Genomic DNA, 212,074 nt, shown 5'->3' on the forward strand with positions numbered 1-212,074 from the left:
TCTTACAAACAATAAAAAAAGCAACGGGGTCTTACATACATACATATATTACAGAAATATATTTGATGAAAGCACCGGAGGTCAAATTGATTGCTCTTTCCTTATGTCTTTCCTTTTTTTTCAAGGTTTTTTTTATTCTTAATTAATTTGTTTAGAATGTCTGTTTAGAATGTTTTGTCTCTCGTTTCATTGATTTATTTTGTTTTTATCCCCTATTTCATGTGTTATGTGTTGTGTACTTGTCAGTGGTGGAAAGTAACTAAGTACATTTACTCAAGTACTGTACTTCAGTACAATTTTGAGGTATTTGTACTTTACTTGACTATTTCCATTTTATGCTTCTTTATACTTCCACTCCACTACATTTCAGAAGGAAATATTATACTTTCTACTCCACTACATTTATCTGACAGCTTTAGTTACTTTATAGATGAAAATTTGACACAATGGATAATATGACAAGCCTTTAAAATATAACACATTGTCAAAGATTAAACCAGAGGTTTCCAACCTTTGGCAAAAACGTTGTACAATTAAGTTTTTTTTTGTTTGTTTGTTTGTTTGTTTTTAAGGAGGGCCCATATTGTAGTTTAATTATGTTAAATGTGTAAGAAATAAATGTAAGCATTTTATTACATATGGAGTCATATGAAATAATCCTATAAATGTTTAATCTTATTTAATAATAATATTATAATACAGGAATAAAAATATGGTTTCAGAATGTTTCTAATTGGTCATGTCAATTCAATAACAATGACTCAGATTAAAAGGATTGTCAAAAATATTTATTATGCTCAAACTTCACACACGTTTAATGACAACATGACCTACCTTTTGTAACAGATAAATGACTTCAGGGCTGATGAGCTTGATGTAACAGACGGCAAGCCAGATTCATATTGCAAAATATAAATAATAGCTTATATACAAAATAAGGTATAATATTGCACTAACAGGTAATTGCATGCATAGCTGTTGCATACCCTATTTCTAAGCACCACCCAAGTACTCTCATAATATCACTGCATGTTGTGAGCAGTAACTAATCACAAAGTACTCAAGTCATTTCACAGTGATTCACCATCATGAAAACAGGTAGGTAGGCATCACCACTGTGGACACGTTTGAGTTGGTTACATCACCTGGCTGTGCTGATGCAGTTATCATATACTGCAATGATTTAACACTGTTATGTGGTATTAAATAAACCAGTTAATGCACTTGTGGTCACATTCATATATAATTGGCTTGTACTGGTAAACCCTTAATTGATTTAAAAAAAAAAAACAAAAAAAAAAAACATGCAATCAGCAAGACTGTCAGTATCCTTGGAGGTAGCAGGCTACTGTATTGATAACACTTTTGTGGTAAACAAATATGGCACAAATTCACTGCAGCACTTTAGGAAAAGGTGCATAGTACTTCAAGTTAGCCACTAGTTTTAGATAAATAAGATAAATATAAATATGTTTTATCTGTACCAACAACGCTTTTGTCTTCAATCAAGGAAGAGCGACTCCAAGCACAAAATGTTAACCAAACTGACCTTCGCTGTAAGTCTACACCAGCAGCTAAAAATAAACCCGGGTCAGAAACTGGTTCACAGCGATGACATGTTCTATATAGAAGACGGAAATTCCTACAGGCTTTAAGTGAAGGTGGAACCCACAGCATGAAGATTATTCTCTACACTCAATCTGAACAGTACAGACTGATGATTCATAACTTATCTTTGACTCGCTGCGGTATGACTGATATGACAGATTTCTTCGAACGCATGAACAAAACAGGGTATATCAACACAAAAACACCTCCTGAAACATGTTTCCAACTGGAAATCTGCAATCTATAGTATATTTAATAAAACATCTCTCTACAGCAGGTAGTTTTGTGTGGAACATGTCTTTGTGTGCACAGGCAGCATTGTTAATCAGGTAAAGTATGAAATTGTAGTGAATCAGTCAATATACTGGGAAAGCCAGCGGAAACCGTCTCCATATCCTTGTCTCTTCAGCACGCTGCACATGAAAACCTCCATTGGCCTCAAATTCAGCTCCTTCAGTGACACTTTGCCCTGAAAAGGAACAAAAACACACATCAAAAGGCACAGATTTTAACATCTGAGTGACCCACACATTTCAGCATGCATTACGATAAACATTGTGTGTGCAACATTATTCCTAAAGCTGTATCTTTCTGCACGTTCTACAAAGAGAACATAGCGTAGTGTGAGAGCTGTAATCTGACTCAATGATGTGAATCAGTGAGACAGGCCGTCTCCAATGCTTCTCTATAGCATTCTGCCACCCTCTGCTCTCTTTTCTTGTCTCTTTTGCCTAGAAACAGCAGGTGTTTAACATGATTTACATTAACGATTGCATAATACGAGTATTGTGAAAAATGCTTCTCGCAGCCCCTCACTGTTGCTGTATTTAACAAGATCATTGGTGATCTAAGCCTGCTGCTTGTTGTTGGCAATTCAGATTTGTTGTAAGAAATTAAAGCAAAGCTGTTTTAACAGACGGTTTAATGACACCTTTCTTCTGTGCTGAAAGGTAGGTAGGTTTGGTGAAAAATCTGCAGACTTCAGCTTTTTAACACATTATTTAGTACCAAAATCTGTGTTAGAGTGGCGCCAGATGTTAATCTCACATGTGTTCATTACCTTTCCAGTTGTGTGTCCATGCAGACCAAACATCCCTCTGAGTGCATCCTCGCTGATGGCCTCTGGACGATCAATCTTATTCCCCAGGATGAGAACCGGGACGTTTGAGATGGTTTCATCTGTTAAAAGGGCCTACACACAGGAAGAGTCATATTAATGCACACCAAATCAGTGAAATTTCTTTGATACCAGTTGTGTGTCACAAAAAAGAGGTGAAATCAATACAGTCAACTTACATCCAGTTCAACTTTAGCCTCCGCTAGTCGCTCATGATCAGCACAATCCACCATGTAGACTATACCGTTTATGGCTGGGAGGTAGTTCTTCCAGATCCTCCGTGCTGTTGGAGCAACACAGCATCAGTATTTATGTGACATATACTCTAAATGGAGGCTGCCAGTGCATCAAACAGCATTTTCTTTATTCCTACCTTGTGTATGACCTCCAAGGTCAAACGTCGTAAAGGTCATTCCAGCAATGGTCAACTCCTCAGATGCTGAAGACAGAAAGGAAACACTGACTTTAGATATGAGATGAAGAAAAGAAGACCTACAGCCCTGCTAACAGGGCTGAGTGCTGAACTGGCAACACGTCACATCACAAGACGTACTTGGATGTAGCGTGGGCACGTGCTGTCCTAGCCTGTCATCTCTGAGCATGTGCAGGAGCGTTGTTTTGCCAGCATTGTCTAGCCCGAGGAACACCAACTTGCCGGTCTTCCTGTACAACCCTGGTGATAGAAAGAAAACAAACGGATGTGAATTTAATATAAAAGTCACTCCAAACTTGTATTATGTTGGTATCTCAGTCTTGAAGAGGATGCTGATGAGCAGGAGGAGGAGGAGGAGGAGGAGGAATGGGAGCCTCCAGTCATCAGAAACACCATGTTTGTTATTTCAGGAATGTCAGTGAGGTTTTAGTGAATCTGTGTTTCTACACATTTATGCATATTGATTGGTATTAGAAACAAAGATAATACCAGGAAAATCCTGAAAAGTTCAAATCTGCACATTTGTAAGTATTTGGGCTGGAATTGCTGCCATTATTTTTTAACAATGTTGTCCATTTATTGTCTCCGAATGCCCTTTTTAGAGATCTGCCTTGACCTACTTAGAAAAAAAATGTCAAAATTGTCATATTTTGTGTTGTATTCTTTGAATTTTAGGAAGATATTGATTGGTATTTTGTTTGTAGCCTTGACTTATACAGACAAAGGCACACATAGTTGTTCAAACTGAAAAAAAATGGTTTAGGCAGACAAAAAATCAATTTTTAGGCCTGCTGCTCTGCTTCTGTAGCACATATAGCGCTTCTGACATTTCCACAAGAAACTTCAGGAAGCTCTGGCAAGATCTTATTAGGCAGACCTTATGGCATTTTAGGCATTTTGCTCCAAAATAGGGGTGGAATGATGGAGGATAAAATCAAATAGCACAGCGTTGTTATGACTGTTTGACAATTGATGCTCTGTAAGTCAAGTAAATTCATCTTCTGTGACAAAAAACCTCTGGTTTTGTTGATAGGTGTGTACAATACTCTACCTAGTAGCTGCAAGACGCTGCTGAAGCTCCTGTAGATCCAGTCAAATATAAAAGACATTGCTCTTGACTGCCTGTAATACAGACAATGTGACTGGAGTTAATTATTTATTATGGCACATTAAAGAACATAGCAATGTACATAAGATACCACTCAGTGAGGTTCCAGCTCCTCTCAGACATTTACCACGACTTGTCTCCCAAATACACCTACATTTATTAATGAACACACATCCAAAGTTACAACACACCACAAATAAGCAAATGATAAATTATCCAATACTTTAGGTATAGAATTTAGTATACTATTGCAAAACATCGCTGTTGCATTACAGAATCTAGCTCTGAAGCTTATTGTTAATCATTATTCCTGACCCTGGATTACTCTGCTGGTATGTGTAAGCTCTGTGTAATCACACAAGCTTTAAAGCATGAAATGAAATGAGGACAAACTAAGCAACAAACTGGTTTTAGGTGATTTTTAGATGCCGGTTTGTTCTGAGAGCTCCTCTCACTGAGTCACACTGATCTTCCTCTGACTATTTTTATGGCAGGTTGTGGCATGGACACTTGATATCAGCAGTCACCCCCTGCTTCACACACACACACACACATACACACACACACCTGTCACTCTCTGTTGAACTTGATGTGCTTATTGCAATGAATAGTGGGGTCTTGGAAATATAAATTACACAATTGTTTACAATTATTTGTTTATGACACAGTGTTTCAACTGCATCACTTGTACACACCAAACTCCATATATATACAGTGCATATAGTGAGGTATTTAACAGCTAATTGTATGTACTGAATACTGTTAAATAACAGGCACTGTGGACTCAGTTAACACGCAAAAATATCGTTAGTCTTGTAATAAATGGCGGCAGGTTTTCACACACATCTAAAAGCAATATTCCCAAATAAATATTGACTAATGATACTGTGAAACTCGACAGGCAACTAAAACTCATGACTGAGCTCCTCAGAAACGATTTTTCCAGTGATTTCACGATCGCTGCCTCAGTTGGGTTGATCACACGTAGCTAGTAAAAACGACATCAGCTGTCACACAGTAAACAATAATTCAGTAAACAACCTGAGCGCGCACAATGATAACTTTATAATATCGGATAATACGCAGAAAACAAGACAACGGCGGGAATGTGATAGCTGGGAATTAAATTTAGTACATCATTTGGGGGGTTTTTACCTCGGTGTGCCGACTTTATCAACTCCCCGTCCGTTGGGTTTTGGTCCAAGCCCGTCCCGTCCGTCCCGTCAACTGACATGTAGCCTACAAGTTTGACAGTTAACCGGAAATACGTCACTATGGACCGCGGGAGGGGCGCACATGCCAGAAATGTTCTAAGTCCTCCCCAAGCTTTAATGTTTTTCTGGTTGAATTCAATTTGTACATTAACCCTTATGAAGAAAAAAGAATTATTTTCTGTAGCCGCTGATTAAGTTATACTGACTTTTACTGATGTTACTGTTTATTTAATATGTTTAGATTATTTTTTATTATTATTTAATTTGTTTACCGTTTCATATTTCATTCGATTGATATCTACTTTTTTCAAACTATGAAATCTTGAATTGTATAAAATGTCCACCAGCTGAATGTCTGTATGTTCATAATGTTCAATAAAGGAGAAAAAAAATATGCCCGGAATGTTTTTTTATTGAAAATGAACCATAATCCTTGTCTCTGTGTCAAGAATATAAGCATATAACGTTGTAGTCATAAGTGAAAGTGTATTGGTCAAATGGTCTAGTACATTTTGACCTTTTTTCCTTCTCAGCAGTATCTAGTATTGGCACAGTTTAACGCTAAAGATTACATATGTATTTTGAATGTAAGCACCCAGGTACTGTTTAACACTCTATTGTGGATTGTTAATGAACAGTAGACATTAAACAGCACATAGGCTATAAAGGGAAAATGGGAAAAGGAACTCAATATTGTAATATCAAATGGGGATTGGCAAAGTATGTGGAAGAAACACCAAACCACTAGTTAGTGGACATGGAGGGAGTTTTCATGGAAAAATTTAATCAGATTCTTTATCACGCCTCAGCTAAACACCTGAACAAAAAATATGGTGTGTTGGAGTGTGGAGTGTGGATCTGTCAATGATGGTCATGGTCATGTATCCTGGAAATGCCTCCAAAATAACCAAATTCTGGGAACCAGTATGTCCAGCAGTGGTAGAATATTAAGATATAATGTCCCTATGGATATTTCTCTGCTTTACTTAAATAATTTTACAAATGGTCCTTTACAGTGAAAGGATGAATATCTGGTTAAAATATTAATATCGGTCTGTGAAAAGGCTATAACATGGAAATGGGGTAAAGCTGACCCACTGGATCAGTAGACACACACTGTGAGATTATTAGAAACCCAAATAGAGAAAGTGGGAGAAATGGACATAATCCCAAAGAAAGGAAGAAACACTGTGGACTAAATTGAAAGTGACAATGATCTGTCAGGCATATATATTTCTGATTTGATTTATGGATGTTTTCCCTGAGCTCACGTTGTTTGTTATTGTTTTGCATATCAAAACAATAAAATAAAACAATGTTTGAAAAAAAAGAATACCCATGTTTACCATTTTCCCTCAAGTCTGCATTTTTTTATACCCTTATACCAGCAACATAAAACAATACAACTCCACAAATAAATGTTATGATTAAAACATTTAAATTTAATTCTTTTTACTGTACTTGTCTTTTTTTTTAGTAACTTTGAATGTACTTTTGATTTTAATGTATTTTTACTATTTATCAATAATATTAAGAGAAATGGAAAATGGAATTACGGTCAAATAGTACACATTGGGCCTAATAGTGCACCCTTATGGAACAAACATTTAAGCCAAGGGAATCAGATGATATGACCTAACACACTTAACAAACAGCCATATGAAAACAGTAAGTATCCATGTAAACACATTACATTTAGAAGGGAGAGGTAATGTAGGGCAGTGAACACAAGGTGGCACCATTGTAACAATGAGAAAAGTTCAGTTTAAACTAAAGACTGTATAGAAAAGACTATTGAACAGGAAGGTTTTTAAGAATAAATTCTGCAATAGAAAAGTGTTACGCAATTATTTTATTTTAATAAAAAAAAAAAATAAAACACACTTTGATGATAATTTAACTGGAGAAGCTTTATTAAAGCAGTTCAGAATAGCATACAGGGCACAATTATCTACTAGGCATTGTATCTGTACTTGGTTTTTGACAGCACATCTCCAAAGAGATCTTTGTTAAATAAATGGAAATTCATTGGTCAAGACATGAGCACTTTTTGACGTTTCTTTTTCTCTACAGCATCTATCCACTATGTGTCCATCTACAGGAAAACAGACAACACAGACCAAACCTGCCACATCCCATCCCACCATCCCATTGGTTCCTAATGTGAAACATCTTCAAGAATTCCTATTTTCCTCCAATCCAAGCAGCTGGTGGTTTACTTCTTCTCATAGTAGAACCATTTATCTACTGTAAATGAAAAAAACAACATAACAGTGAGTCACAGACAGATTAATCAACCTCAGCAGAAATTAGATGTGCTTTTATTAATCAAGGCAATATTGACAAGAATATATATTGTTACCTGATGAGGGGAAAGGTTCCTCTTTTCCACAAGGACATGTCTAAAAATACAATGAAACATCCATTATGAAATTGTATTGAAAAAGGAATGATGCCTGATGTTGAAATTTCAGACCATGTGTTGCCAAAAGAGATGAACAAACTGTTACTTACCCCACCAACGGTAGCTTTAGCCTCATCCGCTGAGCAGCAGTAAGGGCTGTCGCCGGCCGAGACACAAGTGTTTTTGCTGCATTGTGTGAAAACATACAGTCATGTGATCAAGAGCCATCAATGTATGTTAGTGTTCAATTGTTCTAAAAGGAACTGTATTTTTATCTGTAGGGCGTTTACCAGTTCAGTTCCCCAGCACTGGTCTTTTGGGAAATGAGGTCTTTCCAGAATGTGTGAGTGCTCTTGATTACTTGAATGGCAAAGTCCTGAAACACAAAAAGTTTTCACAGGTAACAACAAGGTTCATGCAAGAAAATTTCTATTTTAATTCTAGTTCAAGTGAAGTTTTTAAAAGGCTTGCAAGGACCTCTATGCCTTTAAAATGATGGTATCACATCTCACTGATCAGTTTACTAGAGAAGGTTTGCACAAGTTTGATCATTAACTGCAATTCTTTGACAGTGTACTTTTCTTACAGCAGGACATGTCAATTGAAAAAAAGAATCAAGGCAAGTTTTACAAAGCAGAACACTGCTTAAGATCAATCATAATCCATTTGTTACATTAGAAATAATGACTAAATAAAGTGTGTTAGTTGGATACCTTGTCTTTGAACTCATCATTGAAAGCAAACCGGTTCTCTGGTTTCCCATCTGGCACTTTGTACCTCCTGAACCAGTCGACCGTGGCCTCCAGATAGCCAGGTTTCAGGCGCTTGACATCGCTGATGTCTGAACACAGACGGGGACAAAAAGACAAGTTCAGAATATGATTGATGCAGGAGTGTTCAGACAGTCAGACAGAAGGAAAAATGGGGGCATTTGAGGTCCTTACTGTTAAAGTCGTTGGCTTCAGGGTCCTCCACATTGATTGCAATCACTTTCCAATCAGTCTCACCCTCATCGATCATGGCCAGGATCCCGAGTACCTTCACTTTGATTACTTCTCCACGGGAACACACCTGAGGGCATTTCAGTTTGCTGTTCATTTTCGGTTTGCAGAGCATGCATCAGCTCAATTATGCTTGATATTAATGTACAAAATGAAATGATTAGTCACTGTGAATTAACTGATCTGTAAGACATTGAACATTTTCATAAGGCTGTGAAATCATCAGCTGGTGTCGTACCTTACTTCCAATTTCACAGACATCAATGGGGTCGTTGTCACCACAGCAGCCAGTGTCTCCATCTTTGTGTGCTGGATCTTCCCATGTCTAAAAACATCACAAAACAAGGCAGTTTTCAATATTTTGGAGGACTAGTCTTATAAATGAATGCCATCAAAGTTTCAGAAGGACACATTAGCATCAGAAACAAAATACTAACCTGAGGTATGGCTCCGTAGTTCCATATGTAGCCTTTATGTGGGAACACATTGGCAACATAACGCAACTTGCCCTTCTTCACATCTTGCTTTATTGGGTTCAAGGGGTCTTTTGTAGCAATCTGGGAATAAATTGCAAAATCGTTACTCTTTAAGATTTGCTCAGTGTCGAATTACAACAAAGGAGCTTTGAATTTGAAGCTTTGGGAAAAAAATAATTCATCCATGAATAGCAATAAGCAACATTAAAACAGATCCAAACGTTGATATGGGATGATCATTTTAGTTTCCTACCTCCATCTTTGCATTTGTCCATCTTGGTACTTCAACAACCATGTTAAAGATGTTCTGTAAGACAGAAGAATCTGTTATAATCTCACAATTTGAAATGGTACATTATATATATTATGTAACATTGCATAACTACCTCTTTAATACAACTAACCCCAAGTTGACCTGAAGATGACACAATTTAAAAGGTGCAGGTAGGATTTAGTGGCATCTAGCAGTGAGGCTGCAGACTGCAACAAACTGAATATCCCTCACCATCCCCTTCCAAGCGTGTAGGAGAACCCACAGTGGCCACAAACCTACAGTGGGCTACTGTATAAACATGATGGTGCAACATGGCAGGTTCTGTGGAAGAGGACCTGCTCCCTATGTAGATATAAAGGGCTCATTCTAAGGTAATGAAAATACACATTGATTCTTATATTCAGGTGATTACACACTAATTAAAACGTACTTATGAATACTATATTCCATTTCTGCCATGTCCATTAAGCTAGATGCCACTAAATTCTACACACTGCACCTTTAAACACATCACCTTTACATAATATGCTATATGCTAGCTTTTATTACATTGGTCCAAACTCCATAAATATGATTAATTGTTTCAGAAAGATAAGATAATAGATCTTGTACTGCAATCACAAGAGATATTGGCACAGCACAGAAAAATAAAGAGTAAAGGCCATCGCCTTCGCAAATAGACTATGACCTTGCTATTCTGGAGAGCATTACCTCAGGACACTTTCTGTATCTGTAACTGATATACTGTAGTTTACCGAAATCGGTGGTTTAACCCACAGAACTACATATTCACAGCAGCACTGCAGGTGGCTTTTTTTCACTGGTTAGCTTTAAAGGGTACACATTTAATATAAATTTAATGGGGTGAAAGTGACAGACGTTACCTGACTCTCATCAGCATACATTGGTATATCATGGAATGGTGAAATGTACTTTCCTTCAGCATTTTCTGTAAGACAGTGAGATCAGACACTGTATGAATATGATGGGCAGACACAAACAATATCAATAAACAGCTTGGTGATTTTCTGAGTTTTGTATGTTTGTGTGTAACGAAATTAACTCCCGTTGGTTGGCTGCCGGAGTCCATCCAAGTGGAACTGCCGCTTGACGGAAGGGGCGATGGAGGTATTTTTCCCTAGGAAAGACAACCACTAGGTTTTTTGCCTCCATCAGAAGAAATGGACAAAGGCTAGAATGTGTTATGCTTATGTGCTACTATATACACCATATATATACGTTTTTATGTACTCTCATATCCACTTGGTTCACAGATGAACAGGAGGTTAGGTTAGTGAGAAAACACTGGTTGTGCTCACAAAATTGAGTATCCAATTGTACCTTAACACATATAAAATTCACGTATCACACGCTATCTCGGAAACTGGTATGATGAAGGATTCATCCTAAGGGGGGATTATGTAGAAGCGAGAAAACGTGATAGCATGTGGAATTGTACCAAACAATACACAGAGCACTTCATGTTTAATAAACAACTGGGTAACCAGAAGAGATAGATAAGGAGTTGTTTATGAAAGGTCTGGTTACAATCTCTGGAGAGCCAAATACTCTTGTTGCCAGGCCACTTTGACGCCGATCACTGACACACCCAAAGGATGTGAGGCCACCAGACAAACAGGAGACATCTGGGAATAGTCCAACTCCCATTGGTCAAGATCCAAGTTATGATTGACTCAAGGAAGTGCCAAAAATCACGTCCGCTTTAGTATAAATAGGGGTTGGGTGTGAGTTGAAGGGGCCGCTGCATTGGTGATTTTCTGAGTTTTGTATGTTCGTGTGTAATGAAATAAACTCCCGTTGGCTGTCTGCTCATTTCTCTGGTCTCAGTGTTTGGTGTGAACATCTTTAATATAGCCTTAATTGAAACCCTGATATTAATCTTACAAAAAATTGCAAACACACAGCTACTGTCCAACCAAAGTCTTATGTTGCCTCTGTATCATTATTGTAATGCACATGATCTGCATTCAGAGACCTTAAAGTCTTGCATTTTGATGATTGAGAGTTATGACTTTAGGCTTATTCTGACAGATTTGTGACTTGACCTGGACATTTCTTGAGAAACTATGAACTATGACAAGAAACTATGCAGGCCTACAACAAATTATGATAATGAATAACCAGTCCACAGAGAACACTTTATCCAACAGGATACCAACTCCCAATCTTGAGCTGCTGACTTGTCGATATCAATGCATTTATCAACATTTTATAATCAGAGAGGGTGTTGTCCCACCAAACACTGAGCTTTTATGATTTACAGGACGTGTTTAAGCACCGTGCGAGGTTTCCCGTAACAACCAACTTCCTTCTATAATAACAATAACCACGTTCAGGCAAGAATAAGTGATTATCTTGGTGTAAGGTCGATGACGAGGCATTTTGTATGAAATCAGTTCATTTTAATTACATGAGATCAGTGTAAGCCACCAAAACCGGCACAACTGGTTAGCACATTCTTTCAATGACTCAACAGAGACATTGATGCTGTCCACACAAAGTGAAGGATCTGCGTGTGATTTCCAATAAAAGCATATATATCAGTACTTTCACTTATATGATGAAACAAAACCAGCAACATTAAATGAATAAGTGACACGTGGGAGTTTGCGGCTAGCCTGTGTAAGTTAAACGTTAGAGTCCTAAAAGTAACACACAAAGACAAAAGTTTAACATCTCTGTTCATTTTCTACTTACTGAAGAACAAGCGGTAAGTCAGAGAGTTTGGGTTCCCCCTCTCTTCCACTGTGAAGCTCATGTTTTACTGCAGGTTTGAGTTGCTGTCTGGCTCTGGGAAGGCGGATGGCGTCGGAAGGAAGCCTGTAAGCTCGGCTCGGTAGTGGTCTTGTATAGATGGTAACCCTAGCGTTGCGAAGACTCTCGCGAGATTTGTAAGGAAGTAATAAATTCAGCCCCCACCACATTTCCAGTGATCATTTTAACCCAAACTATGATCTTTCCCTAATCCTACCCAAGAGGATTTGTGCCTAAACCTAACCAGACCTTAACCACAATGTTGTTACATCATAAAACAGCGAGACAAAATATTTTGAAGCGGCTCGCGAGAGTTTCGCAAAACTAGGGTTACCATCGAGACATGACCCTTGGTAGTTTGTAGACAGAAAGGGCAACGCGCCTGCGCAGTCTGGAAAATGATCCATTCAGGGACTATCGGACATATTACACTTCCTAAATACCATCACAAATATGATTCATTCAGCATGAAAACGAGTGGAAGTTTGCACTGCGTATTAAAACAGACCTTGAGACATAGCCCATAGAGGTACAGCTATGTTAATACTGCATTTTGATATGACACTGGTCCTATTTAAAATGCCATCAATTTTTCAACAGGAGTGAGTCAAAATATTGTGTTATTCGATTTCTTTAATATCACTCAGCTACGAAATATATCTAAACACTAAAACCTGCAATAATATCAATATAAATTGAATTTTAAACACAAACCATACCAAATAAAAAATCTAAAAAAAACACACACACACCATGGAAGCACCTTACAAAAGCAAAATAATAATAAAAAAAAAACTTATTTATTTCAATATTACCAATCTGAAAATGTTGTCAACTTTATCAAGCAGCAACATAGTTTCACTTTGGATTCAAAAGAAGTTATATGGTGGACGCAGACTGTGTCACCATCTAAGGTATGAAATCTGCTGATCATAATTAATTGTTGTAAAAGTTTACCTTCCATCGTCTCAAAAGAGTATATGTGAACCCCATTGTGATATCTTAGGGTACACGTCATCAGATACGACACTTGTCTTTAGTTGAGCTGGCTTTAATGTAGTAACGGCCAACATGGGGACACAACTTCTCTTAAATACTGCCATAACATTCTGTGTAAGACTGTACATAATCCCTCTTACTGGCAAGTGGTACCAGAGCCCTCTACTGGCTCGGGGCTGCAACGACATGCAACAATCACTTCATGGCACCCATGTAAGGGGCAGTTCTCCTCATCTATTGCTCTCGGTCAAAGGTAGTTTGGGGACTCAGTTTTGCCGTTTGCACTCGTGGAAAATTAACGAGAAGAACTTGATTGCAGCATCGAGCTTCTTATTTAACTTTTAGGAATCTCGGACAATACACATTAAAACGTGGATATTTCATTAACTTATGTTCCTTTGATTTCCCCTCGATTATTTATAATTATGCTGACTGTGTTTTGTTTGCTTGTTTTAAAGCCTTCTGTTCGCTACACACATGCACACAATAAACGTTTTTGATAGCCAGTTGGTTAGTTGTGCTAGTTAAGACTGAGAGGAATATTCAGGCATTCAAACATAACTGTTGGTTTGATTTCAGGCTAATTATTCATATTGAGAATGACTTTAGGCGATATGACCAGATTAGGACACATCAGGTTAAATTTAGTCTATTAACTACCAGCTGACAGAATTTCTAAACAAAAACACGAAAACATAAACTATAAAAAAATAAGCTGGCACCAGGGTCAGACTTTACCATTAGTTAAGTTAGGCAACAGCCTGGGGCCCTCAACTAAAAGACCCCCAAACAGCTATAGATTTACTATGTTTAGATATGACAAATATTGAAGTATGTTACCATTGTAACTCATTGCGCCCCAAAATAAATTGCAAAAGGTCACAAAGGACATAAAAAACGCTGCAGATTCAGATTTTACCCTCAAAATACAACGAATAAAATATGATGCATTATCATTCATTAAACTATCCAGCATTATGTACGGATTAAAAGCTCCACCCCGAACACAAGTCTACAAATCTAAGTACATTGTGCTAACAATACCCCTCTTTCACTCTTTACTTTTAAGTCAAAATTTGAATCCAGCTTTCACATTATTTTTATTGTGCTGTATTAATAGTTTGACTCAGGAAAAAAGATTTGAGTACTTCTTTTAACACTGTCAGTACCAACATTCCCAGTTCAAGAAATGGTGAAAGTAAGTTTTGCCCGCTGGGGCCCCCAAAATCACTAAACCCGCCCCTGGTTGACAGCCTCTCAGGCTCCGCACAGCTGACTTCATATCCGCCCGCAGCGTGTCGTGCTTCCTGCCTTGCTGAGGGAGGGGACGGTGCTGACGGCTGGGAGGACGAAAGGAGAGACAAGAAAGCTTTTGGAAAGAAATAAGAGAGTGGGGAACGGCCCGGGTTTCCACCGTCCGTCGGGAAAAGAAACACCCCCCAAATTTCTGTAGCTGCTGCAACTGTCACCCAATCGGCGCTGAAAATGTCGACCAGTCGTCAGCTGAGCGAAAGCAGGGCCATCCCGACCAGGACGGTGTTGATCAACGACACAACGCAGCTACCTCATGACTATTGTACCACCCCTGGAGGCACTTTATTCTCTACCACTCCCGGAGGTAAGAACATGCCGCGTTTAATTTGTCACATTTTTTGCACAAAAGCCGGAGAATATTGGCTTTTTTTTGTGGTGTTTGTGTTCTCATCATTCCCACCAGTGTTCCTGTCACTGTGGCCTATAGGCTGCCTTGTCATCCTGATCAAAACAAAAACAAAGCTTAGTCCCGCCCCCTTTGTCTCCTGCCTGCTTTGTGATTGGCTGGTTTGCAGCGCAGAGATTCTGATGAATGTTTTGTGCATATATATATATATATTACAGTCATGAAAGGAAAAAATGCAGGTGAACATGTTTTGTTCAGCACCAATAGCAAATGAGTATGTGATAACCAGTTTCAGCTGTGTGTGTCATAATGTTTGGAGTACAGCCAGACTGCAAAGTATGATTCATTACAGTGTGAGGATGTACCTAACGCTGCAGAGATCTCAACAGTGTGTGTATTTCACAGGCTTTAAATATTTACAGGAGCTGCTTAGGAATAATATAGTTTTTCTGTCAAGGGATATTGTTTATCTAGATTAGATTAGATTAAAGATTATTTTCATAATTAATCGTTTTGCCAGTGAAATGTTAGAATACAGTTAAAAATGTCCATCATACTTTTCTCTGAATCCAAGCTGATGTCTTCAAATGTGTTTTTTTGTTTGACCAACATTCCTAAACCCAAAAATAGTCAGTTTACAATGATATAAAACAGAAAAAAGAAGCAAATCTTACTAAGCTGACACAAAAAATGACACAAACTATTAACCAATTATTAAAATAGTTGTAGATTAATTTTCTGTCAGTCAACTAATTGATTTATCAATCCAGCTCCAGCTTGTTATTGATTTATTTCTCTTTATATCTTTTATTAGGAATACTATTATTTAAAGCAGTTGGCATGGAGACATGGCGGGTGGGTGCACATAGTTGAAGGAGAGTAATTATATGCACATCACGTACAGGTGCAAGGCTATTAGAAAGCAATTTCAATGAAAAAAGGTAACGCCAGCACATAGCTAGAAAAAAAGCACGAAGTGAAACTAAAGATGAAAAGCCTGATTAGACAGCAGACATTTTGACTTGTCTAACAAAGACGTAAGCGACAAAATGCTGCATTGCATTGTGGTGATTGCTGGAGCAGAGCACCTGTGCTTTTCCCAGTGCAACAGGTCAAAATGTCTAATGTGAAAAACATTTATGAATCTGATTAGTTTGGTAATAAGCAGGAGTGCTCTGATGCTAGTAAGAATACCAGGATTGAGGTTAGGAAACTTAATTTGCAATGTAAAATTACATGTATAGGACAAGATGGACAGATTTTTGACAGGACAGAAAACATACACAGGTGACACTCATCAAGCATTCAGTGAAATCCAAAATATGAGGAAGCCTATGTTGCTCTTGTTCACTGTCAGTATGGTGGGAAAGCCTTGTGTCTTATTGTGTGTTTAACTAAACATATTAATTTGCACACCAGCCAAATCCTTTAAGGGGAACCATGTTAAAAAAGAGACATGCAATTTGAAAATTTAATGAGTTTACACTTTTTTTGGCTTCCAAAGGCGGACATGACAAAAAAAATAGTTAGAGAACCACTAACTCAAAGCAAGTCCAGTCACAATGGTTTGTCCCTGTTCCTTACATTTCACATTTAGTTGTTTCTTTTCTGGGTTGAAAATTTGATTGCCAGCTCCAGTGAGATTTGCTTGTTTATAGTCAAAGCCCTGCATCTACTACAGAACAGACTGGGGTTGGTAGAGATAAATCCTTTTCCCTGAAGAACACTTGTTGTGACTTGGACACAACACATTTGACAGCACCAACATATGACATTTCTTCTGAGGAAGCATGAGTATTTAAAACTTGAAATATGTCCTGTTGCAGGAACCCGGATCATCTATGACCGCAAGTTCTTACTGGACAGGCGTAATTCTCCCATCGCCCAGACCCCACCAGCTCACCTGCCTGTCATCCCTGGAGTGACCAGCCAACATGTCCTGAATGAGAACCAGAAGAATGAAGCCAACAACCACATTAACAACCATGATGGCAAACCCACTACCGGTAAGAACAATGATACAGTAATCGTCTTGCATCATAGGAAATGCTCAGTATAGTCACCAATCCCTCCCTGCTGAAACTTGTGACACCCTCCGAACATGTCTCAACATCTTATTGTCTCTTTTTGTTTTTCAAGGTGATGACGCTCAGTTTGAAATGGACATCTAACTGACTGGAACCACACCAGCAAAAGCAAATGACCTGGCATTACACGTGCCAGTGGCTTGGCTTGTAGAAACCAATGTTGTGAGCCCTCATGGCAGCCATCTTCTTTAGCTCTCTGTCTCGCTGCTGGATGTAATGTGTGTAAACCATGGGAATAACAGTATATCATACATACAGGTACAGTGCGGCCAACTGTGGAAACTAGCTTGAAGGTTTATTTGAATAGATTTCCATGGTTACCAGTCGCTGTAGAAATCATCAAACCACACAACAAGGGAGCGGGCGTGAATATTATGCACCCAGACAGTCTGTCCAGTTCGTAGATTGCAGTGCTCATCTTACAGCTTTCTGCGAGTCAGGATCCTCAACAGGGCACTGCACAAAACTGACAATTTTCCAACTTAACTGGGGGAGGGAGTGGTAATTTTTAGTACTGGCCTTAGAATCAGTCAAAAGCTTTGATATTCATCACAGTCTTTGGTTTTGAAGACCTTTGTAAGCATGTTATTTAAGTGATTTTTCTTTTATTTTCTTTTTTTTTTTTGGTTTTTGGAACTACTTGAAAAGCTCCACAATCTATTATTGGTTGTTTGGTCTGTTTAGTATCCAGTGACAGTATGTAAAGGGATGCTGTGTTTTTTTTATTTTCCGATTAGTTGACAATTTCATGCCATTCCAATAATTTATTTTCAATCACTAACACAAGCCTGTGTGTCGGTTTCCAATTTTCAGGGGAAAGTATTTTTTAAATGACGTTTAGGCCACGATTGAACTGTTCATCAAATAATTTTGATTCCCGCTACTCTGTAAGACTAATTATAAATCCGGCAACTGAGAATGAACTTTTCATTTAGAATAACATTTCAGTATAGTATAACATTATCAAGCCGGCTGATTTATCACTATTTTGACCTTGCTGTGAATATTATTTACACATTTCTCTCCTGCCAAGAAAAGTTACTCTTTTTCTCTAGATTTGATGGTTACTTAATAGATTTGCTGTGTTGGCAAGAGCTTTGTGTTCATAAATTAAGCAAAGAGGTAATACTTGACAACATCTGTCAGGTGTTTTTGAATATCCAGACCATATAAACATTTAGAACAATGTGGAAATGGTTATATCCCAATGTTAGTTTTTGGGGTGAAATACGAGAAGATTTTTTTTTTTGGAAAGACTTGAAATAATCCAGATGTTTTATATGCATTTTTATTTTTTAATACAGTTTCATAGTATTGAGGGTATCTGTTTGGGAATAAGCACTGTCAAGCCTTAGGATTTGTTAGAAGTGTCTAAGAGTCAGAAAATAATGTTTGCATCAGGCTTGACAGGTGCTGTCCCTTTTATCTACAAATCTGTCCCCAGTGTCCTTAATCCATCTTACATTACCTTATTCTTCTCATGTCTCATGTGTGTCTGCCCATGCCTTACTTTACATGAAATGCAGTAACTAAAACTAGGTTCCTTGTCATCAATTTGTACTTTCCAACAGATGTTTATTTTTTCACTATAACATTGAACAGGTAACATTGTATTTAGCAACTGAGCAAAACAGATACTTGTAATTTTTTTTTTTCCTACATTATTTCCTTCCTCAAGCAGGTGTGAAGTTTGGATGTGTGATGACGCACATTTGGTGCACTTTTGGGATGCTGAAGTTCAGATGGCGATGTGGTTAAAAGAGTGCCACATGTTCATTTATTCCTAATAGTTTTATTTTTACACCACAATCATAGTTCTGTCTGCTAATTGTCCAAGTAGCAGCTCTGAACTTGGCAAAGAAATCACCATGAAGTACCAGTTTTTATCAAAATTCATTCATGAAGTTTGTTTCTCGGTATGACTGGAACAACTGAATGGCTGAAATGATGTCTATCAAAGATTTTATTCTTTTTTCTTTTTGGCTTTGTAATCCATTCTGGCCATGTGTGGTGATGAATACATCGAGGGGTTGCTTGAACCCGTTTTGCTTTGCACATTTTGGTCAACAAAACTCTTTATATTATGGCATCATGATTCAGATTGCAGATTTATTTCGAATCAGTTTGGTTTGACAATGAGGGCTTAACATTGTGTGTTGAACGAGATTTTAAACAAACTTACTGTAACTTTCTGTTCTGATTTTAAATAACTTTATTTTAAATGAAACTCCAATGCCAGTGGACACTGTTGCTGCAAGATCAATAAAGTTCCGTAACAAAGAAAATAAGACGATGTGTTTTTCGTGTTGTGGATGAAATCATGTAACACGACTTAATAAGGGTCATTATTCTCACAGTGTTTAAATGAGGAGCAGAAATCTCTCCTGTATGTTCTTCATGTCATTAACACAATGTTCCACCATCTCGGTGGCACTGATCTAAATGCTGTGTAGGAGACAAGACTCCTCTCTCTGCATCTGAAACATCACATCATATATACACATTAACAAACTAAAAACAAAATCTCTTTGTGAGCATTTTATGACATTGTTTCCACTCATTTTGTCATTCACGGAACGCTATCTCCTTCTGTAGTGTCCTAAATCAATGTAACACACTTTGTATTGTGGAAACTGGTTATGAAGGTATTTTATCATGGAAACAACTGTCTATTCTGGAGCCACATTGACCAAATCTACAGAGATTTTTCATAAAATCTACACTAACATAATAATGATAATAATATAATAATATCCTTATTTATATAGCACTTTTTAAAACCAGTACCAGTCATGATAGACAATGTTGAGTAAGCACATTATGGGTTATTTTGAGTTGTCATACTGGGGATGGAAAATCTGAGGGAGTGAGGCGGTGTAGAAAGGAATCAGCTCTGGATGAATTGCAGGAAAGGAGAACAGGTGTTATGGAATGGGATCAGATTCTAAGTAATTTTGTGCCAATAAAGTACAATATTAACCAATGCAGGTTATTACTTTGTGGTCATGTATTATAGAGGTGCCAGCTATGTCAAAATCTTGTTTTAAACCTCCATTGTTGTAGTTTATATAATGCTCGCATGGTGCACATTCCTAAATAGAGTTGATTTGTGATATCTTCTGTGTGATTTGTGATGTGTGTCAGATTTAATTAAATCTGACACACATCACAAATCACACAGAAGACCTGAGGCCAGATAGTGATTATGCATGAGTACTGTTTGGTTTCTATTCTGAATGAGGAGCTTTGGATGGATTCAGATTCAGACGTTGTGTTACTGGCGTTTAGTGGGAAGAAGAGGAACTGCAGCTGGTGTTCGTTTTGGTGACAAATTATCACACTCTCATTTTCAAACACCCCGTCGCGCGATTTTACCCAAACTTTATTGACTTTTGTTCATTAATATCTGCAAGCTGAATAAAATAATGTTTTGGGGGTAAAATCTGTACCACTCAGCTTTCCCCAAAGAGATATTGGACGTATAAAATACGTTATAGGTGCGATTTCTTTATCCTGCATTTATAATATAACTGATAAGCAAAAGAAAAAAAAAGAAAGTGTATTCTCGATTTTTTTTTTCTAAAACGTTTTACAATCAGGCAACACAAGGACGTACCCACTCAGTTTTCTGCAGGCATTAATCCGGTCGCCTGCTGGTCCTTCCTCCTTTTCAACGTCCCTGAGCGAGGCCGGCGTCAAGATGGTGAGTCTTGTGGCAAAAATTGAATCAAAATCCACCGATCATCTAGTTAATCCTTCCATCAATACATATTTCATGCAGACTAAGTGACCGTTAAAGTCTGCTAAACAATAAAATGTCGATATTGATGTGATACGACATTATCTGACAGGAAATTAAACTGTGAAATCCAAAATGCTATCATGACTGTTAGTCGCTACAGATGGCACACAGGCTGTATTTACCTGCTTTTGAACGGGTTGTATAGTCTCTAGTTTTTATGTTAAGTAACTTATATTCACTATAGATCTACTATAACATTTATAGTTGTCTAAAGACACAAAACAGTATGTATATGTCAAGTAGTGGTTACCGTAGGAGCGCTACGCCGTAGCTAGAAGAGGCTAGCTACCGATAGCTTTAGCGAGGCCCGCATTTTAGGTGAGCAAAAGTGTTTAACTAATACAGTATTTAGCTTCGTCAGTTGGCACATTGTTGGTTATTAAACGATGTATCAAGGCTGTGGGAGCATGTAAGTTCCCGGGTTAGCCTGCAAGATGCCTGAGAAGCTGTTGTGACAGAACATAGTGACACTTGCGTTAAAAAGTTGGAGCCATCAGTGTTATGTGTTGAGACTTGTATTGGACATATTGTATGATTTAGCCTTACTTTTTATGTTGCTTCCTCAGAATGACACAGTAACCATCAGGTCCCGCAAGTTCATGACGAACCGGCTGCTTCAGAGGAAGCAAATGGTAAGACGCAAACCCTTTCTACATGTATATTGTGTTGATCAGACCCTTAGCTTCATCATGTTATACACATGCGTGTGTGTGTGTGTTCATTGGTCTGTTCTTTCTGTAGGTTGTCGATGTCCTGCATCCAGGCAAGGCCACAGTCCCCAAGACTGAAATCAGGGAGAAACTTGCCAAGATGTACAAGACCACCCCTGATGTCGTGTTCGTCTTTGGGTTCAGGACCCAGTTTGGTGGCGGCAAGACAACAGGCTTTGCCATGGTGTACGACTCCCTAGACTACGCAAAGAAGAATGAGCCCAAGCACAGACTGGCCAGGGTGAGTTTTTTAATTTCATTTTTTATTATTTGTTTGGGAATTTTGCCATCATTTGATTGGTGGCTCTTCAGGAGAGATACAGGAAACTGAAGGTCTTAAGTTGGAATGGAAACAGGGAAGTTGCAGTTATGGGATGCACATTAACTATTAGGCTGCCGGGACACCCTAGGGTCAATTTTTAGCCATTAGTTGAGTGTCTCTGTGATTGTCTTGATAGTTTATCTCGACAAATCAAGACAAAGAGTGGACATTTATTTTAACATGTGATTTTTTTTTAAACTGCAGAAAGCATCCAAGTCCCACAACTCCTGCTAAAAGTAGAAATGCCAGAAGCAGCCGGCTTTTCTATGTTATGTTGTTCTATGTCTTAATACCCCTCTAGAGCTGCTGCAATAAGTTGATTAGTCAATCAACAGAACATGAATCAGCAAATATTTTTGATAATTGGAAAATTGTTTTGTTTTTTTTTTTTTAAGGAAAAATGATGGAAAATTAGCTGGTTGCTGCTTCTTAAATGTGAAGATTTGAAGCTTTCCTGTGTCATATGTGATAGTAGTGAATATCTTTTAGTTTTGGACTGTTGATCAGACAAAACAAGACATTTGAAGACATCACCATGAGCACAGCAAAATTAAACTGGCATTTTTTTATGGACAAAATGACTAATTGATTGAGAAAACGATCAGTAGATTAATCAGTAAAGTCATTAGTTGCAACCCTACACCCCTTGCAGTTGTAAGATACTGAAAGATGTCACATGTTTATTTTGTAGAAGGCAGCATTTGACAGTATAGAGGTGGATGATGGGTACTATTGGAAAGGTATGAAGTTAACACCGTAAAGTAATTATCCATAATTCATGTGGATAATGTTGAACAGTTGTGCATTGTGTATGTATGAAATTTAGTTAATCCCATTATTAATATAAGTTCTGTTGTATTTTTTTCCCTGGGTTCTTGTGAATTTCCATAATCTCTTCTAATTAATTCCTGAGGGAATCCATCTAAAACTGATCAGTCTTTTTTTATTAATGTAGACATAATGTGCACTTTGAGTTGCACATTTGTTAACTTAAATAATATCTAAAACAAATTCATTAATGCTTAAGGTAGACCCCCCCCTAATGTAGTTCTCAAGCATTTCAAGTCTGTCAAATTTATTTGTAGTGAGATGGTACAGATCAGTTGTTGCCAGGCCACCAATGCTGGTCTGAGGGCTGGTCAAGAATAATTAAACTTTCATGTCATTGTATGTTTTGCTATGTATTGCATGTAAGATCATATAATTAAACTTGCGTTCATCTTTGTCCCTCAGCACGGTCTCTATGAGAAGAAGAAGACCTCAAGGAAACAGCGCAAGGAACGCAAGAACAGAATGAAGAAAGTACGAGGCATCAAGAAGGCCAGTGTGGGCGCTGCTGGCAAAAAGGTATTGTGACCGTAGTTTTATGCACTTGGTGCAAAGCGAATATTTTGTCTTTTTTTTTTTTTTATTCTCGTATCTGTGCTCAAAATTAAAATGAGTATTCCTTAAAGCAAAGGAAGGTGTTTGTTAAATTCAGTACACTTGATTCTTTCTTGATTTTCATTGTACACCTGTTCTTTTCCTACCCTGCTAATCTTTGTTTTTCACAACTTTTACTGTTTTAATTTCCTTTGTCATCTTTCCAATCATATCAAATGTTCTTCGGGAACTGTAGAAGGTAAATGTTGTTCATAAGTAGACTAACTGCAGTGTGCAGATAATCCAGGAGTGATAGATACTGGCTAACTCCTCCCTTTTTACACCCTCACCTTCCCACCTAAGAGTCATAGCCTTTATGCTTTTCCCTCTGGATGCACAGTAGCATCCAATCAGAAGGGATTTGACCCATTATTTAATACTTAACCTGGTCATTCCTACTCCACTGCTCTACACTAATGATGACTAGCTTGAACTGGAAACTAATAGTGTTTTTCAGACTGTATTTTTCAAACCTAATGACGGTGTGAGAAGACATAACCGCAAACGCAGAAGTAACCACTACCTGGTTTTTGTTTGAAGGAAACCAAGCATACTTCTAGACCCTCTGGGGAACAAGTCACTAGTATAAAGTCACTTACAATAGACCCCTGAATTTCAAAACCCTGCTGGACTGTCTTAAATACCACATAGTTGCACCTGTAATAACTAAAGCTCAACTGGCTCTTTAAAATGATGCAGTCCCACCATGTCTGCCAGGGTTTTGATTGGCTTGTCTAAATGTGGTGAATGACCTGTGGAGTGCAACCACTACAAACCCATTCAGAGATCGTTTCTTATGTTTCAATTTTCAACGTGTTAACTTTTTTTTTTGTTCCATCTTTTGTTCTTGATTTTGCTTCCCATGGATTTCTTTGGCAGAAATGAAGTGTCAGTGTGCAGGTATAGCAGCACAACAAGCATGGTGTGCCATTGTGTTGCACATCAAAAGCTGATAGACCTGAGTTGTGTCGTGCATGTCACGCCCTACTTTCCCCTGCAGTCTCCCCCTCAGTGTTTACCCCCCTTTCAATGTTTCACACTCCCTGCTAATAGATTTTCCCTCTACCTCAGTCCTTTGTACCACTGTCGCTGCTATAATGGGAATATCAGTAGGCCTTGCCCACTCTGCTTACATTTTAACAGACAAGTGCTTTTACAATGCTTAAAATCCCTAGTTAATAGAAGCAGAACTTGAGTGTAGCATGTGTATCTTTATTTTTTTGTTTTTGTGTGTTGGATTTGGGGCAATTGAACTAAAAGCCTGCGGATGTGTGAATTTGTCACTGAAATTTATGTTCTCAAAAAAAGAAAACAACTTGTCTTACATGAGTCATAACAATGTTTTTTGTTATAAAGCATCAAACTATGTTGGGTTAAAATTGTTTGTCTAACCTAAAAATATTATTTGTCTGAATTTGCACTCTTTAACTTCATATCACATTGTCAAGAAGTTTTTTGTTGTAGAAATCAAATTCACTCTGGTACTAATTTTGCTTCTATCTCCCTACAGTGAGCCCGGACAGCCAGGGATGGTCTCCGTGCTCAAGATGTTCTTGTATATTGTCATCAAATAAACTTTGGAAAAAATTGGAAAAAAATATCTTTTGTCTTTGGGTATATTTATTTGAAGAACTATTTTCTGATCCTTCATATTTTTAGACAGCTTAACAGTATAACAAGTTGGGTGTACATAAATCTCTTCATAATTACATTTAATTTAGTGTGGTTTTCATTACAAAGTACACAATATTCAGTGGTTTGGTTGTGATTCAGATTTGACTTTCAAATTGCACGAATTTAAACTTAAGTGTTAGTGATATCCAGTATTACAGTAATAGTTTTAAAGTTTGTTCAAAGATTTAGCTGTAGTAACCCAAATGGCCACTTGAGGACTCCCTTTGTAATGACATTACTACTTTTTTTTAATATATATTTTTAATTACAACTCTGAGGACTTACTCAAAATATGTACTGTGACCACTTTGTGGCACATTTTGTTCTGAACTTTATACTTTTTAATTTTCTTTTTTTTACTTTTTAGAACTGTAAAATAAGTAATGTAAAAAAGTATCATTACAGTGATAGTTTTAAGTTTGTTTAAAGACTTAGCTGTAGTAACCCAAATGGCCACATGAGGACTCCCTTCGTTAAAGGAAATGTCAGACTACTTAGGTACACTGAAGCCATTACTGTAAGTATATACCTGTGAAAAGTATTTTCATCATGAGGATTCACCACCGATTCATCCTGGAGGCAAAACCCCTGATGAATAAATTGTGCTAATACACTGTTAGGCCAATCTGTGTGTGGACTTGGCCTTTTCCTGTTTATAAACACCATTTGGAACAGAATAGATATCCCTCTTTGCGGTGTGACCTTTTCAGAAAATTTGCATAGAAATACCCTGAGAGAGTGTGTAAATGAAGTGATTAAAATGCCAGGGAATGGTCTGTCCTCAGGGTAACCCCCCCCCTCCCACCACCACCACCACCCTGTCTCAATATCCTCCATTCTTTTATGGATATCAGCATTTCCTCATATCAGGGATGCAGGAGCTGCAACTACAGTCTGTTCTTATGGAATTTTTGGCGGGAAAAATGTATTTTTCCTATAAGAAGCCAAAGAGGAAGATGTAGCTCTTAATGCATTAATAATAAAAACTGCATATAACAAGAAAAATACAATCTGTCATTCACTCGTGCACTAAAATACCACAAATGATAACTTGCAATGACCTTCACCTTCTTGCAAGTAACATCTCGCACAAGAACATTACCCAGAGTGCAACAGCAGCGCGTTGGGGACTGCACTCAAGCACTATATGTTACACATATTATACATAATTGTCTTCAGCCCTGCAGTTTGACATATTTTCATGCCTCCACAAAGTCTTGAATATAGGCCAGACATTTCTCTACCAGAGTGCTCAGTGCTAACAAAACCAGGCAGAAAGGGAAAAACAGTAGCTCGGAGGCACTTCCATTGACACATTTTGAGTCGTGGGCTCTTCTTTCCCAGTAGAAAGGCCTATATATACACACCCAGCATCCCCTGTGGGCTTCTCTTCAATCGATGCCAGCCGGCTGAGATTAAACACTGACAGTTTATCAAGATAATTTGGAGTCCAACACAGCAGAAATGGGAGTTACTGTATCAAGACCCCATTGATAAAGTGGTCAGTGAACAGGTGTAAAAGTGAATATATTAAAAGAAAATCCTTACATGCTGATGCCCAAATAAGTATACTGACTCATAAATCCACTATGACCCAGAAAATAGCAGGCAAATTCATTTATCTCGGCTAAAGTGTGAGTTGTAGTGCCACCGTAAAGGATGAGAGTGCATGCATAGGTGTGCAGGGGATAGACGAGGAAAGACAGTGGGTAGGGTTTCTCACGGCTCTGTGGTGCTCTACTGGTGTGTGGTTGTGGGAGGTTTGACATAAGTGGAGCTTTCAACCCAGGGACTGGTAACAGATGGTGTTGGGAAATTAAGCTCCTCTCTCCACAGCCCTGTAGGCCCGTCCCAGGAGTCTCTGCCTCTCTGTCTTTGTCTCTCTTTCTTCTCGCAGCCCCTGTTTTCAGTGTCTCCCACTCATTCTTCTTGCTCCTGTTTCTTATCTTCCAGGCCCCACTTCTTTGTTTTAGTTGTTGGACAAGTGAAATCGGTTTCCCTTTCCTTCTTCTCCTGTTATTTTGGAAAAAGAGGATGACATTAGCAGGCTAATACAATAAACAGGATATGATAGAGAATGTAACGGGAAGAAATGAACTACGAGGACAAAGAAAAGATGGCTGGTATGTTTATAAGCACACTGTACAGTAGGTAGCTGCAGTCTCCAGGGACACCCACGTATACCAAATACACCTTGATAAAGCACTATATTCATCTTTGCTTTCCTTCAGGGCAAGAAGTTTCGTAATGAGAATATGCCTCTTCCTGCTTGTACAACAAAGGTGCTTTGCAGTCAGGTTTATGATAGATGGTATGAGGAACACATGTTTATATCCTCACAACAGGTGCAGTTTTAATGGCCCGTCTTTCTCCATGTAGAGAGTTGAGTTGTGGTCTTATATGGAGAAAATGGACAGAATTCCTGTTGGCTCACTGTGTGTTTTCGCTAGCATGTCACCGCAGATCAATAGCTGCATGTTAGCCGTCTTAAAAAAGCAGCATTTCAAACAATAGATGACAATGGTCCTGCTGTTTGCAGTCCATTAATAAGTAACAGTGTGTTTCTAAACTGCATATTATATAGTGATCTAGTTTATTTTTTGTCATATTTTATGATCTACTAGTACATTTATTATCACCAAGCTTGCCTGTGTCTATTTTACAGCCATCAGCTACTAAATGTATGTTTTCAGTGGCATTATGAACATGTTTGCAAGGGGCAACTTGGTGCTGTAAAGTGTGGCCGGGCATTCAAGGATGCTATGCATCTTAATGAGGTATGTCTCTCTTGTTGGCCTCAGCAGGGGAATCATCACAGCTCATTTTGCAGTCCTGCAGTGTCCTATCAGCTTTGGCAGCCTGCACTAAGTTCACTCCATCTGCCAGTTGCTAGGTGCTGATATATAAAATGATCTGTGCCTTGGTAGCCCCAGAGCACCAGGGAAGTGATTTGCTTTTGAGGACAAACTGTGTTTTGTGAATCCTAATTATCCTCCTTGCATCACCGCCCTGACATGGTTTTGTCATTTATCCCTTTCTGGAAGCAGCAGAGGAGAAAAAAAAACCTGCAGAGACCTCAGCAAACTACCTTTGCCCAAACAGACAGAGCTACCTTGGATTTACTGTCTAGTGATGCAACAATGGTATATTCCATCAATCCATTTTCACATGTTCAGCGAGATGTAAAAAAAAAAATTATACCTGCTGTCTAATTCTGGCACACTAACCAGTGTGCACATGTGAAAAATCACTGGTTTCAATCATGTGAGGTGTGCTGAAACCACTCTGGCCTTTTTTTCAGACTGCGAACATGCTGTCTGAGGCTCAGAGGACATCAGGCCGGTGTAAAAGCGTGTCAGCCCACCTGCCTCATCGCCACAGAGCTACATGCACGGGAATTCTGTTCATTTTTGTTAGCGTGGAAGGATAAATCTGTAGAGCAGGAAGGAAGGGGAGTGGGGGAATAATGTGGAGGAATGGAGAGGAGGAGAGAGAAGGCTGAAGGGGAGGTAAAGGAGAGGGAGAATCGGGAGGGTGTGGTAATGAGAAAGGGCAGCAGATGTGAGTGACAGTATGATGGAATGCTCTGTGTGATAGCCATGCAGTACTCTCCTGTGTGTGTGTGTGTGTGTGTGTGTGTGTGTGTGTGTGTGTGTGTGTGTGTGTGTGTGCGTGTGCGTGCATGCGCGCAGTCATTGAGGAATCATGTGCATATGTGCATGTGTGTGTCCTTGGGTTTTAAAGAAAGGATACTCGGCTTATCAGGTTTGTGCAAAAATATGGTTGTATGCCCTACAGATAATTTTCTAGGCAATTCATCATGGTCTAACAATTTACTAATTAAATTGAATTATACCATAGTACCATGAAGCAGCATTACTGCCCTCCCTTTGTAATATCATGCCATGTCAAGATTTATTCATGATGCTAACATTAATATTAACTATGATCATTCGCCTCTTATTTGCCTTCTTGCTGAGATTTATGAAACAGTTGATATCATGTCTGTACAGTGAACGTGAAGCTGTAGCCAGCACACGGTTATCCTAGCTTAGCTTAGCACAAAGACTGGAAACAGCTAGCCACCTATTAGCACTTCTAAAACTCACTAATTAGCACATTATTACTGTTGAACAGAGGCTAACTAGCTGTTTCCCCCTGTTTTCAGTCTCTGTGCTAAGCTAAGATAAGCTAATGTAATGCTGGAGTTAGCTTTGTAGGCTATATCGCACAAACCCATCGAAATCTCAACAAGGAAGTGTTTTTCCCTCAAAATGTCAAACTATTCCTGTAAATATCTTGGTCTTACTCTTCAAAGTGTAATTTCTGTGAATCCAGTAGGGATGCAAAAAGGAACAGAATATGAAAAGCAAAGAGAAATGACATCCCACAAACCCAAATGGTTTCTAACTTGTCCTTATTCCAGGGACATTAACTGCATATGGACAAATTTATAGATTCAATTTATGAACAAAATGCTCCCTCGAGCCAAAAGACCAGTCCACTTTTCTTCAATCAATGAAGCAAATTTGTGTTTTGGACTTAACGTTGAGTCATGCAGCTTCCAAAATACCAATATGACTCTGGTAGCTTACATGGTTTTCCAATAGCAGTCTAAAACCAAATTGTCTCAGTCCCTTGTGGGCACACAGCAGTTTGATATAGTCACTCTATATCATTGGAGAACACAGTCAAATTGTAATGGACTTTATTCATAGTAGAGATGGGACAAGGTTGTGTTTGGACTGCACACAGCACTTGGCTGTTTGTATGGCTGAGTTATTCAGACATTTTTCAGCCCTGTGCACATTCCTCCACTCATTGGTATTCCTGTTCATATTACCCTCTTCAATCAGCAGCAGAGAAGCTCTGATTAATGGCAACAGTGAGAGCAATCTCCCAGTGATTCATTAAACAAGACTGGCATGAATAAAAAGGGAGATTTGCTCATATTGCCTCTCAGATTCCATAATATGTTCTGTCGCTGGAGAAATGTATAATTCATGGTGTTGTTAGTGGCTCTCAGCATGTCCATACAGTACATAGAGCTGTATGAATTGGGTGAAAAAGTCAAATTAGTTGGAATAATTGATGCTCCCTGTTTAAGGTTGGGACTCTTGATTTACTCTCCAGTCTTTTAACACTTGCCCAAGTAATTATAATGTAATAGATCTTATTATTGCTGTGTGAGTGATCATCTCATCACTGGTACATTTAGTGGTAATCCATGGCATTGATATGTCTAGATAGGTCTAGGTTCTTATAGGAACAATAAGAAGCTTAGCACATATTTGAAATTACATACCTTATTTCTGTGATAACATTTAAAAAATAAAGCCATATTTTAACAGTTTTGGGTAACATTTTTGTCATAATATACCTACCTTGCTACATGGATTTGCTGGTTGTCTGTGATACTCATTAGTATCACAGACAACCAGTCTTCTTAAATTGATTGTTTGATTAGCCACTGCCCTTTTTTACACTTGCACACATGGTGCAAAATGTTATTCATAGTTTTACTGTAGTGTATGGCTTTGTGAGTTCCTTTAATACAAGAATTTAATACAATACAAGACTTATCAGTATCATTTCAGCTTCTAGAGCACTGCATTATTTTGTTGTTTTGTTCACAATGACAGAAGTGTAGACTATTAATGCTAAAAGAATGGAGCAAACTATCTCCACAGCCTACGCAGAAATGATGTGATCTATTTTGTTGTCTTAATCACATCCAGCTAACATTTTTATATCCATAAGACTTCCAGTGACTAACAGAACAAGCAGCGCTAAACACCACAAGGCAAAAGATCCCTAAATTTTCTAATGAAAGGGTCATGAGTTAAAATGGCTTGAAAATACAGGCTTACAAACTGATTTGGAAGCCAAAAGAGACATACTCAAAGCCTGAGCCATTGCCACTAGACAAAACCCATCTCCAGAAAATCACCTCAGCGCTCCCATCCACCATATTATCTCGGATTGATTTCTATCAAACATTACCCCTGCAAATGTGCGTGAGCATGGGCCATCAGGCGAGTGTCATTACTGCTGCTCATTTGCGAGGTAAGAGACGATCGGATGTGACAGGGGCGGAATTAGCTTTGTGTTGGCTCTCCGTCACTCTCATCCTAAACTGCTGTTGGGAGGGGGAGCATGATTAAAAGGATATATAATTCCACCCTGCACATTAAAGATCCCAAGCCCCACTTTCCCTCCCACCTATGCTATAGAGCACACAAAGGCCACATCCATGGCTGCTCTACTGTAGTGCATGGTGCCGCGATGGAAGCCTATCCTATTGCTGCTGCCTTTCTTCTTGGAGGTGATTGCTGATCTGAGAGATAAAATGGATGAAAGCATCCAGGTGGAAAGCCAATCATATAGAGATCCTCTGTGTTACTTTTTTCATTATAGGACACCTACAAGAAATGAATGTAGCAGCCAGTGTAACTGAGCTTAGGCCATGTTTCTTTACACTGGCTCTACAGTGGTGTCTTTTGCACTGAGCAGCCTGCTGTCTCATTGAGCAGTGTTAAAAATCAATAGGCTCTGACCTTACCTCTGTCAGAGGCTGTGTTGAAGACCCCATCAGGACACAGTTTGTCCTCCACTGTCTCAGTACAACCACTAGTCAACATTTTAAAGGTGACAGCTGAGTGCTTGTGGATAAAATATTTTGGCCAGTATCACCGAATTTCCAGCAGTTAACTTGTAAAACATTTGTGTTGCATATACACATACTACTTTTTACCACAGTTACTAGTTAATATTTATAGTGTTTTAAGTGCAAAGCTGCTAAATGCTGCACAGAACAGCTATCTATTCATGTTTTCTTTGCCACACTAGCAGCTTGGCTGTAGGGATGGCAATGTAAGGTCTGGAAATATCTCAATGATTGGATGCATTAACAAGAAATTTTGTACAGACATTCATTGTTACCAGATGATGTATCCTACTGATGTTGGTGATCCCCTGACTTTTCTTCAAGTACCACCATGAGGTTGACATTTGTGGTTTCAAGTGAAATATCCTGCCAACTATTATATTGTACTTTGGTGCAAACATTAATGTTCCCTCAGGATGAATTGGAATAACTTTGGCAATCCCTTAACACTCATGTACCACCATCATCAGGCCAAAATGTTTATTTTACCTCTTCTTTTTTTTGGTTTATGACCAGATACATGCAAAACTAATGAAATTCTCAGTAGCCTCAGCTGTGCTTTGTGTTTAGCGCTAATTAGCAAATGTTAGCGTGCTAACACACAAAAATAAGATGGTGAACATGGTAAGCTTTATGCCTGTGTAAAATCAGCACGTTAATATTGTCATTGTTAGCATGTTAGCATGATGACTACTATTTAACTCAAGGCACCGCAGTGCCAAAGTACAGCCTCACAGAGCTAGAGCTTTGCTGCAGACTCTTAGTCTTGAGTTTAATAATCACATCAACAAGAACTAGTTGACAACTATTTTGCAAAACATTCTGACAAGTAAATATTAGTAGTCATGAAACCTCTCGAGCATTCATGAACCACAGCATCTAGTAAGTACATTTGATCAAGACCCACAAAGCTATCCAGGCCCGTATCTGTCACAGCTTTAACAAAGATGTCAACACTGAAAGTGTTTTACATCCTTAGAGTGATAAGAATAACTGTGTAAGGCTTAAATTGTGGACAGAATCAGCAAAGAGAGTTTCCCCTTGGTTGCAAGTAGTGAATTTACACTTAATCCACATAATTACCTACTAGATAAGTGAAGTGGATGAACCTGAAGACAATGTAACCCTACAACTAAATGATTTTTAGGATTTGAAGAGGTTGGCAGCCTAACACCGTATTTCCAGAGGGGACTGTATCTACTGTAAAACCAGGTGAAATTGGGTCAGCTTCTAATCACATAAGGAGAAATCACACCTCAGAAAGAGTGATTTCTCCCCGTGTCAGTATTTCAAGTTGTGTAGATGGATTAGGCTATGTGTCGAGAAGCCCATTAATAATTAAGAGGAACCCAGAATATAAGCTGCTCCCTGTTGTGCAGTCAACTGCACTGGCACGAAAAAGAGCTGGGATAGAGGAGAAAGGGAGGAATGGTGAGACATGCTTATGAAATATGGATATCAGGAAGAGAGCAGTCCAGGAAAGTTAACAGGAAAACACTCATTAATTAGTTTAATGATGCAAGATAGAACTAAAAAAAAATTGACAACAACAATCACTTGGCATTTCCTCAGAAGCAGCATGGATTTCTAAATTAGATATGTGAATTCTATGAGTAAAAATTATCTCAGTCTATTAGTCAGTAGTCTGTAGGCAAAACAGTATGCGATATATGACTAGCACACGTTTCTCACTCTGTGGCATCATGCAAATGTATATATAAGACAGCATTAAGTGTCTTCATACACCATCATCTGTCTTATATATCAATACAAGGCTCATTATAATTCATTAAAGGAGGACCAATTACTTTAAGAACATCCCTCTGTGTGTTTGTTTGAGAAGTGACATAAAATAGAACACCTAGGTAATCCCTAATGGCTGCTGTAACGTATGCATGATTTCATGCCTGCTAGCGAAGCTATTCCAAGAGCAGCAGCTATGATTAGCGTCCCAGCGGTGATGTGTTTTTTTCCCAGCGAGAGTCAACCCGGAATCTCAGACATCTGATGCAAAGACTTTACATAAAACCTGATCAAATAAAATGAAGGGAAATTGTGTTGTTAGTGGAGTACTGCCACTGTGGAGTTTATGTTTACTGCCAGGGCAGCATTTACTGAATGGCATTGTTGCTTTGGGCTTTTAGGGATGTATCTGCTTTCTTAAGTATTTTAGTGCCCTGAGGGAGAGCTGGGAAAAAGTGCAAGCATGATCTAAAATGTGAACCTGTGCCATCATGAATATTTAACACTTCAGAGGACTAAAGCACCAGGATACCCTTTGACTTCTGTTATATTAACTTGAAATGAGTACATATTATGACATACTTGATTTGCTTTATGCAAACATGCTCTGTTGAGCAAATGACTGCAAGATTTTCAACGGCCTCTGTTGAAGCCCAGACCACGATATTAAGATTTAACATCACTCTTGACATAGGTTGGAGGAAAAAGCTGTTTTGTATTCCCTCTAGCCCCGGCTGAAGACCAGCATCATCCAAACTAGTGGGGAGAGTAGCACGCTATCAATGGGCTGACTGGCCGACTGGCTCTGGCGTTCAGCTTCAAAGAACCGCCTGCAGGCATCGTTTCTAATATTGTCTCAGAGTCTGTGTTTTTCACAAAACTACTGATGCATGAGTGGCCTGGAAAAACAGAGGGGAAACATCAAAAGTGCTTTTGAAGTGTGGGGGTTTTGTCAGACCACAACTAAATGTTTCCACCTGAATCCTGATTGGTGTACAACTAGCATCTGAAGGAGATGAACAATCTTTTTTGCAATCACGCCTCTGTCCAGATAACATTTATACAGATTCAGTGCACAGATATCATGTATATATATATATATATATATATATATATATATATATATATATATATATATATATGTATATGTATATGCAGAGAATGTGCTGCTCATTCTCAGCAACAGGGTGATTTTACACTTTCTTCACACATGCTGACAGAGCTGTACAATGTGTAAGAGGGGGCAGAGCACCTCTTTTATCGCTGGGATGAACAGCTGTGTTTGCCTATGCACAGTACGTGTCTGGCATCTTAATCCGCAAACCAAACAACAGTATCAAAGTAAAGGATATGTGTAATTGTATCATCATTCAGCCTGAACACACAGCTTGAGAAGTGTGTAGATTTCTTCTAACACATCCTCATAATTAAACGACCACATAGGTTGATTGTACCATGCACTCCAGAACAACTTAAAGGAGCGTTTTCTAATTTGCCGCCTCTGTTGGCAGCTTTCCAAAACCGTTACAAATCACTATTAAAAAATAATTATGTTTTATGGTGTGACAACACTGTGGTTAAGGTCTGGTTTGGTTTAGGCACAAAAACCACTTGATTAGGGTTAGGGAAAGATCACGTTTTGGGTTAAAATGATCACTTGAAAGGTGGTGTGGGTTAAAGTTAATACTTCCTTTAAGTTAGGCAACCTTCATCTTCATGGCAACAACACCACAACAATCGCAGTTACAGTTTTTAAAAAACTGTCCTGACTCATGGTTCTAAACATGACACCCACCCCGCCACCTCCAAATATGGAAATTTATCCCCTTATATAGATGTCAACTGAACTGCGTCACTTCTCCGGGTCATACTTACTACAGCCGCTAGATAGCATCTTTCACTCAAATGTAACTAAAAGTAATTTTTGGCTCCTGAATTTATGACCTATACTGTTGTTTTTCTTGGGAGAACGGGCTGATTTCTCCCCCCTTGCTTTGTTACTCACATTCTACCCACATGCACGTAGAATTATGTAACCCAGGGGCTGGGTGTTACAAAGAGAGTGGTCCTCCATAGGGGATGTGTAAACAGCTGCAATGTCAGTGCTGGGCACGCTTTATCATCACAGCATAACACAAGAACCCCTGAGGCATCTTTTGTAGCAGAGACAGTATGAGTGTAAGCAGGACTTGCATGGAAAATCACAGTGACCCGTAGTTACTAAGACCTTTTTTCAGTATCTGGTGGAATTCCTGTCACTGCATGTTTTTTCCTCACATGATCACAGAGTTGAGTTGTATCCATAGATGTATAAGCCATGGCTTTGTGATTAAACTAACTGCAGCAAACCATTATTGTGTAGTGTAACACTCACTGAGAGAGATAGACATGAGCGTCAGCGCTGTACTCTGGGAAATGACTGGTCTGTCACGCTCTGGTTGACTTCCATCTTTCATCCCCCTCAATCCCCGCCATGTTGTTTTCTGACTGTCACTTTAGATTGGCCTCACACTACACTAAGCCTCTGCTCATATCTAATTGGAGAGACGAGAGAGACCCATCTCCAACCCCATGGTGTCTTCCAATGCAGCTACTTAAGCACTTAGAAACTCATTAAACTTGCCAGCACAGCCCTCTATCTCCACCTGACATTTTCATATCAAGTACCACAGTTAAGCATCATCATCATCATAGCTGAAACGACCCGATGAGTGTCATTCACTGTGTGTCTATTGTTTGAATTATAATTGTTCATTAAAATTAAATCATAGGTGCCACAACCAAAATATGAGCTATAAACTCTAACGTATCATAATCTACTGTAGTTGTCTCTGTTAACAATCAATCAAAATAATTGATCCAATAGGGTGTAATATTGAACATTTGCACCACTGTCCAATTACTTTAGTTCTGATTAAGAGACATCTTAATGCTAAAACATGCAGTGATATTTTAGACAATAGTGTTTCCAACTTGATGGCAACAGTTTGGGGAAAGCCCCTTCCTATTTCCTGCCCCTGTGCACAAAACCAAGTCAATAAAGGTTTGGTGTGGAAGAACTTGGCCAGCCTGCATAGAGCTTTGACCTCAACCCCATCCAACACCTTTGGGATGAATTGGAAACCCGAAAGGAGTAAATCTCTGCGGTGGGGTTACAAAATCTTGCGGTAAATCATCCCAGAAGAGTGGAAGCAGCAGATAATTTCATATGGTTTTAGAGTGAAATGTTCAACCATGACATATGGGTTGTAATGTTTAAGTGTCCACATACTATTGGCCATGTAGTGTATAAGAAGTCTTTATGGATGGAGAGGTAGCTGGGTTTCCGTGGGTCAGTGCCATGTCTGAGAGGGTTCAGTGGGACGCACTCACCTTATTCACCTGCCTGTCATGGTTAACAGCACCTCACCTTCCATACACTGGCTCTGTTTAATCTCCAGTAGCAAAGGTGACTGTGATGCTGCAATGAAGCTCAGAAAACTGAATAAGACAGCAGGTGTTTTTCACTGTATTAAGTCCTCCTAGATATATTGTTTGTCAAGTTGCTTTATTTCAGGCCCTGGAGCACCTTTTATCCTTTATTTGTCATGTCACACAGGGGTGTACCCACACATGTGCCAACAGATGCAGACATGGACACACACACACACACCATTCTTACAAGAGGAGGCAGTTAGTGTAGGATCCGCACACATTTGTCACTCTGGCAGACAGGCCTCCCATTCTCTGGGTTGGTGGCCTGGTTTCTGCACGGGGGCTGGGCATCTCCTCGCCTGCGCTGCCTAGTAACTGTCAGATGTAGACTGTGATTTATGCAAATTGGCAAGCAAGGGCTTGTGGGTCAGCCGCGATATGTGGTAAGACCATCATTGGGACAGTGTACAAAGGCAAGTCAACAGAAGCAGTCATGCTGCATATCTAACCAAGAGTGTATACCAGTAGCAAGTGTAGAAACTGATTCATAAATTATGAAATTGTATATGAAACTACATTTTTGTGATATTAGATCATAAATTATGCTGGAATTATTCATAGGGAAAGGTCAAAAATATAAACATCTTTTGCAATATAATATAGTTATGATGTAATAACGGATCAAGTAATTATATTAGATGGAGCCATATGAATTATCACAAACTCACTGGTAATATAATTAAAACCTTAAAATTTGGTACAGTAGATTTAAAAATTGTGTACATTAAATATCTACTACCTGACAGTATCTAAATGGTTACTCAATATGGTTTTAAAGAAATGTGTGTTTATAAATTACAAATTTTTACAATCAAAAAATCCTAATATCAATTCTGGCACCAAACAAATACACTTTAGGCACAACCCTGAACTTTTGCTTGACGAATAAATAAATAGATGAATAAATATTCCAGAGAAGGGTTTTAACATAGCTCACTCATATCATGAAGAACTGCTCCAGAAATATGACATATAGGCACTGAATCCTTCCCTCTAGTCAAATCTGTTGTAACACCAAAAGTCAGTTTAAAAAAAACAATCTCCCAGCATCCATAATTGCAAGATAAAGTCTGAATATTACAAGAGAAAACCACTCAACAACCCAGACCCTTCGATTTCTCTCCGGAACACAAAATGGGAGAAATATCTATCAGTCACACCTCAAAATCTATCACAGACAAATCTGTCCCAAATGGGTCTCTCACAATCAAACACCTGCTCACTTTGTTCCCCTAACACTTTAGATGATTACTCGTGTGCAATCTGGCGCTGTCCACCCGTACAACACTTCTGGAAGGAGATCACTAATAAGCAATCAAACATATTGGACTACTGCATTCAGTTCTCCTCATCCCTCTGTTCACAGGCGACCTAACAGCATCTATCACTTCACCACAGTCACACTGATTGTCATCACACATATTCTTTTTTATCAAACATCACAGGTCTTCCTCTTCAGCTCCTTCTTCTTTATAACTCAGGTGTCATTTCATTCATTAGTATAAGAATGGTGCATGATGGTGCCGGTGGTCTCTTCAAAGAAGATCTACCTGCAGATTTCTGGACTGTGCCTTTTAATATAACGCAAAAGAGGGGCCAAATAACGAGTCATGATAAAGCATCTGTTGCAGGAGTAAAACACATTAAATTAATGAACACAGGACCAACCACTGGCATCAGCCATTAACTCCCTCAGCCCTCTCCATCACCGTTACTCACTCTGCAATTACACATGATGTGCTTCCAAGGATTGTGTTCTCACTGCCACTGCTCATGTTTGCAACTGATCTGCGTCCTCCTTTCCAGTCAGCCCCTGCTCAACCTCAAGCCATCAACCAGTCGTCATTATCCGGTTATATTTGGCCTATACCCTTTTAATCACTGATTAATTGATGTATTGTTCTTTGCCAAATGTCAAATGTGTTTTAATCATATTCTTGTTCTTTGAAATTCTCGGATCAAAATTAATATCTTAATCTTTAAGTGTTTAAGTTAGTTTCAATGTCAAATTCATAATGGCTTGTTAATGTTTTTGCATATTCAGAATTCATATCTGTAGTGGATGTGTTGATTTCAAAGGATTTAGGATGCTGACCATGTAATCACAACATCAGAGCCTGACCTTGTCCTTTGTTGAATCTGATCCCTCATCTCTCTCCCCTCATTTCCTGTCAGCTCCCTACTGTCTACACAATCTAATTAAGGAAAAAAATCCAGGAAAAGGTTGGGTTTTTTTGCCACTCTTTGGTTTCCCTCAGATCCAGGTGATCCAGGTGGCACTGGAGGTAGGAATGGACATTACTATCCTCTGATACAAACAGTTGGTCTTTCTATTTTAACGGCCGGGCACTTGTGGTGCCTGGCACCGTTTAATTAGTGTGAATACATTAGGTCTGTGTGAGATCTTGCTACCTGGCAGGGGTTAGAGCTGGGCAGGGACTGCAGAGGAGCAGGCTGCACCAACGGCACTCCCAGGCCCTGCTGTAATGATCCTGCCAAGCTGACACAACGCTCCCACCTGGGGGACCACTGCGGCTTTCCAATGACAGATGGAGGGCTGCTGAGACAGGGGAGCTGGGCTGGATGACTGCAGGCTAACAGAGCAACCATTAGATCAGCCAGTCTGCCAGCAAGCCAACATGTCTTTGTGTTGGCACTACCTTGGCCTGGTAAGTAATGTAATGGTGTGACCAGACACGCTGCCAAAACACTAAGTACATGTTTACTTCGCCATCATTTTGCATCATTGGTTATGTTTGGAATTAGTTACATGCTGGGTGACTTGTGCTTATTGTTTATGTGTATTCCTCCTAAAGTTTAATCACCAGACTGACTCCAAACCCACCCCTAAATACTCTGTTCCCAATTCCATCACGGGAATTTAACTGATGGCTCCAACAATGTTTTTTGGAGCTTTAGCAAAAGTTCAGTCAGGAAGACTATCTTTTGCATGCAGAGGCCTGTAGTTATATTTCTTATTTGCTCACTTATAATTTCCCTTGCTGTCATTATCTGGGGCTGTTAATTGAGCTATCAGCTGTTCACATCAGCTGTTCACATCTATCCAATAGCACAGTGAAACACCTCCATTGTTAGCCTATCATCTTGCTGCTGTCTTTTTAAATATTTCTCTCTCTGCCTCTAGTGCGTTCATGCTGTCCCTCCACCTCTCCATCACCACCCTGTCTTCGCAGATTCATCAGTTTCATCACTTCATCAGGCTCATCATCCTTATCAGTCTCAGCAGAAGTCATCAGCCACCACCACCACCAGTGCCTGGACTCCATGGGGGGATTTATTATGCTGCTGCTGCTGAGGGCTGATGCCCCTCGATTAAAAATCTCCCTGTCGAGTCCAAGCACCAAAGACTTTCCTGACCAAGACTTAATTACCACTACGTCATCTGTTATAATAAACAATCATCTTTACGTCATTCACTGTGTTTCTCCTGATTGAAATTTCTTTTAAAGGTCACATGGATCTCGCTTGGTTCGCAGAATTTCTGCATGAAACAGAGCAATCAGATGGGACTTCAAGAGGTGCTTGATTGTAAGGATTAAAACTAAGTGAGACAAACACTGCAAAATTACACTGGTGGCAGCCATGGGGGTCACTCACCTCCTTAATCACCTGCAATCTCCATAATCCTTTATTGTTTTTGTGAAAGAGAGAGAGAACATTCATAACAAATGAAAAAGAAACAAGAAAAAAATAATTACAGGTTTGAAGTTGTCTCAGTTGTCATTTGTTAAGTGACAAAAACAACACAAATGATACAACACCTTTTTTTTAAAGTAAGAAACAACTTATATCACTTCCAAAATTGAGAGACAATACCCACCACCTGACCTTTTGTGGGAGGTAGAGGACGAGGAAGAGATTTACATAAACATTGGTACTGGTACTGGTTATGATACAATTTTTGTCATTTTTTTTGACAGTGATAAAGCACATAGTAATAGATAGCAGAACAATACTGTTACCTCAGGGTCACAAGGCATTATTTCATGTCTCATGCATTGACACAAGAAAGAGTTTTTGACACAATTTGATCACAGCGTGCCAGTTAACCTGCAGCTTTTAACTATAGATACAAGCATGTAGGTTGAATACATTAGCTCTCTCTTCTAGTCTGACGTGTTGATCAGAGAATTTGTCTGAAGCCTTCAGATCTCTTCCACGTGGGGACTTCCACTGTTGCCTCTGATGACCGGCGCTGCTCCTGTGTTCCAGTCAGCAGAAGAAAAAGGAGCTCTTTGGTCTGGTTTGTGTTAGTGATATAATCGTTAATAAATGAAAGCTCTTCTATCACACACCCTAAGGCAAAGACTGGCGGCTGGCTAGGACTTCACTTGCAGCAGGAGAGCAAGGGGAATGAATGTGACAGTTCTCATAAAAAAAGAGAGAGAGAGAGATAGAGAGAGAGGGATGGAGAGATGAAAGGTGAAGAGGAGGAGAGGGAGGGAATAGAGCCCGCCCTTAATGTGCACTGTCCATGTGCTGTCCAGAAACACTTGAATCTAATGGGGGGACAAGCATCCACAACCTCCTGAAGGTTGTACAAGCAATTATGCCACTTAGGAGTCTGTGACAGGCAAGGTCGTATTGGCAAACAGACACGAGGAGCATTATAATATAATACTCTGTATTCTGTGTGACACAGACCCTTTTAGCTAAGACAATATCAATCTTCTGGCTGTCACTCATCATCCCGTGTCCACATTGACCTAAAATCCTCTATAATCCTACCTGCGCTGGAGTAGGTGTGGTACTACAAACCTCTACTCTTGACAGTGAAGTATACATTATATAGCAGAGGCACCATACCAGCCGGGGTCCTGTATGTTTTATTTTTCCCTGAGGATGATAAGAAAGCAAAAAAGAACAGTGCAGCGAGAGACGGATTTCTCTCAAACCCTAACCCAGCAGAAGGGAGCTCCTATGAACCGATAACAAAAGCAGATGTGATGGGGAGGACTTTGCCAGAAAGGGTTGATGTAACAGTTTGCTGGGTGTTTCTGGTGTTCATTTCATTCACTCCATGCAAGCTGTGCACTGTTGTCAGGGGAGCCCTTATCTTGACTGTGTGTGTGTGTGTGTGTGTGTGTGTGTGTGCATGTGTGTGTGTGTGTGTGTGTGTGTACACTTGTGTGTGCGATGTCTGCACAGAATGTGTGGAGGAACAGAACAGCGAGCACCTGAGCTCCTCGGTACCAGAGGAAATATGGTTGCCATGGACACAGGAGATTATTATAGGATGCAAACAGTTTCATCTGCAAGCATTTTGGAAATGATTACATTAACATTGCTTGAAAAGAAAACTATATTTAAATTTAACCCGTTAAACTAACCTTCGAGACATGAACTGCTTCAGTCAGACAACATGTACTTGTGCTTTGCAAACGTCAAAACATTTTCCTCAGCTGCATTTTCTCAAATATATTGTTATCTTCATACATAAGCTCAGTTATGTGAGTTATATAGTTCATTATAACAGTAGAAGCAAACAATATAATCCTGTATGTCAGCATCCTGTTCAGTCACAGTTTGCTATGTAATGTGTCGTAAATCCACAAACAGTTTTTGCACTGCTGTAGCAATAACATGTACTGTAGTTATAAATAAGAATGGGAACAGACTTACATATGACAGAAGGGAGATTAAATGTCTCACATCACAGTCAAATCACATGTTTACGCTAATAAAGCCTCTTTCTGGCATATGGTAAGCTTTTCTCAGAGGATACAGTTTTCTTGTGCTGCTGGCTTTTGTAGATCGATACCATTTTGTTACACCTGGAAAAACCCCACTCCTTCTCCACAGTGAGCTTTAAATGTTCAGAGAGGTGACACACTATCCTGCTTGGCGCCAGAGTACAGGGTGTGTTCAGACACTTTTTTCCGCCGAGGGACAGATACGTATATTAAAGTTAATGGTGTCAAAACTGGAACCTCTCCACTTTCCATATGGCCCATTGACCGCATGTAAACACTAAACACTTACTGTAGAATAAGAGGCTCTTCCAGCCAACAGAGGGCGCCGTGTGATGTGTTTGGAGTGTACAGTAGCTAAGCTTGAGGTCTGGAGGTTGCAGATACAGAGAGGGATAATTATATCTAATTAAGCTTGATGTCATCTTCAACCAATGCCTCCCACACACTCCAACAACCACACAAGGCATCTGTTTGGGGGGAATAATAAAAAATGCAGAACTGAAGCAAAAGACACCACAGGTTTACATTGCTTTAAGGTCGTCTGATCGCCTGAAATGCATGTACACTATTGTTTTAGGTGCTTTTCTCTGATTTGAATTGGGGAGGAATTTGTCTCTAACAACCCTCCTGATTGTCTCTGTCCCTCCATCCATCTCCTGCCTCCTTCCTTTCAGCCCCCTGCCTCGTCCCTCTACACCTCCCATCATCCTCCCGCTACCATCTTCCCTTTTTCTATCTTTGGACCTTCTCTCTGCTGGTAGACAGTGTCAGCGTGGGATAAGATTAGCCCAGTGTGACAGGCTCTTGGGAAAAACTCTGAATATGCAGTATGTGAAGACCCCTCCTGCTCCTCTACTCTGCCTGGTCTGGTTGTGATTTCTCCTCCCCTTTCTGGAAGTAGTGAGCAGAGTGGAGGTCATCAGTGAGAGGAGGTTCATCTGGGTTGCTGGTTTGGAGAGTTTTCATAGCTGGCCAGCTCAGTCATGCTGCCACATCGTCTCCTGGTTTTATTGGTTTAATTTGTCATTTCTTTCAGCATCCCACCTCCATGCATTATTCTCCACTCACCCACACACCCACATACATCACTGATTTTGCTGATGTTATTACACCTAATTGACTTGTTTATTGTAAATAGTTTGTTTTAATAGATAGTTTCATTTTTTGACCTCCAACCTTCTGTGTGCTCTCCCTCCTTCTTTGTCTGAACCGTGAGTCATTTCCTGAGAACATGGGTGCTCGTCCAATCAGTTAATTACTTTACTTCCTTCTGTCTTCCTTTTGTCTTTATTTCTTTATTTACTTTGTTCTTTCTTTCTTTACTTCCTTGTTTACTACCTTCTTTCTTCAAGGTTCAGGGGATCTGCAGTGGAGGGTGCTTCATGGGGCCCTTGTGACAAATTTTTTTCTGTTCAAAATAAATAAGAATGTGGATAATGGCTGTACTTTCCATAATTTACCTGAGACTGTTGTACATGTGTTCATTGAATGTAACCATGTGTCACCTGTTCTTGCTCTGTTGAATGTGTTATGTGGAAAAAATTGGTCTCTGCACACCTTAGAGGTGAATACGCTTATTACAGTCTGGTAAATAATATTGTTGGGTTTCAGAAGGTCTGGTGAATAGATGTTTTCTCAATGGGTATGAGTGTATGTGGTGTTATTTTTAAGTGCCTTTGTTTTTATTAAAGGACATCAAAAGTCATTTTTTTCTTTCTTTGCTTCCCTTTTTCTTTCTTTACTTCCCTCTTTCTTTCTTTCTTTCTTTCTTTCTTTCTTTCTTTCTTTCTTTCTTTCTTTCTTTCTTTCTTTCTTTCTTTTTATGAGTCTGCTGATCTCATATTATGTGGACCCTGCCTGCATGCATGCCTGTCCTATTGTCGCTCTGCCCTCGAGACGTCCTTGGCTGAAAGTGTCTGGTCTGTGTGGATGTATTCCTGGTGATACATGGTAAACTCCTGACCCCTCTGTGCTGTGGCCTCTCTGTTAGATGCTATTATTCTGTTAGATGCCTCTAATTGCTGCTGACATTCATTTACCCACTAAGGCTATCACCTTCCCCATTACAGCACTGGCTTCTGTCTCTGGGTTTTAGCCTGTGCCACAGAGGAGTGTGTTTGTACAGTATGTGTGTGTACCAGAATCCATTCAATACAGTCTAGAATAAGGTAAACGGTGGTAACTATCCTGCTGCTCTAACCAGTACTAATATTCCGACACAACTACTGTTCATGTACAATAATCACCTGACTGCACACACAAAACACTCCAGCTCTGTCCCTTGTGTGTTGTAAAGCAGGCACCCTCTTATCAGCAGTCACTCAGAATGACAGTATTCACCATATGTGTAACTGTGCCACAGCTTGATTACACAGGGACTTATCATTGCACAACATACCACAGACCCACCTGCATTCTGCTGCATAGCACATTGATTTAAGCTTGAATGTGATATTGTTGCGAGGCCACAGAGCAACTAGACACACAGCTTTCACAGTGATGGGCTGTTGATTCTTCATTATTTCCGATGCATTCCAAACACATTTTTGCCACTGTGACGACTCCAGGTTTTTTGGAAGACAATCAAATCATAATGGAATGCAGAAACATTACGGTTCCAGCTTCTCCCACCTCGGCCATGTGCGCTTGCAATTCTGGGGATGAAATTCCTCTTAATGTCTATATGGGATATTAGAAAATGAAAATCAGAGCTGCTATCTGTGCAGGGTCTGCCTGTGCCTGTTTGTGATTAAGGAGGAGGATGATCTGCACAGCTTATCTGATGCTCTGATAAGGTAGCATGCAGGACACAGGCACAAAAGAAAGCAACAAAGAAAGAGAGTATGCCAGTGAACAGTGATGATGTCATAGATACAACTCATTACAAATCTTTTTTTCTTTGAAAAATGGTTAATCTCCGATAGGTATCACTTTCTAATAAGTCACTCTTTGTATATGATTTATAAGTTATAATTAATGGCTTTACTAATGGTTAATAAACTATGTACTGATTCTTTATAGATCAGTTATAAACCATTGTCTTTTTATTTCGTCAAGTAGACCCCTCCAGTGGACCATTTGACCTCTGACCCTTGACAAAAGAGCTGCAATCTTAATCAGTATTTTTATATCGACAATAAACAAAATGATTGCGTGCATGTGAAAGATGTTGCGCATAGTGACAAACCCACAGATAATTAACAGCACCTGACTCTGCAGTTTCCCTTGGCTCTACAGAGCGTTTTAGCTTCATTCAGGTAATAGTTTTAGTTTTTACAGCCCATAACTTTACTGTTTGGTTCTGTGTTACTGCTCTAATGAATGTCTTTTCCAGGCTCAGTAGCCAGTTTTCAGTGAAAAAGCTCTAAAATCCCGCTGTACGCCTCCTGTCCAAAACCAAACAGCAGACAGACAATGTTAGAAACTAGCCGGTGAACCCTTTTTTAGCAACTTATTAACATTTCTAATTGCAGATGACTAACTTTTGCTGTCAGCTTATTAGAAAGTGGGACTGTTTATTAATGACTTGGCTGTTATGACTAACCAGCAGTTTTTCCACAACCTGACAGGCCAAAAAGTGTTCTTATCAATGGCTTATAACCAATCTATAAAGCAAGATTTATTCACCAATAATAAGCCACCACATATACCTTTTGTTATGAGAAAGTGGTATCCCTCTGATATATAAGCTGCAGTCTAAAGAAAGCCCCCATCACAGCACTACTTGTGTGTCAGTATTTGATGCAATACTCCACACATGAGAGCCTATGTATGCGCACTTCTTTGAGAGGGCCATTTGGAGAGCAGCAGGTCAATACACATTCATAGAGAGTGCATTTCCCTGAATGCTTCAACAGTCCGTAAAGCCTCAGTGCCACTTTCCATCATATTCTGCTTACTGCATTAATCCATCCTACAAAAGCGTCATTCTGTGCTTGGAGAGAGGACACTCACACACACACAGCAGAGGCCCACATAGACACACATTTTCACAGCTTCAATGGCAGAAAATCCATAGCCCTTTCTGGGAGGAGGAATTCCATTAGATAATAGATATGGAATCCATCTCGATTCCCCACCTTATCTTCTCCCAGGGTGAGGGATCAATACTGGGGCTTCAGCTCAACTGCCAACAATAACAGGAAATTGATGGGACAGAGTAAGCAGTGTGGAGGTCCAGTAATGGCACTTCCTTTGCCACCTCTGTAATGCAAATCAGAGGGTGAGCTAATTGGTGAAAGGCTACTAGTAGTAATGAGGAGGAATGGGAGCCGATGCTGAGAGTTCATGAACCAACACATAGAGATTAGGTTGATCGTTTGGAAAAATCACAGCAGTTGTTGAAAACAAACACAATCGGTACTGTTTTACAGTGTGTACAAAATTGTGAAGATTGACAGAATAACAGATGCAGAGAAAGAACTCATGCACAGTTATCCAAAAAAAATGGGTATGCGCAGAGCAATGGCATCTCATTTTCCACAGAGCTGTGGAGGTTTCCTGTCGAAGTTGCCAGGTGCTGTGTTTACGGAGACCGTTGCCCGGCAACACATTCCAAACAGTATTAGGATATGAGGAAGAGGGAGCAGTGGTGAGTTGAGTGTGGGGTCAGGTACTCTATAGGCTGAGATACTGGCACATTGACACTGCTCACACCTGGGCGGTTCCCTTCTTACACAAGGATGAGTCATTTTGTGTTTGTGTACAGTAAGTCCCATATGTGGCAACATGTGGGTGGGTAGTGGTTGGGAAGTTTACAGCTCACTGGTCATCGAGGTCCAGAGTCCAGAGATGTTTGCACAGCTAAAACACCACTTCTTGCGTCATATCACAAAGGGGTGTCTGCGATAAAATAAGAGCATGGAGAGCATGAATGACTGCTGTGAAACGGCAAATATTTTCAACCTGTGTTTGTCCTGGAAACTCTTTTTCATCCTGCTTCCAGTCTTCTGCTTTTAGCCACCGAGCAGCTCCACTGGACCATTTGGGGTTTTAGTGCCATTGCTCACACTTGATGAAGTGAAGAGCGTTCCTTTCTTTTTTGCTGGGATTTGACCTGGCAATACATCACAAGCCACAACATCCATAGACTATAGACTCTAGAAATTCACTCAGTGCTGAGCTAACCATAACTGATCTCTGCACACAGTGAGGATAACCCTTAACCCTCTTACCCCACACCACTGACCACTCACAACCAGCAGGTGGTGCTGCCATCTGTGGTATCACTTTTGGTTTTCTTTGGTTTAAATATTAAGGCCCCTTTTTTTAGTCACTAGATATTAATCCAAAGTGTGTTGTTCACACCGCTGCTCTCAGTAAACCTCCATGATTCTGTGCTGCTCTACAATCAGTGAAGATGAAGTAGATGAGGCCATTTTAGATAATTGAGATACACATGATTACAAGTTGTGAGCAACACACTTCCCTCTCTGATCTCTGTGGTTGTCTACCAGAGCATTATCTGCATTAATAGAGTCAGATCTTCACGGACAAATCCCTTTAATGTCATCCACAGCGCCCAGGGGAGACCACCCTCATTGGGAGCAGGGTGGTGGGAGCTAATTTCAACCCACACAATAGACTCATCTCTAAGACTGCCGTGTTAGATCACACTATTTCTTTGTCTAAAAGACTGTGTGTGTGTGTGTGTGTGTGTGTGTGTGTGTGTGTGTGGGCACATATTAAATCGAGAACTGTACTGTCTGAGCATTGGCACTCTGGGGAATTAAGGTCATGTTTTCATGCCTCTCGAATACTAATAACTGAAGATTGAAGCTTTCTTCTTCATGGACATATAACAGTCTAATCAGGGTCCTGATCTGTCAGAGATGCAGCTAAACCTTTTGAGAGGAGACATAATGTTCTCACAGATAACATCATGCGGCAAAACTTGTTAGGAGGGAAAAAAGATCAGGACATGATCTTAGGTTTTGATTGAGTGTTGAGCCTTTGTGGCGGAGCCACTCCTGGCTCACTTTGTGCCTTGCTCTCCCGCACCATGATGTCATCTGTGGGAAGGTATTTCTCTCAGACACAACCTGTCTGCTCCTGTCAGGGGCCACAGTAACTCTAGCTGCCTTGAAAGTCTGGGAGTGAGCACCGGTCACTTGCAGACAAGGGCGTTATTTATTTTTTCTGGAGGAGATTCAATACCTCCTCCTGCTGCTCCACGGCTCCGAGCTCTGTCCTGAACTCTGAGGCACAAAGCACTTGCCCTCCAGAGACACACAAGAGGTTGTGAGCTCAGTCACAGAGTGCTTTGGAGCACTGAAGAGTGGTAGGTTGTATAACATGATTAGTCATTGTTAATGTATATAATCACAGAGATTTGGGGTGGCTTAGGCTCTTAAGCAGGCTACAGGCTGTGTTTTTGTTGTTAAGATGCTAAGTACACATTGTTAATGTTCCTTTTCAGTGCTAGTGTTATGAATGCCCTCTTCCCCTTTAGACCCCTGCAATATCCATAATATCCATATGAAAGAAATCACACATGCACTACAATTCATATACATGAGATGTTTTGTCCAACATTATTATGATGATTTCATACAGGTCCATGTACACTGTATGTTTTGTATGTAAGTTTAGTACACCAGTTTATTTCATTGGTTAATTTGTCATATAATTGATTCTAAACTACCATTAAAAAACAATAAAAACACATGCTTGACTGAATTATATATGAAAGGAGACATGTTCACACAAACCAAAATACTCAACCAGTGAATGTATTTGTTTGTTTACAGCATGTATGATTCTAATAGGTGTTTTTCATATTAGTATATTTATATGCACTAGAAGATCTTTAATGTTAAAACCAGAGAGATGGCTTTCAGCCAACATTTGCTTCCAAAATCACACAAGCCACACTGCAGAAGACGTTTGTTTGATAGACTGAAAGACTTGCAAAACAGGAGGCCATTTTAAAACCCACAGCTATTCTTCCAAGAGCTGTAGTTTAACAAAAGGAATGAGGTATTTTAGCACAAGAGCAACAACTAAGTGGTGGCTATTATATCTCATGTTCAGAACAGACACTGTTTCCATGCACACTGTAAATGTTTGTAGCAGAGGGAAACATAAAAGACTGAACTGCTGTAACCAGTAAAAAATCAAGTTGCCTTGACACCTGCAGCCACGCTTAAGTGGAAATTGCAGCGAGCTTGCCACACAATTATAAACAACATCATTCTCTTTAGCCATTCAGCCTTTTCATGAACTCCCTCCAGTATCAGCAAATACTAAATGGATCTCAAGAATCTGTATTTAAGGATGAGTCACACTGACCAGTATGTAGGGAAGCAACAGGACCATTGAAAACCAGGAGTGCATGAGTCAGCATGGCAAGGATGAGCGCACATTACAACAGATGCCATAACAAGGTATTTATATCATTTTAAAAACATTTTTAAACTCTGAGGGGGTTTTGATACCAAGAGAGCCATAACAGAAAACTACTTAAGATAAAATGATCAATCATAGAGGAGATTAATAACATATTTAATGCATCTTCATATGAAAGAGAAAGTAAAAAAAAACTGAATTAAGATGAATTACTCACATGTCAGCAGAAAAGACACCACAAGAAACAATATTTAACATGCAACACTGCAAGCAGTCCTTGCTTGAAAACATGCCCATGTCAAAGCATTTTGAGTTAGAGTGCAGCAATCGATTGGCTTAAAAGGTTATGCGAATCAATACAAAGTTGTTTTGGGCACCAGCGCTATTATATTAATGTCATCCTGAGAAATAGGCACTAGCTTAGGTGGCTTGTCTGCCAGCCTGTTTTCCTTTTTAACTCCAGTCACAAGATCCTTGTTACAAAGCAAAGATTGCTACTGAAAGCTGTTTTAAATGGCAGGTTATATGGCTGGAGTTTTTGAATGGGGATTGCACCTTTTTTTAAAAAAAAAGAGTATTGCTTTGAACATGGCATGGTTAAATGATGAATGGTGATGATATTTAAAATAATACCAGAAAATCTCCTTTTTTCTCCATTCTAGTCTTGCACCAAACCACGTTATCACTACACCTCAATGAGCAGGTAACCTATAGAACTGAAAAAGCTGAATTAATAATGTTCTGAGTCCTCATGAGAGCCGCTGTGACTAGTGAGGTAGCTAGTTGTGCAGTCAAGGATGACACAGAGGTTGAAATGGTCACACATTTACTCAGCTCTCTCCATATCCCTCTGGCACATGTTCTTCCCAAGGTCAGATACTGCATTGCATAATAATGTTAAAAAAAAAAAAGAAGCTCAACACATACGCATGCACGCAAACCGTGCAACAATGAGGGGAAGAAGAAGCCAACTAAAAATAGCACTATCACTGCAGCCATCACCCCGAGCATCGGACCACCACTCTTCACTTCACATCTCATAAATGAAGAGTCCTACTTCAGATGCAGCCAAGACTTTGCTTCCTGAACTGTATGTTGACCTCAAGTTGCGCATTAGTGAGCATAAACAGCCATGAAGGAATATGTGCTTTACTGCTTCATGCATGTTGGGTTTTTTTTTATTTTTATTTCTACCAATGGAGTGGAAACAACCTATGACACCCATGTGTTAAAGCGCAAAATCTTTTCACCCTCCACCTTCCTCTGCCTTTCCTCTTCTTTCTCTACCCTCCCTTGTATCATCCCCCTCTTCTCCACCTCCTTCACCATTGCCTCAGGGAGCTGTTAGCTATCTGGATGCTGGCGCTCTATTGTGAACACTCATTGCCTCTGTGCTCCCCACAGCCGGTAGGGCCAGTCAGCGCGGGGCCCCGGCTGTGTGCCTTATCTGCCGCCGCTCAGTCCACATACACTGTGAAGAAACAGAAGAGGAATGGAGCGAAAGATTGAGAGAGAGAGAGAACTTATAAAAGGCTGTCCAAGCTTCCATAAGCAGGCAGTCGTATCATCTGTTTTCTGTCCGTCTCCCACTCTCTCTCAGCTCCTTGTTCTTCTCACAGCCAGAGACAATCAATGGTGTACTCAACCAGATTTCTCTGGTCTTGTTTTTAAAATAGTGCTCTTCTGCCTTTTCTCTGCAGGAGATGATCCATTTACTGCCCTGCATCTCTACTTGTCCTGAATATTAACCCTTGTTTCCCCTTCCTCCCCCTCCTCCTCCTCCTACTCCTTTGCTCACTCAGTAACTCGGTCAATCAGTTATATCACTTTCACATGCAAAAATCCTCTGTGTATGAGGCAGGATATTGAACGCGGGTTGAACCCACATTTAACCATTCGTTACAGACTATTGATCATGTGGTCATACCGGATTGTAGCTATTAACTCGAGGTTAGTGCTGAAATGATTAGTTAAGTATGCGATTAGTCAATCCAAAAAAAAATTAATTGACAATAAATTTGATAATCAGTTAATTGTCTGAAAACCCAAAATGTTGCTGGTTCCAGCTTCTCAAATGCTTTTTGCCTTTTAATCAGACAAAACAGGCCATTTGAAGATCATACTTTGGGTTCTGGGAAAGTGTGATGTATGTTTGTCACACTTTATAGATTGGATTAATGGATTAAATCAACAGATTAATCAATAAAATAATCTCTAATTGCAGGATAACTTAAGGCCGTAGGTTTCCAACGTTTCTTACACATCAAGTCTAAGACTTTGTAAAAAGGAATATGGATTGCAAAGCATTGTTTTTGCAGATTCAACATGGTGGAACCTGTGGGCCATCTTGTGTTACTTCATAGGATTTCTTTTCTTTATTTGGTCACTTTATAAAAGGTTAATGCATTGACTTAAACCATATAATCACGTTAAAGCAGGTCTTTGCAGAATTTAAATTGCTGCAAATCAACTGATTAAGGTTATTATTATTTGTATTATTATCATTTTACCATAGTTACCACATAGAAATCATGTGGTTACCCTTGTTCACTCTCTTCTTTAACAAAGCAACAGAGCAGTGTTTTTGGAAGGGTCAGAAAACCTACTCCTATACACTAACTTTGATCCTAACTTCACTGTGAAAGAGGAATCCGTCATTCAGTCAGCTTCTTGTCTTGACAATGGGACTAGTTTATCACTATTTCAGTGCAGCAGGAGCCTGATGGTGGCCACAGCAGGGTGGCACTGTAAACAACCATCACACCTCTGTGTGAAGGGCAGAGCTGATGTCAGCACAACTGAAAGTCTCCCTCCATCATGTAGCTACACGACGCCCCAGTAGCATCCATCTCTCCCCCTGCTGCCTCTGCAGAGAGACGCCTTGTCACCACCAGAAAGCCTACAGCGAGGTGGCCAAGAGTAATGCACATCATTTCGTGTTTGAACGCAAGTCGGAAGCCAAGTACTTTTGCCTTGATCGTCACTAATGTTCTAAGGTTTAAACAGTTTTCATATGTTAATTTGATGCACTCCAACACAATGCAATATGTATTAACCTTGTCTGAGCAAGCTTCACTGAGAGTTCCCTTTGTTCTCCTTTGATGCATTCACTCGGCTCTTTGAAATGCTGCGTGTATGAAATTATACACAGAGCCAAGCTGAAGTCACCCCACCTATAATCCATCCATCTTGTTGGCAGCCATCTGGCCATATTATTTTGGAGAGACTGGGGAGTACGCCTTGCAATGAAAGTGAGGACATCTGACAACAAACCACTCTTTGATCTGCAGAATGTCATTGGAGAGTGACCTGACCGGCTGCGGGGCCCCCCCTGACACCCGTAACAGGCCTTGTCGCCTTGAGATGGTATTAAACAAAAACTTGATGGATGATCTAGAACAGATAATATTATGATCAGAATGAAGCCTAAACGACAAAAGCCAACAATAGATCTGTTCGCTTTTGCTCCCAAGCTCTCGGAGTATGGTTGTACAGAAACACCAATAGTTGTCCTGATCTCTCGCCATCTAATAACTTGCAACAGGCTCAAATTGTCTGACAAGGATTTCAGGGGAAGAAGCCTGCATATAGGATGTGTCTTGTGTGCATCACGGTGTCAACATCGATAGCGCTGTTAAGACATGACAGGTGAAAAACATCAATAACAGAAGCAGTGTCAGAACAAAGACACGGGTCATCTCGACAAGCCATTTCCAGAGACAAAAAAAAAAAAAAAAATCAGATCATGAGTTCACAGCCAGAACATTGTGACATTGACTGCTCACCCTATCTCCATCTAAGAAACAAGCCCCCCTGCCCCCCCCCGAAATAAAAATGAATGACTGCCAGAGCTGGTGTCACCAGCCACATTTGTCGCCATCAGTGCGGATAGCTACTTTGACCAAGGGGCTGGGGTGTCCTTGAGACACTACTGTGACTGTGATAGAGACGCCCCCTCCCCACTCCCCCCACCCCTCCCTCCCCTCAGTGGCGATACCCTGCTCAGGCCTCTGCTGCATCAGTGTCAGGAGTCCTGCAGGCAGGGAACTAAAAGGATGGCAGCCACTTCCTTCTCCTTCAAAGAGGAGAGTAACCTGCCGATAGGAATTTGACCTCCGCTCTGATGACATTATGTGAAGGGAAATAGTGAATTACAAGATCTTGTCACCTTTATTGATGATCTACTTAAATTTATCAGGCACAGGAAATAAAGTGTTTGTAAAATGCACATATAGGCCTACTTTTTAGAGGTTTTCTTCAGTGACCAATCTGCCACCCCATTATATTTATTTATTTGAAAAAAAAAAAAAAACAACAACACTGAAGAAATCCTGTGTGCATGCACAGCTTGAGGAGTGAGTGATTCTATCTGATGCACTGTGAGCTGAGCGGCCCTCCCTCTGGGCAGTTCAGCCTTGCCTGACTAGGGGAAGAGCTTGTGTGCTTGCTTTGCTTGCGTGCGTGCGTGCGTGTGTGTGCGTGTCGGGAGGAGAGACATTGTTCCTTGACGTCACCGCTCAGCCCAGCCTGCCGCTGCTCTCAAACACGTCTTTGTTATTCCGAGGCTTCCACCGGAGACCGGCCATCCGCAAAACACGGAGCCCGGCCTGCAGACCTGCTGGAGCGGGGCGGAGGTTGAAAAGGGTTCACACACATAATACACACAGACATACGCAAGCGCACACACACATACACGCACACACGAACACACACACAAGCAGTCAAGATAAGGGCTCCCCACACACTGGAAGTTGTAAGTGAAATATAAACAAGCCAAAGGGCAAAAAATGAGACGGTTATTGTTTATATTATATAATATTACTACTACCTGCCATTACTAACCTGTTTATACTAAATGTAAAAAACGTACATTTTTAATACCGCATAATAATAAGAATAATGACCCCTGAATTTATCATAAGTGTGTTTATTTAGATATAAGTTAATTATATAGGAAATAATAATCAAATAATATAATAAAGAAATAAAACTAAGTTTAGCACATTAATTTAAGTAAAATAAAATCAACCTGTGCCTGATAATCGATTAATCATTTAAATATTTTTAAGCAGAAATGCAAACAAACATGATCTTTGAGGATTTGCCTTTGCTTTTCTTTTTCATGTTCGTGTTATAAAATATGAACAACACTCATAACATATATGAGTTGTTTTGGATTTTGGAAGTATTTTAATATTTCAACAAAATTCACTATTTTCTGAGATTATTAACCTTATGATTTTCATAATTAACATGATGACATAATGAAAGTAGTCATGAGATATAGCCCTATTATTAATATTATTATTATAGCCTATCGTTTTCGATGACGTATTTAATAGTCTTACGAAAAAGAAGTGTTTATTTTACTTTACGATCAACTAATAGCATAATAAGCCAACCGGTTTGATTACACAAGCAGTAAGTGAAGCAACCAGAAACAGACAACAGCTGGAGCATGAGCCGCAGTCCGCTCCAGCGTCGAAATGTGCCGTAAGCAGCCTATTAGCGCGTAGTTACACCTTTTACACTCGGTGTCCTTCCGCGGGAATCTAGGTCACATTTTCACACCGACCGCCGAGCACGGCTCTCTCTGGTAACTGAATAGCCAGTGTAATCTGACACTTCAACTTGCCGTGCTCTACGGTAGTTGATTCAGTCACTCACTCGCACCGTCTCCGGGGCTCTCACGTCGGCTTTGTGGAGTGAAGCGAGCGAGAGAGAGAGAGAGAGGAGCGCCGTAAACACGAGGTTTGGAGAAACAATACGCGGATTTGCCTCTTGAGGTCCGAGCTGAAAGTAAGTTTCGCGCCTGGGTTATTTTTTCTTTTTGTTGTTGTTCTTGCAGAGCGGGATTTGTGTGTGCGGCTTGTTCAAGATGGGGTTTTGCCTCCCGCTGGACAGAGACTACCTGCTAACAATAGGGTGACCTCCCAGAAACCTTTAACAGCCGCTGATGAACTCGTGTCAGAGGGGAAGAGGTGGAGGGGGGGAGGGAGGAGGGAGGGAGGGGGGCAGATTTGTGGGTTGCGTGAGCGGCAACGGAGCGGCGTTTACGCGGCGTTAACAACACCCAGCCAGGCTCGGTGTGTGCTGTATGTCATGTTTCTGCCTTGTGTGTTAGACGAGTTGCGCTGGAGCGAAATAGCCAGAGTCATAATGTGTGTCTGCGGGGTTATTTCTGGATAGGTGCATGCATTTCTGTGAAGACACTGGATAAGAATATGCTAGTAAGTCGCTGATTGCTGCTCTCTCTGTGTGCGTGTTTGGGTGAATGTGTGTGTGTGTGTCTCAGGCGATCAGCTGATGGCTCGGTTGATGCTAAACTGAGAATACTGTGTCAACAGTCTGGACTCCCTTCAAGACTATTATCGGCTACCTGTTGTAATGCAATTAACAGGCATGTGCATATGTTACTCTGTTATGTTCTGTTAAACAACTCCGTGTAATGCAGCTTCGGTGTTATTTGCCACCTTGAAGTGCACTGACAACACCGATTGTCTTGATTGGATCCTCTCAGGGATCACTCAAAGATCAGTGGCTCCCAATGTGAGCTCAGGGGCCCTTAATGGGACTCTAGTTGGCTCTGTAGTGAAGTGAGAATTAGTTTACTGTCACAATAGCACTGTGAATGATCTCAATTAGACAATGCTCAGGTGTGACTTTAACCTCAGTGTCAACTCTTTCCATTAATATACCTGCACTGAAATATTACCTCCTCACATTTCAGTACAAATTCCTTGACACGACACAATCTGAATCCCTGATAGACACCAGCAGCACCACATTTCCTAAGCGGTAGCAGGCAGAGTGGATGAGCTGCTTGACTCAGCGCAGCCCTCTGCCATAAGTCTGGCGGACCCTCCCCGTTAAATTCCTCCGTCTGGATGTGAGGCCAGCCGGGGCAGAGCGCAGTAGAGAGGGGGCTCCCGATGGGAGGAAGGAGAGGGAGGAAGGAGGAGGAGGAGGAGGAGGAGGAGACTGCCGCTCTTTCATTACTGTGCACCCTGCTACAGGACAGCTAAACTTTGGGAGGAGGGGGGGGTGAGAGAGAACCCTCATTAGCAAGGTGCCGAAGTTGAAAGGAGTATGATTGGGAGCAGATCAGCAATCCTTTGCTATTGTTAAAGATTGGTGTGCAGTTGATGCCAAAAATGTTCCAACAATATCTAATCTATAACCACCCGTATCTCACTATCCTGTCATCATTGTCATGCAGGTAAGATAACAAGCGGATATACTGTCATCACCTGCTGCAAATCAGTTCTCCTTAAAAAAATTCTCAAAAGCCCAGTTTCCTGAGAAATCTGACACAAACCAAAATTAAACATTACAAGCTTAACAAAGGCAGCATTTGTTGCAGAAGTATTGCATTGGATTGCAGGTGTTCACATTATTGTGTCCACTCCCTGTACGCCAGTCTAAGAGTGTGTAAACAGATTTTGGATGGGTGCACCCTCCAGTGTCTCCTCGGTAATTTTAATTGGTGATGTAATGAAATTGTTTCAGCAGCAACACTTGTCAGCTGCACCACATTAATTAGTGCTGTTTTTTTTTTTTTTTTTTTTTCTTTTTCTTTTTTCCTTTAGTCGAACTGAACCAGCGTTAAGTCATTTCAGCAAAGCATGAAAAGGAGGCACGCTCGTTCAGAGTGGGTTACCTGATAAATTGTGAAAGAAAGAGGGCAAAGAATTAAAGCCATCTGCAACTGTTTGAAACTTGGAAGTGTGTGTGTGTGTGTGTGTGTGTGTGTGTGTACAGTATGTGTGAGTTTTCTTTCCTTCTGTTGTCCCTCCTGGGGCCTCTCTGCAACCAGCCAGCCAGCCAGCCAGCCAGCCAGCCAGCCAGGCTGTGAGACAAGACAGAAAGTGTCTGATTCACTAAACAGGCTAAAGGCTACACGAGACTCACTTTGAAATCAAATTTGAGTGTTTTCAAAAGCTATTTAATACAGTGATGGGTGCAAATGCTGAGCCTGGAGGTCTTCTCTTCTATGCTGTAAGGTGGAGGAGACAATGACGGGAATATGCTGGGAAATAAGTGAAATCTTAAAGATCCCCTCCAATGAAAATCAAGTTTTTAACCTTGTTAACATGTCTGTGTAGTGTTTTTCATATGCTTATGTTATACAACAACACATATCAGGAGTGAAATAAGCACCATGGCTGAGCATTTCCTCCTTGAAACAGCAGTGTACCAAGGACAGTCTTAAAAACACAGATTTAGTCCGGCAGGATTTCATACGTCACAAATCTAAGGAACAGATCATTTATAATTAAAGATAATTATATGCAGAGTCTACCTCCTTGGATGAACACTCAGTCAGATCCAGTTTGTTATCCAGTGAGTGAATGTTGACCAGGTAGAGCGATGGAATAGCTGGCCTGGTCATGTTAGCTTTTAGCTGTTGGCTAACAGACCGGCCTGCAGTTGTAGCGGTCGTGTTATCTGCACACTTACTCACGTTAAGTCCTTTACACTCTTTACACCGTAACCAGGAGCCAGAGAAGCAGCTACACTGTTGCACGGCGCCACAAATATATTTGCATATTCATAGACTCTGGAATTTTTAATGAGAACGAGTAGATGTCATTTTAAGGGTTTTAAAGGGGTATTATACTGTTTTTTTTTGTCTGTGTGTGTGGAAAAACTACATCGGACACAAATTATTATTCAAACCAGAGTATTTTTATATGTTTTAAAACACGGAGGGGATCTTTAAACAAGGAACACGTGCACTGGCAGCGCTACAAGCTGCAGCTAAACATGAGGACGAAGATGTATATATATGCAACAGTATGTTTATTCCCTAAACCAAACAAGGAGACAGAATAAAGAGGTTACTTTCCAATCTGATTGTTTGAAAGTATTGGATGTTTAAAAACTCTTGATTGCTGTTCAGTTATGTTTAATATCTCAGGCAGCAACAAGTTATATCCCAAATTGGAGTATCAGTTTCAAACACCTGCAGCTATTCACCGATGTCCCAGGGTGATTATTTACAGAATACCATGAGGCAGTGAATGCATCTTACTGCCTATCTTTAACATCTGTGAAGCAACCGGCTAATACTGATTTTAAGATGTACAGGAAGAAAAAAAATCCAGAAACTAATTACTTGCATAGTGAGTAATTAGCTTTTTGTTACTCAGCAATTTACCAAGTTGCTGGGTCTTTGCTGCTGTTTACGGTGTGTCGGCACAGCTGCAGCCTGCTAAATGCTTAAAACCTGGCAAACGCTAATCAATGTTTTGACAGCCTGACATTGCATCTAAACTGCTCGCGTCCATTTGTGGAGTGCTGTGAAATACTTGCAGCGCGTTCACTTGACATGGATTTTTTGCTGTCTGGTGTCTCGCCATCAGCCCAAACCCACCCACTCGTGTCCCGAGCAGAAGTCTGCTTTTGTTCCTGTCTCTTTTTCTCCATCTCTCTCTCTCTCTTTCTCTCTTTCTCTCTCTGTCTCACTTGTGGTTCGACTTGGCAGTACTCCTCAATCTCGACCGATCCTTTGTTTTTCAATGCGCCTATTTTCATCTTTTAATAAGGAAAAAAAAACTTGTGTTGCCTCAGAGCGTTTTTAAAGACTAATTTTGAGAGCAAAAGGCTTTAACTTGAAATGTTCAGTTTTGAGCTGAGGTTGTGCCTTCATGTCAGACGCTTAACTACTTCCTAAACGTTGTCGTAATTCTACCCATAAGTCTGCAGTTAAGCTCTCTCTTCAAGTCCAAGCCTAGTGACGGCGGCGTAACTAATAACGCTGAGAACGAAGCACCCAGATGTAACTCATCCCGCTGACGGCGATGATGACATCAGCTCGGTTTAGGCGGCCAAATGCGGACCGCCGTGAAGAGCAAAGGACGAGAAACCCTCGATGCCACACGCCTGTCACCACCCTGCGCTGCGGTTCGCCTTGTGGCTGAAACATCTCTGGTTTAAAGCTGGCTGAGAAAAGTCAAGAGAGTCAGTGTGAATAACGCTCGAGTCCTTGAGCAAGGCAGTTAACCTCAAGTAGCATCGAACGGTGTTGTTTGTCGAAGACTGTGGCTGTGCCGGGCTGCTCCCAGGTGTGGCAAACAGGGTGGTGCTGGGAAGGAACGTTTGCACTCAGCAAAACCCTTCCTTGAATAAATAAAGATTTTAGAAATAGTATATCCCCCTTCTCTCTAGCTTCCAGCCTCACGTATAAAGCCCAGCTTAATGTGATTTTGCCTTGAAACTGTAACGTGCAGTGTCTTTGTCTCTGCCAGTTGTCGCGCTAATGACAGATATCTGTTTAAGTTGTATATATACAGGCAAAACATCGACATAACTCCTGTTTCTGAAGAGCCGTCACTTCAACCTTGAGTCCGCCCCCCCCCCCCCCCCCCTCGCCGCCTCCCCGACGTCAGGGGAGAAGCAGTCTTCTAAGTGCTTTTCTGAGACAAGAGAGTGAAACAGAGTGCAGAGAGAGAAAGGAGAGTGAGGAGAGAAGTTGCTGGCCCACCCTGTCACCGTCTCATGCATGTTTGATTTGATGTTCTTTGAGGAACGAGTGCAGGGGACATCACAATGGCCATGTCCTGTTCCCATCCGTCGAGAGGCTGGGGGCCCTTGAATCATAAATGACACCCGGCCTCACCGGGAACAATATGAGAGTCGGAGCCCGCACAGGAGGAACAAAATGTTCCCTCTATCCATCCATCCATTCGCCCACCGCTGCCGCCTGCACTCAAGACTTCTCACCATCGCAAGCAATTACCCTCACTTTTTTCTTTTTTTTTTTTTTTTTTCTTTTACCGCTGACGAAATCCTCACAGAGCCTGTCTCGGCTGCGTTTGTCTGTGTCTGCGAGAAACGGGAGAGAGAAAAAAGGGGGGGGTAGCGCTCGAGAGGAAAAGAGATAGTACGTGTCTCATTGAGTGGCGTTGGCGTGTGTCTGTTTGGCTTGTAAATCCTGTTTAAGCTAAACAAACTCATTGTCCTCATCCTCCAACTGGGTGCTCGCTCTCTGTGTGTGTGTGTGTGTGTTGTGTGTGTGTGTGTGTGTGTGTGTGTGTGCCCCCCCCAACCTCCCCCCCCATTCCCTCTTTTCTCCCCGTCTCTCTCCCTCTCCTTTTGAGTTGTAAGTACAGTCACTAATTAGTCCCCTCTCCCTCTTCATGCTGGGTCAGTGGGTTTACGGTTTCAGCGGCTGATCTGCTGTGTTTGCCTTGTCTCTCCTGATACCGGAGCATGCCTGCGAGCCAGCGACGATTTCAGCCTCCTCCAAGAGGTCTTCACACCTTACACAGTGTCCCACATGGGTTCATTTGCCAGACAGCCACTCACAAACTGAGCTCACTCACATACAGCTCGCCCCGGCGCTTGAGTTCATGCCAGATATTAGGCTTTACCTGCTGAGTTGAGTCAATAAGTTAAAACCTGTTACGCTTTTGCACAACAGCAATGCATTTTGAAACAGATCCAAACGTTTTCTAGGATTCATTTTACATACACTTTAGTTACCCTTTACACAGCATGTTGCAAATCTTTCTAGCTTTTTTAGCCTATAATGAATCTTTTTCATGAAGATAATACGCCACATGCTGCGTTTATAATATCATTTGTGCTATAAACAGACTCTTGTCTAGTCGGCACTGTTGTCTCTCCGAGTGCACAGTGATGCTGATTTTGTGGTGGAGGTTGCGTGGGAGACTGAGAGTGATGGCAGAGATTCTCTGAAGGCGGTTGAATTGTCTCCAACATGGCCTCCGGGGATACATACTTCCTTGTTTTCTGACAAAGTAAATTAACTCGGTTTTACTAATGCAAAAGGGACAGCGTTTATTCTTTGCCTGCGATGTCGGTTACGAGGAGGGAGAGGGAGTCATGCAATATCTGCTCTCACATAATACTCAAGCTTCCACGTGCGTGTAGGGCAAAGGCTGAAATGCGGTCGATATCGAACGGCAGCTTTTCATTTTTCTTTATGACAAATAAATCATAGAAAGGCGTTTTTTTTTTTTTTTTTTGTGGATGAAGATTGTGCTTTACACCGGATGATTTTCCGGTTTCGCTCTTTGGTCTTTTAATGAAGCTAGCTGTTGTTGTTATTGAGAGCTCCCACCCCCCCAAATCATATTGGCATATAAATCTTGAGCTCCACTGCCCCACTAAGACTGTTTTCTTACCGCTTTTCAACATCGCACAGCGACAGAAAAGTCTATTACTGTGTGCAGCGTGTTTGCCGGCTTGGTGCCCTCCCCTCGATTTTGACACCGGCGGTTGAGCCAGGCGCATTCCCAGGGTTCTAAGGACTGACATCCCTTTCATTTTCCCGCCTGGGCGGCTCAGATAAAGGGGCATATTTTAAACCTCTGTGTAGATACACCAACTGTAAAGAGAGACGGGCTGGTGGGCCGGGGCAGAGCTGCAGCATTAACTTCACAGAGAGAGAAAAAAAAGAGAAAGAGAGAGAGAGGGATGGAGAAGGTAGGAGGGTAATGATTAGAGAAACAAATAAATAAGCAAAGAAATGTAACTTTAAAGTCCACTTTATTAAACAGTGATCTCAGCAGTTTACGGTATATGCTTGGAAGTGCTATAACTGGCTGCAGACCTGACTTTGTAAATATCACACAAGCATTATCTGCAATCTCAACGCAGATAACCCATCTCTGTTGTTCATCCCCGGTCTATTAGAGGGGCAATGTGTTTCACCACTTTTTTTTTTTTTTTTTTTTTTCTAATCTCTCCCCCCCCTGCTACAAGTGCGTCCTCCCAGCAAACCGAAGCCACGGTGGAAGTCGTCGTTTATCATATCAGTAATGAGAGCGGGCTAATCGTGTGTATTCCGGAGACAGCAATGATACACTGCTTGGTGCTTGCCAGGAATCAGCCTCTAAACAATGTTTATCATTGTCTCCCAGGGCTCTTTAATTATCTGGCAAACATTATTGACAAAAACAGCAAGGGTCCCTCCTTGTGTTTTATGATTTTTTTAAAGGATACTGGGTTACTATGCACCAAGATGTGTGCTAGAGAAAGTAAAAACAATGGATTTTTTAAAAATTTCAACTACATTAGATTGTATTTGACAAGTAACAACTGCTTGTTACTTACAATTTTTAGTGTTTATAATAATTAAATGTGTTTTATTCTTACCTAGCATTAATTACAGATCATAAAGTTTGTAAAAATGGCTAATTTAGGAGAGATAAATGAAGAATTCATGGTATACTTATAACTAACTCCTAAATTGTGTGGTGTCTGTTATATACATATACATATATATATATATATATATATATATATATATATATATATATATATATATATATACATATATATTTATAATGAGTTAGATCTGTGTTTTCATCCTTTTAATGGTATCTGGGAAAGATCATGTGTAACAGATCATCTGAAAAAAAAAACGTGTTTTTGCAAGTATCTTGGTAACCTTTTCATTGAACATATTGTAAATAAGTTTCTTTATAGCAGAAGTAACAGAAACTTGTAGCTCGGCACCTCTGCGGTGTATTAAATTATCAATATCATCCAGCTTTTAAATGACCACTAGAATAAAAGTCTGTTAAGAGCTCCTCTGTGTCTGCTCCTATCCCGACAACTACCCGTTACTCCAGATTACATACATTAGCAGCATCTAATACAGTTATTACACATCTCAGCTGTATTGCTTTCACAGCCATCCCATAATCTTTACTTAGCTTCCCGGTGGGAGCTGAGTGGAAGCTGAATGGCATGTGTTGACATTGTTAAAGATACACGTGAGGACATCACACGTTTCATGTCTGACTCATATATTTAGAGGAGAGGGGAGGGCAAGAAGGAGGAGGAGGAGGAGGAGAAGAAAGGGGAGGGGGGTGGGGGGGGGGGGGTTTGCCATACCACAGCCCGACCCGCAACATCTTGAGGCTGTTGCTCAACGTCCCGCTAATAAGTGTGGCTACAGTCTGAATGGAGCAAGCCGATGTGTAAGTCTGCGCTGGTTAGCGATGGTCAACAACAACAACAGCAGCAGCAGTAACAACAGCAGACAGACATGGCTCTGAAATATGCATTAGGGCCAGACAGTATGTTACCTACCCCCACACATTTACACCCCCCCCCCTCCATCCTCTCCTCCTTGTCATGTCTCTGTAACCATGTCTCCCCGGATATCAAATCAACATGACTGTATAACAAGGAAGGAGGTGTGTCTCATTGACGGTTGCATGAAATCACCTTTGCTGTGGCGTGTGTGACTGTGTGTGTGTGTGTGAAAGAGAGAGAGGGAGGTGGGGGTAGCAGCAGCAGCAGCAGCAGCAGCAGCAGCAGCAGCGGTGGCTTGGGGTGAGGTCCTGCCCTGATTTTCTCAGGAATTCCTTTGTTTTTGGAAGCCAGAAAGGGGGGAAACTGAATCTGCGTAGCCTGAGGGTCTCGATGTGCTCCTTGAGAATTCTCTGCTCACATCTCTCTGCCGCCAGCTCTGATGGTTTTAGGGGTGGCTCTGTTTTCAAAGCTCAGAACAGCAAAGGTGTTTTTCACCTTCCAGAAAGAAAGCAAAAGGAAAAAAAAAAGAAAAAGAAGATGACTGCACCAGGCAAAGCGTCTCAGGCCTGGAGGAGACTGATGCTGCTCAAACATAAATTTGCTCCAATATTTCAGGGGCTACGGAAATGAAAGTCAAATGTAGATCCTGTCACTCAGGACACAAAAGATACCTTCCGATGAATATGGATGCGGAAAGTGAGCTCATTGAAACATACACACGCTCGCTTTCTTTATTCGGACACAAATGAAAAGGGTGGTGCAAGGATTGCCTAATATTTTCCATTTTTTAACGATTCCTCTTTTGCAGATTAATAAGTGTTTTTAATAGTGTTTTACAGCCACTGGAAGGGCCAAGGCTGCTCTAGCAAATGTTGTCAGCTGCTACTGAGGCTGAATATTTCACCTCACATTCATGGCTCATTAAATCTTGATAAACCTTGGGTAATGGTGTTAAAATTGTACAAAGGTATCTCCATTTACTCTGCGCCACAAGTTTTCCGTGACCAGATCCTTATCTGGGGGGCTGTCGCTTTAACTAACTTCCACAAAGCACAGCTTTTCCCTCTCGTTTGAAGGGGGCTCGTGTTGAGCGAGGGTGGGTAGGGGGTGGGGGGCTGAATAGGCTTGTTGCCTGCCTCTATTTAGCCAGCTTCATTCTTCGCTGTCCCCTGGAACAGGCGGAAGGGGGGCTCCAGAGAGGGGAGATGGCAGAGGGGAATAGGAGAAGGGCTAGGAGGTCTGGTCACGTGAGCAGTAATGGCGTTCGTGCTGGTCCCTTTCAGGCTGTCACAGTAAATCTGTTTGACTTGTCACTTTGTAAATCATTACGAAGGCTAAAAGCCTCTCTATTGGATTGCGGTGGAAAGGGGGAGGCAGCAGGTTTCCTTTTGTGCCTTCTTGACGATGATGATAATCAAGTTTGTTTCTGGCCATCCTGCTGTGAGGCTATAATTAGCTCCCTTCTTCTTTCTCCTCTTCTTTTTGGCGTGTTGCTCCTCAAAGCGGAAGTGGAGTGGGAGGTCATATGTTGAGTTTTGTGCAGAGGCATCAATGGCTTCTGAACACTCTTCAGTTTTATCAGCCTTTATACTGTAGCTTCAGAGGACGCTTCAGAAAGAACGCTTGTGTGTTTTTTTCTGCTTTGTGCAAACGTTTATTATCCAGTGTGTAACAGCTCCGCTCGTGCTGAACTGGAAAAAAAAAAAGAGCACTAATGGTGATTTAGTGCATGTAAGGTCTCCTGTTCCTCCCCCAGGTCAGTCAGGGTGAGAGTCACAGCTTGAGGTATGTCTAAACTTGTAGTGTCACTTTCTGACCAAACCGGTTGCTGTCTGAGAGAAACATGACAGAGTAGATCTCGTCCCACCGATGAAGTCCGTGCGGCGAGACGTGCGATTTCCTCGGGCAAACTCTCCTCATCCTCTTCCACTTTTGCCTCTGTTTTCCTCTTCCCTCATCTCCTTTTTCATGCCATCCATCTTCTCCTCTGTGCTCACTATGTTCTCTCCCTTTTTCTTTTTTCTTTTTTCTTCTCTCCCTGTTCTTTGGTGTGTGTGCCAGCAGCACTCATGCCTGGAACAGAGCGCCAGGGCAGACATCTGTCGCGCAGTGTCCCTGATCTGATCTGTGGCTCGAAGCATCGGGGTCATGAAGAGTAGCAGCCGCCAGTCCAGACACCACGGGAGACAATCCGAGCGTTCTATCTCTGTGTTTTAGTCTTCCTATGTGTCTGTCTTTCTCATTAAAATTCTCATTGCGCACAGCCACACACACACACACCAGGGTATTAAGCTGTTTGTTGTCTCTATGTGGAGCGTCTGTCGCTTGGACTGTGTAGCTCTAAGTCAAACCAGGCTGGCAGCGTCCCATCTCTTCCTGATAAAGCTCATTCTTAGACTCACAGGTGCAGAGAGCAGAGTGAAACGTCGGTTACATCAGGCTGTTCGTCAGCTGCAATGATGTGCAGTTGATCTGAAAGGAGGATTTTGACAGTTAAACTGGATCTTTGTGCCTGGGGCAGTGCCATTAATGACAAAACCAATGACAGAATGAATAAAAGGGTGTTAATTGCGGCTGTTGGGTTGTATTAGTAAGAGTGTAACTGTGGATTGACATACACACTGTCTGCCAAGTTTGATACACCACATACCTTCTTGAGATATTAATGGCTGCGTATTGATTTCACTCAGTGTTTTGAGATTTATTGGTGTTGCAGCAGCAGCTTTTTCCTGAAAACAAGTGAGTTTATGCCAAGTGGCAAGACTGGTAAATGCTCAGCCTAGATCTTCATCGGAAAATATAATAATGTTAAAGAGATTAAGTATACGGTCTACTGAACTACGATCAGCCAGCCCCTGTATTCAGTCTGTGTGAGAGATGGTGGTCCAGCTGAATAATACTGAACTTTAAATGTGTCCTAACTCACTCTTACCCTTGATTTTTCCCAACTTCTAAGAACTCCGAATGTTTTCCGCAATGCGAACGTACAGTGTCATGGTAGATCAATCATTGTCATCTGAGCTGAGTCAGCTCCTGATGCGACTTGGCTTGCGGTCGATGTACTAGATGACAGAGTAAGAAGTGTGTAGCAGCTCTGCCTGGGTTCCCCGGGGCCCTTGAAATCCTTGAAAAAAAACCAAGGCCTTGAAAGTTTTTGAAAGAAGACATAAAAAGACACGGATCATTGAAAGGGCTTGTGGTGTGTTAAATAAAGCAAGAGATCACATAGTCTGTGAGCTTCTGTACAGCCTGCTAGTTCTAATTATAAAAATTCTGTGTTGTAACAGTAATTAACCTCGATCTGTGATCAAACTATGCTGTGTTGTGTCCTTGAGTTTGAGGGAATTAGGCCTGGAAAGTCCTTGAAAAGTCCTTGAATTTTAAGTTTAAGAAGGTGTGGGAACCCTGCTCTGCTTTTTTTTTATCTGAACATTGGTGTTATGAAAGTGCTTCCACATAACTGAAGTTTTGAAGTTGAAGTTGAAACAGACTCCCCCACAATGGAGCCAACAGCAATATTGCTTTCAACCATGTGTGTGGCTGCTGTATGAGTCATAATGTAATTGTCAGCATGTCACAATACAGTACATGATATGACATTACAATTTAATACTGGTATCATGAACGATATTATATTGCACACCCCTTTAATCCATCACATCGCATGTTAAGCGAATATTAGCTAAGTTATGTTATCTGTAGGACTGAAACAAACATTTATTTTTATTACAGGTTAATCTATCAATTATTTTCTCAATTAAAATTTTAATGGCATGGTATAATCAATGTTAGAAAATTATGGAAAATGCATGTCACAAGTTCCCAGAGTCCAAGGTGATGTCTTCAAATGTTTTGTTTTGTTTCTGCTTGAAAAATTGCTTAAACAATCAAAGTAATATCAAAATTGTTGTAGATTTAATTTCTTCTTGACTAATCAATCAACTAATTGTTGCAGCACTAGTAATCTGAACTCAGTGACATGGTTGACAGCAGATGTTGGATTCAAAGATACTAAAACAATTAAGAATCAGCTGCTGAACAACAACCTTCACAAATCAAGAAACAACCACATGACCCTTTTCACATCCATGTTTACTCACTTGCCAACCTGATTTGATTTTCTGACAACACAGCTTGTCATTGCAGTGCTCCTCAGCATCCTATTATCAGCTCTCTGGTCTTGCAGAGTTTTGAAAATAATCCCTGATTGAAACTTCAATACCTCACAATTGTAAAACTTTTACAAAAAAAGCAATAAAGGTGACAACCACTCTGTGATGGATTGTCAGTCTAAAAGAAGTTTTTACCCTCTACAAGTTGATTTTCAAGCTGAATTGACGCCGTATGAAAGACGGGGAGAGGAAACATCTGTAAACTTTGTACTGTACTTTTTAAATGGTTGGTAATGATTAAAGTATGTCTTGTATTTAATGGGCTCAACATGCAAAACCACAAAGCCTAACAATTAGACTGGATTGCCATTTTGTTTTCACTTCATTATTCTGTCTGACGTCATTTTTATGTAACCGTCGACTCCCTCAATATAACTTTCAGTCAACACCAAAGTGGTTAGTGGTTGCTTGGAGCAGTTAACCTGACATCCACCGATCAGCCACAACATTAAAACCACTGACAGGTAAAGTGAATAACATTGATCATCTTGTTACAAGGGCACCTGTCAAGGGGTAGGATATATTAGGCAGCAAGTCAGTTCTTGAAGTTGATGTGTTGGAAGCAGCAAAACTGGGCAAGCATAAGGATCTGAGCAACTTTGACAAGGGCCAAATTGTGATGGCTGGATGACAGAGCATCTCCAAAAAGGAAAGTCTTGTGGGGTGTTCCCAGTATGCAGTGGTCAGTACCTACCAAAAGTGGTCCAAGGAGGGACAACCAGTGAACCAGCGACAGGGTCATTGGTGCCCAAGGCTCATTGGTGTGCGTGAGGAGTGAAGGCTAGCCTGTCTAGTTCGATCCCACAGAAACGCTACTGTAGCACAGATTGCTGAAGGAGTTAACGTTGGCTATGATAGACAGGTGTCAGAACACACAGTGCATTGCAGCTTGCTGCGTATGAGGCTGCGTAGCTAGACCAATCAGAGTGTCCAAGATGACCCTTGTCCACTGCTGAAAGTGCCAAAACTGGCAGAATGTGTCAGAACTGGTCCATGACGCAATGGAAGAAGGTGGCCTGGTCTGATGAATCACATTTTCTGTTACATCATGTTGTCAGCCGGGTGCGTATGGGAAACCTTGGGTCCTGGCATTCAAGTGGATGTTACTTTTACACGTACCACCTACGTAAACATTGTTGTAGACGATGTACACCTCTTCATGGCAACGATATTCCCTGATGGCAGTGGCGTCTTTCACCAGGATAATGTACCCCGTTTGACAAACATGACAAAGAGTTCAAGGTGTTGCCTTGGCCTGCAATGATGTTTCCCCAGAACTCAATCCGATCGAGCTGGAAAAACAAGTCCGATCTATGGAGGCCCCACCTTGCAACTTACAGGACTTAAAGGATCTGCTGCTAACGTCTTGGTGCCAGATACCAGAGGACACCTTCAGAGGTCTTGTGGAATCCATACCTCGATGCCTCAGAGCTGTTTTGGCAGCACGAGGGGTACCTACACAATATTAGGCAGGTGGTTTAATGTCATGTATGTCATCTTTATCGAAGAAATTTAGCAGATTTAAGAGTTGTAATTTCTTTTACTAGACTTGTATCAAGCTTTATAGCTGCATTGATCTCACACATGCTTGTTGCCATTCTTGCAGCCATTTTTCTGTCACTGTTTGTCTGACTAACACAGGGAGTTCACTCATTCTTAATCCTGCCTACAAAGCTCTGGTTGGATGACTTCTTCTCAAAAAGAACTGTCAATGAACACCAGATCTTTTTGAATCGCACATGATCACAACACCTCTGAATCGCTGAAAAATCCAAGATGTGTACAGTGATTCAGAGGTCTGGAAATAGGCTACAAAACCACTGGTATAGTCCTTTAAGATAAAGCAGTAGACCCATCTGATGAACTCAAAGCCTTGGAAACACTCAACTGTACATAACACTCCTGAGTCACTGAATCTGGGGTTTTCTTTGATTCATCTCATGTGAGTCAGCACACTCCTTAGTAAAAGGCTAGCATGTGTGACAAGCAGATTAGTACCATTTATGACGCTTGTCCCCTTTTAATATATCTTAACATCTTGTTTACTTAGTTTAAATCCCTGAAATAGAAGTCAGGCCAAGATTAGATAAATGGCAGACACGGCTGTTATCTTTTGAAAGATAATTGACCTGTGACACTTAGTTGGCAGGAGCCCAGGCCCATGATGGCTACATGATCTGAATGTAAATGTTTTTTCAAGTAACAGTGAGATGAAAAATAAATGTTTACATATGGTCATTATGAAGAGTTTGGGATGTACATGTAAATATATATGTCAGTGTATACTGGCCCACTGTATGTGCCCGTATCACTATTCAGTAATACTGCTGGTGCCCTTTGTTTTGCACTGGTTTAAGATTAGAACAGTATGTATGACCAGACAAATTTGTGACCCATGTACTCTTTAAAGACATTAGAAAACATAAGCACTTGCAAATTTCAGATAACATCCACTGAGCAAATATTAGCTGACATTAATTTGTGTTCACTTGCAGTACTGTAGCCAATGCTCACAGTGTGCTGTCACTGTATAAATCACTCTTTCATAGGTTCCTATTGGCTCTTAATAACACCCATTCACCTTGATATATCTCATTTTGTGTTATCATTACGTATCTCATTACATCACTGAGTGAGTATACACCTTCCATTACATTATACTGTAGCTTTTATAGGTTCTTATTCTTTTATACAGGCCCAAGTAGGACTGCAACTAACAATTATATTCTTCAGCAATTAGTCTATTGATTTTTGATGAACTGATTAACCAGTTCATCTATAAAATGTAGGAAAATATCACAATTTTCCAAAGCCCAAGGTGACATCTTAAAATTGTGTTTGTTCGACCAACTGTCCCAAACCCAACAATATTCAATTTACAGTGATATAAAACAGAAAAGCAGCAAATTCTCATATTTGACAAGCCAGAAAACGTTATTTTTGCTTGATAAATGACTTAAACTATTAAATGATTATCAGGATTGTTGTCGAGTAATTTCCCGCTGAGCGACTTATCGTTTCTCTATGTAAGCACATCTTTGTCCAAGTTTTGCTGTTTTTAGTGAAAGTTGAGCCTTGTGTCCTAAATCTAGATGTATGCTGCTCAGTTTTGCTGTGTCCCCTCTGTGCGCCTGTTATGCAGCAGCCTGGAAAAAAGGTGTTTTATGCTGATGACAGGCAAGGACGGGCCACTGAAACAGGACAGTGCGAGGGGGAAGTAAAAGAAAGCGGGACGGAGGGGGGTTGGTAGAAGGAGAAAGTGAAAGAGAGTGCCACTACAGCTCTCCCGGTGTACTACCCGCTACTCAGCTGCAGCTACAAATCAAACAGAACCGAGTCGCTGCTGGCACTGCGCCACGACACTGATCACTGGCACACAGAACACTGTCAAAACCATCTTGATGGGTAATTAGGAATACTCTATCATTTCTGCTATCACTTACCCGCCGCACTAATGTAGTCTGAGTGTGTGTATATTGTGTAATGTAGCATGGGAGGCTGTTAGAGAAGATGCTGCAGCGATATCCACACATTTTTACACAGTGTAACCCCAGCTGGGTGTCGGACTTTGAGATGGAAGGATCTCGGCTGATCCTTTTAAAGTCAGTCCAAAGCAGTAAACTCTAGCTGACCTGTGTGTTTGTGCATCTTTACGTGCACACACAGCGCTGTGTGTAACCCTGCGGTTGTTTTTTAAAGGGTAGTGGCTCTTTGTGAGTGTCGCTGATGAACATCGTGTCCTATATGACTTTGACCAGGCAGGCCTCGCAGCTTTACAGAGCAGAGCGAGTGGGACAGATAGATCAAGCTTTAAACAGCTCTGCTTATATACGTTAGAGAAAGACAGCAAAAACGCAGGTTGGCAGGCTGTTTCCCCCCCTCTCCCTGTGATTTACACGTTTAGAATTTCCCCATTAACCCTCATCACTCACAAGAAGACCTCAGCTAAAATGCCTACTTTTACACTTACGCCATGAACAATTTTGCAATTTGTGCTGTTATTATCCTAATTTGCGCAAGTGAAAATGAGAGAAAAGGGAGCGCACATTGTGTGCCCTTTGATTAAGTGGGATGTTTGAATGTGGGCCCTCCACCTTCAAGAGAGATTTGATACTTGAGGGGTTGAAGTGTTTTTGATGGAAACTCCATTAATGATTGATAACAGGAGGAGAGCGGTTAAAAATCTCCCTGCTCCAGCACCATCAATTATTAAAAGCTCTCCCCTTGCATTTTGGTGGCACATAAAATATCAGTCACCATCTTGAAATCTTGAGTTGATAATAGCTGTCAAAGGAATTAGGGCTGTTTATTGATTTCTTCCCCGTCTTAAAACTCTATTCATCCTCCGGCTTGTGAGTTGTGCATTTTAAAGGCGACGCTCGCAACGATTGCAAGCATTAGCATCATCGGTTTGTTGTTGTCAGCCGCTCTCATCAAAAGAAAGTGTTGCTTCTTAGGCATCATCTGGTAAAATCGCAGGTTTATCTTTTATTGATTCAAATGATTTTTTATCAAGAGCTTGGCTAAGTTTAGCCGGAATGATTCAGTCCGTGTTTATGTTGAGAGTCTCACACGCACACGGCACATGTCAAGCACCATGTTGAGGGACTGAGTGGATGTTTGAAGTGATGCTGGAGATTCGTGTCAGCCAGTGTATGAGTGCGTGTCAGCGAAGCAGTGGAAGTTCTCCGCAGCTGAGTGCTGATTTGAGCTCCATCGAGACGAGCTGACAGGCCTGCAGGGTTCTCTGTGTCATTGCCAAGGTTCCCATCAGTCCTTGCAGAGGGAATTCTCTCAGAAAGCACAGCCCGCACTTCCACACAGGAGACCCGATTAAGTCTTTATATTTGCATGTGGCAGCCACAGAGCTCGGCCACTCCGCTCAAAGTGCTCCGAGGCAGCTTCGAGGCACGCGAGAGTAGATGTTTCCTTGACACTTAAAGTGGTGCGGAGGTAATGATTATTGGCGCGCATAAGCCCAAAAGAATGCCCGGAAGCGTTTCTATTTGACGACACTGCTCTGTTTTTTTGCGTCATCTGAGTGACACCCTCAATTACTGGTGTCAATATCGGAGTTACTCATTGACTACAAATGGAGCCCTACAGCACTGTCTCTGCAGTTTTGTTTTTTTTGCTCCTTTTAGTAACACCCACCTCTGTCTCAGATGAGCTGAGAAAAAAACGCACCTAAAGATATGAGTATATCAAATATGGAAGGATGTAAAGATAGTGAAATGAAAAGCAACAACAATAAAGTGATGGCTGTCTAATCTGTACCCTGATCTCACAGCGGCGAGGCGGCGTGCGCTGTCCATCTTGTGTCAACAGCGGCGTATTTACATAAGCTGTTTCCCGTCGGCCACGGCTCCTGTCCTCAGAGCACCAGGAGCTGCGATGGTGAGGCGGTGTGATTAGATTTACAGATGGAGATTAATGTGAACAGAGGTAATGGCACAAAGGCATAAATCACAAAGAAGAGGCTGGAAGCACTGCGCTTGACCTTTTTGAATGGTGATAATGACGCTGGAGTCAGATACACTCCTACCGGGGCTGCGGCACCAGCGTGCAGTGAGTTTAGACAACGCTATCATAAATGCTAAAATCGTACGTGTGTGTGTGTGTGTGTGTGGGTTAATAGGTATGGGCGGTCAACACTGGAGTCCATGTAGATGAAAGGACTTATCAAGTGACAGCATGTATGAAGCTGTCAGAACATTACACGCTACAAAGTGAGGGGAATGAGTAAATGCACTCAGCCTCTGCGCACACACACACACACACACATGCACACACACTCGGGCTGATAACCGGCGCTCAGGCTCTTTCTTTAAGTGGGAAGTGAAACCTGTCCGCCCGTCTGTCTTTTTTGTCCGTCTCCCCGTCTGTCCTCGCACTGCAGAGCATCAGCGGGGTTATTAGAAGAGCCCTATGGCTGCCACTGATAAGGCCTGTATGGGTGCTGCCACTGACAGCGCTGCCTTGCCTTGCCTTGCCTGCCTGCCTGCGTGGCAAACACAAGTGGCCTGGCCGGGGGATTACTGCCTGCTGCCATTTCTGCTGATGCCTTTCTTTATGTTATCCTCTCCAGTCAGATGTGCTGCATTTGAATAACTTGGCTGATGTTGTAGAAATGGAACTCCTTCGAAATCTCCACCTGCATACAAATGAAGGCGCGCGCGTGCACACACACGCCCGGGCGCAGATGAAGCGCTCAGACACGCACGTATCCCGCTTTTAGACACACGTTTAGACGTCCTCGGTTTATTAGTCGTCCTCTTCTCTTTCCTCCTGCTAGTGGCCACAACTGGTTATTTACATGCTCTGTCACTTACGGGGAGGAGTGATGCTGATGGGTTAGGAGGCTCACTAATCCACTCTGCTGCTGTCATTAGAGAGAAGCAAACAGACTATTACCTCCTCCTCCTCTTTCTGCTCATCATAAGCCTGCCTGAACCTCACACACACACACACACACACACACACACACACACACACACACATGTGCATCCACACATACACACACACAAACACAGCTGTGATGGAGAGTGCCTCTTGTTTCTTTAGCGCTACTGAGTGGAGCCCTGCTTTGGTAATTGATCCTGTTTGGTACATGGAAGGAGATAGAGAGAGAGAGAGAGAGAGAGAGAGGGAGGCCCTAAGTGTTGTCAGTTTGCTGCATTAATTTTTCAACCGTGGCCAGTGAGGCTGGAGAGACGGAGGAGGGGCCCACCGCAGAGCTCGCTCAGAGGAGCCGTACTGTACCTAACGCTGCCGCTTTGTCCGTCCGCACTTTACTCCGCTGTTTATCGGCGCTCATTCTAAAATAAGTTCCTGTGAGACTCGATTATGATACAACTGATTAGTCTACTGAGTCCCGGCCTCCTGCTGATGACATATTTGTTTTCCTCCGTCTCCTCTTCTTCTGTGGCTCAAAAATAGCCTTCTGCTGGTTGTGTGCCTCTTTGTCTGGGTGTTTTTTTGTGCCTGCTCATGGAGTACAGTATGTGCAGCTGATAATAGACAGACCTCAGTCTGTGCTTTCTGATCCCAGCTCTGGGCTCTGGTCGCTGACTCACTGATGATGTCATCAAGCCCGCTGAGAAGGAGGCCTGGGCAGCAAGGAAGCATAAAGATTCAGCTTTTGCCTTTTACTTGCTGTAGTAGAAATTGCTATTATTACGGCTGCGCTATTCTTTACAGCTTTCCCCCCTGTGTGCCGTGTTAAAATACTCCTCTCCTATAATTAGTACCAATGTTATCACAAAGCCAGTCAGCGGCTGGAAAAGGATACTGCTGAGTGATTTCCATGTCCGTCAGAGCCGTGTTAGCGAACACTTCCATGAGTCATTAAGAGGTGCTCATAGTCACAGAGGACGTCACTGCTGACATTTGTTGCTAATATGAGTCATAATTCTTGCTTTTATTTAATATTTCACAAGCAATCTGTGTGTGACACATTTCATTTAGCCTCACTAATGCTCGTCTTATGCTGAGAGATGTAAAGTAGCCGGGCAGCAGCTCGTCACAGATGTCATGCAAACCGTATCTAAAAATGCTTTGTGATGATGCAGTATGTAAAGCACGCTGTGGGAGAGAGCTGCCTGGAGGCTGTGAGTTAAGTCATGATCACTGGAGTTGCAGCACCCACAGCACACTGCCCAGGGAGTAGGAAGTTCCTAACTCCTAAATAGGGAGTCACATGCAGGGCAGAAATATCCCCCTCAGGGATCTATGAAGTATAACCTCACTTAACTTGGGGAAAGACCACACTTGATGACTTTTCTTTTTCCAAAAGATCACTTAAATTCCCCTCTAATATGGATGGATCTGAAAAAACAGTCTGTGAAGCTTTCTGTCCACAGTATCACATACATTACAAGTAATGACAAGCAATAGAAACATACTTAACGGGGTAGCCAAGTTATTTAGTATTGGACTTCAACAAAGTCAAGAACTTAACAAGAGACACTTAAAGCAAAGAATAGTCAGACTCGATGCAGCGGAGGATACTTTCAGTCCTTTGTAGCTCTAAAAAATGCTGAATCCTTTTCCTCGACTTCTGCTGTCTGTATCATGCCCACGTCTTTCAAAATGCAAGCCTCACTTTTTAACACAGCCTTTGTGTTATCAATTTGTAGTCTTCAAGCCCAAACAGAGATAACCCCGATGACATAATCAGGATTATTTTTTTTCAGACTTTAGAAAGCTCCCTCCAGAGCAACAGAGGATATTATACAACTGTTTTCACCAGCTGAAAGAAACTCCCCATGACAAGTAAACTATACTAAATGTGAAAAATTGGTGTGAGTGCCCCATTAAATCTCCTTTTCCTTCTCCTCTTTTACTTTAACTGCAGTCGCAGTTGAAGAAATGATTCATGAAACAAGTACTCCACTGATTTTGCAACAAAATGATCAAAATCAACGCAGCAGGACCAGACATATCTTCTTTTTTATTCCATGTGTGCTTCTTCCTTGTGGAAACTTAATGCTGAGAGTTAAGTTAGTAGACCTGTAAACACTCTTTGATGTGTGAAATCAGTGGAGTTCCCCTTTAAGTGGTACCTGGTAAGAAGTGTAGTTTGATTGATCGATGCTCGTGACAAACATGTGTACAGCTGATGACATAGTAGAGGCATAAACTTATAAAGCAGAGGTTTAACCAAAGGGAATAAAGGCTACCCGCTAACCAAAGCTAGCCTTAGCAGCATTTTATCCTGTTATACCTGTGCAGTTGTCTGAAAGATATCTACATCCATAGAAAAGACCAGATGTGTCGACAAAGTAATGACATTACAGGATAAATCTAATTTTGTGAACTGTCACGTATCGTGTGTACTTTACCTCCAAACCTTGCCCATATGACCTCAACATGACAGCATACCAAACATAATAAAAGCCTGGGCCAGGCCAGAGATGAACAGTGTGATTTACAGCTTTTGTCAGGTCACACAGGTGAGAATCCTCTCTTTACCGCCCTCTGTTTTGTCCCGACCAACAGGTGTGTTTTCTCTCTCTCAGGTCTGATTCCTCTCCACCACCTGCCCCCCCCCCCCCCCCCCCTCCTATCCTCTCACCCTCCCACCGGCTAAGCTAGCCAGGACAGGCCTTTCTCCACTCCAAAACCATGATTGCATTCTTGAGCTATTCCACCCCCTCCTTCAGAACAAGAGCCCTCCGCATCTCTCTCCCTTTCAAGTAGAGGCTGCCGCCCGCGTTTCCCCTTTGAAGATGTAATCTTGGAAAACTCAGAGACATCTCTGGGATTATCTTAAATGTCTTCAGTATGTCAACAGCCTAGCCCCGCTACAGAGCAACGCTGGCTGTTTAAGGGGTCGGCTGTGTTGACAGCCAAGCAAAATGCCGCACCGCAGAGGTAATCACAGGGTCAACTCCGCTGACTCCGTTCAGGGCCAAACTCCCACTGTTAGAACTGGATGATAACAGACACAATGAAATGATGTATTTCCCCATGTGGCAAGGCTGTGTTTACAATCAAAGGTAATAGCAGGCAGTGGAGCGCTCAATAACAGATGGCGTGGTAGGGTGAGGTTCATTTATGTCATGGCATTTTCCAAAATGTTATGAAAATCAGAATGGTGCAACATCGTAACTAAGCACACAATAAGACGAGGAGCATCATTGAGCAGTCACAAGAGGGAGAGTTACTATACACCAAATTAGAGACACATAAGTGGGCGCTCCTTGAAAAGGATCTTGACTTTGTAATCATATCAGATGTTATCGGGAGGAGATTTTAGGAAGGGTAAGTGCTCGGAAACTAAATCAGAGAGAGGCTGCCTAGGGAACACGTTGTTATCATAATTACCCGCTGAGCGATGACTGCAGAACCGGTGTTGATGTTGACGCCGAGCTGCCCTCTTCTCTCTCTCTCTCTCTCTCTCTCTCTCTCTCTCTCTCTCTCTCTCTCTCTCTCCGACGAGGCTGTCTTGTGTGGGTTGCTGCCTGCTTCGACATCTCTCTGTTGCTCTGTTCTATGTGTGTTTTCTTTCTCCTTTCAGCCAGGAACACAGACTGCAGGCCAAAAACACAAATATTGTTTTGGTGAGATCTGGCTCTGAGATCCAGAACGGACTTGCGTCAGTGTGTACGTGCGGGCGCTGGCAGGCTCTGGGGCTAGCTCCCAGGAGCCGAGGCGAACCGGAGACCTCATCCTCTCCGTTTCAAACAACAGCCTGCTCCTGCCGGCACACGGGGCCCGCCTGCATGGGTTTTTTATTACAAATGATCTGTTTGAATGAAATGCAGCCCCAGCCTCCTCACTGTTGGCATTTAAACAGGAGGAAATAACAGATGATGATATCAGAGCGGGAGAGAGTGAAGGAGAGGGAGAGACCACTCAAGGAGGAGAAACACTTGACCTGTTTGTTTTGGGAAAATGGTATTCCTCTGCTAATTTCCTCCTGATAAGTATCTGACAGCTCATAGTAAAGTGTTTTATCTTGGCTAGAGGGAAATGGCTTCTCTCGCTCACAGCGCCAATCGATTTCAGAGACTCTGCTGCTTTAAATTGCATTCTCTGGTTTTTAGAGGTCTTCTATTTGCATAGAGGTAATCAATAACATATATTAGCCTACCGCTTTTAGCTTAACATGGACTTTCTCCTCGCTTCCCTCCCTCTTTCTTGGTTTCTCCTTACCTCTCCAGACGCTGCTGCAAATTCTCGCTCTTTCCTCTTCCACCTAACATCATTGACTGGTGTTTGCCGTGTTGGGGGGCATTGATTTTTACTGCTCTGCCTCTCTCTCTGGTTTAACAGTTGATGAGTTGTGTTAAGACGCCCAGGGACAGCCCTGCCTGTTTTAAGGAGATGAGGTTGGCTTTTATAGCCCCTCTTGCTTCCTCAGCCTTGGATGATAAGGTATGTGTGTATGTGTGTGTGTGTGTGTGTGTGTGTGTATCTATGTGAGTATGAGCGAGTCTGTCTGTATGAGTTGAGCAGCCGCTTGAGACTAGGATTCCCTCCAGGAAGCTAAAATAAACGTTGGTGGTGTTAAGGGCTTTTAACAGGCAAACTCAGGCTTTGTCATCTCCAGCATTTGAATCACTTTAAAGACTTTGCGCAGAAAATTGGTCTATCTCAGTCAATGAACAGCCACATTCATCAGATACGATTACCAGGATCGAAGTGTTAAGAGAGTAATACTAAGATTATGAAACAGAAGACGACTGGCTCTGCTGGAGAGTTGACACAGAGTTTAGATTCAAAGGTGACAGGAATTTTTTTAGTTTTTCCGAGGCACCTATAACCCCCCACCACTGCCCCCCCCCCCCCTCCCTCAGACACACACACACACAGTCACACACTCAAAAGTCATGGATACAGACACAAACCTCATTTAACACGATTAGTTTCTTTGAGGATTTTTTACCGCAGCCTCTTAAATCCGGGATGAAAGAGTTCACACTTCTGACAGGGAAAAAAAAAAAAAAAAATAGCTGGAGTCTGCAGAAGCTAGTACGAAGCACTCAGCTTTTCACTGCAATATTCACCACATTATTAAGGAACACATTGCTTTGTGCTGTGTTGCTCTCAACACCATCTGTAGTGTGCTGCTCAAGTGGTAGCAATTTCCTTGTAGTCTCATGTCTCTCATGCAGTATTACAAGTGAGACTCGATTGCAGATCTCCGCTCGATGTTCTAGTGCATTTAGTTTCTCATAAACGTTCGCATCCTTCAGTGATTGCTCCCCGGCAGGTTCCAATATGCAGAAATGCACTGCCATCCCAGTATTTAGCTCCCTCTCGCACTCTTCAAAGCCTCGTGTCATTTTCGGAGTATGAAGGGGAAAAAAACATTTGCCCCATATTGCTCTTAAACTGGAATCCAATCTAACCTCTGCTGTAATAAAACCATCTTGTTTTTTTTACCATCTTTAAGGAAACATAGCTTTCTCGTAAAGCTGCTAAATGACAGCCCTTTGAGTGAAAATCAGCTCACTAAAGATATAATTATTGCATTTTCAGAAGCTAATGTATGGCCAACTTAACAATGGGATATTATAATCTCTCTCTTAAACCCATCACTTTAACACTAACTGCACACACATTTTTAAGAGGGTCCATTGGTGCGTGTTATAGCTGGGTAATATCAACCTAATAGGCTTACCTGTCAGCACTGTATGGGACATAGACCCTGTAAATCACATTTGTCTGCGACACCTGCTCGCCTCCCTGCGTATTTATGGGTTTCTCCTCCGCCCTGTCCTCTTCTTTTTGGCCTCATTCCAAAACCAGCCGCTCTTCCCACAGTATGTTCTTCAGTATGGTCCCTTCTGCTCCTAGATTAAATGAACGAGCAGGTGTTAAGATATATGGGGGGTGGGGGGGCCCACCTCCCATTCACACACCCATTCTGCTTAAAACATCCATGTATTGTCTTTTCACTACCAGATGGAAATATTTCAGATTTCGAGATTTTTGTCGCATTTTGCCAACTTTTCATATTTGTATTCGTCCATGTTTCATTTTTAAAGTGTGAACACCTTAATTTATTTAAATCATAACTTTGTCAAACTTGTTGAAATCTCAGAGAGTCATAATATATTGATTTTGATCAAGCACAGCGGTTTCAAAAGATAAACTGCGCCCAGTGTGTACACAGACAAGATGTACTACAATGAAACAATTCACTCATAGTGTTCTAGAGACGCTTCAAACCTCTGGCCAAATTTTCTTCGACTGATTAAAAGTGCCAGAAGCAAAGGAAACTTGGTTGCACCAGCGATAGAGATTGTACAGGAAGTGACAAAACAATGGAAGACATAAGAGAGTGGCGTGTGTTTGCCAGATGACATTAAGATGAAGACGGTAAAAAGTGAAATTGTTAGTGTCAGTTTCTTTTGTTATAGATTTTTTTTTTTTTCAGATTTCTTTCAGTTTCTATTATCAGATTTTCATATTTGCTCAATCACACATAGCAACATATTTATTACTAACAGATTATAGTTTTTGTTTTATTTGCAGTACATATTCTCTTTGAATGGTGCCAATGCATGTGTTGTATCTTGTGTTACAGAGTTGTCCCGTTGCTCTGAGAGACTGTTGTATTATGGTTTGTTGTTGCCTCAGTGTAGCGTCATGTTTTTGTCCACCCAGTTCCTCTCTCCAACAACTCTGTTTTGGTCTCCACCAATTTCTGTGCGAAATATGTGGCTTTTTATCTGCTAGATGCTCCGCCGTGTTCACCAGCTAATGGGGTTTTTTGAGGTAATGAAACTTAAGCTTATTGAAAATAAGTGCATTTTGGATATTTTAGAGGCAGAAATGTGCTGGTGGGCTAATCCCAAAACTTGTGTACTGGACGTATACTGGATTTGTATCAGCCCTTCAAGGGCGCAGCAAAGCAGGGAGGACAGACTTAGAGAGGTGTATTAAGGCAGTGAATCTCGCCGCTCTGTGTGTAATGGACTCAGGATGAGGCTGACCAAGCGCCAGGCTGCTGATAACCTTTAGGAAGGACATTGTTCCTGTGCAGTGGGGGGGTGGGGTCGCATTGGTGGAGGGGTGGGGGGGTGGATATACAGGACTGCTGCAGTATACAGGCATGGCAGTGTGATGGGTGGTGCAGTTGTTCATTGGTTCATTGGCTCTTAGGCAGGGTTAGGAGGTAGAGTAAATGGGGCAGTAGTATAGCAAACTCCCTCATGGCTTCCTGCGTACATTTTTCAACGCTGGGGTGTATTTCTCTGTGATACATTTGTCCTCTGTCTGAACCAGGTTCTCCCTGGCATTCCATTAAAAGAAATTTAACAGCCTTTTCTTCTTTCTTCCTTCCCCTCAGATCACTACTTAAGGAGGGGGTCAGCGAGAGACCGTGCGTGAGGAATACATGAAGGGCGGGGTGGGGGAGGGGGCGGCGACCACAACGGCAGTACCACCGAGGTCAGAGTTCACACAGGTAAACAGATTTTTCTTTTTGAATCCACAGCTCGGCGGTTGTGCACACACTCTTTGGTTTAGTACTGGCTTTTTTTTTTTTTTCTTTTTTTTTTTTTTTTCCGACACGGAGCAGACTTGGCACGCAAAGGCAAAGTGAGGGAGTAATGTGGCTGGTTTTGATTGGACCCTCCTGGGCTGGCGGCCGGGGAGGAACTGGGAACTGAGCAGTCTGCAGCTGCTGTTTATGAGGAGCTGTGCAGGATCCTGTTTGGCTCTGTCTAAAAAGGCCCAGCCAGTCCCCGCCGAGAATCTCTGTGGCCAGTGTCAATACTGGGAGAATAGGACAAAACCATGATGCTTTGATTCAAGAACCATTTGTTTCCAAAAAACTCACATTTTGTCATTTTTACATTTTACAGTTGACAGATGCAGGGCTGTGGAATAGGGAAAAAGACTGTTCATGTGTTTTTGCAGATTTATAGTGACAAAATTCTAGACTATTTACCCGTAGCTCTGACTGTAGACTTTAACTTTACCCTACTTTAGAGTCTTAGAGCTTTAGGTGGCATATTATAGTGACTTGATATTAAATTCAATATCATATGCTGCGCTATCCAAATGAAACTTTGTAGAGTTTATTGAGAGCTTGTTGTGGTTTATTCAAAGGTCTAGTCATCCGCACAATTTTTCTCATGGGCCTGAACCAGAAAAGGTTTGTAATTTTTAAAGTAGATCCAGCATTGCAGAAAAACTTTACCACCTAGCTTGAATTTTACACTCACTTTTGCCTTTCCTACTGTATTCTTTGCTACCAGGGATTAAGAATGAGGACTGAGGGGAGGAGGAGGAGGAGGAGGAGGAGGAGGAGGGAAGGGGGGGAGGGGGGGGGGGTAGGAATCCAGGAAGCAAATAAATAAATAAAGTGCTGGTTAAGCTTCCTTAGTACGGTGTGTGTGAACGCTGAGCAATGCCACCGCCCGGGGAACATCTGCCTCGCACACACACACACACACACAAACACACACACACACATGCACACGTATACGCAGCCAGAAGAACACAGATACTGTACACACATGCGTGACTAGCAGGGATCAGCCAAAGCGATTAGCACACGGACGTCAGAGCACAGAAAGCGACAGGTTTAACACACACACACACACACGCACGCACAGAAATACACACGCGCCGACCATCGGAGGAGTGACAAGTAATGCACAGTGAAAGAAAGAGAGAGAGACGCTGCCAGCCGACAGAACAGAGCCGCAGAATTTGACAGCACATGACTGTAGACACATGAAAGTATAGGAAGGCAAGTTTTTACTGTGTGTCTCTGCTGCTGTCGTACCGTTTTCATCTCGCCTGCCATCCATGGGCTCATGGCGTTCTTTTTATTCCCCCCCTCCTCACATTAACACATACACAACGTACCAACAGTTGATCAAACAACTGTGCAATTGAGGCAGAATTTGGCCAGACAGCCAGCTAGGATGAGTAATGCAGAGCTCCTCTGGCTTAATTTGTTTAGAAAGCCTATCATAGCTGCAAACATGTTACAGACTGTTGCCGTTTACAGCGGGAGTGTTTTCCCCCTGCAGCTTTAATTGGATGCATTTTTAATGTTAGGGCAACATAGTGTGGCCACTGTTGACACTGAACACTGTGGCCGTTGTGAGGCGACGGGGGCTGAGATTGAGGAGGGTCAGTGTGTGTGTGTGTGTGTGTGTGTGTATATGTGTGCGTATGTGTATCTAATCTTTGCCTTAGAGTGTGACGTTTTAACCCGGGTAAAATTGAAAACGCGTCTTGTTTTTCTCTCAGTTTGAGCCGTATGTCCACGCAGCATTTTTTTTTGCAAACTGTCTTTAGAGAGGATACATCTTGAAATGCCAGCCAGACGTTTAAGCACGATTGGTAAAAAAAAAAACAAAAAAAAAACTGAGCTTTTAGAGAAGGCAACCCAAGACGTGCTCAGGTGCAGGTGTAGCAGGTGCTGTAGTGAGGTTAAGAGGACAACTTTCTGTCACCTCTAATCTGCTCTGTTATCACTGATTTAAAATGTCAGTATCAAGTCAACTCAAAAACATGTGTTGTCATTTACCTGTATTTGTTTGTCATAGAGTTGCAACAATTAGTCAATTAGTTGACCAACAGAAAATTAATCGCCAACAATTTTGATAATTGTTTAATTGCTTTGAGTCATTTTTTTAAGACAAAAATGCTAAAATTCTCTGGTTTCAGCTTCTTAAATGTGAATATTTTCTAGTTTTGTTAGTCTTATTTGACAGTAAGCTGAGTATCTTTGAGTTGTGGACTGTTTTGTTGTCGACGTTTTAGGTCGCATCTTGGATTTTGGGAAACAGTGATCGACATATTTCACAACAACGGATCGATTCATGGAGAAAATAATCGACAGATGACTTGATAACTGTTAGTTTCTGGCCTAGTTTGTTATGTAAGATGACTTTGTGTTCATAAGATTGTGATTTCTCTGTATAGGAGTCACTATTTGCCTGGTTAGCAGGTAGCATCTATGACCTGCAATCAATTCCCTATGTTATGCTTGAGTTTTGTCTACGCCTCATTGCCACATGGCATTCCTAGATAAAGCAAAGAATGTCAAAGCTCCCAGGGATTAGCTCACCAAAGGAATTAGCATCCCATTCCCAGCCTTCTTTTTTCATTTTCATCTGTTTCATTCCTTCCATTTTGAGTCCTTTCTTTCTCTTCTTCCTCCCGTTCCATCTTTTACTTCTCCAGAATAAAGTTTTCCTGCGGTAAATGTGTTCATCTGATGCATAGAAGAGCAGGGCACACAGGCGGCCCTGTGTTTCTCCGCTGTCATCTGCGTATGTATACATTATACCGCATGTTCGTGACAGAGAGAGGATGAAAGATAAAATATATGTCTAATAAAGACTCGTTCTTTAAGGAGTAGCACCTCTGGGCGCTGCGGCTTAGGAGACTGTGATGATATTCAAAAGACAGAAACATTTATTTTTATCCTTGCTGGAGATATTCATTGCGGTTATCGTCTCTCCCCCCCCCCCCCCACCACCACCACCACCGCATACACAAGCTGGCCTGCTCGGATTGTGTGCCGCGAGAGAGGCATCTCACAAACAAGCAGAGGTATAAAGTGGTGAGAGTGGGAGGATGAGAGAGAACATTGTCTTCTCTTTTCCAGCTTAGGGACAGAGCAGAACAGGTTGCGCGAGGATACTTGCTATCCTTAACAACGTCTAACACTGCCTCAGGGCCACCTCTACTCCTCTGATGCAGCTGAGAGTTGTGCTGTGCAGAGGAGACGGAATATTTGCAACACATTCCTGAGCGTCAGATGGCATTCCTGGCACATTGTAATTACCGGAGCAACACTTTTACTTTGTCATGTTTTGACATAATTAATGTCATAACTTAGATGAATGTCTCATAATGGTTTTCTTTGCTAGATTTAGATGAGATTTTTTTTTTTTAACTCAATTATGACTCATTAAACTTAATTCATGATTTTTTTTTTTTTTTTTTGCACATCTAAAATAGTTCAGGATGCATGAAGAAGGTGTCATCCTGGATTTTTTTTATACAAGTCATTTCTATTGGTAATAATAACACTGTACTGCTGAGATCTGGGAACAAAGCGACATTGCAAAAAAAATAGACCCAACGGGGCAAAAACATAAGCAGTCACATGATCAGACAGGTTGTAAACAACCCTGTAGGTTAGCAAAAACATATTTGGAAGAGGAAACAATGATGAAAAGTAAAATATTACATATTACATTTGTAATTCCTGGTTAAACTTTGACTTATTTTTTCCTGTGCAAAGTGGGATTAATACACACATTTCCAGTGCAATCACTTTTGGTTTTAGCTCCACATAAAGTTTAGTTAATCTGGCTAAATGTCTTGTTTGCAAGTGCTTGTATCTGGCTTTATTGTAGCGATGTTGCTGTGTTCCCAGATCTCAGCAATTACTTTGATGAATATCATGTTATCATAACTGATAGAAATGACGGCCAAAAACTGGGAAAGAAGTTGTAATAACCGGGGATTTTCCTTTAAACGTCTCCAAATGTTGACGCAATCTGAAATGACATCACTCTGATAGACCGCCATCTTTGTGCGCCGGTCGGTTCACGATGTTATCCATCACCGGGTCTCTCTGTCTGGCGTCGTCAATTACCCGGAGGAAAACAACATTAGAGGCCTGAATGGGACACGGAGCTGTGGCAGGCCTGACATGGCTGTGTTATATGATTACACAACCTGTTGGCTGTCCGCCTGTCAAGTGTCTCTCGGCCTCTGATGAATGGCTGTAATATGCCGCGCATCACAACACGCCACGCCACACACTCATTAATGGCTTCTCATAATGGCCGGGACGTTCCTCCAATGCCACGGCAGTATTCACAGAGAGAGAGAGAGAGAGAGAGAGAGAGAGAGAGAGAGAGAGAGGGAGAGTAGGGGGGGGGTGGTAGTCGTAGCGAGGGAGAGGGAGGGAGCGAGAGTGAGAAATGGCGTTCATGAATACTCCAAGCTTGTTCAAGGCATCGCCATTCAAGGCAGTAAACAAAGGAAACATGGTGTCCTCATTTGAATAATTTCACAAATGGTGTGGCAGTACGCCAGCGTCGCAGTCACACGTAACTCTTAATGAATGAACGAAGGGTGACAGAAGTAGGTTGAGAGAAAAAAACAAGGGGAGATGTAAGAATTATTATTTTTAAGAGTGCGACACATATGTTGCTCAATTAGATACATACTCGTCCATCTGTGGCATATTTGCATAGATTATCAAAAATGTGTGCAATGCGGCATGCAGTGTGTGAGAACATTACAATAGAGACGCTCGAAGAAAGGAGACCGAATCCGTCATATGTCGGATGCCATCTGAAGCTTAGCTGATTGCTCTTTCTTTCAGTGAATTAGGAGACATGCTACCAAAGATCCTCCAAAACTACTCGACTCTCAGCTGTAACAAACAGATTTGATTCTCATAGAGAAGCTGCTCCGAGAGGGTTTTTTTTTTTCGAATTTTAAAGGGTGGAAATTGTTCTGAATGAGCTGTTTTCAAAGAAGTGTACGGGTGAGATACTGGGTACCGGTGGCTGTATGGCAACAAAGTAAAGTAGTTTTTTCCACAACCGGCCACAGAGAGGTTATCTGAAACCTACATGACCCCAATTCACATTATTTGGAGTATTTATGGCTCTGTCAGACTTGTAGTTTGTAATGCTCGCTGCGAAGCGTCAGCCACATTGACGGAGCCCCGCTGATAAGCACATTCTTTCTCTTTCTCGTTCTTGTGCTCAGTATGCCGCGCTTCAGCTTCGTCTCGTCATATATTTTGCGTTGTCTCACATTAAAGTCGCTACTTTTACAGAAAGAGATACAGACACGTCAGAGATTTTTTCAATTTCACCTCGCTCAGAACGAAGCGGCGTTTTCAGGGTCGATGCCGCGGAGGAACGTACTTGAACGGTGCTGCACCTGCAGCGTGTGTGTGTGAGAGAGGAAGAGACAGAAAGACAATCCGCCTGTATGTTCTGCTATCTGTGTTCCTGTGTTAGTGTATGTGTTCTCTCTCACAGCTGGAGTTTCTCTGTTTGAAATGCAACACCTGCAGATGTGTCTTGTAAACTACAGCCCTCAGCCTCTCTCTCCCATTCAGAGGGGACCATTGAAACAAAGCAATTAAAGTAGCTCTCTTCATGGGGCGAAGATTCGGCGCGTGGGCGTGCCTGCCTGCAAGTGCACGAGTGTGAATGATTTCCTATTGTTTCAAAGCCGGGATCTTTTAAAATTGAAGATCTACATTCCAGCAGAGACAACTCTGCACCAATCACAACATTAGCAGTTCTGTCATATTCATGTCTGTTTAAATATAGAGTTCAGAGGTCACTGACAACCTGTTGACACAGAGCAGATTTATGCAACATGCGCACACACACTCATGCAAACACACACACACACACACACACACAGGCAGCCACAGCCTAGTTTTTGGCGCAGCACATTGCAGCAGTGGTTTCTTGTTGCTGCTGATCTTTGGGTCCTTCCAGCTCCAGATACCAGAGCCTGAGTTATTCTCCGCTCCGCTCCCTGACCCTCCTAATTGAGAACGGCTGTGGCTGAGAAAGAGAGAGCTAAACAGACAGACAGAGAGAGAGAGAGAGAGAGAGAACAGATTCTTGTGTGAGAGAGAAAGAAAGCAAGAACAAAAGAATGAGCAAATGAAAGGAGGAAAGAGCTAGGCCTGTGCAGACCAACGCTGGTCAAGTGGAGGATGGCTGCATGCTCAAAAGTTGGCCTCATGGAACCCCCCCCCACCCTCCCACCACACACACACACACACACACACACACACACACACACACACACACACACACACACACACACACACTCCCTCCACCTCCTCTCTGGCCATGAGCCAAACAGAGCCAAGCACAATGTCCTAAATGTAGGTGTGGCTTTTTCAATATAGTGTATGATAGCAGAAAGAAAGGGGGGGAACAAAAAACAACAAGGGAAACACTGTTCGTCACGGAGAGAGAGAGAGAGAGAGAGAGAGAGTGAGAAAGTTGCATAAAGGAAAATCAAACCCGAGGGTTGGGAAGAGGAGCAGTAAACTCAGTGACAGCTGCATGCATGTCGTAGTGGGTGACAGTCTGTCCGTCTGTCAGAGCAGATATTTCTGTCTGTTTAGTGCTGCCTTAGTGGCTGCCAGAGACACTCCTCATGTCATCGCTGGGTGCCTGCTGTCACTGGCTAAAAAGGAGAGAGGGAGTGGAGTGTGTGTTTTCGCATGGGTGTGTGTGCGCGCGTGAGCGAGAGTGACGGAGAGAGAGAGAGAGAGAGAGAAACTCAAGCAGCTGTCTTGAAAGCTCCTCCGCTCTGCCAGTGCATCTTGAATCCGCTTTCCCACTGATATCTCACCGGTAAGACAGTTTCAGTCAGTTGTTTAGTCCAAAGTCCAGCTTTCTGCTGTGAAAAGGAACACACTTTCTTTCATACTTATTGTCATACTTTTAGCCAACATATCTATTGCTAACCACCGTCATTATAGGGATAATAGACACAAGTGCCTCACTGGAAACAGCTCCAAACCAACTATCAGAAGCAGTTATTTTTAATGAAAGGGAACATCAATAGTTTTTACCCCAATTGTCTATTACAGCAGCCGTCTCTCCCAATGCAAAACTACTGCAGGTTAACATGATGGGTTTTTTTGTATCAGTCAAAATTTAATAAGACAATAAGACCCAGGTTGTAAAACACACAGTGTTGACTGATAGTAGGCGACTAGTATTATCTTAAAAAAAAAAAAAAAACTTGTAGCAGCTGTAATGAAAAGACACGGTGGTAGGCGGCCGAGTCTGTCAGCTCTGTGTAGGAGGTACAATTTACATGAAATATTAAACAAAAATAGCATACTGTTTTAAATTTCCTGGGTCAACTGAATGTGAGTGTGGGTGGTGCAGTGAGACAGTGTAGAGCTGAAAATCACTTTGCAACAGATTCTTACCCCACAGTAGTATCAAAAGTTAACCGGGGCTGGTCTGCTATGTTCTGTACAGATATATTTAATGTTTTACAGTTAATTCATTTGCAGGGGCAATGCAACCAATGTGGCTGATGAGTGTTTACTAAAAGGTTTGTCTTCTTACTTTATAATGATAGTCATAATGGCGCTGCTGTAATTGAACATACTGAAGAGACAGGATTAAGCACATGCATGATTTCAGTGTCTGTGTTTTCATGACTCGAACAATGGACCAATCTCTTGAAAACATGATGTATTCCTTTAAATCACTGGTTTCTGTTTCTTACTAATATGGTGTATTTTTGCCTTAAGTGCTGGCTATTGACTGTTTGATTGCAATCATCTGTTGTTGGAGTGCTGTCGTCTGATTACAAACACGTGTTTATGGCCAACCGAGATGGCCGTGGAGTGAGGTAATGGAATATAAAAATTTTTTTTTAAGAGCATTAGGGAAGTACTGGGCTGCACAGTGGCGCGGTGGATATCATGAAGGTTGAGCGTTTGTACCCACTTGGGCGGCTGAAGTGTAAGCTCGTGTTTTCTCGGGAGGGTTAATGCAGGTTAGATGACCTTTGGGCTGACCGTCGGTGTGAATGTGTGCAGAAACCCTGAATGGGAATAGTGGTTATAGGGAAAAAACGGATAGATGGAGGCGGCACAGTTAAGACATCACTTCTTGCCACGTTTCACCTTTTCTTGACCTTTCTGGAACTGTCTCGTGGGATTTCTCAATAAGATAACAATACTCATGATTTAATGAACATAGGAAACAGGGGTCACTTCATACTCTAAATGTAATTCCCACGCTGGAAACCCCCTGATTTTAGAGCTGGTATGAGCTTTCATAGTGACGTTGCCTGTAATTTTGCGGCAGCTGTGACAGCATTAGTCCAACTTTAGATTCTGTACTGTCACTGTTGGCTTCCTCTTGCTCCTCCGGTGCCCTGACAGCCCTGTAACCACACACCGGTGTTTATGTTCTTTGGGACATAACCTACGACATAACGTAACCTGAGCCCTCAACCTACATGGGCACTTGGCATACGTGTGTGTGTGTGTGGTTGCATATGTGTGTGTGTGTGTGTGATCTTGCAGCTGCAGGGCCCATCTCTTTTTGCTGCGTCGCTCTCCAGAAAGAGCTGCAGGGACTTGCCAGTATTTTCATTCCCTCTGGAGGCATTTCCGCACACTAACAAAGCCCGGCCCGCGCAATGAAACGGAGAGGAAGCAGCTTTTGTGAAGGGAGCAGCCGATTTTGATGTGTGTGTGTGTGTGTGTGTGTGTGTGTGTGTGTGTGTTGGGGGGGTTGCACTTCTGACCATGGTTAACAGTTTGTTACATGCAAATTTACTTTTGAGCTCGCAATTCAGGTTGCTCCAGGCTCTTGTTTACTGACAAGCCTACTGTAGCATGAGAACAACCCTACTCTGTATCCCATTCACAAGACAAAGTTGCCTCCTGTTCCCCTCCAACTAACTGGTATAATACCTAGCTTGTTGGATTGGTTAGTGTTTTTTAACAGGGCTTGTTAACCACTGGCCTTTTACAATCTTACTTCCTCTGTAGCCGTCGCCAAAAGGAAATGTACTCTGTAGCCCAGGTAGCAATTCTCCAGAGTGTCTGGCTCTGGGAAGGTAGTGAATCGAATTAATAATAGTAGAAAATGGTCTCCTTTTTTTTACAGTTCAGTGGAACTAGTAACATAAAACTTGCACTCTTTACCCTCATGTCTGCAGTAAATAAATAACACTGATTTAAATCAAAGACATTCATGTTTAGCTCTGTTGTTTGTTGGGTTCAGTGTCTGAGTCTTCATTTTTTTTCTCTTTGCTGCCGGATACTCTTCATTTAGTCAGGGGTTTCCAGAAATAACTTTTAGGTCGAAGCTCACACGGAACATCATTTTTTTTTGCAGTCTCATTTGAGGTCATGACACATCAACCTAAAATCGCTAATGTTTTTGTTAAACAGCAGCAAAGGCAGAGCGACTGCACAGTCTGCCAACCGCAGTGTCGCTGAAGCTCCGATTTTCTCCGGGTTTGTCTACAGAGTCAGCGTCCTGTGGGTTGACAGCCAGAGCCGTGTGACACACGCTCTTGCCCATAAACAGGGATTTGGCCCTCTGGAGAAAATAACCTTGATAATTACTGGGTGCATATGGACCTGCCCACAGCAGGAGGGAGGGGGGGTGGGGGGGGGAGGAGGAGGAGGAGGGGAGGGGGGGGGGGGGGAGGAGGAGATGGGGGTTGACTGCGAAGGAGAAAGAGAGGGAGAGAGAGAGAGAGAGAGAGAGAGCCACATCCGCTGGTGCATTCCTCCATGCTGTGTCATACTGGTGCTGAGTTTCCCCTCGGTTTTGCACGGAGATTTCCACAAGGCGCAGGGTGCAAAGGGCTACTGACGCAACGCTCAGGGCTGTGGACACTGACATTTAAAGTTTAACAAGGCAACAAGCCACACATTCATAGACTCCCCGTGGTGACAAAAAGACAACATAACTTTTTTTTTTTTTGAAAGAGTCGGTATAAGAAGACCGCTAGACAATGGTGATAAATTGGAGACATATGGAGGTGGGATACTTGGAAGAGAAGAGAAACACAGCCTGGTGACCTAACACTAGATGCGCTCATACATTTTCGACTCGCCTCTCCCACTCTCTTTCTGCCCTCATCACATGGTTTCTCTGGTCTGGCTGAATTGGCATCTTTACAGCAGCCAGAGCTGAATGTCTGTGGTTGGCTTGCTGCCCGTCTGCTTGCCTGTCATTCAGCTGGTTAAAGAGGCCTTGTTGAACCGCTGCACTGTGCCCGGCTACTACAGGGCCATTCATGCCTGTAACGGCAGAAACAGCCAAGTCCTGTCATCAGCGCTTGCTAGCACATACCAATTTACTACTGGAAATGACAAGGGCATTTTGCTTGGTAAGCACAGTTTCCCCCGAGCAAACCTTGTAACCAGTTTTTTTTTTTTTTTAAAGTTTGGATTACATTTGAGAGAATGAGAAGCTGCTTTTTAAACAGAGCAAGTGTCTTTAGACAAACACGTCTCAAATATGTTCAGTCTCTGTTGCCTGTACGCCGCCTACATTGAGTATAAAGTGAAATAGACTGATCCGTTCCCAAAGGAATCATACAACAACAGCACCACAAAACAAAACAGATCCTTTGTGCTGCCTCGAACGCTGGAAATTTCAAACAGACCACTTGAAAATGCAGTTTGTCACTGGGAGTTTCTTCTCCCCCCCCTCTGCTCGTCAGTTGCTCTGTGCGCCTTTGGGCTAATGGCAGCTCATCTTGTCACAGATGACCTGTGCCTTACTGAACCGTTCTCCGTCCTCTTCTCAGTCCCACTGTGACACACAGAACGAGGACATGCAGGAGAGCCATGACTTCATCCTGCACTCTCCCTGCTTTCTATAACTCTTCTTTGCCTCCTCCCCTCTTGCTATCATCCCTGACTCCTCCACTCTCTCTCTCTCTCTCTCTCTCTGTGTCTGCAGTCCTAACATCTTCCTGCCATGATTAGCAATGGTGTTTTTTCCCTAGCCAGTGTAATGTCTGGAGCCTCCTGTGTCCTTGGAAAGCAGCCTAATAAGCTCAGACACACACTGCTGTCTCTGCGCTCCATAGGCCTATTCTCCAGTGTCACCCAGCACACACTGAGGTAAACAAAGACTGCCACACACACGCACGCACACTATCCTAGTGTGCTAATAGACCAGCACACCAGCCCACTGAGGGAAAGCGTTGACGCTAGCTCGCTAACGTTGACCTTCCGTGTGCCAATCACAACAAATCTGCTCCCTGATTTGAATATGGGGAGGAAAACAGTGTAAATTGAAAGCAGAAATCCCCCTGGTGTGAGACAAGATGAGCCTCTGAATAAATTATTCAGATGGCAGCCTCTTTCCTGCATGATTCTCGCCTTCTGCTACGTTTAATGGCATCTGTGAAGAGGACGCCCATTGGAGATTAATCCAGATGTAAGACATTTGTGCGTGCGCTTACATTCGTATGTGTGTTTTCCAACTCTGTGTGTGTGTGTGTGTGTGTGTGGCCCGCTCACCTCTCTTCTCATGCATCCCGTTGTGTCGTGTGATGGGGAAACAAAGCCTCAACAGGGGAATTTATTTCTTCTCCGGAGAGGGCTGTAAATAAACAACTAGTGAATCAGTGCCTCCATTTGTTTTTTCTCTGATAATTCTGCCTGTGTCGTGAGGCAGTGTGACAGTGTTTTGCAAGCCGGCGTAGCTCTCAGCAGCCATATTTCCTCTCTGCGAGAGTGAGAAAACATGCCACACCGGCCTCATGTTTCATTACCGGAGATCAGTAAATTACCGCTTGCTTTTTTTTTTTTTTTTTTTTTATATCATTCACTGCAGCTCATTTAGCGCCATGATGAAGCCTTTGTATGAGTGGGGAAATAACACCAGCATTAGATATTGTGCTTTAGAGCTACTCAGACAACTAAAGACACACTGGCATAGAAATTACCAGGTGCAATTGAATAGGAAAACCCACAGCAGATACTGTGCTGAATGTGTTCAGTCTGTGTGAGCATCATTGATTCGCTTCAAAAGGATGACCTTCCCCGATACAAACGCTGACAAATGATTGAAAATAAGATTATTATACCGTATTCGGGAACACGCTGTTTGCAATAAAGCATGTTTTTTGATATTGTGTGACATCATCTTGGTGTAAACCCTTTTTTTTATTAGGGAAAAAAGATGCACTCAAATAGTTTGCTTCACCCAATTTATAAAAGACTTTCTTTTTCACTTTTCTCCACTGGCTCCTAGCCATGAAGTTATTTTATTTTAGTTTTATTTGGCCAGGTTTTGACATATCTGTCTCTTGAGATTTCAGCCTGCACCTTCAAAACAATGCAGGTGAGTAAAATTTAGTTCGTCATCCTCACAGAGTTACAAAAGTCACATTTAAAAAGTTCTAAAGCAACCTCTCCTCCTTCCTAGAAACTTTGTCTCTTTTACTACGGATAATACATCAAACATAAATGTAATTTTTCACTACTGTGAGCATCACAAACACAATTTCATCTCCACTGTGTTTGGGGCGTCACTTGAAATATTAGAGACGGATATCTCAAAACCTGGGTAAATAGAAGCAAAACTGTCTGTGTGGCAGGATACCATTAAAGGAAGCATTTTTCTTTTTTTTTTTTCTTTTTTTGTGTGGTGACTTTTTAAACAGGAAGGAATCAACTATTATTTCCCTTAATTGCAGTTCTGTGGTCTGCAATAACAATAATGAGCCAAGCACAGGTCCTAGAAAATATGAGGGGAGTTACTTGTATTAGCTATGGTTCAGTGACTAATAGGAGCAGTGAATAATGGTGTGAACAGAGTGATTCCAGTTCTTTAGGAATAAAGGTAACCTCCCAGCGTGTAAACCTTGATTAGGAGCAATCATTCAGCTAATGCTGCTGTTGGTAATGCCAACATGACTACACATAAGAGCCTCTAATGAGCACTGGTTTACCATGGTTTCTTTGTGCTCAAGTACCCTTCTCTGTATCCCATATCCAAGTGTGAAATTACAATATCAGATCATATTTAGTTAATTAAACCCATATGACTAATTTAATTTGACTGAAATATGGGGGGAAAATGAATAAATCATGGGGGCGTATTTAGCTTGCTAGCGCTGGTGTTAACAGTAATTAAATGTGGGGCAATCTGTAGCCTGTGAAGATAGCTCAAGTCTTTTCTTTTCGCCTACTGTACACATGTGGAAAAAATGTGAGCCAGACGGTTTTTGGGAAGCAGACTAGCAGAATATTAATGAAACGAATGTGGGAGTTTCAAACACAGGAATAAGTGAGTTAAAGATGCAGTCCCAGTAAAGTAGGCTAGTGCATTAATAGTCCACGAATGCTCGTCCCATTAGGAGATCTGCACATTTTAGTTTAGAGGGAAGAGCCAGTAGAAATATTCCTCCATGATTAGAGCCTGGAGATTTCAAAGACAGCTGCTTCTGCAACTAGATGGGCGCAAAACACTCACAAAGAAGACGAGAAATCAACTTGTATTTGTCATTTAAGTATTTTATGTTTCATATTTGGCGGGGATTAGAGACCTGCATTCTCTCCAGCTTCTGTCAGTCCTTGTTATGCGCTTCCAATCTGACAGACGCACGACAGGGTGCTTTATTACATCTCGATAAATGATGCCACCCAAGTCTTGTTTTCCTATCACTAAAAAGCAGATTGTGTTTTGTCACACTCCCTGATGTGCTTTGCATTCTGTTTTGTTTCATTTTAGACTCGCTCTGTGATTGATGAGGATTAAGAAACGGATTTTGCCTAATAGGAAACACAGGAACATCCTCATCCGCTGGTAAGGATCCTGATTTATCACCTATGTTTTCATCCAAGCATCAGCTTGTGTCACAGATATGCTTCGGCGTGGTTCTGCAAACAAGATAAAGACGTCTGCAGTTTGGATTTTGTCTTTTCTTCTGTCATACCAGCCGCTAAACACACAGGTGATTTGTCCTTGGACAGGAAGCGCTGGTGATCACGTTACACAGTAACCGAGATGGAATACCGTGTGCTTTCAAGAAAGAATTAAAAACAGAACACATTGTGATTCAGAGGAGCAGAGTAACTTACAGACCTCTCGGTTTTGAGGCAAAAACTCAAATCATCTGTGAAGAAAAGCGCCAAGGCCTATGATACTGAAATTGATACTACGCTGTCTCTTATTGTCCAGACGCTTTCAGAGAACAATGTTGGACCACAGACACGTCAGTACATACTGAATTAATCGCCATGAGAGATCTATTTGTTCTGAATGAAAGCATGAGGATTTACACGATGGGGATTGAGGTTTTGATCGGGATTGATGCCGTTTCCTCTTTGCACGGCAGACAGCTGGTGCTCGTCAGGTAACAGGACAGTCAGTCACAAGAACCCGAACGAGTCGTGAACAGTGCAGCTTCACTCCATCACCGTTCTTCGTCTGATGTGGTCGATTCAGGAAAAAAAAAAAAAAGCCCATTTGAAGGATGTTTACAAGTCCACATTTTCACATGTATGCTACAGTGGTGATACTGTTCTTGCTTTGCTTCAAGCTGTCCCTAGGGTGTGATCACTGCATCAGCAGTGCTGGACCAATGGTGAGATACCATGTATGGCTATTGATTTGTCTTTATCAATATCAATCTCCAAAAGGAGGACAACTACAAATCCCCATATCCCCATCCAGCAGTTATGTGCCTTCTTCTGCGTAATCTGCAGAAACAGGGCTCCACTTGATGCAGAAACATGCATGAATACTGTGTTCAATTAGCCTTTGAACAGCATGAATATTATGAATTCAGTTATCCCTCGGACTGCATGAATATTAAGTGTTCATTTAAACCTTGGCTGGGAAGAAACACTCCATCAATCCTCATCACAGTATCTAAAAACCTTTGACTGACGTGATGGATAATGTAATTGGGGTGAATGAGGATGAGAGGAAACATCAGACTAAAGGATGTCCCATTACGCCCCCCAACACTTTAAAGTAAAAGGAGACCTTGTCCCTCATGCTTTTGTTTGGGAGGCTGCGCAAAATGTCGACAGTGTAGTTTGTGTACATGTGAAACGGCATCAAAGCGCTGGAAGGTGAATAATTTTTGGTGGCATCTGCACATTCTGCAATATGCTAATGAGCAAAGCTGCAAAAGCCAGATTGCCAGGAGAGAGAAGGGGAGATGGAGAGAGAAAAAAGAGGGAGGGAGCAGAGTGGAAAAGAGAGAAACAGACGGAGGCTGGTGTAAATTATGGATGCAACCTGCGATTTCCAAGAGGAAAAGAAAGGCAGAGAGAAACCTCAAGTCATGCATATCAGATTACGCATTTACCACATTTTCTTATCATGGTCCATGAGCAAACTCGTATACAATCTGGCCTCTGTGTGTGTGCTTGTGTGTGTGTGTGTGTGTGTGTTTGAGAAAGAGAGAAAGCACTTACACATTCATCCATGTCGAGTTGTGTGGAGCTGTGTTGTGCTGTCAAGCGTCCTCTGAAGCTGATATGACATGTGCGTCTAAAGCCGTGTTGACTTTTATTCTGCTATTGTTGTTGCGTTTCTTTGCATTGCGCGTCTCGGTGTGTGTCCACAGTTGCATGGCCCTCGATAGTCCACGCTTCCATCCCAGCATTGAACGTACACACGGACACACCGGGGACACCTCTCTGCTGGGAGTCTTCTTTCATTATTTTGACATCACTCAAATCACACGCTAGATATTTATATGTCATTGTTTAACAAAACGCAAGAAGCCGAGAACAGTTTTCTTTTGTTAAAAAAAACGAACTCTCATTACGTATTTTGCCTGCTTGAGCAATTCTAAGTTAAGTAAAAAGGAGTGTTCGTGTCCCACTACCACATCCCACCCTTGTGTGCCAGTCCCCTAACAGCCTGTGTGAATAATGGATCCATTCTTGAGTTATGTCTGTGACTGGGGCCTGTGCAGTGGTGTGGTTTCCCCACCAGAGGTGGAGGTGGAGGAGACGGGAGGGGCTGGTGGTCTGGAAATAGCTCTGCCTGGGCCTGGGAGCACCTTAGGTGGGCCTCTGTGCCAGCCTCACCTTCCATTAACACGCTCGCACGACAAAAGCACAATTCTGCCAGAGAACCTGGCGCATATTATGCACCTATTTTCCAGCTAGGTTGAAAGGAAATATGGTTCGGGCCTGTCTCCATTCAGCTGTGCTGCCTGAGTGATCCCCTCAAAGATGGCTGGAGAATCAGAAAAGGGCTGCGTTTTCTAAGAATTGGACAGCAGCCACGTTGCACTTAAAGCGAGATGTGTCTGAGCTGGGAACAGAAACTACGAAGCTGCCCTGGATCTTGCCTGCATGTAAATGTGTGTTAATGTGTAAAGTAGGTCATTTATTTGGAGCAGGGACAGTCGTAGTGTGCCTCTCTGGAGCGATGTCAGAGTGGGGAATCGTTTCATAAGCAGACACATTGCTGGATTTAGTGATCCGCACTCGGGATTTACATATACCGATATTTTGTTAATATGTCAAGCCCAAACCCTAATATACCAGAGGGGGGAAGATGGGAGGGGGGGGGGGGGGGGGGGGATGTTGAAGGTGAAAATGGCCATGGTCTATCCAGAGACAGCATCAGTAACCACAACCAGAGATAGCAGCCTAAAAATCAGACTAAATCAGATTACCAAACAAACAGCTAAGAGGATTAATCCTGATCTCTCTCTCTCTCTCTCTCTCTCTCTCTCTCTCTCGCTCTCTTTTTCCATCAGAGGGACATTAAATCTGCAATCTATAAAATCCCTTCAAATGATTTTCTATTTTATTTTACAGCCCTCATTTTCTGGTCACATATTTGGAGTGAAGCGCTTTTTGCTCTCGGTGAACTCTGCCCTTTTGTTCTGCCTTGAGGCCTCTAGAAATTGCTTTACTAAACAGGGTATCATATCGGTCTTTAAAAATATCTTCACGGGGTACACAAATCTGACCTCCGATCAGATGCTGTACCGCTGGCCGTTAAGCCCCATAATGTTATAATAACGTTTTCCAGCCGACGCTGTCAGGAATAAAGCTGTGTTTAGAGACGGCCGGCAGCTCTGTGGCTGTCACTTCAACAGGCAGAGCAACGTTTACTGGCACGGACCTAATTAATCGAAAACATGATATATGGAAGATAATAATTACACCTGGCTTTCAGAGATCAAAAATGTCGCTGCATTTTTTTTTTTTTTAGAATGAATCTCAGGAATGATTGTTGGGTTTCAGGTAATCAGTGGCAGTACAGTATGTTCTCTGGAGAAAAAAAAAAAGAGACTGTAGATTAATTTGGTTAATATTTCATAAAGCTTACAAAGGCAGAGGGCATTTGAGGCTTTTCAGATTATTTGTTCTCAGGCTATATTACACACCACGGTTGAGCTGCTGCGCCACTGTGCTGCAACGTCTACAGCTCTCGAGCACAATGCCAAGACAAGGCACTCGCTGTTAAAAGTGTTTGTCTGTGATAGCGTTGTTTGTGAAATGGGAGCCGCTCAGATGTGCTGCTGCTCCTTTTTTTTTTTTTTTTTTACTTCACCGCGATCAGACTCAAAGGGCCCCAGTTTGCGCACGGCATCGTATCGCTCTCCTGAGCGCCGGTAACTGCTAACAGATTTGTATTAATATCCTCACCGCCGGTGCTGGTTGATACCAGCTGATTCATCATGAATCTCACGCACACCTCTGCTAAACACAGAAGCACAATACGACATTGCTCTTGACAGCTTGACAAACTGACAGTCCCACTCTCAATCACTCCCTCTCGCTCTCTCTGATAGAGCCGTTTATTGTAACCAACAAGACTGTAATCAGCACAAACCTAATCAAATCATTGCTCCAACAAGCAGCCCTGGCTGCAGGGCTTCCACGAGACATATCTCAGATCAAGAGGCAGACTCGCTTGTATAGCAGTATGTACTGTAAACCAGCCCGCTGCATGAAATGTCAGGAGAAGTAGGATTATTTACGAAAATGTCACTGGCAGCATAATAGCTCAGTAGAAGAGTGCCTCATGCTATGTTTGTATCTCATGTCAGCAGGTGCGATATGTGACTCTGTGTGTGTTTCTGAGTGTGTAGTAATGAAAGCTACTGAGCACAAATGGGAAAGTAAGCAGAATGCCGCTTCTGTTGACTGAAACTGGTGTGTGATTGGCAGAGTGCGCAAGCCATCGAGTTAGCCATTATAGTGTGTGTTTTAGATCTGCACAAACAAACGCACATCTCCAAACCTCCTCATTATCGGCAGCAGGAAAGCTGCCTGGGCACCGAGACAACTCCTGTGTGTGTGTGTGTGTGTGTGTGTTTGCGTGCACGAGTACACATGTGTGTATTTGCTGCCGCGCGCCTAATTCAGTGGAGGCTCAGTCCAAGATTTGGTTAACCGAGTTGGCTCGCCCTATCACATCGCCACAGAGTGTGCAGTTGCTCCGGCCTCTGTTTCATTTAGTGGCACCCACGCTCTTGTCCTCTCGCCATGAAAACACACGGACACGCACGCTTTTTCTACACTGCAACAGACACATATACACACGCTAGCACACACACATACACACACACACACACACACACACACACACACACACACACACACACACACACACACAGCTGAATGAGAGAGTGACAAAGTTAGAGAGAGAAAGAGAGAGAGTGAGAAAGAGGAAAAAATGAGAAAGTACCAATTAAGCTCCTCAGACAGTTCTGCCAACAGACATCAAGGGGTTGGAGGCAGAGAGTGTTTGTGTGTTGTGTGTTTGTGTTGGGGAAGGGAGAGAGGTAGGAGGGGGGGGGGGGGGGGGGGGGGGGTTGACTACAGGATGGTCTCTAACTTTGTGTTATACTGAAACAATTTTGTACTTTTTAGATTTTTAAACAACTCATTACAGTGAGGTGTCAGTAACCTGCTTAGGAGGTTAGCTTTTTATATTTGTTTGTCTTTTGACAGTTTAATGCACTGAGGCTGGTTGTAAAATGATGCTGTGTGTTCTCAGCCATTTGTATAACATGTTTAACACCACTTTAAATCTACAGATACATGTGAGACATGCAGTATTACTGACACTGAGGTGCGTTTGCATAAAGTATTAAGCGTCCCTGAAATTGTTTACATTGTGTACACATGCACAAACACGTAATAAGTAGTTTACCTGGTTTGTAGGAACAAAATAGGGTTGTAAATTTATGATAATTTTTACTACTAATTGTTTCATTTATAAAATGTCAAAAAACGATATTTAATTTTCAATGAAATTATAAAATCAGTAAATCCTCACATTTGAGATGGTGAAACCAAAGAATCTTTCACGTTTTTGCTCGACTTAAAGATGAATTGATTATCAAAATTATCGTCAGTTTTTAAGCTGTTATTCATTTGAGCTCAACAAATGTCTTTGTGTTGCATTCAGACTTTCATGTCCGCAACCAGTAGCTAATCCTTAATCCAAACAATCTTAGAGACAGAAAAACTCTTGCTCTACTGCCAAATGAAGCCTCCTCCTCTGCTCTGTGTTCACGCTGTGAAACAAAAGGCTAGTTTGGCCAAATCAGGACTGACATCATTGGCAACAGCTGCAGGCTGCATGCACTGTGTGTCCACGCGTGCGTGTGTATGTCTCTGTGTGTTTACGTCGGGGTGCGCGTGTGTTACTGTCTGTCAAGATGAGGTGACCTGATTGCTCAGCTGAGCAAGTGAGGGAAGACCCAGCCTTGTGTTGTCAGAGTTGCGCCAATAAAAAACCACAAGAGATGGACCACAATGCACCCTGGCTAGCAGCCCCTCCCCACTCAGGGCCTCTTAATGTTTTGTGGATGTGCCATGCTCACCCCCCTAGCCCCACACACACACACACACACACACACACACACACACACACACTGGCACTCCTGACCATGCCAAAGCAGATTTGGAGATGAAAAATGATCCACCGCTGGCTCTGCACTGCTGTATCAGCTCCCAGCTATATAGTGGTGGGTCAAGCCAAATCCTGTTTAAAGAGCCTTTATCCTTATTGCTGTAAAGATAGAGTTAGTTACAACTAGACCTCTCCTCTCCTTTCACTCCATAAATTCTGTTCACCTCCATGACAGAGGCGCCTACTTACAGTAACCGCAGTTAGTCCAGGTCAATTTAATGAAGCATTTTGATCTGATTCCATCAATAATTTCCACTTATGCTTTTAGTATTTTTATTCAAGACAGGAAACCAAAGAAATCTTTACAGCATGATGTGGGAGTTTTTTTACTCAACCAGCTACAGGGGCTGACAGTCTGTAAAACCTGCAATGAAACATGTCTCATTCTGCCTTAAGGAGCTGTTAACCCACTTAAATGAATTTAATTTGTTTAGGTTTCAGCGGAGAGTTTTGCTATTACACGATGGCCTAAATGCTGTTGTAAGAGGATTTTCCTTTCTAAGAATACAGATTTAAAGGACCTACAGACTTGGGATCCTCTTCAGCATTAATATATGATTCTGTTTAAAGAGATAAAGTAGCAGCACAAAGCACTGGATATTGGCAGCTTTGGTAAAAAGATATACAGTATTTGATACGAGTATTGGCCTTCAGAAAAACAATGTCAAGCAAACACTAGTTTGTTTGTGCCAGTAAATGGTGGGTGGCCTCATCATTCACCCCTCTCAGCATGAGCACATAAAATGCCTTCTCAACACATACACACACGCACAAACAGGAATGACCCCCCGACCGCCTGGGGCCTCACCCCAGTGGCCCTGTGGCGAGCCGTGTGTTTGTGTGTGAAGCTTAATAACCTTACAAGGGCCATCCCACCCCTGCTGCTCTGTCTTATTACTCCCTATACCTTTTTTCTGTTTTGTCCAGAGGAGGGAAAAAGAGATAGGATGGATTTCAAGCAGCACCTTGTGGGGTTGGGTGGTGGGGGGATGCAAGGCTGGAATGAGAGCTGCAGGGCGGGAAGAGCTGAGGGTGAGGAGGAAAATTGAAGAGAGGGGAAACAGAGAGAGAGTGAGAGAAAAGCAGAGAATAGGGTGGAAGGTGGGGGCTGTAGCAGCAGCAGCAGCAGTATTGACGTGGTTCAGATAAGTGAAGGATTAGTGGATCCACAATGAGCCTGGAGCTGCTGCTCCCCCCATTCAACAGCCAGAGGTGAAGTGGCTTGTCTTAATGAACTGTGAAAAGTAAAAGGACATGCTTACATGCATGTAGACACATGGACATACCATTTATACTGTAGATATGTTTGTTTTATCAATCTCAGTTCATTATCTAATGAATGTGTGTGCTGTTAGAGCTCCAGTCTTTGAGTGCGACCTTCACTGAATTCATGCATACACCCTGGTTATCTAACCACTGTCCTTAGGGCTGATTACATATACAGTAGCTGGGGATTAAACACATATACTGCTAGGTATTGTTTAAAATGTCAGTACAGTTCCTGAGTTTTGGTACCAATCGCATAATGATACTTTTTCCAATTAGTCGCTTTTAGGAATATTTAAGATAGACATTATTTTTTTCAACAAATCAAATGAAAACCAACAATGAATTGATCCTTCTAATAAGTGTCGTCTGTGTAGTCAAAGCCTGATGTGGCATATTGCTTCAAAAACACATCAGTGAGCCACACCGTTGCACTGGGTAACGTGTCCCTTTACTGCCATGAGCATAGGCACTGCAGTTTATTTTGACTCTATTCCACATACACTGTCCCGCAGTCGTAAATACTCACTAGAACACCAAATCCATGGCTGTAAATAGTCCCCAACAGACACACTGTTAACTCCTGTTTGAGTAATATTTGTGTAAAACCACAGTGCGCAGCTGTTTTATGAAATTACTTAGCCGTTATAAAAAAGTGAAAATATTTATTTGTGACCAGTTTTGAAAGATTTACGTCTTCAGCAGGAATCAGTGGGCTTGGAACGACACAGACGGAGTAGAGAAGTTGATTGGTTTGGCTTTTTTTTACGGTATCTGTTGACAATAAAAACTTTTAACGTTCTGATTGAGATCTGGAAATATATGATCAAAGAATCGGTAAACACCAAGAATCACAGCAGTCCGGCTACTCGCTCCTCCACTTCTTCTCTACATAGACGACTTTTTTTCATCCGTGTCCGTTCTTTTAACAAAGACTCGCCATGTCTACTGTAGAAACATGAGCAGCGCTTTCTAACTGTGTCTCTTTTGTTACTTTCTCCAAACACACACACACTCGCCCACTGCAGCGGACACAATAGACAGTCATCTTAATATCTGCTGCTCATGTTGCGAAATGCTTGCTTAAAGTGAGAGCTGTGTGTTCGTGTGTGTGTGTATAACGATAATGACACACAAGTCTCGCTTGAGTGCGGGTTTTGTACGTCTCTGAAAGCAGCCTTTATGTGCCTGTTTGAATTGTTTGTACGTGTCTATGTAGGATGCACAGGTGTCAGTGTCCACACGCATCAACAAGAATCCAGAGAGTCAGGTGTCTGTCTGGTTTCACGTTAGAGTGGAAAACCAAAGGCTCAGATTACAGCCAGGGTCATCTGTCCTGCTCCACGGGCCATACACAAATACATAACATGTACAAGGACACATTCGATGTGTGTGTTTCAGTATTATTTATAGCAGATGAATTATCTGTTGCCTGATTAATTAATGACTGTAATTGATTAATTGTTAAATAATCCCTGGCAGACACTGCAGACATACATTCATTCATTACTTAAGTCATTTATAATGTTTCTTTGCTTATTCTTATTCAGCATCGTGGGACTGGTGCCCAAAAGTATGGAGACACCCTGGAACAACTCATTTTCCATTTATGTTTATATAAAATGTTAAAGGAGAATTACACACATATATATATATATACACTTATTACACATATCCATATACCAACTTTGATTTGTTCTTGGTCTCTCAGATCAGCTTCTTAGATCTCTTTCATGTTTAATCCATTCACACCAATGTATCTTTTGACGTTTTCACAAATTAACAAACCGGCTCTTATATATCTGTGCTTGTACAAAGTTACTCGCGCATACTGTAATGTACATACCACCACATCCTGACAGTCTCAGGAGAAACTCATCGTAAAAAAAGTGATTGTTTCCTCAGAAGACTCGCTGGCTCAAATAATTAGTGGAAACTCGCGACAATCTGACGTGTCGGTACGTCTGAAAAATAAGAATACAGTGACACCGGAGTTACGTAAGGCCCGTTGTCTGTCTTTCTCTGCCAGTTTTTCTCTCCCTCTTGTTTTCTTCCATTCGACCCCCCCACCCCCACCCCCCACCCCCCTCCTACTCTTTCCTTCTCTACCTCTCTCATACAGGAACTGGCCAATTTCCTGAGCCTGTTTTTTCCATTTCGCTTCCCTGTGCGTGTATCTTTTACATGCGAATGTTTCTGGGTGCCTCTGTGTGTGCCTCTTCGTCATCCTCTGTGTCTGACTTGCTTTCAGCTAACAGCTTAAAATGTCACAACGGTTTAATTTCACGGGGGCGAACTGGTTTGAGAATGACCCGGTGTGTGCTCAGCGGAGTTTGAGTCAGGTTTTGACTTTTTCAGCTTCACGCTCCTATGTCGAAATATGCTTTTGAATGTTTTTGTGTGGACGCTTAATTGATAAGCAACAGTGCTTTTTTTTTCTTCGAGATGTGACGGAAGGATTAGTAACATTTTTTCACAGTACAGGAGACACCCAGGCGTCCGCTCGAACCGCTTGTATGAAAAGATTTGTATTTAAGATCCACATAGAAGTTATGTATGATGATTTATAATTACACATCGCAATTACAGTCACAACTTGTAATTTTATCTATGAATAAAATTCTAGATTGGTCCAAACCTGTCGTATGAGTCATAAACAAATAGTCTGCTTCTCTCCACAGGGGGAACCAACACTTGACTGACAGATAACGCCTTAATTTGAATGACCTTGGAGATTTTTCTTTCCTCTTTTTTTTAACTTTTTAAAAGATTTTATTGGCATATTTTGGCATGACATTAGTTGAAAAGAAAGTTTTCACCCTCTCGCTCTCACACGGCTGCCTCACGGTCTCCCACATAAGTCATGAACCACTTTGCAAGATTTTTTTGGGGGGGGCATCCGATCTCACGTGTCAGACCATTTCATCTTTATTCATATCATGGTACAGCTGTGCAATGACACGGCGTTGACAGCTCTCCTAATACCGCTGCTGACACTGTAAATTTCCAACAGCAGGAACTCAAGCGCTGCGGTGTGAAATTCCTCTTCTGGCTCATTTTTGAGCAAATGAGAGGAACAAACAGAGAGGAACAGGTAACCTTACATGATATAGTAATTTGGAGTCGATTAAGCAATCAAATCTCACAAACACACGTCTACTCATAAACAGGTGGTATTCATCAAGTAAAACCAGCAATTTACAAGAAGTTTGTGCAGTTAAAAGAGTTTGCCGAATGACTTAGAACTCTCATATAAAAAAAAGTAGAGTATAGTAGAGTATGTTATATATACAAAATATCACATACCAGAAGGCTTTTTGACTCTGAAGATTTGATTTCATGGATTTCAAGGTTTTTATGGGACACTGATAAAAAAAAAATATGGCACATGTGCAGAAAAGCATCAGTCAGCAGTAAAGAAAAACTCAACATAAGCTATTATAGTGAAGTCATTTTTTTGTGAGCCTCATTAAACAGAGGGATGAGTTGAACTGTCATGCTCATCATTGTGACCCTCTCATGCGTCAGACGCGTCACTCCGTCTTTGGTCAAAGCCGACCGGAGTGTCCCTCTGGCTCCAAACTCCACCAACTAACAGAACAGGCTCGCAAATGTTTTCCCTATTCAGATTGCAGCATTTACTATTCAACATAAACTTCTTTAACTGTCTGCTTTCAGTGTGTTTGTGTGTATTTTTTGTGTGTGTGTGTGTGGCCAGCACTGCCTCAGTGGATGAGGGAGATCCTTATTGCCCCCGGCACAGTGGCTCATGAAAATCAATGTTTGATTTGCCGGCTAGTTGATAAAGGATTTAATGCTGAAACATGCCCCCACCTTCGCCTGCCCTGCTCACAGTAAAGAAATTGCCTTATTGAGTTAATTTGTTCATTTTGCTTTCATTCAGGCCTGTGTTTGCAAAGTGACGGTATTTGCCTCGGATCATGTGTGTGTGTGTGTGTGTGTGTGTGTGTGTGTTTGAATTGAATGTGCCGGCAGGTAATAAGATAGCTGTGATTACCTGACAGGCCTTGTGTCCACTCGCTGTTGACTGCAGATATGTATGTGTGTGTATGCAGTGTCCAGAGTGGTGTATAACCCCCCTCAACCTCCCCCCCCCTCTGGTGCTCCCTGCTCTCGGTGTGTGTATCGACCAGACTTTGGAATGGAGAAACGCCAGCCCAGCACACAAAATCAATGGCTGCTGTTTTCTCTCCTCCAACGGCCTCCTGTTATCTGCAATGAATACAAAGCACATATTGTAGTGCACCAGACACACACTCATACACCTCATCTTTATGGCTACTCCCCTTGCACTACTGTGGCAGGTCACACATAGACCCACAGGAGATTGGGCTAAATTACAAGTCAGTTACACGTAATTGGAAGAAATATGGCTCTTGGCATGTGTTTTCTCATTCGGAGAGTGTTTGCAGTCGAGTCTTCTGTCACCTAACAAGACTTGAGTGAGACCTACGCTGCCGCAGCTCGCGTCGGACTGCGAAGTTTATTATTTCTCCTACTATATACACTCCGCTGTGCCAGCAAATCAAACAAGGCAGCCAAGAGTGTGAATGAAACATCATCCGTCATCCATTGTGTTGAGTAGCATCAGCAAAGTGGCCAACAAGTGTTTATTTAGCCAGTGGGCAGTCCATTTCATTTCAGGATAAGATCAAGCCTATTTTCGGCCATTATGCAAGTGTCCCTCCCTCTCCGTCTCTCTCTCTCACTGTCCTAAACTCTTTCTTTCTCGTCGTCTGTCTCTCTGATAGGGATTATAGGTGGTGGTGGGAGGAGGAGGAGGAGGAGGGGGGAGGCGAAAGATTAGCGGCTGCCGTCCGGCGGGTCCGTCTGTCTGCCGTCAGAAAATAGAATTCATTTGTGTGATCCAGATGCTTATGCTCAGCTCTCTCTGTTTGTGTGTGTTGCTCAGTCAGAGGAGAGGATTGGCCACTGGGCTGGGGGCGGGGGGGGGTGTTTGGTTGTGGGGGTGGCGGTGGAGGTGGGGGCTAGCTCACATCCGCTAGACAGCTTTTGTACTCGCATCAAAGAGAACGGCCGTGGCCTGATGTCTACTTACCCTGTTTAACCACCCTGACAGAGTACAGTATACACAGACCTGTGTAATGATGTATGCATGGAGTACATAAGTCGTGTGTCCCTCATCATGGCCATTCATTCTCTACTTATAAACAGCTTCATGCATTCATTCTCAGGAACGCTATAGGTTCACTTTCTGGGTACGATGCTGATATAACGTTCATTTATCAAGGACAAGACGCCAAACATTTGCGGTTCCCAGCTTCTCAAAGTGTAGTATCGTACCTCAATACTCACTTTCAATACCAAAAGATGACATTGACTGTTCGCTCATATTCATGCTCTTCTTGACTTATCATTTTAACCACCAATATCTGATTTAAATCATATTTTACCAGGCTTTTGTTAGATGTGGGAAAGTGTAAAGGGTATATTTTATGATAGTTAATTGGGGTGAAGACAGAGAGAGCAGACTGGGGCAGTGTTAAGGGTACTAGAAGGGCAGTGGGGTCCTTTGTTGTAGCTGGTTACTTCATACATCCAGGACGGGAGCAGGGTTGATGGATGGTCCCAGACTGGAGATCTCATGGAGGGCTCCGGAGCAGGATGCTGGAGGAGGTGTGTGGGGTCCCTGAAGGAAGTAGTGTTGGAAGGAGGGGGGGGTAGAGACAGAGAGGCAAAAAGACCTGTCATTAATCAAACTCCCTCCACCTGCCACCTCTCCTCTCTGCCTCTCGTCCTCTCTTTATCCATCCTGCCACTCGTCTTTTATCCCCCCCCTCCCTCTGCTTCTTCTTCCTAACCATTTTTTGTTCTAAGTCCAAGTGCTCCATTGTCCTCCATTATAAACAGCCTTTTACAGCCTTTGGGTTGTCGGCAGCGTACGCACTCTCAAACATCACTTTGGGAGGTGTTTAATGCTATTACGAGGTGGCAGCCCAGGCATTATGCCCTCCAACAAGGAGAGATGGACTCGTGCCGGGGCTAAACGCGACTTAGTTTTCTTAATTCACTTAAACTCGGGTGCTTCTGCTCCCTGCCACCAGCCTCTTAACTTCCTGGTCGGAGCAGCCCTCTAATGCTCGCCTCAGACCGCTGTAATGCGAAGGGTTGTTCTTTTTGTTGCTTTGAGGTCAGTAAGAACATTACGAGGTGCTTTGACAGGTCAGAAGTCTTGGCTGGAGCTGCTGTGCGTTTTATTCGCTAACTGTAATTTCCCACCACCGAGGAGGATTGGTCTCTCAGAATTGGCGGCTTACCGGCAGTGCATAGTGGACATGGATGTGTAGACCATGGTTCTCGGTGTGTCACAGAGGGAATTGATGAGATTCAATCACCCTCTTAAGTCCATAGTGGCTAATCCTTCCTCTCTGTCCCTTTTAAGATAATGAAAGGTTGTTTTTTTGTGTGTGTTTTTTTTAAGTTTATTAGAAGAATGATTGATATAATCTGCTGTCTGTCTGTAAGAGCAGGAGACTAGGGCTGGGCCATATGGTTGAGCTCAATTAGATCTGACATTTTTTAATGCAAAAATGCCAAATATTCAGTGGTTCCAACTTCTCAAATGTGAATATTTGCTGGTTTTCTCAGTTTTCTATGATATTGAACTGAACATCTTTGGGTTTTTGACTGTTGGTCAAACAAAACAAGCATCTTGAAGATGTCGCCTTGGAAATGTTTCACTATTTTCTGATATTTACATAGACTAAATGATTAATTCCCTAAACGTGAAAATAATTAGCAGGTTAATTGATACTACTTAAAATAGTAGTTAGTTATGACCCTAAAATCAGTATCACTGTATTAATTATATGCAATGATAATTATAATATAATTGTTTTCTGATATTGGTATACAGAATAATCACACCATGTGTATCTGAAATCTGTTGCATTACATGAGACCAAACTCTTCACATGTGCAGAACAAAAACTTAAAACATAACAGTAACAAATTTTCATTTGGACAGCTGAAATTGAACAATAACATTACATGAAAATATCAAGGAATATTAATTTATTGTATTGGAAGGAGACACAGTGACTCATAGAAAAATACACTGAAGCATAATTGCTTATATACTATGTTTATATAAATTATAGATTTACACATTGTATCACTCTCAGTTCACATAGTCTATTCAGTAGAAGTCTTTCTAGCATGATAGGATATTTATACAGTAGTTATGCAACAAACTACTAATAACAACGGTCAAAACAGAGGAATAATTCAACATCTCCATCTCTACCTCAGTCCCTCTTCCTCTAGAAACGTCCAGCATTTCTTCCTTATCTGCAATCTCTTGCCTATATATTAAATGAGCAACAGTGTGGGCTCATTAAAAATGCATGCTGCGCATTGAGCTTAGGAGACCAATTATCCCACCTAGCTCCTTTACAATGGCTGATAATAAAAGCCCCTGCAGTCGGCCACTCCCAGATTGCTTCACTGCCTCAACCACTCTCACCCCTCACCTCTCCCTTTCTTTCCCTCCCTCGCTCTCCGTCTCCATCTCCCTCTCCAGCAGCCTGTTGTCTTCACACCAGATCATCAGTGAACAGGCTTTTCACTGGATTTGATGGAGTGCAGTGTTTTGATCTGTTGGGATTTGCGCGTGTGTGTATGTGGGTTTTCTAATGCCGCTGTGCTCTGCAGGTGGCAGCGGACAATGGTATTACAGAGAGAGGCAGACATTCGAGTGCAAACACAGACAAAAACACACACCCTGTGGCACACACACACACACATGAACACACACACACACAGGCTCACATGTGTAAACATATAGATGAGCCTGTTACTGCGCACATTCTGCTATTTGACAGGAGTGTCTTGAGAAGATCAGAGTGCCTGGAGCACAGAGGCTGTTTCCCGCCACATCCTGTACATCAAATATGGATGCGTGTGGGAAGCAACTGCATCATTGGAGCACTTTAAAGCCCCCATATAGGCAACCTGCTCATCAAAAGGCTGCCATCACTGCTGCATACATATGGAACTATATAACGTACAACCCCCACTTTGTATTTGTACATGTGTTTGTATGTGCATCACTGGCGGTATACGCTTTGAGGATCAAACGCGGATAGTTTTACCTCACAGCAGGCGAGTAAACAGCATAAGAAAAGAAGGTGGTGTGATGGTGTTTCCGTAGCTAATGATCAGGTTTGTTTAAGCGTATACATCAACGCACAGGGTGAGCCGTCACCACCTTCCTGCACTTCAAACAGCGAAGAGCTGATGGATTTACAGCGGGCTGAAATCTGCCTCATTGCACCCAGCTATCTACTTCAGCGCTGAAAAATAATCAACTATTTTGACAATCGGTTAATTTGATCTCAGTTTAACACACGTTTACTATAAATTGAATATCTTTCGGTTTGGAAGACTTCGGACTATTATTTTCTGACATTCGGCGCACATAAAAATTATCGACGGATTAATCGACAATGACAATAATCCTTAGTTGCAGCCTTTCTTTGCTTTAGCGTGTCATTTTAATTGGCCACAAAAGCTGTCAAGGCCAGGAGCCAGATTTGATTTGATATGTTCGCTGGCTGAGGAAAGCCTTCCTTCACTCCCTGTAGGTGTTGTTAAAATCAGACTGACTTCATTAATAGTCTGATCTGGATGTAATTAAGAATGAGTGGAGGGCGGCAGGCAGGCAAGGAGAGAGAGAGAAAGAGAGAGAGAGAGAGAAAGTGAGAAGTGGAGAGAGTCCCCCTCCCAACGCTCTTTTTTTTTTTTAAAATCCCTCTGTCACCGGTGTTGACAGGTCAGGAAGAGAAAACTTGAGAGAGTAAGTGGAGTGGGATTTAGATGAGGCTTGACCCTCTGCGTGTCATCTTCTTGTAACACCTTTTCCATGAGAAAGGTCTATTACAGCTGGTAAACACTGGGAGCGGCGGGCTATCATTGCGTTCTGAGATGTTTTGGCACATTTGTCCATGATTAGTCTGCCTGCCTGCCTTTGTTTTGTGTGTGTGTGTCTGTGTGTGTGTGTGTGTGTGTGTATTATCTGAAACACACCCCCGCTTGTACACAGCACGCACACACACCAGTTTCTCGTGTTTACGCGGCACTGGGTGGAAAACATAAATTGGAGACAGAGCGTTCCCCGTCTGCGGGGCTTGGAAGAGGGTTTGGGCTCGGAAAGCTGGCTTTCCTCTCAGGAAGTGTTGTTCCTCACCGCTCTCCATAAACACTGGAAAAGAGACCCAAAGAAAATGTCCCAGACTCACTATTTCCACTGTAAACAGGCAGACATACACATATTATACTGCTCCCTCTCTCTATTTCTCTCATATGTGTCTTTTCTCTCGGTCAGAAGGCTGTGTAGAGTCTCAAAAGGAACATGAAGAGTGTGCGATATATACAGAAAAGCACGTCCTGACTTATGCAGATCAACTTTTTCATTTATGCGTGTAACTTTTAAGGCTTTGCAAAGTCCTGACACTCTTTATGTACACAAACAACTTGGAACTAGAGACACAAGGTTACCTTTAACTCATGCAATGTCTACTACTTTCACATCCAAAGCTTTTTATTGCAACACTGCTGTCATTAGAAGTGAAGCAGGAAAAAAAAAATCAGGATTTGCTTGTTTATGTTGAACCCCCCCCCCCCCTCCCGCGGGTGAAAATGCCGGTATGTTGCAACTGAATTACCTCTCCGAGCAGCGTAAATGTTACTTTTCATTCCTTAACAAGTGGTTGGCTCGCAGTTCCCCCTCTTGTGTGCTGCGAGTTAATAAATCTGCACCAGCGAGAGAAAGAAAAAGAAAGCTTTTTCCATCAATTTTAGTTGTCATGTCATTTATTCCCGCACTGGAGCATTATGCTGTGAAAATATCATCGCTAAGTCCAAAAAACCACCAAATAAGACTTGAAATGTTCACAGTTTATCATTGTCAGAGCTTGGATTTGACAACAGGGAGCAGGATGCTGTAATCTATCACGTTAGACCAGCTTCTGCTATTGCCAAGACAAGCTGGCCACTATGATTTGAATGCTTTTTTTTTTTAAAAAAATCAGCAAAGTCCCATCTCTACCTGTCACTCCTGACACTGCAGATGCGTACAAATTGCTGCAGATGATTTGCTTTCTTGCGCTACCAGCCAGGTCTTACCTTTTGCTGCTATTCTCTCCAGTGTGGTAAAAACACTGAGCTCACTTTACCACCCAGCTGGATTACACTGCACCCTAACCTGCAAGTGTGTGAGAGAGAGGGAAAGAGGCAGAGCGAAAGAGTGTCAGAGAGAGAGAGAGAGAGGGAGAGGGAGAGAGGTTAGAAACCCCTTTTTTTATTACATTTCCTCCGCAGTGAAAGAGGAGGCAAGATGGACACTCCATATCTCCCCGCTGCGCCAGAAAACTCATCTAAATGGAAAACACATTGTCTTCATTATTTTGCGAGAGCTGAAAGAACAGGGTTGTCATGGTAACAGCCATCTGAGTGAGCACAAGCGGGCGGCCGAGGGGCTGGTTTTAGGGCCAGAGGAATGGAGAGAGAAAGAGAGAGAGAGAGAGAGAAAGAAAGAAAAAAAAAAAGAGGAGTATGTAGGGAGGGAGGGAACAAGGAGTGGGGGTGGCGGAAAAAGAGGAGAGGGGACTGAGATGAAGAGCGTGAAGATGGAAGGAAGACAATAGAGATGGAGGGAAGAAAAATAGGAAATTGTTGGGGTGAAATAGGCAGAGAGGAAAGAGAGCAACGGGTGTGATGAAGAGAGGATGAGGGGGAAAAAAAGGGGGAAACAGAGTGAAGGGTTCATGAGAGGAAGCAGGGAATGTCTTTTCCAGTGGAGCCAGGCAGTGCAAATGGCCAGTTAGTGGCTCTCAGAGAGCAGTTCAGAGGCCCTTATTAATTTCAAGGGGCAGCAAGATGGTAGATTTAACATCTTCCAACTGTGTCTCACTGCAGCCCCACTGGTGCTCTGTGTGTGTGTGTGTGTGTGTACAAATGCATGAGAATGCATACTGATGTACAGTCAAGGGAAGAGCTGAGCTAGCCCGCTGAGCTAACATTAGAAGACCCGGTGCTTTGGTAAACACGCTGAGGGGGCGGCAGGCTCCACTCCGCTCTCCAGCCACTTCTACCCAGCCAGCGCCCAGCGGTGATCGACAACCTGCCTGCTGCTGTCTTTATTAGTCGCTCTCTTAGAACAGCCCCTGGCAGCAGCAAGCCTGACACCATAACGCCCTTCATCAAATATTTACCCCTCCTGAATCTACAACGTGCACCAAGGCCACATCAAACAAAAAACCAAGTGCCAAGGTGATATCTAATCCAGGTCAATGTAGGGATGCAGTGATTAACCGATTTCACTATTAACCAATTTCACCATTAACCCCGCTTTAAAACGGCTCAGCTAGTACGAGTGTTCTGTTCTTACTCTCAAAAAAGGAACATTATGGTACGTTATTTATCTATGAACAATGGTTGTACAGTGACGAAAATCAATTAAAACAAAGGTGGTGCACCGGTTTAAAATGCCGTGCTCCAACAAGTTCAGGTACGCATGCTGTCACAAGAGTGACTCCCCTTATTTGCATTTAAGGGGGGCTACATTAGGTAAAGGAGATTAGAAGTGTTCTGGCAATGGCTGAGGGACCCAACATTGAAGTGTTGTATCCACCAAAAAAACACCTTAAGTCGTCAGTGTGTGAGTATTTTGGCTACATAAAGAATGACCAGAGGGTTGTTTAAGAATACTGATCTCCAATTTGTAAAACTTGATGAAGAAAATTCAGCTGTACATGCTTAAGTGAAGGTAATACACTAAGTAATAACTAAGTTAAAAAACATTACTTTAGTAACAAGTTACTTAAGGAAACATTGGATTGGTAGGGAATTAAATCTAAACATGTCACTTACAATCAACAAAGTAGAGGTGAGTGAAGAGTTGGACTTTCAGTCCAAAGTAAACCAATGGAAACAAAACAGGAAAAGGAGCATTACACCGTTTATAAATTACGGCACGTAATCCCCTCAAGAGCTTCAATACAACCATTTACATCCTGTTGCTTCCTCCCGTCTATGCTGAGTAAATACTGGTGTAGTCGGTAAATATATGAGGTGTAAAACTTAACATTAGGATCTTGTAGACTTCCAGCACCGTAGCATGGAATCTAATTAGTGATTAATAACACCTGCATGAGAGATGTTCTCAATTTCTTTCTTTCATTTTTACTAAAACTAGAAATCAGATTCATTATTAAAATAGATTATTAAAAATGAATTAAGAAAACAGGCATGGATGACAGTTGATAATAAAAACACTTCAGTTTATTACCTACATTAGTAATATTTTCCCCCGAGGGGATCAGTGAATTTCATCTCAATCTTACATTCATAATAATAATTAAAAATACTATATTTTAAACATTAGAAATCAACTAAAGTCATTACTGCGATGTCCAGTCAAAGCTCATTTTGGCATGGATTATTTATTTTCATTTTCAAACTACCTCCGGTGCTGCTACAGTTCAACCCACTGTTGCAAAATCCTTGGCGAGGTGTTTGTCTTCTGCTGCCTCTTCAAAACAAAACATGTTCATGTGATTTTATCCATCCGCAGTATTGTGAAATAGATTAATGCATAATAATCGTAAAACGGTGATTTTTGTTCCCCAGACTATATTTGTACCATCAGAATCTATAATTGTTGTTGAATCCCTCTCCTTGTCAACTTCATTCTCTTCTGAGGACGGGCGGATTTTCATGACGCTCCTGTCAGTTTAGCATCAACTGGAGGATTAGCGCTGTTGCCACAGAGAAAGGGACCAAGATGATTGTTTATTTACAAGTTGTTTCCTGTTTCTATGTTATATAGCCAGTGGCGTTGATGTGACACGACATCGTTTTGACAGCCGTCGGGCGATTAAGGAAATTAAAGTAATTGCTTAAGTCTTTGTCGTGTAAATACTTTGGCTTGGCTTCGACATCCATGGAGATCTGACATCCAACCTTGTGCTTCTTCAAAGAAACCGTATCATTATCATTATTGTTTGTGGTTTGAAAATGGGACGGAATTGAAGAACCAAAAACACACACACAGTCAGATTAGATTTGATTTATCGCAGATGGAGCACATCATCGTGGAAGTGTCGGTTTTTTGGAGATGCTTGCTGCATTGCTACTTCACCGCTAGTTTTTTGGGTCAAGCGTTTTTCTTCAGAAGAACATCCAGATTTGTTCAAAATAAACAGAAAAAGCCGTCGGAGCTTCACAAAATCTCTCAGCGCTGAAGCCATGGGGAAATTATGTTGTTTTCTCTCATCAGCTCCCTCCAGATGTGCAATCATGGTCAAGGGAGGAGCGAGGGCTGTGGCATGTGATTGACCAGCACTTAGGGAGAGAGACAGCGTGCACACGGTCGGGTGTTTGGCTGAGCAGGCAGGCAGGCTGGCTGGCTGGCTGGCCGGCCCAGCTGCGTGGCTGCCTGTAGGTCTTAGTGATTCATGTCACACTGTAATTGGTTTACCTGCTCCCTGTGTGTCTGCGCTCTGAGAGGACCAAAACAAATTACCCGGGGATGACCTCTCGCCATCGCTCTCTCCTGCTCTGCAACCATTTCCCCCCCTATCTCTCCCCGCACGTCTCTCCCTGCCTCCCACTACATGTAATATGTTGTGTGAGTGTTTTTCTCTCTGCCTCTCTCTTCCCATTCTCTATTTGTCTGTCTCATCCTCCCTCCCGCGCTCCCTTTCCACATACCTCAAATCTCACAAGCAGAGACAGAGCATTTTAGAGAGAAAGCAGATCAGATCACAAATACACACATTAAAGCCTCTTCAGGCTTGAAGATGTGCTTCTGTGTTTGCCTGCTATGTCAAACATCATTTGGACATGTTTTGCACACATGCGAAGATAAGCTGATAGGATGGACTTTGTGTAACAATACTTGAGATCACAAATGAACACACACACACACACACTAGTTGAGTGCTTAGCGGCACTAAGAGGGTGTTTTGTAAAAGCTGCAGTGAAGCACATTAGCCTTTCAACATCGGTTCTTGTGCTCACTGTGCCAAATAGTACCTGTGTGGATCGTCCCTTCAGTGAATGAAACTGGTGCTCTGCGTACGCCATTAGGGTGTTTCATTTTCACAGCAAGCAGATGTTTTGTGTTCTTTGCTACTCGTACCCTCGCTCTGACACACAGTGGTGAACAAACACACACACACACACAGAGCGAGATGAATGAGCGCATCACTCTCACCTCTGTCCGTGTAGGAAGGTCTCGCCGTCTATAAGGTTATTTAGACGTTTCTGCAAAAAAAAAAAAAAAAAATCCACCCGTCAAAAGATTAAACTTGCGCGCAAAGCTCGAAAACGTGATTTGTTTGTATTTTGTCTGCATCGCCGGTCACACAGACTGTTGTTCTATCAGAGGACCTGGTGCATGTATTAGCAAACATCACTTTTCTTCCAGTGTCCTTGAACAAGTCCCTTATTCTGCAGGCAAGATGGTGGAAAAAATCAATAAGGTTTCTGTAATTGTTTAAGATTAAATTTTAAATATCTTAGTTATATTCCTCCACTTGATACTATTAAAACTCCACTTTGTCGCCGTAATGCGATACACAGGGAGCGCTTGATCAAACCAGCTCTTAATCCTAAAATGCAACATTTCTAAGAGTATTTTTGGCTCTTCTTTCTAGAGGTTGAACATCCTGATTTTGAATATTGTCTGCAGATGTCGTCACCACTTTAACTTGTCAAAGAAAATCCGTTGTGGGGATAAATAATCATAAATCACATCATTACTGAATGAAGTGCAATGCAGGCAGCTATAAAAGGAATCTCTAAAGAAGAGAACAAATTAATCTGTCATCTGATTAAACCATCTGGAGTTGCTTAATTGACAGTCAATTTGTTTGTTTTTGTCATGTATTTTTGATGCTTATAAAGCTGTCCCCGCGCAGCTGTGTAATAACCTTTTTTCCTGAGAGTCTCGCAATAAAAGGCATGTTTTGTAATGTACTTGCCCGCACCGTGTGTGTTATTTCAAACTGATTTCAGAATGATTCCTAATTGGAAATACTTTTATGGTCAATTGGATTTGTCCCATAAAGGATCAGAGGGAGAAATAAAGGTTGCTCGACAGGAGCTGCGGCACTGTAGGACGTTTTGTTCCGCCAAGTGTAGAGAGGCTCGGCTGGTTGCTTTTTTTTTTTTCTTCTTTTCTTTTGTAAGGATTTTGCTTTTGGAGTGTCAAAGACAAGGGGAGTGGAGGGCAGACTGGCACAGATATATTTTTGCTCTCCCTAATGACACCAATACCATTTCATGGCTTACTGAGCAGATTGAATCACACTCACTCTTTGTAAGTCTCACTCTCTGCCCCCTGTCTCTCTGCTACTCTTTTCCTGCACACACACACTTCATCACTCTCCTCACATAGACTATCACATGCACATTCATATGCTAGCGTACATTGATGTGTTACACTCACCCCGGGTGGATGTTGTTTAATTGCATTTGGGTCAGCAGTTTGCTGGCGCTGAAACCGAAGGACATGGAATTTGTCAGTTTACCCGTTCAGCAGTCACAGGGGGCGGTGTGTGAGCTAACAGCTCTGCTGGAGTCAGGCCCATAAGGTTAGCTTTACACAAGCCTGTCAGACTACACTGTCAATCACAATCTGCCTCTCCTCTCCTCTCCTCTCCTCTCCTCTCACAAACTCTTCTCAAAATGCACTAGACTGCTGTTATTCCACTTAATAAAGGTTATAAGATTTATGCACTCTCACTGAAAGTGCTCAGTATTTCAGGCAGTCCTCTGATGGCCTGTTGCTGTGATAAAGACTAGACATTGGCCTTGTGTTCTCCACACACACACACACACACACACACAGCCTGTTTCACCCCTTGTGCATCACAAGTGATAGAATCTTGCCTTTCGTGACAGTGGAAAATCGTATGTGGCAGCCAGGACATACAATCTTCCCCAGCTGGTATTTATAGTCCTCAGCAACTGGAACATTGTATGGAATAAGGAGTTCATTCATTCATCATGTGATGCTCAAGCTCCGTTCTGCTCATGGATGACCTGATTTCGTATCTCATGGTTTGATAGATGGCCTTTTGCTATTAATGCACTCGAGACAATCAAAACAAAAACACAGGCGCATGCATCAACACGGGACCACAAACACAAACATAAAATAAAAAATCCCCCTGTCTACTGAAACTAGAAAGTATTTTGATAAAATATTGCACCATGGTAGAGTGAGTAATTAGGCATCATCTGGCTTTCATTATGGTAATAACATGGGAGAGCTTAAACCTCCAATAACTGACTTTTGTCTACAAGCTGTAAACACAACTCTGACATATTATCACCTTTTACTGTAAACTGAACTCATTAACAAACAGTTACCTACTCATACACAGTTACCTGTAGTATTTACACATCCAGCAGGTACACAACGACGTTAGCATTCATTTGTAGTCATGTCTCTGACCAGCAGGTGGTTGTAAGTGCAATATTCCTTCTCCTTTTAGCTCCGTGTTGGTCTCCACCAACTCCTGAGAAAAATATCTGTTTTTTTTCTCCTGGTTGGTCCAAAAAACTAATTGATAGCAGTGTTGATTAGTCATTAATCAAAGAAAAATTAGAAACACTTGAACTTAATTTCCATCTTTTCAAATATGAGGATTATTATCAATGTAAATTTAATGCATCTGGAAAGCCGTGACGAGCATTTTTCACTATTACGTACCCTAATTATCATTTGATTCAGCCCCTAAAATTCTGTGTGTAGGTGTGTAAGTATCTTGTAAAATCAATTATCACCCCCAAAATATTATTTATGCTACTTATGTTGACGTATTCAGTTCAAAATATCATAATATAATCCTGTCCATCCCTGACTGAAAGCCAAATGTGCAGTATTGCCTAAAAGGGAGGGCACCTCTGCGCTCACCATCACGCTCCTTTTTTGATCTCACACATTGAGTGGTGAAATAATCGGCTGCTCCCGGGGGTATCTGGTAGCGCATACCTGCAATATTCCACAACTGAAGCTCCATATTTATAGACAGCAACAGAGCAGCTCACATATCCCCGCATCACAGCTGTTTGCATTGCAGTGTTGGGTGTCACATAGCTGCCCGGTGCTCCTGTGGTTGTCACATTAAAACAGAAGATAAACAAACAGCAACATTTAGAGTTTTTTTTCTCCACCCCTGGGAGAAGTCATTTCACTTTTTTTTTAATTTTTTTTTTTATAGAGGCCGGTGGCTATGATTCTGTGTAGAGGGGTTGAGTTTTATAAAGGCCGGAGGGAGCGATATGACTAATGGTTGGTTGGCTTTGCTGAGAGGGAAAAGGAGAGGGGGAGAGATTAGTGGAGGAGAGGATTAGCAGCAGAGTCTACAAAATAATGCAAAGAACAAAACAAATGAAGGCGGTGTGAGACAGAGAAAGACAGAGATATGATGATGGAAGTAGGTTTGTAAAAAAACAAAACAAAAAAAAAAACAGAGAAATGGTTCGCTGAGGCTGAGCAGAGTGGAGTGGACCGGAGAAAATAAAGGCAATGAGAGCAAAGAGGGACTGTCTGGCTATGGGAGTTTTCCACTAGAGATAATAGTGTGTATGAGAGAGGGCTGGTGGCTTTTTACAGACACACTGAGAGCAGAGATTGTAGGAGGGTAGAGGGAGAGAGAGAGAGAGAGAGAGAGAGAGAGGCCAGCACAGCTGAGTGGTGTTGATTGGCCTGTTTGAAAACACATGAACTGCAGACACAGAGAGAGACAGAGAGAGAGAGAGAGAGAGAGAGAGAGAAAGAGAGAGAGAGAGAGAGAGAGAGAAGCTCTGCATACTGGGAGAAAGTGTCACTCTGTGCCGTGCCACGCTGCAGCCCAAACCACATTAGAGCAAATGAATCCATTCCACCTCCTGTTATGGCAGCTCCCGCACGGGGCCCCAGGAAGGAGGGAGGGAGGGAGAGAGGGAGGGAAGGAGGGAGGGAGGGAGGAAGAGTGGCAGGAGGGTTGAGATATGAGGGACGGGGCGAAGCGAAGAAGAAAATGATAGAACGGAAAATGGAAGGTGGTGGAAAGGAGTCGCATGCTGGGTGGCTCTAATGATGTCTGAGGGCTATAGAAAAGGGGAGCAAAACGCACGTAGTATCTGTGAGAGGAGAGAAAAAAAAAAAAAAAGAAAGCTCTGGCCATATAACTGAAGATGAAGAGGAGGAGGAGAGAAGATCCCCCACTGTGTCCAGAGAGCAGGAGTGATAGTTATGTTCTCCTTTTTTCAGACTGTTGTTGAATAATGAAGATGATCTCTGGCCAGACTTCACCCTGTTCAGCACTGCCCTCTACACTTTACATACTGGATAGACCACAGATTGAGCATTAAAACACTTAGAAATGTATTATTTTCCATAGTACTACATGAAAACCTTCATTATTTACCTTAACCATTGAAAATCATTGATAAACAGAAAATGTTTCTTCCCTTCAGGGCCTGTAAAAACCAAGTCCAACTACAGCAGATTTTCAAAAATGTAGTAGATAATTTTAAGAAAATATCTATGTAACCCAGGTGATCCTAGGGCAGCGGTTGGCAAATAGCAGCCCATGGGCCAAATCCAGCCCTCCAGCAAAAATATTTGGCCGCTTTAATGAAAGCTGAAGTTTTGACTTTCACAACAGTTTCCATCAAAACTTTGAAAAATCCTGAAAAAAAAACTGCTCCATGTTTCAACCTAACTACGAGTGTTTCAGGAGCCTGCAGGACTGAAAAAGCAATATCATCATTAATCAACTTTCGGCAGGATCATGTCACGTTGATGTGATTAGATACGCTTGATGATATGACTCAGAACAAGCTGTAATTAAAAAATAAAGTAAGTTATTGACATTTTTTTTGTTTTACACATATGAAGAGTTTCATCTTGTGTGATCCATCCGTCATCCACAGCAACTTTTTAGCTTTTAGCATCACTTTGATGTTTTAGGTGTGATTGAGATGATTTTTGCATATGTTTGCATTATCAATATTAGTATTGATAACAGAAAATATCCTTATTAATGTCACGATGCTGATATCAATTTAAACTATATACAGCAGCCCAGCCTTGCTCCTAATGTTCTGCTATGCAGTGCTCAGTATCGTAGTGTATCATGAGCTCCTGTGTCCAACCCACTGATCACACTCACAAAGCGAGCTGCACTTGACAAAAGTGCTAGTCATATGTCTGAAATGAGAAATCATTCATGCTATGAGTGATCATACACTACGTACGTGTGTGTGTGTGTGTGTGTGTGTGTGAATAAGTGGGCGTGTGCTGCTGCTACTGATAATGAAGAGATAATTTCGATGCTCTCTCTCTCTCTTTCTTTCTCTCAGTCTCTTTCCCTCACTGAGCCTGGCCCTTCTTGCCCCCTTCCCGCCATACTCCAGTGCTTTTCATATTACTGTGCTTTTGTTTCTGAGCGCTTATTTCTTGCCCCACTTCCCCCAGCTTGCTCTGCTCCGTAAAGAGAGAAGGAGGGAAACGAAAAAAGGGAGAGTGAGAGAGGGAGAGAAAGAAGCTTCCTCGGATGTTAGTATTATTTTTGATTTGTTACTCTGCTGTCATTCATAGCAGCATCCTCCTCCCACCACTGTTTAAAGGGGGGGGGGGGGGGGGGTTGTGATATGCACAACATACTGTAATTGGATGTGTAATCCTTTGCTTTGCACCTCTGGTAAGCAGTGCTGAGTGGAGCTGATTAAGATGTTTGGAAGACAATAAAGATTAAGCGGGCCCGTCCTCAGTGTGAGCATGCTCTAACGACAACAGCACAAAAAGTCCAAAACAGAAAATAGTATTCTGGAAAAAGAGAGGAAAAATCACACACTGTTACAATACCTTGAAGTTTTTTTGTTTTTTTTCTTTTTCAGCCCAGCTGTAATCAGTTAATCTCTGGAGAGGTGCAGGCAGAGGTGTCAACATTTTGCTGGTAAAACATTCAACTTCCTATGATGAGATGACAGATTACTGTTTTGTTTTGAGAGTAAACAGGGAGAGGTGAGGATGTGGGGCAGGAAGAGGGGTTCTGCCGTGTTTCCACTGAAGCGTCGTCTGTTATGCAACACATTTTTCCCCTGAACGGGTGAGGTGGTGGAGGAGGAGGAGGAGGAGGAGGAAGGGGGGGGGTTGTGGTGTAGTGGTGCTGGAGTCAGCCTGGACAGTCATTCAGTCAGTCAGGTGGATTGACTTCTTATCTCAGTTACAAACGTCACCGACTGAACACGGCCTGGCTGGCTGCAGTCACATTTCCTCCTCACTCATTTTCCTTTCAGAACCTGAGGGCCCATCTTTTCAACGTCTAACAAAAGCACTGCCCGTTCATGGGAGGAGGAGGAGGAGGAGGAGGGGTGTGTGTGTGTGTGCTGGACCCTGTGAAAGCACAACAGAGGGAAGAAGGGGGGGAGGAAAAAAAAGGAAGATTGTAGGGTAAAAGAGGCAGCTATCTCCACCCCACCCCCCTCCTTCCTCTCCGATCTTGGCTGCGGGTGTGTTGGGACAGCAGGAAGGGGAGCTGGAGGAGAAACAGTTAATCAATAGCCACAAGGTCAGACAGCCAGCGCTGGGTTGGAGCGTGCCCTGTTAGTGGTCCGTGGAGCTGCCTGACTGCTGAAGGGGATTTGTAGCACTTGTCAGGGCTTAAAGGAGCCCTCTCTGGACCACTTGCTCTGGGTGTAGTGTGTGAAAGAGACATGCTGGTTAGCAGCAGGAGAGGGAGACATCTACTGGGCGCAAGGTGACACCACAGCACAAGCAGAATTAGGCCACAAGCTTTGGTCACATCATCTGTGGTCAGAGTGGCTTTGCGCCCTGCAGGATGTAAAGTTAGCTGTTTTGCAGGGACTTTTCACAGACATGAGCAACTATCGCAGAGTCATGTCCATATAACCCGAAAAGAAACATTTGGCTGCCCGTCATTTGACCACATTCTGCCCGTTTTTCCCTCCAGAATTCCCCTTAACTCAAATGAGCAATGCATCCGGTGACGTTTAAGACTTGGAAGTGCACTCCAGGTAATTCTACTCTGGTAATGCTCAAGCTCAGAGGATTAGTAATACACTCTTACTCACGAAATGTTCCTTTGAAGTTTTACCTTTACGCTTAATCAAAGTGGAGAATTCAAGCTTTTGTGTTTACATGCTCTTCAGTGTGTGTGAAAAGAGAGAAAGAGCGTGCATACTTGCAGTACTCTTTCGAAGATAAGCGCACCCAGACTGAGCATTACACATGAAAACTCCCTGGCTGAGCACTATGCTTCCATCGTATTCTTTCTCTCGCTCTGTTTCTCACAGCAGGGGATCTTGGGGGACCCTTTATCAGCACTGAGCAGCTTTCTAGAGCCCAGGCTTCTCCCCCGCCCCACCTGTGGTTTCTCAGCTCGCCTTTTGTGTGGAGGAATGCGAGGCCGACCAACACTGATGGAGATAAACACGGAGGGATGGTGAGGGACAGAGGCCTCACTGGCAAACCAGCACGATACCTATTAATCCAGCTTCAGCCCATTTTCCTGAGATGGTCAGAGCTAGCAAGCGTGGGGTTGGGGGGGTTGGGGGGGGATGGGGTGCTGAAATTGGTCTTGTTGCTGCTGCTTCCCGTCGTTGGATCAGAAGAAGAGATACACAGAGAGAAAGAGATGCCGTAAAGCCGAGCCTTATCTGCTGTTAGATGCGGACATGAATTAGTCGTCTACGCCACACTGATAACCTTGACTGCGAGGTGTGCATCTTTTAAACCGAGATAACGGTTGATGTCCTTTCTCTTGCGGATTTTTCTCCCACTGGTAACACGAAGCAATAAAGTTTTCTTTCCGTTTCATCATGGTCCCGTGCTGCTGTGGAACATCTCAGTTTCATGCATTTGCAAAAAAAAAAAAAAAAAAAAAAAAAAAAAACATGCTTGAGGCAGATCGAGCCCTTCCATGAGTCAGTGCATAAACAAGCTGGCTTCCCTCTTTGAGATGTAACGTAATTTGTCAAGCTGCTAAAACGCTGTTTGAACTTCACAGGCTACAAACTCTTTACATGGGCGACCTGACAGAAATGTGTTCTAACAGATGTACCTCTCCTCTTGTGTTTTTCAGAGTACAGAACTTTAATGGCGTCCCGGTAGAGACATCAAGATGAACACGTTACCATCAATGGACCGGCACATCCAGCAGACCAATGACAGGCTGCAGTGCATCAAACAGGTGTCCTTTAACTTCTTTCAGTACTATGCAGACACAAGAATCTCTCCTCTCCTCTCCTCTCCTCTCCTTTCTCCTCTCTCCTCTCTCCTCTCAGCACCTTATATGGACATCAGTTTTTCTGGCCATTAGCTCCAGTCACACAGATCATGTTGCACAGGGTCATAGAGAGAGAGAGAGAGAGAGAGAGAGAGAGAGGCAAATCTGGCAGTGAACACAAGAAAAGACTTCAAAGAGACTATCAACATAACAGACTCGACTTCTCTTTTCTCCCCCCCCCCCCCCGCCCCCCGCGGTCCTGTGTTCCCTTACATCACGTTCCTGACTCTTGACGTATGCGGGCCCTTGTTGTGGTTTTGCTTAAATGCTTCCTTGACTGCCAGCTTTCAGGAGACTCCTCACAGACAGATACAGCCAGAACGACACAGACAGACAGACATAACCCAGGGCTACCGCCTCTGCCTGTGATTAATAGTCTACAAGAGCTGGCTGGTTGGCTGGCAGGCTGTGGGCTTATTTGTTTATGCTATGTGGGTGTGATCCTTTATATCTCCCAACATCCATATGACACCAAGCTTTACATTGAATCAGTGAATGATAAGGCTTTGCACGATTATAAGGTGACATTTCCCTTTTTTCTTTCCACCCCCACCCCTACTTTGTCTCCTGAGCACCCCACTATAATAACCTTTTATCCAAACCGACTCTGATTGCCACAATTCTTTCTCTGTGATTGCATGCAGCTTGACATCAAAATCTTGGAAAATGTTAGCTTTTTTTACAAATGAGCAAATTCGGTGGAATTGACACCACTCGCTTCAACAAAGCCTCCTCAGTTATTTTCATAGGCGTCACTGACACAGCCCTAAATAGCCCGAATTAACGCGTCAAGCTTAATAAACGCACTAATTGTAGTTTGGTTTATATACTCGCAGCTCATAGTAAACCACACTTCAAAGGCGCAGAGTTAGTCTGTGAGCTCTGAGCTTGTGGCGGCTCTGCCAGCAGGGTGTTGTTTTGGTTTGGGGAAAGCCGCTGGCAGAGAGCCAGGTGTTATGCTGTTTTTCACGCAGCCAGGTAGGCACTGAACAGCCTGATCCTTTGGCTGGCCTGAAAAGGGGGTAAGTCAGTCCATCATCTCACAGAGGACAGTCTGTCAAACGTCTGGCTCTTTGTCTGAAACCCCATCTCTGCTGCTGCTGCTCAACCCCCCCCCCCCCCGCCTGCCCCTCCACCTCCCTGCTCTTGTCCTCATCCAACCCTGAACAGCAACAACAACAAGAACAGCTCAGGGCCCATTCTCCTCCCCGAAAGTCAGTGGAGCTGTTTCACTCCGCTGTCCTCCCCCTCACACCAGAGTCAAGGTTGTCAGGCAGAGTCGGTGGCAAACACTGCAGCAGGAGGAGCTGTGAGTTCAGATCTAGACAGACAGCCCCTGCTGTGCTAGTTCTGATTCCTCTCGCGCTGGAGGCTGATACGCCTCCCATCAAGCAGCAATAATGCTAGATTATATCATTCATCTAGAACAGGCTCTTCTCCTCCCTCTCACTCAACAAGATCATCTTTCTCTCACTCTCCCTGCTTCTCTTCACCATCAGTCAAACCCCTGTGAGAGTCCACAGCTAACTCTATAATGGCTAATCTTCACATCACAAAAGATGAGTCACTCAAGGCCTCTCTTGAAGCTCATGATATCATTGGAAGCTCGCACAGATTTTCTCTGTGGGCGGGTACCGGGCTCGATAGGTTAGGCTGCGCTTTCCACCGAAGAGCCCTTTTGTCACTCGCCGCCAGAAAAGCTGGCCTTTCAGAAACGCTCACCTCTGCTGCCCCCTAAAGACAATAGTTCTACCTTCTCTGGAAGAACACACAAAACAAGGCGCTTCAGCTCCAGATGAGAATAATAAATGCTTTCAAGTGGGCTCAATCTCGCCGACTGAACACACTGCAGCTCTGCGCCATTTCAGAGCTATTAACCTCCTGAGCCGTGAAGAAAGGGAGCCCAATTTTAAAACCGCTTATTGTGTCCTGCCAGCCTGAGTAGCCTTCAGACACTGGGAAGAAAAGACTCAACTGTTTCAGGCCTCAGTGAACAAGCAAGAGAGACAGACAGAGACTGAAAGAGATTAGACAACACACCAACGGCGCGTATTGAGTCTGCACACATAGCTGCCAGGACCAAGGTTGTTTTCTTTGTGCACAGCCAAGCCAGCCAGTGGACTTCTGGTGCTGAGGCTCTGTTACACTCTGAAAACAGGCAATGAATGAGGGGAAGAGAGCGGAGGAGGATTGGAGGGAAAGATTTGGTTGCTGTGTGGGTCATGAGGGTGAGGGCTGGGTGTTGCCAAGAGAGATTAACAAGAAACACTGGCATCATTGTTGATATGGGTGTGATCTTCTTCCCACAATGCAACAGAGCCCTGAGTGGGCGTGCATTGGAAGGAGTCAAGGTCCTCACAGGGTTGCGCAGAAACACAAGACATTAAATCAAGCGAGTTTGGAGGGAGAGCGCAAGGCTAGAGAACTATTTGGTTTCAGTGTTTTTCCAATTTGTACTTAATGTGAAAAAAAATAACGCCCATTATTTCCCATTGTTTCTAATGGCAGTCTGCTTTCTCTGTGTTTGCACAGCACTTACAGAACCCGGCCAACTTCCACTCAGCAGCTACAGAGCTGCTAGACTGGTGTGGAGATCCCCGGGCCTTCCAGCGACCTTTTGAGCAAAGCCTCATGGGATGTCTGACGGTACGCAAACACTAATTATGGTTTTCACTGGGTTTTTCAGGTACTTTTTAGGAGGTGTGAGCAAAACAGTAATTAGATTTTGGAAAGAAAATGGGATGATGTGTCCACTTCTGAGGCTTTTAACCTACTTTTGTGATACTGCAAGTGAATCTAGACAAACAAGAGAACAAAGTGCGGATACTCATGCCATGCCAAAGTCTTTGTCACCCACTGCTCCTCTCCACTTTGTGCTTGCCAAACACACACACACTGAAAAAGAAGCTTGAATAGTACTGTGGGTATTGGCTATCCCCTCTTAGTTCACCAGCTACCACTCATCGATCTGGGCACGAGGCCAGAGAGCCGGCCTGCTGATCTGCATAAGGTGTGTGAGAAAACACACACACACAATACTTATACATACATGCACAAGTCGCTTGTGTGGAAGAGGTTTTAGAGCAGAGAATTGAAAGTTTTTATCGCTACAATCAGTCTTTGAAACGCTGAAGTTAACATTGTTCCCAGCAGAAGTGGTAGCGTGAGCAAACAGATAAATGCTCATTAACGTGTAAATCACAATAAAAGCCTCTTAACGGCTGATAAAGAGCCATACAATGGAGCCCACCACTGAGATCCCGCTCAGCATGGGGCTGTTTCCATCAGCTAAATTGTTTCATCAGACTCGGAGAGCAAACTGCTTCTTATCAGGAGAATTACAGCGCTCAACAAGTCCATGCATTCTTTCAAGGATTCCTCCTTCATGACGTTCCTCTCTGGTTATGTGAAGTATCTATGCGCTGAACTGACATAGAAAGATGACTGTGCATCTCTTTTTTTTTAATCACAGCCCATGAGAGTTGTCATAGCTGAATGAAACCGCCTCATGCGGAGACGCTTGTTCCCTCTGGCGTGTCGTACATGTGGAGGTCATCCTCCATTCCCCGGTGGAACATCAGCTCCAGAGCCAATAAAAGATGACATAACTGAGCTGTCAGTGCTGTTCTGATAGCTCTGTCTGTCTGCTTTTTCTCTTCACGCATATAGCGAGAGCGTGGGTAATGTCAAAGCACGTAGACGACTGTGTTATTCCTGCCACTAGTCTCACAGTCTTCTATTGTCACCCACGTAGTTCACAAGGAGCTGTTTCTCATATACAACAAGTAGAAATAAACGACATAGCTGGGTTTTTTTGGGTTTTTTTTTTTTTTTTTGAATGGCCCAGTAACCTTCCATCCCCTCTTGCAGCACTCGTGCTATTTTCATGTTGACAGGAATATGGGGTTGGATGTACATCCTCAGAGGGAGATTAAGCTGAAAAAGGCTTATGAGGTGAAACACTGTTAAATCCGTGTTGAATCTATGCTAGCCTCTGTAGCTGGCCGCCTGCCTTGTACAAACTGTAGGGCAGAAACGGTCACGCAGGAAATTAAACGATTGACAACAACATGATTCGACCAACCGCGAGAGTCGTCATCGTTCACATCAGATGGTCGGGATCAAATAGATTGTGAAGTTACCTCATCCCCTGCGACGATGTCCTCATGTCTCCTATACAGCTTCAAATTAATGTAACATGATTAACTCAAACTATCTTGATTAAAACAGTCAAATAAATTTTTTTTAAACATAACCTGCGTAGTTTTTCTTTCAGTGCTCAAGCAGCCATACAGCCAGCGACAAAGGCACTTTATGATCACTGCTAGCTGTTACGTCGGCTCTCTAAGAAGCACCCCCAGCTGACCTTGTTAATGGTAATGTGTGTTTCGAGGTCAGAGGGAACAGAGGAGTTGTCATCTGTTAGCAGATAAAAGCAGAGAGGTTTCCCTTTTAATAATGATTTAGCCTTGTCTCCTGAGTCCTGTTTAACGTTACTCAGCATCCCCTTTAACTTTATATTAGAGTCCGGGAGGCTTCTGCTTCATGTCCCATAAAGGCACAACCTCCTTTTTGAAGTCATTAACACAAAAGGATTATTAAAGTCTTACAGCTGGAGACTGGTCCTTCTCAAAATTGGAGGGAAAAACAGGATTTTGAACCTTTTTTCACCTAGGGGAGGCTTTACATTCTAGTCTTTTTCTACACTGCCCTCCGATACACTCACACAGTTTGGCTGAACACAAGCTCACATCAACACCAGGGAGAGACATCCCAGTACCTATTATTTCCACATTTTCCAGGGCCTGTTTGGGTAATTGACCCAGCAACCTTTAGTTGGGAGACAAACTCTGTTCACTTTGGGGCCAGAGCAGTCTTGTTTGAGGATAACCTTTCAAAGACTCTGCTCGTTCTGCAAAGCGACTGTGGTTTGGCTTCCTCACCTCTCTTGGAGGTCGATGCAGTCATCAGACTTGTCCTGACCGTGGATCACTGGAGCAATCCAGACTCCAGACTCCACATTAATCTCACTGTGTCTGTGTGAGTGAGAGTGTTGATATTAAGTGTCTGTCTGAAGATAAGTGAAGTTTCAATGACAGACTAGCTCAGAATATTAACACTATTAAGTAAGTGAAAGGATTACGATGCCTTTACAGCAGTTTATATGGATGGATGGATTGATAGATAGATAGATAGATAGAATACAGAATTTGCTACATCTGCTTTAAGCTGCTGCTTTTAATGATGCAATTAAAATGATGTAACTATCAAAGAACAACACATCACATAATGCTGATCTTATTAGCATTATACTCATCATCCATTGCTCTTTCCCCCAGGTGGTTAGTCGCGTCGCTGCTCAACAGGGGTTTGACTTGGACCTGGGCTACAGGTTGCTGGCTGTCTGTGCGGCCAACAGGGACAAATTCACTCCCAAATCAGCAGGTAAGACCCACCGCTTTCCTAAAACACCAGCAGATGACATGCTCATACATCATCTCATTTACTGCTGTTGACTTGCCAGACAGTGGACGTTAGATGGCGCATTGTTGTGTTTACAAGTAAAACAAATCATTGTATGGCTTGTAGTCCTGATCCATTTCATTACTGTGGTTGAGCTATGAATGCACAATGTAGCTGCACATGTTTTCAGCACTTTATAAGTTATATTTGGATGTTTTATTGGCAAGACACAGGGCATGTCATTATTATACCATCAGACAGCTTAATTTACAAATGATTGTTTTTCTTTCTTTCAATACTTAAAAATAAAAACATGTCTGTTAAGTTAATATGAATCTATGGTTTGGAAATTTTTGATTTCTACAAATGACTGCGACCACAGACATTACGCAAAAAGCCCATAGAGCATCATGATGTCGGATATTTTTAGTCCCCATTAAACATTAATGTGCTATTGAGATGAGCTGTGGTAACCTCACAAAAACCGTCTACTCAACAGTCTTTCCACACAAAACCCACACTCACACTCATACGTGCAGTCTGTACACGCACGCACATGCAACTAGAGAGAGGAGAAGGAGTGAGCAGTAATGCTGTCCTCAGACATTTACCTATCAAATCCAATTTCCCACGATCCATACCTCCCATCCCCGCCTCCTGCTCGTGCAGGAGCGGCCCGTTCTTGTACATCTGTCAAAGTGAAATGTGCAGAGGCGGGAGGGGGGGAGGGAGAGAAAGAGATGGATGGCTGAAGAGGTGTCGCTGATGTGTGTTGGACCACTCACTGCCTGACAGAGACCTGACAAAACTGTAGAGAGTCAGTCAGAACACAGATAAACCTTTGTTCAGCAGTTACATAAGTGGCAGCGGTGACAGTCAAATATTTTGATTAAACCTGCAGTGCGGAACTTTTACATATAAATGAACGTCTGTTACATTCAAGCCCTTGCCAAACGAGTTCACACAATGCTGATTAAGCCTATGACCGCCAGATAAATCTCTGTATTTTATAGTATACCAGAGTTTTTAATCCGGTGTCGGGTTCGACATTCTCACACTAGCCGGATGAATGAATACAGCGAGAAAGAGAACGTGTACTAGAGACTTCCGCTGGTCAAGTGGCTAACATCTGGTTAGCCCTCAGCTAACTTGAATGGGGATAAAATAATTTCAACGTGCAGCTCTTCTAGACTTCCCAAATATTATCGGGCCGAAACTATCAAATTCTGATAGTGAAATGAATCATTTCGTGGGGATTGTGACACTCAAAACAATTTATTCACCATTTTATAGGCACAACAGTAGCGACGGAGTGGGCTGCGGTAGAGCCATGACGTAAGCACGTGTTGACAGTGTTTTGTAATTAGTCTGACTGCCAGAAGGGGGAGACAAAAGTCCCGCACTCCAGCTTTAAACTGTCTGATTTCTTTGTTTTGCCGACAAGGCGAACATGTTGCTTTTTCATAACAGGAACTGCAGTGACAACATTGACAGTAACACTCTGAAATCTTACCCCATAATTCGTCATACAAACTGCAATGTGTTGCAATGGAATATGCAGATGCACATGGGCTGAATATATCAGTTTCTATTTTTTCTTGCTCACATGGCCCCATGATATGATATGGACATTTGTTCAAGCTGAATATCCTCTTTCAGTTGTGGTGGGAAGCGTCTTGTTGGGAGGAACTTAAGTGGGCAGACAGACGTCAGTGTACAATATTGATTGCCGTATTTCTCTCTCTGTCTGTGTTCCTGTGTTGGGATAATGTGATTGTTGTCCAGGCATGGCTCGGACTGGCTGGCTGTCTGGGCCCGACTGACAGTCAGAATCATCTTCAGGCCTGCTGATGGTTCTGGGATCTAATAGAAGACAGCACTGGGTTTCAGGAAGGGCTGTTTATGCACGGCGGACAAATGGGAACTGTAGTGTAATTATGCGGGTGGGGGGTGGGGGGGTGGATGGGAGATATGATGCAGCCAGTCATCTAAACGAGGCAGGCAGGCTGTTGGGGTGGGAGGCAGATGTGACTCAGGGCAGATCTGACTCACTGCGCATCCATCTTACCTCCCTTACAAGGACGTCTGTCTGAGAAAGCAGACGGGAGGGCGACAGAGGAGATGTGATGCACACTGGAACATGCATGCGCTCATACAAACGCATTAACAAAAATGCAGAGAAGCATGCAGCTTTTACTGCTGTATGGTCATATTTGTGTATTTCTACTGTGTGTATGTGTATGTATGCATACATGAATGTGTGTCTAAATGTGCAGCCCCAGCACAATTGTCTGATAGCCTGCATGGCGACAGAGGTCCGCAAATCTGACACCTGAGAGCCCAGACGATGGCCGAGGAGTCTGGGAAGCTCTCTGTGGGCTCCTCAGGGGAAGAGCCAGACTGTGAAGACTGCAGATCAATCACACTGACGCTTTCTTTCAGAGCATCAGTTAAAGAGGAAATAATTAAGGAAATAATTAAAGAGGGAAAAGCAATTATTGCTACCCACTTTTTTGCAATTTGACAACTTGGGTTGTTGCAAAATTAAGCTGACGTGCGTATAATACAACCACAAAATCCTCTCATTGCTGCAGAGTGCATGCAAATACCATGTGATCAGGCAGACACTTTACTAGAAAGTAATGACTGCTAAAAGTAGTAAAATACTTCCTGTAAGTCATCTAGTAATTACTAACCAGTGATTTGTTTGATAGTTTTGGCACTTTCATATCTCCAGAGAGAGAAAAGAACATTTTCCATCTTACAGTTGTAGTTAAGGTTTGTGTTCGTAATTTTCTTTTTGCATGAGAGCCCATGAACCAATACCGTAAATGCCCAAAGTTGCGCGCCCGTAGTAATGTATGAACTGCTGCCGTGTGAGACCTTTCGAATGAAGTGGAGCGATTTTCAGCAACAGCAGGCCGCTGCTGATGAGCTGTCTGGAGATTGTGACCCTGCAGTGTGGTCTGGGGGGGATTAGTGTGTTGCTCTAATCTGGAATCAGCCAGTGAAGAGACTTATCTGCTGGTAGGTGAGCTAGCATTAGCGCTGTTACCTCTCAGTACCAGCGAGGAGAATGCACGGCTTTACCGCTGTTAGCATGCTAGCAGCTCACATTTAGTTGACACCCTCAAAGTTCAGTTATTGTGTAGTGGTACTTATTGAACACTGCTTTTTCTTTTTTTTTGCAAATGCTAATTTTTAAAATTCATACTCTTGTTTAAAAACTGTCCTTCGAGTGGTTTATGTTTTACTTAGTAATGTGGAGTCAGCTACGAGCAGATGTCCTGCTGAGAGGTTCATTAGATAATAGGTGTGCTGTTGCCCTACAAACACACACGACCCTAATGGACTGTGAGCTGTTGGTCGACTGTGAAGTTCAGCAGACCACAAATCAGATTAACTACATAATCTATCCAGGGTTTTACTGTTTCCTTCCTCAGTGAATGTGCCACACTCTGTCACCAAGCTCACAGCACTTTGTCCTCTTTCTTTCTGAAGCATAAGCTCCAATAATAAACCCTAAAATGTATAATTATGAGATGTTATCTTTTTTTTTCTTAAATTCTCAGATTGTCAGTTGCCGTTCACTCTCTGTCTTCTCATTGACAATATCCCCTCATGCACAGTTTTAATTAGATGAAAGCGTGACTCAGATTGTTTTGAACGTGTGTTATGTTTTACGACGTGACTTGACACGCTGTGGATTAAAGGTAGCTGCTCCTGGAATGATAGCTATGTTCTTAGAGACCTGCTTTAATGTTTAAGTCAGACGCAGGTTGCTGCTTGTTGTTCCTCCGTGTTGCTCAAAGGAATAATGATTCAGTCGTTTATATTGGCATTGCATGTTCGCAGCTGACAGCTAGAATTCACACAGAAGTTTGAACTCTAGTAGTGAAGGTAAAATGATTTTTTTTTTTTTTTTTAAAGGGAAAATATGATGGAAAGCTTTGCTCTGGATGGTTGGTAAATCCCCACACCACCACACGCCTGACATAATAAAAATAGTCCCAGGAGAACTGCAGAATTGTCAGTGTTCGGTCAATCAACAGAGCGTACTCACAGGGCGATCAGGAAAACAACCGCTCTGCTGTGTCAACAATGACAGAAAACTTCCAGGGTGTGGCTGTAACACTCACCCCATGAGTGAAAAACACATTCGCACAAACACACACACACAAAGCAGTTCATCAACCCATAACTCCCATAATTCAGCAAAAAAGTGGAAGACAATGAACAACTGTAAGTAAGTGCTCCCATTAGACTCTATGTAGACTCAATGCACACAGTGTGAGTGCCTGTAAGTACACACACACACCTACACTCTCACTCTCTCTCTCTCCTCCTTCGGCCTACAACAATCTGACATGTCTTCCACTTATCTGTCTCAATTTACTTTTACTTGATTGATTTTCTCACCCTGTCTTTCTTTCCATCTTTGAGCTGTGTGTGTAGAACCAGAGGAAGGTGTAGGCATCCTTTGTTACTGACCCAATCAACCTTACAGACTTTTATATTTAATTACTGCTGAGTAAGAGCAGCACACTGAATTATTAACAGGAAACAGAGTTTATTTTTAGCAGACGGGCCTCTCCTCTGACACTCTCCAGTGGTTCGCCTTAGATGATGAAATCCCTTTGCAACACAAAACTACCTTCAGAACTTCACTATTAAATTTATAGAAATAAAGCTCATGGGGAAATACTTATTAGGGTAGCTGCATCTCCAGCCTCTGGCTGATTGGGTCCTCTATCACTCGCTTCTTAATTGGTTCGGTTTACACAGTTGCAAGTAAATTCATTTTGATAATATCCCAGCTGAACCGGTGTTGCAGTTGTACTCCAAACACAGAAGACTTTGTTCTTGTCAAAAACCGGATGAGCAAATTATTTAAATCCTCCTTTTGTTTAGGGTTGACTGATCCGGCACCCACACCTCAGGACTCAACCATCACCATCTCCCCTCACCCATCATCCCCCCAGGGGGTTTGCGACACACCCTTTTCAAGTTATATTTCTGTCCCAACAATGCCTCCGTTGTGAGCGTTTCATTTCTGCGTGGGATATTTGTGAAACTGTTGATGACTGAGTGTGTCTGTCACACAAAAGCCGCACAAAAGACAACTTCCCTTTGCTGTCACAAGGCCAGTGGGCTTTCCCCCTCTTCGTCTCCACAGCACATCTCAACGTTTAGGTAAGGGGTGACAACAATGGCAGGTTAGGTCTTTCCTGTTCATTCACTCACATTGCTTTTTTTTTGGGGGTGGGGGGGGGGGGTTATGTTAGGGGCAGGCGATTAGAGGATAAACTCAGATTCACCCTCAACCTGCTTCCCCTTTGATTCAGCTGCGCTCAGATATTCTTCTGCTAGTCTCTGATGTGTCTTGTTAGTTGGATTTACAAAGTGGCCCCTGATGAAGACAGGGTGACGTTGTCAGGTTAGATTGCCCAATCAGCTTCTGTGATAAGGCTGATGACTTAATAGTTGTCTGTCATTGAATAGATTGATCTTTACATCTTGTACTTTCTTCGCTCCCCACTTCCTCTTTCATGCATTGGCTTCCAGCCAGCCTGCCTAGCATATTAAGCTCCACCCATTTCTGCAAGTTTGCAATCTGAGTTTGAGTTTTTTTTTTTTTTTTCTCTTCTTGACGAATGGCAGTCGCATTGCCAGATTATGTACGTGTGCATTTCTGTGTGCACTGTCTAAGTGTGTGATGGCAGCTTAGAGAAACAGGGCAATGGAGCGCTAGACAGCCGAGGCACATTAATAACAGCACCTCACGACAGAGGTGAGAAGCACTGGAATATCTTGCCTCCTCTATCTCTACTCCTGTTTGTCTGCGTCGGCTCGCTGTCTTTATCTCTCCTTCTCATCCTCCCTCCTCCTTCTGTCTCTTCTGCTCCCTCTGTCTATTCTCCCCCCCCCCCACCTCCCTCCCCCTTGCTTCCCCCCTCCCCCGCTGTCTCGAGAGTGTGTTGGAGCCGGTAGCAGGTACAGCAAGAGCCCATTAGTGCAGAGCCCTGCTCTGATTGGATAAGCCAGAAGGAACCGGGAGACTGCCTCTGAATAATTGATGTGCATTGTGCAGACGCCGGACAAGGGAAAAAGACAGATCAGAGAGCAGGGGAGGAGAAAGAGAGTGAGCAAAAGAGAAAGAGAGAGGAAGACAGAAGAGGGGAGAGGAAGTAAGGGAAGAAAGGGTGAGCAGAGTAAGGGATATGTGCAGAGAGTGACAGTGATAAGGTGCAAGCAGAAGGCTTTGGAAGCAGCAAAAGCTTTGAGAGTTTCCACTGGCCTCTGCGGGAACAGGAGCATTTGTGACACTTGAGTCTTTTCGCTGCGCTATGAAGGGAATGAGATGAGATGTGCAGGGACTTTGCTTGGCTCAGGGTAAGTGTGGGTGTGTGTGTGTGTGTCTTTACTGGCTGTCCATGTGTGTATCTCTGCACTACACCATCTAGTATATTATTGTGTGTATACGCAGTTATAGGGCAGGATCAGGGGTTAATAGAGGCCATCTGAATTGCAGTAATCGGAGCAGCATTATTTTCGTGTTAGTTAGAAGCATTAATTGCAACTGTGCTTTGACATTGTTGTGTCTGTTTTTAAACTGCAAATTAGGCCACAAATAATACAGACTTCTGCCGTGTCTAGTGTGCTAGTGTGACTGTAGTCCAAAGCACTGGCCACTCACACAAGACAGGATCAGAACGGATCAGCTGACCACAGGTTGACCTACATGCTGTTCTGTCAAAGGGTCACTCTGTGTGGGTTTGTGTCTGCGTGCACAGTGCACAAGCATATGTTTTTGAACTATTTCTGGGCTTCGTGGGTCAGGGTTACAAGTGAAGTTGTGGTTATGTGTCGGTCTTTATGTTTTGTACGAAGGCTGAGCATTAAGAGAGTTTACTTTGGGGTTAAATTTTGAGGAATTGGTTATGTTTCGGGTTAGGGAAGTCAGATTTGATTGTGAAATAATTAGTTAGTACTCACAAAGATAAAAGACCAAGCATATGTGTAGTTTATTTTTTTTTATATCTTAATGACACAATTAGTTCCATCGTGCTTGTTGATGTGAAGAGTAAATATTACATAAGTGCAGGTGGCAAAGCAGCATCATACTGGACGTTCAACAACTTATCCCACTTTATGGCACCTAAAGGAGCATGTATCCATGTTGGTGTGAAGGGTGCAAGTGTACGTGTTTCTATGTCTGGAGAAGATGACCCACTTTTCCACTGTGGATTCTTTTTTTAAGTTGATGACCTGTGCTTGGAGCCAGAGCCTGTCTGCCTGTCCACTCATTAGGAGAGGAGGAGGAGGGGGAGAAGAAGGAGGGGGGGGAGTGTAGTCATGGAAGGACAAAGCAGCAAGATCAGTGCAGCAAAGGCCTGCTTTTTTCAGCCTTTAGTGGTGTTTAAGCATGTATTTCAGCAAGCTAATAGGAATTATCTTCTTATTGTCAAAGGTGCGTCTCATAAAGGGAAACAACACTTCCCCTCACTTGAGCGAATAAAGGCCAGTCAGGCAATAAAAGTGATGCGATGCTGCTGCAGGCTCGTTCAATCTAACCTTAAAACCGACAGCTATAAAACAATAACACAATCTTCCTTCGACATGTAGAAAACACCACAATATAATGCGACTTCCAGCTAGCTGTGGGGGAAGCTGCAGCACTTCCTGTTAGCCTGAGCAGAGTGTAAACTGCTGAAACTGTTTGCATCCTCAACCTCACGGCCACATGCAGCCGCTCTGGCCTTCCTCCTTCCTCTCTGGCTCCAACGCTTTGTTTGTATCGTTTTACTCTATACTTCGGTGACCTCCTGTGACTGCACTCTTGAGTACTTCCCATCAGGCTGTTTAGTGACTCATTCATGACATTTGACTTTGAACTCTGTGTGTGTGTGTGTGTGTGTGTATGTATGTGGGTGGGTGGGTGGGTGTATGCAGGGGGGGCCCACATCAGTTTTTGCAATTTGTTTCTGCTTTTTTCTGTGAATCATTGCCATGCTTCCCATCCCTTCCTCCTCCCACTGAAAGCAAGTGGCCAACTGAAGTTGTGTTTTATTTGTTGCTGGAGAATTCAGAGAGGAATTTCTGGTAGGACAAACTGATGTGAAGTATTGATAGCAGCGAGAGTGAAGTTCTCAGCGCCTCGGGCGATACAGTAGAGTTGTAGGATGTGTTCCAAGAAATACTAATAAGATTCCTCAGTCTTGTTAATAGCTTTCATATCTCCTCAGCTCTTAAGTCAAGGTGTTTTGACGTCTTCTCATGGCCGCTCATCAATGAGTTCTTCTTTAACTAATTCACCTGTAATAGAGCCACAGCTGGAATTGCATTACTTTTTAATCACAGTCTTATATTATGAAACAGCAGCCCCAGGAAATCTCAGAATTCTTGATTGTGTTTCTCACCCTAATGATTTCATTGAAGGAACAACAGTGTGAGATGAAAGACATATTGTGGAAGTTGAGACAAGTAGCGTGTCTGGTTATAATTAGGCATGTGATATTTACTAGTTCCCCTCCAGTGGTGGGGAGCTGCGCGTGGCTGATAAGAGCAATTCATTCACAGCTTGCTGTTCTCTGATGTTCTTTCTAGCCGTGCGAGGCGCTTTACCGTATAAGCATATCTTCACAAAACCCAGACACTGACTGTGTTTGTTTACTCACTAACACAGACCTCAGTTTCCATATTTACTTCACTTTTTTTCTTTTTTCTTTCTTTTGTACATATGCTTGTGTGTACGTACCTGTGCGCAGATATGTACAGTTACTTCCCTGTTAACTTTTACGTGCCTTTAAGTAAAGTCGGTTTCGTCACAAATGAAAGATTATTAGTCATGTTATCTGGCATCGTGAGTGTCGCAACAGTTCTCTGGTACAGATGTGGAAGGTCGTGACGCCGGGGCTTACGTCTGTGTCCAGTAAGCGCTGACTCGCACGGCATCTGACGCAGATATACCAGCCACCTGAATTTCATATCGCAGCCAGGATGCAGGTCAAACCCATAGGTCAATGCCATAACCCCTGTCATAACAGATGTACCCAAAGCCAACTGTTTAACTGATGTGGTCTGTTATGTCACTCGCTGCGCTGGCGTCACAGGATGCAAAAAATACCTACGTGACGTAGAGCTGCAAAGATAAGTCGATCGAAAGGAAATTACTGTGCAGCTATTTATTTATTTAATGAAGGTTATTTTCAAGCAAAAATGCCAACCATTTGATGATTTATCAGATTAATCAATAATGAATATAAATGTTAGTTACAGCCTTAATGTAAAGACACCATGCAGGGAATAGTGTACGCCACATTTTTTAGATTTTAACTAAATGGATAAATAATATACTGTACAAATGACCTTTGTGTCCTAGTGCTCGTCCTTTTTTAGTGATGTCCCTCTGACTGCTTGTATAACACACACATTAGAGTATTTGATTCATAAGAATGACCCGTTAAAAGCTTCTATAAATACCATGCCAAGAGATGTTCATCATAGCAGCGAGTCTCAGTCAAGCTCAGTTCGATTAGACATGTCCCACAATAAATTCAGACTGCAATAGACTAAAGTGTCCTATATAATATTTGTTTTTGGCCACATGCAACAAGGAGACCCCACATTTCCCACCCGAGCTTCGACATTTCGCACTTTTTTAAGTCAGATCCAGCCGTCATACTGCATTATGTTTGGTGTTCATGCTGATTCTGATAACTCTGCCCCGTTTAAAAATGTGTAATTTGAACCCCACAGAAACCAGCACCTGCAGGAGATGTCAGAGTGACTCAGGTAGAGCTACCCTCTCTTCTGGGCTGCAGCATCTCTTGGCTTGTGAACCCCACACACACATCCCGGGGAGGAGGGGATCTGCCCACTCCCTCCATCTCCACCTGTCCGCTGTCTAGCATCCTTCCATCCATCCTCTCCCCCCCCTCTGTCCGCTCATGTCTGGTGTATTAGCCAGAGGCTTCGAATGAAAATCTGTCAAACCAGCCATGTAGAAAAAAAAACTGCATTGTTTTAGCAATGCAAAATAAACAAAACAATTATAAAAAATTAAAAGCAGATTAAAAAAAAAAAGTAGTATGAAACCATTTTAGATTTGCAATATTCTGATATGTGTAAGTAGTTAGTTATATTTTAGGCCTGGTTTTGGTTCAGTGTGATTTCTGACAGAGCTGTCTCTGCAGGGCATGTTTGAGTTGTTCTGCCTTCAAGCTGTTGAGACTAAAGCCCATTTGATATGCTCTTCACTTAGAAGAAGTTGGCTGAGCAGAGAGGGGGCAGGATGGGGGATATCATTGACTGCTTAAATGGCTTCCATTACACTTCTGCAAAAAGCATGACTTTTTTTATTTCACAGGATTTTACTATCCCCTCCATATTCGTCATTTGCATAATATTTTGTACCCACACAGCACAGACCTACCTGCCAGTGTTGTACAGACCTACCGCTTATATCTTTTTATAAATTGCTTCTTTTTTTTATGAATCATCCCACACATTGTCTCAGAAGGCTTCTATGTCTAGTGCTGCAGTGTTCATGCTCAGAAAGTGTAATTTTTCATGTAGCATTTCCTCTTTTGTCTGTGTTGTTTATCGACAGAACTACAGTAGAGCTGCATGCACAGTATTACATGTCTCTATCAAAGCCCGGTGGGACCAGTGTGGCTTGTGGAGTAAAATACTGTTTATAAAGTAAAGGAAGAAGTGCAAACACTGATGTACTGGTGATAAGAATTTGGCTTTACAGACAAGATTTTTGGTCATTTCCTGACCAAAGGTGATGTGAGGATGTACAGTATGAGAGTAGGGATTTATCAAATGTGTTTAGACTCTCGTACACTGAACATCATACTCTGAATACGACAAAAAACTTCTTGACAAGCTTCGGTGAAAACCAACCTACTCAGTTTCATAACCAAACCCCCAAGTGTATATTTTGCAGTTACTACTGTCAGTATCAAAGGAAGAGGAGCATGAACAGTGACATCCCAGAGTCACACTGAATATAGTAGTTCAGCAGTAGTGTAAATTTTGTCAGCTATTTTTTTTTTATTTAGTCTTAGTTCTGTGTCAACTGTCCTTATTAGTTTTTCTCACATTTAGTTGACTTTATCCTGTTTTTATTTCATGTTTTAGTTGACCAAAAGTCTGGGCATTTTAGTCTTATCTTAGTCAAAGAAAACCTTAACTATTGAAGACTGTTGACATTTTAGTCTCTTTTAGCCATTAGATTATATTCAACATTTCAGTCAGTCTTGTTGAACGGAAACCAATATTTTTTTGTCATTTTTTGTCATTTGTCAAACTTATTTCACATAAGATTTTATCTTATCATTATCTGATGAAAAACAAAGAGTGCAGCTTTGCAGAAAATATCTGGTCTGGTAGATTCAATTCAAGTAATACATCCAGACTTAAAACATGTTTTGATTTGCGTACTTATTTTGAACCAATATGATTCAACAGCTGGGGCCCAATACTCTCTTTAAAACTATCATAAAATAATGAGAGCTGTACAGACAATAGAACATTTTGAAACCAATTTTTTGGTTGCCCAAAGTACATGACAAACTTACATTAACTTGCTTTCTGTAAAATAGTTGATGTATTCCTCACTGTGCTCATTGTGCTGCCATAGTTCTGATATGGAAACAGAACTGCTGCACATGTCAGCCAATGGACAAGAATGACATTTGGATTGTAATTTAGAAAAAAACAGTTTATTGCATGTTGGTATAGTCACAGTCAGTGTTTCATGACGTCGGTGCCGTCTTATCAACATCTCGTCTTAGTCATGGAAAAAGAGGTCATTGATGAACATATTTAGTCATGGTTTTCCTTAATGAAATTAACTCTGTTCAGCAGTTACAAGAAATATCTTTCCATTCTGTTTTGCAAGACCTCTTCAGCCCCATTCATTGCGGCCAGTCCTTGCTTTGTATTATCATTCGAACACGTGAGAGTGCAACAGTCACATGTAATGTCTCCTTTTTTAAAAATGGGATTTAATAATGTAACACAAGAGCTAAGCCTATAGCTGCTACATGATACCGTATCAGTAATACATTATACCAGTGAAACCATATCAATATCATGATATGGTAGTGCAGTCTGCTGTAAATGGAAACATGTACACTTCTCTCGCGCTGATTTTTACTTTGGTTCTGCAATGTGTTTGATTCCCCAAACAAATTCAGGAGCAATCTGACGAAGGCCTCATGCATAAAGGTGTCAGCGAGGGTGATTCTTCACAGTCCACAGTGGAGCGTCTCATTTTTCCTGTTTGAATTGCAGAAACAGACACATGCAATTGTTTTTGTAAAATTCCATAGTAGCAGTACGAGGGTTTGGTAAAACATGTGCTAGAGTAATGCTATTCTGCTATTGATAAAAAAAAAATTGGATGGCACCTGTCCTGTTTGACATTGCTTATAAAAGTAAATAATAAATCCATATTTAAGTTGTGAATACGGTAGCATATACCCACATTTCCTACAATTTGTCATATTTAAGCGATTAAAATGTCACATTTAGTTAGTCAGTGGTAGATAGCCTGGAATTTCCAACATTTACACTAAGACATGGCTGAGCTGTTTTTCTTTTTATCCTAAAATTGCTCTGTGCTCCATTCTGGTGAGCTCTGCTGCCCTTTCAGCACAGAGGATGTCTGAGCTACGAAATTACTGATTGAGTGCAGGGGAGAGTAAAATCTGTTTGCATCCAGGGAAATTGCCATGTCAGTGGCTGTAAGTTCGCTTCATCACCGGCATTTGACATGCACTGGCACAAAATTAGACCATTTGAGCTCATGTTTTATTTTGTCTACTGTATGGGCAATTGCTGGGTAAAACTAAACCTTTCTGTGTAGTCACATTGCATATTGTGTTCAGTGATTCACACCTGGGAACTGTCCATGGCAACAGCAATCTGAGTGTTAAGTGCCTTGCTAAAGGGCACCGCAGTTATTCACAGAGGGGCAAGGGACTCTCAGTCGCTTTCCCCAACCTAATGTACTCTACATGTGGCAGATTTAGGGATCCACATTTAAAGGACCAGCGTGTAGAATTTAGTGGCATCTAGCGGTGAGGTTCCAGATTGCAACCAACTGATTAACCCTACCCTCACCCTTCCCTTCCAAGCGTGTAGGAGAACCTACAGTGGCCACGAAACTGGCAAAAACAGCAAAAAGCCAGAGTTTGATTTGTCCGTTCTGGGCTACTGTAGAAACAAGGCAGTGCAACATGGCAGCCTCCATGGAAGAGGACCCGCTCCCTATGTAGATATAAAGGTCTTGTTCTAAGGTAACAAAAACACAATGATTCTTATTTTCAGGTGATTATATACTAATTAAAACATACTTATGAATATTATATTCCATTTCTTCCAAGTCTGTTCTGCTGGATGCCACTAAATTTTACACACTGCACCTTTAAAATGTGTCAGGTGTTTATCAACAAAGTGAGGTCAGCATCATGCAGCTAACTGAATTAAGCTGGGGTGCACACATTTAAAGTGTCCTGGAATCAGATAGTTGGCAATCTGTCATGATTTAACTGGCAAGTGATATGCTCGGCAGCAGAAGGCTTTTACCACACACAGACACACACAGATGCTTGCACACACACGGCACTGTCAGAGTTCATAGTAATTAGCATTGGGGTTTCCTTGTAAAAGAGGACTTGTACACACACTCTGTCATTAGTTAATGGGCCTTGCAGCCTGTTACCAGGGCTTACTCTCCCTCCCTGCTGCTCCCAGAGGGGCTGAGGTGAGGTGAGATTGAGCCGGGGCTACTGCTATCAGTCAGCCATACAGCATTAAATACAGCCTGGATGAGGAGGGCCCAGATGTCTCTTGGCTTTACTCAATTAAAAGCCGCGGCTTCTAAGAAATCGAGCTGCTCAGAGAGGCTTCTGGAGAGTTTCCTGAAAAATCAGCTTACTGTATGTTTGCTCACTCTCTTTCTCCTGGTAGTAGACAGCATAGAGGTCAAGGCCCATTACAGAGTCCAGTGAAAACAAGTCAACACAACATAGCAGCTTCGGAGTGAACTTTCAGAGGAGTGTCACTCTAGTCTGTAGACATTAGTCACCTAGAGCAGGAACTGTACTGTTAGTCATGTAGTTAGAGGAACCGTTTCAAATCATTTTTCCTCTTAGCCAGTCATAAAAGCTTTTCTTTGTCTCAGCTTGCAGTTTCAAGGTAAGAATGGTGAGATTAGCCAAGATAAACTCTATTAGTGGATTTGAATGGGATCAGTTGCAGCGTCTTTTAAAGGGAGGGGGAAAAAAACCTTTGAACTTCTCCAAAGAGGGATGGCATGTCTAAGTAAACTATGATGTAATTTCAGTATTTAAAAAAAAAGGACACAAACGTTACATGGAACTGCCAACCAATTCGTCTTTACAGGCTCCTAATGGCAGACAGTTGCTCTGAACTTTAATGTAAGTGTTACATTTTTGTCTTTACTTAAGAAATAAAAAAACCTTTTGTAAATAAAAAAAACAGTTAATATTAGACTAACAAACATTAAACCCTTATTGCAGAGAAGGTGCCTCCGTTCAGCACCGCCAGAAGCTTCAGATAAGCCTAATGTTACATGCTGTAGCTACAATGGCTTTACTTTCCCACCCAAGTGTAAACTGGCATGTCAACACATTATCAAATAGCACTGACATTTAGCAGAGGTGCTACTTGATCCTCTAGATATCCAGTGTTTGGGCAAAGCTAAGATACACTCACCATTTAACATTCAAGCTGCATGCGGAGACGTTAAGAAAAACATCCACCAGCGTCTGTGTGTGAGGAGAAAAAGTAGCACCATTTCCCCCCGCCACCCCTCCAAACTAAGCTATCTCTTTGATCTCGCCTGTTACAGAATTTGCTGAACCAAAGTTATTATTTTATGATGTTGTAAATCTATCTTGGAATAGAATTTCACAGGATTTGGTTCACAGCGATTCAACTCTGTATCATGTAATTCTTACCTCATCTACCGTCTTACACTTACTGCATAGTTTTATTTGATGAAGTTAAAAGTTTTGTGGACCTGTACGACTTGCGGAAGCCGCTGATGCAAAGACGATATAGTGTGAGTAAGGTTTTAATAAAGAGCCTTTAAGTAGTTGACCTTGGCTTGTCTCCACCAGGTAGCTGTTACAGCCTTCAGTAGTCTTTAGTGTAAATGAAATGGGGACTAAACGTAAAGACGAAAGAGGAGAAACGAGAGAGGTGTAACACGACAGAGACCTCGCTCGGCTCGATCATCTGAGCTCTTAGCATCTGCTCCTCTTGTTCGCCGTTAATGAAGTCAGCGAAACATCTTAATTGATAATAGTTTAGACAGATTCATCAGAGTAGAACCTGAAGTTGTCAACATAAAATGACTGAGAGGAATGTGCAGCGTAAACAGATAAAGTGGGAGCAGTGAGGTAGCGTAGTCGAGGGTATGTGATGGTGTTGGCAGGGGTTTTAACACAGGGGACTGCGAGGTGAAAACAAGGTCATGTACTGTACTAAGCTTGCTAAATATGTGCGGTGCCCAGAGCAGACCCTCGCTCTATTATGAATGACTTCTGGCCTTGGCAGCTTGTTAGATTCGGTGGCTCGTAGTCACACTGATATGATAAGTCACCACAGCTCTCTTTCCTCCACTGCCTCTCTCTTTCTCTCTCTCTCTCTCTCATAGCGGCTCCATCACTTGCGCTTGGAGCTGATCTTTAGGTCTAAATGGTGGGTTGCCAGTTGAAGAGACAGTCCCTCAGTGTGGAGGTGGTGATTTAGTGGGGAGATAAGCTCTCTGTAATGGCAGGGTGGAATAATTCCTCTTTAACTAGGAGGCTTGGTTCTCTCCACCCTCTAGAAGAAAATGTTCCACTCTTCTGCTTTTTTTTTTCTCTCTTCATTCTTTTCCATGCCCTCTCTCTTGTCCTTTTCATTTGTCTTTGTAAATAGTCACTTTTCACTTTAGATATGAATCACTCTGAAAATATCATACATTATTAGCTGAAGCAAAGTCAGATGTGGTATATTGTGTGACATACAGGGTACAGGTGGCGAAATATAAAACAAGGTTTCGATTTCAATATCACAATAATTGGTTCATTTTTCCATTTACAGCCATGTTTTTATTTGTGTTTAATTTGCAAGGCAGACATTCGCTGCAAACTGCTTAAACCTCAAACGCAAGATTTGTTCAGGTTGATTTCAAAGCTCTACATCTCGAAGCCCCAAACCTGTTAACAGCATTACCTACAGTAAACGCTGGTGTATCTGGGTCCACAAGGCTTAAAATAGCACGTTAAATTATCTAAGTAAGTACTGAACGCGACGACCTTTCTTTTTTTAAATTGAAGTTCGACTTAACAGCTTTCTACAATCAAGAGGAAGTGTGTTTTAAACAAGCCAAAAAACACAGATTGACTCAAAAAAAAGACAAGTTGATTGGCATCGGACAAAAAAAATAAATAAAACCGGCACAAGGAGAAAAAAAACAATATCTCAACTCTTCGTTAAGAGGATGAGAAGGCTGCGCAGTCTGATGAGTCCTTAGAGATATGAGATGACACGGGAAGTGAGGAGAAGAATAAAGTAGTGGGTGGTGAGTGGAAGTGAGTGAAGATATCACCGTTTCTTACTTCCTACATAGATGATATCTGCAACCCTAATCACTTTGTCTCTGTCTGCCTCTCACGCTCCATTTCAGCCTTTCGCTCTCTATGGCAGAAAAAACAGGGAGGTCCCTTTGTGCTGTAGATAGATTTCAGTTTATATTTTACACTGCAGGTAGCGTTATAGCTGCTGTGAAATCCACACAGGCAAATAATCAATGGAGGTTTATTGAGTTAGGCCGCCCCCTGGAGGCTGTAGCAATATCTTCAGGCTCTGGACACAGCGTGCAGTGCAATTCAGTGTACTGCACTGTTGAAAAGTGACAGCTATTCATTTAAAAGTGTGATATAACTTAAGTTGAAAGCAATAAAATGTGATTTATATGTGATCATTCACTCATAGGACCTTAAACATTCACCATAAATACACACCAGGCATATATGTGTGTGTGTGCGCTGAGGAGGAGACTTAACACGTGTGTGTGTGTGTGTGTATTTCTGTGTGTTTTCCCTCGCAGCCCTGCTGTCGTCGTGGTGCGAGGAGCTGGGTCGTCTCCTCCTGCTGCGTCACCAGAAGAGCAGGCAGAACGAATCGCAGGGAAAAGTCCCCATGCAGCCCAGCATGAACAGCATGAAGCCCGGCCTCACACACAGGTCAGTGAGGAGTTTCAGCTACGTCTCCTGTCACATGAGTCAAGGTTACTTTTTTCCATCTCACAATGTGTGTTTAAAAAAAAAAAAAAAGTTAAAATATTAGCATCAAGGACAACTAAGAACAAATTGGGTTAGCATGTTAGCATAGCTGTTTCTACCCATTTCCCCCTTGTTTTCCCCCACTGAATGTGCACATCGGACACACATGTTAATTTTAATACCACTAGTTACAGTCACTTAGGCTGATACAAGCCTATCTGTGCCATCTGTCAGCAGTGTGCTGCCACAGACAGTCATCTGAAAGAGGTCAACTTAAGCCTTTTAATAGACTACTTTACTTTTGGATAAATGTGTTGAATTTCAGTGGGCTTTTTTTCTGGTATTTATGTTTTTTTGACTATGGTTTGCAGTGTTTTTCTTTTGGACTTGAACAACCCACAGCCTCAATAACAACCGTGTCTCAAAAAAAGTAGTATTAATTGCATGCCTAATTTGTTTTTTGTACTTTGTAGTTTCAGTCATATGGTTTCTATCAAAAACATTACACAGTGACCTAACAGTATAATGCATGCGGTTAATTATTTTACATTATTTATAACAATGAGTCATTTCTAATTATATTCCTGGAGCTTTTTCAAGGTAGAATTTGCCATCCCTGCTTTTTCCCCCTAAAAGTATTTTTAGATCAGGCATTCTCACAAATTCTAAACGACTAGTTCATTAAAGGTTCACTGTAGTGTTTTGAGAGACAGGGTGCAATAGTGGGTCAGTCTTTATTAAGCTATTATCATGAATTCAGTGCTTATGTAATTCACACGCTCAGACACAGAGGATTTCCATTGTTTGGAGAAGAGCCAGAATTACTTTGAGGGGAGATGAGGTTATTTGGGGTGGAGGAACAAACCGACAGGGAAGAGAGCTGTGAAGTAATGTTTTTGGAGAACATCGTGTGCTCATGCCTCGCTCTCTCGCTCTCTCGCTCGCTCTCTCTCTCTCTCGAAGAAAGCCTGGATTTAGCTGAGAGTCCTGTTTGCTTCTGCCGAGGAGCTTGGGATAATGTTGTGCCTTTATGGGGAAATATTGAACATGTCGTTCATTCCAAGTGCTAACCTCTGAGTAAAAACAAGCTGCTCTCCAAAAACAGCAGTTTCTTCCCACTCCACTGGCCACTTGCCTCTTCCCATGAGGATTTAGCTTGTTTATTATATGTAACCGACTCTCATATATTGCCCTGTTATTTGTTTTAAATCGTAGTGCTAAACATTCCAGCTGCACTCAAACGATTCATATCCAACGATTTTTCAGCAACTCAAAGAAATAATTTTCTCATATTGGGTTTTTACTGGTGTGTGTGGGCATGCACCCTTTTCAGCTCATTTACTCATCTCACTCTGCAGCCATTAGCACATATCCTGGCTGAAAACATGTTTTGAAATTGAATGCCAAACATTTCAAATTGCCTAACACTTTGGCAAGAAAAAAATCCCAAATTATTCACATTTTTGGACGGATATGCAACTCTGTTGGCTTTCTATTGGCTCTTTCCTCAGCCAGTTGAAACTTCAAGTGACATTAGGCACATGTTTGTGTTTTGATCTTCTTTCCAGTGATGGATCCTTTCCCTATGACTCTGTCCCCTGGCAACAAAACACTAACCAGCCCCCTGGGTCATTGTCTGTGGTTACAACAGTGTGGGGCGTGACTAATACATCGCAGAGTCAGGTACGTCCTTGCAGGAACAGTCTTCAGTCTGTATTTACATCACTTCTTATACATAATCAGATGAGGATCACTCTGAAGATTTGTCTTTGTCTCAAATTGGTACTTATTTTTCTGTATGATGCTTTGTTAAATCCAGGTGCTGGGTAACCCAATGGCTAACAACAATAACCCCATGAATCCTGGGGGTAACCCTATGGCATCGGGTATGTCTGCCAGTGCAGCAGGGCTCAACTCACCCCAGTTCAGTACTCAGCAGCAACAGTTCCCCACAAAAGGAGGCTCCAACCAGCCATACATGCAGCCGGGCATGTACGGCAGACCTGGCTACCCTGGAGGTCCTGGGGGATACAGCGGGAGGTAAGAGCCTGGATACAACTCTTTTTTTCAACTTCTTTTTTTTTTAAAATGAAAGCAATAAAATTTACTATAATGATTAAAACATGTGTTCTGTGATTTTTTTACAGTTATTCTGGAGGCCCAAACCCCCCTCCAGGAGGTATGGGGATGACCTCCCATACCCGTCCTCCTGGTGACTTCGCACAGCCAGCTGCCGCCGCTGCAGCGGCTGCTGTCGCTGCCGCCGCTGCTACAGCAACAGCCACAGCAACAGCCACCGTGGCAGCTCTGCAGGAGACTCAGAATAAAGATATGAACCAGTATGGGCAGGTATGGTACACACCTGCAGACAGATGTTTACAGCTGTATCCACTTTCCAAAATAGGTTGTAAAATACAAATATACACAGAAAGCTATTATCCAGCCACCTGCTTAAGACTGAAAATAATGTTATTAAACACTCGAACCTTCTGTTTTGCCTCCAGATGTGTTCATCGTTCCAAATGGGCCCCACTCAGGCTTACAATAGCCAGTTCATGAACCAGCCAGGCCCACGAGGCCCCCCCGGAGGCATGAATCCAGCCAGCATGGGATCAGCTATGAACAACCCTAATATGAGCGGGCCTCCCATGGGCATGAACCAGGCTCGAACCCCAGGCATGGGACCTTTTGGCGCCCATGGCCAAAGGATGCCTCAGCAAGGCTATCCCGGAGGACCTCGACAAGGCATGCCCATGCAGGGGATGAAGAGGCCATATCCTGGGGAGGTGAGTGGAAAGTTCTGTCATATAGCAACTTAATATGTGCTTTACTTCTTCTTTTACATTTTTTTTCTTTACCTTTCCTTCTCCAGGCAAGCTATGGGGGCCAGCAGTACGGGCCTAACAGTCAGTTCCCACCACAGCAGGGGCAATACCCCACATCGAATGCCTCCAGGCCGCTGCCTTCTCCTAACTATCCAGGACAGAGGATGCCAGGGCAGCAGGGCCAAGGACAATACCCACCTGGCATGCCCATGGGCCAGTACTACAAGGTCTGCTGCAACCTTCTCCATAAATGCCACATTATCCATTTTCTATACACATTTATTCTTACTTGAGGAGGGGCTGGAGCCTATCCCAGCATGCACTGTGTGAAAGGCAGAGCCAGAAAAATTACCAGTCACTTTTATAGCTCTGGCCCTGAATGCAACACATTTTGAAAACAAGATGCATGATATTGGGCTTTGAGGACCTGTTTCAAATCATTATTGCTCTCTAATTCCTTTACAGCAAGAGCCCTTCAACGGTCAGAGCACCAACTTCTCTAGTGGTGGATACTCCTACAGCCAAGGAAATGGGGTATGTTTTCACATCCTATCCAAAGAAAAAAGTGCTGTTTGTTAACTTAAGTATGTGAAGACTTGTGAGGCATGTATGTGAAATGGATTATACAGATGTTTTCATCATCGCACTTTCCTGTGTTTTATAGCCCCCCAGGCCCGGTAACTACCCTCACTCTCCGGTCCCTGGAAACCCCACACCCCCTATGACCCCAGGAAGTAGTATTCCACCGTACCTTTCGCCAAACCAGGATGTGAAGCCCCCATTTCCACCCGACATGAAACCAAATATGACAGCACTTCCGCCCCCTCCATGTGAGTACTCCAGCAGTTGGTTCATATGATGTATTTGTTTTATCCTTACGCTCTTTTCTTCTCAGAAAACTAATCCCTTGTTTTTCTTCACTTCCAGCTAACCCCAATGAGGAGCTGCGGTTGACGTTCCCAGTCAGGGACGGGGTGGTGCTGGAGCCGTTCCGCCTGGAACACAACCTGGCTGTCAGTAACCACGTCTTCCACCTTCGACCGTCCGTCCACCAGACCCTCATGTGGAGGTAAGACCACCACACAAGCCTCCGATCCCATATATACATGTATGTATATACATATATATTATAGCCCACCTTTGTCTCTCTTGTCCTGTTATCACCGTAGGTCAGACCTTGAGCTGCAGTTTAAGTGCTACCACCACGAAGACAGGCAGATGAACACCAACTGGCCCGCGTCCGTCCAGGTCAGCGTCAACGCCACACCCCTCACCATCGAGAGGGGGGACAACAAAACCTCCCACAAACCCTTGCACCTGAAGCACGTCTGCCAACCGGGGAGAAACACCATCCAGATAACGGTCACTGCTTGCTGTTGTGTGAGTGTGCACACAATGTACAAACACTGAAAGTGCAAAAAATATAATTCTTCCATTCAACAAAAAGATCAGCTGTGATGATTCTCACACAGATGAATTAACTTAGTATTCGCGTTGTGCTAAATAGACTTGAGGTTCAGCTGTCTGTATTAATTCTGTTTATTTTCATGTTCTTGTGTTGCTTTGCAGTCCCACCTGTTTGTGCTGCAGCTGGTCCACAGGCCATCTGTGCGATCCGTCCTCCAGGGGCTCCTAAAGAAGAGACTCCTTCCTGCAGAACACTGCATCACCAAGAGTATGGCTCATTTTGTCTCTTAGTGTAGTTATTATGCATAAGTACATCTCAATTACATGAGCTCACATCTGTTTTTTTTATGGTTTGTTTTAAATATGTCCTGAAATACACCTGCAACTGTTCACAAAGTAGTACTTTCTCTCTGAAACGCTGTCTCTTTTCAGTTAAGAGGAACTTCAGCAGCGCAGCAGCCTCGGCAGGCAACACCACTCTTAATGGGGAAGACGGCGTGGAGCAGACAGCCATTAAAGTATCGCTGAAATGTCCCATTACCTTCCGGCGCATCCAGCTACCCGCACGAGGGCATGACTGCAAACATGTCCAGGTTTGTTCAGATATAAAGAGGTGGTAAAAAGTTTTTTCATGATAGATGGTCTCATATTCCCAAGAATGGGACTCATTGTGATGAGAATTTGTGGTGTTGTTCTCCACAGTGCTTTGATCTGGAGTCCTACTTGCAGCTCAACTGTGAGAGGGGGACATGGAGGTGTCCTGTATGCAAGTAAGTGAAAAAGTTACTTTTTGGGGATGTAAAGATGGAATGACTGTTAAAGAGTGTCTCTAATGGATGAATTCTATTGTTTTTTTTCTCCTTTCAGTAAAACGGCATTATTAGAAGGTCTGGAGGTGGACCAGTACATGTGGGGAATTCTAAACGCCATCCAAAAGTAGGATTTTATTCCTTTTCATCTGATAAATTCACCCATAACTTTGACTTATGTGTTCTGAAATTAAACCAACACATTCCACTTTCTCCTTCAACAGTTCAGAGTTTGAGGAGGTCACTATAGACCCGACATGTAGCTGGCGACCTGTCCCCATTAAGTCTGAGCTACACATCAAAGAGGACCCTGATGGACCACTTGCCAAGCGCTTTAAGACCATGAGCCCCAGTCAGATGACCATGCCCAATGTGATGGAGATGATTGCCCAGCTAGGGCCCGGCCCTGTTCCAGGACCTGGTCCGGGGCCAGGACCAGGCCCCAGCCCCTACCCCCATCACCCAGGTCAACATGCTAGTGGCAACGGGGGAGATTACCCAGGAGCAGGTAATGAAAAGCAGCCAGGATCCTACTGTGTAGACAAATAACAGGATAGTCAGCTCATTTGTAGGAAAAGTGAGCTATTTAGCATTTTACAGCAGGAACTATTGATGTGTCTCCAGTGCATTAAACAAAGAAACAGCCCCAAGGAGAGTTTTATGCTGAACCTCATTGCCCTGATAAAAGTTTCATAACAGTAAGAAAGTGGAACATGCATCTAAGTTATGCAACTACTTTAAAAAGATAGTTTTTTGCAACAGTAAGGATTTATCAAACAAGTTAGCACAGCCAAACTGCAGTTAGCCTTTTGACAAAAAAAATGTTTGTTTTTGCTCCTTAAAGGCAATAGTTACCACAGCCAAGGGAACTTTGACTTCCCTCATGGGAACCCCGCTGGTGGAGTTGGAGGAGGAGGTGGAGGAGGTCCCCCCATGAATGACTTCATCCATGGCCCCCAGCTCTCCCACCCCCCAGATGGACCTGGTGGTCTTCTTTCCCAAGACAAGCCCCTCAGTCACGGCATGAATGACGCAGTAAGTAGGGTCGACTTACAGGGCTGATAGTGTTCTTCTGCCATTATGCTATACCAGTATGATAGTGGTGAATAAAGTATACCAATAGCTTGCAGTTACGGTGCGATTTGTGAAAAAATCAGAAGGGGGGATGTTTTTGGAATGTTTTTATTAATGAAAATAAATCAGAACCACAGTGGGCCTATATAGACTATGGAGCCTATTAGTCTATTTCTTGCAGCTGTTACAGTGACATTTATAAAACAATTATGAAACATGAACTTGGCCACTGCATTTGCAGGAATATTTTAATACTTTTTATTTTTTTAAATCATCAAGTGGGACAATATTTTCACTGTCAGCGATGTGATGTCAAGTTCACGCCTTGTCCTTTCCTCATGCAGACACATAGGAGATGTGCTCATACAGTATATAACAAAACAAAAGGTTAAATGCTGATTTAACATCTCCCAACACATCTCCTAACACTCTCCCAACACTGGCACATCTGTATTGGCACAGACGTGCCAATACACTTAATGTCATTCTTACAAGTCACTGTTTAATTCAGCTCTATGCACAGCACACAGCTAACGTCAATATCAAATAGAAAATAGTCACACAACGTGCTGTCATCATAAAAATAAATAGGCTACAGGATATGCCTACTTGTCTGACTGAGTCTGCTTTGATGACGGACTTATGTCCTCTTTTTATGCTTTTCTGTGGAGGGGTCATCTGCAATGTGTCGCCCCTCTTTTACCCACATCTCTGCAAATCTCTGAGCAGGGAAGGAGGCAACCCTTGGTCCATTTATTGCATACTGATTTTATTGTTATTTGCACTACAGACTGTTCTCATGTTGCAGTGCTTTACTTAGATTTTTTTTAAATAGCCTATTTTTATTTTAGATATTTTATATGGTCTGTGGGTGAAGCAGCATAAATCACTTTGAGGGGGATAAATTTTTGTCCCCACCGGGAATAAAAATAACTCAGCAGATGCAGGGATATATAGACCAGTGGGGGGGGGATACCCCCCCCCAGCAAATCGCACCCTGCTTGTAGGAAAATGAGGAATACATTTGGTCTTATTTTTTAGCTTCATGCGTCTTCTGCTTATTTTGGGAATAGATGTGGAGAATATATCTGCAAAGAATCTGTCCCAAACTAAAAAAATGAAGCTCAGATTTGTTATGTGAACAAGGTGCAGCCTGTGCCTCTAGCCAGCATGTGTGCTCAGTCATGCTCACATACTCATGTCACCGTATAATGTTGCAGCTGTACATGTCTGCTGATCACAGCTTCCATTTCGAAAGGCCTGTTCCATATTACTCACGCTGGGACTCATTTCACTTTTCCTCCCTTTCTTCCCACCCCCCCCCCCCGCCCCCCTTCCCCCCTCCTTAACACCCTCTCCTTCACTCTCTGTGTCTCTCACTGTATCTTCCTCCTTGTTTTTACACTCTCCATCTCTGTCGCTCCCTGTCTTCCTCTCGCACCTGCAGATGTCCCATCCCGATCAGTCACATAACTCCATGCAGCAGAGCTTGCATGCGTCTCCCCACCCTGGCAGCCAAACAGGGCCGCCCTTGCATCACAGTGGCCAGTCAGGGCCGCCCTTGCATCACAGCGGCCAATCATCGCAGCCGCCTCGCCAGTCGCAGCCTCAGCCGCAGCCTCAGCAGCCTGGGCAGAACAGTCACCCCCACAGCGATCTGAACTTTAACCCCTCCTCAGATGGGCAGATGGGTCAGGGAGCCCAGGATATGCCTGAACCCTCCCTGGATGTAAGTGTATCTGCTTTGGGCGCCATAAGCTACCTGTTTTCAGCTAACATTGTCTGCTGCAGCTGCTCTCACGTCTTTGCTTCCTGCTCTTGTTTGTGGACTCTCAATTTGATTCACTCTCCTTTCAGCGTCAGAAAGATAAACATGTTTTCAGGTTGTTTAGCCTCGCCGCTCATCATCTCCTTCTGCCTCTTATCCACAGCTGCTTCCAGAGCTGGCCAACCCAGACGAGTTACTATCATACCTGGATCCCCCCGACCTTCCCGCCAACAGCAACGACGACCTTCTCTCCCTCTTCGAGAACAACTAGCCCCTCACCTCCCATTCAAAAGCCTCCTCTGACCTACAGGAGTCGTGACGTGTTTGACTGTCCGTCCACACACACGTCACCGACCTCCGATCGACACTTCAAGCAGCTTCCTATGCTCACACACGCACACACATAACACATGGTCTCTCAACAGATAATGTGTGGCATAGGAGCACGGCTGAAAAGAGGCACCTGTTTCAGGAACTCCAAGGGAGAAGGCAGGAACGCCACTCATCCCCCACACTCCCTTTTTGTCCTCGTGTAAAGATTCCACGCACCAGTTCCACCGCCTCTGACTCTAAACACACCATTTACAGCCATGTTGGCGGGCACTAAAGTGATATTATATATATACATATATGATATTTGTGACTTTTCAACTGAAAACTGTGCAGCTATAATCATCATGTGTGAACAACACCGAGGAGACAAGAGCCTTTGTGGGCTCTAGGAAAAGTGTTGTAGCTTTTTTTTTATTTTCATGATTTTCCTTTTGTGAGAAAAGACAAGAATCCGAGGGGAAAAAAAACATTGTCTTTTAAGAGTGTTTTTATCCTATTTGAAATGTGTTCTTCCAAAACTTTGGCACATGCCATGCCCTTTGACCCCCTACTTCCCTGTGTGTGCGTGTGTGTGTGCGCGTGTGTGTGTGAGCGTGCGTGTGTGTGTATGTGACAGTTGACTAACTGGAACTCAGCACGACCTCATCAGAATCAGAGCACTGAAAGGACGAGCTAAAATGTCCTCGAGTGTCAACAGAGGAAAATGAGCGCACATTGTGCAACGTTGTGTGTGTGTGTGTGTGTATGTTTGCGTGTGTGTGTTCTCTTTTGGAGAGAAAGTTTGAGACAGAGAAAGGAAGAAAAACATTGAATGGAAGAACGAGAAAACAATCCACCTTGAGAGCTGTCTCAGTCCTTTTTTTTTCTCCATTGGGTCTGCAGTCTTTCTTGTGGTATTTATTGTAACGTTTCGCTCTTCCTCATCAAATTCAGCACCATTTTTGTTCACAAGTGCATGTGTGCCAATGGCTCCTGTTGTCTTTGTCCAGCCTAAATGTGCTTGATCAAATCATTTTCTCTCATCTTTATATTTATTATTTTATTTCAAACTCATCTGTTCTTTTTTAAATTGTCTTCCTTTATTGTGTGTTTTATCTTTGTCCCACATTGAAACTAATCAAATACACATCACCAAAGTTCTTATACTTTTTGTTAAGGGTTTGGGCCTGGATATTACGTTGGTAAAACATCCTACAGACATCTACAGAAGTTTTTAAATTACTGTATTTTATAGAAAACATCTGTGTGATTCTATTGACTTTTCCTTTTGTTGTTTTGTTACTGTTGAACTGCATCCTTTTTTTGGGGAAAAAACATCCTGCATGATCCAACAGTGTTTCCAAGGCTGTTGTATATACCCTTTGTGAATACTTTGTGACTGTACAGTACTGTACCTATCTATTACTGGCAACTACACGGTACTGTATGTCTGTTAAGGACTACACACACACTCACAAACACATGCACACAATCCCTGATAACCAGTCCGATATTGTAATGAATTGATCCAAATGCACTCTCACTGGCCTTGTTGAGTACCTGTGTATTGGTGTACGGTTTTTCCATCACCCTGTGGCAATGCATCAGTGAAAAGGAATATTTCAATTACTCAGCAGGCAAGTTATAAGTGAGTTATTTTTGTTATTATTTTCTCTCTTTTTGTATCTAAAAATATGTCAGCTTTACATGAGCTGATTTTCTGTCTAAAAAGATTGTTAATGCAGCTTTGAGGTCCAAATTTCTCCCAAAAATATTTGTTTAATATTATTGGAACATGCTCGTTATTTAAAGTGAGAATGTGCAAAATGCCCTTTGGATTGTTTCGAGGCCTAATATGAACTTTTGATAACCATACTTTGCAAAAATGTGTGAACATGATTTGTGTATTTTCATCACATTTTATATTGTTTCAAGTTTTAAGTTATTATTTTATGTCCAGTGTTTTTAATGACAGGTATAATTTGGTTTACACAGTTTTATGCAGTACAGTCAATGAATTTAAAGTATGCTGTGTGTTGGAAGCTAAAAGTTCCCCAGTTTGAGATTTGTAATCCTTTTGAAGAACCAAATATGTCTTTACTGGTCTTTAAAGTTGATCAAATCACCTGCATATGACACAGCTGAAGGATCAGATGTTGTTTTTCTTCGTTTATATGTTTGTTAAAGACAATGCACTGCCGCGTTGGGATATTTTATCTCCCTACACAGTGTGTAACTGTAACCTTTCACAAAAACACATCTAGAAATTTGAGCGATACATATTGTACTGTCTGAATGCAGACAATGGAAATTGAGTTGAGGATTTAAAAGAGAATGCAATTAACATTATAAAATGAAAATTTGGGGGGAAACTTCCTCCTGTTTGCATTACAAGGGGAGATTGTGGCAAAGGGTGGGGTGGGGATGTAAGGGATATGTGTATATAATGTAAATGACAAATAGAGACACGTTAACAGAAATGTATTCATTTTCTCCAGGGGGAGTGTGCATAGTGTATTTAGAATTTGTAAAGCTTGCATCCTCCTGTCAGACATTGAATTGGGAAAATGAGTCTGTGTTTGATTGCGTCTGTGCAGACCTCTCTAACCACGCCTGTTCATTAATGTAAGATACTTTATGTACCCCTCCACGCGGGGTTTCCAAGAAAAAAGACAATTTTCCTTTGTGTAATATTAAACTTCTGTGTATTTCTCTATTACCTGTGTACTTTATAAAGGTGCTACAAAATTATTAAAACCTTTTGAGGTATAATTGGGACTTGGAGACATTGAGCCTCGAGTGGCTCTTAGGGGTTGTTTCCAAATTTACAGTTTGTAAAAAATTTTGTCAAATTTATAATTTTTATGCAATTTGGCAAAAATATGCTATAAAGGTACAATCTGAAGTGATTGGCACAACAAGTGGCAGTTGTCTCTTTGGTTTTGTACATTCTATGTACAATCATTTCATATTCTAAACTGGTCAGAAAAACATTGTGATTTTTAGTCTTGCAAATCTGTATGTAGTTAGATGACGTGACATCCTAATATTTATCTAATAAATATGTATTCAGATGAAACATATTCAATGTCCTGTGTCTCTTGACATACAAAGTGCAACCAGCATAATTAAGCCAGCACATACTCCACAATCATCAAAAAAAAGATACATAGTTTTTGCAAATAGACTCACACATGAAATACATAAAAAATCATTGCACATGTCAATAGTGTTTTTTTACAAGCTGGAATAGCACAAATTTGATAAATAAGTGTTTTTCACAGAAGATGTTTTGACATGTCACAGTAGGAAAAGCACAGTGGTAAATAATAAAATTAACGATGTCTGAATTCAATTTAGCAGCTTCAGTTTCAGGGTCCTGGTATTGTGCAAGCTGGTGTCGTTAATGTTATTAGTAACACCTGTTCTTTTCCTACTATGAAAAGTTCAAATATCTGCTGTGAAAAAGGTCTATTTCACCACGTAAATAATTAGTTAATTCATAAGCTAACAGTAGTTATTTAAAATGTAGACATGCAAATCTCTTATCAAGTGAGCAGAAATGTATACGAAAGAAAGCAGATTGATTCAATTACTGTAGCAAATCATTTGCAGCTTTTTTTTTCTTGATTAATTAGTGAGTCACAGATTGGATTGGAGCTGTAAAACTACTGTGAGCGTCTGAGCAATGGGGTGAGTGATCCACATAGCTTAAACAAAAATAAACTCAGTAATTCTGCGGCTGCATCAGGATTCTTGAGGTAAATTTCAACAACCAAAAAGGTCCATATAGAGGAATGTGAAAAACCAGCACTCAGTGTCATATTCACCGTGGTTCTGATCCATTCAGTGTACCTGAGATTACTATACTAAGACTAATGATGTTGATGATAAAGTTCCCTCCTGGCTGGCGTCAGTCAACTTTGGCAACACCTGAAGGGCACCAAATAATAGGGATATTAAAATTAGCATCATCATGCATTTTCAGATTTACAGGCATCACTGTTTGTCATGAAGATGAAACATTGATAGATTTACTGGGTAAGCAACATCAAAGCTAACTTTGGCTTTGTAGTTGATAAGAACAATATTTTATATATATATATATATATATATATATATATATATATATATATATATATATATATATATATATATATATATATATCAACTATTTAAAAAAGTGTTTTTGGTCTTATCCTCCTGCAGGTGATACAGATGCAGTTTCACATACATACTGATGACCACTTGACAGGAACATTATAAAGTTGTAAAATCCCAGTTTTGGACAAATTGCCAACCCTATTTTTGGGCACAAATGAAGCAAGTAAGTTTTGGTATTTGGACAATGTAACATTTGTTTAAAGGGGGAATTGTTTCTCATCACAGTCAGTAGTTTAAAGCAGGAAAACAGTGATCTGATCCAAAGTGAACAAAGACAAAACAAAGCAGAATGGAAAAGACACTTCTGGTGCCCACTAATTGAAAAATAAATATGACTGAATGAGAGAAATATTGTAAGCTTTGTAAATGTTACCAGTGAGCCAAACAGTCTTCATCTAATCTAAATTAATTCATTAAATTTTTATTGTTGAGTTATATAAACAAAGTCAAATATTCTTGTTTAAAGGATGAACAGGATAACACACCAAGTTACTCAGAGACAGAGTATAAAATAAATAAAAAGCAGTCTAGGAGTTCTTTGCAAAATCAGATCTCTGGATTGAAGTTGAAGTTGTTCCTAAATCTCCCACGTGATGTCGCTGTTTAGGCCTCCACCGCTGTGTGACGTCACACGTAAACATCAGCAGCACCCATGGCCTGCAGGTCACCCTGTCAGCTGATGAGCCATGTATCAGGTTAAAAACCGCATGAGATACAGCCCGCTGGGCATCGCCGCTGCCAGGCTGCTGTCCTCCGGTCCCGCCGTGAACCCGGTCGTGTTTCTGGACATCGAGGCCGACAAAGAGCCTCTTGGAAGAATAATCATCGAGGTAGCTAGCTAGCTATAAGCGTTAGCCTCTCCACCTGCAGCATGTCTCAGTAGTCAAACATGCACATATAAGGGCAGTGCTTTGCATAGTGTAACCCATGAATTTCAATGTGATTTGTATTATCTTGCAGTTGAATGCAGATAAAGTGCCAAAAACTGCAGGTACCTTCAACTGCTAATATCCATAATATCACTACAGTAGTTAAAGTTTTAGCTGGCCCTGTTTTGTGTTGATACTAATAAACAGACATCTGTTTTCATTTGGCAGAAAACTTCAGAGCACTGTGTACCGGGGAGCATGGCTTTGGATATAAAGGATGTGTGTTTCACAGGGTCATACCTGAGTTCATGTGTCAGGTAAGATCACAGTGAAGATATTATACATACAGGTGTAGAGTTTATTGTCTGTTGATGCTGCATGTCCTCTGTCACAGGGGGGAGATATCACCAAACACAACGGCACAGGAGGGAAATCTATATATGGCAAAACCTTCAAAGATGAAAACTTTAAATTAAAACACACTGGAGCAGGTACATCTCTACTTTATCTCAAGGACAAAACAGACAATCCTGCATCCATCCATGATTTATTTTTTCATGCATCTGTGCTTTGGAGTGTTTTGTTTAGTGCTGAAAAAAGTAGTCAATTAAATCAGTGGTTCTCAAAGTGAGGTCCAAAGACCCTCAGGGGTCCATGAGAGGTTTTCCAGGGGGGTTTCATACACTTTCTGTTACAAAACATCTAAAAGCATAAATCTTATCAGATGGGGGATTTAATCGTCATTTATCAAGCAAAAATGCCAAGTATTCTCTAGTTCCAGTTTCCCAAATGTGGGGATTTGCTGGTTTATTCTGTTTTATATCATTGTAAATTGAATATATTAAGGTTTTTATTATTTGTTCAGACAAAACAAGTAAGTCCAAGACTGTTCTTGTAACATTATTTTACTTTGATCAGTCAATTGAAAAAACATTCGGCATATTGAGTGATTAGGAACATAATTCTAGACAGCAGGTTTTATTATGTGTATATTGTGACACACTCTTTCCTAACAGTATCATTTTGTCAGGTTTTGTATTGGCTGTATTTCATATACCTGCCTCTCCACTAGATGGCAGTGCTAATCTCATACAGCACTAAAATCACTGGCTATATGGATTTTGCAATCCCCAGGTGAATGACCTACTTTCTAGTCAACAGGCACTAATCAAAATAACTCCTTGCTTGAATAAACTTAATCCACATGCTGATTATTTTGTGCTTCGTTTTAAACTATTGCATGTTAAAGTTTGCGTCAGTTTCAGAAAAGAGAAACAGGCCTTCATCTAACACAGCTGTTGACTTGTCATGCTTCTTTTGTGCTGCAGTCAGGCCTGAACACAGTTTTCATTGGTTCACTGGTGAAAGGAGGTCAAGATCTTGTTGACTGCATAACATTTAATTGATTTATTTGTTGGCTTTTCATTCTCTGCAGGAACCCTTTCAATGGCTAATTCAGGGCCAAACACCAACGGCTCGCAGTTCTTTATCAGCACGACTAAGACCGAATGGTAAAATACTCTTTAATGAGCCATTTTTACTTGCTGCATTCAAATGTAATCACTTACCAGCTGCTAAAACCAGTTTCTGTGTCTCTGTCTCCTCACAGGCTTGATGGTAAACACGTGGTGTTCGGGCAGGTGAAAGAAGGGATGGACATTGTCACCAAGATGGAATCCTTTGGTTTACACGACGGCGGTGTGATCAAGAAAATTGTCATAACTGACTGCGGGGAAATCAAATAACACCTAAACTCACACATGGACTTCTGTTGGGTGACTCAGTATGCAACTATTTAATATTTACTTTGACTTTCCTCGTGTGCTCATTACGCTTTCAAGGAGGAACTGTCGCAGGTGATTCTGTTCCTCACTAAAATCTGATGTTTTTACTGTTTTATGATGTTAAAAGATCCATTGATTTATTTCATGCACAAAATCAGGTATAAAATTATTATAGCTTGTGTTTGCTTATAAATAACACTAATTTAAAGACTGAGAACTACACAAAGACATTTTTACCTCAGTTGTTACAGATCTCTTGTTTCTCTAACTTTTTACTTGACCCATCCACTTTGTGTACACACTCAAGGTCATCCACTATGTAAAACTTTCTTATTGTGCAATTATTCTCCATTTACTGCCAAATAAATGACCATTTTCAGATTTTACTAGCTCTGGTCCCAGTACAGGACATTCACTCTCATGTGCCACCAGCCCTGCTGGTTTTAAAGCTTCCTGGAAACAATCCAGCAGCTTTTTTTAGACACCGGCTCTCCAGCACGACTTCCTGTCCATCAAAGCAGGATGTGACATCATGTGACATCCACCTACAGTGGAGCTGAAATATCACATGAATGCAGCTGACAGATGATAGACCTGTGGGCTTTAGCCTCATTGGACACAGCGAATGCAGATGATTTCATCTGCTGGAGCCATGAAGGAACCTGAAAATGTCTTTAGCTTGTATGTGGGCTGCTCTTCCTTCAGTGCCTCTTTATTTGAAATGCAGAGTGTCTTGAGGAGAGAGAGAGAGAGAGAGAGAGAGAGAAAAGGAGGCCAGGGCATGTCTGAAAGCCAGAGACTGGGTGGTGCTGCTTATCGAGCTAATACTTTATGAAAGTAAATAATGAAGCGACGTGAAAAAAGCAGCTCTTGCCCCTAAATGAAACCATATGCACACTGACCTTCCACCGTTTGTTTGAATTCTCAGATTACATTGTTGCTATAGAGACTTTTCAGCTCTCGCTCTGTTTGAGCTAGAGATGTTGTAACAAACTTGATATAATTTGGGTCCCCACCCTCTGGTTTAGTTTTAGTTTTTGGAATGCATGTCCAATATTATTGTGCATGGAAACTTGGCCCGAAAGACGGCGGTGCTGTGGCCAAATGTTTAATACACATGCAAAACAATGACATCTTTACAACTAGTACAAGCTGGTTCTTCTACTGTAAATGTCGACATTTATCACACAGCACCCATGTCAGCTGGTGTTCTTTTTTTCAGTTTTGGTTTTCTTGTCCTCAGTTTGTCTCAAAGTGTGGAAATTGAGTCCTGTCAGCTCGACGTGTCTGTTATCTTTCAGCACTTTCACGGTTTTAAAAGTCTCTCCCCCCTTTCTTCTGAATAATCCGTTAAAAACCTCTTTATCATAATCTGTACGCTTCGCCTTGTGTAAGACTCAAATATGCAGCACAGAGTGATGATGAAAACTTTCTGCAATGAATATTTTACAGACAGGAGCTCCCAGAAAACAATGTGTTGCTTTTGGCTGAAATCTAACTCTAGCGTGAACACCTCCCGGTTACTGGTAACAACAATTCTGCAGAGGAACCTAACAAAAAGTCTGTGAAGATTCTCAGTCATCCAGGTCATGGTTTTTCAAGGAGGGTTGATTGAATTGGGGGGCAACTGGATTGAAACAAAATGAACCACATAAACCAAGCAGTCTTAATTCAGTATGACTTACAAAATGAAACCACATAAACCAATCGGTCCTAATTCAGTATGACTTTTATTCATCAAACTCTCGACAGCACTAAAGCACTAAAATGTTTTCCCAACTAACAAATAAGGCACATTTTGGAATGCCGTTTCATGGACATGAAAAACAGACCTGCGGTCTACTCTCGAAACCATGACTGTCCTTGTTTCCCAAAATCATTGTCTTCCCAACCTCACGCCTGTGTTCTGTCCAATTCAAATATTACATTATTGCAATATTGCATTACAAACATCTCAAAGTGATACAGACAGTAAAGAATACAAACATAACTTTCCAAATTGACCACATAAGTGTTAACACATTACATTCAGTAAATATGTATTACGGTATTCATAGAGGCTACACTAGCGGTAAATGAAATACTTCAGGACTAATAACCATCAGAAGTTACTGATAATGTTAAAAACAATATGTACTGTAGCAAACTACTGTAAAGTATTTAAATAAGTATACATTGCACAAAATAATATTTCATTCGAAACCAAACACATGCACATGCAAACTCTAAAATAGTTCTTTGTCACACACGCTTTCTTGAACAAAGTATACACTCCCTAAAACTACTAATAACACCATAATATTTTATAATAGTTTCTTGTCATCGCTGCTTTAAGCAAACTACATCTCACAGTTTAACGTGCTTATACAGTGGTGAGTATCCGTCACTAATTAAGAAAAAAAAAAAAAAGATTCTGCATGTTAACACATTATATCTTCATAATATTGTAGTTACTGTTTACAAAATGAATACATGCGACTGTATGGATGTAAATGGCAGCTCATAATTAGTTACATATAGCGACCAAGTAACATTGTGGGTTATTCAACACTGATAACATCATAACACAAAACACAAAAATACAATGGCTTATAATTGAGAAAGGGTATTAATTATGTACCAGCTTTTTTAATAATATTCTATGTAGACATCAATATTTCCTTCTTAGTGTAACTTTGTTGCATATTCTATACAAAAAGTGTTGTAAAAAAACTCTTTCCATAAATATTTCTGCAGGATAACCCCTCAGATTATCGTAAAACATCAAAGAAAAAGAAAAAAAAAAAACTCCCAGCTTTGTTTATTTCTCAGCAATAGGCCCTTCTTCACACAAAAAAAGCTTCAATATTGCATAACACTTCAAAAGAGCTACTATCCTTGAAAATGATGGCCATCAAATATATACATAAAACAGTCATTTGTAAATATCTTTGTCAGGGAAATAACTCTTGAGTTTTTGCAGATTGCTTTAAAATTTTCAACATCTATTAAGTGTTCCAAAATACACATCTTATTCATAGAAAATAACAAATTTGAACTGAAAAGGTACTAGAAAAGTCAAGTATATGTAATTCAAGACACTACTGTACGTCTGAAAGCAGAGATTTATTTTTTTTTTCAAATGTATTGTATCAACTGCTTCCATTGGCTCTTGATTTTGCCATTTAAAATGGCCTCCTCATAACAATGTCTCTGGGCGGAATCAAACCCTCCAACAGGATTTCTCACTATCTATTTCTCCTTTCTAGTCTGCCAGAACTCTGTTAATCACAATAACATTGTTACTTGTTAATGAGGTGAGCTCATAAGGCATTATTGGTATCTATTCCTGTCACTAGAGCCACACGAAGGTATAATGTGGACAAGAAGGTTCAGATGTAAAGACCTGTTAGGTTAGTGTCATCACATAGAACAAAAGAAAGACGATGTTACAGTAAGAAAAATGGATTGTTCCCAACAGCGACGGGCTAAAATGAGAATCCTATCCTATCAAATTAAGTCTATAAGGTGAGGCAATATACACGCACAGCTGTCAATTCCGTCTTTTAAAGGGGCACTCCAGTGCTACTCTGCTTGTGAAAATAGTTGTATAATGTCTTCTGTGACTCCGCAGAAGCTTTTACAAGTCTGAGAAAACAACCCTGATGATGTCATAATGATTACATAATCTCAACTTGGGCTTGCAGACAGTTTTAACAAAAAACCTGCATTGCAAACTGGGGTTGTAGAGTTTGAAAAATGTGGGCACTGACCAAAGATCAGAAGTCTATGTTTCCGTCCTCCGAAAGTTCTCAGCACTCCACACAACCACAAACTGTGAACAGTGTATGAGAGTGATGCTACATTTTGTAGACTTGAAGTGTGATAATTTACTAAAAACGGTGATAAAACACACGATAATAACTGCTGGGTCAAAGTTGAACAAAGGTGAACTGTGAGCTGTGAAACCACGGCAACCTGCTGGACATTCAACACTGACACTGAAACAGGAAACGGACGCTTGAATTTGCCCGTTGGATGGGCTTCAACAGAAGTGGGGAAACGAGTGAATATTCGTTGACTGGAAACGTTATGTGACCGCACCTTTATGAAAGATGCTTTTGAGTTGCATCATGGGAAATGTAGGATCCAGCATTTTTGGTAGTCGACCCATACTTTGGGACTAAATGTCAGGATATCTCAACGTCTGCTGCATCGATTTTGAACCGCTGAACTTTGTAGAACTGCAGTCCTAAATCACCGGAGTGCCCCTTTAACTTCACAGATGGAATTTAGCTAAATGATCATTTCCCAAAACTGTAAGGTACCATTATCGGCCACTGCAAACTCTCCCACTAAGGCAAGTGACCATGTATATTTTAGACAAAAACCCATGGTTCCTTAGATAAACATAAGTACAATAGATTAAGAAAACAAAGAGTGAGGCTCCATTCTGTTGTAAGGATCTACTAAGAAATAACATCTTTGTTGATATTCCATGACAACAGACCACAGTAGGATTGTTATTGCCAGCTGGAAATGCTGGTACAGCCCATGCCTCCAACTCAGCAAATTGTTGAAGTGAACACCCACCGTGCCAGCTCAAACTGCTAATAGAGGAGCTGTATCATTTTCTTGTCCTTTGCCACATCTTGAACCTGCATTAAACTTACTTTGCATCACAGTTACCACATGCTCATATTCTGCTCCAACTCTGAGCCTACCCCCCCCGCATGTCTTTCCCTAATTTTAAATGGCCTTCTAGTCTTTATCTGTCTACTTCAGAGTGATTTCAATCTTTTTAAGGCACATATAGTATGTTACAGTATAAAATATAGTCAACCAGCTTTTGTAAGGCTAAAAATACAGTACATATAAAAATATTTCACAATTCCTATAACAATGTTCCTTGAAAGGCAGGTTTCTATTAGTCAAAAAGACAATTTCCTCTGTAGTGCTGTAGGTCTGCACTGTGATATATGTAAACAGGATAAAGAGAATGGGATTTGTACTTCTCTTCCTTTAAAGACATTGGTTTACAATAGTAGGCCCCATAAAAATGAATTTAAGTGTAAACTTAATTCATCATCACTTCCTATATATCCTTTAGTCACCAGAATGACCACATCAAAAATCTGCCCTCGCATTTGAACTCTTATTTTGTTTCTCTTAACCTACCTGAAAATTGCTGCCAACCTTCACCTCCCTCTGGACACTCTTTATATTGCAATCAGCTATTGGACATAGTTTTGAAGGGTGCAAGCCCTTGGAAAAGTTTCCATTTAGCTTCACCGACTCCACTAAGGCTGCCAGGCATCAATTGGCACTAAAATGTGAACTCAAATGTCTTGCTGAATCTCTCTCAAACAAACATCTCCTTTGTATTTTAATTTGTGGTTAAAATCTAATCAGGCTTTTACATATGAACACTTAAGTTATGTTTCATAATGCAAGTCAAATTATGGCAAGCAGTTCATTTTTTGATTGCTTTGAAAAAGTTCTACGTGCATCACTGGCCAGAAGAAAAACCGCAAGATTATTGTTTCTGAAGCTACTGCTGTTTTCCTAACGCTACTTTTCTGTTGACCGGCTTAAAATTAAAACAATTTACCTATGTGGCGTAACACTATAGATTATTGAGAATTTGTTAGGCAACAAAAATACTCTAGGGAGGGTGAATGAAACCATATCTGTTAGCAATGCACTAAATCTAGACAAGGAGCGATGCTATGCGACTGAACCTACAGTAGTTTCTAAAGACACGTGGAAGCAGTTACACAATAATGTGATATACAAACATACAAAAAAACATTTCTTTATGTCCCAGTTAAAATTCAAATTGCACACTAGACAACAAGAAAATAAATAGGCCAAATGTAAGCTAGGGATGTATGGCACATTATCCCTCAGTTAATTCACAGTTAATAAGATGTGGGTAGGTAGGGCCAACAGACCCTAATACGGCAAGACATCAAAGGCCTCGTATACATTATACCATCATGAGAGGCCCGTGTTAAACGTTCATCACATTACCACACACTTCACTTGGCAGGGAAATGGAAGGCAGATCTCTGTAAACACAAAGCCAACAAACCCCAAAGTGAGGTAATCTATTGAGACCAATACTGTCAGTGGCATCGATGCCTAGTGCTAATTCATCGATGCAGTGATAAGCTGTTGTTACAAATCGAGCTGGATGAATGGGGTTATGTGGTTTTCTGGTACACGAGGTGTAAAAAAAAAAAAAAAAAAGTCACTGATTTTGGCAAGTTTCTGCTTTTGATGAAGAGCACTTTGAGAGATAGAGATTGATCCTAAGTTAACGTGTTCCTCTCGTTCCTGAATGTAATCGTCAATACTGTCGTAGAAAAAGAAGCGTAACGATTGAAATCTGTGTCCCACGGGTGGCTGGAAAGAGAGACAGGTTTATTTGCTGTGGTAGAGAAAGGAGGAAAGACAGAAGGGAGGATTAGAGCTACTGTCTATATTTGAGGCGTCTGAGAAAGACGAAGGGGAAGACGTGAGGAGGAAAGGATGCCGTGTTGTGTGCAAGGCAGGGATGAGAGGAAACCTGGAGGGCAGGGAAGGAGGGAGGTCTGGGGGAAGTTAACAGCCTTGATGGAGGATGAGCGGTACAACTCAAGATACAAACGTTGCTCTCTGACGATAAAGGTGATTATTGCACACGACGGCAGTAGTAGCCCAGGACTTTGCATTTCTCGCATAGGTGTTGCGGGTGCTCCTTACTCTGGTCAGAAACATCCAGGCCATCTGGCTTCTCTAAAGGGCGCTGAGGATACAAACACAAGACCAGTAATGAGTCATATTAAACACTGAAGAAGGCAAACAAAACAGCACACACACAGAATAAACCTCTGACTTTTGCAAGCAGTTTATTTGGCTTCAGATTCAACTCAGCTATAAGCCCAACTGCTTTGGCCCCAAACGTTACTCCCATATTCCTCACAGGCCAGACGTGTACTGAACACAATTAGTTGCAGAGATATGGCAATGCACCATTGGCTCTGGAAACTTGCAGTACACTTTAACAACCTGGTATTAAAGAAAAAGCTCCAGTATGCATTTGATCATGATGACCTGTATGGAAATATTAGCAAACTGTTACAGCAATGGCTTTCTCAGAATCATTATCAAGGACAAAAGGGAATCTATCTGAGCCAGCACTTTTGGAGGTTGTTTTAACAATCCGTCTGGAAATTTTTATTTCTCATCAACTGTTTTTTTTTTTTTTTCTTTTTTCTCTTGTTAGAGCTTTTTACAAAACCATTATTTATTCCAAGTGGTCTAACTAAAGGATACCAGGTTACCATGGGTCACAACAAGGAGATCTTTCAGCCATCCGCTAATGAGTCTGCCAGGAAGTATCGGGAGTTTACTATCGGTGCGTCAAAGACATTAGGTGCTTGTAGAAAGCTGGAAAATCTGATGTATGTTTTATGGGGTCTCCTCAGTGGTTAGGGGAGCTGGGCCTAAGCCCCTCTGCTACAGGCTTCACTCTTCCCTGCTGAAGTGTCCTTGAGCAAGAAACTCAAACTCAAGGGAGTCTACTCTGTAACTACAGCCGAAGTCTGGGCTCTTTCCATTTGGAGGAAGTAAAAAGGGAATTTTTCCCTACAGCGATCAATAACATACCACATTTTTTGGTATGTGTGTTTGGCAAAGAAGGAGGAATCACATGAAAGAATTTTTAGGTTTGTCTGAATCAAGGGTGTAGGATTAGTTTCAGAAGTATGGGAGGGGAGATAATGAAGTCTTTCTTCAGCCACACGCAAAAAAAACCAAAACAAAAAACTATGTGCTGCTATTGCTATTTAACCTAACACAATAACATTGTTGCCTTCCATAGGTCTAACAAAAAAATTGAAATGTGGCCTAAATGTCTGTATTATTAATGCAACAAACATGAAAATGTATATTTAAAGTGGAAGTATCATGCACATTTCCAGGTCTTTATTTATATTCCGGGGCTCTACAGGAATATCTTTGCATGAGTTACAGTTCAAAAAACTCCTTATTTATATTATACTTGCTCTTTATGCAGCCCCTCAGTTCAGCCTCTGTCTGAAACAGGCTGGTTTAGCTGCTGTCTCTTTAAGGACCCCTCCCAATGAGCCCACTCTGTTCTGATTGGCCAGCTTGTTCATTACTCCAAATATAAACTTCTCAAATACATCTGTACATGTTCAAGCCTGAATCCAATCTGAAATATGTGAGTGGATGACATCAATAACCTTAGCAACAACCTTAGCAACAAAGGCTACTGAATGGACGGCTATTTGTGGTCGCATGTGGTTCCTCTTTGTAGAAGTAACATTGCAAACAAAGCATAGAGAGCGGGCTGATGCCCTGACTTTTGACTTTCAGGGAGCATTTTTACACAAATTCACCTCAAGTTTTGGAACTTTTACCATGTTTAGCATAGACATCCAACATCATAACAGTATAAAAATAACAAAAAACCACAAAAAGGATGATATGTTCCCTGTAACTTCAATGATAAAAACTGAAACTGAGAAAAAAGCAAGATAAAGCATGCAAAGACTGAAATATCTAAAATATATTAAAAATCTTGTCTCAAGAACACTGCATTGATTTATGTTCAACTGTAGTATCCTGTAAATACTTTTTTCCAAAAAACATGCAGCTGGGTATTTTTTTTTTCTGAAACATGAAGAGAAATTATTATCATGCAAATCAAATTTTGATATTGGTCAATGGTGCAAATTTTTGCACCGAAGTTCACAAAAGTTGAACCTGGTGCAAACATTTTGTGCAGATTTACTTCACCCCTGCAAGTGAATCTACTGAAATTCTGCCAACATTTCATCAACTCAGAGCTTCTCATCTGGATTATGGCAGCTGGACAGCAAGAGGGCACTGTTTAGATAGTTCTAAGTGAGTAACTCAATTGTAAAAATGGGGTGTGCAAAAATATGATTTTGAAATGTGGGGTTGCCATGTCCCCCTCATTCTCAGTGGAAATTATGCCCTTGGTCTGACCCTAATGCACTGGGCTCAATATTTCCCATCTAGGAGTGACGAATATTTTATGCATGTGGATTGGAAAATACATATTCAGTTCATTTATGGGAATCCTCAGGGAGGTAGGGAGCCATGCTGAGAGGCTGAGCTCTTTGATACTGGAGGACATGGTGGAGGTTAGTGGTCCATTTCAAACGCTGACAGGGGGGAAATATGTTAAGTGGGTGATATTGCAAATGCAGGGAATTTGCTTGCCTGTGTGCAGCTTTGCCACAAGACAGAGAGGCAGGAGAGAGAGGTTTCTCACCAGTAACTGCAACTCCATGGAACTTAATAGTTTTTGAGTAAGAAATACTTTACTACTGAATGACTTTAGACTGAATGCAGTCTTTTGAAATATGAAATATGGTCAACTGAGGAATGAGGGAAAAAAGAAACAGGATCATACTCATTATGCTTTCTACACCATCTACACCACTGATGAAATCCAAAGAAATAAACAAAAAATTGGAATAAATTATGCATAAACTTTCCGTTGTTTGGTAGTGTTGTAATTCCTTGCCGGACATTTTGTTTTGGATACGTTTGTCAAGTGGTGTCCCTTTCCTGCTTCATTTCATGCGAAGTGTTAACAGAGAGGAGCATGGTCAACCATGGTATTCAGAGAACGAGCGGGGCCTCAAGCAGTAATCCTAATTTTATTTCAGGACGTGGAATTGGAAGAATGTGGGAAAGCATAAATATTAAAAGATGAAGTGTTGAGGATAAATATATCTCTAGCTGAAGAAAACAGAGCAGATTCTTTCTCAGGCGATGCATCTCTGTGTTCAACAGGCTGCGAGGAATATTTTCGAGGTTAAACCGAACCGACAGCTCACAAGCATGTTAATTCCCTCCGAGTGTTTGCTGTTTGGAAAAACACTCCGCAGTAACTTCGGTTAATATGATTTCACTTTTTTGTATTATTAAATGTGAGGGGAATTTCTGCAGCTGTCTGCCACGATTGCCCCGGAGTTAGTTTGTGTCTGCGAGCCATTAATAAAAGAAATATTAGTTTTAAGATTTGATGACATTCAGTACTAAATAATCCCCAAATTTTATCAGTCAGGAAATGTAATTAGTTTATTCAGTGCTGGTTTATTACCAAAAAGGCAAAAGCGATTGTTAGTGGTATGATTTTTTATTTTATTTTAATGAGGCCATCTGGAATATCCTCAAGACAATACACAGCCACGCAAACCAGAGTCTGGAGTCTGTTAACGTTGCTCGAGATGGTCCAATCTACCACTTAAACAAAGTGTGTGAGTAATGTTTTTTTACTTTAAGACTTAACTGCACAATCTCTGAAAATGAATGTTTTGTTTCACCGCAGATCTTTCCATCTAAGGTATTACCTGTTTGTGTGGATAGACGTTGATGTGGCATTTGATACATTCTTGTCCCATGTTGGCCCACGAGTTGCCACTCATCCACTTCCTCTTACACTTGGGGCACTTGTACTCTCCGAAACATCTCTTCTTCCCCTGGTAGGGTGTCAGCCCTTCTCCTTTAGGTCTGGCCTAGAAAGAACAAAGCAAGGCAAATAAAATGTATGCACATGTGGGGAAACCATTACGTGTGCATTCTTGACTAGATAGATCCAAGAGTACAGAAACTGTTTTTTTTTTCCTTCCATTGCAGAAAGACATTTTTAAGAGAACCTCTTGCGTTCAGCTGGACAATAATAGATGATGAACTTTGGCAGCAGGGAGTGTCCATCCTTTTCGTGTTAATATATCCAACTTCATCATACAGGACACTCCTACATGCAATTTTGGCACAATATGGTGGTTGTGTAATTGACATTTACTTCCATTTACAGCTGTGTTAAATTACACTCTCTGATTCTCGAGAGGGAGATGATTACGAACAGTCAGTCAGTCATGAAAAAGCACTAGCCTGAGGGCAATATTGTTGGGAGGAGCCGCTCCAATGACTTCATGTTGGCAACTTTATTTAGGCCACTATAGCAGCATTGGGGGAAAGGACTCATTTTTCCCCCTAAAAGCATGTGCACACAAACAAACCTACTGCTGATGTCACAAAAGGACAAATCTCAAACTGTCCTTCATGCTGCCAAAAGAAACCCAAATGTACACCGGTTAGTAAGTTTGTCAGAGCTTGTCATTATCAATTTGAAGCTCACTTATTTAAAAAACCAGAAAAATCATCCCAGAACTTGCATTTGCCTGGCAACAGTCATTATAAACCTTGGAGTAGTTATTTTGGTAAACAGAATCCCTCCATTTAGATGATAAGCATTGTAAATGGAGTAGCAGTGAATTGTGTATTTTATCTCAAATTTTGAAAATGCTTTCATGCACTGATGGAAATCTGATATGACAGAAAGAAATAATCTTAATGCACAGCATGTAACTGGTGGCAGCTTTCCAGAAAGTTAGGAAATGCTCTGCGCACAAAATGAAATCAGACCTGTCCAGTTCACTCCTAATTTCCCTGCAAGACTGCAGATTGTTTTCATAACCACTTTAACATTGGCTGCAGATTTCGGGGAGGATGTAGGGGGTATGGGCCAGTGAGAGTGAGAGGAGGGGTACAATCTGTATCCCTGGTCTTCCCCTATTTTGTCCCAACCCGTGTGTGAGTAATAGGAACTTTAATCAGCAGCATCTGGCACTGTCCTAACAGACGTCAGCGCTTTGCATCAGCAACAGCGAGCCAACGCTAAGTATGAGCGGCTGTTCTTCAACCCGGCCCCTCAACAGCATGACCTCAACCCCACTGTCAGCTTTGCATCTCCCACTGTGACAGCACACAGGCTGGAAAATCTGACTTCTGCTGGCTTGCATCACACCAGTCTATATACACTGACAGGGTTGTCTTGATGCAATCAATGGGCAATGTAGAAGACAAAGCCATGGCAACATTTTGTTTGGATGCTCTCCTACAAATGATCTTGTTACAACATGAGCCAGCTTCAAACCATTCCCACTTAAAAACCCAAATTCCACAATATAGCACTTTCTGCTACAATAAGACCAACCATTATTATATCTAATCAAATAAAATGGAATATTCTGAAGTTTGAAAATACACTATGATCAGAATACTGGGTGTACTACCACAGGTGGTCTAAACTTAACCCTAGTTATCTATTTGTAAATTTGAACATAGTCCACGACATTTTTCTGGTGCAGCTGTTTGTTCAAATATAAAAAAAAACTCTCCCAAATACTGCAGCCAGGACTCAGCAGGAAAGAAACAGCACTCATCCTCCTCATGACCATTCCTCTCCCACTCCATGCTGTGTCCGGGGTCTGGCCTTAGCCTTTGGCTGCACGTCATGCTCTGTCGGCAGCTGAGTGCGTTCAGATCAGCTAAAACACCCCTTAGCAATCAATTTAAAGTTGCTCCTAATGCGCACACAGCAAATGGATTATCTGTCCAATCCAGATGAAAAAGTAGATGCGGTGTTGACGATTAGTTTGGTTTGTTATTGCCTGAGGGAGTCTAGTAGTTTTCAAATGCAAACAAAAGTCGTACATGTGAATGTATATATTTGCTGCTTTTGAATGACATCATTTGAGACATTATTAGGATAGACAGTTATACATTGAGTGAAGTTGGGAAAACTCACTAAACACATGAGTGAAAGTAGCAATTTCTTATGTAAAATGTGTCACATCTGTGCACAGTGCACTGCAAAGTAATGCCGAACTTATTTGGACATTTAGTTATAAATCTTAGAATTGTACTCACATTGTGGTCAGTTGTTGTCATGCTATTGCAACATGCTGCCTCTCGTGGAGGTCTTGGGTGAGTTTAGGTTCTGAAGTCATTAAGTTTACAGGCACAGTTGGTATTGCACATTGTACTGACCACCCAAACACGTGGGAACGAATGTCACAATAACATCTAGGCTGTTGTGCCACCGCTACCAGCGGAGGCAGCCTAAGAGATACGGTGCTAGATTCAGGTCATCAACTAACGAAGGAAGCTTTTCTTCACATCCATACATAATGGGTCTGCCTTTCCATTAACATTGGTGCAGTGGATTACAAATCAAAACCCTCAGCTGTAAACACTAGAATGACTGAGTAAATGTTTTAGTTGGGCTTGATTTCCAGGATAATAACCACGCTGTGCTGCCTTTAATGCAACATTTACAAACCATTCACAATACACACAGTGCAATGACTAATTTAATGGAACTGCGTCATCACACCACACAACACTCTGGAGATGAGCCTACACGGGAGGATGTGTTTTGTTTTCTTTTGCACTGTTCAAATAAAGCCATTCAAGCTTGTGCCAAGGTGAGAGCTAAATGGACATATCCGTGCCATTTAGAGCATTTTAGGTGTCTGTCAAGTGGAAGCAAAGCTTTGAAACAGCAAATCGGTTGATGGCATCCGTGCCAGGAGATGGTGAGCAGTGTTTGTCGTATCACTTTGACAGTGCCGGCTCGTTCTGAGTCAATGTTTGTTTATGTCCCCGAGGCTGGAGCCCCGCATGTTGAGATAAGGGTCAGTGTGTGTGAAGAGGACAGTGTCCAAAGAGAAGACAGTGTGGCTCCATAACCACAACTAGTTGACCACATCCTCCTCTGGTCCAGATCACAGCAGGGGACTCGTATCACACACACACATACGCACACACACTACGGGTCAGTGAACTGTTAAATGAAGCATGTACCACATACACACATGTGATACGCACATTCACTGATGCAATCTCCAATGAAAAAACACGGCCACACACAGGCACAAGCAAACACAGATACACTGACACAATCCCTCTTTCTCCTCTTGCCGCCTTTAACACCCAGACACAAATACACACACACAGACACACACTCTCAACAAATTCCACATCCACAGGTTTTCATTACTCTTGAGACACAACTGGAAAGTGTCAGCGCACGGTTTCCTGCACTACTCCCACTCAGAGTTCAGCCCTGCTACAAGGACACAGATCATTCCACGGCCTATATCGCAGGATTAATGAGCTCACAAACTGCATTAAATAGAATAAACAGAGCTGAGCAAGAGACAGTAAAACATGAAAAAGATGACAAAAATGAGGCACAAGAGAGTAAGATCCTCGTTAAGGCAGAGAGGGAATTAACGTTAGAGTTGGATGCCAAACAGCCTCCTGCTCCTGAAGGACTCTGTAGCGAAGGGGGTCTAAATACCTGCTGCTCTAGAATCAGATTCCCAACATCCACACAAACACACACTCACACACACACACACACACACACACACACACACACACACACAGAAAAAGAAAAGTGGACAAATACCACAGGCCCCACAGTCATCCGAGCCAACTGTGGAGAGACCCTCCAATCAGCCCCTCTCAGGAGGGCGGAGAAAGGGAAGGAGAAACTGAGAGAAAGAGAAGGAGGAGGAAACCTAAATCCAAAGCAGATGGCCTCCATAGGGGCAGAACACGAGAAACACTGAGAGCCGTCGTAAAATCGCTGCTCTGCTTTCAATTAGGCCATACATTTCAGAAACAGAGAGAGAGAGAGAGAGAGAGAGAGAGAGAGAGAAGAGGCGGGCAGTGAGGGGATAAAACAGTGTTAACTAACCACTGTAGCTCTGGCCACAACTACAGTGGATTGGAGTCATTATCATGTGGAGGAATGTGGAGATGAGTCTCTGGAGGTGGGGGTCGATTTTTAAGGCACATATGGTGTAAAAACAGAGCACTATTAGGAATTTGAAGTTGCGCTTAAATTGCAGAATTCACAGAGAGAGAGATACGTTTAAGTGGATGATCCCGGTCTAGACAACACCCACTGTGATGTCTTTCAGGGTAATTCAGGTAATAACGTGAAATTGATTAAAAGGTATGCAGCCCAGGCATCCATCTCTGAAATTGCAGTTTGAATATCGTTTAACCATGAAACCATTTTTGAAATTCTGCCCCAATGTAAATCATAAAAAGATGTCTCTTACTGACCGCTGGAAAAATCCAGTCCAGACCACTGTCTGAGGCCTAAAGGTGATTTTGCATTGGTGTTGATCTTACATTCCAGGGTAAGAGTAACGACCAGTGGACAGACATCAGACTGTGCACTCGCCCAAAACCTGAACCCTTAAGCCTTTGTCTCCAGCAACAGGATAGGTTAGCCTTGGTTTAATATTAGACACCCCTTCCGAGCCAAACCTAAGAGCAATCATTGGAGAGACCACTATTTTCAAGGTTGTGGATATGGAATTTCATACTTTCTTGACATTTTAGAGGAGACATCTACCTACCATTGATTTGGGCTCCAGATATTTCCCACAGTCAGTCCACAGACAACAAATATAAGCAGACAGTGCTGACAATAAAGCTCAAGTTTTTATGCAAATGTCAAATGACTCTCAGTGGTTTTGTCTGATTCTATGAGAAAACAAGGGATTTGGTGGGTAGAACAATGTTGAGGCTTTAGAAAATGGTTGGAGGTATTTGTATGCAACCACTTTTCTGGTCTGAATTTGGAAAGCAGGGTATTCTGTTGGCAAAATGCAGCTTGGTTATATATGAATGATGCAGGCGATGTCTCTGAATGTTTACAGTTTCTTCTGATCAACCTAAACACTAGAAAAGAGAAATGATGGTTTATTGGATTCTACAGAAAGACAAAAACAAAAGCCTTAAGTGCAACATAAAGGAAACAAGTGTATTCTGTATTAGTTCACTCACATGGATTTTCTAACATAAACCTTAGAAGACGTAAACAGAGTAATCCCTCAAGTCTAACCCACGGCTCTTCCTTACAAAAGTATACAGACTTGATGTTTTTTATGATCACTTGGAATTCTTTGGCATGATTTGATGTTCCCATCGCTGCACAGTGCAGTTACACTATCGCTGAGACCCAGACAGGTCTGTGAGTCACAACATACGCCTCCCATTCAGCTTAGAGAAATACACTGTAAAAGGAATAGCCTGAGGTTGTTTGTCAGACCACACCACAAGGAGTAGAGACCTTTGTTGGGTCATTCAGGGCAAATAATAGTAGCAAAGAATTCTAAGCACACAGTTGGGTTTGGTTTGACCACATCAAAGCAGTTCGGATGTGAAACGTGAAAAATATGCAAAAAAAAAGTCACATAGTTTTCATTGCATTATCACTATGGGGTATCCCCACCTACATGCCAACCGGAGACTGAAACCAAACAGTATTTCCACTCTTTGACCCTGGTCAATCAGGAAGTGTTGTCTATTTTGGTAAACTGTGTGTTAATTAAATCATCTTATCCACTTGACTATCACTACCCGTAAGGGCACCGGGTTCATTTCAGAAGTGTGTGAGCCAAAAAATGTGTGTGTGTGTCTATGTGTGTGTATGCGTAGCAGTAGATAGACCGGAGACTCTCACTAAACTTTTTCGGAGTAACTATAGCTTGCTTCCACCACAGGGTGGCAGTATAATTCCAAACACAAAGCCACTAACTAGTGCTTGTGGGATCAGATACAAGCTTTTTTGTTCAATTACCCCAAACTACGAGTTTACGGGGCAATAACACTTCTGCGGCTGAGTAACAGCAAGCAGGCAATAGGAATGTTAACGTTGTCCTTGTGTTGAAAGCAGCCATGACCCAAATCCACATTCAACGATAAATCAGGAAAAAACATTACTTTCCTACTGCTTCACCTTCGCAAATTATTAACATGCCGTGCTGTTGTGAAAATGTCATTCATAGCCTAAAATAGCCAAAATAAACTTTGGGAGCACCTCGATCTCCTGTACTACAAAAGGAAATGCTTTAAACCTGTCATTTCAATGTGATATCATGAATTAACCAATTCACATAAACTTTCTAAACGTGTGTATTGACTGGCTGGTTGCCTGCACGTGCCAAATGGGTTTTGCCTATAGGTGTGGCGTCCAATCAAGAAATGGTCATTTCACTTAGAAATAAAGTTGGAGCAGCACATCAGCTGGTCCTCTTTGCCTGCTTTATTTTACCTAATGTCTTAGAGTGGACGGGAATGATTGAAATGTCTTTTTACCGTAAGTGTTGCAATATAGGGGCATTTGTGAGGATACAGGGATTCGCGACTTTAAAAGAATGTGGGAGGAGGGTGAAGTGGGGGGGCCAACAGCCCCTTGGACCCCCTACTTCCAGCGCCCTTGACTACCCGCGTTGTCTGACATCACAGCGACTACAGAATAAAGAGCTGAGGATGCAATCATCAGCCTATCAGTCAGAACTGAGGGCCAAGTGAGAGCGTGCAGATGGCCACTGCTTCAAGTCCCTCACAAGAATGACACTGTCACCACCTCAGCTGTGTCCCATTGCACACGGAACAAGCATTTTTTTTATTGGCTGTTTCCGCTGCTGGACTAAACAGCCTAACCCCATGCCAGAACCTCAGCCAGGTGCATTACAGGGACTGTTTATCAATCCCACCATGCACTACAAGCTCTAAATACAGCCACTGTTTTCTTGTATGTCTCTCTCTTTTTCCCTGCCATCTTTCTCACCTCTCTCTCTCTCTCTGGACGGGCTCCTTTGCTGGTGCAGCTGTCTCTTTCTAACGCCTGTAAAGAAAAGTGGCTGAGGCTGAAAGTGACGGGAGGAACAGGTGTGTTGTTTAAGTGATAAATCTGCCCTCGCTCGAGCACAATGCACCTCTGTTTATAAAAACAATCTCCCCTGAACAAGGCTGCGCAAGAGGAGACGGACAATATACTGTGGCTGACACAGAAAAGCAAGTTTAGGGAAATTATAGGGTGCAAAATCTCTATTTGCAATCAGCATCAGAACAAAGGCTTAGCTGGAGCCTGTTTAAAGAAATATACAGTCAAGTCAAATTACTGAGTAAAACAAATATGTTAATTACAGTCAGATGCAATTAATCAAAGACTACATTTTGTGACTAATAATTATACTTAATGACCTAAGACGTCATTGTGCATTGCATGTGTCGCCCCAATAAGTGAGGACAATGTTTGTGACACTTCTTTTATATTTATGATCACCATGTGCAAAGTGATAATTCATGATCACATTTTTTTACAAACTCTCTCAACCTTTGGAATCAGTTCTAGAGTTATTACAAAGCCATGTTTTTCAAGTATCCCAAATAGAGCTGCCATAATCCTGGTTTGCTGGCGCAGGCCCCAAACTGCTGGGCTGCTCCCCAGCGTTCCGTAGCGCTCCGATCACTAGCTCGCATCTGGAAACCATCAGTGTAAACAAAGGAGCAGCGGAGGAGCTCAGGCCCCGCTCTGCCTCCCCGCATCCCCCAGGACATCACTCAGAGAGCAACACAAGAAAACCAAACCAGCCCCAAACCTGTGTGTATTGCATTTCCGTGTGCGTGTGGAGCACGCACGAGTGTGTCCGTGCACATATCTGTGTCTGCTCTTGTGTCCTCATCTCAGGATCTGTATTTGGTTTGGCCGCGGCTCATAAAGAGATAGATTTACAGATACAGCGGATGGGGTTCAGTCCACAATGTTAGCTTTGAGTCTTTTGGAGTTTTTGTTTGGTTTGCTCATTAACCGTAGCATTTCTGATAAGACTTCTAATTGCTTTAATGTGGTTTCAGTTAGCGTGCTAGCCTCAGCCGTCTGCTGAATGCTACATGGGGGCAAGGCAGGAACCTGGATGTGGTTTAAACCTGAGAACTGGTTCTCCTCTGTGAAACATCAAAAAAGATCAAAGCATCAATCATGCCTGATCCTTCTCTGAGACACGACAAGGAAATATTTCTTGAACTTTTGTGTTTCAGTAAACTTGTATCCATTAATCATGTGGTTTGGTCTCTTTCAGTACAGCTGAAACCTCCAAGATGTGGTTCATGGGGCTTTTAAACACTGAACCTCACACTTAGGCAAACACTATGATGCTTGTAAACACACCACAGAGTGTTGCAGATGGTTCTCCAACCTGTTACAGCAGAAAAAAAAGATGTGGTTTTCATTTTGGTCATGCATTATAGGATTATTTATTTTCCTGAGTTAATAATCAGAAAATATTTTTTAGTTTGCTCGACAAAGGGCACACATGTTATTTAATAATATTTCAAACAGCAACAGCATGATTGGACATAATGGTGGCTCAGAACTACCTCATATTCCTTCAGTTGCTTCGCATCTACAACTGCTGAGATAAGCATTCTTATCTTGTACACTTGTCTCTAAATATAAACTACAGCATTACACAATCATGTACTGCACATAACCTCGATCACACACTTGGCCTTGTACACACACTAACACTTGTAACGGAAAGCGCACAGATGCATGTGCACGCCTGCATTTATCCTACAGATATAACTTTAATACAGACTTGTCCCAACACAGTATAGCACCATGGTCATAAATCTTTCTTTCACACACACTTACACAAATCAAATAAATGAAGAAATTAGATGTCCAAATCCATCTAATTTATACAATATGAAATAATGATCTTAGTGAAACCATAGTGTCTTAAAATTAGCTGCAATTGTTTTTGAAATAAAGCTCAAACTTGATACACTAATAATCCCAAAACACATTTTTAATACATGATAAACTCAACCTACCACTTCCACTTATTTTCTATTGTATTGTAGAGTAGAGGTAGTAGACATTTATGTTTCTATCATATAATTTGTCATCTCTGCCCAGTGATTTGTGTATTACTGAGCTACAGAGGAAAAAAAAAAAAAAGGCAACCTCATCAGATATTGAAACCATTTAAATGTACAGCCGCTTACTCAAGTCACCTCATTAACTGTACGCATGGTGACAAGCAGAGTGTTTGCACAGCAGTGCTACTTTCAAGAGGCCATTACTAACACTTTCCTCCAACTGGGTGCAAAATATGTACGTGCACGTACATATGTAACACTTCAAAAACCAACTGACATGTAAACTGTCAATCTATGATATTCAAACATCTTTATGTAATAGGCTCACTGACTGAGATATTGTCTAACATTAGTCGGAGAATGGTATGTGAGCTCACATCACCAGTCACTCAACTAGCACTCATCTGAACAGGCACTGCGCCCATGTGGGTCAGGGTGCTATTCTTAAAAAGGTTTCATATTCTAGAAGCTCTTTATTTTAGCTATTCATATGTGCTTGACATTTCATTACACTATAAAAAGCAGTTTACTCACAATAGCACATCCCAGTTGTTTCCAGGTCTAAATATGCCTGTGAGGTATTTGCTCATAAAGTCTATAGCAGCATTTATCTAATGTGTAACAGAAAGCGTAGCGGACAGAGATGGAGAAAAATAAAAAAATGCAACCATGACAATCTTAGTAAATGATCTAATCCACAGCTATTTGAAAACAGCTATCACCAAGCGTGTTAGTATACTCTATATAACATGTACAGTAATGCATACAAAATGACCTGGAGCTGAATATCTTAAGTTTGGAGCCATGCTCAGGGTTAAATGTTTTTCCCTGTGGCTTTCTAGGTTTAACCACTGAGGTCACAAGTCTTTATAAATGGGTTTGTTATCTCACCGTGATACAGAGGGGTGGATTTTGAGAGGACAACCACTCCAACTGTTTTAAAGAATAACCACAAGTCCATTTCCAGCCCCATAGAGACGCCAAAATAGTTCATTCTAGGAAATGGCCTCTGCTTGGCAGTGTAAGTGCACTGCGCGTTTGTGTGTTCAAGAGACTGATTCTGTGCCACAGCACACACACACACAAAAATTCTTTCTGTAATGATCTTAAAACAAAACGAGTGTCTACATTTAACATTTTCCCATATTCAAAGCCCCGTAACAGTACCGGGCATATCACTTATGTTTAGTCTGTTCTTTGACATGCTGTGATATCACACAGGGAAAAGGTAAATCAAGACAGCTGTACCGAAGATAAAACATCCCACAGCTATCAGTCATGTAGATAAGTGGAGACGCTTTGCCAGAAAGTATCAAAAAAGGTATTTTGTGCTTTTAACTGTCATCAATGCCCACTTAGAAATTGCTGAAGCATACTTACAAGAACAGTATACTGCTTCATGAAATCCTAATGGTTTCCATTCTATTAGCATTTGTCTCTTTCAAATAAAACAAAAAGCAAACAAATGCAGGCAGGATTGCCGCACTCCTGCAGCAATAACAACAAACATGTGGCAGAGCTAAAACACGAGATTGTCAACTTCCTCCAAAAGACTTTTGTTCTTGCTGACGTCCATGTGTTTTTGACTTTTGACAGTATATTTTCAGTCAGTGGCTTAGCTTAGTAGGAGGATCATGAAACATTGTCTAGTTTTAGGGAACAATGTAGCTTTCAATTACCGTGGAAATAAGGCAAAGTTGACATAACAATATGCTGATCTGTTGATTTAGATTAAAACAAATCTCAGCTAAGTCATCTTTAATGATGTTATTGCTAACAAATGAAACTTGGTGACCTGCAATTTCTGGTTGTTATGATAAACTGAGGGTGGAGGTCTTGTATGATGTGTTGTTGTGAGCAACTGATTTAAATGTTATGACAATTAATACGCTTATGTTTGATTTTGCCCATCCAAATAATGAGATAGTATTTATTTTCCTCTAAATATATTGATTAAATTTCATTGGTGCCCCAACAAAACACCATTACTATGATTCTGAATACTCATCTTACTCCTCCTAACAGTTTTTTTTTTTTTTTTTTTGCACAAGCTTGCTATATAATGCATGCAGGCTATATGTAGCAGGCACATGTGCATATGTGTGTGCATGTGCATGTTTTTCTCCTCAGTAACAGACCTACGTCATTCATGTCCAAGACAGCTGCAGAGGCATATCACCATGCCAGCACACTCTTTGCCAAAACCCTATTCCCAGATTCCTAGATTTCCACAACCCAGCTTCCCTAATTGGCCACGGATCTCAGTGTTATGTTCTCGGATGACTGATGGATAACCCTGAGAGTCAAGCATGTGGGTGTTTTGCTTCATACCAATAACACACTCTTTTGTTTTAAAGCTGATGTTTTTGACAGAAACTTTTCTCTCTCTTCATGCTTCATTCATAGAAAACACAAGTATGGGCCAACTGGGCCTTGGAATGTGTCCTGGTTGAACCCAGAAGCTCAGTTCCATCATCATACCTGCCTGACATGGAAGCTTTCTCTTTCCGCAGAGATAGGATAGGTTTACCATATACCTACACTTACCATATTTACTAGGCGTTAAGGGCTAATGCTAAGTGGGGCCGTGGGTGTGAATTTCCCCTCTGCCCTCTCCTAGCCTTGGACTTAGCCATGGTCCCACTAAGCCCAACGAGCTGTGCAGCTGCACAGCAGCGTTAGGTTACCAGACCAGTGAATGACAAGAGCAGGTTGGGTAGCAGACTGGGGCATACAGAGGTGCACAAAACATCTTGTCATCCAACACAGGAAGTTCATATACTGCCGTCTATGTTTGGATGTACTGCATAATGCTTGTCGTTTATGTGAACAGATGTGACTGTGAATACGTGTGCGTATATTTCTATAAGTTGTCACTATGCCGGATATACTGTGCACGTGTGTTGCTAATCTCAGTGTCACTTGGTGTCAATGCTATATTGGACTTATGGCCCTACATGGCTTCTAAATGGTCTTGCTATAAAGGCTCTTTCTCTGTATAACTCCTCAAATATAAAATATGTTGACAGGTAGTGGCTGTTTGTCACTGTGAGTCTGCTGTGACACTATGAAAAAGAAAAGCTGTTGGATACAGCATGTCTCCAACATCCCTGATAAGCCTTATCTGTTTACAGGACAGTCGCTACTCACACAGTCTCTGTCTGTCTCTTTGGTAACCTGCCTGAGTGAGTGTTAGAGCAGAGACAGACACAGAGCCTTCAGAGCCCTTTGCTACGACTGGAAGGAAGATCAGGGGTCACCCTGTAAAAACATTCCCATGGTGCACCTCCCCCCCAGTCTTCATCCCTGCCAGAAACTTCCCGAAACACTAGAGAGCAGTGCGTAGACAGATAGAGAGAGGAGTGACAGACGAAGTTTCTAAATAAAATTCTGGTTATTTTTTACATTACGTAAAGAGACAGTCCCCCAAAATCAGTTTTCACTCAAAAGTTAAAAAAAACACTGTATGAGTGTATTAAACTTGAGTTAGAGAGAACACATTTTGACAGTAAGAAAATAAGCAACTCTAGTGGTATAATTGGAGTAAGTTATTTTGTTCACAAACACTGTCATCATACTTTATTAACTGGGATAACCGCACATCAAAACTATAAACAAATCGCAATACTGTGGCCTATTTAACTCTTTAGAGTTTAGAGTCTAATCTACTATACTACTACATATTACATGTTCATATTCATGTAACTTGCACTAACATGATTATGAACTAGCATCCTGCAAGTGGAACAGTGGGTAGTAAAGGGTTGATTTATCCTTAATTTTAATCCTGCAACCCTTTTCTACAACCCTGAATAACAATTTCCTCATCCAAGTGCTTTTTGTCCGCACCTTTATTTCTCACACTTTATAATATTACTGTTTTCCAAATTTGTACTTTTATCTACAAGATACAATAAATAAGGGGAAATCTTCCAAGTTATTTCATGTTTCAAATTAATTCACAATTTCACTCAACCAGACAGTTATCTAATTTTCATCTTCCCCAACAATCTTATATGCAATAAGATATAGAGATACTTAGTAATGAAAGGTTTTTCTAAATTAGTTTTTTAAAGTCACATAGAACATGTTTAAAAAGGGTTGAACCTCTGTCCTATAAATCTAGCTTTTGTTAATACATAATGTATATATTTCTGTCATTGTGATAGAATAGAATAGAATATCTAATATAGGTTTCACCTCCTTAGATTGATCTTTACTTTGTACAAATAAATAAAACTCAAAGCACATCACTGCTGCTACAGCACACTGTAGGGCTAGCTTGTACCTCTACTAAGCACACACACACACCCCTGCTTCCCGGCTTCACATATTGACCACAACTGTGCTGTAATCTACGGTTAACACAGTCCTGATTCCTGAGAAGGGCTGGAGCTCCTGGGTAGCCTGCCAGTAAAGGACTTCAAGATACTTAAAGAGAGAGAACAAAACAGTTACAAAATTAAAACCACAGAAGAGGCCCCTATAGTCTATATGTTGACATACAGACAAACAGACTATATAGGGCCGCCTGTGTGGTTTGTTGTTGTAATTCTTTTTTTTTTCTCTCTCCTTCTTAAGATCCAAGGCTCTATCCAAACATACTTGAGTCTGACGCACCACTGTGATGCAGTGAGGGCCCTGCTGGGGGAACAATACAGGCCTGCCTTCCTGACCTCTCTGTCTAGCAGATCCTACGGGCGTACAATGACTGCCTTAATTACCAGCCTCCATTCCCACCACTAGGGCTTTCCCCAATGGTGCCCATTCAGAACCACAGTCTCTCCCTAAGGTGCCCATTCAAGCACAACACAAAGCCAGCAGTGTCAGTCCCTGATCTCTTGACACCAAATCCAGTCCTGTGTGCCAGCACTCGCAGCTTCACAGCGTCGCTGCCTGTCTGTCTGTCCGCTTGTCCGTCCTCTCTGTCTGTCCGTCAGCATATCACGGAAGAATCTCTGTTGTTCACGTGTGACAAGAATCGGTGCTGCTACGAGGAGCAATTAGTTCAACCACATACCGATCGACCAGCGGAGATAAGCACGAAATTTAGTTGCCAGGCTGATGTGGATGTATGAGTCTGGTGGTTTGGTGTATGGAACTAGGCTCTGTTATGAAGTCCTTTTCATCCTCTAACTTCATTAACTCTCTTCTGAGTTTAAGTGGAGAGAAATGAGATTACTGTGACCACCAGGGCGTAGAAAATAATGTATATATCTAATGTAAAATGCCTTTAACTGTAAAGTAACTCGATCACAATTTTACTTGTAGAAAGATTTAAATTTGCAGTGTCTGTCAGCCGTAAAAGAAGTCTGGTTAGCAGCACTTTAGCCCAAACTGCACGTACATCAGACAAAAAACTTGCAAAATTGGTTAATATGTCACAAAGAAAGTTCTCAAAAATCTGATCTAATCTCATCTTATCAAAATCAAACAGACAACAAAGAGAAACAGTGATCAATTGCATATACTACATACTATAAGAGGTTGACAATACGGATTTGAGCATTAAATACTGTATATGGTCTGTACCAGAGACAGACATAATAGAACATTAGCATTTAATATAAGCCAAAAAAACCCTCTGGACCTGGTGTGCTAACAGGACATCATGCTGTAGTGAAACTCTGACCTTTGACCCTCTGAACCCTACCTCCCTCCCTCAGTGAAAGGCAAACCATCCTGTTCTGGTTCCTGAGGCCTCTGTGTATGGCTGCTGACCCCAGTGACACAGCAGTTGTGTTAAGAACACAAGCCAAAGTGTTGTTACTGTACAAGTCATTGCCGGTCATGTTACCATATCCTTTAAGTGTTCAGTAGAAGGGTAAAATATTGCATTTTCAAAAGAAATCTGCAAACACACTGTAAGAAATAAAAAAGATAGAGCATAACTAGCTTCTACAATGAGTGCTGACCTGGTTTCTCTCATAGCTTACATAAAGCAATGTGACGGGCAACTGCCCCAAACACATTATTGTTTATTTTCCTTTATTAACTCCAGCCTGCATATGGCTCATCGGTGTGGCAGGAAGACAATCAAGAGTATTATATAAGAAACTCGCCAGACAAGGCTAATAAAAACTAATCATTTAGCACAACTTAGACAAAGCACCTTTAGTCTGAGTGTGAAAGAAGGACTAATCAGATGATAGGAGGTGCAAACTTAATGAAGTGAGACTAATCCATTTGAGATGAGACAACTGATGGGCTTAGTGTCAGCTTAGCCTCCCTTAAAAAAAAGCTAAACTGTATCTTTTAACTTAGGCTAAGCTGACATTAAGAAGAAAGCATATTGTATCTTCATACAGCTCCCCCCCTGATGATGAGTTAGAAGTTTCCATTATCATTTCACCATATTTTAACATTTATTCCGGGAGCAGCTGTGAGTTTACCTGCCTGTGGTAAATGTAACAGTGCGCTGACTCACAGAGATGGGGTTAAGTGTCACGGTTACCAAAACAGGAAGCGGTGCGATTGTTGTTTCAGCAAAAACTGAGAGGAAGAATGGGATTTCTGTACAGAACACAAACCAGCTGGCAGGAAACCGCACTTTTATCATTCTTTTAACTTTGATTTCCTTTCAGGGGAAGTGCCCTCACTCCCCTTTCGTTGGCTCGCTGTCTCTCTTGTGCCCTTCTCAGGCTTTCGAACTATACCCTCTCTGTGTCCGACACAGCCAAATTCAATAGTGCTCCATGCCATGATGGTGAAACATCCGAACTGCCTGCCGCAGCAAATGACTGCAGCCGTGTCGCAATTGGCCCCGGGGCACAGAGATCATGGGGGTAAAATGTGAAGCATTCTCTCATGACAAATGCTGAAGTGTGACTGTGGTGTTGAAAGATTGTTTATCGACAGGGTTAACAAACTGCAGGATGCATAAAGACAGCAGGAATGAAACAAAGACTAGAAGACAGAAAACAGCTGGTGGAGGCAGAGTAAAATGTAAATACATGATTTCACTATAGATATCTTTCAGTGAAAGGAGAAGAAATAGAGATTAGAAAAGCTAAAGGACAGATGTAGGATATATGTTCTTTCTCCTGTGAGGAACATTAGTCTCCAGGGGACAGCTACAGTAATGTTTCCAGCGACGTTAAGCCCACATAATCTGTTGAACTATTGACTAATCAGCACTGGACTGACTGTCAAAGAGGGATAGAATGCTATTTTAGACATTTTAACATCATGTTTCCAATACAAAAGTTGACAAATGTTTTGCCAGAGTTTTGAGGTGGAGCAGCTCTGTGTTGCACACAGAAATATTAAACTGGAGTATTTGTGCTCGGAATAACAGAAAAATGATCGGAAATTTTAATTTTTAAAGGATGCTACAGGCTATGTTACAAATTCAACTCCCTGCGATTGAAGGGAGTTCCTTCAACAACTACTGAGTCACCCACAAGCAAGACACTTCAACTGTTTCTGATTCACTGTATTACTCTACAGCAGCGCAGCACTATAGGAGCACTCTACTCCCCAGCTGTGAATGTGACAGCCAACAAATATTCATTTATATGAATAAAAAATGAACCCATAACCAACATGCTTGCTAATTTAAGGAAAAATACAGGCCAGCGTTACTGTCACTCTATAATGAGTTTTAATAAGCAGTTTATCTTCATTTACAATCTGAGCATGTTTATTGTTACAGGTAGGTCTATTTGTGCAGTCTTAAAACCTTGACTCAGGCAAATTCCCTTTTTTAATTTGTTCTACAACCCCTAAAATCTTGTTACGGATACACAAAATGATGTTGACAATGTGATTTGTTAGAGAAAAGGTAGAGAAGATGCATACTGAAAAGCCACAGGCCAAAACCTGATTCAATTAAGACTTTACTAACAGAGCTGCAAGAAATTGTGCAAACACAGGACTAAAACACGTGTTTTCCAACAGTGAAGCGCACTGACAGTGTTGGATGTAACATAGCTAAATTATAAATTTGCAATGTGTATTTGACACATTATCCCCCCCCAACTACTCTACCCCCACTGCCTAGTACAACAACAAACCGACATATTAAAACAAAGTGGTTGCACAATTATCCCAGCATGACTGCAAGCCTATTTGGAAAAGGATTACTACTCTGTCAAATGCAAACACTGGAAGATTTAAAACCAAATACGTTTAGTCGAAACAACATCCGCTGATGTTTGTTATGGTTGACAAAGTGGGCTGCAATGATGGCATGTCATTAAGTTTATCACCACGACCAAAGGAAAAGCACACATTTGTGCAAGTAACACATCACTTAAAGCGTGATTTGCCTCGGGTGTGAAGAGGCCCTCACTTCACAGCTCGCCTCAGGTCTCCATGTTGACACTGTTATGGGAGATTATGGTGACCATTTGTCACAAAGGACAGACTGCTGCTGAAATTACCACCACTTGAGGTGTGAGGCCCATCACAGTAATTGGCATATGGTCGCAATCAGATACATGCTAGACAAGGCCAAATCGCAGGCTTGACTGATTGACAAGGGCAGAGATGAGAGGAAATGTCGGCATTTGCACTTGTTAAGGTAAAACAGAAATTCAAGCTGTTTTCTCATTCATTCAACAGCGTATAGTGACTTGAATGGTTCCTTATCAACATATCTCTGACTGTTAACAAGCGCTATCTTCTCATATTCCAAGAAAAATATCACAACAGAGATAACTAGAAGAGAATTCAAGAGGAAAAGTAAAGTTTGAAATTGATGCTATATATACACACATTCCACAGACACCACAACTATTTGAACAAGAGGCGCATTATCCTGGTGTGATAAAGAAGGCTCTGTATGTGGATCAATGGGCTTCATGTGTTTCTGATCAACACAGTAACTGTGATGCTCTTAGTCCTGCTCTTCCTTTCTATCTGCCGTCTCTTATCTTTTGAACAGATGGATACATACATAACATTCCATGTTTGAGAGAAGTCATCGGTTTAAAGCATAATAAATCAAATTTGCAGAGCAAAAAAGACAAATCTGGATACAGTATGTCATCAGTGGTTTTTTACATTGGTCTCTATCCAAGCAATTAAAATATTTAGATGCAGCAGTCCAATATAAGCAGTTTTTTTCATTGCTACAGTGACCCTTAAAGCAATAGTTCTACATTTTGGGGAATTCACTTGTTCCCTTTATTGCTGAGAGATCAATACCTCTCTCATGTCTGTCCATTTTAGATGTAAGGCCAACAGTCGGTTAGCTTAGGTTGGCATGAAGACTGGAAACAGGGGGAAACAGCTAGCCTGGCTGTGTCCAAAGGTTAAAAAAAATATGCCAACTAGCATCTCCCAATAAAACCACAACCTGTCTTTTTTCTGTTTCTTTAATTTATTTTTACAGATTAAACGACCTGTTAATTAGAGCGCTTTAGAGGTGTTTCTATGAAATCTTGAACTCTTGCTTTAAAGGCTCTGAAAACCTATTTTCTCAGTCAGCTTTCTACTATGAACAATGGGGTCCTACATGACTATAAAGTCGTCTTTGGTTAGTTCACATGACAGATTTACTGTATTTTATGTTTTATCTGTGCTCTTCTCACTTGTTTGAAGTGGGTGGGATGATGTCACGTATCTCTGTGCTCCCAGTTGTTAGCTAATGTTGCCAGGTCACTGTCAATTAAATATAAAGCCACACCCATATAGTCCTGATGACGCAGGGGTTTCTGAATATTATAGTTTTCCAAATTTTAACTCTGATTGTTGCACATTAGTAATAAAAATGTCATGTTATTGAAAAACACTTAATAAAAAAAGGTGAAAGCAGTAGAAATGATGAATACTATGTCATGTATTTTTGGCTTTTAAGCTTTATGAAAAAAATAAGTACACTACCAGTTTCAACATATTTGAATATTTCTCAGAAAAAAAAAAAAAAAAGATGCTCAGGAAACTATAACTCTGAGGGACTGCACCGGGGGAATCCATTACAACCAAGAATGGGACATGTTAACTCAGGAGTCCACTGTAGCTCATAGACACACATAAAACACACAGACCAGCACACACAGCAGCAGCACCCACCCACACACACCCACAAACCTGCATTCCAGCAAAGACATTTTCCATGAGTTAATCGTCCTACAGGGAGATATAGCAAGAACATATCATTCGATGCATCATTTTGATCACTCAAATCAGAGGTGGAGCCAACTGTTGGAAGGATTAGTCCGATGAGCAGAACCAAATCATGAGTGCAAGTGGAAGACATCTTGGAAGGGAGCCAAAGCGTGGCAGTGAGGGGCATTCTGCTCATAACTGGGGGAGCGACCTCATTTTCCGAATAAAAGCCAGTTTACATAACACCTCTGTCCCCATGACAGGGAGCACTGGGCAGCTGCTGCCAGGCCTGTGGCTTTCACTCAACTACCAAGAGTTCCCTGAAAAATAATTCACTCAGCACAGCCACAAGCCTCCTCCACGACCATGAGTGGTTCCAATATTAACATGTTATAACAAAAATAGGTCTTAAAATTCAAGTAATGCATAAACACTTCAGTAACCTCAACTATTTAATTGCCTAACTCTTGTTCACTCTGAACCTAGCAATGGAAGGTCAATGTTGGTAGAGTTAGGGTGGTTTTAAATCATGACATATTTATATCATAAAAAAACGATTAACATTGACAATATATTAATTTAAATGTATATTGTAAAATAAACTGATTCAGTCAACAGTAATTATACAACTGTCACATATAAACCATACTTATTTTCGAGCCAAATCTTAATGACAACAGCTTATTACAAGGTAGTAGTGCATGATGGACGGAGGCTGAAAAAGAACAGAAACGAGGCGAAGCAGGTGGACAGTATGTCTGCACTTGTATTCAAAGGATTAGGCTACTGTTGTTTTATCTACTTTTTGTTGTCAACAAATCCCATGAATAGACCAAAACCAAAAATGTCATGCAATCATGCATTTGTTGGGGACTATTTTCAGTGATGGATTAAGACATGTGTTGCTCGGGAGTGCTTACAGCAGCGGGTGGTTCGAGAAAAAAAAAAAAAAAAACTACAGTGCCCACGTTCATCGGAATGAAGGAACATGTCAAATAGTGTAATTGGACACTAGAGGAGGTCTTTGGCACTATATGCTACATGTTATATCAGGCTTTGGATACACAGCTAATACGTGTTAGTAGGATCAATTAATTGTTAGTTATGGGATTTACTGACAATAAGAAAAATATAGAACATCACCAGCCTTGCCTTTTAAATTAAGATAAATGTCAAATTCAAAGTAACCCTTGCCTAAACTCAATAATAAAAGCCATGAGACACAACAGCACAATAAAACATGTAGAGGTGAGGTAGAAGAGGGAGACTGTACATGTCATCAGTGTGGTTCTCCGTGCTGGACCAGGATGACAAGCTCAGCAGCGTTCTGTGAAGCAGGAGCCTCTGTTTTCATTGGCAAAGCACCTCAGGACAGGACAAACTATTAGTAGGGACACATTCATCCTCAAAAGCATTCCAGTGCAGGCAGACACAAGACACTCCATGGACACAAAACAGTGTAATATGATAATGTGGGACAAAAAAAAAGTATGTTTGGAGAATGACACAAGTCTTGGGTAATGGATAAGATGAATACTGTTGCCATTATAAACTCATGTTTCTATTGTAAGATGTATGTCACATCTGTTATTTGGGTCTTCAGCTGGTTAAGTAAGGCTTAACTATCCTTGGCAAGGCATGCAATGACAGGTGACTGGGCAATAGTGTAAGTGATGTAGCACAAATGGAAGGTAAATTTATGGCAAAAAACCCAGGAGAGACCTAAATAACTGAGATGGTGATGAACTGTGTAGGTGTGGAGGCCGTTTGGAGACGTTGCTGTAATTTGAGTTACTGTTGGCAGTTTAATAACCAGCTGAAATATAAACCAGAAGACGGCTGAGTGTAATTTCGAGTTCCACCCCTGAATGCTTACATCTATAGCAAGACTGATTTCACACTTTCTAATGTCACAGGAGTTCTGAAAAGGAGCCTTTTCGTTTAAAAATGGTACACTGAAGATGATCGGTTTTAAAATGACACAGCATACGGTTTTAGGAATATGGTTGTGTGAAAAAGATAATAAACATACAAGGCTATGTATTACTTAGTGTACACTTGCGCCAATGTTGAGTATAACTATCATTTGATTGATGCTCACATCAACAACTTCAGGATTACTTCAAAGAAAAACAAAGGCAAAAGTTACATGTTGCATGATATAGTACTGCCCAAAAGTCCCTTTGGAGTTGTCAATAGATGATCTAATTCCCACACATTGGACTTTGGAGCTGTCCAGGAGATATTTCATCTGTACACAGGTCTTTTACAGACCTCCTGAGACCAGTCATCATATGTCATAAAGTGAGTCTAAGCATTTTAATCTCACATCTGCTCCTCATTACCATTCCATGCAAAAGAAACTCAGGGCTGGAGTTAGGCACCTCACCCAGGGAAAGGGAGAGAAGAAATAAGGGAGAGGCAAGAGAGAGAGAGGGAGAGAGAGAGAGAGAGAGAGAGAGAGAGAGAGAGATTATGAGGAAAATGAGTCCAACAAAAAAAAAGTTTATGTAAAAATTCCACAATTCAGAGGCAAAATGCCATTGTGTCCCTTCTGTGAAATCAGATCACCTTTAGGCCACAGTCCCAGTTTGCCTTTACAAGGCGCCATATAACACCACAGTGACATATCCACCACACTAATTTTATAGTTCACTCCTTCCTCAATAACTCCTGAAAACTCCACAAAATATCACTTAGGTTATGCTATAGTTATTGTACATGAACACAACATCTGTAACTTATAAGCAAGTTGACAAGTTTCTCTCTCATTTACATTTAGATGTAGAGTGACAGCACACCTGCATTACCTGGAGCATCATGTCAGATGAGCACCTTCTTCTTCTTATTGAGAGATTTCTGCCCAGACTTCATTTAATGTAAATAAGCTTGGATCATTTAAAACCTAAAATTCTCCTGATGCTTTGCAAGATGAGTTTAGATTTCAGGAGATGACAACAGCTGGGACCACATTAGTCACACATTAGCATGCACGTAACCTCCCTGCTAGACCTCAAAGTTGATTTGTTGCTGCACACAAAAACCTGCATCATAATAGACTGCATCAGAGAGAAACCAGGAAAGCAGAAGAATTTAACTTTATGGATTAATATAATATATTTGGCTACATGTAAAGAGACCAGGTAAAGCAGAAAAGATAGCTGTTACAATATTTTTTCATGGTTGTTTGACTCTTAAAAATCCACAGATCCATGATGAATCAATGCAAAGATAGACAGTTTTGACCCTTGACCTAGCCCAACAAGTTTATGTATCATGGTCATAACGGATGGTTTCTTGCAACATGTAGTTTAATGATATTGCAGTTAAGATGCACACACGCACACATATACACACACACACACACACACACACACTCACACACATGACTACAGAAGACAGAGGCCAGCCTGTTTAACAAGTAGGTCAGACCAGAGCCAAAGAGAGAGAGAGAGAGAGAGACAGGGATTGGCTGTGGCAAGCACAGCTTTTAGTGCCATCATTGGCTTGTATGAACCAAGTGAAAAGACACAGAAGAAGTCTAAAATCACATCAATCATTAACACCAAGTTAACGCAATGCAAAACATCAGTGGAACAACATGTGTACCCGACAACAGGGGGTTAAAATTGTTGATGTAAGATGCTTGTGTCATATGAGGAGTCGATTATGTAATACTTGTGTGTTATGTTTCTTACCTGAGGGCAGTCTTTGATGTAATGGCCCTTGTTGAAGCACAGGTGGCATAAGTAATTGGGTGGGGGTCTCTTGTTGGGCTTTCTTGGCTCTGAAGAAAGGGAAAGGTCTGAGAAATGGTCCGTCAGAGAGTTGAGTCCATCCACGATGTTGTTCAAGGAGCCATAGGGTGACACATTCTTATACACGTTGTTGTTTAAGGCCTATAAAATAAGAATAATATCAGACAAGGTTAAATTCTAATCTCTGATTCTTTGTCTACATATGTCAAGTATCTTCTGTACATAAAGTACAACACTGGGGCGCCTTCCCATTCAAATTACATACAACTCCCAACTCTCAGAGTTATATATAGTGTGACTTGTTGACATATATGTGACCACAGTACCACATACAAGACAGTATCGCATAAAATATTGCATTTCTGGTTTGGAGTGTTTGAGATGTTGTGATTAATCACCAATTTCCTTTGAGTGCTTTCTGTTCTATTTTCTGTTGCGCAAAAAAAAAATGAAGAAAAAAAAAAAAAAACTCCTCCAAGATCATTTCTCTCATTAAATTCAGAACATCTGGCGAGAGGCCCAGCTGTGCTCATGAGCTGGAAAAGTACTGAGCATGTCCATAGAGAAAGACAGGACTTCACAGAGGATGACTCATTGTAAACAAGATGGGAGGCATGTTCCCTCGCCAGCCTGTGGAACATCAGCAATGTCACCATGCACTGTTGGCGGTAAACTAGCCGTGGTCAGTGTTTGCAGTCTGCTCGGAGCCACAGAACGCAGCAATGCATGCCACTGGCCTTGTGAATTCACAGGAAGATGCCCTCTGAATATTAATAACAGGGAGAGCATAGCCTGCAGTCCCTCATTTCCCTTCTCATTCATATCTTCCTCTGTCCAAATACAATCCAGCCACGACAGACAGGAATCGACCTCTGGGTTAAATTATTCCAGTTTTAGCATAGAAGCTTGTATTTCAGATGGTCAGGTAATTAACCCCTGTGGACAAGCTGCTACACAAACAGTCTCACTATTTACTTATCTGCCTTGACAATCAATAGTTAAGCTGCACTAATAACAAATGTTTGAGTGCAAGTGCAGTGAGTCATTGAGTGCGTAGGCATGATGAAATCCACGGATAACCTCATTCTCATCACTGAATGTCATGCCTCTTTTTGGGACACTGTTTTGCATCTGGGAAATGATGTTCCTGTTGATGTCTAATGTTGCACAGCATAGAAACCTTGGTTTTGGCAACCTGGCCAGGGCCGAAAGCCAAATTTTTATCTGCAGGCTGTGAGATTGTCTTGCTAACCAGCTCCAGCTTCAAGACTCATGTTCATTTATTACATCTAGTCACTGTAAATCAAGCGTTACGGCTCTGTAGTTTCTCAAGTTTTCCATCTGCCATGAGTTTTACTTCTGCTAGCTTTAGCTATTACTGTGTTTTGTATTAGCGCTCTTTGTGGAAATGTACATGTTTGTGTATTCGCTACACTTAAGTCTTATTTTAACAAATAAAAAACAAGAAACTTTGCTCCATTTATGACCCTCACATTTCTTCAGCTTGGCTTCAAACCTCCTACTGTCAGCCCAAAGGAAACAGATTTCACACACATCTGCTAATGGTGGGGTGAGACGGTTTGTTTATTTTGTGTGTCTGTGTGCGAGTGAGCAAGTGAGCGAGTGAACGAGCGAGCGAGTGAGTGAGTGAATGAGTGAGTGAGTGAGTGAGCGAGAGACTCAGCAAGAGGTTGTGTGGTTATATGTGTGGCGATGGATGCGTATGCATGCGATGGCTAACACAAAACTGATGTCCTGCGTGTCAAAGTGAAGGGGACAACTGCAGCAGATCTGTGACTGTTTTCACAGATTCAGGGCTGCGGCGTGACACCGCAGGGGGCAGTCACACACTGCTGTGTTTAAACCAGGGCTGTGAGTGTCTGATGGAAACTAGGTGAGTGATTTGAAGTAAATGGGATTGCAAAGGAAACTGCTATAGGGTTTGATCAGTGCAGAATGGAAACAAACGGTATAATACGGAAAGATGACACATGACATTTCCCATCTTTAGCTGCAATTATTGGGGGAAATATAAATGCTCAAAAGTCACATAAAAATATATGTATTTTAAACTGGGAACTAAGTTAAAAGGGTGACAAAGTAATATTTAAAACAAAACTGTCAGCAATTGAGATTGAGGTGTCCCCTGCATCAATCAACAACCAGTGCATTCATATATCCCTATTTCACATTAAGTAGACTGTTGTGTGATCCTTTGCTGCAAAAACAACTACATTACTCATCTCATCATCAAATCTCTGCTGTGGTTTATTTTACTTGGCGTAGACAGTAGAGTAAGTTGCAAAATGCCCCCCACCCCTTAAACTGTTTCCAGACTGTATGTGTGTTCCCTCAGTCTGAAACACTTTATACTCATGCGGATTGAATTGCATTACACAATTGCGTGTAATGTGCACACCCAATTTTCAGATGACTGTTTCATGTTAAATGACTTCAAAAGGCCTCTATGGTTACCATAATAATGGACACTGGCTCTAGATGGTGAATACACCATCCATCCACTACTAGTGTTTCCAACGCATAGCAGATCTAAGAAACTAAACTGCAGTGTAATCAACATACAGGGAAGTGTACTGTATATTCTTTACACTACCATTTGCACATAATATGTGGCTATTTGTTTGAGGGGTGTGGTGGTGGGGTCTTTCCACAGTATGGTCAGCAGTATCAGGTTTGCACCCCTGCATACGTTATTAGCATGTTTGTCCCCTAAAATTACACAGAGCTACCAAAATAGATAATATGTAAACAAGGATTGATTTTGTTTGCACAACCTGGTCTATTTGAAGAAGTCACAGACAGCAGACCTCAGCAAAAGGCTGCAGTGGCCCGCTCTCTCCAGATAGAGGCGTGCAGGGGAATCTATTTCAAACTCTGTCCCTCATTACCTCTCACTTTGATCAGAGGCATGTCTGATTAACAGTTTCACTTTTAATATGATCCATAACAACAGACTTATTTATCCCAAATTATTATTTAATTACATTATAGGGAAAGGGAATGGAATTGCCTGTATCCTCCATACAGTCAAAATTATATAACTATATAGTAAGAGCTTAGCTTGTGTAATTAAGCTTTAATAAGATTCCCAAATTAATTTTCCCAATTTCCCAAACAATCTTTTAATACAGTTTTGACCACCAGTGGAATCAATATGATACTCTAATAATATTTCTTTGGGCTTACAATTTCAGTGATGTATTTATATCCTACTTGTCTTCTGTAAAGTATGACAATATCAGGCCAATTAAAAACTAAATGTTGTGATATGTTGTTGAGGAAGATTTTTTTTTTTCAACAATATCCTAAAGTGCTAAAATGATGGTTAAATAAGACCACTTGAAGTTACTGTCCATACAAGAAATATCATGGCGGTTATGTTGTACATGCTAAAACATTTGCTGCACAGACAGTCAACACATCAACCAACTCAGTTTCTAACAATAGTAAAAAGTAACTCTAAACTCAAACACAATCTCCCACAGTCTGAAACCTCTCAGATAATTACGCGGCATGCCATCGTTCACCTCATTCCGCTGCAGCTGAAAGAAGTTGTTGAGATAGTTGGAGTTCAGGGAAGAGCTCAAGTCCGCCGCTGCGGGAGTCTTGCTGAAACTGAGATCCGGGTGGGAAGAGTTGGGCTCGGGTCTGAACGCGTCAAAAGCGCTGGTCTGGTGGGGGTCTTGTAAGGAAAGATAGACCCAGTTGAGAAGTTGCGCTGGCTGGTACACGGAGGCACTCGTGTCTATGGCAGACAACAAGCTCATCTTTCAATTCAAATGGCTAAGCTGGATTTTCCACCGCTGATTCTTGGACTGGTCTCAACTCTTTTGCCGTTCTGCTTTTCGTTCCTGTACCCCGGCAGATGCCAAGTGCTCCTTTTTCTTCCCGCAAAGGGCCCTGTCCTCCTCACGCCGGGAGCCTCGTCCCAGTTAGATGTTACTCAAAAGTCATTGCGCTGACATGTCAGTATAAAAAGTTTTCCCCTGCTCCCCATGGTCCGCTATCTGCCTTTATTGCAGCGGGGCAGAGAAAGACTCTTTGAATATTTAATGAGGACGGCTGTGCGTCACCGAGGACGCAGGCCAATCCGCGTCTGGTTTATATGAATATTCATTAACAGCCTATTGAGACAAATGGTTCATCATCCTATTCTAACTTCTCAAACCAGCAGCTCAGCTGATACCACATCACTTACTAAATTAAACCCCGTTAACAGACTCCCAGATCTCTGAGCCTTATGAGATTTATTATTATAACATGTATCATTAAAAACATCTGTTTTGTCTATAGGTGGTGCAAAGTGGCGCACTAAACTGTTAGGAGTGTCGCTGTGTTAATGTAGTAAAGGCTTATCTGATTTTTAAGTCAGTAGTGCTTCACAAAGGATTATATCTTTTTTTTTTTTTTTAAATAATAATAATAATAATAAAATGCTGTCATTGATGCTTATTCAGCCATCTGAAAAAGGTCTATTCGCGTGTGATATAAGAAAAAAGGTGGATTAATGATGAGAAAGCACCATCAGAAAAGACTAATCAATCAATCAGTTAATCGATCAATAAAATCCGCACCTCAACACATGCAACTCTCAAAGCCAGTGTGTAAGCATGTCCCAGCCTCTTACAGCCAACCTGCAGGTGGCAGGCAGGCAGGCAGTTCAGAGAGGTATGAGGAAAGCTTGAAAAATGGCTCCCTCTTGTGGCAAAGATCTTTCTCACACACACAGCAAAGAAAACACACAACAACAGTTATATGTGAGTAACTTCTTGTAAAAAGTGTGATTTGTTCCGTGGAGGAAAGTAAAATTAGGCTTCCCAGTTGGTCATCAATATAAACAATGACTAATCACAGAGCACTCTGGGGAAAACACACTCACACACAGCTTTATTCCCGTGTCAAAAACAATTAATTTCATTTACATAACCCATTTTAATTATATTTCTGTCACTGATTGTCTGGCTACCATAAAATATTTAGAAGACCTATACAGTAGGTCTAATATAGACTAATATACTGTACTGTAGTAGCACAGAATTCACACATTTTCTTTATTAATCAGTACAGTTATTGCCCATTAAATGTGTGTGTCAGATGACCAAAGAATATGTGGTTTTAGATTTACGTAGCCTACAGACAGTCTTATCTGGGCAGGACATTGTTTATTTTGGGCGATAAACCTTTGACATAAAAGGTCTATTGTGAAATAGTTGTGAAATAGTGAAGGACGTATGTCTGTCACATTTTCCATCATACCATTAGCATTTATGACTAGTTGCTTATGGTCATGTGAACTATCTTTACTGTTCTGTGACGGATAGATAGATGGGTGGGTCCCCCCAAAATGGAAAGTATGAGTCCCACCCACACCATTTATATACAGTCAATACTGCGAATGGTGAAACGGATAAGTCGACCAGGAAGAGGCCAAGCAGACTAAAGTAAGTGCTGAATTCATACAACTACACAAATAGGCGTGTTAGAATAGTGAAAGGTATTTTAGAAGACGTTACAAGTTGTGTTTTTGGATCGGCGGCAACTATTTTTGGAGTCGTTTTGTAGTCTGTTTCCGGCACTGTCGTTAGCTCGCCAGCGTCAATGCAGAATTACTTTGCTTTAACATGTAGTTAGTTAACCGAATGCTCGTCTTGCTAGTAGTTTTACTTTGCTTTCGGGATTTTATTCGTTTATTTGTGGTTTTTGCTAGCTAGCTAAGGACAGGGTCGAGTTGGCATATCGTATCCAGCCGTATTATGTAAACAGGATTGGGAGGTAACTCTGCTAACGTTAATCTTCAATAGGAGATTTGTGCAGGCCTGAAGCAGCGCGGGTACTTAACCTACAGTTCAAAAGTGAACTTCTGTTCGTGTTATTAGCTAATCAAATGTTTGTTTTCCATTGACTAACATAATCTGTCTAACACTGTGTAAAGCTGTCAGTGTAGTGTTCTGATAAATAAAGCCAAGATAAATTAACGTCTTGTATTTGCCCAAATCTAGCTAGCTATCTTTGAGTGTCAAGGCGAGGCAAGTTTAGCAATAGCACATTTCAACAAGGCGATTCAAAGTGCTTATAAAGTTGACGTTAAGCTAGTTAACTGACTCACCTAGAGTTACGACAAAATGAGTAAACTTTAACCTCAAAATGCAACAAAAGGAAAGGACGATATCCATAGGATGTTGAGATCAAGCTAGCTAATAATAAAATGGCTTAGAAGGTTATAATTAGCTCATATTAGAGCCTTTTAAAAAGATTTTTGACCTTGAATTTTTATTAGCACCCCAACTCTGTAATTAGCTATGCATTGGTGCTGTTACTTGCAGTTTGAATTTGTGGTTTTTTAAGGTCACAGTTCTCAGTATGAAATGTGAAAGAAGTTGGATGTGATGTGTCTTCACCTCAGCTACACTGAAATGTTACGTGTTTGAACCTCGACCATTTAACCCTAAATACACAAACCACATTTGTTCTGTTATAACCGCTGAACAAGTATTTCACAGTGTTATTTTGACACAGCATCAGTGCTACAGTGTTGGAGATCAGCAGCAGGGAATGAGGAGGAAGTGTATGAGATTTCGAAAGTATTTCACAAATCAAACATCACTAATTGTGATTGTAATAACTTGGGCCTAGAAAAATCTTAAAGTAGGTTATAAAGTATTCACTGTATTCATTTAATTGAAATGTTTCTACCTTATCTTATTCGACCTCTGTATGTCACAACATACCTTTGCTTCCTTGTGTGCATATTCAAACACAGCAACGTCTTTCTGCGCCCATAAAATGCAAAGCAGAGGAGAAGACTGTTCCATTTAAGTCCATTTTCAGTTGTACCATGGAACAAGTAGGCCTATTGGAAAACAGGATTTTCATGAAATGAAGTTTCTTCACCACACCAGAAGTTGGCTAAAAATATCTGTGATCCAACGGTCCAGGAATGAAGAGTTTACCCTTAGTTAGTTTGCAATGACACTAGCTTAAAAACTCAGTCTGTAATGAAAGAATTGAAACCAGAAGAATAAATTAAATAGACCTGTTGTTGTTTCCCTATAAAGTAGGTGCATTTAAAAAGCAGAACAGAGTCAAGGATCTTGACCTATAAAGTAGATTAGTTTTGCACCAATGTAATAAGTACATATATAATTATCGATTTTAATTATTTGAATTGTTCCTCATGTACATTTGGCAATGGAATGGGTGCATTTTTGTCTAGATGGCTGCACAGGATGAACAGTATTTTATTTAGTAATAAGTCATATTTGACAACCCTTTGACAGTTCTGTTTTGTGTTTAAAGCCATGAGCTACCCTGGATACCCCCCTCAGGCAGGCGGATACCCACCACAGCCTGGGGCTTACCCTCCACAACCTGGTGCATACCCACCTCAGCCTGGAGCTTACCCTCCACAAGCAGGAGGCTTCCCACCGCAGCCAAGTGGCTACCCTCCTCAGCCTGGCGGCTATCCTCCACAGGCTGGTGGCTTTCCACCACAAATGGGAGGCTATCCTCCACAGGCTGGAGGTTACCCCCAGGCACCACCACCAGGTAAGGCATCACACAACACTGACCGCTAGGGGTCAAAACATGTTATTATCGCTAACATATTTGCACAAATTTCCTACTTGTACATCTAGCAGACACAGAGCTACATGCGCATCCCAAGAGACCCTTTAGCATTACACTGTCACATTTGATTTAATGTTAATATTAAAAAAATACATAAAGCACTAAGTTGAAGTGAAACAGAATGTTATGGTTAAGGTATTCTAATGCCCATCGTAGAGTGGATGAGTCAGTTATGTTGCGTTTGTAGGAAACAGGGATCATGAGATCTGAAATTAACAGGGTGGATTTTTTTTCCCCTCAAAAACAAACAAACCTCTGCTGTTGCTAAGAGAACTGACTCCCAAAGTCCATTTTTCACATAGTACTCTCATTCTCTGTCCAGCACTCTTTCACCTACATGTTGACTATTCAGAAAGTGAGGAAAAAGGAAGTCCCAGTAAGAGGGGTCATTCCTGTTTATGTCTTTGTTCTCAGTTCTATCAGGCATTTAATAGTCCAATACATCCTTTACTTCCTTGGGGGGATAAAAACTTGCTTGAACAGTTCTGTTTTTGTTATCTGCTGCAGGTAGCTGGGGTGGTGGCCCTACCGGTGGTTATCCTTCCATAGGTCTTGACAGCTTATCCAACCCTGGATACAATGCTGGCATGGTAAGTTTAACCTAAAAAACTCCTCTGCACCTAGAAAATTGTTAATATATCTGTAATGCTAAATCATCAGATTATTGCGTTGAATATTCCAGTTAGAATGAATTACACAACTGTTAATGGAATATCACGTCATTTCACTTTACGGTAAGACTTTTCCAAAGTCCTAAAATCCTCAGCATTGCAATTTTCTTTGTCAGCTTCTCTTTCCAGTTCTCTTGCATGAGAAAAACAGTTACATCCTTCATTCTTGTCCTTGCTTCTAAAACCTGTCGATCTAGTTCAACTGTTATGCCTTCTTATTTTTCTGATTCCTTGTCTTGTCTATGTTGTATTCTCATTTTTGTCATCAGCTATCTGAATTTCCATTTCATTAAGTAGCATGGTCACTCATTTTTTGGACACTTGTACGTTATGTAACTGGTAGAGATTCAAAACATCAGGAACATGAAATGCAGTTTATCTTGAAGTTAGATCCAAGATAAGGGGCATTTCCTTGAAAATGTTTAAAATGTTGATGTAGATAATTGTAATTCCATGAAGATATCCGGTCCAAAAAAGGTGTGGCCAGCAACATGTGCTTTGCATAACATTATCTTCAAGCATCTGTGTACATATTATGGGATACCAATCTTTCAAAATCACAGGCCAACCAGATGTCTGCAGGCATGGGGGGTTTTACTCCAAACCCATCCATGTTCACCCAAGCCCCCGGGGGGTACCCACCTGCCCCTCAGCCAGGCGGGTATGGTGCCCCCTCCCCTAACCAACAGTCATATGGCCTGTACCCACAGCCAGGAGGGGCCATGCCCCAACCCCAAGGCCCAGGGATGGGCTTCCCTGGTCAGCCAGGCCAACCTATGCCTGGTTACCCTCAAGCACCATCACCCAACCCACCCATGCCCGGTTATGGAGGAGCACCAGCACCTATGCCAACGTACCCAAAAGTCCCTTCACCAAATCCATCAATGCCAGCCTATGGAGGAGGAGGAGGAGGAGCCATGCCAGTAGCTCCACCTATCAATGTAAGAAACACTGAAAAGAAAGAATTGACCCTAATTGATAAAAAACACTTTTTTAGATTTACAATGTAATGATGAATATAGAATGAAATCTTTGTTGGAATAACACTGTTGTGGAAATTACTGTATTGTCATCCCAGAGAGGATTCAGAGGATCGATCAAGGACTTTCCTGGAGCTGACCCACTCAGAGATGTGGAAGTCCTGAGAAAGGCCATGAAGGGCTTCGGTGAGTGCTATGAACTGGCGATTTAATCACAGTTTGCTGCTTGTGATTTTATTTTCCACTGGGGGGGAGGGGGCGCACAATTAAGAACATTTAAAGAGCGTGAATTTACTTATCCATGAAGGGACAATGCTACTGGAGAAACAGTTCCACTGTTAATTAATTCACCTAATCAATTACTCAAGTATAAATAAAAACGTTTTCAGTTGGAAATTACGTTTTTTTTTTTATTCTGTGATCCGTCTCTAAGTTGATCTTTTGGACTTGTCTGTGCAGGAACTGATGAGCAAGCCATCATCGAGTTATTGGGGAGTCGTTCCAACAAGCAGCGCGTTCCTTTGCCTCGGGCTTACAAAACCTCCTATGGGAAGGTAACAGCGCTGTTCATGCACATTTTGAAGTTCATATGTGGTTAGTGTAATAACTAATGCCATCTTCCATTAGGAGAGTTCATACTGTATATAGAATTGAATGTGGCTCAGTGTGCATTACCTAGCGCATGATAGTGACAAGCAGACAACAGGTGGTAGTGCTACCAGTAAAATGGAGAGGGGATTGGATGTCCTCAGAGCTCATTATAGCTATGGCACAGAGCTTCTTACAGAAAGTTTTTCAGGGCAGCAGTCAGTGATGGTTTTGAGTTATTCCAAGCATGTTTCCATTTTCAGGATCTGATTAAGGATCTGCATTCAGAACTGTCTGGGGACTTCAGGAAGCTGGTCATGGCCATGTTGAGAGCCCCAGCTGAGTTTGATGCCTATGAGCTCTACAGTGCCATAAAGGTAAACGCTCAGGAACAAAACCTGTTGATATTATTTTTATCTGTATTTAAAATCTTTTTGTCATCATAGAAGGCTTTATAGTCCACATTATTTTGTGTTTTTTATTGTAAAACTATTATCTCATGAAAAATGTTAAAGATAAAGAAGCGTGTTTACATTTACATGGATTATGAAATATGATAAGTTAATGCATTAGTTGTAGGTTTGAAAGATGATTTGCTAAAAAAGAAACGAGGAGATTTTCGGCTGCTACTAGGCCATAGGATGAGGATGTCAGATTATCATTGTTCTGTCTTCCTGACAGGGAGCCGGAACTGATGAAGCCTGTCTGATAGAGATCCTGTCTTCCCGCTCCAATGCTGAAATCAGGGAGATAAATCGTATTTACAAACAAGGTGAGATGTCTCAAGGTGGCTCTGTTCTCTTATCTCACAGCACGCTATGTTAAGAGTTTTATTATATTAGTGGATAAGCTCAGTGTACCTACATTTGGGCACAACCATAAAATATCTAGATGCAGATATGCAGAGTTAGAAATGTATTATTTAGGAATTGAATATCCAGCAGCATCAGTTGCACTCAAGTTCAGATGTCTGAATGAATTCTTTCTAAAATTTCCTGTTCATTAATTTAATTCAATTTTCTAATCGATGCTAAAGTGTCCTCTACTTCTGAATTGGTTGGGTTGGAGTCATCCCACTTACAGCATATTGCTAAGCCTAGTACATCTTAGTTTAAGGGAATATTTTGACATTTTGGGAAATGTGCTTATTCGCTTGAGGTTGCCAGGCAATGAGCAGAGACTCCAGAAAGTAACTGGCCCAGCCAAGAAATAGTTTGAGCATGTAACTCCTCGTAAAACCATAATTTTTCAATATAATGTGTTTATTAGTGAGTTTAGAGGTGCTGGTAGAGGGATTTTTTTAAACTTTGTACAGAACCAGGCTAGCTGTTTCCCCCTTTCTTCATGCTAAGCTAAGCTAATCGTTTGCTGGCTGTAGCATCATAGCTAACATGCAGACACAAGAGTGGTATGAATCTTCTCTAACTTAAAAAAAAAAAAAGCAAGAACATGAAAAAGTGTAGCTACTCCTCAAATGTTTTTCTTTAAATGAAGAATTTTGGTGCCTCATGATTTAAATGCAGTTGTTACTTGTTAAAAGATTCTTAGCATTAAAAACAAAATACACTGTACGATTACTGGCGATTTCAACCCAAAGATATTAAATTCCTTCAAAATCATACATGGCTTATATTTGTGTTTTGTCTGTGTTCTTAATATTATTTACCTTACGGTTTTTTTGCCATTTCAGAATATAAGAAGTCCCTGGAGGATGCCATTAGTGGGGATACCTCAGGCCACTTCCGTAGACTCCTGATCTCTCTCGCCCAGGTACAGCTACAAACCTGATTCTGTAGAACTGATGATTTGTAGCAACTACATTCATAAATCATTCGGGATGTTTTTCTCTGTGCTTTGTAGGGTAATCGTGATGAACGGGAAACTGTTGACATCGCTATAGCTAAACAAGATGCCCAGGTGAAATCTGCTTTATACTCATTAATAATTATTGTTCGATTCTGCAACTTGGTAGTTCTTAAATGTTGACATGTTGCCTTGTACATGTTTCTGTTCTTATAGGCTCTGTATGCTGCTGGGGAGAACAAGCTGGGAACAGATGAGTCCAAATTCAATGCCATTTTATGCGCCAGGAGCAAACCCCATCTCAGAGCAGGTATTCTCTATGAAGACTTGTTTACAAGCATACACAAACAAGTTTATCAGTTCAACATTCAAAACAAGCCAAATGATAATTGAGAAGTCTTGTGCTTTGTTGGCTATATCACTGATTGTGTGTGTTTGTGTTTGTGTGGATGCATCGGCGTGTGTGTGTGTGTAGTGTTTCAAGAGTACCAGAGAATGTGTGGCAGGGATATCGAGAAGAGCATCGAGAGGGAGATGTCCGGAGACCTTGAGAGTGGCATGCTGGCAGTGGGTAAGGATACACACATCCATTAAAGTCTACTATGAGAAGGGTCACCACACCCATTTATTGTGAGAGTCAGAATTAGCAGAAGAATTAGTTAATGACAAGTGTAGAGGCTTGTCTGCAGTCAGTGTGCAAAATTAATTTTTTTGTCCACTGGCCAAATGGCTAGTGAATGTTCAAATTTTACCTGCCACTCAATATATTACCATTGCTTTTTTGGCTGGTGAATGAAGCAAATCTAACAGCCATTTGCATATTTAATTTGGCTGGTGGCTGGTGCTAATTTTGTATCCTGTCTGCAGTACGTTTTTGACGCAACATTCAACTATAAAACTTTTTCCATCCTGATTATAATACATACTGTATCAGCTTACTGAATACACCTGTGAAAATAAATGTGCTGCTGGCAGTGGGGGGCCTGTTACATGCATAATCTCTTTGTTTTTTTGCCTTTTTTGCCAACATTTTTCAGGGTTATGGTACAGTAACCTGTTTTTAGATGTGTTTTATTTGATTCCTTCCATTGATATTGCATATCCAGTCTATATGTTTTCATTGTGTGCACCGCAGTGTTCAATGTTTGTCTCTGTTATGACGCTGTGTTTCATTTCACTCTTCTGGAAGTTTTTGTTTCTGATTTGACGTTTACATTTTTTCAAAATGTAACTTACTTTAAAACTGCATTGATCAATATTTGGCCAATAGGCGGCAGAAAAAAGAAGCAGACAAACTTTGCCCTACTTAACAAGTTTAACTTAACCTACTATTAAACCTACTATTAAAGTTGTCATAGCTGACATGTAAGCAAACAGTATTTAGCACATCTAGCAACATAACACCTCATGGGGGCCATGTTCCTTGCCACCTAATGAATCTAAATCCAATATTCACTCTTCTTTTCGCTCTATTTTGGTCTCCACCAATTTCCAAGTGAAAATACCAAGTAAAAGTCAAATGTTCAACATATTTCATCACCTTGTAGCCACTTTTTTTCTGCCTGCCATTTGCTGCTGGACAGGTAGCATACAGTGGATTGATCAAAGCTTGTTTGCCAGAAACAGCCGCCTCCTGCAGCTGGCAACAAGGTTGTTGGGTTTATAAGGGAGAGTAGACCACACAGTAAATGTTCTGGCCTTGAACAGGCTGAAAAGCTCATTTGGACTGCAGATAATTCTCTATAGGTTCATCATTCTCCTTCAGAATCCACATAGTCATTTTATAAAATATAAAAATTAATGCAGTTTTAAGTTTGCATGTTGTCATCCTCTGTTACATTCCTTGGGTGTATGCATAGCTTGATTTTTCACTTTCAGATGGTACATAAGTAAAGTATTGTCTTCATTATCCTCAAATATTTGATTGTGTTAGTAATGCAGTATTTATTTATTATTTTTTTAATTAAAAAAGAGAGACAACCTATCAATGAGGGAGTTCGTCGCACTTTTATCGTTGTTAAGTAAATATTTTCTCTCTTTCAGTGAAGTGTATTAAGAATACACCTGCCTACTTTGCTGAGAGGCTTTACAAGGCCATGAAGGTGAGACACCTGATCCTGCTTGGAGAGTACATTGCTAAAAAAGAAGTACAACATAATATTTAATTTCTTTGTCACCCTCATTGTGTGTGTGCCTATGTGCTCAGGGAGCTGGGACCAAAGACAAAACCCTCATCCGGATCATGGTCACCCGTTCCGAGGTGGACATGCTGGACATCCGTCAGGAATATGTGAAAAACTACGGCAAGTCACTGTACACACACATCTCCGTAAGTATCTTCATCAAACTAGATTAATACAATTTAAATAACAGCAGAATGGATGATTTAAAAGTAACAAGTAGACACCATAAGATAAGTCTGAATCATTTGTTGACACTTTTCTTTTATCGACAGGGAGACACATCAGGTGACTACAAAAAACTCCTATTGAAGCTCTGTGGCGGCAGTGACTGAAAAGGAAACAATGTCTAATGCATTACATACATTTTCTATAATAATCTGCTTCCTGCCTTACAAATATGCACTATACACAAACTGCAAACCTGCATGCCATGCCAATGCTCTCGCAATGCAATGTTTACTTAGTTGTAAGAACCTATTACATATCGCTACATATTATTTCTTTTTCTATATATGGTGTGCACAGAAAGGTTTTATATTTTTACAATTGTAACATCTTTGCTGGATATTTCAGTTTAATATACATGGCCATACTAAAAACTTGTTAGAGATTACATTTGAATTTTAAGAGCTATATATTTTTAAGATGTTTTATTTCAGTTGTGCCAATATGATCAGTTATCTAATGATATCTGGTCATTTATGAGCTATAACATTCAGCAATGCTGAATAAAGTATAAGACATAGACTACATAGCAGCTAAGTACCAAAGTTATCCGTTACTATTCCCGCAATTGTACAATCTCTTCTTCAATTTGTCTGTGCTTTTTTTTTCTGTTTATCATAGATGTGCTGTACTTGTGTATCATATATCTGTCATTCTAAGCATGTAAAACTGTGTCACATCATCATTAAATTGTGAGTGACTTTACCTTCATGAGTCTTATATTGTATTAGTGATGAATCATAACATGCGAAATACATTTAAATTTTTTGAAAACAACTCATGAGCAGGTCTTATTTAGATACAGGCATCCTTGTAAAATTTAAATTCATGTCTATCAGATCTCTTCACTGGTTCACTTGCAAATTCATTCCTAAACGCAATATAAATGGTCTTCATCAGCTGGCATACTTACCAATTATAATATCTCCCAAAATTGTCATGACCTTCTTATGACTGCCCTGCTACTATCAGCACCTGGTAGCAGACTCAGTTTACCAGTAGAGGGCAGTGAACTCCTTATTCAACAGTTACACTAGAAGTGTGGATTTCAAAGAGCAGAGCTCCTTA

At 41.6% G+C, this 212,074-nt stretch overlaps 8 protein-coding genes across 20 annotated transcripts; 5 read left to right on the top strand and 3 right to left on the bottom strand.

Annotated features, from left to right (window-relative positions):
- Positions 1 to 766: 766 nt before the first annotated feature.
- On the bottom strand, positions 767 to 5,528 carry sar1ab (secretion associated, Ras related GTPase 1Ab). Its single transcript, XM_044373624.1, has 7 exons — positions 5,422 to 5,528; positions 4,210 to 4,280; positions 3,279 to 3,398; positions 3,099 to 3,164; positions 2,905 to 3,008; positions 2,669 to 2,800; positions 767 to 2,077 (listed from the first exon to the last, which is right to left on the bottom strand). Exons 2-7 carry the CDS (start codon positions 4,265 to 4,267, stop codon positions 1,961 to 1,963), a joined length of 597 nt encoding a protein of 198 aa, XP_044229559.1. The 5' UTR covers positions 4,268 to 4,280; positions 5,422 to 5,528; the 3' UTR covers positions 767 to 1,960.
- Positions 5,529 to 7,369: 1,841 nt separating this feature from the next.
- ppa1b (inorganic pyrophosphatase 1b) lies at positions 7,370 to 12,498 on the bottom strand. Of its 2 annotated transcripts, XM_044372718.1 has the most exons (12): positions 12,354 to 12,498; positions 10,699 to 10,773; positions 10,520 to 10,584; positions 9,615 to 9,668; positions 9,323 to 9,442; positions 9,124 to 9,210; positions 8,829 to 8,955; positions 8,598 to 8,725; positions 8,175 to 8,260; positions 7,995 to 8,070; positions 7,843 to 7,882; positions 7,370 to 7,727 (listed from the first exon to the last, which is right to left on the bottom strand). In XM_044372718.1, exons 1-12 carry the CDS (start codon positions 12,412 to 12,414, stop codon positions 7,696 to 7,698), a joined length of 951 nt encoding a protein of 316 aa, XP_044228653.1. In that variant the 5' UTR covers positions 12,415 to 12,498; the 3' UTR covers positions 7,370 to 7,695. The 2 variants fall into 2 exon arrangements, with proteins under 2 accessions (XP_044228653.1, XP_044228654.1); XM_044372719.1 differs by lacking the exon at positions 10,699 to 10,773 and having other exon boundaries at positions 12,354 to 12,494.
- Positions 12,499 to 14,699: 2,201 nt separating this feature from the next.
- eif4ebp2 (eukaryotic translation initiation factor 4E binding protein 2) lies at positions 14,700 to 19,444 on the top strand. Its single transcript, XM_044372720.1, has 3 exons — positions 14,700 to 15,027; positions 16,896 to 17,075; positions 17,209 to 19,444. The coding sequence occupies exons 1-3, from the start codon at positions 14,895 to 14,897 to the stop codon at positions 17,238 to 17,240; spliced, it is 345 nt and encodes a 114-aa protein (XP_044228655.1). The 5' UTR covers positions 14,700 to 14,894; the 3' UTR covers positions 17,241 to 19,444.
- Positions 19,445 to 20,789: 1,345 nt separating this feature from the next.
- Positions 20,790 to 25,012, top strand: rps24 (ribosomal protein S24). 3 transcript variants are annotated; one of them, XM_044373394.1, is made up of 7 exons: positions 20,790 to 20,859; positions 21,525 to 21,590; positions 21,700 to 21,909; positions 23,224 to 23,337; positions 23,609 to 23,611; positions 24,292 to 24,312; positions 24,923 to 25,012. In XM_044373394.1, the coding sequence occupies exons 1-6, from the start codon at positions 20,857 to 20,859 to the stop codon at positions 24,295 to 24,297; spliced, it is 402 nt and encodes a 133-aa protein (XP_044229329.1). In that variant the 5' UTR covers positions 20,790 to 20,856; the 3' UTR covers positions 24,298 to 24,312; positions 24,923 to 25,012. The 3 variants fall into 3 exon arrangements, with proteins under 3 accessions (XP_044229329.1, XP_044229330.1, XP_044229331.1); XM_044373395.1 differs by lacking the exon at positions 23,609 to 23,611; XM_044373396.1 differs by lacking the exons at positions 23,609 to 23,611; positions 24,292 to 24,312.
- Positions 25,013 to 55,633: 30,621 nt separating this feature from the next.
- On the top strand, positions 55,634 to 159,795 carry zmiz1a (zinc finger, MIZ-type containing 1a). Of its 8 annotated transcripts, XM_044372554.1 has the most exons (26): positions 55,634 to 55,830; positions 82,021 to 82,137; positions 95,948 to 96,022; positions 123,329 to 123,387; positions 125,536 to 125,643; positions 128,272 to 128,385; positions 131,079 to 131,184; positions 140,962 to 140,997; positions 148,343 to 148,478; positions 150,086 to 150,200; positions 150,337 to 150,557; positions 150,665 to 150,866; positions 151,022 to 151,303; positions 151,390 to 151,569; positions 151,808 to 151,876; positions 152,007 to 152,172; positions 152,270 to 152,411; positions 152,512 to 152,722; positions 152,912 to 153,017; positions 153,182 to 153,342; positions 153,452 to 153,519; positions 153,617 to 153,685; positions 153,783 to 154,066; positions 154,403 to 154,593; positions 156,080 to 156,361; positions 156,564 to 159,795. In XM_044372554.1, the coding sequence occupies exons 5-26, from the start codon at positions 125,575 to 125,577 to the stop codon at positions 156,669 to 156,671; spliced, it is 3,318 nt and encodes a 1,105-aa protein (XP_044228489.1). In that variant the 5' UTR covers positions 55,634 to 55,830; positions 82,021 to 82,137; positions 95,948 to 96,022; positions 123,329 to 123,387; positions 125,536 to 125,574; the 3' UTR covers positions 156,672 to 159,795. The 8 variants fall into 8 exon arrangements, with proteins under 8 accessions (XP_044228489.1, XP_044228488.1, XP_044228494.1 ...); XM_044372553.1 differs by lacking the exon at positions 123,329 to 123,387; XM_044372559.1 differs by lacking the exons at positions 123,329 to 123,387; positions 156,080 to 156,361.
- A 1,688-nt stretch (positions 159,796 to 161,483) lies between these two features.
- On the top strand, positions 161,484 to 163,915 carry ppifa (peptidylprolyl isomerase Fa). Its single transcript, XM_044372608.1, has 6 exons — positions 161,484 to 161,706; positions 161,837 to 161,867; positions 161,974 to 162,062; positions 162,140 to 162,236; positions 163,181 to 163,256; positions 163,355 to 163,915. Exons 1-6 carry the CDS (start codon positions 161,563 to 161,565, stop codon positions 163,488 to 163,490), a joined length of 573 nt encoding a protein of 190 aa, XP_044228543.1. The 5' UTR covers positions 161,484 to 161,562; the 3' UTR covers positions 163,491 to 163,915.
- A 1,325-nt stretch (positions 163,916 to 165,240) lies between these two features.
- On the bottom strand, positions 165,241 to 200,960 carry zcchc24 (zinc finger, CCHC domain containing 24). Its single transcript, XM_044372607.1, has 4 exons — positions 200,458 to 200,960; positions 196,850 to 197,050; positions 173,906 to 174,070; positions 165,241 to 170,298 (listed from the first exon to the last, which is right to left on the bottom strand). The coding sequence occupies exons 1-4, from the start codon at positions 200,695 to 200,697 to the stop codon at positions 170,185 to 170,187; spliced, it is 720 nt and encodes a 239-aa protein (XP_044228542.1). The 5' UTR covers positions 200,698 to 200,960; the 3' UTR covers positions 165,241 to 170,184.
- A 1,305-nt stretch (positions 200,961 to 202,265) lies between these two features.
- On the top strand, positions 202,266 to 211,711 carry anxa11a (annexin A11a). 3 transcript variants are annotated; one of them, XM_044372991.1, is made up of 15 exons: positions 202,266 to 202,371; positions 204,227 to 204,475; positions 205,064 to 205,146; positions 205,791 to 206,168; positions 206,306 to 206,393; positions 206,667 to 206,761; positions 207,059 to 207,172; positions 207,477 to 207,567; positions 208,486 to 208,565; positions 208,656 to 208,712; positions 208,815 to 208,908; positions 209,074 to 209,169; positions 210,642 to 210,700; positions 210,805 to 210,927; positions 211,054 to 211,711. In XM_044372991.1, exons 2-15 carry the CDS (start codon positions 204,229 to 204,231, stop codon positions 211,111 to 211,113), a joined length of 1,665 nt encoding a protein of 554 aa, XP_044228926.1. In that variant the 5' UTR covers positions 202,266 to 202,371; positions 204,227 to 204,228; the 3' UTR covers positions 211,114 to 211,711. The 3 variants fall into 3 exon arrangements, with proteins under 3 accessions (XP_044228926.1, XP_044228928.1, XP_044228927.1); XM_044372993.1 differs by having other exon boundaries at positions 205,938 to 206,168; XM_044372992.1 differs by lacking the exon at positions 202,266 to 202,371 and adding an exon at positions 202,497 to 202,702.
- Positions 211,712 to 212,074: the final 363 nt, after the last annotated feature.

This window comes from Thunnus albacares, chromosome 14, assembly GCF_914725855.1.
Source record: "Thunnus albacares chromosome 14, fThuAlb1.1, whole genome shotgun sequence".
NCBI lineage: Eukaryota > Metazoa > Chordata > Actinopteri > Scombriformes > Scombridae > Thunnus > Thunnus albacares.

Bases quoted from the DNA above. Each gene is read 5' to 3' on its own strand.
- ppa1b (XM_044372718.1), bottom strand. From the start codon at position 12,414: ATGAGCTTCACAGTGGAAGAGAGGGGGAACCCAAACTCTCTGACTTAC. The intron at 8,726-8,828 runs GTAAGGACCTCA...GTCTGTGTTCAG, and splicing joins TGAAGCCAACGACTTTAACA to ACATCAGCGATGTCAAGCGC. The intron at 8,071-8,174 runs GTAAACGCCCTA...CACACAATGCAG, and splicing joins AGTGCTGGGGAACTGAACTG to CAAAAACACTTGTGTCTCGG.
- rps24 (XM_044373394.1), top strand. The intron at 21,591-21,699 runs GTAAGACGCAAA...TTCTTTCTGTAG, and splicing joins TGCTTCAGAGGAAGCAAATG to GTTGTCGATGTCCTGCATCC. The intron at 21,910-23,223 runs GTGAGTTTTTTA...TTTGTCCCTCAG, and splicing joins CCAAGCACAGACTGGCCAGG to CACGGTCTCTATGAGAAGAA.
- eif4ebp2 (XM_044372720.1), top strand. From the start codon at position 14,895: ATGTCGACCAGTCGTCAGCTGAGCGAAAGCAGGGCCATCCCGACCAGG. The intron at 15,028-16,895 runs GTAAGAACATGC...GTCCTGTTGCAG, and splicing joins ATTCTCTACCACTCCCGGAG to GAACCCGGATCATCTATGAC. The intron at 17,076-17,208 runs GTAAGAACAATG...TTGTTTTTCAAG, and splicing joins TGATGGCAAACCCACTACCG to GTGATGACGCTCAGTTTGAA.
- zcchc24 (XM_044372607.1), bottom strand. From the start codon at position 200,697: ATGAGCTTGTTGTCTGCCATAGACACGAGTGCCTCCGTGTACCAGCCA. The intron at 197,051-200,457 runs GTGAACGATGGC...CTTATTTTATAG, and splicing joins TTCAGCTGCAGCGGAATGAG to GCCTTAAACAACAACGTGTA. The intron at 174,071-196,849 runs GTAAGAAACATA...TGTTCTTTCTAG, and splicing joins ACATCAAAGACTGCCCTCAG to GCCAGACCTAAAGGAGAAGG.
- ppifa (XM_044372608.1), top strand. From the start codon at position 161,563: ATGTATCAGGTTAAAAACCGCATGAGATACAGCCCGCTGGGCATCGCC. The intron at 161,868-161,973 runs GTACCTTCAACT...TTCATTTGGCAG, and splicing joins TAAAGTGCCAAAAACTGCAG to AAAACTTCAGAGCACTGTGT. The intron at 163,257-163,354 runs GTAAAATACTCT...GTCTCCTCACAG, and splicing joins AGCACGACTAAGACCGAATG to GCTTGATGGTAAACACGTGG.
- zmiz1a (XM_044372554.1), top strand. From the start codon at position 125,575: ATGAACACGTTACCATCAATGGACCGGCACATCCAGCAGACCAATGAC. The intron at 152,723-152,911 runs GTGAGTGTGCAC...GTTGCTTTGCAG, and splicing joins CGGTCACTGCTTGCTGTTGT to TCCCACCTGTTTGTGCTGCA. The intron at 153,343-153,451 runs GTTTGTTCAGAT...TGTTCTCCACAG, and splicing joins ATGACTGCAAACATGTCCAG to TGCTTTGATCTGGAGTCCTA.
- anxa11a (XM_044372991.1), top strand. From the start codon at position 204,229: ATGAGCTACCCTGGATACCCCCCTCAGGCAGGCGGATACCCACCACAG. The intron at 206,762-207,058 runs GTAACAGCGCTG...TTCCATTTTCAG, and splicing joins ACAAAACCTCCTATGGGAAG to GATCTGATTAAGGATCTGCA. The intron at 207,568-208,485 runs GTGAGATGTCTC...TTGCCATTTCAG, and splicing joins AAATCGTATTTACAAACAAG to AATATAAGAAGTCCCTGGAG.
- sar1ab (XM_044373624.1), bottom strand. From the start codon at position 4,267: ATGTCTTTTATATTTGACTGGATCTACAGGAGCTTCAGCAGCGTCTTG. The intron at 3,009-3,098 runs GTAGGAATAAAG...TTGCTCCAACAG, and splicing joins CCTTGGAGGTCATACACAAG to CACGGAGGATCTGGAAGAAC. The intron at 2,801-2,904 runs GTAAGTTGACTG...TCCTGTGTGTAG, and splicing joins AGGCTAAAGTTGAACTGGAT to GCCCTTTTAACAGATGAAAC.